The 261,126-nt window shown below is 42.1% G+C and overlaps 5 protein-coding genes across 7 annotated transcripts; 3 read left to right on the top strand and 2 right to left on the bottom strand.

Moving 5' to 3' along the window:
* Positions 1-5,902: 5,902 nt before the first annotated feature.
* Positions 5,903-12,941, top strand: LOC139915343 (protein Wnt-2b-A-like). The gene is made up of 5 exons (XM_071903941.1): positions 5,903-6,093; positions 8,215-8,435; positions 9,495-9,772; positions 10,453-10,717; positions 12,712-12,941. Exons 1-5 carry the CDS (start codon positions 5,903-5,905, stop codon positions 12,939-12,941), a joined length of 1,185 nt encoding a protein of 394 aa, XP_071760042.1.
* Positions 12,942-18,346: 5,405 nt separating this feature from the next.
* st7l (suppression of tumorigenicity 7 like) lies at positions 18,347-38,876 on the bottom strand. The gene is made up of 15 exons (XM_071903772.2): positions 38,708-38,876; positions 38,047-38,129; positions 37,422-37,581; positions 37,137-37,191; positions 36,772-36,887; positions 36,405-36,483; positions 35,390-35,478; positions 35,099-35,199; positions 34,402-34,516; positions 34,194-34,266; positions 33,984-34,086; positions 25,171-25,321; positions 24,239-24,331; positions 23,918-24,057; positions 18,347-20,954 (listed from the first exon to the last, which is right to left on the bottom strand). The coding sequence occupies exons 1-15, from the start codon at positions 38,874-38,876 to the stop codon at positions 20,859-20,861; spliced, it is 1,623 nt and encodes a 540-aa protein (XP_071759873.1). The 3' UTR covers positions 18,347-20,858.
* A 33,816-nt stretch (positions 38,877-72,692) lies between these two features.
* Positions 72,693-164,318, top strand: tox2 (TOX high mobility group box family member 2). Of its 3 annotated transcripts, none has more exons than XM_071903873.2 (10): positions 72,693-72,857; positions 107,155-107,247; positions 120,816-120,875; positions 134,854-135,141; positions 150,137-150,403; positions 152,227-152,457; positions 157,881-157,961; positions 160,489-160,899; positions 161,032-161,174; positions 162,241-164,318. In XM_071903873.2, the coding sequence occupies exons 1-10, from the start codon at positions 72,765-72,767 to the stop codon at positions 162,281-162,283; spliced, it is 1,710 nt and encodes a 569-aa protein (XP_071759974.1). In that variant the 5' UTR covers positions 72,693-72,764; the 3' UTR covers positions 162,284-164,318. The 3 variants fall into 3 exon arrangements, with proteins under 3 accessions (XP_071759974.1, XP_071759976.1, XP_071759975.1); XM_071903874.2 differs by lacking the exon at positions 72,693-72,857 and adding an exon at positions 73,339-73,441; XM_071903875.2 differs by lacking the exon at positions 150,137-150,403.
* Positions 164,319-176,829: 12,511 nt separating this feature from the next.
* snta1 (syntrophin, alpha 1) lies at positions 176,830-212,087 on the bottom strand. Its single transcript, XM_071903903.2, has 8 exons — positions 211,805-212,087; positions 204,243-204,428; positions 183,372-183,567; positions 182,844-183,033; positions 181,612-181,742; positions 180,806-181,002; positions 179,383-179,570; positions 176,830-178,574 (listed from the first exon to the last, which is right to left on the bottom strand). The coding sequence occupies exons 1-8, from the start codon at positions 212,085-212,087 to the stop codon at positions 178,482-178,484; spliced, it is 1,464 nt and encodes a 487-aa protein (XP_071760004.2). The 3' UTR covers positions 176,830-178,481.
* Positions 212,088-222,615: 10,528 nt separating this feature from the next.
* On the top strand, positions 222,616-259,434 carry cbfa2t2 (CBFA2/RUNX1 partner transcriptional co-repressor 2). Its single transcript, XM_071903876.2, has 11 exons — positions 222,616-222,655; positions 248,810-248,977; positions 249,349-249,590; positions 249,733-249,822; positions 252,187-252,371; positions 252,604-252,857; positions 254,619-254,704; positions 255,236-255,438; positions 256,700-256,770; positions 257,027-257,217; positions 257,470-259,434. The coding sequence occupies exons 1-11, from the start codon at positions 222,628-222,630 to the stop codon at positions 257,812-257,814; spliced, it is 1,863 nt and encodes a 620-aa protein (XP_071759977.2). The 5' UTR covers positions 222,616-222,627; the 3' UTR covers positions 257,815-259,434.
* The last annotated feature ends 1,692 nt before the right edge of the window (positions 259,435-261,126 follow it).

Here is a 261,126-nt window from a genome sequence, read left to right as displayed (position 1 = left end):
AAACATAACTGTAAACAACTTTTACTGATCGCCAGAAATGAGAGACAAGTTTGCCCTGCCAACTAAAATCTGCTGTCATCCCGATGTAGAGCTCAGTAGATAATGAATTGGGGGGGAAAAAAGAAAGTAGCTTCATGATTTTCTGATATTTTCTGGTTGAGAACTAATGTGACTATTCAAGGAAGCTCATTTGATGCAAGTGCATTTAGATACACAGTAAAAGTTCAAACTCTGAATGAGCTCACAAAGTCATCTTCTTGTTTTCAGTGCAGCAGCTCTAGATTGTACATACCGATGACACTACATATTAGAGACTTGCTTAGCTGGAGTCAAGCTTTGGGAGAGTTTTATATGTTTTACAAATACTGACTGTAAAGCCCATAGGAATAAACCACATGGCTTCTCAAACAGTGTTTTAGTACTGTATAGCCACAGAGTGTCCTCTAGGGGTCAGTATCTGATAAGGACCTACAGTAGGTGATCAAACACAAAGAGCCATGAATTGTGACTGCTCAGATATTTGATATTTAACATCTCTCATATATAAAACAAACAGGGTATTCTTGCTTTTCATTTGTAATATTTAGTCATAATGATTCTTATTGTGTAACTGTAATTGATCATACCTTGGTAATCCACCGCTCCTGTTCCTCCTGTTTTTAGGCCCTCTCAGAAATGAGTTGGAACCATCAGAGATAGTTGTGTAATAAAATGCAGCTATCACTAAGCTGGCAATAACCATGTTAATATCCATGTACTGTATGGCTTTGCACTGTGGATGTGCTTGTGAATTTATGCCTCTTAGGGTTGTGGCTTGGGATGCTGAACAAGGAAAGAGAACCTCAACTCCTGCCTAGTTGTGAAGAAAAGTGAACTGCGTGTTTTGGAATATTGCTTCAACTATAAACACCAACTATAAACACCAACAACATCCACCAGTGTTCTTGTGGTTGGTTTTTTTATGTGATGCAATCAAACAGAGAAAGAGGATGGTGGTGGTAGTGGGGGGCTGAATTGTGAAAGTGCACAGAAAAGAAGGAAGCAATTACTCGATACATATCTTTTCTGGGTCCTGCTATAGCGTGCCAAATTATAATGTACTATATACGTAGTTTTCTATACTTTTCCCCTTATCAGTCTTCCTTAGCTCTCTCTCTCTCTCTCTCTCTCTCTCTCTCTCTCACACACACACACACACACACACACATACTCTCTCTCTCTCTCACTCAGTCCACGCAGTCTGTCTTACAAGACAATCAAGAAAAACAGACATATCCAGAGAACACGTTGACCGACTGCTAGGCTGTCTGTCAAACTAAATCCCCCTGCTGGTTTTTGGGAAGGAGCTGGCCAGTTAACGGGACGGGTCACCTCTTCTCTGCTCGGCTCACCTAATTAACATTCCAGTGTAGGACAGCAGGGCCGCATCCCGAATCCAACACAGGCCCGTCTGGTCCTCCAGCAAAGCCCCATGTTTCTCAGGCTCTGTAAACACCGGCTCAGGATGATGAGCTGTGAGGACTGTGTCGTGGCTGCTGTGACAGCCAGCATGGCTGTTCACTGCACTCTACTGTCCTGTACTGTCGTCCTCTGCTGGGGGAAACTCCAAAAACAACATGATATAGCATTGTTAAGAAAGAAATCCGGAATTAATAACTGAATAATGTAAAGAAAGGATTTTTCCATTCTAAAGATGTCGATATTTAGTGAATCAAAGGTAAAGGACAGCTAATGCAGTGTGTTAAATCAATATTCCTTGGTGAGTTTTACTTTTATGAAAGCAATAATTTGTGAGAGTAGGAGTCATTTTTTTCCAAATGTCCTTGTTCGCAAGATCGGCAAGATCCTCAGATTCCTCTGTGATTTGTAAAGGTACACAGGCATAGTAACATGTAAATTTCTCTGTTCCAGCCTCGCTTCATCAAAGCTTTCATATCTTCCATATCCATGTCTGAAATGTTAAATACTTCACATTCAAACACTGATTTCAGTTTTTGTTTTTACTGCGTGACTTGGATGACAGCTATGTCTTTTTTTTTTTTTTTACCCAAAATGGAACTTGGCTCTGCCTCTGTTAAGACCCCACATGACAAGAGGGGTAATAATTTTTTCAGAAGGCTGGATCCCAGAGCAAGATATTCAGTTTCATATTGAGGTCCCAGCCTGACAAAGTTCCAGAACCCTGGTTCTATCCTGGATTGGAGTGGTAAAGGATTGCTGCAGCCATGTGTCCCACCTGGGTGGATCAACATTGAAGTTAAACGCTGTGCTTTATGACTGTGTGGCGCGCCATCGCAGACATACAGTAAGACACATGGTCTCATGGCCGGACTGTCGTGTTGTGTGAACGAGATGACAAAACTGAGGTCAAGGAGGAGACACATAACCTGTCATGAGACTTTACAGCACTCTCATTTCGCCGCTGTAGCAACAAACCAAAAATATGTCTGTCGGTCCATCCGGCTTGTTCCCGCTGTCCATCTGCTTGTCTGTGTGAGTGATGAGGAGACCTAATAATGTCACCAGAAGCCACACAGGCACGTAATCCCTGTCATCCAAGTGTCTGTGCTGTGGTGTGAGCTGGACCATTCTCTTTTTCTCCTTTTCTTGCTCTCTTTCTCTCTCTCTTCATCACCACCCCCCCTCCTCTCCTCTCCTTCTCTCTGTCCAAAATTAGCCCAGACCATGAGATGGGCCCAGAATAGGAGCTGGGGGCCCCCACACTGAGCCTCTTAAAGACCACAGCTGGAGCTGGGCTTGGAGCGAGACAGAGGGAGAGGGAGAGGGAGAGGGAGAGGGAGAGGGAGAGGGAGAGGGAGAGGGAGGGCTGGATGACTGGTGTTCTCACCACCGTCACCTGCTCCCTGTAAAGCAATTTGTTATAGAGTTGTCACTGTAAAATCCATAGCTTGTCCTGGGGTAAAGAAAGACAGGGTCACATGTAATGAGGATCTGAGTGTCGCTCCATATCCAGATATGACATAACTGAAGGACAAGCAGCTGGGCTGTGCGTGTGTGTGTGTGTGTGTGTGTGTGTGCATGAGAATGTGTGATGTAGAATAGGGAGAGAAACCGAAGGGTTATAGGATCAATTCCTGTGACAGTCAATATCCATTTGAAGTGTCCCAGTGCCAGACAGTGAACCCCTACCGCTACAGGAGAATTTCCCCAATCTCAGGGAACTCCCAGCTGACAGATAGCTTGCACACACACACACACACACACACACACACACACACACTCATGATCACCTCCACTGCCTGTGTTGTGGTATTTTTAGGCAGTTGCATTGTTATTGACCTTTACTTAGGTCCCCGACTAATGCCCCTGGATTTGTACTGATTAAAATGACCTCACACTCTCTCTCTCTCTCTCTCTCTCTCTCTCTCTCTCTCTCTCTCTCTCTCTCTCTCCCTCTCTCTCTCTCTCACACACACACACACACACACACACACACACACACACACACACACACACACACACACACAACAAAACACAAACACACATACTGTCTAGCTCGGAGCTGTAAATGAGAAATTTAGTCTCCCACCCAGGGATTCAGGCCCATTAAAACATATGCTACCATGTACTTGTGGTACTCCACCAGAAAAGGCCTCGATTGGGTTCAGAACCTTACTTTGAGAAACCTGACATTACAGCGAAGTACGAGCAATCTCAGTAGTAAAAAATGAAATAGAGCCCACGTACTGAAATGCTCCAATGTTTCGAGCCCTCGAGGCTCTTCGTCAGGTGTTGCTCACCTGGTTTGTCACATCAAAGTGGATCAAAGTGACAGAAGTTTGGTTTGGGCCACAAAGTGATTACAGGGCCACATGATTCCATGGCCCTTTCCCAAAGGTTACTGGAGGAAAATGTAACCATGTTAGCTCTTTGATATACATATTTGCTATTTTGCATCCAATCCAGTTTGATTCTGGATGTGAAAATAGACACTTCCTCCAGTTTATGGCATGATGAGATCTAAATATTGCTATTGTCAGATGAAAACCTTTTACAAAATTAACTTTTCAGGAAACCAGTTTAATTTTCAGATTGACACCCATGCAGATTTGAAATGAATTGCATTTGAATGGGTTTCTTGAGTCCTGGGCTCATTCCAAGGAAAATTATGGAAATCACTATGAATTATGAGGTTTTTGTGCAACAGCAATGACATTTTGAATGTGGCCAGTTTAATTGTCCAGATGCATTGGATTGAGACCAATCACACTGGACCAGGCAGGCATGTGCTGCTGAAACAAGGTCTCAAATGCCCCCCCGGGAAGGATTATCTATCTCTATGGAGACACCAAGTTCCTGTTTAATGATGTGTCAAAGCATGAAAGCTTGACCCCTCATAGCTGAAGGTGCCCCAAGCAAAACTTTCTCCTCTACACTGATGACACAGACGGACAACAGGCAGCCTACCTGGTGGTTTCATGCCTGCTTTATTTATTTATTTATTTGTTTATTTGTCAGGGACAAAGCAAATAGACATTGTTCCAGGTTAAAAACAAGAAACACAGGCATTGCTTGAGGGTTTCTAGCCAGAGCTAATTTGCAACCCCTGTCCCTGGTTAGGCTTTTGAGGTAGAAATATTTTATAAAACTAACCAAATGCAAACCGCTGAAACACCAACTTTTGGTGTAATGTATGATACTAAATAAGAGTTATTTTATACAACGTTTTTGTTTTAATATTTCCATAAACATCCCTGTGAATATAAGGCTTGATTATCATGGTTGATATACCACAGGAGGCTTTTTGATGCACTTGTTAAAGTGATGATTTACTGTCTTCTTCCAAAAAAAAAAAAAAAAAAAAATTCTGTGTTGTATTCAATGGTTTTGAAGTTTCCATCAAAGAAAGATTGTAGAGAAGTAATTGAAATAAAATAATTTTCATCTTTAAAATGAAAATACAATATTCTCTAGATAATTTTCATGACCTTTTCGAACTAAAAAAAGGAACTAAAATCTCCTCCTATAATAAAAGTATAATAGAAGGATACTATAGGCTACACAGAAATAGGAATAGCCTATAGGAATATTATAGTAATGCCTATAGGAAATAGCCTAAAACACATAAAGTGCGATAAGGTCAAACTCACAATTGAGCACCACAGACGCACTCTAACTCCCCATAGGAATATAAGGAATATCATAGTGATTTTGTGTTGGGGGACAGTAGCCTTTAGGCTAATGGTTGTTCCAAAGTGGTAAAAAGTGGGATGCGTTGATTTATAATGGTAGTCCTCATAACATCACAGCCAGGGCTTACTTTCCATCGCTCTAAATATATACACCCGCTCTCCCACCGTCTATAGGTCTACATACCGCTATTTGTAATTGTCTGAAAAAGGGGGGCAAGGACAGCTGACGCACTGGAGCTCTGCGTGCTCCAGGCGCATCTTCATTCCTGGCTGCAGGAGGAAAGGTGCGCACAGTGTCTGTCTCATCCTCGGATATACCGCTTCCACCCGATACCCGATTTAAATAACTTTTATCAGAGAAAAGCAACAGTTTTAACTTTTTTCTCCAGCATACGGATTTTGTGCATTGCAACTCACTGCAGCTTCACTGACCTGAAATTCAGTGCGCAACAGCTGAGGGGAAAAGGTGGTTTTATTGACAATAAGTGAACATCTGCTTGGGACATCAAATGAATCTGAGCCGAAGGACTCATTCAAGTCACTCTTACAGTAAAGTAAAATGCAATCTTGGATGTAGCCAAAGAAGATTATGGATGCACTTATAGAAAATCTGCATGGCATTGTTAAACTGGTGAACTGATGGAGTTTAAGCCCACATTTCCACTTTGGTGAACTTTTTATTCTCCAATGATGGACGGCGGACAATCGTCAAGGACTTTCGTACCTGATTATACAGCGTTTGCCAATACATGAAAAGAAAAAAAATGTTTTGTCTGATGAAATCTCGGGGCTTATCAGACAGCGGCGGGGTTATGGGGATCAGAAATGTAACCCGAAATGGCACAATAACCCGACACCGCTCCAAACCCGCCTCTAGGATATACTTCACCTTTATTTTGCTCCTGCTCATTTTCACACCAAGAGTGGATTCATCGTGGTGGTGAGTGAGACTTTTGAAGTGCATTGCTGACGTTTAGATCAGTTTAATTACAATCACTATTAATCAGCAGATCATTTACTCAGACGCTTAGGAGAGATTGACATCTGTGCGATGATGTTGAACACATTAAGTGCAAACTGTTATAAATGTTCTGATGGAAGTAGAACAAATACAACAAAAACTAATTTATAAAGCAAATAGCCTTTTTTAAACATTGAGATAAAGGCTTGGCCGTTTGCACCTGCCTATCTTGAATTGTTTGTGAAAGGGTTGACATTAGCAGTCAAATGGGAATCCTCTGGGAGATATAAAGATGGGAAATGGCCTTGTGGAAAACACAGCAATGGGTCTAGCCTCTAATAAGTTCAGTCTGCTTATTTGACAAACTTAGTGTGAAAAATGTTCATCTCAATAAAGCCATTCTGTTGCTTTGTTTTTGCCACCACACCTGAAAATCAACACTTCTCTACTCCTTGTCCATACCTGGGAAATGTCTTGTCCAATAAATGGCAGAAATCAAATAGTTTCATATTAGTTTGCCTCTGCTTAGGAATGTAATGAATGTGGATATTGTTGTTTTTTTTAAAACATCAATGCCAAGTGAGATGTTCAGCACAGCAATGGTGTCATGTGTTTATGGAGATTAATGGTGTTGGGGGAATCTCCCCTATCCATCCATCTTGCCCATAGTAAGTGGCAGGTGCAGGCGCTGGTGCATGAGTAAATGCCCCTTGATGATTTCTCTTGAGGTTTTAAAGGCCCAGAGGAGAAAATACATGCAGGAGGTAGCACCCCAACCCCCCCCCCCCCCCCCCCCCCCCCACCACCACCACTACACACACACGCACACACACACACACACACACACACACACACACACACACACACACACACACTCCACAGCCACCCCATCCACCTGAAATAGTTGTTCTCATGTGTAAGGTCACACCTCTGGAAAATTTATACCAGCATGTATCTAGCCATAGCCTAATTCAACAGTTTCCTCCTGTATCTTGGTCTTTGAATAATGGTTCCTCACCCTGTAACAATTACCCTCTGTTTTACAGATGGATTTAGATTGAAAATGCACCCTTTGTAAGTAATGTTATGAATGGTAATTTCCCCGGAGAGAACAAAAGCATATGTTATCATATTTGACATTCTATAATCCCTTTGCTGTCTTATGCAAAATATTATGAATAAACTGTGATTAAAACGCTGAGAAATTCCAGGGAGAGAGAGAGAGGGAGAGGGGGAGAGAGAAAGAGAGAGACTTGGAAGCTTTCTCTCAAGATGAATAATACTTCTTTAATCCTGGTTTGTATTGTCAGGGCCTATTTTTAACCATTGTGATAATTTAGATGAGCACCATGTGTCTTGCTGCACAGGACTCTCTCTCTCTCTTTCTCTCTCTCTCTCTCTCTCTCTCGCTCTCTCTCTCTCTATGTGTGTGTCCTCCTAGAGACAGTCAGGGGTCTTTTGGCACAGCCGGTATGTAAAACACACAATAAACACACGTAGTGCCTCTGCTCTGCTTTACTGCTCAGGCAGATAGTGGCAGTTAGAATGGGACCGGGACAGCCATAACAGGAGTGGAAACTGCCTGCTACGTCTGTTTCTGTCTCGGTGGCCAGGCGACACAAATGTGGCTGCGATTAGGGACTATAATGATATCCGGATGGAGAGTCGAGCGTGCAGGCTTAGGGGAGGAGGGGGGGGCAACGGTCTGAGTGTTGGGGTTTCAGGGGTCACTTGTACTGTAGATGACTGTCCCCATGTCCTGTTTATAAGGCTTCCAGAGGCCCCCCAGTGTCACAGCACCACCATGTGATCCACCCTTTTAAGAGTTGCTACAAAGTAAGGGATTATGTCTGAATAGAACAGGAAGCAAGGGCCTGTCAGAGGGACAGAGATGCTTTTCATTGAATGTGAGGAATTTAATAATCTCTTTGACATCCTGGATATTTGAAGTAAAAGAGTGGCATGAATGCAAGGGAAAACAATTACAAATAATTCAATAATCCAATCATCCAGACTGCGGCCTCCATACTTGCACCAATACTGTATGAAAGGTCAACAGCTTATCAACGCTGCATCTGTTTATTGGATGTGAACCTGCAGGTACATTGGCGCGCTGGGCGCCCGGGTGATCTGCGACAACATTCCAGGCCTGGTGAACAAGCAGCGGCAGCTCTGCCAGCGGCACCCGGACCTGATGCAGTCCATTGGCGAGGGAGCCAAAGAATGGATCAAAGAGTGCCAGCACCAGTTCAGACACCACCGCTGGAACTGCAGCACACTGGACCGGGACCACACTGTGTTTGGCAGGGTCATGCTGCGAAGTGAGTGTGCGCATGTGTGACTGGGGGCTTCTCTCAGTGTTATTCCTTGTGTGTGTGTCTGTGTGTGTGTGTGTGTGTGTGTGAGGGGAGCCATCTGTGCATGCGTGTGTTTGCATGCTGGTTGTTTATTTCAGTACTAGCTCCATGTGATTAGGGAATGGGGACCCAAGTTTATCATCCTCATAAATGTCTCCTTTGTTACCCAATAAGCATAGAATTAATAGGCGTCTTATTGATTCAACTTTGGCCTCTTATTCATCTGAACTTTACCCTAGAGTACAGACAGGGAGAGTAAGAGCGGAGAAAGTATTGTGGTTTCACCTTCTCGGGAATGAGGGAAGATTGGGAAAGTGGATGTTCTCCGAAAACAAGTAGCAGATCGAGAGATCCACACGGGTGATGTATAAACAGTAATAGGAGATGTAAATATTTGGGTAGATGTTTCTGGCAGCCAGACAAAGCCTTCCCTGACATATCGCCTGTGTTCTGCTTCATTGCGTGAGCAGGAATGAGGACGGGAGGTGGGTGGGAAAGCCAGACCAAATAACCCCCAAAATCTCCTCTCCTCTGAAATGAAAACACAGCCCGGTGACTGAGAAAGCTGCCATCTGTGCAAATTAAAAGGTGAAAGGAGAGTCGGCTGGACTGTGATGTTATAGCTGACATGTTACTTCTGTCTGGCCATCCACCATAAATGGACTGATTTTTGTGCTCCTTCTCCCTGGGAAATACAGGAGAAAGGCTGCTTTACCGAACAGTAACTCAGGTCAGAGGAGCAGACTTGTGCAGTAACACACCAACAGTTTAAATGAGAATGAGACCAAAGCAATGTCACATGTTGCAACAAAACCAGCGGTGTATGTTGTGTGACATTGTACTGCTACTGCGTGACAGTAGACAACTTTTACCAATGTGTAATAACATTGTCATAACACTTCAGGGTAGTAGTACCAAAAACTAACTAGCTGCTGTGTAATAACAATGTTCGACAAACAATTGTAATGTACTATTCTCACTACTATGACATAACTGCAAAATGTCTCTTTCCCGGTCACCCAGGCAGCCGAGAGGCAGCGTTCGTGTACGCCATCTCTTCGGCAGGAGTGGTGTACGCCATTACCAGGGCCTGCAGTCAGGGGGAGCTTAAGATCTGCAGCTGTGACAGCCACAAGCGCGGGCGAGCCAGCGACGACAGGGGCAATTTTGACTGGGGTGGATGCAGCGACAACATCAACTACGGCATAAAGTTTGCCAAGGCCTTCGTCGATGCCAGGGAGAGGATGGTGAAAGACGCCCGGGCGCTGATGAACCTGCACAACAACCGCTGCGGACGAATGGTGAGCGGCAGGAAACGACTTGAAGGGAGTTAGGCTTTAACGCTGCACTTGAGTTTTAACATGCATGCATCTGTGTTGCGTCTGAGACCATTTTCTACACTGTTGTAAACCTAAGAGTATGATAGACAAGTACAGATTCTGTACAGTCCCAGTTTCATAATTGATTAAATTAAATTTTCAAAAAAATTTAAATTTACATCCTTTTATTAAATAGATACTGGTCAATAAAGAACATACATACTTGACATAATTTGTTGAAAATTATTTTCTCAAGTCCTGTTCTATGTAAGTGACTGACCTGAATTTACCTTCTGAAGGGTAAAATATTCTCCTAGGGTCTCGATACACTAGACAATTGTACGAGCAATTTTTATGAATTCTCTTGCTTATAGCAGATTTTAGGTTAAATTTCATCAGAAATAAATCACTCAAGATGTTATCAGTGAAGTGGGTGTAATTTTCGTTTCTATACTATTTACTAGAGTTTGGTCTTGTACATTGACTTTCTAAAACATTGACTTTGTTTTAGAAAGTGTCTAAGGAGCTTAACTTTAAGTAACATCTACTCACCATGAAGGATATATGGCTGACAACTGTGCTAGCAAGACTGATCACATCTACATCATGCCATGGGCAACATCATAGACTTAACACCCCCTCACCTTTGACCTCTGCTCTAGGCAGTGAAGCGCTTTATGAAGCTGGAGTGCAAGTGTCACGGGGTCAGTGGCTCCTGTGCTCTGAGAACCTGTTGGCTGGCTATGTCTGACTTCAGGCGAACCGGAGACTACCTGCGCAAGAAGTACAACACGGCCATTGAGGTGACCATGAACCAGGATGGGACGGGCTTCATGGTGGCCGACAAGGACTTCAAGGGAAGCACCAAGAATGAGTTAGTATATGTTGAGAACTCACCGGACTACTGCCTCATGGACCGTACAGCAGGTGGGTTAACAATGCAGCTTTAGCCGTTCAGAAGCATGACTGTTTTACAAGCTTGCTGAACTGTTGCTAGTGGACAGTTGAAATTCTTGCAGCACTTGATGCAATATAAATGCAATGGCAACCACTATACATTAAATGTAGTACCAAGATGGCGTCTACTGGGACGATGTCTCCTGTCTCAGCTTGGAAGATGACAGCTTTATGAGCCATATGCATATTGAAATATTCTGCTTGACTAAACCCATGTGCCCATATTTTATGCAGGATTTATATTAAGAAAACATCGGCAATCTACTGTAATGAAGGCTCTATTGAGTTTATAGTATATAATTTACTGATTTCCGATGGAGAATAGGGTTTCGCCATATTTCCAATTTTCATTAGAGGGAAAATTACAAGTATGAGTGGACTATTAGGAGACAAGACAAATAGACATCACCATGGCCCTGTGTCAGTTTCACAAAATCTGTGAGAATCAGAGACTCGTCCACTGAAAGCTTGCATTCCTTCACAGCTTAAAGTTCAATTATTTGACCTTTAACATCTCCCTTAATTCCCAGTGTTTGCTTTGCCTTGTTAAGCTCTGTCTCTCTCCTCCTATCCAATCCCTTCAATAGAGCGTGAAGGAGCTCAATAACTCACTATTAATGGGCTAGTTATGATAGCCTACATTGGTATGTGTGCAGAAAGCATGGTACTATCTTATCAAAATCCTCTGCTCCTTCCCTCTATTAGGTTGGTTGCAGGCTGACAATTGAAGGGTAATGAAGGTGTGTTCACTAGAAGGAAAGGCTGCCTCTCCTTGTTTAAAGGTGCAAAGGTGATCTTAAAAGGAGCTTATGACCCTCCTCACCACTAATCTCCATTGTATAGGAATTCATACCCTAAGGATACATGAAGGCTTATTTTTCAAATCCCTCCTTTGGTCACTATTAAGCTCCGCTCCTTAAAGCCCGAGGGGAATATCTCCCCTCATGCTCTTCTCTTCTTGTCAGGGATGCTCTGTTATTAGACATGGCATGTGATCTGGCTTAGATCTCACACCTGAGCGTTAACATGCACACCTCTGTGCTTGGGTCTGAGACTATTCTGTTCTGCTGTAAGCCTATAGGCTACCCTGCTACAAGAGTGTGGGAAAAGTGATGCTTCACTTCGGTAAAACAGTTTCAGTTTTCAGCATCCAAACCTCCATTGATGTTCAGAAATAGTCACTGCCAACATTAGCTACCCTGGGCGTGCATGTCATCACTGGAGGTTTTCCAAAACGTAATTTAGAAAGATGTGATGACTACAGGTGCCCAGAACAACCAATAGGTGGTCAACCATTCAAGAACTTCTTTAGAGGTGTGTGTGGTAAAAAATGTTAATGTGCTACTCACTTTAAAAGTAGAAGTTCTTATTACTTTAAGGGTACATGGGCAACATTTTGAGGTGATGGAAATGGGAAACATTATTTTCCAGTTGGGACTTTAGGCTACAAGCAGGGTCCGAAATTAACACTTGCCAAGCGCCAAATGTTGGTAAAAACTGTCTGTGGTATATAATATTGGTAAGGGTCATATACGAAATGGTATTGAAAACAAGTACACATCTTTAAAATGTTGCCTGGGTATTATGACCAGCAGGGCAAGAGATATACATCAACTGTCTAATTCAATAATGTCTTGAGAATCCTCTCAGACCAAAATGTGATCAACTAATCTGCAAGAAGTAAATCATTTGTTTTCCTTTGAAACACTAAACTCTTGGAGTCAAAATCCCCTGCACTGTAAGTGTGACAGCAAGTCCTAAATATAGATTTTGATCTACTTGTCATCAAATGTATCATTTTTGGCTGAAATACTATTTGAAGTCAGTTTTCATTTGAGTCAGACTTCTTAATACATTTTTTTAAGTGGGGTCATCAAATGGACTGATGAGTAATCTTATTGCCACAGCAATAATCGCCAGTAGAGCCAGTAGAGGAGAATCTCACCCTTTTCTTTTCCTCACAGGTTCCTTGGGTACAGCAGGCAGAGTGTGCAACAAGTCGTCCAGAGGCACAGACGGCTGTGAGGTGATGTGCTGTGGGCGGGGCTACGACACCATGCGCGTCAAAAGTGTCACCAAGTGCGAGTGCAAGTTCAAGTGGTGCTGCGCTGTAGAGTGCAAGGACTGCGAGGACATGGTGGACGTTCACACCTGCAAGCCCCACAAGCGACCTGATTGGCTGGACCTAACCTGACAAGGAGACCTGACCGATCACATTCTCCATTGACTCGTGAACCTGCGGGTGACTGACTGCACTGCATTATGGGATGCATAATGGAGATCTCTTAACTTCAATACCTCTGGCTTTGATTTGACTCCAACCCTTAAACACTTCCTGAAGCAGAGACTTCACAGACCTTGATTGGATGATGCCAAACTGGAAAATAGGCCCAGTTACTGATGGTGTGCTGCTTTAACAAGCGTTTCTAAGAACAATTTTTTTCATTTTTTCTTTTTTTAACAGACTTTGATGTTTGATATAAAGTCGCTGAATATTGATTCTGTTGTAAATGCACCCTTAGGGACTTGAGGTGATGTCTTTGTTTGTTTTACAATATGTAAAGACTTTATGTGAGCACATGACTTAGCTCAGTGTGGGAGAGAGGGAGAGAAAGACAGAGATAGAGATAGAGAAAGATAAAGAGAGAGAGAGAGAGAGAGAGAGAGAGAGAGAGAGAGAGAGAGAGAGAGATATCTTGGAATAGAGACACTGACACTGTACTCAGTTTAAAAGGACATCAAGTCATTGTACAGTATTGCTACATAGCATTTAACATACAATGGACAGTTGCTCCAAATGAGTGCAACTCTAACACAAACTAACTCAAAGTAAGTTTATGAAAAACTATTCACTCAAACAAGGGCAGAAAGCCCAAATGTGAACCCAGGGGCACCACAGGTAGGGGGACAAGGCAAGTGTTTTCAGTTGGACATATCGGGGTGGGGTTTGGGGGGGCGGGTGTGGTGGTGGAGGCATTAAAGGATGGGGGGTTTAGTGCCACATCTCGTCAGGGGCCCCAGAATTCCTGCCAGCACTCCTGTTTGGACTATGGACATACTATAGCTGAATATTGACAGAAATCCTATTGAAGTATTTCTATTCTATAATATATGCAAAACATACTGAGATGATGGCTTTTTGCTATTGTAATTTTCACACCTGTCATTGTTATACTCCCAAATGTATGCTGCTCAGTGATGGGCTGTATCTGACTGTTGTAAAATAAGCAGAGTTTTTCTCATCATTTGTTCTTCAGCACAAAAGCTGCTATGGCATGTTTCCTCTGTCATCTTATCATGACATACAATGTAATCTTATGCAACTGTGCTTTCAGTCCAGTGTGCACACAGTCACTGGCTCTGACCGGTCTGTGAGAAGTGAAGTACTTCATGAAACCAGGCCAAGACATTGCAAAAAGAGCGATAGAGTAGCTAAGAACTCTGAATTTGACTTTTCAACATCTGGTAATGCAGCCAGACATCATGTTAGGCCATTGGAGACACAAACCTCTGAGGAGTTGAAAGATCTAAATGAATCTGACAACAAGCTGGGGATGCTCAGAGTCAACAAATTTCTTCACGTCCACGTAATGAGGAGGAGAGCCAAAGTAAAGTGCTTTAAACAAGGCGAATGACACACCAGTGTCAAACGTTCACGAGTCAAAAGTTAATTGCAAACAAAAAAACCTGTTTTCATTGTAAATTACAAGGACGTAGATTGTGTTTTTCTCAAAGATTAGAAAGGTGACAGCTATTCACACATTGCGGGGGTTGACCTGGACCTGCACTGCTCTGGCCCTGAAAATTGTTCCTATTCCCCAGTTCCAGTAAGTGTAATAAATGAAGCGGGCCAGCGGAACACTGTTCAGTTCAGTCTGTTCTAGAATTTAACATTTTATTCCTGAACCCAAAAAGGACCCAACTGGGACAGCGTGGACCTGGACACTGGGTGTGCTTTGGTTCAGGGTGAAATTCTCACTTACTTGAGTAGGTTTGAGTCTGGTTTGGGCAAAAAACAAATCATTGAAAAATAGCTCTACATTTCTAGATATAGTTACATTTCATCTGACAAAAAAAAATATGTATACCCTGGGCACCACATAGAGTCTTTTGGGTTTCAGGTAGGAGTGGGGTCAGATTTTTAGTTCCAAGTTCAGGTTTGGTACAACAGTGTGAAAATGGCCATAGAGTCCTGGTGTGTATTAATGGGTAGGGAAGTATTGTCACCTTGGAAATGGCCCAAAAATACCTCAGTGGTTCTATATTAAACCTTGTTGATCCACCCTCTGCCACCCACATTAGAGGTCTTCCGCTCTCTTTCAGTGTATATGTATATCTCCTATACTTCAGCCCTGATTCAGAGGATAAAGATAATGCAACCCCCCATATTGATGTTATAAGTTCAGTCAGTTCAATGTCAGGTAATGCCAGACTATATTTGTTTCTCCTAACTCAACTGGATTGACAGATGTTGAATTTGTGGACAGCAATGGAAAATACATCACAAAATACCTCCAAAGTTGAATTGCTGCAGTATTTTTACGGAAGCTTTTTAATCATGGAGATTATAGGGAATTTTCTTTACACAGTACATTTTTTGTATAGAAGCTAAACTGTACGTGCGGAGTGGATTAATAATGCTTTGCTGATCTCTAAATCGGTTGTAGGGCCTGAGTGGCTTTGTCCCCCCACAAACGTTTGATCTAGCTGAAGTCTGTAAAAATAACAGGGGCGGCATCGCTGGCATTCTGTGCCATCATAGTGATATCAAATGGGCATCTCAATGTAACAACATTTCTGAGCTAAAATTGGCCCAAGGGGAGAGACTAACAGTAAGGCCCAGAGGGATGTTTCACATTCAGGGACACCAGAAGAGAGGAATAGAATAGTCTGTCATGATGAATTGTAGTGGTTCCAAAACAGTTCAGTGGTATTTCAATTACATGCAAACCTTCCTATTTCCTCCTCAAACTAGTCTGAAACATTGTACCACTCTCACTCATATGATTAATATCTACTACACGCAGTAATATGGGAAATATGTTGATAGGCTATGTGTACTTTGAGAAATTGTTACTCTCTGGACTATTTAGGCAAACGTGTTGAAAATCTTTGGCAAAATGATCCGGTAGTTTCAGTGCTTTTCTTGGCTTAGAACAAGGCCCTTTTGGCCCTATCAGCAGTAATTAAGAGCTTTATGTGGACATGAAATTGGGCTTGACTGTAGCTGCTATAGTGTAGCATGTGTATTGTCTGTGCCAAGTGACATCATACCCATTTTTTGCTGGGAGAAAGAGTAAAATAGAGCTATCTCACATACATATGTTTCTATAGCATGGACAAAGGAAAAAAATTCCCACAAACTGAAGGTTATAAGCTTTACTTGTGGTTCATGTGGGTCTTCGTCACTTAATACTGTTGTCTGAAAATAAATTATCTTCTGTATTTCTAAGGCATGACCCAGAGTCATTATATTTTACATTTTAGGCATTTAACTGAGCAAATTGGGGTTCGGTGTCTTGCTCAAGGACACTTTGACAGGACACATGGCTGTTAATGCATATACTGTATATTGGTTGTTGTGGAGATCAAACCCATAGTGCTTTGCTTATGGTACAGTCTCACTAATCAATAGGTCACCCTGCCTTACATGAAGAAAGAGTTCTAACATGAGGGCCATCAATTCATTTGGATGAAACAAAGATACCTACAGTAACAAAGATTCCCCCTTGCATATGTACGTACCAGGAATGACCCAGTTACTGTAGTCCAAGCCGTGACATGTCAGCTGATGATTAGCTCACTGTGTCATCATCAGTAAACATATGTGGGTTAAAGCTGACAAGGAATTAAATATTCCATATTTTCATAATCCCCTCATACTTCACACCAAGCTACCATAGTTCACACAGCTCATTCTTACAAGTAAAATGGATTGGCATTGAAGCCTGCCAGGTTCATATTTTACAGAGGAGTATTAGGGCCATTGAAGGAAATTTGTTAGAAATGTAGATAAAATTGTTAGATAAAAAAAACTCTTTATTTCGGAGGTTTTTTCTTGCAAATTTCTGCATTTTTTTCTCGCATATTTCTGACTTAAATCTCAGAAATTCTGAAATTTTTCTCAGAATATTACACCCCTCCCCCCTGCTGCAGTAAAAAATAAGTTTCACCTACAATGGCGCTAATACTCTTCTGTAATATTTGCACCACACAAGTGGAAATATAAAAAAATCCCTCACGTGCATTGTACTTGTACACAACACACACACACCTACCTGTTGACCTCTTAGAAAGCAGGCACTGAATGAGCAGTAAGTGCAAGTGTTCTTTGGGTCCCTGAGGCAGATTTATAGGAGACTTTAGTGTAACTTATATGTGACCTTCAGGGACGTGCTTGGCAGGGCTCCCAGGCCTGGCCGTTCATATTATATTAACATGCTCGTCGTCCGGGTGAGATTACCGGGCTGGCGGCGGGGGATTAGCACATAAAAACCCTTATCTAGCGAGTCAACTGTCAAGAATGCATCTCTCCGCTGGAGTTTTTAGCATATGTGTGCGTGTGACGTGACACAGCCGTGATCTGGTGTTTGCAGACGGAGAGGATGAACAGGCGAAAGGACAGGACGGATTGCATCACTTGCAATCTGGGCTGCTTTCTCACACAAGCCTATGCCCAAAACCTTCCTCTCAGCAGGGTTTTTTTTTTACTCAAGCATCTCTGTACATATGCGTATCATAAATGTCTGTCATCTCCAGGCTTACGGTAAAAGACATGACAACCTCTATTTACTCAATACCTTTTTCACATATTTATGGTTGTGTTGTCTATCTATGTATTTCTTTCTATTCTATCTTCTCTGTTATATTATCCTTACTTTCAGGCACTCTAAAGACATTAGTATGGAGGTCAGTCAGCGATTCAAATTTCCACATGCAGCATGAAGCCGTGCTCAGGCACCGACAGCAAACACTTGAGCGCCCATCAGCAGTCCTCAGCAAGTGATTTTCATTACTGCTGCTCGCCACTTAAGCATCAAGTGTATGAAGTATAATTATGGCACCAATGGTTCACTGGGAACATGACATGTAAAAGTATCTGCTGATGGTGGCAGAGTGGTATAATCATAACAGTAGTCCAAGGGCAGCAGGGTGGCATAGTGAGGAGGGAGACTGTCCTTCAGCTGGAGGACCCGGGTTTAAGCCTGTGTCGGCAAGCATCCGCCCTGCTGGAGTGTCTTTGAGCAACACGCTGAATCCCCTATCATCTCCAGGGGTGCTGCTCTGTAGCTGAACTATGGAGGGGGGGGCAGGCCAAACCAGAATGCCTCTATGGGGATCAATAAAGTATCACCCCTCACCCCATGTTGAAAATAGAGTGAGAGGAAACAGTGATTCACCTGTCCACCGTGTTTGAGCAAATTACTCGTAATGGTTTTTTTATCAGACAAGAACACTATTTTAGAGTACTTTATCTCCAATATTATTCAACTAAATGTCAAAAAATTGATTCAGAAAATACCAGTCCAGAATCTCTACAAACAAGAACAAAAATGTCAAACAGATGCAATAACAGATGCAATTAAATTACACTGAAAGAACAATTTATTGTGAGTTTTGCAATCAAACTCATCCCAGGGTTACAGTAGGTCAAATGTTCTCCTGTCTTCAGCATGCAGTCCTACTTGCACAAAAACACTATGAATGAGACATTTCAGGTGTCAAGAATTTAAACCATCAAATATCACAGGCCAGAGAATGGAGTGAAAATGCTAAACAAGCCTTCAAGAGTCTTTGTGGCTTAGTTTCAAATATTGCAAGTCAGAATAGTTGTTAGTAAGACAATCCAAATTTGCACCATAATAACACACACTGTATGTGTCATTACAACATAACCAGTCAGCCCTTTTCTAATTTTTCACTGTTGACTGGATACTAATACATCAACATATTAGTCTTTGTTTTTTTTTGGCTGGTATATATAGTAATGCTAACCACCACTGGACAATCATTGGACAATGAATAATTCAATAGAAAATTACACAGTTTTTGAAACCATCTATTAATTATCAAGTCTAAAACATCAAAGTTGAACAATATTGCCACTAAACTTGACATCATCAACAGGTACAGTATAATGCCAAATCGGTGTTTAGCTAGTGTGACATAAAAGGCACTTCATTAACTACAATAGCATCACATATGGAGTGGAGAGTTGTCAGCACAATATCACTATATCACCCCGAGGCATGAACTCTGCTGCTAGGGCTGTAGCCACTGATAATGTAATAACTGACAAACAATATAACAACTTTCAAAATGTAATAAAATGTCTCTCTAAGTGGGTCAAAAATGTAATAAAACCTGTTGATGTAATAAATTGCTGGGACGATGTAATAACATCACATTAATTAACCAGCATTAAGAGGTGTAACATTTTTAACTGATGATGTAATATTGTTTTTAATAATGTAATAACTTGAGGTATTACATTCTTCATATGTTTATTATTATCACATTATTAGTCAATATTACTGAATCAAAAGTTACACATACACCCTTTAATGGCAGGTTAATGTAATAATGTGATATTACATTTTATTACATTCTGGCAAGTTATTACATTATCAGTCAGTTGCTACAAGGTCCTCATGCTACAGTACATCTCCACATTCAGTTTCATACAACAGAGAAGAGCAAATCTTTCACAAAGGGAACAATGGTCTGAATCCAGCCAATTACAACAGAATCAGAAGAATATTTAATTGACAGGCACATTTATGTACTGTACATATACTTTGAATTTGCCTCGGTGAGTTGCCGTACATAACATCAATGTGGCAAAATGGACATAGACAGATATAGAGTACCAAGTGAAAGACATTTTATACATACTGTGTAAAATATGTCTCTTACTATGTACACTGTTCCTGTATAGGTCTGTTCATTTTGCTCCCCATCTGCAACTGCTATTCAGCATCTTCACCAGCAATGGTTCAGGACTAAACAAATGTGCTCAACGCATGTGCTGGCTTGTCGGGGCTAACATTCCCTGACTGAGGGAGAACCCCGATATATTGAGAATTACTGTAATGTTATGTAGGGCAGCTATTCTTTACAGCGACTGTGCTGTGCTATTCTCAGTATGACTACTGCAGTGAGTGACTTTTGGTACGTTTTGTTCGCCGTCAATAGAAGGTGACTAACGCACGAGCTGTAGCATTCTGCGGTGTAAACGGTAGAAATGAGCGATGCCACGAGAGGCCATACTGTGACCAATGATGATCCCATTTGCATTTCGATGTGGCAAAAGTGGGGGCGGGGGTTGCCCCAGTGATATAGTGCTGAGGTGTCATGCCATGGCAACAACTGTTGAACCGCAGAGGCGTTGTATACACTGCAGGCACTCCAAGGCTGTAAATCACAGCTCTGTTTTTAGGAGGTCTCACAAACTTTTAAATCTGCCCCACTGGATGGCTATGGGGCACAGAGGGTTCATACAGGACACATAGGTTTCCATCCCATATAAACCCTATATGGGATCTTTCGGATTCACATACAAAATTCTCAGGAATCCCCCATGTACATGTCTATTCCTCCACTGGTGAGGACAACTCATCTGACTAGATACAGCAGTTACTACAGTAGGGCAGGAAAAACAATTATAGCTTTTACAATTCGTGAGTTCATTTAGAATAGCAAGTCAATACAGGAGGGCCTCTTACAAATTCATTATGTGATTTTTGCCAAAATGGCAGAGCCAGGCTTGGTGGGACACTGCAACAGTTCAAATTTCCCACTGTTACGCAGTGTTAACATAATGACAAATGAATGACCCTGTGAAATCCTTGCAAATGGTATTCGCTAAATGTGTTCTTGGAAAAGAAACTGGCTGCTGGAACAGTGTGGGAGAGCATCTTAAGAGTGGTATTGCTGTGTTGATACAACCTCAGCCAACATAATCAGTAACAATGCAGCAAGTGGACAGTAATGCTGAAGACAGGAGAGCAAACACTTTTTGTCTGTGGGTTTGGAGTGGTATTGGCGTGTGTGTGTGTGTGTGTGTGTGTGTGTGTGTGTGTGTGTGTGTATGTGTATGTGAGAGATGGGGTCAGATTCGAGTTAGCTGGTGCCAAAAACTGGACGGCATGAAGCTTTCCATCTTGTCTGCGAAGAAACCCAGGGGTGCAAAGAGTGTGCTGAAGAACTGAAAAGGAGGAAAAGCAGAATGAGTCTTCAGTTAAATGTCATAAAATCTCTTCCCACTCTTAGATAATCCTTAAGCAAAACATTCAAATAAGCCTACTTACTAATGCCCATTGGGCTATTTCACTCAAACAGTGCTGTGGAACTTACATCTGCTGGCTCAAAGCTCGAGGTAAAACATTTCTTCCTTCTCAAAAATGATTATTCAAAATTACGAGCACTCATTTCATTGAGCTTAGTCCAACACAACAAAATCCCCTCTTTCATCTCCTCTTTTACAGACTAAATAAGGTAAATACAGAAAATGCAGACAGTCACAATCACCCTGTACTGAAGGCTTAGCTCTCCTCCAGCTCAAAAACCCCCCAAAACAAAACCCAAAAAACGTTTAAACCCTAGTACTTCAATCCACCATAAACACTTTAATGTGTTTATCAGGCAATACATTTCACAACAGAATAAATGGCTCTGAGGCCTTAGCCTGTTGTCCTGGCTGGAAACAAGGCTACGTGTCATATATTAATAGCACTGATCATACAAAGTTTTCCCATTCAGATCATAGACGCACATGAAGAGGTGAGGCTAAAAATCCCAGCCGAACCACGTGTTGTTAGATTGTAGGTGAACCAAATTTAAAAAATATATTTTGTATTTTTTTGCCTATCAGGCAAAAACATATTATCTATGTTGACTTACATGATGTACATTTTTCTGCTTCCGCTGTTAATGAACTATAAATGGTCACATGTATTAACTTTGTAATGCTAACAGTTAAAAAGAGAAAATGGCGGCATCTGTGGCATATTAGCTGTACCCTGCAATTACCCACATAGCGTGTGTGTATCGATCAGGACTGAAATAGACCAAATAGACCTGGCCAGTGATCCTGGGTCAGCTGTTCTAACAAGATTGCTAAATCCCCATAGTATTTAGAACCTGAGGTGCATGTTTTTGTATGTTTTTATGCTTGCCAGCAGGGCAAGTTCCTACATCTATATCCCTTTAGATCTGCTGAAATCACTGACTGTAGGATTTTTATTAGGTCCTTATTGAACTGCACGTTTGAAATGCCTGTGCTAGTAACCTTTAAAGGCCAGCTGATGTAAGATCCCTCTTAAGACACAACATTGTGTGACAAACATAGCTGTAAAAAGACATAACAAACCAATGGACGGAGTCCCTGATAATCGCTCAAACCTATCACACAACATAAAACTAACCAGCTTTATTGAAAATGACTTACAATTCTTTCTACTTTCAAATGCCATTCCAAAAGTTCATTAACACTTACAACTACATTATAACCTGCTACCCTACACTAAACTTGTATATTGACTAACATCAACACAACAACTCAAAACCAACACATCAAAATGTCTCAAAAATGCTTATCTTCTGGCTATTATCGTTACACTTATGCACAGCATCATGTTTCTTTTTAATCAGTTACCTATATGATAATGAATTGGACATATTAGGCCAGTGGTTCTCAAGAAGTTAACACAATTAGAGAATGTAGGATAATTACTATTTTAATCATAGTTTCACTGTTATCTCTCTACCTACAATACAGATAGTCATGGGATTCTAGACAAAATCATATCTAACTATAAAAAATATTCTCAGATTTGGGTCCAAAAGACAAAATCTCATCAAATGGGGGTCCGTGGCTCTAATGTGTACTAAATTAGGGGTCCTTGATATGAAAAAGGTTGAGAATCACTGTATTAGGCTGCATAGTAAACAGAAAACAGAATTGGGAGTTAGACACCTGTGTCAGTGAAAGTACTTGAATTAATTAGAAAATAGATTTCTCATTTCAAGTAACATTGGCTGCTATGTGTCCATGTGAGCCTTAGCCCTTGCTGTCTAAGCTTATCTAACAGTGGCGGTCAGACATGGGCAAGAACATTACAATATGGTTTCTCTTTGAAACTACTTGAGGTGTGCTTGATAAACTTGACATTTTAACAGTCTCATAAGTGGAAATATCATTAGCCTGGCCAGACAAGTGCAAATCAAGCACTCCTCTAATCCCATTAAATTTATGAAACATATTCAGCCACTATATTATCCATGTCTGGTAGCAGTAAATAAAGGAAAGGAAGACTCCTGCCACCACCATCACCACTGTCCTGTCTTGCCTTGCTTGGATCTTTTCTCCAAGAGTAGTAGATTCAGGGAAATCTCTGTTTTTCCTCAGAAGGCAGCGAGGGCCTCTGTGTTCCTCCCTCAATGGTTTTCATGCACTCTATCTGAGCATTACACAAACCAGGCTCGCCTGGCCTGCTGTAAAAATCCTATCTACACACAACCTTTCCCATAACAAAAGGATGAGCACTAGATGTTCTCTGTGGCCTTGTTTTTGCTACAAGGCTACAAGTATGTGTAAAGGCAGACCCTAATAAACAGGGTGACCATAAACAAAGGATTAGCCAAAGAAAGGAGCTAGCCAAACAGGCTAAAAACAGACGGCACAACGCTGCTTTTATAAATAAACAGTAAAAGGAAGTCATGCACACATTCGTGGCTTAAAACTCTTGAAAGCTGTATGCCACTCAGCTATGGCGATAAGCTTGTATTGTTCAACTGTGATTACTGATAGCTGCGATTGGACTACAGCTTGTTTTGGAGGGAAATAGCGGCTTTGCAGGCCTACGACTCCCGTGAGCCTCCAGTGTTGCTGACAGTGATGGAAGACAGCAATTACCACCAGGGTTAAAAGGTTCAGGTTACATTGGAGTAACAACATGCATTTAAAACAAAGATAGCCCTTTTTACACAAAAGAGCCAAGATGAGATTAGTAGCAGAACTAAGCTCTCAGCCAACCTAAACTCAGGGCTAAGCTAATTTGTTGCCATGGAAAACTGGACTTTCTCAATTTAATACATCTCACAATACAAAACAGCAACTTTTAATGATACAATGGGTAGAAAATAGAGATGTGTAGTTACAGTACTTACTGCTTTGGCAAAGACACCCATGAGCTCAGGGAACTGATGTGTGAGCATGGCCAGCATGGCAGTGAAAGAGCAAAGGCCTGCTGTGAAGAGGATGAAGAAGGGAAGCTCTTTCTTTGGGTACACAGACACCTCGTGAAATGCTGGAGGAAACAAGAGAAAGAAACAGCAACGAAAGAGAAAGAGAGCAAAAGAAAGTCAGTGTGAGAAAGAATGAGTAGGAGAGATAAAATGTTGGAGAGGGAGAGAGAGAGGGGGTTTCATTAATCACAACTACACACATTCATAGACAGCAAGTAAGTTTCGGCTGCTTCTCCTACTCACAGGGCAGTAGTTCCCTATCTGCTGTTTCTGTGCATCCTGGGTAGGGATAAAACAGGTGACCCTTCTCCAGAGGGTAGGGAATTATCCGGAAGGCTGGAGAGAGAGGAGCACAAAGGAGCAAATGAAACGTAAGATCAGATGAATAACACACAAAGCATTACTATACAGTACAGTAAGCAAGTACTTTGAACCATAAAAAGTGATATTTCACTTTTCAAGACCAGAATAAGTTGTTCTGCAGCTGACCACAATTTTCATCAAATCAACTGAGTAGCAAAATGTTACACTACACTGACATAATATTAAGGTTATAATGAAACATTAGAATGTTAAGAAACAGAGCATTGATCGATACCACTATCAACTGACACAATTCTATAATCAAAATTATACAACAGTTAGTTCCAGTCGAGTAATTTGATTGGACAGGAGGCATTCTATAAGTGCTGACAGTAAAACAGCACTGGGACGTTTTACTATAGGTATCACTCTGCTTTACAGGTGATCTAACACAAATAGTTTATGTGTTGCTTGGCAACACTTGGTAGTGGTATCCTGGGGGAACTGTTTTTGTTAGCGGAGACAAATAAACAAAAATCATCACCTTTAATCACCATTACTAGATAAATAGCTTTGTTTATAGGGCTGTTTTGTATGTGATTATCTTCAGCACTCGGCCTGCAGCCTTATGCTTATGACCGAATCACAGCTGTGCTGATATACAGTATAACAGTATCCCTCTTGTGTGATATTGAGTAATGTATTTGCGGGTGTGCATACAAAACCTATGAAAATGGAAAGCAGTATACAAGGAGAATACTGTGGCTCTGTGATGGCCAGGCTGGATCAACGTATCATAGTGATTTCCGACCGTACACAGTCGTGAAGCCAATTCACTTTAAACAGAACCAATTCAAGAAATTAATACATACTGCCCTCCCAGGTGCAATGTAGTAGGTTTAAGGCTCCCTCTGCCCGCTTCCAATGCTGCAGGTGGAAGAAGGCGTATGCCACCGCCTCGCTGTCACCCCTCTTCAGGATGTGCTCTGGAGGCAGGATCAGGCTCTTCATCTCTAATAAGTACTACATACAGGAAGAGGAAGAAATACCACTGGTCAATATACCCTGATGCCATTCGGTCCTTCAGCGTGGTAAAGCATAGTAGAACTGGCTAATGCACCCTTTTTTGTGCTGTTTTACTGCAGTTTTAACTGTTTTTAGTAATTTTTCAATTTGTATGGTGATTCATAGGAGTCTGGATGCAAGCCTATCGACGACTGATTCACTGACGTAATTTCTCGCCCTAACAGATTGGTTGGTGTTAGTTGTCAGTTATCAAAATCTTTGACCAATCACAGTAGCAAAGCAGATTGACACGACATTGGAGGTTTGTAATCTGACTCATGGCCTTTATTGCATATTTAAAAAAAAAACAGCACACTCAGCTAGATGCAGGTTCACTTTGCCAAGAATGTCTACAGAGACTGAGATTCAAACTTTTTAACCAGTGCAATGAGATTTTGGAATGAGCATAATGGACCTATTTTTGGATACCTCTTTTTAGTTGTGTAATTTATGTAATGAATGAGCACTGTTTGTACTGTGTCTACTAGCTTTTTTTACGTGCAACACAAATTCCCCTCAGAGGTACAAAGATTCTATTCTATTCTATTCGACTATGTGGCGCCTGACATATGGTGTATTGGACCATGTCTTTGCTTACTTGTGGTATGCGATAATTAGGCTAATGAATTTCCCAAAGGTGGGAAACAAGGTACTCAATACTACAATCAATACTGAATGTGAAACTGGAAAAAGGGAAGCTGGCTGTTGTATTCAAGGTTGTTACACACTGTTGATGTCCCGACAGTGCTCTGATTATGAATCAAATGAAGACAAAGGAAAAGCAAGAGAGGTTGGAGGGAGATAGACAGATGCACTGCATATTAGAATGCAGAAGTATCAAAGTATGGGAAAACTTTTAAATACTTAATAAATTTGTCTCTGCCTCCTCCTGTCTTTTTACTTGTTACCTTCTCAGCATGAAATGTACTGTATTTGACATTTCCTACCCTCTACCACTGTCGCTGAAAGTGGAATGGGAAGTTCTAGATGATAAATTAAGTATCTGAGCAAGAGTTTAGGACAATAGGATATTGGAGCAGCAGGGTGGCATAGTGAGTAGGGAGACCTCCCTTCAACTGCAGTAACCCGGGTCCAAGTCTCCAACCAGGGGTGCCACTAGGAAATTTAAAGTCTCCAATTCACCTAACTTGCATGTCTTTGGAATGTGGGAGGAAACCAGAGCACCTGGAGGAAAACCCACACAAACACGGGGAGAACATGCAAACTCCACAGGAAGGACCAGGGCCGAGATTCGAACCAAGGACCTTTTTGCTGTGAGGTGACAGTGATAAACACTGAGCCATTATACCGTCCCAAGAATACTTTGAGTGGGTCCCAAACAAGAGGTGGCCCTTCAGACAGGCAAGTTGATACTGTACTAAGATAGATGCATTGTTATGGGGCCCAGTATCACCTCTTGTTCCTAGCAATGCCCCTGCCTGGACCCAGGTTCATCTCTGCAAGTATCCGCCCGACTGAATGCCTACCAGCTTCAGGGGTGCTGTTCTCGCTGTTGCGCACTGACCTCCCTGAAGGGGGCAAGTGTCAATTCAAGTAAGTATCACATTATTTAATGGTTTCATTCACTTTTTCTTTCTGTTTCTAAGTTAGCACTTAATCTACTATAACCTCTTGTGCAATTCCCACTTGCGAACTCCCGGCAGACTGAAAACATATTTTCCTCATGTGAGGTATTTGTTGAGAGCCTTGTTTTGCAATTGTTCAAGGTGGGAGGGAAAAGCTTTCCAAAGCTCTCTCTGTGTTATTGTTACAGTACAGTACATTCATTCCATGAATGTGTAACATCCCCCACTCACCCCCCCCCTCTCTCCCTACTGTGCAAGTTTGGCCCAGTGAGTCAGTCGGTCCACTGTGCTGACATAGGCCCACATCACAGAGTTACTATCTATAGATTGGGTATTGGGTATGCCTTCTGAAATAAGTGGGAACCATGATCTAGGAAATAAAAAGATTTGAAACAAGCGTATTGTGTACCACTTTTCTGCAATATTGATATGTTAATTAAGGCCTAGCTCTGTCCATGGGTAAGCTAGTGATGAGTGCATAATGACTGGTGAACATGCCCAATCTATGTAATTTATGTCTGTGGTGCCCAGTGTGGCAGGGGTCTGTGTTAAACTAATCCAGTGTGTGGGGCTGGGGCCCCCCTGGGCTGGATTCCCAGGCGGCCAGCTTCACAGTGCTCTGGATCTCAGACTGACACTTTGGGAAGGTTACCCCACAGCTAATCCTGTCTAATCCCTTCCATGGTCACAGGCTCAGTCAGCCAGCCAGTCAGCCAGCCCGACCACTCTGCTTCACCCATCTCCCCCCTACCTTATCCTCTGTCTCCACTCTCGCCCCCATGATCACAGCCAGCCAGCCAAGCAGCCTGCCCAGGCCATTCCATCTCGCTCATCCCTGTCTCTCTCCCATGCTTAACCCCACCTCTCCTCCATGGTCTCTCAGCTTGCTAGACAACCAGCCTGGGCTTCCCATCCCTGATGTTCAGCAACCATGCTCCGCTAGCCAGTCAGACCAATTAACCCAGTCTGTCCTCACTGCATTCCTCTTCTCTCATCCATAATCATAAGCTCAGACAGGCAAGCAGTCCCTGTTCACGTATAACTTTTTCTCTTCCAGCCCAATCATCAGTCACCATCCATCACAGCATCCCATCACACTACAGCTCTACCTCATTGCAGTCCCATAGCCCCATCCCTCAGATGTTTATTCTATTATTATAGACTCAGCCAAGCCAGGCCAGCCAGCCAGCTTGCCAGGCCGACCCCAACCCTCTGTCGCCCGCGCCTCACTCACCACTTCCTCACCCTCATTACTACAGGCTCAACCAAGGAGGCAACCAGCCAAGCAGTGTGGCCATTCCACTTCACCCATCCTCCTCATACTTACTCACCTTCTCTTGGCCAGGCAATTGGCTGCCCTGCCTCCTCTCAGCCTCCTCTCTTTCCATCCCAATATCCTCTCTAATCATTACAGGCTTAAGACAGCTACAGTGACAGTCAGAGGCTGCTTGTTTGCCCTTCTCACTTATATTCTGTCTGACTTACCCATATTACCTCTCTCTGCTCCAGTTAAGACACTTGTCAGTCCCCCTTCATCCTCCTCACCTTTCTGTCTCCTTTCTTCTTAGCCCAAACCTCTCACCATCTTCGTCTAACCCCCCCCCCCCCAGCACTAATGGAGGCCAGCCAGCCAGCCCACCCATTACAGAGAAAACAGGCCCACTGCTCACGATTGCTTATACAGAGTACCGTACAACTGCTGTAAAAGCTGTGTTTCTGGGTGACTGTGTGGAAAAACATATTTGTGGTCACTGACCATTTAAGCCCCATGCAAAAAAATACAACACAATCATGTAACACTTCAAAACAGCAGGACAGAGTGCGCAAAGAACTCGCATGCCAGGTAGGGGTTTGTGTGCTTCATTTGATGCCCAATCTTCCGAACCAACCGGCCTAACCAACACAGACACTGAGCAGAAAATGCAGTGAAGTTTATATATTCTGTTGATTGTGTTGAAATGTTTGAACTCCCTTGCTGACACATGCAACTATAAGTACTTAAACTTTGAATTTGATGATACGGGACATTTTTCAAATTCCTGACCAAGCCTATTTTTTCTTTTGGATAAGTTATACCTGGACTTTTAACACATTTTCTTGTTACATATATTTCAACCTCCATTCCCGAGTTTCATTTAAGTGTATCGCTGATCATCAGTAACCAGTATATCGCACCCATGTAGGTCTGGGTCCACTGTGTTTTAAGATTAACCATTTAGAGTGGCTGGACGCTCAGCTGTCCTTCCTGGCATGCCATGGCATTAGACCTGCTGACACCTCAGTCCTCCGTGCTGCTCTCCCCCCTCTCTCCTCCCTCCCTCTGCTTCTCCACTCCCTGTCGCCTCTTTGATGAAGGGATTGAGTTTCATGTGTTCCCCTTTTATCCCTGGGCAGTCATAAGCCCAGAGCATAACTCATAAGCTGCCTTCTGATTCTAATCTGCGGCATTTAGCCTCACACAATGGAACACGCAGGCAACAATGACATTAGCCTTGTAGTCGTTCTATATGGGTCTGACAAACACACACACACAGTTGAAGAACATACAGATGTACAGGTGTTGGGAATAGAAACACAAACGAAGATTAACAATTCCATACACAGTCGGTAAACACAGCTACTAGCAACTACAACACATACCAAGGGACTGGAAAGTGGCAGAAAACTAACAGCATTTGTTCCAAAGCAGGCTGGGATGAGGCAAATTCAAAACTAAGATGCCATTCCTGTAACTACCCCCTTTGCCTTGTCTGAGTCAAACCTCATCCATCTAAATTCAGAACAAACCCAAGGCTGCTACTTTGTCTCAATTTACAAACCAAAAAGCCAATTTCAGACCTAAACCAAACAAAGGTCCGGGTTTCTGGGCCTTGATAGGCTATCTAGATGAGAGCATGTCAACCAGAATGGAGTGAGATGAGAAACTGCCGACCAAAATGGAGTAAACGAGCAAGCTAGATGAGATCGGGTCGCCCTGAGTGCTTTAAAATGAATGAGTGTGGACCAAAGTAGTGGTAAATGTAAATGTAAAGCAGATTCAGGTGGCCAGAGCACTTGATCAGCCATGCAAGCATCCGGCAGACTGTCAGTTTCTTAACCACTGGCTGGTAGAGGACCTGACTGGAATGGACAGACAGATGGAGGAAAGGGGAGGAGGAGGAGGAGGAGGAGAGGGGCCAAGAAGATGAGGAGAGGAGGAAAATAGGAGGGGGAAGGGGGAAGAGGAGGAAAATAACGGAGAGGTGGGGAGCTGGTAAGGAAAAGGGAGAGAGGTCATGTAGGAGGAGGATGGAGAAGGTGGGTGGGTAAGCACTGAAACAGCTGTGGTAGTGAGGTGTGTGCAGAGCCTTTGGAGCAGTCAGAATGAGCTCATGTGATATAGCCTAACATGATATTCATATATAATCTCCTCAGCTTGCTTGGCGACACACACACACACACACATACACACACACACACACTACGCTTGACCTCCACTTGTGCCCATATCTCTTCCCACCATTACTCCATCTGTTCAAGGGTGGCGAAGTCCAGCAGGAATGGTCACATTGATGAGGGGCTGGTGTGGCACGTTAACATCGGAATGGGAAATGATAGAGTCTTGTTGATAAACTGGAGAGAGGCGGGGTATTTAGAAAAATCCTCTGCTTGCTTTAGTTCAGTAAATCACTGGTATCTGTTATGGCCTCTCTCTAGCAACAACACCCACAAGCTCTGTTATTAAGTCACCTTTTACACATAGTTCTACAGGTGTAATTAATGTGGTAAAATTACATAATCTTCTGTTAAACTAGAGTAGGTGAACAATTCCATTTGATCTCCAATGCCAAACTTTTTAGATCAGCAGCTTCCCAAACCTTTTATAGAAATATATATACACATATACATATATATATATATATATATATATATATATATATATATATATACATACTGTATGTGAATTATGTTTTCTTTTTCTTACTTTTATTCTAATTTCTGTAAGATAACGGTGATCATAACAAAACATAAATAACATATATATATTTTTTTGCTAATAAAAATGATAAAGTTTCCCAACGAGTGCACAATTTGGGAAACTAGACACACTATTTTGGAAACAAGACTCGGCTCTAGGGTAAATTTGTACACAAGCACTGTGTAGAACGTACTTTTGTAGACAACAAGCAACCCCATACCTACAACACCTGGGTTACCGGTGCACTCATCATTCAGACACGCCTGACAATACAAAGCAAACACCCCCCTCCTCCAGTGTTAAGGAGGGAGTTTTCATATCCAGTGAGTCAAAAACTTAACATAACTGTGCTATGAGGCCTGAGTAAGTAGCAGATGCCAGAGTCAAATGCTGAAAGATGAGCTCACCAATAATCCTCTGTGAAAGGTCTTGGGAGGGGGCGGGGGCTGTTACAAATTATCATATCATCATTTAGCTCTCCACCTATGCTCCCAGTACTCATTTTGACAAAGTTGGCAGTTGTGGTCTTCTTCAGAGTTACTGCTTGGCTCAAAGTTGAACCAAAACAAAAGTAAGAGAAGAGGTAAGAGAGGGGACGAAGAAAGATGAGAGGGTATGAGAGAGGATGGGGGTGCGTGATGAGAGGAGAGAGGTGCCTCTGGGCAGGGTGGGGAAGGGGAGATGGGGCAGGGGATAGTTGGAAAGACATTGAAGATGAGGGCCCTCACTTCAAAATCAAAGGCTGGATCAAAGGGCTGGCTGACTTCCCCCCTCACTGCCTGGGACTGCCACACACACACACACACAAACACACACACACAAGCACCGATTCCCTCTCCCTCTCCGAAAAGGAGTGTAAGAGATGAAACGCCACCACACTACAAAGGCTAAATGGAGACAAAACTGCAACTAGGTGTGTATGAGTGTGTGTGTGTGTATGTGTGTCATCTAAGCCTAATCCCTGTGGGAATTGATGTGCAGGGCCAGAGAGATATCCAGGTTGGAGTTGTAATCCATATCTAAATCTGTGCTCTATGTAATATTCAGGGTATATGCAGGAATCCTGAAGTTAAATTCAATACCTTTTAAGACCTTTTTTAAGACTTTTTCAATATATTTTAAGACCTCAACGCCACTTCGAGCTGTAACCGGTTACATCAGCGACACACCTTAACTTACATTTACTATACATTGATTTTGAGATTGCAAAACTAAACAGTCTTAGTTTGCGATAACTTCTATGGACCACTGTATCAATACAACAGAATTCAGATAGGCCGGTAGGGAACAAAGCTCAAGAGAATAAATTGAGTGACTAACCCAAAGGCAAGGTTTATTAAAAGTAATAACAGTAACACGCTCACACACACACGCACGCATGCGCACACACACACACAACACGGTCATTAACAAAAATCTCTGTGGTCTTTGCATGCTTTGCTCTTGTGACTAGCACTGTGCATATGGGACCGGATAGCGTTGATCCCCATTGAGGTTACACTTATTGCTTTCTTACACACCGAACAATACGCCTCCCGGTTATTCCCAGTGACGGGCCTCAGCCATGGTGCAAATTCAGTGTCCTCCAACCACTTGTCTGAGAACTTGCATTTCCTTATTACGTTTGTTAGTTTAGTGACAGCCTACACAGAAGAATCCCACAAGCGCTACGCGGCTACGCAATTCGCCCGGTGCACAAGAGGGCGTCTCTTAACTTCCGGGTTATGCATTACTGTTTCCGGTTGTAGTTTGTTGTAGTAGTTGTGAGGAGCTAAATAAATAAATTCACGCAAAGTTTTAGCACACAAACTCTTTGGACAAATAGGCTATTCGCATTGAATAGCTACAAAATGTAATACCTCATAAAATGGCGATTAAGACTTTTTAATACTTTTTAAGAGCCTTAATTTTCGCTAAATTGATTTATTACCTTTTAATACTTTTTAAGACCCCGCGGACAACCTGATATTGTGACAATTCTGTAGTATTTTGAAACCTTTTTTTTTGGAACCCAAATGAAAAATTCTGTCCCATCTTGGGATCCAGGCTTATTACAACATACTAGTAAAGAGAAGCTACAAAAAAAGAGAAAATACATACAGAAACAGGCACATGATTCATTTTGATTCCAAAACCACATACTAAGAAATACTGCATTGACTCCTGTGACATCACCACTATATAGATGATTATGACAAATAAGCCAATCAGATATAGTCATGAACTAAATCCCAAGACGCACTAATATACAGAACGAATGGGCAAATGTACTATATGAAAAAACTAGGATGTAGAGCCTGAATATGATTTCAACTCAACAACTAAGCTGGCACTGTAGGTATGATGAACCAGGTCATGATCTATGAAGACCTACACTGACACCTGCTGGTAAGAGACAATATGTCAGGTGTGGAGGCGTCTCTATCATCAGTTGTAGCCTAGATTGCTCATCTTTGAATGTCTGATTGTCTGTCTGGTTGCTTGCCCGTCTGACTGACTGACTGTCTGTGACCCCCTTTACACATAGCATTAACATGCATCCTGGGTGATCGGATTGTAACTGGATAGAGCAAACATGCATAAAAATCCAGGTGTAAATGCACCAAAGATGCACTGATGACCTGATCACCAAACCACCTCCTGAGGTGGTCAGAGACTCACCTGGCCATATTAACATCAAAGTGTAAATGCAATGTGTCTCCAATTCACATTTAGCAACTACAGAACTGGAAGTAAACTTTGATGCATGCCATGGATCACTGCAAATCAAGCAGGTGGCAGGCAGCTCAGATACACATAACTGCATAGAATGAATTGTCAAGATACTCGTGGAAGGGGAACAAGCGAGACGAGGTGTTTGCTATCAATTTTAAGTGACGTGCGTCGCGTGGCAGTCTGACTTTTGGCAAGGGAGAGAGAAATGCAATTTCAATACACAGCCTGGGGACGTATTCTAATGTCAGGTGTAAACGTAATTCACCTACATTACGTCTAGACAAAATCCAGATAAGAGAAGCAGGTTGATACCAGGTGTAAAGGGGCCCTTGCTGGCTGGCTGATTAAGTGAATGACCAACCTTTGGCACATGCGGGTTGAACTCCACAGCTCTGTGTATGGCCTCCACAGCATTCATCTCTGCTGTGCTCAGCCCCCGCCTTGACGCTGCCTCTGGAGAGAACCTGCGACAATACACGTTTAAGGTTTTATTGCCCAATAGGTATTGAATGGTACACAAGGTTCAATGTGCACAGATATTTTCAACAATATCAACAACAAGGAAACATACTTATCTGATACAGCCCGTGCTTTCAGCAGTGCAGATGTGTAGCATATCGTGGCTGATTTTGGCAAGCTGATGTCTACAAAGACAGCAGAAATTGGGGTAATGTGAAAAAAAGTAATGCACTTCAAGGTTCGTTCAATAGCACTGAGTTAATTCCTGTGTGAACATAGGATGATGACTTTGGAAAGTTGTTTGGTCAATGCAGTCTTACCATCATATTTGGCAAGGACGGCTTGGACATCAGCATATGCCTGAAGCTCTAGAAGTGCCTCTAAGAGGTTTTCGTGTATATTTAACATTCCCAACAATGGGAACTCCTTCATTAACTGTAAAGAGATAAAACAAAAATCACCAACAGATATAATTAAGCTATCATAAAGTATCCAGCATGATCCATTAACATACTGTTTGTTAGTGGGATCATTGTATTGGCATTGTTTTGAATACAGTAGAGAGCTATTTCCTCAAAATACACTGTGTCTTTTCCAGCCTATTAAGCTCTTTGGCAGCCCATCTAGGCATTTCTGCTAACCACATAAATTAAAGCACATAATACTGTTTCCAAAACGGATTTGTTTTCATTGCATGAAGCTTGTTCTGAAAGAGTTCCATGTGGGTTACTTGACAAGAGCTCATCAATGTATTCAAAAAGTATTGAGATTAAGATTTATTCCATACAGTTGTTATATGTACATAGTCTTCAATTCTGCATCCATGTGTAGAAGCCACCCCACCAGAAACATTTCCAGCACTAGACTCTTCAAAAAGACAGGAAAACTATACACCCTCTTGTGCTGGCTGAGTAACTTGACAAAGTGCATCAGAAAGATTTCAGGCAGAACATTGTATCAGCAAGCACTGTAAGCAGCTATATGTAATGGTTGAGTTTTGGACACCAAGACACTCACATCTCTCATCATTTTCACTGCTTCTTTAATCCGTCCCAGTTTGCGTGCACACATAGCCAGTCGGCGTTTAATGTACACCAGTAGGTTGATATCTTTTCCAGCTATGGATGGCAAACAGAAAATATGAGACATTTATTAAACAAAGACTTTTTAGATGAGAGAAACATCCAACTTCAAATATTATAAATAGGCCTCAAATATAGCTTACAATATTCTAGTTTTCTGCTTTTCCCCAATACTTCGCCTCAAGGTTTGCCATGGGTCAGTGCTTAAATGTCAAGCCATTCTTACCAATCCTCAACGCTTGTTTGAAAAGGCGCTCAGCCTCTGTGATAGTAGTGGCTTCCTCTTCTGCTAGAAGCACATAGGCTGCAGCACATCTGCACACGCACACACACACACACACACACACACACACACACACAGATACACACACACACACACACACACACACACACACACGTAAGGCACACTGGGACAAGTTTTCAACCATCCAAAGCCTTGCTTTCAAAGGGAAAACATAATGAGATGTGGTACACAACAACACAATAGCCACGTTTGCATGCACATTAAAAATGTGATTATAATGCCATTAAGGCAATAATGTGAATAAGGCAGAGCCCATGTACACAGCACTACTCTGATTCTATTAATGCGTTTATGCTCTTAATCAAAGTAAGCGCAATTGCAGTAACATGTGTGGAGTAGTCCGATTTTTATCGCATTAATAGACACCAGTTAGGACCTTAGTTGCATTTCTTTAACTGTGAGCAAGTTGTGCATGCGCCCAGCATGACACAATACATACATTATGTTCTTTACAGTGCTTTGGTTAACTGGTTGGTTATTCCGCACATCTTCAAAAGTAGCACCTGAAGCATGGCTTTTTTGTAGTTGCAGCAGAGATAGGCCTATGGCTGCGACAAACAACATGATGTGGTACTGCAGAATCATGGCTGTATTGTTTTGGGAAAATTTGACAGTGGTGGGACAGGAAAGAAGAATTCTTTAGCAAACAAAAAAATGCCACTGATTTCCACGGTTCTCTCTGGATAATCAAAATAAATTCTTCAGTCATGTAAACAGGAGTATTGTGTGGAGTTATCAGTTCATACAATAATGTAAATGGCTTAATTAGACTATTGCCTTAATCGCAGTATTGGCAACAGTCACATTATTGTGGGCATGTAAACGTAGTAACGGTTGTCACCTTTGCATAACCATACATGAGCCGCAGTACGTTTAAAGATACTTTAGGAGAAAACACGTAACTATGTAAGAGTAAAACTATTGACACAGAACTCACTCATGATTCATTTCTATGGCCTGGTAAGCTGCTCTGATCCTGGCTTGAGGATTTCTCTCTCTCCAGGCCTTCTGCATCACTGCAATAAGACAATGAACACAGCCTCATTATAGATGTAACCTTTCAGCATTGAGATATTTAATCCACTACGTCCAAGTCAAAAGTTCAGCAACTCAAAACAAAAAACAATTCCATGTGACCATTCACAAAGAACGGGGAAAATCTCTCACAAGGAAATTCAGTCAGTGTTTTGTTTAAAAAAAACATGAAACAAAGAATAGGCATTGTTTTCTTCCAAAGAGCAATATATGACTTTCACCACTTTTTGCTAAACTGGGGATTTGGTCTGTATGTCATTAAAACTCACCAGCATCCTCTGGCCTTAGCTGCTGAGTGTCTCCTGTGAAGAAGGTCTGGTGGTCTTGAGCAGACAAGTTCATATCATAGTATGTTAAGGGCTCCTTTCCAGTCACCCAGGTGTACCTGTGGTGCACAGAGAAAAAATATCATGCTAGTGAGCAATGAATCAAATGAGGTTGATGTTGCAAGTTTACAATATTCATTTCCTTGCACTTAAGACAACGCATGCATCATACCTTTACAACTCTGTATAAAGTAACCAAGAAACTTGCAGCAAGACCTGTGTCACATTATAAGCATCTGCCCTGCAGTTCTACCATGTGCATTTTGATTAGCTGAGCATCTGATTCATACCTCTACTGTCATACATACCTGCTGTATTCTGCTCCTCTGAACAGATTCAAGGGGTTCCTCCAGACCTTACACTCTACAAAAAGGAATGATATCATTGTTATTATTACTAAGTTCAGACAGATCTGCCAACATAAAACAAAACCAACAATATTAACTGAGTCAATGGCACACTAGTTCGACTGCATTTCCCACACTTCAATGCTGACTAGAAAAGCAATTCCACTCTATTTCTGAAATACACAGGACTACTGCACGCATCAACATGAGTCTGGAACAAGCAAATGACAGTCTTTAAATATGTACCTGAAACACTGGGTCTAGGCTCTGTCTCTCCATTAACTGACGAGAACAGACCGGTTGTTGAGCTGCTCTCCACCCCACCCAGGAGGGGACGCAGGTGGCTCACTGACACTTGCTCAATGAACGAGGTCCCATACTTACGAAAATACCACCATTCAAATATCTGTAACAAAGAGGATTCTCAGAATTAGGCAGAGGACAAAATGTTTTACAAATAGGCTACGAGTAGCCTAGATTAGAGTCCTTGAGTTATAACTTAGTGACTTGAGTCATAAGTGTCTATACACCGCATTCCTATCATATCACTTAGTACACAATGAGCTGGTTTTAACACACAAGGAACTGGACCTGCACATGGACTGTTCCTCCACTAAATTATTTATTTTAGTAGAGATCTACATTTTATAGTGATTCTAATCTAAAACTAATCCACATATCTGAATTTGGTCCCTTATTTCGAGTTTAGGAGGAGGATATTGCAAGTTGTGTTTATGAAATGGTTGTGTCTATCAACTGGCCCTCAAGAAAATACTACTTTCACCAAGACAGGACATATTTTGCAAAGAAAACAGAAACCCAAGCAATCAGTGCTTCTACAACGAGAGAAACAACTGAGATGACAACTCACAAGTATGAGTCCAGAGATGAGAGAAGAGGTTCCAGTGAGTGCCACATAGAATTTAGGAGTCAGTGTATTCAAGAACACAGATGCTGAAAGAACAAACAAGAGAAGATAGCCAGTTTAGCACCAACACTGCAACCTGACCAGTAAAAAGTTAAGAAGCCATGCATTACATTGTGAACGGTATCTTCAGTACCAGTAGCATGTGTCCTGCAGTGTAGTGACCATGCAATAATCAACATTGGTTAAATGGCTGTCATGTCAATAGAGAATAATGCCTTTATTATTGGGTGTTGGTAGTGGGTATATTGTATGACAGATATGTAGACGTGCACCCGATGTCCTGTCTTGTGTATATCGTGAGCACAGAGCCAAATTGCTAGCAACCTTGGTTAAGGCGGTAATAAACTACTGAATCTTCACTACATAAACGGTAATGTTAGCAACTAAAATAAACAGTTTTAACAGTTAGCGACCTTGCTACCTAGTTGGCTACAGATTTTGCATTGTTTGGTTTGAACCTAACCAGAAAGTCGCCTCTATTGGCATCAGTTGTGCTAGACTCACTCAAGCAAGGAACTGTCAAACTAACGTTAGCTCCCGCTAGCTACCAGCTAACGCTAGATAGCCGGCTAACAATAGCTAGCTAGTCATGGCATTTATTCACCTGAGGTAAGCGTTTCTTGCAGTTTCAAGGGGCTCCACAGGACGTATATCATGATCAGCACCATACCGAACCAAATGAAGCATATGTAAGTCCATGACCAAGAGAGCCAAGATTTTAATTTCTCTGTAAATCCAAGAGATTGAGGATTACTGCCAGTGGTGTCCTCCATGTTTTTCCGGATGTCTGTAAACAGAAGAGTCACGTGATCACGCAGTAAACGAACTTTTATTTTTAGCGCTCTGTAGAGACTTGAAAATACATTTCAGAAAAAAATATATATTGATATTCAAAATAAAAAAAATGCATGAGTATTTTTTTTCTCCACTGATCCTATAAAACAAACATGAACATTATCATTAGAATTAACCCTTTCATGAAAAAAATCGTCTTGCATTTGACCCTAGTTGTGAAATTTGCTGGCTCAAGGCTACTCCTACTGTTGGCGAAAGCATCAAGTCAGGGTGGCAAGGCTTCCTGAGACATGGGAAATGATAAAATATACTACAATATAATACTACATAATAATAGATTTAGCCCACCTAATGAGGCCTTGATGATAACATTTAATCTAATGCTGAACATGCATAGCTAAGAGTGACAGAGATATTTTAATCAGTGTAGGGAGAATAATCAGTGCTCTAAAAGTTTTTTGTTTTTCCTGTTACTCTCAGGTCTTACTGTAATAAATGAGGGCAACTTGGTAGTGATTTTAGGATTCCTATTTAACAAGGGGATGTGAGCAAGAAACTTATTATTTTTTACATGTAAACAAACCTTATTATCTTATTATCTCTAAATCTATATTTGTCTCCCCTCAAACCAGCCACTATCTGCAGACATTCATCATCTCAGCCATAAATGTGTGAAGACAAGACAGTGAGAACACCAGCTCATTTCTCTACCCATTCTATCCTGTACTACTGTTTATAGCCAGTAAGTGGGGCCACTTCCACATAAATCTATTAAGTGCTGTAGTCTTGTACTGACTGCAGGTGGAGACAAGGTTCAGTATTTGTCTCCTTGCTGTAGTCTCCATTTTTGTTGCAATATTTTAGAAATTTGTGTTTTCAGGCATGTAAGTGCACTCTATTTCATTAGCTCACTTTCTATGTAAATAAATAGCAGAACTGTTTTTCTAAATGTTGAGAACTGTATCCATGCAGTCTGGGTTTGTTCAAATTGCCAATCATTGCATGGTGAGATTGCTTGCTATTTCCATGATTTTCCTTGATAGATGTAGTTGTTTTATCTTGTAAGAAAGCAAACAATTTGACAAGCTTGCTGCAAGATAAAGTAGAAGTATACTATATTGGATACAGCCCACAGTACTTTTCACCTTGTGTGGCTGACTCACAACTCCAAACAGAGCAGGAATAAATGTGATTTGTTAGAGCGCATTCTAGTTGGAGGTTACAGCCACTGAATGACAGAGAGCCAGATTTGGTCCTGCTCACACATGCCCTTGGGTGTTTTCTGCCTGATGCTGATGGACAAGCACACGCAGGGTTAAAGGCCTGTCATATAAATCAGGTACAATCACTTCAGAGGTGAAAACATGCATGATGCCAGTGACAGGGAGGAAGAGAGGAAAAAGAAGGGAGAGTGAGAGAAGAGGCAGGGGGAGGAGGTAGGAGGGAAGAAAGGAAGGAGAGCAACATAGATCAGTAGAGGTTATCTGGAATCTATGGCTTCGTCTTCATGTCTGAATGTATTTCCAGTTCAAATAATATTACCAAATGACCCCTACTCAGTGACTCATTCTCCTGCAAAACATGCATGTAGCTTTCAGGAATATGGTAAACAATGTTATCATCTGTTGTCTTTATACTGTACCACATAAGTAGTTTAATATCAACAAAAGAAAATAGATTATTTTGAAAAAGTCAAACAAAACATCCATTTAGATGAATGCAGGTACCTTTGCAGAATCTGTGTATGAATCACAATCTCGTCATCACTAAGATCTTAATTAAAATGACAGTTACAGTTTGCATGGAGGACAAAAGTTGATTTATATGCATCAATAATATATTCCCCAGAGAAAAACACACAACATTGACGTAAAGATTTCCGAGGCGTACTGGAAACGCCTCGGAAACCTTGTGCCTTAGCACAAAGTGTGACATGACCTGTACACAAAAGGTCAGCCAGCATGCAGCCATGCAGAAGAAATATCTCTCATCATTCTGCAGTCACCTGTATGCTTAAGGTTCATTTACAATTTCATGTCTGGTATCTATCCAGCCATTCTGGACTTCATGTTCTGTTTATGTAGTCTTTTCTAATTCTCTCCCCAAAGCTTTTAAGAGCCTTCTAATCATACATAATTAATCAGCGTTTTCACTTAAATGCACTGCATTTCTCACTCTCATTATTACTTAAGAGGCTGCTCTTTAAGGCTTGAATATGCCCAGCATTCTGTTCATCACATTGTTCTCAAAGCGAACTGTTTATAGGAATAAGGGCTCATGTGATCGATATACACAAACATATTTATCAAAATGTAAGACATTTTTAATGCATTATAACATTTCAGGGCCATTGAAATATCTAATTTCATTACTTCACATCAAGATTTCTATTATTTCTTCATATATTAAACATTCCAATGTGATCAGAATATAGATTTGGATACAGTGCACCAGTGCTGTATCCACTTTGTTTTAAAAATAAAGTTTGCCTTGTATACTATAGTGTACTGTATATCTGCACATACTATCTGCCTGGCAGTTTGCCAGCTCTGCATTTGGTGGTCTTTGCTGATGGAAACTTCAAACTTTATGAAACTGGTTCTTGTCTCCCACACTGCTCTCTCTCTGTGAGTTTATATTACTTGTCTCCAAGAAGGGACTCTCCCTCCACAACTCATTTCTCTCAAAACACTTCATTTTCAGAAAATCTATGTTCTTTTTTTGCATCAGGAGACCATGCCGTTTGACCACATCTGAAAGCAATGGTGCCGTAGAAAAATGACTTCCCCCATGACAGGCTTAGAGGTCGTGGAGCAACACCGCATTCAACCTTTTTCTCTATAAATCCACAAAGAAGAGTGGACGTGTTCTGCTGTGTTTCGTTTCAAAACTCTAATAGTGACTAATGCAATTCACATCATGTCATGTTCCAGCCTAGAGGATACCCGCCTTTCAAATGACAGCCAGGATGATAATGGCAAGCCTTTACATAAAACACTTTACATTCCCCTGTTGATGAATGTGTTTTCTGGTTTCAGCAGAATATATATCGTCTTACCTTCTTATTCATCCCTACATTGTGACCCCTGCAGAGTCCTAATTTTAATAAGAGAATGGAATTTAACATAATATAATCTGTATCGGGAAATTTAACTAATCCCTTTGAATGTCAAAAGGATGAAACCTGTCCAGCACAATATCTAAGACATACATATACAGCAATATCATCATCATCATCATCATCATCATCACCATCATCATCTCTATCAGCACCACCAACAACAACAAGAGAATGGAAACCCCAAACATGGAATAAGAGTACAGTAAGCAACGTGTCATCCTCTCAATCTTTCCCCTTTAGGACTGTGTACAGTGGCTTTTTCATTGTATACAACTCCAGCCAACTGTAGGCATAAATGGAAGAGGTAGAGATGAATAATACATATGAATTGCCTTCATGCAGCCGGGGCCTCTTTTTCCACTGTCCTGTGCTGCAAGAATATCATTTTTAGTGACAATAAAATTCAAGGCAAGGAGCACTGATGAAAACACAGATATTGTGAGCTTGCACCAGTGCGTGCGTAGTTTTGTAGCTTGAAAGGTGTCAGTTTCTAAAAAAGGTGTTAAGTTGTGTTAAACTGCAAACAACACAAGAATAATGAAAGTCTTGATGTACTAAAAATTAGAGTTTCATAGCTTGAGCAAATCCTGCCTTTTTAATGTTAATAAGGCTGCTTATGTTGTACTGTGAAAGGACATGTTTGACGTCAGTGTGAGTTGAGTTACTTTGTTCACATTCTAAAGATTTTTATTCCCAGTGGTTGCATTCAAACACAGATTATCTAAAATCAAGAGGAGAGCTGTTTTGCCTCAGTATTGCATAAGCAGATAGGAGGACATGGTGAAAGACCAAATCCATAATCCCAACATAAACAAAAGTATAGCCCCAACAGCAAAAAAACCCAACATGATATTTAAGGCATATTTTCCTTAAAGGACGAGTTTGGCAATTTTGGACCAATTTGTCTCTTACATACCTGTAGTACTTGGACCCCCAGACAATATTGGCTCCATATCACTTGTCACCATATCATTTTCACACAATCCTGTTTTTGGAGATATTTTGACAAACCCCATTTGGACTCATTGTTAGCAACAAGAGTCGTAGCAACAGAGCTCGCTGTTTCACTCGACAGCTGACTCTGGAGTCAATATTGTCTGCAGGTCCAAGTAGTGCAGGAATGTAAGAGACAAATTATATCTAGGTCCAAAATCACCAACCTTATCCTTTAATTGATTGGCAGAGCTCTTGATACAACTGACTGACAGTGTGCAACAGAGAAACATAAGATGTTTGTAACATTTGTAAACACTCAAATAAAATAGTCCTGTGTTTTGAGTTACAGTGGGTTACGGAAGATGCGTTTTCCATCTGTTGGAACAATTCCATCATCAAATTGAAAATACAGCCAAAACAAAAAATACCTGACCAGGGCTTTTATGAATCAGCTGAACCCAACTTATTAAGCTAAAAAAACAAAACAAAAAAACAAGACAATTCTTTTCACATCATTGGATAGTGAATCATATCCCCATATATTCCTCCTGTGATTGCTGTAAAAATACTCTCTCTGATCCTTGTACTTCTTATTCATGGGTGCTAGTAATGTTGGTGATCTAGGCTTTAAAACTTATTTCTACAGTTACAGTCAAGTTGCTCTGAATAAGAGCCTCAGATAAACGCCTAAAATGTAAAAACATAAAAACAGTCATTGCTACAGAATAACCATTAGTCTGTGACCTTGTAGGTGTTCTTAATGATAATGCCAGCAGCTGAAGAATACAGAAATTCACTGACACAAAAACATTCATTATAAACAATAGTCACTTCAATGAAAGTACCGGAGACATCTGATTCCATTCACAGAACCAGATGAGGTTTTGGCCCAACATTTGTCCAAACTCATGTGAAAGAACATGACAACACTTTGGTCTCTGTGGTTTAAACCCCCCAACAGGCTTGATTGCAGTTACTGCTGTTGAGAATCATGTAACCTTTATGGGATGGTTTCACAGATGACTCACCGGCAAGCTAATTTTAGAGGGCTTTCTGCTTTAGATTGAAGTATACAATTAAATAACATGAAACAAAGTGATATGGAAAAGGAAGGAGACACGCACGCACTCAGCTGCTCCGCACACTGATGGTTTCATGTTTCCTAGCAATATATAAATAAATGATATAAATAAAAGCTGGAGAAAATTGAATTGTGAAGTTTAGTTTTGAATATTTAAATGTTCAAGTGTAATGCAATAATATGATTGAATATGTGCTAGGCATGATTTACAGTATTGCATGGACCCTGACTACAAACTGGATCCACTACATTTTTCTATAAACTGAAGTTAGTCAATCATTGTAGTTACACTACAACACAACCCCTCCCTGCTCTATTGTCAGCACAGTGGACACTATAGGAGTGGAACATCGGATACTGATGGCTGATGGCTGGAAAACAAACAAAATTGAAACCCAGCTACTTCCTCTGCTGTGTGCTTGACCTTTCACAGCGGAACGAGACGTGTTAGTGTCAGTTGGAGAAAACACTGCCGATTAACACAGCTACTCCCCTGTCCCTGACTTCACTACTAATAAACGTTACCTGGCCACTGGTATTTGTGGTTGGATACTGAGTCAGATGTCAGGAACAAGCAGACTCAAACTGACAGCAGGAGGGATAGAGGTTATGTTTCATATTCGGGGGTGTCTTTTTAGATGAAAACAGAATCTGGGGCAGTTCAAAGATGCTGCGCTAAAGAGTCCAGTGATAATATCTAGTGCAGTGCCTGTAAATTACTTGAGTCCATTTTGTCCTGTTATTTGATGTGATAAGAAGTAGTCGGCTGTATTCTAGCATTGTTGCAATAAAATTGTCATTTGAATGGAATTATCGTGATGAGCGGAAAACAAATTGAAGAGTTTTGCTCCGAAAGGAAGTATCCATTGTTTTAAAAGCTGGACACCTAGTCTAATAAAATGATTGATGGCATGAAAGCAAAACACATTACGCAATACAATAAAATAATAAGAGGATGCACTTTTGAAATAGTAAGTGAAGAATGTAAGGTAGAAATATAAATGATCTAATTACATATCGGACCTTCAAATAAACAGGGCAACAAAAAAAACCCATTAAAGACAGTTCATAACACATCAGTCTACTAAAGACATAAGGATTTATTTGTAGAGCTATCGCTTCTTATACAATGCATATTTAGTGCCCCCAGTTACAAAGTGTCAGAATGCAGTTAGATGGTTGTTGACTGTCTGGGTGATGCCAGTCGACCGTGCAGTAATATGTTCCCTGGATTGACCCCTAGAATGATCTAACCATAATAGACATCATGATTGTCCTGGCAGGGTCTCTAGAACCTCCCATGGAAACACATTGTGAGATTGTGACCGCGTGGCCTAAAGACTACTAACAACATTGATCGACTTCATCTGAGCTGTTGAAAGCTGTAACCCATTTAAAAACAGGAAATAGAGACCACAAAAAAAAAAAAATGAGAAGACATTTGCGTTTACAAAAAAAAAAACTGTATAGATTCTGTCTTTGAAGTGTTTTTTTCTTCTTTCTCCTGTGCACTTTTTATGATTCACAGTAGCTGTGCATTTCCAAATTCCTTGCCATCTGTGCGAATGTGATACCTCTCCTTAGTACAATGAACTGGAAATGGAAGCTGTGTTTCATATAATCCCCAAATCCATCCAACTCTCACATCCTATCATGCAAATTTGGTGCAGTTTGAAGAGAATCCGGTCTCCCAACCATATGCCTGAGCCGTGTAAAAGATACAACAATTTATTATGCATGCATTGCACCAGGCTTATGGTAATAAGGTATTAAATTAGTGCTGGACATTATTGCTCTTCTATATCATTTCTGCTCAAAAGATTTTCATATAAGTCACATAAAACAGAAAAGGGAACCAGATTTTAACCCAGATGAGCTGGCAAGCTATAGTTTCTACACTTCTGGAATAACATTTGACCACTTAGATCACTGTAAGTGACTTTATAACAGAATATTTCACAGCTGCAAACTCTGAATTGGACCAGCATTCAATTATGCCACTGTTGGCTTTGTCAAATTGATTCAAAACAAGGCTATTTATGCAGTGAAACAGCCACTCAATTCGCCCAAATGACATGAGTGGTCTTGTATTAAAATGCAATGAGTGGTCTTGTATTACTCTCTGTTCAGAGAATAAATTCACTTCAGCTCTGGGCATATTAAATTTGTTCCACAACATATTACTTATGCACTAACATTAATTGAACCAAGACACATGCAGAAGACTGTAATGACAATTTCTGGAGCACAAATACATATTTTTAGCTAAAGACAATTTGTCAAATTAGTCTAAAAAAAAAAAAATCATTCTCACCAAAAGGCCACCATCACATTTAGTGTTTCTTATACTGATGAAGATACTGGATGCACATTTGGTGAAACATATTTTACAATTCCAAGGGATGATTTTTGTCACATACTTAACTGCAAAAGACTGGGACACCATCAGTATGGGAGAACGTTTCTTCAATATTTCAGTGACAATGCCACAATGACAACACCCGGAAATCCTTCTGATCCACCTATTGTGGCCATAAGCAAGCAAACATGGTCATTATTCAAGTCGCTTCCTGGGCAGATTGTGTTTATGATGTGGAAAGATTTTTTTTAATTTATTTTTTTTAATTTCATGTTTCCTCTCTCACTCTCTCTCTTCACTTGTTTGGGTGATTCCCCTGGAGTGGAACAAAGGGCTTGTAACTGCTGAGTAGCTCTCCACTGAGTCCATTTTAGCCTGAGAAAGCGAGAGAGAGAGAGAGAGAGAGAGAGAGAGAGAGAGAGAGAGAGAGAGAGAATGAGTAACTGGTTGAGGACCAAGTCAGAAGTAAACTCTGTTTTACAACTTGTGAGTGAAACAGCATCTCCTGTCAAATTCATACACACTTATCCCTAGCAGTGTCACATAGTGCGGTGACCACCATAGGCCAGGTTAACACATTTTCGGAATGTGTGTGTGTATGCAGATTAAAGGTGTCTTTTATACAGGCCAAGGTTTTTTCCGGTGCCGAGCCGCTCCCTTCCACTGTTATTGCACGAGTGTGCAAAAGGTGAGAAAACACCCACATGTTCTTGTCTTGACTGCCCATACTGTACCTGCTTGTTTCGAATGTGGATTTCACCATCATAAGAAACTGCCCTGCTGCTGTCATTTCACACACTGCAGATACAGTGCGAACGCTGCTGTAATGCAATGCTGTTATTACCACCGCCACACCATACCATTACGAATGCTCCCATAGCTAAATAACCATTAGCTGCTGGTGTTGCTATTGTTGTTGATTTTGTTATTGCAAATGTGTAATGCATCACCTCCAGGTCATAAATCTTATACAGGATTACTGTGTAGAAGTCGTTTGTATGGTCTTGACTCATCAATCAGAGCTGGAATGTTTGTGTTGCAACTGCCACTTTTTATGATGGATGACGAAGGGTGTTTTCTAACAGTAACTGTGGTAGGGGATGGAGGCTGTGTGTGTGTGCGTGTCTGTCTGTGTGTGTGTGTGTGTGTGTGATGGAGCACAATGTAAGCGGTGACACTCATTATTCCATCTGCGGCCCAGAGTGATTGAACACGCCACATATTAACTGTCTTTTCCTCTTAATCCCATTGTGTTCTGTGAGATTAAATTTGAACACTAATAAACGTTTTTATGACTAATTAATGTTTCGCACCTTGCCAAGAATCATTTTCTTCCTCCACTAATTCTAATTGGTCCAATTAATCATGCAAAAGGTAATTAGCATAGTTTGATGTGCAGTAAAGCCACTCCGGAGCCCACGGGGGGATTTGGAGAGCTTTTGTTTCTCGATACAAACAGAAAATTAGTCAAGGGTGGTAGTCGCTTGATGCTGAAGCATAGCACAGCATAATACTAATGAGTGTGTTCTATTGTGATGGTCTTTATGGGACTGACAGCCATATTCACACCAAAGGCAGATGTACACTGGATGTGAATGAAGATGACTGGCTTTGGCTGGCTGGGAGATTCACGCAATGTCTAGGAGATTTACAGTGAGAAAGGCCATTCTTTAACACGCTGAGGCAATGAGGCAATGGCTTGTTCACTTACTGTATATACATAGATTTCCAAAGATCTCGTGCTGTATTATTGACATACTGTACTGTATATAGAGATAGATTTGCTATCCCTCATTTTCAATTCAATACTTTTTGATGGAAACCTTGTGTTTCTCAAAAGTAAATTTTTCATGAATTCAAGAAGTCATTCTTAGGTTGAGATTAAAGTTGGAGATTAGAGGTCTCCACCTGACAGCAGCGACATATGTCTTTTTTTTCTTTTTCTTTTTTTTGCCACTTTTTAAATTTTCCCTTTTTATGGTGTCCTACCTACACTTATTCTAACTTATTCTTTTAACTGTATTTGTATAGCACTTTATTTAAACAAAGTCTCCCAAAGTGCTTTAACAATCAAATAACAGCAAGCATCAAACTCATAAAACTAATTAAAACAAGTAAAAGTCACTTTTTTGGGGGGGGGGGGGGGGGGGGGGGGGGGATCTGTAATATAGCCTCCAGAGATTTTTTATCTGCCTTCTTATTTTTTGTACAGCAAAATTCACTCAGACTGAATGTCAGCAAAAAAAAAAAAAAGAAGTTATAATATCATTGTACAAGCTGAGGTTGATTATGATAGTGAAATTGGCAGCAGAGCGTGGAATATCCCCCTGGTGACGTTCCAGCTCCAACTCATTTCACGGGCCACGTCTGGGTCCCGATCCCTGGGACTGGGTTCACTTCGCTCTGGCCCCTGTGCTGTTGATGCCTTGATTACTATTTCATAGACTTTCACGTGTCAATGCAGCAGGGCTAAAGGGGGCTGTGAGGAGGAAGTGATGCAACCTCAAAGACATGTAAGAGCGGCTAGAGAACACTAACATTGTGGTTTGCTGAACGTAAGAAAGAAAGACAGAGAAAGAGAGAGAGAGAGAGAGAGCGGTGATGACGTTTTCTTTAGGTGGTCAGAGGATCTAAATGTCATGGGGTGACGGTTCGGAGGATGAATGTCAAACTGAACACAAATTCCACAAGATTTGGAAACAGTTAGAGTTGAGGGTGTTTTTGCATGTATGCGGTTACATTTCTCACGCATCCAAACACGTCTGACCATGAAGCTTAGTGCACAGCAAACTAAGGTCTGCTTCATAGATGTCAAAAACGATAATAATTATAATTTAAAAAAAAAAAACAAAGGATAAAAATGATCATCATTGATAATCATTAATCAAGTTCATGTCAGGTGAAATAAAAACAGCGATTTAGTTTAAATTCTTAACTTTATATACAGTGTCAATCTAATTGCTGCTGCCAAAATATGTGATTTTAAGTAAATTAGATCAGTAGCTAAAAAACATTCTTGGTAAATGGAGCTTTATCTGTAAGTCAAGGCCATTAGCAGCCCCAGTCAGAGTTGCCTTGGGCTCTGTAATTAACTCCACTCAAGCGCAGCTAAACATTTTTGACATTTTTCCTAGTCCAGAATTAACTGTCACAGCAGAGGGAGAAAGTAACCATCTTGTCACATTGAGTTTATCTGAGGATTGTGGAACACTGTCTGTGCCCTGTTCTCTCTCTCTTGCTCTCCCCCTTTCTATCTATGTCTCTCTCTCACTCACACACACACACACACACACACAAACACACGCACACACACACACACACACACACACACCTCCCATCCTGGATCTCATTTCAGTAATGTTTCATGATGAGCGAGATGATGGAAAATGTGACACCAACTAGACCTACTGTTTTGAAGGATGGGGCGGTGCAGTCATCAGGTTACATTACCCTGCTAATCGTTAAGCAAAATGTATTCTCCTTACTTGTGTATATATATATATATATATATATATATATATATATATATATATATATATATGTAACAGGGTCCTGCAGCTCATCTAGGTCAGGTCACATGACACAAGGAAACCCTGTAAAAAGTCCATGAGGAAGGGTGTGACCAGAGGTGCATAACTGCAAAACACCATGCTATTGTTTTGACTTTACTATGTTCCGTACAATATACTGTATACTTCATAGTTAAGATAATGCTGATGGCACCCCCTCTCACACACCCACAGACACACACACACACACACACACACACACACACACACACACACACACACACACACACAGAATGCAGAACCATCTCTGTATGGAACAGCAGATTCACCTGATTGGTTTAGCTGAGAAACAGAGAAATGAGTTGGCTGATGTGAATGGAAAGGCCCAAGGTACCGTAAACATGTAGCATGCAGCATGACAACTCCCAAACCATCCAGGAACTGCCTGGTTTCCAGTAAAGAATTATTTCTCTGTCACTGCAGATGCAGTTAGTGTTTGATGTACGATATGTCAAAAACAAGGAGTTACCACAATAGGTTAGGGTAGACCTCAGACAGGTACAGATCAGTGAAATATCATTTGTTAAATCAATTGTTTTCGGGGTGTATAAGAAGCACAATAAACACAATAATAAAGTACACACACTCTGTGATAAGAATGTGATCAGTAACAAGGTGGGAGAAATCGTGTTAGAACATAAAAAGTCACAGCAAATGGAGAAGTGAGTATTTTTATGACAGTGGTATTTTATCAATAAAACATTGATTTGCTATTTTTGAGATCTCTGTAAATTATCTTGAGAAGAAAGATGACACTGTAATTATCCAACCACACAATACAGAGCAACACATTATGCAATGAACAATGATGGCATTAGGTGTATACCTCTCGGAGTGAGAAATTGATGAAATGATAGTGCTTGATAAAATTCAGTTCCTTGGCACCAGTACATCATACAATAACAATTATACTCTCATCAAATTGCATGTGAAGCAGAAGCTGTGGTGAAAGTTAGTAAGTAGCAAAAGTAGACAAACAATTCAAAGAGCACAGTTTCATTAGAGGGTTTCCAGACAATCGAAAAGCTTTTTAATGATGGCAGAGTTGACCTTAGTATGCCGCCCACACAAGTGACTCATTTGGCACACAATAGACCATTTCTCTTAGGTTTCATTTAGAGAGAAGGCTAAGTTTTCAATCATTCCATCATCTTGGACCTTCGCAAAGAGTGCTTGGGAGGTCGTGAAAGTCACACTATAATGTTTGACTACTCCAAACAAAATACCTCCAAAGAAAAGTCTCGAGTCAATACGGTGCAAATTCCCCCGATGAACACACATTAAACCAAACGCTGTGTGTTAGCATTTCAGTCGTCCACAGCCCATTACCCACAGCTGTAATTATACCACATATTCCATATATTACTTTGAATGAAAGAATGCCAATTACAGTCCTTTTACTCTGTCTCTAACAACTCACAGTGTGCTGGCTGATGCCTCCATAAAAGTCTGTGATTAAATTACTCAGGGGAAAGCACTCACATTTTATATGACAACCCCTGACGCATCCCTCAGCCATGAATTCCCCAACCAGCAGCAAATCTTCTGAGAGCCTCTGACTGTGGACAGGTGGGTCCAGATGCAAGAGAGAGAGAGAGAGAGGGAGAGACAGAAAGAGGGACAGAGAGAGGGATAGAGAGAGAGTGATAGAGCGAGAGAGAGAGAGAGAGAGAGGAGAGAGAGAGAGAGAGACGGAGAGAGAGAGAGAGAGAGAGAGAGAAGTCCTTCTAGCCTTGCGCTTTATCTGTCCCTTCCTATTGATACTGGGTTAGCTCGCCTGTCAGACACATTGTCTCATCTGATAGGAATAAAAACAAGAGGAATTTCAGTTTTTGACCTACCCCATACTAAGCTCCGCTGGTATTCTGTCTGCTACCTACTTTTCGTTTCTCTGTCCAAAATATAGAGGAACGTAACACTCATCATCTTGTAATAGTTCAGTCAAGTATACCCGTCAAGTGCTAGTGCCTTGCCCGTGATTTTAGGGGCTCTCTGAGCAAAATCATAACCAAACAGTGGTTGTTCAAAACTTACTCAAGCATTGGAATTTTGTCATTGTCTGTTTTAAGTAGTTCAAACGCAAGCAGCAATACCCACCGCCAACTGTCCTTCTTTCAGTTGAAATACAGTGAAAGGCCTAAAATGAATATAACATAGTCCTCCCACACGTTCCACTGAGCTGAAAATTCCCTTGTCTGAGACAAGTGTGTGCTGCAGACTGTAGGTGTTGTTTCACTGATGAAAACTGGACATGGGCACCACGTGAGAGACAAGAACACTGTTCAAGGCACACAGGCAGCAACGAAAGAACTTCACATAACACTCAAACGCTAGTTTATTCAAGAAGTTTATTCATCCTGTCAATGCACAGCAGTCATTTTAGGCATACAGTGTGAAAGTGGGCTCCAGAAATTTCCCTCACATTTCTAAGCAGCCAAATTCAAAAGTTATTCAGTCACAATGGAATGTGAAATGTGAGTTCTGGGAAGACAGGGGCCAGACAGACACAGAGGCCCTTCTGACGAGGAGAGAAACCTTAACCTGTCAATCACGTCACTCCTCTGTCAATAGCTGCTTAATCCTCTGGTGAAAGCTGGTAGGAGTGCTGGACCTGTAGGCAGACAGGAGGTTAAAGGTGAAGTGAATGACAACCCCCTGTATGAGCATATTCCATCATCAGTGCGTAGTTGGCTGAAAGGTAAGAAGTCTAATGATCTTGTTGTTTCTGTGAAACCAGACATCTGAGTTTTTAATATCACGGCAGTAGCTCTACTTATGACTGTGATACTGATTGAAGTGATACTGAAGGGAACTGCAAAATGCCCGTTATCAACTTTTGCAGATGGCACGAAATCTCTGCCTGAGCGGAGGTCTTTGATTCCTTGCATGCCATCCTAAGATACACAAACATGTTCAAGTGTAATGTTTTATACTGAAAAAAAAGACTGTGACTGTTGAATCAATGTCTGTTACTGTGCGCGGATATAAACAAATCAAAATTAAATGAGGGCAGTGAAAACAGTACAGTCATTCTGAACAAAAATCCGTTTCAGCTTATATAAGTCCTGTCATCTCCATGACAACAGCTTTACTAGTAACATGGAGACGTATTCGTGTATAACCATAGCAACGTTTTCCAATTGAATTAAGCTGCACCTGTGCACATTATGGATGGAAATAAAAGATTGAAAGCAACTGTTACGGCGAGCCTGTTGCTTATTAGATATGATCCTGAAACGGTTAGATATTGTGTTGATTTGCACAGCAGATGCTCACAGATGAATTCAATTAATCATTATATTGGTGCAACATGAATTAGCTGAAGAATATTTTATCAGTGAATATCTACAGTAAATTGTCATTTTGTAGCATCACTTTTGAAGTGTCACTGCCTAAGGATTGACTGCAATGCAGGGTCAAAGGCATACAGGAGCACCTAACACATATATGCAGTGAAGAAAACAACTAAAACTTCAAAATAAAGTATTCTGCGCAATTCATTTTTCATGTTTGGACATCTTCTATTATTCCACTCCATATTAGTGATAGTAAAATCGAAGCTTGTTTTCATCTTGTTGCTCCATTACAGATAAACAAAATAAATAAATTCTAAAAACCTGCAAGAGAAACTATAATGGCACAAACTCAGCCGGACTTTAAGATGCCAATGGAAAAGCAGTCAGTCAAATAAACAGGCCAATTGCAAACTTTTTCCCCTTTTATTTACCACTGGGATATAAACTAAACACTGCATTTGTGGCGAGGGTATAAGAGTTGAGACGTATACACAGAATGCTTGATCATAACCAAAAGTAACACTTATAAGATGTGGTAAGGCCCAGCTTCTTTCTGGCACACTGGCTGCTCTGTTGAATAATTGCAGAATGTTATGCCAGCTCTGTCAATACATTTTCTCAGAGGATAACAGCCCTGTGTCTATGAATATTTATGATTAATACAACTATTTGTAATAAATATTTGATGTTACTTTATTCACAGAGCTGGTTATATGGAATAAAGGTCCAAAAGAGTGAGTGGCCGTCCATTAATTCACACAGTCTCGGCTTTTTAGTTTAATCTGAAAAAAAAAAAGAAGTTATATTTATTGAGATAGCGAACATCAAGTCTGGCTTATCTTAACGCTCTTTCCAATTAAATTTTAGTGGAAATTCTGAATGAACTGTTAAACATTCAGTGCATCATACATCATGTATAACCACCAGTATTATCATAGTGTCCTGTAATGAATCACGATTGCTGATGCTGGGGGTATCAGGGTGGGGGATTCATTGTGTTCGAATACATGTAGATTGGGTGCTACCAAGCATTTGAGCTGACTCCTCTGGGTTCAAGGTGGAAAGAGTATTCAGTATTCAGCCACCAGCATAAGTATTGGGCCAGTAAAATAAAGTTGCCCTTTTTACCGTTGCCATTAATTTAATACGGTTTAACAAAAAAGCCCTTCCATTTGTCACATACTGATCTTTTGATGCGAAATTAAATAAGTCAACAGCAAAAAAAAAACTAGCTTACTGCCCCACTACCCACACTTCTGACTGCATTACTTACTATCCTAACTGTAATTACAGCAGCATAGCTTTACAGCAGAGCTAGAGCAGCGTAGCTTTGTCGATCATTGCAAAAATGATCTCTTTGTAAGTAAAGAACAAATCTTTATACAGATTTTTATATGAAAAACCATAGGACCTATACCAGAGTCCATAAATGATATGTTCACCGCACACTGTAGCAGATGCAAAAATGTGTTGTTTGCTCTTCGACCTTTACTTGCTGAAAATTAAAATAATAAAAATAGAATATTAAAAGAAAAAGAAGTCAGTCGGATTACTTTTTAGCATGCAGTGAACCATTTATGGGCATTGTTTACTCCTGCAGTCAATGCACAGCTGTGTACAGGACACATACACAGTTTGGATAACCTAGAGTGTCACAAGCTAAGTCCAAGACTCTTATAGATACATACATAGATACACAAATATGCTGTATTCATATATACACAATCTTATTCTTTACTCTTATCCCAGACTGATTCTAAACAGACACCACATGTACATTTCCCCATATACATGCTGTGTATTCACACACAGGCATTGTCCCCAAATACAATATCGGCCATTTGAAAAAAAAAAAAAAAAAAAGTACCTGCTGTTAAAAAATGATCAACAGCACAAAATTAGAACAAATTAACATGTTGGTGTTGGTGGGCAAAATTATATCTCTATTACAGACTGGATGCTCAATATTTTAGAGATATTAAATGATCGACAATTTTCTTGTCAACATTTTGGAATACAACTGGTCATAAAATTGCAGACATTATGTGTTAAAGTCCACCTATTCTGACACAGGCTGTGTCATAGTGTGAATGAAGATACATTATATCATATTCTTCACAGGGAATTTTATACAGCCCATGTCCCACACTTTACTGTATGTATAGGAATATTCAAATTGTCTTCCCTACCATCAAAAGTAGTAGTTTCAAAGATTTGAATTTTGTATTACAATCTGCCAAATCAGTGCTATCAAGAACATTTGAACCAATAGGCTGCTTTGGCTGTTGCAGTTTTAGTGGAGGGCAGCAGGAGGATAGATGGCTGTCATTGTATGAGAGGAGTTTTACACACGATGTCTGTATAAAAATATGTGTCTGGGATGTATAGGAGCAGTTCATACATTGTGATAAAACCCTGACACTGTTTGATGCAGGTCATGTGATTGTCCAAGTAAAAGCCTGTGATATATCCATTATTTATACAGGTGTAGCCTTTGCAGTTTATATACCACAGTAAACAGAACAGCCTGTTTATCTACCTATCAACGCAAAAGAAACATATTCCTGTATTGCAGTTATCACAATCTGCACCTATTTCCAATATTGCATCCATGTCTGGCAAGTACGATCATGAATATGCCAATATGACTAACATAGTGATGATAAATTAATGATAATGAAGCAGATGGTGGAAGTGATAGAGGTGCTGTGGTGAACGTGGTGATGAAAGAGATAAAGATATAGATAATTGAGGAGGAGGATAACAGAGAGGCAGATGGAATTTAAGATCGAGGAGGGGGACTAAATGCTTTGTCTTTTAACACAAGTAGGAATTTTAATTCTTGATCTGTGAGGGGGGGGGGGGCATGGAGATGTGTGGCTGATGTGGTAATATAATCATGCAAGATAAAAGCAAAACCCTGTAATGCGCTGTGACACAAAGCTCACATCAAGAGCAGAGAAAAGAAATGGTAAAAATGTTCTTCTGATAAAAAAGCCATGTTTCTTGTCAAATATTAATGACTCCATGAAAGGCTTTACTCATAACACCAGCCATTCTGAATTTATAAGTGGGCACAGTTACACAGAATAGTGATAAATAACTCTTCCAGTCCCTACAACCACACCCCCATTCTCTCTAAAGAGAGACACAACACAGGCAGTCACATCTATCTGCGTTTCTCACCAGCGTTCTGTGTGAAACGGTGTGTGCGTGTGTGTGTGTGTGTGTGTGTGTGTGTGTGTGTGTGTGTGTGTCTGTGTGTGTGAGTGTGTGTTTTTGTGCAGCTCTGACTTATTTTTCACTTTTCCCTTCAACTTCCTGTGAGTCACCAGCAGTGGAGGAAATACTTTACAGCTGTACCTTTATTTTTATGTGAAAACACGGCTTAATGCACACAGAGAACAAAAGCAGGAATTTGGTACAATGTTTTGCTTCACTTGTAAATTCCTGTGCACCTACTTAATTTGCTTTGCTATTCAATGGTAAAGTGCAGTTATAGAGCCGTTACATAACCTTTGCTTATTTAAGTGTGTCATGAGCCTAGAGTGGCTTATGTAACTTTACAAGATGGTATAAATCTGTAGATCCTCTCCTTTTTTTTCCATTTATCTAAAATTCAAGATACATCTTTTGTGCTGATGGAAATTGCTCTCTGAGAGTATCCGAGAGAAAGTAGCCTTGATTATCGTGCATGAGATTAGTTTCTCTAAAGTGGCTGATGTCTCCACAAATCTTTTTACCACAATTAATGTGACGCAGTGCAGCACTAGTTGCAAACGGTGCCTGTCATAAGTGAGATGCAAAGAGAAAAGAGATGAAGACATTCTTTATTTCAGATTTTCATTATTAATGTTTGCCAAGTCACCACAAAAGGAATGAAAGTCTTTTGATGACAGCAGAACTTGATGGCTGCTTGTTCATTTATCATTCAAAGAGCTGCAGAGAGAGAGATTAAGAGTCTGTATGTGTTTTGGCCTAAAGATTGGTCAAATTTAGTTTTCAAACAATACCTCTTTCCTGGGGAGTAAACTATGATACAGTCAAGATAAACCTGTCATTGTGAATGCGTCTGGATGAGTGGTTGGAATGTTGTCCTGGCATTACATAACCCAAAGGCATTCGCTCAGACTCACAGACCCAAGAGGATGGTGAAAGGGACTATTTTCCTCCTCATTGTGCTGTTTGAATTAAATTAATTTTTGAAGCTTGTAAAAAAAAAATACTAGAACGTCCAAGTTATAATCTGTGACATTTTCATATAAATAAATGTCCCTAGTGTTTCAACCTTTACCCAGCTCATGAAAGTTTTCACATTTGTTGTTCTACACAGTCTCAAAAAAAGTTTGTGAAATGAGCACAAACTCTGAAACGCAGATTATGTGTTGTGGGCAGGAATAATGTGAAGATTATGTTCCTCCACCAAGAAAGGATTATGTGACAATAGCACGGATTGGACATGGCATTTTCAAATGTTCATGAAACATGAAAAGGTAAGCTAACGATTAAGTTTAGGAAAGTAATACAACTTCAGTTAAGGTTAGATTTAAGTTTAGGGATAGGGTTCAGGTTAGGGGAAGGTTTTGGTCACGGTTAAATAAGAAAAACTTTTGATGATAAAGAAAACTGTTCACAAGTTGGGAACTGAACCCAGTTTGGCAAATGTATCCACGCATCTGCCACCTTATCCTCCACACATTATTTTCTTAGGTATTTATGAAGTACTACTCAGTATAAAGTAGTAGTAGTAGTACTCCCTATCAACCTGCTAGTGAGTTGTACCCTTATGAGTCATAAGATAAATGGCATTATAGGGAAATACCGAAAAAAACAACTTTTGATTACACATTTTTTCTGTTCCAGTTTAGTCTGTATTAGTGAATATTCAGTGCTGTCTGTAACTACAGCAGCTGCAGCCGTTTTGGTCTGCTGCTACCTCTCTGCTGAATAGATGTGGGAGGATTTCGGAGCTGTGTAGAGCAGGTGTGGACAGGTGTGGGAGTAGATCAACTTTCTGGTAAACCAGAGGTTCTGGTAAACCATTCGACAACTCAGGAGGAGAAGGCAGGACATTGCTTAGGAAGTTCTCAGCAGGGGCGCGGGAAAACGCTGACCTCGACTGTTGGAAGGTGAAAGGAACACTTTGAAGAACTCCCAAACCTGACGGACACACCCTCTGTCCAGGATGCAGGCGCTGGAGGATTCTTTTTTTTGTAATTAGTATTTTATTGAATTTTTGTATAAACATTGTCACATTCTGGTCAACAAATCAAATGACTCCTATACATCTATAACATAATAATAATGATAATAATCATAATCATAATCATAATCATAATAAATACAAAATAAATAAATAAATGAAAAAAAAAAAATGAAAAAAACCCACACACAGATCAAATGTATATTCCTACATTAATATGCACCATAATCTCATCTAATTTACAAGCAACAGATTAATTCTCAGACATATAAAGAATGTGTAGTTGTGCTGTGTATGTGAGTATTATGTACATGGTATGTGCTTTACTTCAAGATCTGTCCACATTAACAATGTATTCCAAGTAGTCTCCCCACTTCGCCACATATTTCTCAGTCCTGTCCTTAGAGCTGAAAGAAATTAATTCGTATGATGCCACCTTTGCCAACCCGTGAACCATTCCTGGAAAGGGGGCTCACCTGGGTTCCTCCAGTTTCTCATTAGAATTTGCTTTCCCACCATTATACTGGTCTGAATAAAGTTGCGGCTCCACAGTGAGATGTCATTTGTGGATCACTGAGAACATATAGCCTCAGGCAGAGCTCAAAGTTGGTCTGGATTTTGTTTTTTATACGTTCATGAACCTTTAGCCAGTAGTTCTGAATCATGGGACATTCCCAGAGTAGGTGAAGAAGAGTCCCTTCAGAACTCCAGCACTTCCAACAGCCAGCATTGTCCCTAAGCTTAAGCCTAAACAGTCTGGAGGGGGTCCAATAAAAGCGATTGAGAATCTTAAACTGGATTAATCTAATTTTGATGTCTCTTGATACCCTCTTAGTGTTTTCACATATACGTATGATCCCACTCTTTCTTTGTGACATCAATGTTCAAATCTGCTGTCCAAGTTGACATCATCGTATAAGATACAGTAACTGTCTGCTGGAAAATCATTGCATAATAGATAGCCGCCTCATGTCCCAGACCCATTACCTTTGTAGTCTGAGAGAGAAGATTTGACTGTTGAGGTGGGATTCCTTTCCCTATAACGTAGACTAGCAGGTGTCGGAGTTGCAAATACTTCCAGAGACTATGTCTGGGCAGATTGTATTCATTAACCAACCTCTCAAATTACTTCAGACTATCTCCCTCATATAGGTCTGCTAATGTTATAATTCCTTTTTCTACCCATTCCTTCCATAAAAAGGAGTGTTTATCAATTCGTAACTTTGGGTTATTCCATACAGGATTCAGAGTTAAGATAAACATTCAGATGATAAGCTTGAGAAACCTTCTTCCATACATTGTAGAGGTTGGCTATGATAGGGTGAGATTGTAATTCAGAGGGTATTTTGCTAGACAGGGCATTTATAGGGGCAAGTGAGGAGAACAGTCTCCGTTCAATCTCAAACCAGGGAGGGGCCCTTTCAGGTGGCAATGTCCACTGAGCTATATGTCTCAGGCAGAAGGCATAATGATACAATACTAGTTTAGGGAGACCCATGCCAATCCTGGAGGATTCTTGAGGGTTTGGTATCGGGGGATCGTACCTTCCTTAGGATAGCCTATGCCAAGGTGCTGGAAAGGAGACTCTGACTGACGGTCAAGCCACAGAATCAGGAGGAACAATTCAGATTTCGACCAGCTTTTCACCATCTCACAGATAATTGAGGGGTCCTGGGAGCATGCTAACCTTGTCTACGTGTTCTGTGGATTTGGCCTATGACTGTATTCCCCAACCGACCCTGTGGGAGGTGCTGCAGGATGGGGCGCCAGGCCCGCTGTTGTGAGCCGTTTGGTTCTTAGTTATATACTCAGAGTGAGAGCTGTGTTCTCATTTTTGGTTTGTGACATTCATGGACAGAATATCAAGGCACAGCCGAGGTCTGGAGAGTTCAGTCCAGTTCAGTGGCATTAGGGTGGCATCTCTGCAGATGATGTCGTCCTTTTGGCCCCTGTGTTTGCCAATGTGCTTTGGAGCGGTTTGCTGCTGAGTGTGGCACCATTGGGATAAGGGTCAGTACCTCTAAATCTGAGACCATGGTTCTCTCCCAGAAAAAGGTGGCTTGTCCCATTCAGGCGGAGAGTGAAAGGCTGCCCCAAGTGGAGGAGCTTGGGTATTTGTAGTGATGTGGGTGTTGCATCGCACCGTGGTGGAGAAGAGAGAGCTGAGCCACAAAGCAAAGCTCTCGATTTACTAGTCGATCTTTGTTCAGACTCTCACCTATAGTCACAAGTTTCAGGAAGTAACCAAAAGAGCGAGAATGCAGATACAAGCTGCTAAAAAGAGGTTTCTCCAAAGGGTAGCTGGGCTCATAGGTTGAGGAGCTCAGTCATCTGGGAGGACCTTAGATTTGAGCTGCTGCTCCTCCACATTGAGAGGAGCCAGTTGGTTTGGGCACCTGGCATGGCCAACTGGGAGACCCTGGAGCAGACCCAAGACAAACTGGAGAGACTACTGCTCCCAACCGGCCTGGGAACACCTCGGGATCCCCCAGGAGGAGCTGGAGGTTGCTGGGAAGAGGATGTCTGGGCTTGTCCGGTTGCCACCGTAACCCTGACCTGGATAAGCAGAAAGAAATTGGATAGATGAATGGATGGTCTCCTATAGCAGGAACAATTGTAATGTGCAATATCACATTGATGTACATAGCGAAGGAATTGGAAAAAGATGGAAAAGGAGACTGTGAGAGGATCCTAGATTATTTTCTGTGGATCAGTGTCCATGTTCTACTTCTGAACTGAGACCACAAGTATAATATTTAAATTAGATTTAGTGTTATTCCCTTGTAAATTAATACTTGCAATTCCTCTTCACTCAGTATGACTATGGCTACACAGTAATTACATCTTTCAAAATATTTATGACTGCATTTGTTATATATATAACTGGAAGATTAAGTTGGTGATATGATGTGTAGGACTGGACTGGCATGCACACAAAGATACAGTGTATTAGTCTTTATAGATCCACAGCAAAAGTGCCATACCCTGCCCCTCTTAATATGGGCATGTAGAACTTGTATTACTAGTGATAGAGCCTATTTTTTTTATTGAATCTTTAAAGTGAATTTGGCATTTTACATATTGGGCGCTACATTTTAATTTTAAACTCCACATTTGGATGAATTATTCTGTATCCCATCATGCCTGGAATAAAACTAAGATGGTATAACGATGCCTTCAAGTGCTCCTCGTAAGCTCCTACTGCTGAAATTGGAGGTCATAAATATGACTTGTCATGCATGCATTGATATTTTAATTAAAATTATTAGCCAAAGGTTGCTGTACATCTCTGGCAACTAAAAGTTAAACCTCATGGACATAGAAACATTCAAAACTACTAATTATTTACACAGAATACCAGACACAATGGAATAAAATGCATCACTTTTACCATCAATTGTTGACATGGCTTCCATGCTCTTTGCCCACTAAAACTCATATCTCGTCAATTCAGGTATCAGAGAAAATTTAGACTTTCCCAATATCCCATGATTCTAATGTTTCCTGCTCATATTTACCACTTTGTTGGTTTGTTCATGTGTGCTGAATAATGATATTTCCAGCACTACAGCTAGGATACTAAGTGGCAACATTCATGCGCTGTACAGTACCTTCATGTTAGCAGAACTAGCACTTGTTGCACTGATGTTAGTTCTAGTGCTACAAAATAAATTAATCATTTTGTAGCATTTGGTTGCATCTGCCTCAGGAGACTATATATTTTTTGATGCTTGCCACTAGGTGGCGAGCATCCAAGATATAGTGCGCTCCCTAAGATGTATTTCCCCTAAGATTCTGGTTCATGTTGATGTCCAAGTTGAGACGTCCTCGTTGAAGGGTCCTTGCTGAAAAGCGCATGCGAGAAATATTGTCACGCCTGCTTGTGGTGGGGCTGCGTTGCAATTGGTGATTCTACTTGCATTTACCTGCATCTTTTCCATGTTGGAAAATGGCGAGGGAAATACATGGCCTTTCTAAGTTTGTGATTTAAGCAATTTCACTGTAGTCTCTCGCTTGGGTTTTGTTGGTTTTTCATTCACACTGATGGATTACCTTTACCGACTGAATTAGACGTCGACAGAGTTGTTTTCTATGCCGTTTGGAATTGAATGGGAGTGAATGAGTCTGAGAGGTAATGGCAGAACTGATTTAAAAATATCTTTACCTGTGGCGCATGCATGTAAAAACAGTCAGAGCTAACATTAAATGGATAGAAAATGTACAAATGAGCTAAAAAATATTCCATGTAATCCATGTAAAATATATATGGATTTTACATTTATCTCATAAGTAAATATGAATAATTAGTGCATAACCAACTAGCCAGTATAGCTGGTTAGCTGGCTAGCAACATATTTGGTGTGGTCAAATAGGTCTGTCAAATAGATCAGGAATTATTCTTTACAGTCAAAGTCTGTGATCTAGTACCATTTGAATGCTGTCACAAAATAACTACTCTCCTGTCACACATTAAACTTCAATGTTATCAACTGTCTAACCGTTTCATGTCTACAACATAATAGAAAAACAATACTTTTAAAATTCACAACTTTAATCCTGAAATCAAATATACTTAGATTTTATCAATAACACAAATCCAGGCGTGAAGTTTCAAGTTTATAAACCACAACTTGCCGATAAGCCCGCAGGTGGCAAGCATCTAACTAGCACTAAGCTAGTTTTCACTTGTTTCTCTCGATTTTTCAGCCCCCCACCCCTGTCACCCTCCTGTGGCTGGCCAATCTACAGCCAGGGATTTTTTAAAAATCTTTTTGTATCAGTGTTGCTTGGCTCGCTGCCGGCCCCACAGGTCGACCAGCCACCGGGAAAACTCCAGGCGCTCCAGATGGCCGGTCCGCCCCTGAGAGCAAGTTACCTGTCCCTTTTGAACATCAATGAATACATTCAAAACTATATGTCAGTGCTTTACTATGGCAGGTGAAATCCATGTGGTAGGCCTATACAACATGGATACAGTAAGTCGCACTGCATTGTTTGAAATAATGTGGGAGTTTTTGTATGTTCAAGTATGTTTATCAGATCAATTGACCATTAAACAGAAGCCGTCACTGGCCACTACTGTACATGCCTCCTCTTTGAACTCTCTATCGATGATCCTTGCCTAATCAGTTTAAACGTCCATCATCAGCAAAGCCTGACACACCATTGTCAAGGTCAGGCAAGGGACAAGACAAAGACTTATTGCATTTCCTCCCTGTAGGTTGCCTATTGTTGTGATGGGAGCAATCACCCTGAGTGACTGGTGCCTCCTTTGATCCCATTCAGAGCTCCACATTTAGGTTATTAGCTTTAGCTAGGTGTCTAGTGCCAGGCGGATCTGGTGCTACTATCTGATAAGTGCCTAGTCATTATCACTTTGGGCCCAGTCGATTACTGCCAGATCTTGCACAGAGGAAGTTTCGTAGGTACAGGTATACCACTGTCATTAGAATATTAGTAAGGATATTTGCTAGATATGAAATAAAATTAAATATGAAAGGCATTTGGCATTTTTTATGTCAGAATGTGGTTGATTGGCACAGATAGGAGAGAATATGTTTGTAAAATGTATAATCTTGTAAAAATCAGACTTTGTAATTCCTGAGAGAGAATGACAGGACTTTGATTCAGTGTGTCAGGATCTGTACATGCCATTTCTCAGTGGGATTTCTCTCTTTTCATACCTGTTCTAAACATTTTAATAAACTTAATGGATTTGGATCAGGCTCATGCGATGGTATATGGGTTTCAAAGCAATGATTTTATAGACTTTTTAAAGCCAAAATAACATTAAAGACCGTGTCTTTTTAAGTTCAAATTTAATTTGAAAGCAATCCAATCAAAAATATCGATGTTTAACTCAATTCGAGATGGTCTGCAATCTATTTTCCAGAGACAGAATTACATATATATCTTTCTCTCCACTGTCCATTTTCCAACATGCTGAAAACATGAATATATTTAACATGGTTGATTTTCACTTCAAGATACAGTATTAACATTTAAGTCAAATATTAATAAAGCTAAAACTGAAATTGATTAAGCTTGTCAAACTTACTACAAGTTATTCTGAGTAAGAGCATCAGCTAAATGTGTAGAATGGTAGTTATAATTTTCAGCCACTGAGTGTGGATGGACTGTATGTTGGTGCAGGCTAATGACTAGATGCATGTTCCAGCAATGGGCCAAGTGATTGGCAGCTGAATGATCAACTCCCTTTTCAGAAGACATTTGAATAATAAAAAGGAGACTTAATTATAGAGAATGGAAATAATTTGCATGGCTGTTTTTGAGCAGCTTCAGTTAAAAGAAACAAAACAAAACTAAAAATGACAACAACAGAACTCAGAGGGTTCACAGAAATGGCCCATATTTTGCACAGCATCTCAAATTGCAAAGAGCAGCGGATGGGTACCAGTGAGAGATTCAACCATGTATTTTTTTTTTCTCCCTCTCTTGCTGCTACACCCCTCACATTCAAATAACCTCTGGAAGCAGCACGGGTATCTGCCTGATAGATATTACAGTATTTGTCTATGTCTCCTGTGCTAGACTTCAGTGCCACCCTCCCCCACCATGCAGCTGACCTTTCATATTTAATATACCATGTTGGGTAAAGGTCACAATTGTTTTGGCTTCTCTCCACTGGTTTTGTTGTGCGATTGGAAATGCCCTGAGAGTCCTCGATATATAAATATTTCCGTGTTGCTGTCAAAAACATGCAAAGGGCAAATAATGATAAAATTTAGTATTAATTGATTTTCGTGATTTCTTTTTCTCATCACGCCAAGTTGATGGGCTTACACCTGAACATGGAGTGTTATGATGTTATGAATTTCTCTTCTCATTAATTTCCACTGCTCCTATTCAGGCATGATCAGCATTGTGCTCATGTGACACACACTGTAGGGCAGGCAAAGCGTGAAATTGGTATAAGACCTTATGTATCATGTGTCATGAATTAAAAAATAAAATACTTAAGAATTTGTTATCGGTGAGAGCTCCACCTGTTCGGAGCACTAAATTATCAAGATATAAATATATATTTTTCCTTTCAACCTGAGATTTGATATCGCTAATGTATGTTTCTCAGACCTGACTTCCAGTGGAAAGTCCAGAGGCAATGGATTTTCTTAGATTAGATTTACCAATCACACAGAGTGCCTATGACCGCAGCAACTCCTGGCTCCCTGTGACAGGTGCAGAAACCCAAAGAGTCTCTTTGAAAACTGAATACCTTATTGCCTAAACCGTGCACATTATTTCATTACAGGGAGATTTTACAGTAGTGGGTAAGACATGTCCACGAGTGACTGGCTGTATCACAGAGACAGAGATGCAGAAGGCCCCTCTGTGGAAAAACTGTCACAGTTTCGACCTTCAACATATTTTACTCATCTATTGAAAATTTAGACTTTTGTCTCATCACTCTGTCTTTCGTTCTGTCATCATCTCTTTCTCTGGTGGTTCTGTTTTAAGGCTGAGGATGTAAAAGGCTTCAGTTAAGCTTCAAATGCCCCCCCCTCCCCCCACCCCCCATCCCAATGAGATGGAAACATTAATCAATTAGGTTGGCCCTTAAAGGATGTGAAGGAGATGAAGCTCCCCTCTCTCTGAAAATGAAATGCCACAGACTTTTAAATCCAGTCAAAGGGCATTTTTCCCAATCTTGCTCTCTTCTTTTTTCCCTCCTTTCATTCCCCACTCCCTGCTTCATTCATCTTCGCTACCATCCCCCTCTCATTGCTCATGTGCAACACAAGTAGAGGGTTGGAGAATGAGAGGATGATGAAGAGGAGGGTTTATTCACGATTGGAATGGGAGGATGAGGGGATGAGGGGGCTGTAAAAAGATGCGTTGAAATAGCACATAATTCTTATGGAACATAATATATCTAAGGCATAAGGTTATTGTCTAAAAAAACGGCAGATTTGCATTGTGTCACCTCATCTCTCTGACAATGTCATGTAAATCATGTAAATCCTGATTTTATAAATCATTATAAAATCAGAACATTTTCACTGTAAAAAGAATTTACTTGATTTTCATCCTTTTTATTTCTGATGCACAGACTGACAAGTCAGAATGCGTCTGAATCTGTTTACATGTGATGTGCAGTCATTCAAATGATAGAGATGGTGTAACAAATAATATACTATAATAGAATGCCATATCTGTACATTCAACAGTGAATATTGTATGTGGTCAGTTTGCATGTGGTGGAAATGCAACAGCAGCTAATTACTAGTATGGAAAAGGGTCACGCAGAGGGTGGAGCGGACTCCATGAATAGCAGTTGTTTCAATGGCCGATTGTCCAAAGGAACAAGAGACAACATAGTCTCATTATTGAAGGTCAGTGGCTAGAAAAGGTTAGCAAAGGTTCAGCATTGAACAGCCCTTTGTGGTGCCCCTGCCACAGCCTCACACAGAATTTATTCACACAAGCTTTGATACAAAACTCAACTGTGCTTTGGTAAAGAGAAGTGCAAATTCTGCGAAACATTCTTTGGCCCATGGTCTTTGGTATTCTGGAACTGCCGCACATTTCATTTCATTTTATTTGCACTCGTAAAGGATTTGAATTTCAATACATGCTATGTCAGGAAATGTTATGAGTCTTGCATCAAAATATATTCATTAGGTTTAATGCTTTCACTGGTCATTTGAAATGTCTACAGTAGCCTTTTGTCAGTTACAGGCTTGACAATGTACTTCTTTACTTGCCAAAGGCAGTCTCCTCTCTCTGAAACAATAAAAATATAGAAATACGATCTCACAGATGAGCAAATAAAATCCATGTTTACTGGGAGTCAGTAGCTCTTGGCGATGCACTAGAATATCCCTAGACAAGAATAGTGTCCTTTGTGAGACTCTGGTCACAGTGTCGAAGTCCTGGTCAATATGAAGCTATACTTTCTGTGTCCAGATAGAGTCTTAGGAGCCATTATGCTCTCCTGTTAAACAGAATCATATCCTGCCAAACCCTCTCTGCTTTTTGTTCACCTGCTCTGTGTCATCATTCCCATTGTTTCTCTTCACAATACTTTCCTTCAGTCCCATTAAAATTAATTCCCTCATCTTCCAGGTTTATAATAATAGAATTATTGAACAGAATAATAGAAATCATTTGACTTTGTTGAGGAGAACAAACCTAACTTGTACAGAGCTGAATGGTTATTCATCCAGCATATTTAGGTAGCTGGAATCTGGCAGAGATGTGAATGTGAAAAATTAAGTACCTAAGTACCAGTATGATACAGTTCAAATTGACATAAAGTGGAATACAATGTATGAGAACCAACGTCAAAGTCAGAGCCAAAGTCAAATGCATTTATAAAGCATTTTAACAAGCTGGTCTGTCACAAAGTGCTTCACAGAAAACAAATGACAAGTCTTTTCAACATAACCAGGTGCCTGTTTTTTTCCACAAAATATTTATAAAATCACTCTCCCTTCGCTGTAGCCTAATTTTACATTGATGACATCTAAAGCAGTGTTCTTTTAGAGAGAAGATCACTTAGAAGTCAGAGATTGCTGTGGCTGCTTCTGTCTAATATTGCAGAAACAGTGTGTTTCTGTGTAGATTATGGTCATTAATGAGTCATTGCTCGGGTTAATGGACCTATTGAACTATTTCCTGTTTACCATTACTTTGCTGTTTGCTGTATTCAGGACAACCATATATGGAATTACTACCAGTGGACCGAGGCGATGCTGTTACAACGTTTACATTAGTGCTAGATTCAATCAGGGAGAAAGGTAATGACATTTAGGACTTAAAAATATGATCGAAATTGAATAAAACTGGAGCAACATCCACGTGAAAATTAACCTCGTAATGTTTGGACTTTAGGAGAGAAAGTACTTGACCTCCAAAAGTTCCAGCAGGAACTATCAGTGGCTTCTGAAGCTGGAAGTGTCGGCCTGTTTTATGAGAGAATATGCATGAATATTTTACACCAAATGACCAACGATGAAAGTCCTGTGGTCTCTGATGAAACTACACCTTGACAGCTTCGGTTCTCATAACTAGTGGGGGGAACTGATGGTCTTATTATCTTGACATTAAATAACACTTGCATAACCCTGCTTATTTGTTACAGATGAGAGAGTAATGTGTATTCTCTTGTGTGCAGGAAGAGTGGACCACTTAAGAAACACTGAAATAGAATACAATGGCTCCTCCTGAAAGTGTTATTATGTTAATAGATAAAAGAAAGAATGATTTCTTTGGGGTTGTTTATCACTCATTAGTGGCAATCAATGTGCATTTCCCTGTGTGGAGGAAGAATTGACAACAGCTCAGTTAGACACAGTAAGAGAGATCTAAGGGGAAGAGTAGAAGAGGAAGAAAAAGTTTCTGTCTTTGTCTTTTATCACTCATCAGTAAATATTTCATTCCAAAATTAAGTGTGCTATATAAATAAAATTCATTATCATTATTATAAATACCACACAATTAAAAAAATAATAATAATGACATCTTCACTCTAAAACCCATTGCCCCCATAAAAGTACAACTCATATGGAATATTATTGAAGTTATCAACCAACTTAAGTCCTTTACTTACAAAATGATAACACTTTTGAGGATGAAATCAACAGGTTATCAACTCCAGGACAATAGAGTCACTCATGCTCAACTGTAATGTGTGAACCAGCAAAGTTATAAAAACAGTACTGCTGACATCTTCTAAATACCGACAAGGTGGTAACTCTTAATGGACTATACTGTTTTATATTTTCCTCTCATTCCCTAATGGCAGCAGGAGCTCTTATCAAGGCAATAAAAAAGTGATTGTGTTTGTTCCACTAATTGCCCCTGAGTGGATGAATGTACTTCATGAGAGTAAGGTAGACGTAATAATTCACATCCTGCGTTAGAAAGACATTGTTCTGGAATATTACACGTCTTTAAAGTTAGCGGGAAGGTGCCTATATTGCCTTCTCTCCCTCTTTCATCTCTTGCCTTTCGTCTCCCCGATTTTCCACGCAACACCAAACTGACTCCCCACCAAACATTCCCCCCTCACTAATTCCACCCGATCCCTTCTCCACTCTCAGCCAAACTCTAGCTCTTTCTTTTTTTTTTCATTTCACAAATTACCCCCCCCCCCCCCCCCTCCTCATCCACCCACACACACACACACACACACACACACATTTTTTTTATCTTTTTATCACCCATCTTTCTTGCCATAATTCCCTCTCTGTTGGGCCGGTACAGTATGTGATGCAGGGCCACTACACAAGCACTACACATTCCATTCCCATGAAGCCATTGGTGTGCCTGTGCCAGATACCCGTGTGTATCCTCCCCCTGTAACAAAGATTGAGAGAGCAAGTGAACAACTGACAGACAGAGAGAGAGAGAAAGAGAGAGAGAAAGTGAGTGAGAGTGAGAGAGAGAGAGAGAGAGAGAGAGACTGACAGAGAGGCAGAGAAGACCGACAAATCAGACAGACAGGGGCGCAGAGACAGACGGAATGAGAAGGAATCGGTATCCTTGTGACAGTTAACCTTATGAGTGTCGAGTCAGGACGGCCTGAGCTGGCAGCCGATGGCAGACTGCCACAGCGAGCCCATGGCGCGACCCATCTGTGCCTGGTATTAAGCAGGCTCACACCCCGGGGCCCGAGCCACCACGCTGCGTAATAGCTACACTGACAGAGGCACAGTCCTAAGGGGGCCAACAAGTCACCCACTGGGATGACACTAGCAGCTTGGTTAACACATACACACCCACCCACCTACATACACACACACGCACACACACACATGCATTAAAGGCACACAAACAGGGAACACGTACACACTGGCAGTCTCTCTCAGGCAGGGATGCATAACCTACATACATTACTGGCAAACACATTTGCTCTGCCTTACAAAAACACATAAGTGCCTTTCTTCTACACATACTAGGGAGCAGACTTGCGCACATGCACGCACACACATACACCCCTCCCTCCTCCCTTTCTTAGAAACAGTGAGATAAACAGTTGGCTGTGAGCAATGTTATTTTCCCTCTCTGCCCCTATTTGAAGGTCTGCTTGCACATTGTTCTGTGTTTACGTCCTGTTGTGTCGGCTGCTGTGCGAATTCGTTGCGTTTGTCCAGAGGTGTGTGATTGTGTGTGTGTGTTAGTGTGTATGTGTGTGTGTGTGAGTGAGAGAGAGAAAGTGTCTGTGTGTGTGTGTGTGTGTGTGTGTAGCAGGGTCAGAACTGGAGCACAGCAGCAATGTCATTGCTGTATTATCTCAGCTACCATGTCAACACCAGAGGTTACAATGACTCTGATGCAGAAGTCTATCTATTCTCACTATGTAGTCAGCTGCCTACTGACTAGAAGAAATGGATCAAAATAAAAGCAAAAACCATGCCATGGTGATCATAATCCATAGGTGAATTTGTGAAATAGTTGTAGGCAGTGATGCAGTAGACGGTAAACCCATGTAAATTCAGTTTAACCACTTTTTTATTTGTGGAAAAGTGTTTACCCACCTTTTTACTGTGATAAACCTTTATGGCCTAAATTCATATATATATATCATAATAAGCGGTATAAAAATTATGTAATTTATGAGGGTTGGGTCTTTAAAGGAGTAAGAAAAACACAAATTCATGCATTGATGCATTTATGAAAATATTGCCTTATGATGATCACAAACTGGAGGTCCTAGTTTACCCACCTTCTTATTTACAACTACATCTGGTTTTAGGGTTACAGGATATGAAAAGTATACAAAATATATTCAGTGTTTTGTTTTCTGCAGTCTTTTTAAGGGAATAACTAACCTAGTTATTAGTAACCTAATGTTTAGGACAGTTTGATCTGTATTAATGGACATTCACCACTGTCTTCCAAAGCCAGAAGCCAGGCAGAAATGTTTGCCCCGCCCCAGTCTGTGACACCGGCCATAGTAACACAGGCCATAGTACTTGTATATATACAAGTATAGTACCTTTTTGTTGTTGCTCTGTGCCACATAAAATAAAACACACAGACAATGATTTGTGAGTTTTTTCACTGACCTGAAAACTGGAGAAAGATAACTGAGCAGTACAAGAAGCTTTGAATCATTTGCTACAGCTTACTAATTGTCCTCAATTATTTGTACAGTGAAGTGCATGACCTTCACATACTCAGCTTGTGCTGCATTACACTGTAGCAGATGTTCGTCCAGCTACAGTACACATACCCAGGGATGCAGTGGTAAATAAGATGGTGGATAAACTATGACCTCCAGACTATGATCAACATTAGGCAAACAACCACAAATATTCACAAAAAAAAACATGTCCTTTTCAGAAAAAGTGTTAATTTATGTATTATTTTCCTTAAAAGACCCAGTCCTCATGTATAACATAGGATAGATCAGTTCGATGCTGCCGCGAGGTTTTTCATACTATGAATTTACAATATAAAGTTTATTTCAGCATAAAAACACAACATATGCCATGTGGTTATAGGCTCTTTCATACAAAGTACTTCACAGTATGCATATATTTTTAGCTGGGCCGTCCCAGTGGGAGTTGACCCCCTAACTTCAGGACCACGAAAAGACGGATTAACTCTGTTCCACAAATTAAAAGGTGTCCGAACTGAGTTTAGGTGGGTTTCACCCTTCATTATACCCCCTCAACCCTCTTGCTCCCCCTCTCTGCTGTTCCTGCTCTCACCGGTAGAGGTCGCAGCATAGCAGTCAGTGTGGACGGGAACGCATGGATGGACGAGCGCTCCCACATGACAAAAGCGACAGCTAGCGCGTCTGGAAAAATAGAAACAGAGAAGGGGCGTTTTGGGAGAAAACACCGACAAGATCAACTCTGCATCTTCACATGCAATACTGCCGTTTTGGGTCGCTGTTAAACAACTTCAGTAAACGGTTGTTTTTTTATTTTTTATTTTCCGAGATACATTTACTGAGCCAAACCGCTGCTCCCTCTCTCTCTCTCCCTCTCTCCCTCTCTCCAAGTGAACTTTAGCGCTAATAGTGAGGTTATATAGCATTAGAGCATCATTGTGCTGAATACCCAGATAGTGCTGAAGTGCAGAACGGATGTGAAGAGAGGACGATTAGAGAGACTCAGCCCTCTTTTTCTTTCACTCTGTTACTTTTTGTTCGGTTTAACAATACACTAAACGAGAGAGAGAGAGGGAGAGAGAGAGAGAGAGAGAGAGAGAGAGAGAGAGAGAGAGAGAGAGAGAGAGAGAGAGAGAGAGAGAGAGAGAGAGAGAAGTCGCACAGGTTTTTTTTTGGAGCTGCGTTTTCATGCCGTCAGTCTTGCGGACTCTGAGATGGACGTGAGGTTTTATCCAGCTCCCCCTTCAAGCGTGGGTTCATGTACATTACCAACTGACTCCAGTTTGGACTATTACCACTCCAACAAGGTAAATAGCCTATTTATCGCTACTTTCCGAGCTCAGTCTATCAGATGTGCAGTCCTCGGTGGGTTGCATGGTCAAATAAGTGTATTGGCCGCACATGGTGGCCCATCTGTATGCTCATGCACAATGCGAGTGTATTACAGGTCAGGGAGACGAACAGTGACAAGTGCTGCACTTGCAGTTCTCTCGTAACAAATGTAGAATCTGAATGAATGGAGTCGATGCTACAGCACTGACTCATTCCCTCAACTTTGTGGCATTTTCTCATGTGCTCTGTTTTAAACTCTGCAGCGACATCACACATGGCAACTATTTTAAGCACTTTTTTCGTGTTTTTCTCCTTTAATTGGCAATAGACTATGTTCCTCAGAATAAACTGTAGGTGCGTTGTGACTGTCCTGTGAGCAAAGTAGGTGCGCACCAAAACCTGCTCTCTCCAGCGCACTGGGAACACCGGAGCATCGCTTTCTCTACATTTATCCTCAACAAACTGGACAGAAATCGAACGTGTGTCTCATTTGAAATGAAAATATGTAGATCAGGATTTTTTTCTTGAACTTTTCCGTCCTGTCTACGAAAATAAAAAGGTAGGCTACTAATCTGCTTCATGCATATTCCCATATGGGAACAATTAATATGCAATTATCAGATTAAGATTGCATCTAGATGTGATAGTGATAGCATGGTAGGAGCTGGGGCATCTGTACTAAAGCCCAGGACCTGACCAGTATTTTGCACGTTATTGTCTCTTGCGTCTCATTGCCCGGTGAAACTATTTGCCTGAAGAGTATATTCTCAGAAGCTGTTACCGTTTTATGACCATTTTGCAAATGTAGTACTATGCACTTTATTTAGACATGCATCTAATTGAACTAATATGTAGACAATAACTCTTTTGGGACTTAATTATTCATCAGTGACTTGTAGAAAAAGAAAACACCTGTAGTTACATTAATTTCTATCGGGTTAAATGTTTAATGGAAAAAAAAACTTTTGATTTTTTGATTTATTAGTTTTTGTTTTCTTATCATACTCGCGAGAAGTTGCCAATTGCACTTGCGTATTTAAATCGTCGCCAATATTTTTCAGATCCCCAAACATTTTTACTGACAATTTGCAGTGCGCACAGGTACGATACACACATTATATCCATCACTGTTCAGTATCGCTTCTGTCTGAAATAAGGTTCCCCAAGATTTATGTGCGTTAGCCCTATTTGGATAGTTTCACATTTTAACTGAATTCATGGTGTCCTTGATTATTCTGCTGAAATGCCATACTGTTAAGACTTTTTTCATCGCTCCACTCTTTGCATGTGGTAGAACGGTCTCGACTCTTTCCTATACTGATAAGGATTTTACACTCAGACACATGACAAAATGTACAAACATGCCTAGATAGTCACAGATTACAGCTCACCAGAAACAAGCCTGCAGTTTCTCCTGTGGTCAAGGTAAAACTTGTGTAAACATTTTGTCAGTAAACACTGGGCAGGGCTATAAGCAGGAATACCCACAGCCATCCAAATGGGTTTGCTTTGCTTAGCACCTGGAGAAACGCCAGCAGGCGATTAACATTTGCAGATGACAAAGTGAAACATTATAGCATAGTACAATCTGTGAGTTGTTAACCTGCCCAATTCACATACACATACACACACCTGCATGTATGCATGCACAACACACACGCAAGCAATCAGACATACACACACGCACACGCACACACACACACACACACACACACACAGAGGTTTGTATTGCTATACATGTAAGGACTTTTCATCGACTACATTCATTCCCTAGCCCTTTACTCTAACCTTAAACCTCTCAGCTACATGCCTAACCTTAGACCTTACCCTAACTTTAACCTTAACCTTAACCTAAACCTAATCCTAATCCTAATCCTAATTCTAATTCTAATTACAACCTGAACCCTAAACCCAAGCCCTAACTCTAAAATAGCCCCATGAAAAAGTGGGGACTGGCAAAATGTCCTCACTTTTGAGGGTTTTCGTAATCTTTCTGTCTATGTGCTTTTATAGAAATAAAAGCACACACACTCGCACACACACACACACTCACACACACACGGGCATATACACAGTAGCGGAAGATGTTGATTTAAGATCACAGTGAGACGTGGCTTTCTCCGACGAAGGCCTTGGTCTTTTAGTATATACAGTATGCGCTGTAGCAGCTAACCATGATTCAGTGAGCTCCTGTTTACATAGAGGTTGCTGGCCGGGCCTGGTAAGAAGCGGGGTTGGGTTTCAAGGACAGAATCATATAACATTGTCATTACTAAAGTAACGGGCGTGTCTGAGATGTAAAGTGACACATTATCTGTACTGCGCTGCTACTACTACACCTTACATAACAGTTGACTAATGATACAAGAGCTTTAAATGACATTTTGGCAATAGTTCATTTTTACGGCGGTCTCAATTCAGGAGCAGGATGAGGTTACTTGTACAGGTCGACCCCCCTGGGTTAGCAGTGTGTTAGCAGCGCCACAGTGGCTCAAGGCTGGGTCACCTGCAGGTCTCATTTGGGAAACATTGGGCCTTGGGGTAAAAAAAGTTGTCTCTTTTTCTTAATTCCATTATACAATCAGTTATATCTATTGCACTCATACCTTGAATAGTTATAGCGCTTTTCAGAGGAAATTAGGGAATATCAGTCTAACCCACTGATTTTAGCAGGAAGACCAGTTTTGGATTTGGTCACAAGCACAAATTTTGGGTCCGAGAAGGGTTTAGAAATGATCTCTGTTGTGAGAGCTGTTGACAGGCCTGTGAACAGGTAGAGTATGAACAATGTCAAACCTCTTCTCCTTTGCCCTGCCATTCACAAAGAGCCTGCTGGATGAACGTGTTGATTCACCATCGTCTGCACTTGAAACACGGCAGAATATAGATACATTGTGTGATACTCATTAGTCTGATTATGTATTATTGTACAGTTAAACGCATCGACCAGGAAGTGGACACAACACTAAGTGGGGCAGTCCATATATAAATGCTCATTACTTCCTGTTCTAGTGCTGTAAACTCAGAAACGTCTGCTGCTCAGAGTAACTGGGAGGCCTTGTGAGAATTAACTGTGTGTAAATGTGTTTTCGTTGGCGGGCAATTATGTGTTTGCGTATTTGTGTCTTTGTGTGTGTTTGCATCTGTGCTGTGTGCATATACTTGGACATGCATGTGTTTGCTACCTGAAAGGGTTAATGATTGAGGAACGCGAAGAATGTGCAAGTTGAAACTGGTTCAACCTGATTGGCCACATTCAGACTGATCCTGGTCCTTGATTGATTGATGCATGTCAGGAATATGGATCTACGAGTCATATTGAGAAGATAAGTCAATATAACGAAAGCATGAATACACTTGACCTTTGACTCTAGTCGGTGGTTTTCATACTTAAAGCAAAAATCCAACCTAAAATACTTAAATACTGTTTAGAGAGCAGAATGTTGTCGTACCTTGCACTCCTGCATCCATTTTGTTGTTTAATGGTGTATTTTTCTTATTCCTGTGGATAAGTGGCCAAATGTAGAGGGCATGATGTCATCTTGAGATAATTCCAGCGTAGCCACTATGGAGTTTAATAGGAGAAAAAAAAAAATCAACGACCTGAAACCTAAATGTTAAACATCAGGTTTTGGTGTCAGTCCCTCAGAATTGAAGAGAAAGGCCTTCTTTCTAGACTCACCATTTTGCACCGACGTTCAACAATCATACAGGAGAAAATCCATCGTAGAAGAGGAAGAGAGACCAATTTCTCCACAGCCATGAGCCTCAATAGACCAGAATGCAATGCAGCTGCAGGACACATTGTGTTTTGAGTAAAGGGCACTTTCAGTTCTTCTCGACTGGAAACTCTCACGCTCTTGCATTACTAGTGCTATCACTATGCTATCGTTATTGCTCTCTCCTCCTACACGCAAAACCAACAGCTGGATGCAAAAAGTCCAGGCGAGTTCTCGGGGGGTTGTTGAAAGTCATTCTGGGAAATGTAGGAAATCACTAGCTGAAGTAGAAGTAAACGAGGCAGAGTGAGGGAAAGTGGGTACAACTAAATGGTAAATTACAACACTTCATCGCAAAATGACTTCTGGGATGTATCGAACATCGCAGATTGACGACATATAACAGTATAAGAATATCAGAGGAAATTTTCTTTTAATTCCAGTCAGAGATACTTGTGGCTTTAACACTGCAGTTAGTCATCCAACATCAACAATATATGTAATTATCATACCTTCTTCAATGAAGGTATCAAAAGGTTCATTCAGTGCAAAGTACTGTATGCTTTAATCTCCTCTATTTAATCAGAATCAGATTTATGACCAAGACACAAAATGATAAGAAGATTATGGAAGACAAAAGTGGCATAATGCTTGTTTACGCATCCACTGGAACTAATTACATGACAAAGCGAGCCCGATATCAACATTTCAGAACAATGCGAAGAACAACACAAGAGAAAAGAATCGATTTGTATTCCGGTATCAACCCCACGGCTCCGTGATCTTCTCAACTCCATCCAAGTTGCATTGTCCTGCACTTGCACAATCACCGTGAGTCATCTTTACTTTCGCCCAAGATTTCTCCTAATCTTTTTGAAGCCTCTCTGTATCTTTCCTCGATGAGTGGGAGGCTTGTTTGTTCAGCGTACACTCGGCTGTGTATACCAGCGCTAAAGGCCACTTCTTCGCAAATGCCTGTTTTAGCGGGAGACTATTTGTCAAATGCATTATGACTTGTGCATACCCCCAGGCAGAATCACTCCGGTGAAATGAAGTTGGATAGATTACTGTAGCTGTTCCACTTTCTCCTCATCCCTCTTCCTTCTAACAGCGCTGCGACCGAGAGAGAGGCTCTCATGTAATTATACTGTAGTTATACTGTAGGTTTATAATCCAATGGTTTACAGATGTTATTCTGTACATAGTTGCAGTCTGTTCCAAGTTACGTTATTTATAAATGTGGAGGCTGTTTTCACCGCAGTGCAGAGCAAACACTTATTGATACACAGTCTGTGCAGTGCAAGTGCTTACTGATTCATGGAAAGGATGTAATATCACAATCAAAACATTAATATGTAAGTGAGTTTGAGTATTTGGTGGAGGACTCTGTGTGTGTGTGTGTAGTGCATATCGCATTGCTAATATACCTTGAGGCGAGATCTATGAAACATGACTTAATGATATAACCCTCAGTTATACATTGTTCCAGCAATTCCCATATGTGCCGTACTTTGTAATGGTTTATTGTACATCTTTATATGCGAGTGAGTAATAGCAGTTGACATCTCTACCCCTAAAGAGCAATGAGGCTGGTTTTTGCAGAGCATGTACCACTCCTTTTCAAGTGGTCCATTCCATTTCCACCACTATCCAAATCACTGTATTAGTCATGGGATACTTCAAAGTATGGACAGGGTGGCGAAAATATTTTCCATGTTGAATTCTCAGAATGTATTATTTTTTTTTCGTCTCTTCAAAACATGACCTTAATAGAAATAGAAAAAGAACAGTTATTCCAGCAATACCTCATTCTGTACACAGAGAGAAGTTAATTACATGGAGGAAAGCGTTCTTGGGTCGACAGAGTGGACTTGGGGTTTTTCATTGTGCCCATTCATAACATTCTGCTGACTGGCCAGTCCGAGTTGCAATATCCCAACCGTTCTCACTGGGAAAATGTTAACCCATGCATGCCTCAAATGCACACCAGAGCAAAAAAAAAAAAAACCCATTCTGAGCTGTTGAAACTGGGTAGACTTGAAAGAGGCTCCGATATTACTCATCCACAGTTTGAGTCAATTAACTCAAAGCAAATAATAGATAAAGCGATTTGGAGTTGTGGAATGAACATTATGTATTTTTGTGGTATTTTTAAAAAAAAAATCATTACAGAGTGTACTTTGTGAAGTTCTGTTTGGTGCAACCACTTCCTGGCACTAATCAAGATCAAGTCTCTCTCCCTCTCTCTCTCTCTCTCTCTCTCTCTCTCTCTCTCTCTCTCTGTCTGTCTCTAACTTTTTCTCTCATTTACCTCCCCAGCAGCAATGTCAAAAGGTTATGGAGGGAAGCCGGATCGCCTGGGGCTGATTGTGTCTTTGAGTTAATGATAAGTAGCTACAGCGCTATTCTCTGGAGCCGTGGGGCTGAGATTGTGTTCTGTGCATAGACCATTACAGTAGGAGAAAGCTGCACTATTTCTGCATATTTTTTTTTTTTGATTACTTGTTAAAAAAAAAAAAACAGAAGAAAGAGGAATAGAGAACCGTGCAGAAATCATTTTTCATTCAAATTAGGATGGATTAATTTTGAATAAGTGAGAGTTACTTACACAGCTTCACCTCTGTGTCTAATCATTTATTTATGGTGCCAAAGTTTAGGTTGATGTACCAAAATTCATCCGGCTCTCAATTACTTCGTGGGAAAAAGCGGCTTGTTGCTGCTGCCACATCAGCGGCAGTTTCAAAGCTACTGCACAGCTACCTTTACATGGGATTTCATGTGGTATTTGAGGAAAGCAATTGGTTGTGCAGAGAATAGTAGAGGGACACAGTATTGTACATAACAGTCAGGAGCTCGGGGATTTACCACTATGGACTTCAGTTTAACCTACAGGATAGTGAAGGTGACAGACAAAGCCTCAAACAGACTCTGCAGCACTCCCATTGCTCTGTGTACTTTATACTCTAGACTAGACATGACTCAGAGCTACTAGAAGGTGTTAAGAGGGTCATAAGTCATCCGTGGCTGAAAATAGATAGAATAGTTTATCCTGCCCGGTTAGCTACTTAATCACCTAGGTCCATAGGAACAGGCTATTTATGTCGATGATTGATTGTATAAACTGCCAAGGATTCAGTCATGACAGTGCAGTTTTTTTTCTTCTCAATACACTTTTTTGATACAGTACCGCTATCCAAATCATTTCTATACTGCTATCACAATGCAGTTTATCAACCAGCAAGTACATTTTTTGTTATAAATCACCAACTTGCTTTTAGGATGAGCCCGATAGTAGGTTTTGGTTTGGTAACATCCTCGGCAAACTGTACTCGATATGAAACACAGTCACATCACATTATGTCAGAGTAATTCCAATTTTGACGTTGATCCCGGATCGAAACAGCCGTAGCCCCCGCTGAACTCGTGGCCCTCATTAAATCACATTAACCCTAATTATCGTCACTGCCCCTTGAAACCCAAATACTACAGTCGGGCTTGACTCCTGGCTCCTGTGCTTGATGTCGGGTGCGTGTTTCCTCCCCTCTACGTGTGGTAGGGGAGTGCGATGTGCCAGGGTGTTTTAAACTGTCTTGTCTGTCTGTCTGTCTGTCTGTCTCTGTGTCTGTCTCTGTGTGTGTCTGTCTGCATCATGCCTCCCTGCAGCCCAGTATCCTTGTGCTTTTTTATATTCAGTTCTTGATTGGTTGGGGGATGGGGGCGGTGGAATAGCATTTGAGGGGTTAGCTGGTTAGTGCTGGGAGGGGGGAAGGAGATTGGGGGTGGGGGGTGTTGGGGTGTAAAGCAAAAAAACAGAGAGAGAGAGAGGGGGGGAGAGAGGGAAGGGGCTGTAGATGGAGAGAAAAAAAATGGAAAGATTTTTAGGGGTACTTTATTTTTCAGCTAGCCATTGAGTCTGTAATGTCACTCAGCGATGTGGAAACCAAAATGAGCCTTGCCACCAGATGTGTTCCAGTCCAGATAGCGACTTGAAAGACAGACGTTTATTGTTTTAGTGCATTTGGTGTGGTTCAAACCCAAACTGCATGAAATGCTGATTGATGGATTTCACTAAAGAATGAGAGAGAGAGAGAGAGGGAGAGAGAGAGAGAGAGAGAGAGAGGCATCTGCTTCATGCGATTTATTTAACCATTTCCACGCTCTGCCTGGTGATGAGAGGGGGAAAACTGACTGTATTTCACAGAGCTGCAGTAGCATTTCAAAGCAGGTTCATTTTCTTTCTATCAGCAAACCAATATAGTTTAAAAAAAAAATACAACCCTTTCAGGAACGTTTCCCTTTGATATCGCCAGAACACAGCCTTGATGATTCTGTAATGGGCGCAGTGTATACACCAATGAAGGCAGTTGTGTGACTTGCTTTGGTGAAGCTATGTATCGTAAAGATAAGTGGAGGTTTATTACCTCACATATCAGAAAGTTATGCGTTGCCGTTTGTTGGGATAGTAGGCCCTGTTGTTTTTTTTATCGTCACAACAAGCCAAAGCCAATTTTCGCATTCAAAATACTGTGACCTTGTATTATGCCACCTGACGTCTTTGTTGCATCAAAGCCATCAGCCAAACTTACTGTTGTTGCTGACATTTAGCATCATCCACGTGCGTGTGGTTTTGACTGTCGGTCAGGAAGTGTGCAGCTCAGTCTTTTTTGCAGCAGTTTCAGTATCCCTATTGTGAACTGCATGTCCCTAATTTTCACAGACATTAGCAAAAACAAAGTAGTTCCTATTGTTTCATGACTAAGGTAGCAGCACACCAGCATGAATACAAAAGGACAAAGCATTTTTCTTTTGGTGTTGAAATGCTGCAATTCCTTCAACAAGCAAGCTGATCTTCATTAGGGTAATTCCTTCATTTCATTCATAAACAAATAGACCACAAAGTGATTATTCTGCATGCATGAGATTATGAGTGCAGTTATTGGCCTTGGCAGATTTGTGTAAAGCAGGCTTTGGTACATAAATTAGCGTAATCATTGTATGAGAAAACCATATCAACATTTCAAATAAGCCCAGACGGAGCTCATCATCTCTCACTTTCACACTCTCACCACTCTGCAAAGATCTCACAGTTCATCCAACAATTTGTTTTTCATATCGCCTCTCTGGGAATGGTATATTATAGCCAATGTTTTGGTACTATCATGACTTTTTTTTTCTTAAAGGCCCTGCGTGAAATGGTGTGAGACTGCCGTTTACTGTATAAGCAGGAAATGAAACACTAAGGAGAGGAAGGAGAGAAGGAGGGGGGGGGGAGGAAAACGATTTTGGGGCATCTTGACAGATAGATCAGAGTGTGGAAAGTTTTGACAGTGGACTCGGCTGATAGTCGTATCTACTCTGTATATCAGCATGTTGGAAGGGACAGTGTTACTCTCATCCTTATAGGTGAGTCTGCTGATAAGTGAAACGGGTGGCACCAAATCACCCAACAATAAAGGAGAATGATTGGGAATTCACCATCTGCTTTCTGTGTGAGACAGCAGTTGCTCCCGCGAGTGACACAATCCTTGCAATGTGGAAGAGTTGTTGTATGAGTAGGTAGACTGACAGCTGATCCAGGTGCAATTGCCATATTCTTATAGACCTTTCCATTGTGTGAGAGGCACAGGGACGATATTATTCGTCGATCCCCCGGCTCCACTGCTGGTGGGTGTTTCCTCGGAAAAGTCGGCTAGGTCGTCGTGATCCAACAGATTCCATAGGATGAATGTATAAAGAAACAACAACTGATAAACATAGTGTCGGCGCTGTCAAAGAATGCAGCTGTTGGATGTATTAAGAGAGGTTTGCGAGCCTGGGCAAACATGAACAGTTGTCTTAGCTTCCTGAGGCACGTCCTGTGCAAACAGAACTGGAGATGGCCGGTTCCCTCTGCTCTAGGTCCACACTCTGAGACCATGGGCCCACTGAGTACACACACACACACACACACACACACACACACGCACACATAAATGCAGATGCAAGCATGTCCACACTTGCAAAGCGCAAATACATGCACACACACACACACACACACACACACACACACCCCAAACCCAATTAAACCACACGCACACACCTTGTTGCAGTCTTTTATAGTTTGAATGTTTCTTCACAGTATTTGCCATTACTCCTATGATTATATTCAACACATTTAACACTCAGTTATTTGTGAGTATGATCACAGCAAATTTATTTTGGATTGGTTTATGATTGGTTGAGATATGTGTGTTAGCCTGAATTATTTGAAAGATAAGAAAGCTTTATTTTTTTTGACACTTTCTAGAGGTTTCACACATTTGGCTGCTTCCTTCTGTAATTCTCACGGTCGGTCACTATTTCGGCTCTTTTAATTCAACTAGTGCAGTGCCCGTTGTATGAGTGAATTTAAGTGCAAAAGTTCTCCTTTTCTCCAGGGGAACAGAAGGCAAACTCTTGTGAGCTGATGATCTAAATGCAGACTCTGCTGTACAATGGCTGCTTTTCCATTTTTCCCTATGCTAAATTTTTGAAACAACTGGCAGAATGTATTAAGTGTGTTTGACAATAGAGCATGTTTGAATCGTTTGAGTTTGTTCAGGATTGTACAGGAAGTTAGTTAGCTAGGGGCCACCAAGGATTGGTCTTCTGCCATGTGCTGTTTGTCTCTGTGCCTCTCTGTGCCAAGTGTGTGTGACTCCCCTCCCTATCACTACAAACCCACAGTCCCTCCAGGCCTTTTTGCCTCAGTCTAGTAAACCACCTCTGGCACTGTTGGTTTTTGTTCATAATATTTTCATTGTAGCTTTGCCTTACTTTCAAGGAACACTGTTGCCTGTGTATTGATAGTCTTTGCTACCACTGCCATTTTAAAACTAGTCATTTTCACCGATGACCCAATATACTAGCATCAAATAAGAACACTTTATCTTATAGAGGAGCTGCACCCTGTATTTAAAACTGGAACATTGCCTACGGTCTTCTCTGCCTCTCTTGCATGCCCTGAATCTTTGTTGGCATTGCTGTTTTCCAGCTTTTTACCCCTTTTCTTTCTTAAAACTATGCACACACACATGCACAATAATGCTGCAGTAATATGTAGAAGCTTGATATCATGCTATTTACTAGTATTTATTTTTAGGTTTAATTTTAAATCTATATTTTTTTATATCAGAGGGTTTACTCAAATTTTGTACCCTTTGTATATTGATAGTGGATCTTTGCTGCCCTGGCTGTTTTAGCCCTTAGTCGGGTTGATTGGTATGTGATGTGTTGGTGCAGCTGAAACAGAGTGTATTCACTGTGCAAACACAGCATTGCTGGCACTCCTGGTTTCACTTAATCTTTGACACAAAGGCATTGGCATGTGGCTGGGCTCTCAGACAGATTCAGTGACAGAGAAAGAGAGAGAGAGAGAGAGGTGGGGGTATGGGTACATAAATAGCGGGATAATTGCTCACAAGTTGGCAGATGTAACATTTAGGGTGTAAATTTATTTTAACTTTTTATTCTTTTCATTGTATATAGGCAGGAAGATCATCCGTATTTGGGATTTCAAAACCCACTTCTCCACAGTGCTTGAACATCAGTCAGTTATTAAGACCTGCCGAAGTGAATTTAGCATCTCGTGCTCTTTAAACGTGTTTTTACACAGGAAATGTGATGCATCGTTTTAATAAGAGTCAGTGTGAAAATGGCTGGGGTGGAGGTGACGTTATGCCTGATACTTTGGTCCGCTCAGCACCTCATTCTGGGGAGTAGTGTACATAGCCATCCACTCAGCTGCCTGTCTGAATGTATGATATATTTGCCTGCCATCCCATAATTACCCATTGGGTAGATGGGAGGACCCCTCTGAGGTTACAGTTTGTCTTAGCAGTTAAAACAAAAAAAGTCTGGGAGACTTTAAACGATTCACTAGTAAGCTCATTTAAAGAATCTTTTGATGTTTTATCAAGGACTGAAACATCAATTGGAAATCTCTTCTCTATCCCAGTAATGATGGAAATGGATAAGCAAACTATGAGAAACATTTTCAAAATGGAAAAGATTTCATTTATTTTTTCCAAATTGTCAAGGGTTATTTGGAGTTGTGTTCTTAATTACCGCAATTCTGCTTGTTTGTACTAAAACATTACCTCTTGGCGCCTCAGACTGTTGTTCACAATTTTTGATATCTTTCAGATGCTGAACCAATGGATTCTGATAAGTATCAAATGAAATGTTTTCACATCAAAAGAATTGTTTGTATGTTTTTGGACATGGCTCGAGGCTCTAAAAATGAGTCCAAAATGAAAACCGATGACCTCTCGTCAGACTTTGACAGGATTTCGCTGACACCAGTCTTGGGTAATCACCAGGTTTTGGCAGGAGACAGGCACTAGCTCTTCCTAGGTACACACCACCTAATATTCTTTTAATTGACTTCAGAGAAACTATATCAGGACATGCTGATGAAGTTACAAATTGGCTAAAGCAGCTCATTCTGTGAGCCAGATCTCCTTGTTCTTTTGGTTTGGTTTGTTGTACTTTCTGCTGCTCCGCATAATGATGAGGGTGGAAGAGTGGAAGATTTCAATTACTCAGAGAAAGTCAAGGAGGTTGTTGAAGTTTGAGAAATACAACACGGGCTGGTTGCTATGTGGAGATTGCGCCCATTTGGAATGTAATTAAATTGGTTTGGCTGCTTGCCAGGGAAAAAAAAAAAACATTCCTTTTCTTCTCATCTCAAATGAAAATGTATAGAGTGTTTTGCTGAAAAATACCTGGAGGGAACAGTAGGCTGTTGAATATTTGTAATACAGCTTGCATTGTGCAGTTGAAATGAGTTTTGAGATGAGTTATCCGTTGTGGTTTCCCCTTTGACATTTCAAAGGTATGCAGCTTTTGAACCATGGATTTACTGTAATCTATTTTTTCTATTATTGATGTGTGGTTGAGTTATAAACTGTAAATGGGCTTCTCTGCCATTTCCCTGGCTGTGCCATATCGGAAACCATGAGGCCATGTTGCAGAGAGAGACTTTATAATGACGCTTATATATAGTCACATGCAAACCCCAGTCTTAGGTCCCAGTCTACATGTGAAACTGCATGACCACTGTTTACCATATAGGCTCTGGGAACCTTTCATTGGCTGTTTCTCTCCACAAAGCAACCAATCCATACTGCCTTGAGGTGATAAAAAATGTAAAAGGCCTACCCAACCACATAATTTGAAAGTAATGGCTAACACACACACACACAAAAAACAAACTTAGATGCTAGCAATAGCATGGGGGCCACTGCAGCAAGTATAGACATTGAAGAATTACAAAGCTAAGGCCATGTCTGTGGTGGTGGCTGGAAATCTGCTATGTTCTCAGATACACTTGGGGAATTTTAAGAAGGGACCACAGCACTGAAATTAAATCAACTGGACCCCACTGTTTGCATGAGCCACCTATAAATAGACTAAAGGATTAGAGACAAAACTAACATTTTTAGTGAGATAAATAGATAGATAGATAGATAGATAGATAGATGGATAGGTAGATAGATAGATGCAAGTATCTACAGTACTGGTAAGATCAGTGTCTAGCTATCTCTGCCAAGCCCTGTTATCAACTGTTATACAGTATATCAGCCAAGATTAACACTGCAAAAAACCTTCCACCTTCTCCCATTCAGAGTATATAATAAAGACCAATATGAATTGACATTTTGAGGATATTTTGACACCCACAAAGTACAAAGTGATCTTCCTCTTCTCTGAATGAGCTCATAGCAGTAACAGCAACAAAAACGACGACAAATGCCCTCAGATTTCTCAGATTACTGATTAAATTTCACTGTTTACATTCAAGAGACTCCTTATGGTTTTACTTCAAGCTTTTTTTTTAGGCAGTGACCAGAATAATAACAGCAATTTCTGAGCAGTAACAACAGCGTGAAAATGGCCTCATAATTGCATTATGAGAGAGAGAGAGGGAGGGATAGGCAGAGAGAGAGAGAGAGAGAGAGGGAGGAACCAGCAGATATATTCAGAACCATAAATGTGAGCTGTAAGGTCGTTGTGTATTTGTTGTGGAGCATTATAAAAATCCAACCCCCTCTGATCCACCGTTGCCTGATCTGCAAATGGATCGAGCTGCCCAGCCAAGCCATTCTTACAAAATCAGCCCGGCATGGCGCTATAATAGCTTTTCCTTGTACATGTCCTGTCAAATCAACTTAGCCTCCTCTGGTGCTATTTTAGTGTTAGTCACACAGTTGTTGATAGAGGAAACTACAAGTCCTGTGTGTCGCTGCACGTCCCCGGAGAGCACATGGAAATATACCGTCGTATATATCCAACACTGCAATGCCATCATTAGGCCTTTACGGTTTCGGGAAATGTACTTTGAAACCGGACCCATGAAGTGAGTTAGAGTTAAAGGTGCGGGGATGATAGGCTAATTGGTGGAGTCTACCACTGTTGTGCTAATGGCCGTTTGCTGTGGGTACTGAATACACACAGCACAGCCGGAGTGTGTGTTTGTGTTTGTGTTTGTGTTTGTGCGTGAGTACGTGCGCGCGTGTGTGTGTGTGTGTGTGCGTGCTCGCGCTTCACGGTTGATTTTAAGTCAGAAGCATAATCCAACATGCACATGACAAAGCCTGCTAAGTGAATCAAAAGGCTGTGTATCAGTGGAACCAAGGCTCCTCAGTCTCCTCAATGGAGCTGCAAAGATAGGGCGAATGGGCACAGGCACTTGCCAATACACCTTCAGGGTATAGATTGTGTGCCATAATGCTTTCATGTGCTTCTTCTGCCTATGTCAAATGCAAGCTCACATCTCAATACGGCGTAGGATTTTGTTTTTTATTATGTCTCCTTTCTTGTGTGCCTTGCCAGATACGTTAATGTGAAAAGATGTGTGTGTGTGTCTGGTTGTGCGTGAGAGTGTGCACGTGTGTTTGTGTGCATGAACCCAGATTTAGGGATGCGCTGCTAATCTGAAAAATGATGTAAAAAAAAAGCGAAGGAGCCTTTTCCCGTAGCAGATATTGCTGCTCTTGTAGTGTGTGTGGAGGAGGGCACCGACCAACATGCAGACATGGACACATCCTGTTGTAAAACCAAAGGGATCTTCTGCACTTTCATCATCAGTTTAGGGACTTTTTTTTTTTTTCATTCGCAGTACAGATGACGTATATTTCTTGTGTTGTAAATACTTGGAAAAACAAACTACTGATAGAGAAGAGGAAGAGATAGAGAGATATAGAAAGAAGCCTGTTAAGGAAAAGAGAGTCAGTGCTGATGAATACAGTGATTTTTCTCTGAATGGGTCATATTTGAAGGGGGTGGGAAGGATAAAACATACACGCATGTCTCTTTTTGAATGGATGGCAGTGACTTTACGGTCCAGAGAGCTGAGAGTCCCATCGTAGTTCCACTGTTTTACTGTAGAGTTCTCATAGGCTTCTCATAGGCCTCAATCTCCAGTTTCTGAGCCATGCTGTTTGGTCTAACTCTAGTTTTTATACAGAATAGAATAGAACACAATCGAATAGAACAGTGTGTATACCGTACACTAGCACACACACACACACACACACACACACACAGACACAAACAAAGACAAAGTACTTTTCCCCAAGCATACACGTGCTGACTTGACACCGGCGCTCACTTTCATTCATGCTCATACACTCACTCACACTCAATGTTGTTTTCATTATAGCGGTGGGAATGTTCTCCTTACCCCACCATCAGTGTCCCCGACCGCAGTGTGATCACATAATATTTGTATGTCCATGAAGCTATTGGGTTTTGGACCAAAAAGGTGTCTCTTTCAGAGTAGAGCGACGGTGAATATAACATTACCTTTCACTGTGGACTTGACAAAACATGTTAGGGAGTACAGAAGCGAGGAGACGGAGGGTCATCCCAGAACCACCACTTGATCTTTCAGCGACACTCCCAAGTTCTCTCACATTTCACTCCCATTTTTTTTATTTTTTTCTCGTCCGTCTGTAGAGGCCGTTCTCTTTGTGCCTTGAGGGTCACGTCTTGGTGCTTCAGCCTCGATGTGCAGCGACTCTTGGAGTTTGATAGTGTACTGTACGAATTTGGAGGCTTCCTGTTTATTGACTTCCCTTTACAGTTAAATGAGATTTTCTGTAGTCATTCAGTCTTGTTTAGTGCATTTGGCAGCTGCTGTCGCTAAGCTGCACAAACAACCCAAGCAACAAAGCGACACAAGGGGTAAACAGGTCTCGTGCGCGAAGGTGACGGATGAGCTAATTGAGGATTAACAGTTAATAACTGGAAGAGGTGAAACAAGCGCCCGCCCCCTCTCTGTGACAGAGTCTATACCGTGATGTTTCTTTCTTCCGCTCTGTCTCACTCACTTTTCTCACGTGTCATGCTTTTGTTTCTGTCGTTCTCGCCTCTCATCTTCTCTATCTCACTCTGTTGGATTTTTCTTCGCTCCCGTCTCTGCCCTCGTTTTTCTCTCTCTCTCACTGGCTGATTCTCATCAGGCTGTATTAGTTGCAAATGCAGAACTAAGTGGCTGTGACAACATTCTCAGATGCTCCAGCTGCCACAGATTTATTGAGTTATTAAAGTAATGTACTGTGATTAAAAATGCTAATTTTCCCTAAATCATACGCCAGCTTACATATTTTTTTCAGTAGCTGATTTAATTACATGGAAAATGAAACAAGGGCCGATGATTCAATCTTTGCAGCCAATTGCCTCTCCTTACAAATATGAATTACCTCATGATGCAGAATTATTGTTTGGGTTACTAAAATTGAAATGACAATTTGCAAGACTGTGGGCTTTTTTTTAATTGAATAATCAGGGCTTTTGCTGTTGAATTGCACCAGCTGTGGTGTGCATGAATGTATATTTTTTTTAACCATTAAATATATTAGGTTAGCTGGTATTTTGTTTATATATCATCTCCGCAATCTTACCTCAGGCCATAATCTGTAAGGGAGGCTTGAAATTGAGTGTAAAAATACCGATCTTTTGAAATCCTTATCTTGCTGCTAAAGCGAGCCACTCAATACACGTAGGGTAGATCTGGTTTTACATTTAAAGCATGGATATTAAATGAAGAGAGAAAAAAGTTTCCCTTCCGACTGTTATTATGAATTGTGTCCTCATCTATTCTGAATAATTTCATTTTCCCTAGGGGATTTGTTCAATGTGCTTTCCTTGGCTCATTTTCGCCTCTCATTATGTATTCATGTATTCGTTTATATAATGCACAACACTGCAATTTCATTGGACAAATCTTAGTCATTTTGGACAACATTGTGTATGATACTTGGATGGCAAAATTACTTTTCTTTGAGTTCGGTGGCTGTTACTGCTATGTCAAGTGGCCTGTTTCTGCTGCTACATTAGTTTTGTACAATATGGAAGGTCCTTTTTGAACATCAGTGGATTGAATATGCTGCTAAAAAAAAGAATCATTTAAATAATGAGACACAAGGGAACTTTCTTCCTTGATCACTTGAACTTTTCCGAGCACTTCTGCTGAGCAATCCTTTCAGGACCGCACCGTGCTGCACTACTAGTCCAGCAGCCCAAAATCACTGCGGATGACCAGCACAGCTTAAGATATAGTTTGGATCCCTTCCAGATTTCTCACTGTACTGTAACAGATCCTCACCAGTATCAGCTCCGTTTTGCAGCACTACCTCCTCAATAGGATCTATAGGTGAGAGTGTGAAATGCCTGTGACCATGTCCGATATATTTTCCTCTCTATGGAAGGGATTGACTCCTATGTAGAGTACAGAGGAGTGAGCGGCTCCGGCCTTCCAGATGTCCTAGACATAACAGAGGCTTGTCAGCTCTGTGGCTGGGCTCTAAATGGGTCACTCTCCACAATATCACACGGCTCCCTTACAATGACCCCACTGTTCTCCTGATATTAAAGCACACCAGGTGGCTCCCTATGAAAGTCATGGCTAGATAAATATGGGCTGCGCGTGTTCGTGAGTAGGCAGAAAAACACATGTACACGCGTGCACGGACACACGCACGCGCACACGCACACGCACTGAGTCGTGTACGCTCACAGTAAACTCACACAAAATTGAAAGCTGCGATACGGTATCACAAATATCTCATTTATTATGAAATCAGAGTTGCCTATTTGAACTACGGAATGGGTTTCACAGCTACTTTTGACATATGGGGATGTTTCATTACACACTGTAGCTCAAATTCAGCAAACACCAGCTTTTGAACACATCAGTGAGCTATTTCTATAAGCTCTTTTTAAAAGTATTGGATTTTTCTTCCACGATATGAATCAGGGTATCTCATCATGCGAACCTTTGATATGGTGAAAATGCATTTTTCATTGATCTGAAATTCACCTCTTCCAGAGCAGCATGCATGGCTGTATGTAACATAGCAAACGACACAGGGAGCTCTGCGGAGAGGAGGAGGAGGGTAGAAAAGAGAGAGAGAGAGAGAGAGAGAGAGAGAGAGACAGAGAGAGACAGAGAGAGAGAGAATAAAGTGGGTGGGTGGATGATGGAGTTGATGCGGTGGGGCGGAGGGCAGTTCAGTGATTTCTGATTTATGGTTTGATTACAGTCTTTCCATCCTGCTGAAGACTGGCTGTATTTGCCTGCATCACGTGAACTTTTTCTCACATGGCCTAGTGGTGCAGCAGACTCAAGCTAGTTCTGCTCTCCTTTAAAATGAAACGCACACGCTCTCTCACACACACACACACACACACACACACACACACACACACACACACACACACACACCGGTAGATACGCACACGGGCACACACACACTCACAAATACACAGACACATGCAGATGCACGCATACACACACACATAGGCTACTGATTGAAAGATAAAATGGAGAATGGCTCTTTTAGTCAGCTGAGCAGTCTCCTCTCCAGCAGCCTGGCAACCATTCAATACCATTTACCTCCGGGCTGGGAAATAATATTGATATTCATAAATGCACCCAGTAAAGGGACAAAAAAACAAGCAACACAATACACAGCGAGTTTCAAGCACAGGTGTCCACCGTCTTGAGGGCATCATATTCCACTCATCAAACTGAAAATCAGAATTTATTACCGCAAATCTGAGATGAGAAACAAAAATCTCTTCATCCCAAACGTCAATGCCACAGTTTTGTAAGAGAAGTAGCCTTGAAAATTTAGACAATGGACCTCTTTTTCACCTGTAGCTGGCTGGATATTCTCTCCTGAGTGCTGCATTCCATTAATAGTCTAGGAGTGATCAGTCCTTGGCTGGAAAGAAACACAGTGGCAAAGTGTGTTCCCTTTATGTGCCATTAGTGTTTTCAACCCGCATCGATCCACCTGCATTTAGACCATGTGCATGGCATGAATAGGATGGAAGCTGCTCTGAAACAGCCAGTCACTGATATCATGTCTCCCCAGGCATTCATTGTGCTGCCATTCATTCCCCTTAGGCCTCTTAGTTAGAATTCTCTAACTGCATATTCTATATCAGGGACTCCCAAGCCTTTTCAGTGAAGTAGTACATTTGGGCTCACCTTGTCACCCTGGCTGATTAAAACATGCTCTTGTCAGGTAGAGACCGGCCAAATCTGGGTCTCAATCCCTATCTTTGGAAAGACTGCTCCATTTATCTGTAAGGTTACAAAAATACAAGGTCCACAACATATAGCATATCTAAAATATGGGAGCTTATCTGAGCTGGCCTCAAGTTTTGCCTCTTATATTTTAGTAAAGTTTGTACAGTCAAATCACCTGGCCGGTAATCCTAAACCAATAATCCTTCAGTCTATATTGTATTTTCTGTATTCTGATCCTGAACCACCAAACCCCTATGGTTTTGTGGTTGAGCCATCATATACTCCAGGACAGGGGAGGACAGAGTGGACCTGATTGTTTTTGACAGTGCTTGAACTCCCCAATGTGGCGGCAGTGGCAGCACTCAGATGGTCTCAAATTAACACCCGGCGAGAACCGCTGTTAAAACCTGTGAACACCATAAAAGGCCAAACCAGAACAGGCGGCGGCGGCAGGCGAGCTCGCGGCGGCTCCGGCGTCGGCAGGTACATTTGAATATGAACGGCCCGACCGAAAGGTTATGACCCGCGAAGAGGGGGAGCGATCTGAGCGAAGCGTGCAGAGGGGAGAAATGTCAGAGTGAGAATGGCAGGAAATGTGTTAGTGACAAGGAAAAAGCTGCCCCTGGTATTCTAGAGCCCCGATGAGTAAAAATAGGGCATTGGGCAAGAAGGCAGGAAACCAGCAGAGCGAGGCCTCTAGTAGGAATTTCTTCTGGGGAGCAGAGATAAGGGACTTAACTCCCTCCTGTCTGGGCCGGCCGACTTTAACATCGACATGCGATCACTGATCACTTATGTAGAGATGGACAGAGGAAGAGAAGATTGAGGAATTGAATAAATGATTTGAGAGTTGAGTGATGTACTGTGTGTGTGTGTGTGTGCGTGTCTCTATCTGTGTCAGTGTATGTCTGTGTGTGTGTGGGTGTGTGTGTGTGTGTGTGTGCACTTGTGTGTGCTTTCTGATGACCTGTCAGTTATTGAGCACCGACACGACTTTTTAATTAGGTCACGACTTGTGATGGAAACCTAAGAACACACGCATGAGCGCACACACACTCACGCACACATGCACACACATGAACACGTGCATACACACTCGCTCCTTCACGTACTAATCTCCATGCACCTCCAGCTCTCCAACACACACACACACACACACACACACACACACACACACACACAAATTGAGGTAATGGCTAAGAGGTGGAAAGTACCGTGTGTGAGAGTCTGAGGTTCCTCAGGTTGGAGAGAGTGGAAGTTGGACAATAAACAGTGGCCTTATCAGACTCCGGGCAGAGCTTCCAACCTGATAGCCCTCCATATCACTCTAACTATTAGAAACAAATATGACCTCTACACCACTTGTTTCAGCCCACTCACTCCCATGAATAAGCAGTTTTGATAGAAAGAACCCTCAGTGGCTAGTTTTTCTCTGGGATAAGGCGTAACCAGGAGAGAACCTTGATTTTGTCCATTTTTGACCCTTGTATGCATTTGCCTTGACAGTTCTTTTTCACTGTAATTTTTCCCCACATCACAGTGATGTTGCTGCGCATAGTAGCGCTGAACAATTAATCCAAAAAGAAATCTAAATTCCAACATGAACAATTCTGCAATTTCCAAACCGCAGAGGCTGCAATTACTTTCTTAAGAGAGAGTTTTGTCCAAAATGGGTTTCTGAACAAGGCGTTTTAGAGCTGCGGATAATCTTTGGTTCATGAATCAAAACCTTTAATCAGACTCAAACTCAGTATACATCCTGCACACTGACATCTAATTTTTTTTTTTTTTTTCCACAAATTCACTTTTCCTAAACAATTTGTAAGTTCTATGTATGACAAGAAAAACTTGCAATGGTATGAATCACAGTTTAAAAAAATGATTTTGTGCCAAATAATCGCAAAATTAGATTTACTGTCAATATCTTTCAGCCCTAGCCCATAGTCAGTGTGGCCTGTTAGGTGACATCACTGAAACAGGATTTAGCAGGATTTTACAAATCAAATTTAAAGGCCTGGTGAGGTGTGAGATCGATGCCCCAGAGGAGGAGAAAGACATCAATGCAATAATCATATTGTGGATTAATTTGTACTGTAATATTCTGAGGTATTCTGAGGATCTCAGGAGCTTGTTAACAAAATCTGAAGCACTGAAACGACACAAAAAAAAAACAAACTTCAAGCTGTAAACAAGGTGTCTTGATGGTGTCCTGCAGAACCCTTCTGTCCCAATTTTGCTACTTTCTTTTGCTGTAATGGACAGCTGGCATTGTCTCCCACGTGTAAAAAAATGTTTCATGACCCTGGGGCGAGGGCAATTCTAGATAACACATTGGAAAATACATTGGAAATAACACACTGGTGGGAATGTGGAAATCAGCTTAGAAGTTAAGATTTTGGAACTACAGGGTTTCTGCAGCACTCTGACAGAATGGTAGCTCCATATGAAATATACTCTATGATAATGAGAATTCAAAGACAGACCTGCTTGCATTGACACTATTGCATAAATGCCCTTATCTGTCCTTATTGTGTCCAGTTGCTGTCATATTGAGGACACAGCCTTCCTTCCAGCAATATTACTATACGAGACAATAACCTAAATACCTGTCTGTCTGTCTGTCTGTCTGTCTCTGTCTGTCTGTCTCTGTCTGTCTGACTCCATTTTTCTGTCTCTCTTTCTCTCTCTCTGTGTCTTTACCTTCCTCTCTCTTTCTGATATCCTATCTCTTCTTCCCACTCCCACCTCTCTCTCTCTCTCTCTCTCTCTCTCTCTCTCTCTCTCACACACACACACAAACACACACACACACACACACACACACACACACACACACACACACACACACACACACACCCCACTCTCTCATGGTCACTCTCTAAGTGATTGCTACATTTCATCTCATGGTAAATCGGCCGTCAGCCCGGTGAGCTATCATTATGCAAATGATGGCAATTCAATTTCAGTTGGTCGGAGGGGGAATTTCTAATTAGGGTAAGGCACAGCACTCAAGATGGAGAGAAAGAGAGAGAGAGGAGAGTAGAGAGATGCTGTAAACGTATGGAGAGAGAGAGGTGGAGAGAGAGCGAGGGGTGGAAGGCTGGAGAGAGGGGTGGAGGAGTAGGAGTATCTCTCCATTGAAGTCAACACCTGCATCCCAATTATACTATTCTGTTAGCTGTGAGTCTCCTGCCTCCCCCTCTTCCCATTTTTTTCTAATTCTTACCTAATACAAGTACAGTTCATTTCAATTCATGATCCAAACTACAGGCTGTTGAGAAAAGGCTGTCCACGAAGCCAGGCTAAACATGTTGATGCTAGTATCATCGGGGGATCTACTATAACCCATTTTGTGTCCCAACTCAAAAATTCAAGAAAGAAGAATAACATACAAAAATTGATTTAGTTTCTAGACACCTTGTTACTACAGTTATCTTAATACAGTGATGAACAAAATCCCTGAATTAGCGAAATGACAGTACAACCGTTACACAGATTCACACATGGGAAAGAAATGAACTCTTAGTGAAGTGTAAACTAGTTAATAATCTAACTCTGACTCATCTACTATTTATGTCATTCCAGTCATCTCGTAACAACATGTGGCAAGCTGCATTTAGATTCAGTGTGAGGGGGAGGAGTTCTCACTTTAAATCTGAATCAGAATCATTTTATACTGCAAGTCGTATTGTAGGAATTTTTCTTGGTGGCATCGGTGCGAAGACATATGGACATCTCACAGTTTCACAGTACATTCTGACAAACGGTACAGGCACAACAGGAGTATGCTGCAGGAGGACAGTGAAAAACATCCAGGCTATATATATTTCTCTGCATGTATACATTCGATATCTATGTGCATTCAAAGGCATAATTATCAAGCTGTGCACTGTGAAGTTGGAATGTGTAGTGAAGTCAACGGTGAAACACAAATTCACTCAGTAAGGTGTAAATTCAGTCTACAGTTAGCATGTAGGCTACATTTAGCAGTGATGCAGTTGATGGTACTGTATGTAGTGTACTCACCTGTTTCTGGCTATGATAGAGTGATAGGATTAGTAGGTATGCCTACCTACCATATAATTACCATTGACTGGTAATTGACTGGTACTTGTATACATTCCATGGTTTTGTAAAAGCAATTCACTGACAAAAAAATAAAATCTTAAATCTTCAAATTTTGCTATCTTATTTATGATTTTTAAACATGACTATATTTTGTATCATTATGGCTAATAAGATTTTAGTGCACATTAGAAAGTGTGCTGGCTGATAGAGGAAATCGCCCTATAAAAGTAAAAAAAAAAAAAAAAAGGGTTGACGTCCGAGCTCTGATGCAAGTTGCCATGCTGTTGAAAAATTGCTGATTTTAACATGATGACTAAAATTCATATATCTGCAGCGGAGCTACAGGTGTGTGACCAACATTTTAGCAAGATGAGTGGTGTTGTGCTGATGTGAAACCGGACCAGGACAGTGCAGCACTTCTCTTTTGATTTCAATTCACCGGCGATCAATAGAAGAGCAGGAACATAATGAAGCAGTGAGCTTGTCTATGTTGTTATTTATTCAGCAGCACAGAGGGACAACATGTTCCCAGCAGGGAAATGAAAAGAAAAAAAGGACCTCTGGCAGGGGGCCAAATGACATCTTAGCTTCTGTGGTCTAAACAGTTTCTTTTTGATTAAGTGAATGTGCAGCCTTTGCCTGCATATGAGGGTTTGTTGCATACTCAAGTTGTGCATGTGTGTGTGTGTGTGTGTGTGTTGTTATTGTTGTTGTTGCTTAGTTTTTAACATTCATTTACTTTTTGATTTATCTGTTGGTTGATGTGATGCTTAACATCACATTCTGTCCAGGCTGTCTTTCTCTCTGCGTGTGTGTGTGTGTGTCTGTGCGTGTGTGTCTGTGCGTGTGTGTGTGCATTTGCGTGTGGGTGTTTCGACTGTTGTGCACATCCACGCATACGCATATATGTATGTGTGTGGGTGTGTGAATGTGTGAGGTTGTCTACCATACACCACACTCACACACACACACACACACACACACACACACACACACACACACACACAGAACAGAGGATTCAGCTGAGATCAGCAGCTCACCCTAGGCTGTCAAATATTCTGTCAGCACAGCCCAAGAATCACAATTGGACTCTTTGGGAGGCATTAATTCAAAGCACCGTAACAATGCTCTCTGAAACCAAATCAACTCTGCCTGTAGTCAGCATATCAACTCTCAACTAGCTCTCTCTCCCTCTATCTCTCTATCTCTGTCTCTCTCTTTCTACTTGTTTCCTCTATCTTTCTCCCTCCCTCTTCTCTCTCTTTCCTTGCTGCCTCTATCTTTCTCACTCTTTCCCCAGCAGCCTGTCTCTACTGTCTTTCTTTCCTCCTTGCTGCCTCCTCCCTTCTCTCTCTCTCTCTCCCTCTCTCTCTCTCTCTCTCTCTCTCTCTCTCTCTCTCTCTCTCTCTCTCTCCTCTCTTTCTCTGAAATGTGATTTAGCTGACTTACTGTACAAGAGTGCCTAACATAGACAAAGCGACTTCCTCTGCAGCTCACATCCAATAAAGGTAATACTGTTATTTGAAGTAAATACATCTGAACTGAGTATTAGCAAAGCATTCAACTGTACACAGAATGTGTTGTTGTGAAATTTGTTCCCCTAAAGTACCACTGAGGTAATGTTGAGTTGTGGATAGGGATGTGTATTCTTTTTACTGATACCGAATTTGATACTCCAAATTCAATACCATTTCTAAAATGTCACTTTTGTCAGTGTTTTTCTATATTGAAGGATGACATATTTCATTATGTGACAGAGTAAATACATTTTGTTGTTACAGCTGGATATGCCATTGATGTCTTTGAATTGAATCAGGCCACATTCAGTTAATCTTCTCAATTAAAAATACAGAGACAGTAGTGAAAATTACTAATAGATGTCATTGTAAGAATTAGCTTTTGCTTCCTTAATATCAATATCGATGCTAAAAATCGGTACAGTGTGATCGGTATTGTTTTCTAATGTGCAGTTCTATTAGAGGAAACATAACATTTATATTTCAGTCACAGATTTTCCCATTGACTCAGATGAAAAACGCAACCTGACATTCAGGAGTCTCTACTCTCTCCTCAGCAAGCCCAATTTGTTAAAGGATTATTCTCCGCAGCTTCTGCCTGCATTAAAATAATCTAGCCTTCGCGTGTTCCTCTCTTAGAAAAAAGGAACATCCCCTGTTTTTGTATTAGCGAAATCTTCTCCAAACCATCTGTTTTCTGCCTGTAACACACTCGTTCTGGCCAGCTCACAGCAGTGGCGCTGGCTCTGCCTGTCAGTTGTCGGTTGTCAGTTGTATTGTTGTAACAGTATGTTGTTTTGCTTTCAGCAGACTGCCTCATAAAAAAGATGAGGGGTTTTGAAAAAAATAATAAATGAAAATGAAAAGTTTCTTTTTTTTCGTCTGTATCAGAGAGAGCAAGGGCACTGCACTTTATTAATGTGCTCCATCTCCCTGGCTTTTCTGTCAAACATAATACAATGGGCAGGTGTGTGCTGTGTGTGTGTGTGTGTGTGTGTGTGTGTGTGAGAGAGAGAGAGAGAGCAAAGTTCTGTCACTATGGGTTACTCCTTTAACAGTTCTAGAAGTCTTCATGACTTTGAATTGCACAATAGCAGCCTTCTGTAGAGAACATGGCTTTGAAGTAAATAGTAAAAGACACAATTCATCAACTGATTGCTTGTCTCTTCCATCCACCTTGAAGTGAAGCTTGAATACTTTTTATTTCATTTGAACTGAACAAATTTTGTCTTTTATTTTGCATTTCGATGGATCTTACAGCGAGTTGTACTTGACCATGAATTGGAGCCAAACCTTTAGAGCGATAACTTTTATTACATTTCCCTGTATGGAGCGTTGCTTAATAAAACAGTGTATAGTCCACTCAATAATCCACTCTTCAGTCAACTGTACCCAATTTCTAAGCTTTGGTATGATTTTAGCTGGTCTTGTTGAATTTCATATCATGCGGCCGAGCTGTACATTGTTCTACTGTACAGTACATACTGCATCCACTTTCTGTGACAGCCTGTATAGCTCCAGGTAGACAGATAAACAGATAAAGTCATTATATATAACATTTTGTGAAATAAGCATAAAGTCTAAAGTCTGGTGGACCCGAATTATGTGAACATTGCATTCCTCCACCACTAATTGGATTGCAGGGCTTGGACATGTCATTTTCACCTATTCATCACATGAAAAGGTTAGCTAAGGGTTACGTTTAGGCAAGTAAAACAACTTTGGTTAAGGTTAGGCAACTAAAACAACATTGTTAAGGTTAGGGTTAGGTTTGGACATGGTTAAATAACAAAAAAAATAAAATAAATAAAAATCAAAACTTCACTCACAGTAGAAAACCTCTTAGCATGATTTGGAAATTGAACCCAGATCATTGGAATTTAAGGCAACTGTACACAACACACCCATCCAACACCCTGACCTCCACACACTTACTTTCCACCACATTATTTCAATGTGAGACTATTATCTGTTTCTTGTCATGTCTCCTTCACATAATTTCTTCTTTCTTGGTGGGGAAACACATTTCTTTAAAGGATATATATAGAGATAAATATAAATAGATAGAGAGAGAGAGAGAGAGAGAGAGAGAGAGAGAGAGAGAGGCTGATGTCGCAGGTCTATTTAAGTATCTACAGCAGATGTCTCCTATTGTGCACCATTATAAATTACGCAGTGTTAATCAACACAAACTGAAACTATTGGAGACATATATAAACAGAGGATAAGGCAGCAAGAGGAAGGGTGGAGGCCCAGTGGAGACGAGACGAGAAGAGAAGAGAAAGAGAAGAAGAGAGGGGAAGGGCCAAGACGAGGACAAGAGAGAGGGATAGATAGGAAACAAGAAAGCAAAGCTGTGTTCAATTTGATTTGAATTCTGATAATGATTATATAATCAATTGTTCCCACCATGGAAGCATAAGCATGTACATACATGCAGGCACACGTGCACATACACTCGGAATGGATGGAGAGTCACTGGAAAACCTGCTCCCGCTCAGCTATAAATAGACACCGCTCAACTACTGGGGTTGGCTAGCTATTCCCAATGGCGTGATCAGTAGTTGGCATACGAGTCGTGCCCGCAGGCAGGTAGCCCCCGGGTTTGTGTCCCGGCTATGGTCGAGCCGCTTAGGCCCTAGCTGACATCTCTTTCACCTTTCACACACTCAACTCGTAGGGACCTAGTGTCAGTTGTCGGAAGTAAATTGTAGGTCAAATTAGGGTTGGGACGATATCCTTATCGCACAATACGATTCGATACGCGATATGGGGTTCATGATTCAATACAACCAGGATACGATGTAATGAATAAAAGCTAAACTAGAAGAGCGCAGACCTCCGCCAAGGTTCGTGCTATTATTGCTTGTTCGTGAGTCGGATCCGGATCCGCTCCAAAATGTAATGGGTTCTTCCTTGGCCCATGCTACACCCTTCCACGAAGTTTCATGAAAATCGGGCCAGTAGTTTTTCCGTAATCCTGCTAACAGACAAACAGACAAACAAACAAACAAACGGCACCGAAAACATAACCTCCTTGGCGGAGGTAATGACAACAAAGTATGACTGTGCAGAATTATGTTTATTTCTGAGCCACAAATCTTTCTAGCGATGGCATTGGCTTGCTAGAATGTAAACAACAATTTAAAAAAGTCATTACAAAGTGCAAATCTTATAATTTGGATGAAGAGCTTGTGAAATTGTGATGGGCAAACCGTCTCATTTGTGATTACTACAGCAGAATAAAATGTAGCTAATATCGCGATTCATTTTTCTGCCCCATGATACGTATTGAATTTCGATATGTTGTCCCATCCCTAGGTCAAATACAAATAAATAGAACATGACATGCAAATTAACATGTAAGCTGAACAAAACTTTTTTCATTTTTTTAACTACCGTATGTAGAAAGGATTTATTGTGTACAGATATCTGTGCATAGAGTGTCCTGGCAGTGCAGTCTTACAAATTCATACACAACATTCTCACAACCATATGAGTCTTCATCCTGCCCACTCATCATCAACAAGCTAACAAAAAATATCAAACAAACAAATATATAAATGCTGCTTGGGGCACATTGTAATTGATGCTTACTGACACTGACTCGTGCAATAGTTTACTGAACTGCAGTGTTCTCAGTCTACCTGAATAAACACATTTGTGTACCTGAAACCGGACACTTTGGCCATATACCAATGCTTGGTTCTTCTCTGTTCATAAAGTGTAGCTGCTGGTATGCTTATGGAAGAGGAAGTTCTGTGCTATGCAGGTTTCACAAATATCAGGCTTTAAATAGCTGCATTATGAGAGCAAGTAGTAGTTATAGGAAATTCAACCTTTCTTTGGCAATTGCCTCTTTTGCGCAATCTTTCATAACTTTCTTATTGACTCTTTCAAGTGTCACTGGGGACAGTGCCATGGAAGAATTTGTCAAAATGCCCAAATCGTCCTCAAATCACACATCACCAGTTGTTTCCTGCATCTGAGATAAAATGTTGTGTACTCTACCTTTAGTTGTTTGAACTACATTAGAGTAGCCACAATGTGCCACAATGCTTGATCTGGTTGGCTCATCGGTCTGCTACCTTAAATGTGCACTTAAGTCTTTCCCTCCGTTTGAAATATACAACATGTAAACATCAGTGTTTTCTAGGCTAGAGCTTAAAGATGGATGGCAGCGATATTTTAATGGGTCCCCAAATATTTGTGGAGAAATTAACATCAAAAACCTTTGATGATGTTATGCTGCTAAATCCTTCCAGAGTCCCTGCAAAGTAAGGTGGGTTTCATAAAAAATACTGTAGGTTCATAGTTTAGCAGCCTAAAAACCTCATGAATTGTATTATTGTGTAATTCTGGTATAAATGTATTATTTGACAAGCCTTTACACACTACTGCATATTCAGCTCTTGTAATTATTTGAAAATATGGTTGTACAGCAAACAAGTTCAAAAACCAGTGACAGAGCATGGCATTGTTAGCATTGGTAGTGAACTATACCTAATTTGTCTGTAGTAAAATGTATTGAAATCACATTCAGTGAAAAAAAATATTAAAGGAAATGGTTCATTGCTGAGTGCTATGAGCAAACCAATCTAGTACAGTGCAATCAATATTGTCTCAGACTAAACTGTATATAAACCACTGAAAAAGTGACTCATACTCTTTTATTGACTGTTAGACCACCACTGCTAGAAATCAGACTGATATTATGTAATATGTTTATGTAATGTAATTGACGGGATAATGTGCTCTATCAGTTGTAATATCAGCATTTGCTTCTTCATGAACAGCGGCATTGAAGGGAATAGGATGGGACTGTAGAGGCATTGAATGGCCATTTGGAATGAGAGAATGGAATGAGAATGTTTTGTATTATTGATCTTCTGACGTCAATGGTAGTTTCAGTGTGTACGCATTGTTGAGTGAGTGGTTTAGTGCATACTGTACATACAGTATGGGGCACTGCCTGCTCGCCTGTGCACTGGGGGCCACAATGTATACATGTTTGTGTGTGTGTGTGTGTCTGAGTGTATGGCCATGTGTGTGTGCATACATTTGTGTGAGTATGTAAGTACTGTATACCATAGATGAGTGATAGGGTTTCCCCATAAGCCTGTCTAGGCCTTGCATTCCTCTCATCGGTGGAGTCCAATGTGTGTAGGCCTTTCAGCTAATCTGGGAAGAATGTCGGGTACAGACACACATGTGTTCCATTAAGTCCAGATCTGTGTAAATAATATAACATGCAACAGCTAACGTTACAGGTAACTATACCCCACAGCTGTGCCTTGGGCTTTGCTGTGCCACAGCACCCAGCCTATAAAAAGGTGAAGCCAAAATTAATGCTCGTTTCTAATGAGTAGATGTATTGCAAAGCACATAGTACTTTAGGAAGCTGTTGATTTTCATATGAAAAAAATAAATAAATAATGGGTAACACTTTACTCTGCCGCAGCCTTATTCCAATGTATTAACCTGTGTATTAAACTATGGAAAAGTATTACAAGTACACAACATTACTGTGCAGGAAAATCCCCCTAACACATAATGGTACTTGCAATGGTGTAACAACACCATTTTAATGAAGCCATTCGAATGGTGTGTTACCAAATATCAAGGTATTTTGGATCATGCAGTATCAAACCTCAAGAAACACGCTCAAATTTAACCTAACCACTTTATCAACACACTGATCTGTGTCACGGTGTGCTGTGAATTTGTTGTCTGCATCAGTATAGCCAGTATCATATCATATTAATAGTCTCATATTTGTTTTCATTGTGTTCTACTTCTGTTGTAAATGTACACACTTACATGCACACACACGCACGCACACACACACACACGCACGCACACACACACACACACACACGCACACACACACACACACACACACACACACACACACACACACATAGTTTGTGGCTACAGTACTGCAAGATAGCATATCACGGCCGTAGTTCTATCCCTCCCCCTATTGTTATGGTTCTACATCCAGACGTCCATCATTGGCCCTCTGTGTTTGTTCTCTGCCTGATCTGCTTGTACTGATTGGCTCGGCCCTGCCAAGCAACAGGACAATGTTTGCTTTGCTGTCTGTCTGCCTGGGGAAGTCCCTCTTGTCCCCGCACAGGCCCAGCTAAGAGGTACACGGTTCAGAGGATGCCAGTCTCTTCCTGGTGTGGTGCAGCATCTTCCTGTGGCTACAAACCAAAAGTTAGTTAGAGTTACAGAGTTAGAGTTTAATTTTTTGTTTCCTTTAGTTTCCATAGAAATAACAGAAGAGTGAGCAAACAAGTGAACTCTACCATATGCACTATTTTGGTCAGAAATGGAGTGTGGGAGGGAGGGGTTAAAAGAGAGAATAAAAGGTTTGACTCAACGTGCTGTAGAGCAGAGATGGTAAATGGTTGGCAGTATCTGGTAGAAGGATCACAGAAACACAAGCCAGAAAGTGAAAGAGAGGTGACAAAGGTGAGAGTGTCTGTAGTGAGCACCAGAGAACAAAAGAAAGGTGTCGGAGAACAAGTGTAAAGAACAATGCTCCTCGCGCTCGCGAGCTGTTGTGAGCCAGCGAGTAAATGTGAGGAGTTTGGCTGTTGCTGTGCTGGGTGCCAGCGCTCCTAATGAGTCTGTCAGGGCCAGTTAGCGCAGCCAGGCCCGCCTGTGTCCCCTCCAGGCCGCAGACAGCTGTTATTAGCCCCGTAATGGCATGCCACAGGGCCAGATTAGCCTGGCACACTGGAGAAATATCAAACATTCACTTACTGTGGCTCCTTCGCTGGCTAAAGCAGATATTCTGTGAGGCATTCATTTAGCTCCTATGCTGGCTAGCTAGCTAACAAGCCACAAAACAAGAAGTCTCCATTGAGAGATGGACTTACTGTACAGCAGCTCCTTTGCAAGGTAGAAAGCAAATGAGCTACCTAGAGAACATACTATAAGACAGCACTGGGCTCCCAGAAAGCAACACTAGCTGGTGATCATGATGCCCATTTTGTGGATTCATGTCAGATGACTGAATATTGTAAATACTCTTCTGGAGAGTTACATCACTACATTGGAAAAATATATATAGTTTCACAAAACTTGTTGCAATAAGGAAATCACTGTAGGATTTGAATCTGAGAAAACTGTAAACACACATTATGAAAATATGTTGCAGAATATTGTCTGACCCAGAAGGGTCAGGCTGCTTTGTTGGCCTTTAGGCTGTGGGGACAGAGCCGAGCGGAGGAGAGCTGTATATGAGAGTTCCCCTCAATAGTGCTGTGTCATCACTAGGTGAACCATATCGACAAGATGGCCACTGCTGTCCACTCATCCGTTTTCACATTTCATAATGAGCATGGGAAGCCAAAACCTTACACAGCAAGTCCTCTCACTCTGCCTCAGGGGATAACCTACACTCTATACCGTCTGCAATAGGCCTACATCATTAGATCAGCATACTCTTATGCATGTTAATACATTGCTCTGCATATAACACTGCTTAGGTTATAAATCATGCTCTTTGAGTCTGCAATATCTTGTATAATATGTTTGCATGGTGTGTTATGTAAGCTTTTGCATACATTGTGGTTTAACATCATTGCTTGTGCTGAGTTTCACTGCTTGGTAATCACTATGCATTTGGGGCCATAAACGCAATCTGTAAAGGTGCGTTTATAGTAGTTCCCCTATAAAAACTGAGGCCTGTTATGCTCTGTGTGTAGTGGATGTGTATCTGCCAGCACCATGTGACTGACAAGAAATGAACGGCACGGCCAGTTTTGGTTGGTTCACGGACGTTTTCTCGCTCAGTTGTTAAATATAGTTAAATATATCTCACTGCATAGCAATCTGAAGCCCTGCCCTTGAATGTGTGTGTTTGCGTCTGTGCATGTGTTTCTGTGTACCCATGTGTGTGTGCTTTTATGTTTGCGTGTGCTCTTGCATGTACTGCATGTGTGCTTTGTGTGTGTGTGTGTGTGTGTGTGTGTATTTGGAGGTGATAGCATGAAAGGGTGAGAGGAAGAAAGGGAGTGAGTAAAACGAGAAAGAATCAAAGTGAGAACGAGAAAGAGAGAGAGAGAGATAATGTGATATTTGTTCTGGATTGCTGCACTGTGTTTTTCCTCTGCCTCAATAATCTATATCAGAGCCTCATTAGGACCCTCTATGTATCATGCGTGTCAAAGCCATTACCTGCTTTACATAGGTACAGCACTGCACTACATACTCATTTCCCACTACAAATTAATCTATTATCCCCTTATTCACACCAAACCAGTTTCCACAGCACCAGTTGCAGCATTTATCTTAATGTAGCAGACGGAATAGCTAAGAAAGGCTCTCTTCGTCTCTTACATTATTCACTCGCACTTCATTTATAAATAAACACCAAAAAGAGAAAGTTGCATCCCATTTAATCAATTAGTGCATAGACAGTATTTACTCAACGGTATATGCTGTTGCACAAATCAGATGACAGAAGCAGGTTGCAAACTATTGACCAGCTGTCGTTGAAGAAAGAAGTGAAATCACAGAGGTGTAGTGAGATGTGTATACTTCAGAGTGATGAGAGAGAGAGAGAGACAGAGAGAGAGAGAGAGAGAGAGAGATGTGAAGTGCATCCTGGGATGTACCCCTGCTGTGGTTGTGGGCCATGGTGTAAACCCCACTGAGCTGAACGTTCTTCCCCTGGCAGAGATCACTTGTTGTGAATCATTAGCTTCCCAAGTGGTGAGGGCTGTGGCACCACTCCTACAGGTTGTGTTACACAGCTCAAACCCACTCCGGGAAGTAGAGTAGGCAAGCTTTAAACCTTACATTTGCACACTGGGACACACCTAGTTATCATTTACATTAGTCACTAAACTGCGATTAGCAGCCGACCGATGTATAGCAAAATGGAGTCGGAAGACTATAGTGGAGCGCAGCACATGCAGGCTGCTGATCTCAATAGCTTAGTTCCACTAGCGCCGCTACTGAGCCAGTTATTATTCAGTTATTATGTATGTTACATCACCGTGATGTGATGAGATTCAACACGGCAGGCGATGGGTGGGCTTTCTGACTTGCTGAAGCAATTTATGGAACTAACACTGGTAAACAGAATGAGGACCATGAACAGAACAATGTACAGGAGCTGTATGATGCATAATTAAAATTCCCTTCCGGAGTTAGAGGTATTTGAATGAATTTAAGCTGTTCCAAAGTAAATTCAAATATGAATCTTTTTTTTTTTTTTTTTTGTATTATGTCCATAGTGCTGCCAGTGCCAGTGTTCATTCCGTCAAGGTTTTTGGTTAGAAGAGTCTGCACCGAGTTGTGGAATGTGTTTATGAGGAAGAATATGTACTTAAAATTTCTCCCTCTCTCTCTCTCTCTCTCTCTCTCTCTCTCTCTCTCCTTCCAGAGCAGATACGCTGCTGCAGATCGAGGTGTGAGGCTCTACAGTTCCCTGCCCATGCGCCCAAGCCCCGACGGCAAGAGACTGCCCTCTACTGGGGTGAGACTCCTCTCTCCCGCCCTTCTCTCTCCCCCTCTCACCCCTACTCCCTCACCCCTCAGTCTCATCGGTACCTGCCCCCATATGACATTAACCCCTTACCCGTACAGTGGTAGCCATTGCAGAAGTCCCTCCCCTATCAGTACAGCAATATTTTCCACTTTCCAACTGGGGTGACAGTTCAGCAGCAGTGCAACAAGCATGTAAAAACTTTAAAAAAGACTGACTATGTTTCTACTTAGCGCTGTGTAGCTCATCAGTTTCACTGGTTAGCCCTTTTCTTACTCTCAAACTTTGCCTCTCCTATAGGCAAAGATAGGTAGGTCTCATGTCTTTCCCTCTTCTCACATCTTAGCCTTAACCTTGGCTTCACCCGCCGACTACTTTGACCCCCCCTTCCCCCACTACCACTACCTCTCCACTATGGGCTGTTCCCACGCTCACCCTTTACCCCGAACCCCATGGAGCTGGTTACTTCCCCATCCCCAAGGCATCACCGGCTACCACAAGGCTCCCAATAAAGCAGCCATCTGACTTGGTGGCTTGTGTGGTATTCGCCCTGCAGCTTCTCGCTGCAGCTGACAGACCAACCAACCAACCGCCTCCTATGTGTTCATTTGTTTGTTCGTTTTCAAGTGTGTTCATTCATTCATTCATCCATTCATTTTTAGTTTACTTGAGCTCAATCTTTTGTATCATAAAAAAAAAGGTTCATACGTGTCAAAAAATAAGCCTGTTTTCTTTACTGAAAAGCTGGCAAGATTTTCCTCCGACAGTGTGCTGTACTGTACGTCTCCAAGGTGCTTTCCATTCCCCCACACCTGACTCTAACAGAGAAATGCCTACTGTAAGAGACATATGAGACAGGCCCCACATAATCACAGCTACAAAGAGCTCAAAACCTACTGGGAATCATATTTCCAGCGCTGCAGTTGTTAGTGTTGACTGCGCTGTGCTGTATCCACCGTCTTTTTTTCGTGTGGACTGTAATAATCAGTAGTCTTTCATGATGAGTAGGTCAGCTGACTGTTGACACAATGAGGGATTCAGGAATATGAATCCCACCCCGAGGTGTTTGAATGCTCAGTAGAAGAAGCCTGGTGGGCAGTGAGCGTGTTGTTGCCTTGACCCCATCCCAACGGTTGCTCCAATATTCGTTGTGTGTGCTGGCTTTGTGTTTCACTTTGGAACTTAAATAATGAAGCACGCAGAATTGGGTTCTGGGATTCTGCTTGCTTCATTATTAGAAAAATATGATTTTCTGGATATGCTGCATCTGCTCTAGACTCGTTTTAGGTAAAAAGCAGAAAAGGCTGTTGTTGATGCATATATTACGTATACAAAATAGTCTTGCGACTGCCTTGTTTTTTTCTGCTTCCTTTATTGTAAAGCAACTGTATTGTTACACCAAATTCTCATTTTCAAATCAATGTAATTGTATGAAACCAGAAAGTTTGAGGATGAGGATGCGTGGGAAAAGAAAAAAAATAAGTTTAATTTTGAAGTTCAGTGATGCAGCAGTTGCAGTACTTTGACTTTGACAAAGTGCTGGAACAGTAAGTCTACTTTGTTTGTGAAACCTTTATTTCTTTTTTGAAAAAGAAAAAGAAATCTTTCAGTATTGTGAAAATCATAATTAGAATCTAGCTTGCCTTGCTTTTATGCGTTTATGTAACGAAGGACAGAAAATGAAAGAACAATAGAGCGAAAAGAGAGAATTTAATTTCATATGTCTCCCTTTTTCATGTTTCACTCCATGCAAGTGCTTTTTGAATTATCTCTTCACTGCTCCAGGGCTCAACGAGAGAAAGAGTGGGTGAGTGAGTGAGTGAGTGAGTGAGAGAGAGAGAGAGAGACAGAGAGAGAGAGAGAGAGAGAGAGGGAAAGAGAAAGCTCTGTAATATTGTTGGTGGGCACCTTTTTTAATTACAACAGAGATTGTATTGATGTCTCAGGCCACATGTCCTAAATCATTTATCAAGGGGGAGAGTGCTAACAAAGCATTTCTAAGAAACCCATCCCCTCCCAGGGCCTGGAATCATACGTTATCTAAAGTGAATATTGTAAATGCTGTTCTGTGGCGAGAACCACTTACAAATCATGGGAATGAGTTCCTTGTCAGGACATGTGTGAGGTAGTAAAGATATATTTCCACTTTCATCTGATCCTCTGTTGCGCAAATTAAACTCCGCATCTAAATCTCCACGCAGAAGTTGTTTATAAAATGAAGAGGGGCATGTTGAAAATGAGGAATAAACATTAGTGTAAAGGAGGGAAAATTTCAAAACCGCCTTGTCGTTGTGTTCAGCAACAATAATACGATTCCATCTCTTGTGCTGATTAGATTTCATCAAAAGAAAAGAAAAAAAAAAACAGACAGAGCGAAACAAAAAGGAGACAATATGTGCTATTTTTTTCCCCCCTCTTTGGTTTTCTGTCATTTCCTTTTGTCTGTTATTACCTGGGTGTAGCTCCACTACAGTAGCAGACTGTAAGCTACAGGCTGCATGGTGGAGGAGAAGAAAAACCACTTAACATGCAGGAGGAAACCAGACGTTTTTCCATTGCACTTATCAGGTGCTGCGGTGAGAGCAAGTGTCAAGGTGCACTAGGTTGCGCCCCCCCCCCCCCCCCCCCCCCCCCCCTCCCTCCTCCCCCTCCCTCCCTCACCCATCCTCCCCTTCCTCCCCTCTTCCTTCCCTGCGCACCCCTTTTATTTTCCCCTGATCTCTATCTCCTGCCCCCCCCCCCCCCTCTCCCTCCCTCCAACCACCTCTCACCACCCTTGGTTCAGTTAAAAGTGGGCTTGGCACTTCCGCTGCCCCCCCCCCCCCAACCCCCCACCCCTTTCCCCTCCCCTCTTTTTTCTCTGTCAAACTAACCTCAGCCAACTCCTGCTCTTCACCTCTATGTTTCCTGTCAAGGTGCATTGCCCACCCCCACCCCGCAACTACCAGCTCTGCCCCCGCAACCTTTCCTCTCTTTCTTTCAAAGTCTATTATGGCTCTAAATGCCTACAGTTTTTTTTTTTTTTTTTTAAAGCGCTCAGTGCAGAGGGCATGACCCCCGGTGTTCTGCAGTGATCTCGCTATCCCTGCACGTACGGCGAAAGAGAGGCTTTTGTAGTATTAGAGGCATTAAAGGGAAAATCCTAAAAAATAGAATTCACATAATGTTATTGCTGTTGTCTTGGACCAATGTGAATTCTTCTTGAAATTGTGAATGTGAATGAATCTCACCCAAACTCACAAGAACACATTGTATGATGTCCAAAATGCATACATGTGTGTGTGTGTGTGTCTCTCTTTATGTGTGTGTCTGTGTGAGCATATATAATTCAAATTCAAATTCAAATGAGCTTTACTGGCATTAAATACTTCAGTATCTGTTGCCAAAGCAAAACCCTGACAATCAATAAAACTAGCAATAATAACAATAAAAATAATTGAACAATAGAAAATTGCAATTATTCGATCACACACAAAGCAGAATAGAAAGTATTAGTAGTTAGGTAATCTGTTTCTCCTCTTTCAGGTTTTCATGGGATGTTATATAAATGGTGGCTAGAGTGGCTGAGTTTTTTTTCAGGGGGGAGTTTTTCAAAATGACATACATTTTGGAGTTTGGAGAAATAAGTATATATCTCTATGTGTGTGTGTTTTATGCATGCAAACTCACTCATATGTCCACATGTATATCTGTGTCCCCCTGCCTGCCTGCCTGCCTGCCTGCCTGCCTACATGCCTGGTCTGAAGTGTTTAAGGCGGTGCGCAGCACGCACACGGCTTCACAGTAAAACATGGAGGGTTGTTTTAGCTCAGGTTGGGTGAGCATCAGTGTATTCTTTGCAGGGAGTCAAGCTGGTCTCGCTGTTGTTGTAGTTGTTGTTATTGTTGTTTTTTTTTAGCTCCTCCGGTCTTGACAGTGATACATAGGGTAAAGGTTCAGAATCTCCTATAGCGCAGAGATGACAGGATCGTTTCAGGATTCTTTCTCTCTCCCACCCCCCAACTCTCTGTCTCTCTCTATCTCTCTCTATCTCCTAGTTTCTCCATCTCTCTCTCTCTCTCTCTCTCACACTCTCTCTCTCTCTCTCTCTCTCTCTCTCTCTCTCTCTCTCTCTCTGTCTTTCTCTCTTTTTCCAAGCTGATTTGGAGCCTTGCATAGTCAATTATGTAGGGAGTGAGAGATGGAGTGGGGGCTCCGGCTTCCATATTTTGGTGTGATATTAATATTGCATGAGCGCTATTCTGTAGCGAATATCTAAGAGACTGCCTATTAAGGCAGCAGCAGGAGAAGAATGTGACAGACACACACACACAATCACACACACACACACACACATACATACATACATAGAAACGCACACGCAACCACAGAGCCGGGGTGAATCAGGATCAGGCACAGGTCGTTATAATTAGTGTTTTCCAGATTTATTTTGGTGGGATAATAAGAGTGAGTCATTCTCCTGTTTAATATGTCATGTTTGTTTATCTCGACATGGCTCATATCACACCGTACAGTGAGCATCTTTGATGTCGGGGAGAACTGAGTGATGTTCCACAGTAATTGTGCTAAGAATGGAATATGTTAACTAACCAACTGAATAAACAAGCAAAGCAGATACACAAAACAAATGCCTTCTGTAAAAAAGAAAAAAAGCAACCAGTAAACAAACTAGTTATGCATTGTGAAAATAATTGTGATATGATTCCATAACAGTAGTGATCTGATGGCAGGTTTGGTGGATATCAGTGATGCATGCTGTACATGTCAACAGTGAGGCTGAAGGGTCCCTGGAGATGACTTAGGGGCTCGGCATGGACACTTGGGGCTTTGTGGGTGCTAAGTGGCAGTGACAGTTGAAGGTCTGTATTAGACAGTCTTATCTTATGCCACCACAAATTCTCAAAAGGATAATTTGAAGGTGTCATGTACAGAAAAGAGCCAGAACATATATGCCTACAGTAATGATACCAGGCATAGGCTACAGAAATACAGTTATATAGAAACATAATAACACTTATAATATATGCAATTAGTATGCTATTGTCCTGTGAAAACCTCAAATCTCCAATTTTGAATTTCAATTTTTAAATCTGTAATTAACAGGTGATATTGTTTCCCACATGCAGAATATGTCTCATCAAACTAAAACTGATCCAACTCAAGTCATTGATAGTGCAGTGTAGAATGCAAAAATGCACAGGAGTTCATGGTAAAATCATCCAAAATCACCTTTTTGGAGTCTCTGATTGTTTCTGATGCAAACAATGTGTTTGTGAGTTAACAATACTGTCCGCTTGACTCTCAAGGAGCTGAACTGGCGCTCCAAGCCATTCTCTATGTACTGCCCATTTCTAAGTACATTATACCCATCATCCCCTTACAGTTGCCAAGTCAGGTAGTCTATTGCAAAACTACTGCGTATCAAACATATAATAAACAGTAGACAGTATTTTTCTCACAGGACTCTGCAGCTGCATTGTGATGTTGTGATGTTGGCTGTAACATGCTAAAGAAGTATTCCTTTGCAATTTTTTTTCTCGCCTCTTACAGTGGCATTACCAGGCACAGTCTAGCCTAGAAAGCCCAGTCTGGAGTCGACACAGCCAGTTAGTCCCGAGCCCAGAAGCGTCATGCTGGGCCCGACGTCGAACAAGTGCTTGGTGACCTTACAGCACCAGCTGGAGTTTAAAGAAGTCTTTAAAAGGCTGATTCTCCACAGTAATATCATCGCTCATGCCTCAAAGACTCTGGATTAAGGCCCACTTTCCCTTGCTAAAATGTAACAAATGTGTGAAAAAACATCACAGCCAAAGCCAGCGCAGAGAGAACGATGGAGAGAGAGAGAGAGAGAGAGAGAGAGAGAGAGAGAGAGACGGTGAGAGAGATTGGGAGAGTGAGAAGGAATGGAGAGAAAGACACAGAGATGAAGAGAGAGAGAGGGGGGAGAGAGAGAGAGAGAGAGAGAGACAGCAACGGAGAGATAGGAGAGGCAGAAGAAAAAGAGGGAGAAAGAAAGTGAGAGAAACTCAACATCTTAACACCTCCCCCTCTGCCAGATATATCAATGTAGTCGGCTTTCTCTGAAATTCAAATGGCAAGAGGAAAAAAAAGGCAGAAGAGAAAAAAAAAGAAAGAAAAAAGAAACCTCTGGCTTTGGAGGGGGGACGAGGGGGGGGGGCGGGGATGGGGGGGCTGAGAAAAAGACCTGCCATCTATGTATTAGTGCTCTGTAAATATTACATGAGCTCCACATTCGCTCACTTGTTTGGCATTACTTCCACTGGATGGGTATATTATTTTAGAAACCATGCCTTGTTTATGGAGAGGCATGACCTACTTCCAGACACTGCTCTCTCTCTCTCTCTCTCTCTCTCTCTCTCTCCTTCTCTCCCTCTCTTTTTCTCTCTGGTTCTCTCTATCCTGTTTCCCTCTCCCTCTCCCTCTCCCTCTCTCTCTCTGCCTTTCTCTCTCTCTTTCTCTCTCTCGCTCTCCCTTATTCACTCTCAATCTGTGAAATCTCAACTGGTTGTCCCTGCTGAACAATTACGAGGCAGAGAGACCCAAATGGAGATGTTTGTAGAAAACAACATGTGTATAATTAAGGTTTAATGAGCTCTTGTCAGGGTGGAATGTGCAATTAGATTGGTAATAGAAAATTCTGCCTGAATGCTGGTGGCAGAGGCTGGATGGCTGGCTGGATGTGGAGTCAGCATGGCAGTGAATGAATGAACACTGAATTATTTTGAGCCCTATTGACAGAAGTAGATAGCGCTGTAGGGTACATTTACATTTAAATACATGGCACGGCCCCAGATACAGCTTTCTCTAGGAAAGAAGATTTTTTTTTTTGGGTGGTGCTGTACTGTGTTTTTTGCTTGAAAATGACTGTACTTGTGTACAGTAGGTTGGTGCCTTGGGAAAGCAGTTCTGACAAGGTTGCAATTGCGCTTTAATCCTACGGCATGAAGCAGGGGACAATACATTGTGATGTTTTTTCCATTTATTTGGAGCATTTGGAGTTATTTGTAATGGTTTAAATGGGAGAGGTCATGATTACGATTGGCTTGAGAATTGTCAAGATTTCTGCATATGTAGAATAGTAATATGTACAGTTTAATGAAAATTGAATGTACAGTATTTGATGTTTAAGATAATCCAGAGATCATTCAGTGTGTGATGTGAGTGTTATATTCTGTGCAGTGGGCTGCTTGCACAAATATAGTATCGGTGGTGGTGAGCAGGTAAACTGCTGTTTCCATACAAAATTTCACTGCCTGGTATTTGCTTCTAGGTCTGTGCTTTTTCTGTCCCAAAGACTCACACTATTTTAGAGAGGAACACTTTCCTCCACCAGGCCATGTGTCTTTTTAAAAAGGCACTTGTTAGAAAAGAGCAGGTATCCTTGCTGCTCTCTTTTTCTGCTTTCTTCTTTTTTTCTGACAATCATTTCCTTGAGTTGAGGAAATTGTGCTTGTGGGTCTGGTAGAGAAGAAGATCCACACACAAAATACCGTTTGGCTATTTCTGAATTACTTGACTACTCCCTGAAAGAGAGGGCCCTTTGTTGGCTTCCTTGGGGACTGCCCTTGAAAGGCTTCTATTGTGCGGTAGGCACTATGATATAATGCAAGTGGATTTAATAGATTTAATGGAACACACAGACATGGTTCCCAAGCCCTCATATGATGAGAACCAGCCTGCTTTCGGAGATCAGATAAAGGAACCACATCTTAAAGAAATTAAATACATGATATGTCTATGCCCCATCCCCCCAGAAGTATGTTAGACTTTGCTTGTGTGCTAAACATCTTTGGATGTTCGGTGCTGAGACAAATCCCCAATGTATTTAGTATTATTTAAGCATTATTCCATTACCAACTGTGTGTTTTGGTAACTCTGATTTGAGGTCTTTTCAGATTTCTGTAGGATATATCACTTGATTATCCATTTCTGTGTTCCACCTGAGTTGCGTTGCGAGTCAAGGTTAGGCAGAGCGAGGGAGTTGAATGTCAGCGATGTGTTAGCTTTGTTTTCATTGTGTTAACAGGAGCACAATGGTACGATTGTGTGGCCATCTGAAACCCTACACCTACCCAGAGCTACGGGGGTCAGAGGTGGGGGAGATGTGTGCGCGTTTAGCCTGACGAACCATGCATTTTGAAAGACCCACAAACCGAAAGAGTAATCCATCCAGCATACCATCAAAACCATTCAGCTTCGCCCGCTCGCTCACATACCAGAGCTACTCATCCAGAGTTCTTATAAAATGCTCTCATTTTCCGAACATAAATGAGGGCTGCTCTTTTTCCTTCCCTCGTTGCTTTGTAATCTGTCTCATTATTTTAAGGTGTCGTTTGAGGAGTGACCTGCCTCTTGAAACCCCTCAGTGTGATGGACAAGACCATAAAGCTGAGCATTAAACCTTAGATGAATGTTATATCTTAACGCTGATAGAGGCAATTAAGTCCATCATAAGAGAGAGAGGGAACGCTCTTCTCTGGGGAGTCATTCACTTGCATGGTTTAACATGGTCCCCAGCTAAATGCTTTATTTTATTTCTCCGCTTGGCTCACGGCTTACAGTCTAGCACAAATGGAGTTGATGTTTTTTTTCGCACAATTTGGTCTTTCTGTCTGATCTGCCCTTTTCTGTCTGTCTTCATGTGTCTCCCCTCTATCTCTCCCTCTCCCTCTCTCTCTCTCTCCCTCTCCCCTCTCCTCCCCATTTCGCTGTATTTGTCATGGTAATGTAAAAATCTCAGCTGCTCCAATTCATTTCTTGCTCTTTCAGTCGAGAAAGAAGAGCAATTCTGTTTCTCCTCACTGGTTGCTGTGTGTCGAGGTTTAAAGGTAATGAAGACCATATTTCATCTGCATGGAGTTATACGACTGGGCGTGGCCGAGCAGGTCTGTTATGGGAAAAGAAATATTATGGAAGGTCTAACTTTGTTATCTTTATCTCAATGGGATCAACGTGTGTGTTATTGGACAGGATATATTGCACAAACACACATGGGCACGCATACAATGTGCACACATTAACTGTACACTAAGTGAATGATGCATGCGTGCTCAACCTGTATATACATATGCACAACACAAGCATTTGCACACATAAGGAATAAATATGGGTAAAGTACACATACAGCTGCAGACCCATGCACACACACACATACACACATGCATATGCACGTGCACACACACACCCAAGACACATTCACAAACACAACCGCACAGGCAATCCATATCTGCTTTCCAGCACACCATCCCCCATACTCTTTGTGCCATGGTTATGTCTGTATGTATGTGTATGTGTCTGTGTGTATTTACGTGTGTGTTTGTCTGTGTGAGTGCCTGCCAGCGAGTCAGTGAATGCTCTAATGACCACAGTCCTGACACAGGTATTTTGACTGCTGCCTCTTTCCATCTGCACATTGACTGACATGCGATTAGTTACGCTGGGGTGAAAAACTAGGGAGGTGCGCGCTGTAACCATGAAAGAGACTAGAGGGAGGGTTAAGTTCTCTTCCCCCTTTCTCTGTCTCCTGCCCCGTCTTTCTTTTAAATCTAAAACATCCCCAGACGCAGATACGGGTTGTACGATTTGGTATTCAATACATACAGTAAAACACAGGGCTCACAGCCACCTTATGAGAAAAGCTTTTCGTGTAGATCAAGTCAGGCTGCCAGTGTTGTAGCATAGCAATGCAGAGTAACCACTTCATCAAGAATTTGGATTGGGTACAAAATTGATCTGAAACTGCTGATTTCTAAAGATTCAGTTATCCATTGTCAACTCAATGGACAGGTGAGAGCAAAAAAAAATGGAGATTATATCACCATAACTAGAATATACTGGAAACTGACAGTTATTCCCATTACCATCAACAAGATAGTTTTTTTTTTCCACTTTACAAATATTTGAAAAGACCGATCTTGTATCTAAAGTCCTAGTTTTCGGGGCTTGGAACAGCATGCAGGCACAGTTGCAGTCACCCATGTACAGGTGGGTCCACATGCTGTACAGTACAGCATGGTGGCTATTAAGTCATTTTGGAATGAGTGGGATAGGTAATTTTGAGGTCCCACTGTAGATGTGAGTGGCTGGTCGAGGGCTTTGGAAGCCGCAGTTCTGATACGTTGTGTTCCAGTCAACAGTTGTTCTATAACCTCCATGCCTGTGGTGCACTTCCTGCATCAAACTGACATTGGCTTGGCTTTACGCAAACACAATGCTATTTATAGCATCTCTCTCTCTCTCCCACTTTTTTTTCTCTCTCCCATTATCTCTCACTCTCTCTCCTTCTCTCTCTCTCTCGCTCTCTCATATATTTGCATTTCTGCTCTGCAAACAGGAGTTCGATGTCAAGTGTGTATCAGTTGTACAAGCTCTCCCCACACCAGCTTCATGTTGCTCTGCCTCACTTGTCCCTTTTCTTTCTCCATTCTCGCTGTCTCTCACATCCCTCCCATCTCGCCTTCATTCCCTCACTCGACATCTCTCCCTTCTCCTCCCTCTCACTTTACTGTAGCTCTCCACCTCTCTCTCACCTTCACCCTCTCCTCCCTCCCCCCTTACCCTCTCTCTCTCTCTCTCTGTCTGTGTTTTCCTTTGCTCAATTGTTTTGCTGTAGATTTGACCGCTATGATTAATGACCTCAAAGCCTCAGAAAAGCAAACAGAGGGAGAGACGACAAACTCGCCCTTCCCTTACAAACCTTCCTTTTCTCATATGTCAACCTCTCATATGTTCACACTGAGCACATTATGACTTCTGGTAGAAAATCTACATAATATGACTGGGATTACACAAGACCAAAATTTTATATGCACAAAATTTCATCGGACTCCTCCAGGCAACGGCACCAACCAGGCAGACAGAACGACTTCCCCGGGCCATCGCTGTAAAGAAGAATGCATTCTTAGTTCATTTGCCTGGTGTAAATCCAGTTCTATGAGTAAAAATTCAGTACTGATCATGAATCTCTATAATCTCAACAAAATGTCGAGGTTCAACTACAGAACAACACCTCTGGAGCTGGTACGGATTCAGTGTTTTGACACTTAAGAAGGGTGGATGCTTGAGTAACTGAAAAGCTGTCTTCTCGAAAAGATCATGTTTTTTACAGGGTGCTGACAATGTGACTGTGATTGCACAAGACCAAAGACCAAGACCAGCTAATTGTGAAACTATCATCCAACTTTTCCAGGGTTAGGGTTACTCCCTGTTAGCTGACTCCCCCCGAGTCAGTTTGCCTGGTTAAATAACGGTATATAATCAGTAATGGAACAGAAGGATTTGGGGCGCAAGCCATTTGATTGCCATTTCTGTACTCTGAGCATATTCCTCCATTCAAGTCAGACTGGTGGGCACAAATTGGCGCTGGAAAAGTGCAAACCATGGGCTAGCGGGTAGTAAAATTACCATTCCTTAAAGTCAGACGCTGATTTGTTAGCTAAGGTCCCCTCTTGTGTGTGCTGTACTCTGTTCTGTAGCATGGATTTAGCCTGACTAGTTTCTACCCACAAAGAGGCAAGAGCTAATTATTACCTTCCCACTCGATTTAGATATTGTTTGTTATTCTAACGTCTATATACCCTTAGTGACACATCCCATTGTGCGGTAGATGCACTACCAGATTCCAGTTTGCTCTTAGACATATAATTGTGTTCTACTTTCTGTTTTGCTCATTGAGATTTAGTGTGCAGGTGTGAAAATGCAAATAACCTATTGCAAGATACCATCACATCTAGCATGATGTGATTAGAACAGCATGTAAAATCATTTTCCAGGCGCAATAAAGAAATTGATTTCATTTTTGTTGCAGAATGCAATGATTGTTCCTCCACCAAACTAATAGCACTATCACACAGAAATCATTGCACTGGAAGTAACCGTTCCATTTGAGGCTGAATGATAACAGGTGGAGATGGAATTGGGGTTTCAAATTGCATAATGTTGCAAGTTATTGCCTTTTTAGTGTAGTTTGTTTGGTCCTCTGTTTTGGTACTCTGTTTCAAATATGAATATGACTAGAAACAAACTCTATCGGAGTTGTGGCTGCCTGGGAAAATATTTCAAGTGCTTCTCTTTTACTTGATTGGACCGGGCAAAAAAGGTTTGCATTGGATGAAAGATTACACAAATTTAGTCTCACCCTGGGACCCACGCTCATTAAAGCATGCTGGTACTCTCATAATTTAATCAACCATAAACAAGATTTTGACCCATTCCAGGTCCCATCGTCCCATAGTTTGAGAAACCCCCCTACAGGTAATAGTAGAAGTTACTGTAGGCTCATATCCATCCAGTTACTTGACCTTACAGTAGCAGCGGTAATTCATCTCAGCCACTACTGGCTGTCTTGGGGTGTGTTTTGTTTTCTCATAAACGGCCGGTGCCAAATAGTGTCAGACAGAGAGGCAGGGAAGGCCTCTGGGAGTGTGTGTGTGTGTGTGTGTGTGTGTGTTTCAAGCTGCGGCCTCTGGCTGTGACCCCAGTGTTAATCACATCTACAGCCAGAACAACCACAGGCTCTATTGCCACTGCTGCTGCAGCTACGGCCCTTCACAACCCCTCCTGCTCTCTCTCTCTCTCTCTCTCTCTCTCCCTCCCTCCCCACCTCCCTCCATCTCTCTCTCTTTCCCTCCCAACCTCCCTTTCTTACCCTGCCTCCCACTTGCACATGGCCCTCACCCGCTCCCTCTCCATTAGCTCAGGGGCACACCCTCGTCTGTCTCACGCTCCCCCCATAACCTCCATCCCTCACCCTTCTTCTAACCCAAGCCCTCCCCTTCCTCGAGCTGGGCAGTGTTGGATGTGAGGCTTGCCCTGTCTTAGTGTCTCAGTGGGTTTCTCTGGCAGAGTGTGAAAGTGCTAAAGGCTGTTATGGCCTCTTGGCCTCCGTATGGCCTTGATCACTAGCTGGGCGGCTGGTTGGCTGGGTTGGTAAAACATTAGATGGCTGATTGGCTGGCTGTGTCACTGATTGTTTAGGCGGCCGAACGGCTGATTGGCTTACTGGGTACCAGCCTTGGTGGCTGGTTGGCTGGCTGACTGATTAACTGCGCGGCTGATTGGCTGACTGGTTGACTGGCTGTTAGCGTGCGAGTTGTGTTCTCAACATTGTGATTATCGCTCTGTTGTGCCTATCCCTTCGTCACCTGGTGACACTGGTAGAATCACAGTCGTTAACGTGTGCACACACACTTACACATACACACACATACACATACACACACACACAGGCTCAGGCTGTAGGCAAGCAGAGCCGAGGAGTGTGAGTTACACCAGCTTTGACAGGGCCTAATTATATGTGTCTCTAATGAACTGTAATTACTGACATCCACCAGAGCCATCGAGGTCTATAAGCCGCAGACTCGCACTCATTAGGCTGCTGCGTTACACTGTTTCTGAATCTCTACTGACTGACTGTGTGACTGACTGATTATACTTGTTTTTTCTGTTATGTGTTAATCTCTCTTCTCTGTCACTGTGTTTTCTCATTCTTTCTCTCTCTCTCTCTGTCTCTCTCTCTCTCTCTCTCTCTCTCACTACAGTTTGATGGTGACAACATGTACATGAATGAAAACAACCAGGAGTTCCTCTCCCCAAACCAGGTGAGTTAAATTTTCCCCTGATGGAATAACTGCTGCTCTCTCTTCCTCTCCTCTTATCTCTTATCTGTCCCAACTGACTGTTGCATGAGTTGCTGCGGTGCTGATTTGCATCCCTCATTGTATTTAAGTTCGTGCTTACTAGGACAGACAACAAATGGTTGCCACTAAAACAACCACAGAGGAGATGCTGTGACATCAACTGAAAGGACTGTAACTTTCCACTGGCTCAATATTGTTTCCAAACCGCAAAAACTGAATTTCTCATATATTGCTCTAATTGACAGACTTCTAGGTTTTTCATGACCCTTGGACCAACACAAATGATTCATAATGCATTGTAAAATATTGAGCTGTCAATGGGGGACATCAACCAACTTTCCTGAAAAGGTGAATTTTTGGATACAAGATTCATACAGGACTGATGATATGAATAATGGAGGGCACAATGTGGGATAAACAGGAACTTTTTCTGCTAGTCCTGAAGCTTTGCCTTGAGTGTAGAATCTGTAGAAGTCAGAATGCAGAAGTGTGTTGTTGTAGCTCCCTGTTCTAATTGTTTTGGGGTTTTTTAATTTTTTTTTTATAATAAATAGTTCTTCTTCTAAATAATTCATTAATTCATTGTCTTTTACTTGCGTATTCCTATTCATGGTCATGGGGGGTGGAACCTATTCCAGCATGCATTGGGCGAAAGCCAGAGAAACACCTTGGACAGGCTGCCAGCCCAACACAGATAGACAGACAATCACACTCACATTCATACCTATGGGCAATTTAGAGTCTCCAGTCCACCTGACCTGCATGTCTTTAGACTGTGGGAGGAAACTGGAGCACCCGGAGGAAACGCACAGAAACTCGGGGAGAACATGCACAGAATGAGCCGGGGTCCGGAATTGAACCTAGGACCTCCTTGCTGTGAATTGAACTGAGGACCTTTTTGCTGTGAGGCGACAGTGCTAACTACTGATCTGCCGTGCCGCCATAAATAATTCAGTATATTTCAATAATACAAACATCCTATGTGCGCACAATTTTCACTTTGGTAAAAACTGAGCAGAAAAAAAATTGTTGTACTTGTTGCAGAGGATTTATTAAGTTAAAATGGAAGGAAAAGAATTGAAGTCAGCGTATGTTCTTCTACAGTACATGGCAACCATGCCAGAGTAATGCACTGTAGCACAGCTGGTAGCGAACAACTGGGAGACCATATGGTTGTGTTTGGACAGGGGGATTTGTGGAGTTTGGGAATAAGCCCGTCTGACATACACAGGGGAGCAGGGAATTTGTCCCTGTCAATTGCAATTATTAGAACCGACCCATAGGCTAGAGTAGTTCTGTGTTTCATTTTCATTTTCTGTTTTGCTTATTTTTTATGTGGTGGGTTGTTAAACTATGGGTCAGGGCCCAAAATGGGTCACATGGCTCCTTATGCTGGTTCTTCAACATGACAAGGCAAGTTTATTTATGTAGTGCTGTTAACAAACATGATTGTCACAAAGTGATTTACAGAAACAGAGGTCAAAATTAGGGTTGTGTTTTTATCTGCTAAATTTCTAGATGCGTGGCTGGCTGAAAAGGATTGAGAACCCCTGCTTTTATCACGGCTCTGCCCATTTAGATTCAGCATGTGCAGTTTTACCATGCACTGTAGCTGCGTTGATTGACTGATTACAAGCCATGCTGATGTGGATGATGTTTTTTGCTGAATTAGAGGACAGGTAAAACATTGCAAATGTAGCATAGAAGATAGACAGAGGCACAGAGAGACAGAGAGAGAGAGAGAGAGAGAGAGAGAGAGAGAGAGAGAGAGAGGAAAAGGTAGGGATCAAGGGAACGGGAGAGAAAGAGAGATAGAGAGAGGGAAGTGGCGTGAAAGAGTGTGATGGGTTGAGAGTGGACTTTGCTTTGCTCTGTGTTGTACTTTGTTTACTCAAGATCTCCTCATATTTGACATGTGCCTTGCTCTATTCTCCGCTTCACCAAGTTCAGCCTCTCCTTCCCTCTGACAGCTAGAATCAGGGAGGGCCTTGGGGGTGGGCACATACTCCTACAACAAAACGTAGAGATGGGAGAAATAGAGCTCATGCATCTCGCTTCCCATCGCTAGGCTGCGTCCAGAGTTTAGATACTACACCACCCGCAGTGCCAAGATCCTCCACCTTTGGCTTTGTTTATGTCCGTTTCACTGGATTGGGTATTTGACATTTTTTCACCCAATCTGATTGGCCGAACCGAAAAGTGTTAAATACATTAAATGGTTTGTTTTTATTTACATTGTTTGCAAGTGTTCAGATAAAATGGACCCATGCTGAAAGCTATGCAGGGATGTGATAGCTGGCTGCAGGGATTATTTTCCATTAACTAGTTTTACTCTTCAAGAAACTTGGTGTATATACCCATATTATTCTCAATATACTTGGGCTTTAACAAAAACAAATGATACTGCCTAAAGCTCACCTTTCTCTGTCTGCTTGCTGTTTTATTATCTCAGTTTAGCTCTGCCTCTCTCTCTCTCGCTCTCTCTCTCTCGCTCTCTCTCTTACTCTCCAGTGCATTGAAATGCATTTGGGTCAGTGGTTCCACCTCCGAACTGTGTGAAAGTGTTTGTCTCAGCACTTGGCTGTCTCTCAGTTCCGTCTCTCCATGTAATCGCTCTGGTTAATCTGGCCTACCTATATAAGCGGTTAGTAAGATGGTTGATGTGATTGATAAACTTTATCTCTTCACAGTAAAAAGTGCATTGCAGCAAGGACAATAAAGAGAACACACTCTGCATCAAATAGCCACAATTTGTGTCATATTTCCTCTGGTGAAAGATGGAAGAGAAATACACCACTCACCCTCCTCCTTTTATATTTATCCACAGTGCCTTACAGTACAATGAGTGCATACATTTTTGGCATTGGTGGCTGAGAGGGACTCAAACCCCTAATCCTGGCAATATTAGTGCTATGCTCTACACATAGAACTGTATAGGCCATGAGCATGGACACGGTGAGTTCATCTGGCCTAGTAACCATAGTATCCACTGAGTAGCTTAGATGGGTATGTTGTTGTGATGAGTCACAAGGAAATGGGGTCAGTTCCATTGTCATATCGATGTTCCCATGAGCATCGTAGCCTGACCCTGGTTAGTTCTCTCTGTAGCGTTTCTTGCAGCTTCTCTCTCTCTCTCTCTCTCTCTCTCTCTCTCTCTCTCTCTCTCTCTCTCTCTCTTCCCTCCAGCAGAGTGACAGAGTCTTAGTGATTAGATGACAAGGTCACAGACCTTGGTCTCGGCATCAACAAGCTCATTGTCTGCCCCCGTGGCCACTGACCATTGTCGTGGCAACAATGTACAAAAGAGTAGCCAACAACGAGAAGCTCTCGCTTGTTCGTGTGTCTTCACAGAGGATTGATCCAAACCCTCAGCAGACAAACAAGAGACACTAACACAAAATCTCCACAGCAGTCTCAGAAGGACATGGCAGGAACTCCTGCTCAGTAGAGAGGCTTTTTTCACTGCAAAGGAAAAGGGTAGTCAAGGTCTTGGTAGACCTTGACCTGGAATAGAGTCTCTCATGTAATACTGAACAGAACAGTACCGAGCGACGCGATCAAAGATAATGCACTGCGGAGATGCCTTCTCATAGCTCTGCGCCAAAGTGAAAGAAACAGTATACTTCATCAGCACTTTACCTTGACAATGCTTCGCTTTGATGTCTTTCTCCCTGACTTATGAATTCATTTAGCAGAATTGCTGTTTGAGAGAAATATGTCACAGAAAAAGAACGCGAGGGGGAAAGAGAGGAGGGGGGGGGAGAGAGATGGAGAAACTGCACAGGGGAATAATTCGGCTAATGGAGTGACTGTTTGGATATTCAGCAGAAGTAGGAGCGGAGATTATGATCTTGCAATTAGCGTAACAAGGTTTTATTGATTGGCTGCCGGTGTATAGCGTCTTTGCTGCCAAGACGCTGCATGTGGTTTTAACATGCACAGTGTGTGTAGCCTAGCCAGTCCCACTACTACTACAGCAGAATACAGTTCAGTAGTACCACTGGGCTGTGGCCGTTCCCAGAGCATCAAAGCTAAAATATTATGGATTGCTGAGTTGGAGGGTCTGTTTGAATGCCTGATGATAAAGTGGAATACATTTGCATTTGCTGCTCACTTGTTAGTTAATGCATTGCCCTCCTTCCCCTTTGAGTGAGTGCAGGTATGAAAAGGCAGCTTCTAGTAATGAGTGATTTGAAAGTTTGCCTGCCTGTTTTACATGTCGGGAGTTGAAGTGATATTTTTTTAACAGTAAGCCTGCTATTTTCCCATCTCAGTCAGTTTTTTGTAATTTATTGCTGGCAAGGATTATGCCAGTCCCTTGTGTGTTGTAATTGTAATTAGTGAGGCGTTTGAGTGCCAGCAGTAGAGCTGTGAGACAGACAGAGTCAGATCATAGGTTGTTAGATTTGTGGTTTTATATAGAAGCAAACAGATGTGATTGTGCCTACGTTTATGAGACACGTTGACAGACTGAACTCAAAATGAGGCCTTCCATGCCTTTATTATTCTCTTTTCATTCCCCTTGCATGTTTTTAACACCAGATTGACTGACGTAAGATCTCCTTTAACAGATCTGAAGAGATATGAAGTCTTTCACACAGGTTTAGTGACTAAACTTCATCTCCAGTCTGATAAATATGATTAAGTCCTCCCCTACAGCTCCCCTGCGCCTCTCCTCTTTCCCCCCACATGTTTCTGATGAGCCATTGTAGAACACGATCCAATACTCTCTTACTGTCCAACCCCTGACAAATCTATCACCTCGTCCCTCTGTGCTCTGAATTAAAGGCCCATTCCACCGTTCCAGTTTAGATGAGTAATTCTCTCGTTTGGCGGCAACCCAAAACCCAGCCAGTCCGTCTGGAACCCCGGTAGAGTCTGATTGGTCAGGTTCAGCCGTGTGTGACTGACAGGAAGCCTGCTGATTGGGGGAGACGGTATCGTCGGATCGTTGCACTGATTAAAGCCTCGCGGCGGCATTTTGTAAACTCCCGCCGTTCGGGGTCCCCGCACCAGCGCCCCGGCCCTGCTGGTCTGAATTACAGCTCGGCCGCATTAGCCTGATTTACAGCTTCCTCCCGCTGTTTAGATTGGAGCTGGGGACCAGAGTGGCAGGCTGAAAAACCTCCTCCCTTACACTTCCGCCTGCCCCCTCTTTCCTCTTCCTACCAGTTCTCCCACTCTCTTCCCCCTTCTCTCTCCCCTCCACTCCCCCACTTCCCCCGTTTCCCCCTCTTTCCCTCTGCTCGTCCCCCCATTTCCCACCTTCCTCTTCCTCCAGATTCTCCTCTCTCCCTCGACTATCCCCCCCCCCACACACACACACACACACACTTCCTCTTCCCACCAATTCTCCCTCTCTATCCCCCTTGTCTTCATTCCCTGCCTACCTCACATGTATCTTCCCCTCTCTCCCTTGCTCACCCTCCCTGTCTCCCCCTCTCTCCTACTCTCTCACTCTTCTGTCTCCCCTCCACAATTACCCCCCCTCCCCCTCCACACACACATACACACACACACACACATCCCCAGTCAGCTTGCTGCCACTGACAACATCCCTTCACCTTTCCCCCCACCACCCCCTCTCCCTCTCTCTCTCTCACTCTCACTCTCTCACTCCCTCACTCCATCTTTTGTGAAAATGAAAACAAAGAGCGGCCTGCCAAAATATTTCTATAGCCGTTCGCTGACGAAGCAGGGAGCGGAGACAAAGCGAAAAGATGTGCAGGCATATTTGTTGCGGCAGCAGAAACATGGAAAGCTCTCTCCCCATGGCCTTTTTACAGTCATTTGGAAAGTGCCCCCCCCCTCTCCCCTTCAGTCTCTCTTGCCCCATTTAAAAGCCCTCTGTTTGAAATACTCAACTGACATGGCACCACAAATAAATGCGCAGCTGTATATTTGTGTAAGGCCCTCGCTTTGCCAAGCTGTCCATCTCCCTGTTGCCCCAGGTGATCAGATGAAACTAATGGCGACCTTAATGTGTTTGTGTAGGCCTTTCACCCCACTGGATAGAATGATGTGAGACCAAACACTCACTCTTGCGTTAGATCATATGCCAGAATATTATGAAAGGCATGAATTGGCGAATTTCTGTTTAGCTTTGTATAACCACAGAGATTTTTTATCTCTTTTAAAAATAAAACTGACTCACAAAGTTTGCCTCCGACTGATTTTCCCTCATGGTTGAGGAACAGCCATGGGTTATTAGAGAGGAAAATGTTCTATTGAACCAAGAATCATTAGCAAAAACACTTAGAGTTAATTATTGATGCAGTATCTTGTAGGTATATGAAAAAGCCTTAAGCTGACATCGACCCATGTTGACTTTTTTCATCCTTTCAGAGAAAGTTGAAATGAGGTATTTTCTTTTTAATCTGGTTAGGCAGTGTTCCCTCTTGACAGCCAGAGTTTTGGTACAGAACCTGGTTCAAATAGTATTCGCAAACAATTTATCGTGTTGGCATTAACTTGCTAGGTGCACAAGATGAGTGGAGTTTACCAAACAAGACAATGCAATGAGTAGCAGAAAGTTTAGACAATCACAGGAAAGTACCAGAAAGTCAATTCAGTGCACTTTTAGTTTAACAACTACCTGACACAGACCCATCTGGTTCTCGAAGCAAGTTGAATCAAAAGTACAGATTATGTGTAAATAGTATTTTGTTCAGGTCTTCTTTGGTGACATGTCGCTGTGCCTGTTAGGATTTTACTGTCAGACATCTCAGTGGTGGACATTGTGCCACGATGGGGGGCCTTTTGTGACATATTGAGAGCATGTATTGTATAGGACGCTTTTGTGGTGCATCAAGTATGAGTTGTAGTGCAGAGCTCTAGTGAGAGATAGGGAGGTTCATTGACACTGGAGAGCTGTCTCCTCCACTCCCCTCCACTCCCCGCCAGCCTGTCATTAACAATGGCACCAAGGGTACGAGAGCCCAGATGTTAGTCTCCTGCTCTCACCAGCTGTGCCAGCCTCCGATACACAGCCTCATTGACTCTGAACCAGGGTGGGGAGACACTTAAGAACACACTGACACCACACACACAGACCATGCAGCCTCTGTGACTGTGAGCTTTTGTTCCATGTTGAAAAAAAAAAAAACGCACAAAGGCATGCAAGAGCTGTTACACTCAGCCCTGGCAGAAGTGCAGGCAGAAATGCAAGAGTGCATGCAGACATGCATGGACAAACAATCATACAGATGAACAGATATTTGGGCACACACACACACGCACACACACACACGCATGCAAGCACGCACACAGGCAAGCACACATGCACACTACCCCCCACTCTCCCAGTGTTATTTGTGGGTGACAGGATCCTAACAATTCTCAGAATAATGCACGTTTGTTTGGATGACTGCGCCATCAGCGCTCCTATTGTTATTTTCAACATTGTTTGAGTCAATCGGTACAGATCCACCAACCTTTTATTGCGCTGTTTTTGTCCATTTACTTATCCTTATAACAATAATTACTTTTGTCATTCAAACACAGTAGCGCCATTGTCCACATGCCAATAATGATTGTCACAATGAGTGCAGAAAAATAGATAACCAAACAGTCAGAAAAAAACAGTTGACTGTCTGCTGTTCTTTGGCCCTGTCTAGTCTCTGGGTGACATCTGTGTGGTCGTAACTCAGCCATAGCAGTGGCTGTTGTTAAGCCTTGCAGAACAGACAGTGGAGCGCCAATGAGCAAAGTTAAAAAGCATTCCCTCTCCAGGAGACATGGCTGCTCCGTATAGGAAGAGACAGAGGGGACTCTGGAAATAATATGTCTGCCAATGTAACATTGTAATTCTAGATTCACCCTGTCAGGCAATAAGTTTGATTATGGTCCTCATTTGAAATGTTGGATTCATCTCTTCCCTTCCCCCCTCCTCTTCTGCTCCCCCAGCCTCCCTCTCCATTTTCTACTCCATCCCCCCACGCCGCTCTTCTCCTCCCCAGTCACCCACAACAGTATCAAAGTCGGCATCACAATCACTCTAGATGACTATTGGGAAACCTGAGCTATCTTATGCTGCCATGGTTTGTTTTCCAACCGCATTAGCGGAGATCACAGCCGAGTTTGCTCCACTGACACGGTGCGGCATCTGCATATCATTATTACAGCAAGGTCCTGAACTCTTTCCATGCACACATCACGACCCAGCAGAAGAAGAAATAAATACATGTTTATTAAAACGCTAGCTAGGCTAAAACCTGTTATTGTTTCCCTTCAAGAAATACTAATTCAGTGGATCTTTGTTGCCACTGTTGGACTTGCCCACAGATTTCATATCTTCATTTCTCTATTCTATTCTATTCTATTCTATTCTATTCTATTCTATTCTATGCTGTAAGACTCATGGGAGATATTTGAATGTTGTTTGGGTTCCAGTTGAGTGTACAGCAATAATGACCTGGTTGTTGTTGATGACAGCACCAGCAGTACCTCTCCATGGGCCTCCTCTCCTCTCTAGCCAAAATCAAGTGTTATTAGAGAGAGGGAGAGAGAGAGAGGGGGAGAGAGAGGGAGAGAGAGAGAGGGTGAGTGAAACATGTACAGTCAAACAAACAGAGATAGAAAAAAGGCAGAGAAAAATAAAAAAGATGATAGCTTGTCAATCACTCATTAGATACAGCAGCCGGCTCGTGTCTATGCACCTGCATTGGTTTGCAGAGTAAAGAGAGAGCGAGAGAGATGGAGACAAACAGAGGTAAGGGGAGGTTGTGTTTATTATTTGATAAAGCCTCCCTTGTAACCTCAGCATGTTGTGCAATAGCTCTGGCTCTCCTTCAACTCTGCGGTGTGCCACTTCAAATTAGTCGCTTGTGGAGAGGGCCTGCCCCATCTTTGCAAAATGCATTAGTACGCCACTCAGAGCTCATACAGCCTAGGGTTAAACACAAATTATATCATTTCTGTCATCCAATCAAATCACACTGACCTCTTGACCTGTGAGATGAGTCAAATGCATAATGAAATATGACATGGCACAAAAGCTCTGATTCTAATCTGGTCTGACACGTGATCAGATGAGGATGACCTCCTGACCTTGACTGACGAGTGAGACGTGCGCTGGGAACAGGATACACAAGGGAGAGAACGGAAGGAGACACATAAAAGAAGAGGGGGGAAAAAATATATGCAATTAGAGGTTGGTTTTAGTCAATGGGAGGTTAGTTAGTAATCAACTCAGCGTCTGGGGTGAATGGGGCCATCTGCGTCTTTGGACTCTGACAGTTGGTGCTTGCTTCATTTATTCTCTCCATTCCATGTCAGTCCCCTCATATTTTCCCTCCTTTAATGATACATAAAAAGCATTTTGGAAGTGTCACGCAGCAGCGTCATTTCATCACAAATAGCAGTGGCCAGCGTTGTGAAGATGGTAGCTGGGTTTTATTTCCTAGAAGGAGCGCGCCTTTGACATTGTGTGTTTGGTCTGGAGCTGCGTGGCGCTTTCTCCCTCCCTCGCTCCCTCGCTGCGTTCTTCCCTGCCTCCCAATCTCTCTCCCTCCCACCCTCTTTTCTTCCCACCCTCCCTTCCCATTCATTCACCGGACAGAAACCGAGAGCACAGCGGTTTAACATCCCCATCTCCACCGCGCCCCCCCCCACCCCGACCCCAACCCCCACACCACCCCACTCCCCACCCCTTCACGATTTCCAAACAGCAACATAGTGACAGATAAATAATGCAGCCAGGCTGTTTTAGAGGGAGATGAGATGGGCCAGGACCTGGGGAATTGGGGGGATCAGGGTCCAGGGACCGGAGCTGCGGGGTTCTGTGAGGGACGGGGCAGGCAGGCTGGGGCGGCCGAGAGAAGAAGAGGAGAGTAGAGGTGTAGGGTGGCTGTAACTGGATCTTCGGCCCTCTCCCCCTCCTTCTCTGTGTGCTCTGCGAGAGAAGGCTTTGTGGCGTGTTGATATCCCTGACATGATATTGTAGCAGAGGAACAGCTATGGCTTTAATTAAGCCTGAGTTAGGACTGAGAGAGATGGATGGATACAGAGAGAGAGAGGCAGAGACAGAGAGAGAGAAAGAGTATCAGACGTGCTTTTTATGCTGTTCAGATTAGGCGTTTGAAAGTAAGTGATCTTTGTAGTCTGACAACCACTATTTGCTTTCACTATGTTACATTAAAACGGACCTCTCTGTTCACTAGTAAACAGGATCATTCATAAATATACAGTATAATCTTCCTTTGGGAGAGGGATGGCAGAGTGAATGAAAATGGATGATGCTCTCCAATTCTTCCCAAAGATAAATCCCCCATTTTCTTTGCAAACCAGACTGCGTGGAAATGAGAGATAACAGGGCCCGACTTTGTCTGTCTGTGCTGGGCGCTGCATGGTGGAGATGGGAAGGTGGTGGAAAGAGAGTGTCGGAGGTGATGGAAGTGGTAGTGTGTGGGGGATTTTAAGCATAAATCACATTGTGACAAAGCTCTCCAATAGGCAGATAAGTGCACATTAGTGGTAAGGCAGATCTGTCATCGTCTCTCTCTTAGCTGTCGGTCCCGCCCTCTCCCTGAAACAAACGCTGACTTGGGAAGACTCCAAACTCTACAACATTGCGTCTGTGTGGCACACAAGCAACTGCCTGAACATATTTCTACCCTTATTGCCTGACTTGATGTCTAGTTAGGTGATTTGAATGACAAAATGATTACAGTATCTGGGTCAAGGGAGACGTCTATCAAAATAATAACGTTGTTGATAATCCTCTTAGCATATGGCTTAGTTAGAAACTTGAATGAAAAAACATGCAGATAAAATACCATTATGCCGGGATCATATAGTGTTTTACATATACTAATAGACATGCAACTACGTCTGGCGTATGTTTGACAGCGGAAACATTTACTCCAATTTTGAAATTTACAGCATTTATGTACAACTTATGATAGCTGAGTTATGTCCTAAATGCAGACTTTCACTTTAAAGAGGAATCATAACAATAATCTAATAACTAGCAGAACGTACAGATAATGAGCCATTAGCCACAGTCGATATCATCTCCAGAAGGCCTTGAATACTCAGGCAGTGTTACAGAGAGAGAGAGAGAGAGAGAGAGAGAGAGAGAGAGAGAGAGATCCATGCCAAAAAAAGACAAGCTGGAAAGCTCCCCAATCAATGTTATTTTCTTTCCCAGTCCCAGACCAACTGTCTATTCATCTGTTTCCTTCAAATGAAAGGTGTGTTGGAATGTAACACTTACAGTCTAGAGATGTGTCTCTTAATTAAAATGTTACAGATTGTGTTCCACTTACTGAGCCGACTGAACATACTGTATATTGGAAATAATATTCCCTATAGTGTGTGGTATTGATCAAAGCAGGGGAAAAAAAAAGGTTGTCTCAGTAAGAAAATAAAATCTGTTTAATGCAGGTTCCTGTAGAAATGTGGCCCTGAGTATTGAAAGTAAACCATTGACGAGTGCCATATAGGAAAAGAAGAGGAGGCTTTTGTTTAAAGAGCCAATTCCATACTAGGACATATGCTGGTCTATACGATCCATCAAATGCGCGGCCTTTGTTTGGATTTTACTTTTAAAGGAGGAAAAAGTATACATTAGCCGGAGTGTACATTTGGTTCTGTACATGCAATCTCATTCTGAATAGAGGTATATGAATAATTTATCTTGCAACAATCCAACTGGGAACGTCCTTGGTATTTACATTTTATCATCAAGGGCATTGGATGAGCCTTCACAGCAATCTAACACATGACACATCCTCAGTCCTCGTCCCTTGCACAATCAAAAGCAATTGATGGGAATAGGAAAATGTTTCTTTAGTGCGGATATATATTTATACACTGAGAAAACAAAAGGTTGATGAACATGCCCTGGCTAGATGATGACTAAGCACGGTGGTACTTAGTTTATGCTGCGGTCCTGGCTGGCTAAGAGGAGCGTCTCTGCAAAACGAGACCCAACTATTAGTGAAGCATTGTGAAAGATGCCGGTGATGCAAAGGCTCCCAAAGGACACGTAGAGGGACTCACTTCACACAATGCCTCCAATGTTTACAGCAGACAATTTAGTTTCCTTCCAACAATTATGAGGGAAATTGAATCTCAGGAAATGTTCGTTTTCTTGTCCATTAGACCAAACAATAACACTATCCCCAAAGGTTTACAAAAACATCTGTCTTCAAAGGACAGTCCAGAAAATTAATATCCACTGGTTTGCAGACAATGTCAAGACAAAGTAAATCAAACTGAAGCAATTACAGGTTTTTCTTTTTCATTGGGTTTAACATGTAGGCAGATGAAAGCATGTTTTAAATGCTGAGTCTCTGTCTTCATTCTTCCTTCACAATAATAAATTGCTAACATCCTCGGTTGTGGTCAAACTTAAGCTGGGCGTTTTAGTGTTTAAGTGATGGTTGTTTAATGAATTTCCTTTCATCTGGTTTTGTGCCTGCTGCTTCGGATTATTATTAATTTAAAACACATTAGATAATTCAGTAATTTTGCTAAAAGCTGTAGATCTCTGGACATTGAATGCGATTCCATTGTCCTTTACTATGTACTTAAGGTATTTACACTTGAAAACAGGGTTGAGAGAAACATGAAATAAATGCTGCCCTGTATCCTTTCTCCTTTCTCCCATCTCCCCGTGCCCCTTATTTTCTAAAAGTATCTGTTTGAGAGATAAATGACCACTCTGCTGCTGAGGATGACAGCCTACACAAAGATGATATTGAATTGATTTCTGAAATGTTGCAGAACTGACTGTTTGATGTATACCGCTAGACATGAATCATAAAAATTCTATTAAAAAACCCTTGAATGGCTGACACCGGAATATTATTTGTGATGATTAATTTGACTCAGTCATTACAATGGGAGTCAAGTTGGATCGTCTCAGACAAAATTGCTTTTCATTCCCCGTTGAATTTCGCTGCTATTTTTCTTTTCTTCTTGCTCTCTGTATAACTCTGAAGAATCACAGACCTTTTTTTATATGAATAGTGATCTGATTGGACTTACTGTGTTAGTGCCACAGCACACAAATACAGGGGCTGTAGGTCTAGGAAAGGTTTTTTTTTTTTTTTTTTTTTTACAGATCACTGAACAATTGGAGAGTTTTGTTCCAAAATGAGATGTCTAACATTTGAAAAAAAAAATGACACCTACTCTTAAAATAAACTGATCTGACTAAATTGATCAAAATTAAAGCGATTTACAGTGCTTTTTGTAGAATAGTAGGTAACTGAAATCCTTGGTTGACAAAATATTACCACTTTTACAGACAGGATGTTTTATATTTTCTATCTCCTATATTCTGTTTTGGCTGCTGTTTTTCCAAAATGGGTATATTGTTTTGGAATAGCACTCCTAAAATTGAGTATATTGTTGCTAGATTCAGACACATTTCCAGTATATTTTTAAGGTTATATTGACTTTACTTCCGCTTTAAAAAGTGACTGTTATTTTATACAGAAACTAATCATGAATCAGCTCTGTAATAGACGACAACAGAGGTTATCAAAGTGTGGTCCCAGAACCTCCAAGCCTCCCCCAGTGGATCCAAGGACATTTGGAGAACAGTTTAATTTTGCTATTGTTTCACTCGCTAATTAGCAAAATGTTAGTTAGTGCAGCTCTCAGGTGAACGGCCCTCTGCCAAATGCCAAATGTTTATTTGGGAGTCCTCAGCATGGAAATGAGAAGCACTGGGCCACAGTTTGCCATATGGGGATTATTTAAATATGCAAGGGATACATCTTTTTTTTTTTTTCCCTATTTGAAACTCATAGAACTGGATAAGGCAGACATTCATTCATATCATTCTCTGCCTCCACATGCAACACATGCAATAGTGTCACATACAAAACCATTATGACCTGTAGTAGCTTCAATTTGCTCTGGTCATATACACTCCTTTCTTGAACCTCATTCCTTTCTCTCTCTCTCTTTCTCTCCCTCCACCCAGAGCTACACAGGTCAGCCTGGTGGTGGCGGAGGGGGCGGCGGAGGCGGTGGCACTGCCAGTGGAAACGGAGCGGGGGACGAAGACTACGAGATCCCCCCCATCACTCCACCCAACCACCCCGAGCCTCCTCTTCTTCACCTGATGGAGCACGACTCCACAGGCTACCTCTGCCACTCGCTGCCACACAATGGACTCATCAACCCGTATTCCTACCCAGAGCTGCCCGCGCTCATGATGTCGAACATGCTGGCACAGGACGGCCACCTCCTCTCCAGCCAAATGCCCTCGGTGAGTAGCATAGAGTGGACTGCCAGCGTCCCACCGACTCCTCGTGTCTCTGAAAAGTTCATGTTGAAGGAGCTGAGGAAAACTAGAGTTGATATTCTCACTGATGACCATAAATGTTTTGACATTTTCTAATCTATTATCTATAGACAATTTCAGATGTTAATTATACAGTTAAAAAAAAAAAAGGCATATTTGGAGGCATGAGAGTGGGTGATGTTGGAATTGATTTATTTTTTAATGCATGGCCACGGTTTGAAAAAACATAAAAACTGTTTTGCAAGTAACATTGCTGCCATTTTCAGACGGTAGAGATGGAGATTGAGAGATTGCAATCAATTCATATTGCTGCCATTCTCTGATGGTAGAAATGGAGATTGAGAGATTACAATTAATTATTTTTTTTATTTTTACCTTGGACATTTAGGCTACTCTTACTTACCACGAAATTCTTTCAGAGGGTTCGATAATATGTCTCCTGTTGCCTGTTGTGTTGAGAACATCTGGTCTACTAAAACCAGCACACTTTTATAGGCTATGTGTAGCCACATTTACCTAAATGGTGCCCAGGCTTTGTACATATCGTGCCCACACTTTAGTGACTCTTGCACATGCTTTACTCAGTTGTGGCCACGCATTAGAAAATATTTTTTTCCGATGTCACCAAGGTTTGACTTGACCTAAATCCTTTTATTTTGGGGGTTTAAGGTCTGATTTGACCAACTGTGCTGGCTTATACCTGAATTGTAGCACATTTTCAATAGTCCGTTTGTGCTGTTGTAGCATATAGCCTGGAATATCCTGCAGGACTTGAGGGCAAAAAGGTGCTACCTAGTCACACATGTGGACACACACATTCACTGAGCAGATATCATACACAGATACAGATACAAGCTTTGAACATTATCCAGAAAAAGGACTTCAGCAAAATGGTTGGCAGAGTAGGCCATAGACCTACCATGGCAGATGAGATATATTTTACTTTTGGAATGATTTTCAAGGCTTCTCGGATATTGCAAAATATCCAAAAGAGGTATTTAAGAAATGCCAACACGAGCTCTCTCAGCTTCATAATACGAAACAGTGTGCAGCCTTATAGCGTAAATGTAATATCAAGAAGTGAAGGGGGAAAAAAAGGGTTGAAGGGGGGGAATTGAATGGTAGTTCATTGGCTGCCGTGTCAGTTCTGATGCATTGAGAAAAGGATTGTGGGTAAATCCATCAGAGTCATATCTATCTAGACAGCTTGCATCGGTCAATCTGTCAAGCCTTCCAACATGAATACACACTGATTACTCCTTCAGCTCCACGCAAAATTACTCCACTACAAATTAGCATCTCCAAACCATAATTGCATTCATGAGAAATGCAGGAAATAGAGCTGGTTTCCATGGTGTTTGAAGGTTTTCTATCACAACAGATGATATATGTAAAGCTCATGTGTAAAACATAATGTATAGGCTGCAACAAGCCATAGCTCTCTATTTAACACTCTCTTTTTACAATTTAAATACACATGGAAAGAGAGAGGATGGGTAAACTAGGAGAACAAATAATTTCTAGTTTTGAAACTGAGGCAGATGGAGTTGGAGTTCAAAGCTCTGGCTTTATCTTATCCTATTCAACGACAGAAACTGAATTGTAAACATTGTTTTAACATTTGCATATGTTAGATTGTGTTTGATATTTTGTTTAAAGCTTCCCTTTGAAATATGGACAAATGTTAATGTTCTTTATTGATATTAGTGCATTGAAGTGCAGGGTTCTCCTTTGAATACAGTGAGATTCACCTGGATGAAGGAAGAATACATTAAAAAATGGCATGTGGTTAACAATATTTACCATATATGAAGGATTTTCTGTCCAGAGGGTGAAGGTCACACTTCCATACCTCACTAAAAAGAACAAATAGTATTGATATTTAGTGAGATATTATAAACTGAAAAAAGATTACTATACTTTATTGTACAGAGATACTTTCCTGGTGATATAATGTATGTAGTCAATAATAGCAATACAGGATATGTTTTTTCTTATTTTTTGTATTTGTTTTATTTTTTTTAAGTGATCACCAGAAATGACTAGTCAACAGTGTATATGGCGGATTTTAATGAAAGAAAAGAGCATCTATTATATATAGATATATATCAAGATCAAACAGCATATTATAATGTTTATCATAAACAAAAGAGATAAGGATAAACAACAGTCACAGTATAGCCAAAATATGGCTTGATAAAGATCTGAAATATATAACGTTGGCCTGTTCCCTTAGGTATTGGATTCATATGTCATTTATCTTCATATTCATTTCACATTTTGATCATGACCTTTACCGGGGAGACAGTGGTTGATTGGCCGTTCCTTCGCTTGGCGGTCAGGATATTTGTTACCGCTACAGAGGCCCACACTTGGTGGTTTTAATGGGTTGAATACTGTAGGTTAGGTGATAAAAATGCATTAGATTTTAAATTTGCAGATTGAACACGATGAACACATATACAAAACATAATACAAAAACTGGTGACTGGCATATTTTAAAGCTACTGAAAAAAAAAACACGGTAGTCACATTGCAGACCCTATGATCGAGAAAAGAAAAAAAAAAAGGTGATTACTATTCTGATAACTCAGTACCAGGTCTGATGGTTTAAAGGCTTTTTGGTTTTGAAATTGGAGACACAAAGAACATTTTACACTGCAATCCAAATGCTGTAAATGGAAATAAATAATAAAACAAATAATAATTGTCAATTTTAACTTTATATTCTGTATAATCGGAGGCAAAGTAATCCAAATGCAACTGAAAGAAATGACATTGCTGAACTGGAGTAATCCAATAGATCACACCACTGAATTTGAAATTGCTTTTAACCAGGTGATCAGTGATCTGTAGCAAATTATATTTTGCGAGTGACCTCGCCAATCCTGCATATTTCTAACTAGTTGGGAGAAGGGCTGCTTGGACATATAGCAGATCTTTTTTAGGGGCGCTGCTTCAACCTAGCTGCAAAAACCCAGCATATAAAGCAGACTCAGACATTTCCAAATCAAATAGTCTGTCTAGCTAAACTACCAAACCGTAGCAGAGGTTCATTTGTGCTGAGAACCGAGTGTCTATTAAATTGGTGCCTCACCTTGACACACACTGTTGAGCAGAGTAATTAAGCAAACTCTGCAGTTCAAACAAGAGATGCTATCATTATGAATACATCACTTGACATGGATAGATAAATAGCGAGGGTTAATTTCTCATTTTAGACTGTTTGGGGTGTTGATAAATGCAGGGTTTGAATGCAATAGGTGGATAGAACCGGGTGTTGCTGCTGCTGTTGGTGTTAATGTTGTACTGTATGTGTGTGTCCAAGTGTGTATGTTGGTGTGTCTTCACTATAAACAATATCTGTGCTGTTGAAATGGATCCACTACATCTGGAGGTCAGGCCTTATATTCAATCTTGAGCACACTGAAAAAAAAATCCATTAGGGTTCATCTTTCCTGCATCAGCCATTCTATTGTGGTGCTGCAGTGAGATCTGTTTTCATCAGGCAGATTCAATACGTGAGCTGGGCAATGAAAAGAGTGCAATAGAGTTGGATGGAGAGAGGAGGGGGTGAGGATAGAGAGAGAGAGAGAGAGAGGAGAAATAAGAGGAAGAGAGAGACAGACAGACAGAGAGAGAGAGTGAGAGAGAGAGAGATGGGGAGGGAAGAGGGCATTGGTGGGAGGAAAGCAAGAAGAAATTGCTAACTCTTATTCAAAATGAGCATATACCTCCAGTTTTCTGTATCTCCTGGATTTCATTATTAGATATTTTAGAGATTATTCTGTTGAGTGAAATAGGTTTATTCTGTCTCAACAAAAAGGCTGAGAGCCTCTGGTTTTTGAACCCGTGCCTGCTTGATTCAAGTATAAGGACATGTGAAAGTAGTCCATTGCAGGTGCAACAATAGATACATCAAATAAATAGTTATGACAAAAAAGATTTACAGTGGAGTCGCATTACAGCAGCAGCTGATCATAGTCAGGGAGCTGTTTGATAGAATAGATATTGCGTGCTGAGTTTGTGGTGGTAGATGTTGCTGTTATGAACTATAGGATTTAGCTAAAAGGTTTTTTAGAGTGAGATCCATAGGTTGATATTACATTGATGAGAACTAAAAACTCATTACAAGCTGTGGGTGGAGAGCCTCCTGCCCTGTGAAAGCTCACCAGGTTCCCACTCGCATGCAAAATGCAGGCTTTTATTTCTGTGGATCTTTCAAATGAATGTGAGGGACATTGACTAAAATATAATCTAAGCCATCAACAGGAGAGAGAGAATGGCTGACTGAAGTTAACTTTCTCTTCCAACCAGGCAGCTACTTTTCAGGTTTTTTCTCCTCTGCTGACTCTCAAAGCCCGAAACACATAATTGACTGTACTCTCCTAATTTCGTAGAGAGGCCATTTTCAATTCATAAGGGTCTTTTGCTGATGCTTATTGTGTTGCGGTCTGAAGCCCCTCCTGGCCAAACCTGATATCTTTCAGAGAGCCCTTTTCTCTGATGCTCTGATGCACTTGACAGGCCCTCTCTCTCCTCTCTCTCTCTCTCTCTCTCTCTCTCTCTCTCTCTCCCTCTCTCTCTCTCTCTCTCTCTCTCTCTCTCTCTCTCTCTCTCTCTCTCTCTCTCTCTCCCTGTTAATGCCCCCACTGTCATAGCATCTTCTACATGTTCCAAAACACATTAGACATTTAATAGCTCTGCTCAGGTTGCACTGATCTTATCAATAAAGCCCAGAAAGATACACATCTCTGCTAGCGCTGGTGAAGAATTTCTGGGCTCACTAGTGAGTAAAGTGGCCCTACTGTTGTCTATTGTGTCTTTGTTTACTTGTGAATTTGCCTGAAGCAAAACTATTTCATTTCTGGCTAGATTGCTGTATTCATGGGGACATCACACCTGCGCTGTGATAACTAGATCTGCAATAACTAAATCTGTTTGAAAGGGAATGTTCCATTTTTAATTATGATATATTTAAAATGCTCCTCAGTATCATATGACCTGTAACTGCAACCAGAATAATTCATCTTTGATTAAGTATTTTATCCATGTTCCTCAATGATGCATGTTATATTAGCCATCATCAAAGTGGGTCTAGTGTGATGTTTTGAATATGTAACAGATTGATGAATGTATAATCAGCCCGGGGATGTTATGCATAGCAGCTATGTACTGTATTAGCAGCTATAGCTATATGCATCAAACTTCCAGGTAGTAGTATCATCATGTTTGTTATTTTCCAGAACACAGAATGTGAAACAAGCTGAAAAAGGGTCAGCTCATTTTTAATGAGGGTTACGAGGCCCTGAAGATCTACCGGCTGTATTCATATTCAAATTCATAGTCTAATTCTAGTAATTTCTTTTGTTACAGCATTTGAATGTAAGAATTTCCTCCCTAGCCTTTTATCTTTAGACAATTGTTGAGATTAATTAGCAGGTATTAATCCTGACCTGATTGTCATGTTAAGCTGTGTAGATGCCTGTTTTGTTTTTTGCTTCTTTTTTTTTTCCTTACCAGGCATTAAGTGCTCCTGGCAGGTGCTCGCTCTCCAAGCGTGTGTGAATGAAATATGAGCTGCAATGTCAACTGAACTTGTCACAGACAAGCTGGGATGAATTAATGATAAGAGACTAGAGGTGTGTTTTAATGTGTTCTCTCTGATGGAGGATCTCAGCAAACTTATTAAATCGCACACTGTACACCTGCAGGTTTCTTATAAACATGGAACAGCAAAAGGTGTATTAGAGACTAGGTGACACATTTGTGAAGAAAGTGTTGGTTTCCTAATTCTAAGTCTCGATAATGAATTTGATATCGCCCCCATAGTTATCATGTTTCTTTTTTGAATCATTGCAATCAGTTGTGTTTAAACTTTTAATTACCCACGCATATTCAGGGAAAATAGTTTCATGGACAGTGAAATTAGATCTTATTTATATCTTATTGGTATTCTTGTCTGTCATTGCCTGTCATTGTCCATCATCATAACGCCTGCCTTTATAGACTCTCTGCTCTTTGAGGTTTGCATTATACTATACTTTTCATTCAGATGCAATATGTGTTGACGATATGAAGAAAACCTATTTCTCCTTCGGAAGACCTTCATTTTCAGTCATTGGTTAAAAGGATTAGAGTGTCTGGGGAAAATGATGGAATTTCTGTCCCTTTTCACCACAGTTCAACAAGCCCAGTGATAGAATGGAACTTCTATTAGTTATTCCAATGATGATTCAGGCACAGATGCTTTGGAATGATCAATGCCTCCAGCAGAACAAAAATCACTTGCTTGTTTGATGGCCTCTTGAAATCTGAAGGAAAAGAGAGGGCTGTTCTTTAAACAGCTTTCTCTTTTCACTTTTTTTGTGATTATTTATTTTCAAATTGTCCCTTAGGCTAATGTTCCATTTTGGCATTTCACACCTCCCTCTCCCATAAATGAACCATCACAGCCATAAATCACTGGACAAACAGAGACTTGTGCAAACCCTGAAAGGTTCAGAGATTTATGTAACACATTCATGTTTTCCACTTCCTCATTTTAGTACTCCACTGGTAAAGCCTAGCTAATAAAAGGTCCTATTAATATTTCCTGTTGCTTAGCAACGGCAGGCAGCAAGTAATAGCATTCTGTGGAAAAATAGATGACCGATAAGGAAAAATTCAATTCTTTTCTCATCTCCTGGGAGAAAGTACCTTATTTCTCTGGCAATGTGATATGAAACTGTAGTTGTATATTAAGAAATATCTTAAAAGAAATAGAAGTTATTTTCCAATTTCATTATTTTTTTTTGGGGGGGGGGGGATTTTCATTGCTGGCTGGAACGGCAGCCCATCTTTTTTTCTCCCTGATAAAGTCAATTAACCTATAGGATTAAGCTAATCAGGGGATAAGGTGCCAGCTTAATTTCTTTTTTTTTTTAATCAGAGACCGTTAAGAGGTGGTGTTGAATGACACACGAACAGAACTTTAAATGGACCAGTTCTGTGAGACAAATTTCATTTCATTCATATTGGAGTTTTAATTTACACTTTTGTTAGGTACAAACGTAGGCTGACTCTCTCCGATATCGGGTGCTGTGCAAAACCTCCACTGTCCAATAAATCTACTTATCTTATCACCAAGATCACAGGTAATAGAAGAGGATCTCTATAGTGACAATTTTCAATTTAGATAATTCATCACAACGTATGCCGTTTCAAAAACGGCCGAGCAGAAGATGTGTTATCGCACACGTGTTGTTGTCATCATCCTCTTCCATACTGTAGATGTGATCAACATTGGCATTCAAGCGAAGAACAGAAGCCAGAGAAACAAAGCAGATTCAGCTGCAGCAGATAGCCAGTGTTATGAAGGAGATACATAGATAAAGGATTTCATATTACACTTAGCCACGGGCCCCTGCTGCGATTTATCATGCCATGAAATCGTGTCCATATTGCACTGTGCCCTATCTCAACCATCCATCAGCTCATTCTGCTTTCACCACAAGGAATATTCTGCCCCGGTGGCGATGGAGAACATCCCATGTCATCTCACTCTGGGACTTCTCCCCTGCTGTACCACCAGCCACGTTCAAGACGACGCTACCGCCGGAGTGGCTTGATCCAAGATGCTTAAAACACTAGTGTATATTCATGTGTACTGCGTTAATCCAGGACCAGCCCTAGGTTTAGGCCATAGGCAGCCATCATGGGTACCATCCATCCACAGGGTAGGGAAAAATGTTTGAGTAGGGAAAAAGGTTTGCAAAAATAAATAGATAATAGTCACAGCTTTCGTTTGAGCTTAGAATAGACAGGAATGCTAGTCCAAAATCTCAACACAAAGTATATCATATCCTTAGTTTGATGTGATGAAGGCTTTAAAATGGCAGTCCTCCATTACCACAAGGCTGATATGTGATACCGTGAATTGAGTGATTATAGTGAATCATAATAAGAGCTACTAGATCATTTGTATGGTAATCCGCTGTCTGTAGCATTTGTTGTAGTTCACAGTTAGGAAAAAAAGGTGAAGATGGCTCCTGTCAGAAACGTGTGAAGTTTCAACAAGAAATGAGTTTCCACATATGCAAATCACCTTCTGGATAGTATAATTGTTGGCATGACCTCCACTTGTGTGTGTTAATGTCTGCATCTGTGTGTGTATATATGTCTGTGCACACGCGCACACACACTGGCTCGTATTATGCACCCCTCCTTTCATTTGTGTGCTCTTTCTTGCCTTTGTGTTCATTATTTCTGCATCTACGTTCATTTTTATTGTGCAAGCGCGGGCACACCCACACACACACACGTGAACTGTGTTTGACACGGCAGTCAGCGGTCTCATTAGTGGGAGCAGAGGAGCCTTGCCTTCTACTGTCAAGAGTGTGTGTCCCTGCCGCTCCTCACAACCGTCTCCTACATGTCATGTCAGACAAGGCTCTGATTCTCTGACGCTATGCTTTGTGAGGTGAGCTGAGAGACACGCCCGAGCTGATGGAGAGCGAGAGAGGTAGAAAGAGAGAGTGGGAGAGAGAGACAGAGAATGACAGAGAATGAGGAATGGGAGAGAGAACCAGAGGAAAAGAAATAGAAGAAGTAGAAATGAAGAGAGAGAGAAAATAAAAGCAAAGGAGGCTCTGACATTACCAGTAATGAGGAACATGGAGGATGGTGCCGAGGGGGACATCGCGACATTACTATCTGCAAATCAACCACTGCTGTGTTGCTGCCACAGATACACTCTGAAAAGCATTCAGGGTGGTACTTTTCAAGTCAATAGTCCGTCACAACCAGGAATACCAGCCTCTTTGTGCAAAAGCTTGCTGTACTTTTAGCATAACCTGATTTTACCTTTGTTGAGACTTCAGTTCTGGTCTGTTTTTTTGTGTGTTTATTTTACAGTTTATCTGTGAGGCAAAGCTGAAAGGTCAAGCCCAGATTTTTATGAAAATATCAGATGTGTTGGCATGGTCTCTATCTGGCTTTGAGAGATATAGTGGTGAAGTCCATTTTAACAGTGTGGCTACATAAGACTTTACTGGAATAAATTGCTTTTTCTCTCTTTTTAAAGTTTGTGGTGAAACTCTGACACCAACTGTAATTATTCTCTTATGCTGCTCGTTTGTGAGATACTTGCTGTTTTTCTGCCAGATTAATTACTTGATCACAGTTCAGCGCAGGAGGTGCAAGAGCAACTGTTTAGTATTTTTTCCATTTGACTAGCATTTAATTGGAATGATCAAAAGTAACTGACCTAAGAGTGTCTTGTTTTGGCAACATGAAGTGACGGCCGAGCTAATAAATAAGATGAGGTGTTTAAAGTGTGTTTCTGAATACAGTTGGCAGGTTTTATACCTGGATCATAGTACCTTATTACTGTTGTATCAAAGTCTGCTTGCCTTATTGAATAATTTTTAATAAAGTTAGCTTGGACACTTTTCAAATGCATCCAATAGAGCTTTAACAAATCCTTGAAACACTTTCTTTATTACTTGTGTTTTTTTCTTGAACATCCCAGCATCTACTGCCCATCACGTCTTCTTACTTAGTGTCCCTCTGATGACACAAACCCACAGAAGCAGCATTTTGCCTTTGCTTTGAGACTTAAGCAGTGCATGATTCATAAATCCACTCTCTTATTAGTACTCCTCAGCTTGTGTAAATGACCCTCCCGGGTATATATAAGCTTGATAAGCCAAAGAGATGGATGAAGAGAGAGAGAAGAGAGAGAGAGAGCGAGGAAGGGAGGGAGGGATAGAGGCTAGAATGCTCTTTGAGGAAGAGAGCTGTTAGCGCTTTGCCCTTAGGGTGAATGAGAAGTAGCTTTGAGGGCCACGAGGCCCATGGTTGGCTCCCTACCTAAAGGCGTGTTTACCGCCGTGTTGCGCAGCGCGCCGTGCTTTTGAAGGATCAGTCTTGAACGGGCCTCTAATTAAAGCTGTCATGGCTGGGTGCCTGCAGGGATAATGTTCTATTATTATAGTCATTTGTTTCAATTAAACGCTGGGTGATTTTACAATAGCAGCCGTGAACCTGTGTGAGTGAGCCATCACTCTAAACAAGATGGCTCCAGTCAAGCAGGGAGTGAAGAGAGAAGAGGCTGAGGCCCAAGACTCACACAACCATTGATCACTATATATTCAAACAGGGTCGGATGGGCTAGGGAAAGAGCTAGACAGTCTTAACAGAGCTAATAAAAGTAGCCACAATATAGAGTCAAATGCCAAATGAATAGAACAGCGCTGGGATCAGTGTGCTTTCAATTTAGTCACTTCAGGAGGTGAATTTCTTCAAAATTGAAATACTGAAAAACATTTGCCATAAGTTGGTTATCATCCAACCTTGTAAAAAAAATGCTCTATCATTAGCAAATGAATTTCAGTTTCCATTTCCATTTGGAAGCGATTGAATTGAAAGTGAATTGACCCCAGCCCTGCTGTAGGAAGTACCTCACTAAAAACTGACGCACATTGAAGTACACTAAAGATTTATATTAGATGGAACTAACAAGGTAGAGCATGACCACAGCATCTATTGATTCTTTGGCAGCGAGAGACTGGTTTATTATGACACCAATGCAATAAAACCCTTGCATAGCAATCAACCCTCTAATTTAAATTATGAAACAGATGCCAGTCTGGTATAATCAGCATAAGGACAGAGCAAGGTTAGCTGTGTTTTACTCTCCTCTGGTGTGAATCTCTCCTCTTTCTCCTTGTAGTTCTATAGGGCTCTCTCCCCCTCTTCTCTCATCTCTGTGCTGGTGGTCAAATCCCCTTAGCTAAATCAAATGGTGCAGGCAATTGGAGCGGCCGTGAAACCATTTCAAAGGTAAGGTCAGCAGGAGCAGGGGAACAATGGCTTTGTGATATTCCATCTCGCACACAATGTGCTACACATAATTGGAAAGCCTTTGTTATTTGACTCCCATTTGACTATGATGTACAAGATGTGAATACAAACACGACAGGCGTAACGATGGCGCAGGAACACGTTCACACTGAGTTTCCTGGCTTTACATCACAGTTTACGTCTGCTGGCTGCTCATCACCAAAAAGCAATATCCAACTGTCCCCTAGCTAACTTTGGAGATGGATTTTGGTACTTTGGTCATGTGTTCTTTATCGCTTTTTCTCTTGCTGTCTACTCTTCTCTTCTGTTATCTCTCTCTCTCTCTCTCTTTCTTTCTCTCTCTCTCTCTCTCTCTCTCTCTCTCTCTCTTCCTGTCCCCTCCCTCCTCCTTTCCTCTCACTTTTTCTCCCCTGTTTATGAGGGGCTTTTATCTCCTGGGGCTTCAAACAAACAACTAAATTTCTGGAAGTTAAGCTTGGCTATGACAATACCCAAGGGAGGTCAGAATCCAACTTCCAAAATAAAAAAAAACACACACACACACACAAAGAAAAACTTTTTAGGCCACTGCTCCACTTGCTAGTTATAGGGCTGCAGCGTTCCAATGGAACCACAAAATAGAAGCCTTCTCCAATTGAATAGTTAAAGTGACTGCAAAAATATTTCCAAAATGATACTGCACATGTACTATCATAACATGATGGACAGTTTGAAAAGGACAATTTAATTGAAAATTACTGAGGAGCAGTCTGCCAAACAGCATGGAAAGCTAAGAGGGTTTATTTGTTTGACATGCCCTGTTGCCTTGTGGTTGACACAATGGATGTTCTTGCCATTTTTAGTATTGGTAAAAGGTTAGATACACAGCGATGAAGCAAATGAGGTTGATACTGTCTTATTATGAGGGAAGTCAAATTTTGTGCTGATGAATGATTATCATCCTTTTGAAATTTACATTTAAAACCAGAATGAGGCCATCATGAAATGGGATGCCCCTATAACCATCTGTCAAACCCACCCCACTTAAAACAAATATTCATAACGTCATTTTCATGTTGCATCACTGGCCACAGAACATCCTGTTATGTGTCCAGAATGAAAATAATATTTTTGTTTGTGTCAAGACCCAATGAAAAAGCAGTGTTATATACTGTATGTGCTACAGCTTAGGCAGATAGCAATGACCAACTAAATCCTGTTACTCGCACTGCACATCCCCCTCTCTCGGCCAGCCATTTGGATGATACCATTAGGAATTAGCATACAGTACCTATGGCAACCAGCAACCTTTGTCAGATTCTTTCATAATATTTGTACAGCCGTCAGACGGTCGCTTTATTTAGCTCCGGCCTGATGGCGCTACATGATAACTTCTTGCTCTTTCTGTCTCACACAGGTGAAAGCACCAACTAAAAGCACTCAGAGACATTTAAAAAGCACATTGGAATGACTATTAGCAGGCAACTATTACAATGTGAGTGGTTTGAATGATGACATTAGCACTGGTACTGTAGATATTATATTGAGATGGTCGCGTACTGCTTTTGGTAACCGTAATAACGTAATGCATATTTCAATAGATTAAGTGTCTATTTCTTTCTTCTTGTCATGAGGGTAGTGCTTGCACTTATTTATGCATTTGCATTTACATACTGTAACTTCGCCATCAACTTCATCAAATTTATATTGGTGCGCAGTGGTTTATATGTTTCTATATTTTCTGTCGACTGACTTCGCTTCATTAGTTGGGACAGAACACTCAGCTCTAATGAAAACGAAACTTGAGTTAAAGCCATGAAATATGAGACTGAATATAAATAATGACAGAGGAAATGTGTACTGGGTTCACAACAAATCAACAAATACCATGAATTATTCAAATTTTTTTTTTTGTTGAAAGTGATAAGCAGTGTTTGCTCCCCGCCACACCACCTCTACCATGGTTTTCCTCTAACAATAAGAAAGTGATTCATTGTGTTTTCTATCTCCTCTATTTTACTTTAATGTGTTTTCCATTTAATTAGTTCCAATTAATAGAAGCTTCAGCATGGATATTTGTTGTTCGTAAACATCCCTATCCTTCATATCCTTAAGCGATCCCTGTGTTTCTTCTGCTGTCCTGATCACACTCTTATGAGGCCACTGACACCCAGTAGCCACAGCACCATGGTGCCGATCCCCTGTGCACTCTTCTGCTCTGCATGTCTCCTTCTTGTTTATATGAAACATGGTGTGGCTCAGATTAAAGGGTGACAATTTTGCCGGGAGGCTGTTGCTATGGAAATACGTCTGCTGTAGCTATGATAGGCCATTCATGTTTGATTAATTGGTTTTTCAATGCTTCTTGGTTTGTGAGGACCCTTAAAGAGCAGGTCCATGGAAAATGGAAAATTAATGGATTTCTATTTCTTTCTCTTTTCCCTTTCTTTCTCTTTTTTCCCTCTTTCTACTCCTTTTTTTTTGCTGAAGCCATTTCCTCCTGTTTTAAGAAGTGTAGTGATGGTGTTTTGAATTATGATTGGAAGTTGTAGTGGTTGGGGGAGGTTAGAGCATGGTTATTTGAAATGCAAAAGGAATGTCTTTGTTCATGGCTGCCTTTTGTTAGCAGCTGCTGAGGCAAACACAGAATCTAATGTCCTGTGAATATTATGAGTTTTCAAAGCAGGCCAGAGCCTCTTACAACATTACTTTGCAGTGCATTTTTATTCCAGCAACCTACTGGGACCAATTATGATTAGAGAGGCAAGCCTTCATCTCTGAACCTCTGCTCGTGTTTATCAAGACTGTATATGCTAGGGCCCTTTCAATTTGATCTTTTTAGCACTGCGCTAATGTGTAATGTATTATTTAACTCATGAATGTTTAAAAGAGCTAATAAATGCTAGTTCATCACTTTCTGATCTGTAAATTGCCAAACATTCCCATTTATGCCTGCATTAAAAGCATCCTTTGGTCCGTGTTCATGTTCTGTCCCGATGCATCTTGAAGAAAGGCTTTTGATGTGGTTATTATTGAAGATCTTTTAAGACTGCTAAGAGCAGAACTTTGTGAAAGGTTGTGAAGTCGGGCTCTGTAATCATTCTCAAAGTGTGTTCTCCATTAGGGGGTCATTCTCCCGCAGTGAGTGCTGTTTTGTTTCTATTTGTGGGCCCAAGTGTTGGAAAGGATGTGGTTTAAAGGGGCAGTAAGTAACATTTTACTGCCCCCGCACACAGTGAGCATAATACATCTGTGGGGGGTTGATAGGGTTGTTGATCAATACCAATGACTCAACGATTATTTCACCAAGACCTGAGATGTCTGGCTTTCAAAATTAACTCTCTGGCCCATACTCTGTTTAGGAACTAAATACCTTTTGATGTTGTCGCACTTTCTACTGGTTGCCAATAGAAGTCATACTTTACTGTAAACTTAATAGAGAGCTTGATGAAACAATGGTATGATTTTTAGTTAATTAGTTTTGGGCCTGTTACATACCACTGAATGGTGTCGGCCTTGTGGGAGGCAACGTAGGTGTCTCTTGTGTTTGCAGTGAAGTGGTTGTGAGAGTTTTGATTGGTTTGGATTGCACATTCCAGAGCAAATCATCGCTGGCCAATAAGATTTCCATAGAAAACAAGATAGTCAAGAGAGATATTCAGTTTGATTAACTCTTTAATTATATGATGAGCAATATATTGTTCAAGGGGATCCACATCAAACGATATTCAAAATTTGCCCCAAAGGAAAATCAAGGCCAAGATTTAAGTCAGGTAGCAAGCAATCTGATAAACTCGGCCACAAATCTGCAAGTTAGCACAAAAAATGCATAGTGTGTCCCAGTCCTGAGGAAAGACAGTGCAGAAGGACCAAGACCAAGTTATCTTCCCACAGACTTATTTTTCCCATTACAACACATCTCAATTTTTGGTCAGTTTTGTTTTTCTGTTTTTGTTTTTTTTTAGATTTTGCCCAACATACAGTACATACATTTTCTCAAATTTGAAGATATCATCTCCAATTCAAAGCATTGGACAAGCATTTCCAATGACACACATATTTGGCTGATTGGCTATTTTTTATTAGCTTGAGTAGCGGTTAAGATAGTAAAGCTGGTGTTCTTCTCTCACCCCAGATGCAGGAGATGGCTTTGCACCACCACCAGCAACACCACCATCACCACCACCCAGACGGCGCTCATTATGACCCTGCCCGTAACAACCCCCTGATAAACAGCTCACCTACGATACTGCCCAACCCCATGAGCGCACTGTCCCAGCTAAACCCCCAGGTCAGCCGGAGCGCACTTCCCCACGGTTCCCCCTCACCTCCCGGAAGTAAATCGGCCACACCCTCCCCCTCAAGCTCCAATCAGGAAGAGGAGACTGATCCTCATTCTAAGGTACTGGTGTGGCGATGCTTCTTTGGCTTGCAGTAGTGGAGGAACAGGCGAGGGCTTGGCAATGCTTCTTTGACTTGGTTCACATGCTAACTGCAGTGCTGAGATAAACAGGCATGCAGGGCTAGGCATTGAGTGGGTGTTGCTGTGCCTGTGCTTCTTATATTTGGTTCCCTAGAAAACTGTCCCAGGGACGCTTGCTTTGCTGAAGGTGATGCTTATTGTATGATGTGGTGTGGTGTCATGCTTTAAAAAGAAAATTGTTCTGGGGTAAATTATGATATATATACAGTATATTGTAGAAACACTGTTGTATTTTGGTATTGGAGTATTGATACTTTTTTTTTTATTATCTGAACAAACGCCACTTCAACTGCAACTGCTGTGTTCAGAATGGTTCCAAATTCTGGTTCGCACTTGAAAACAGTCCTATCTTCTCCTGGTCCTTTTGTGAAAGATTATTTGGCACTCAGAAGAATTTCATTCCAATGGCACATTTGAGAATTTCTGAAAAGCCATTACCACCGTGACATTTTGTAGGTGTGTTTTTCCAAGATTCTAATTGTCACATCAAGAGACACTCTGTTCCAACATGAGCAATCTTTTTTTTTTCTTTTTTTTTTTTCCTCAAGTAATTCTAGAAATAATGTCAATTTTCTATATAAACACCAAGGGTGTGATTACTATTTTAATGGACTGATCATAACTGTATCCAACTTACGTATTAGGAATTGAATCAAATAGAATAGAATAGAATAGAATAGAATAGAATAGAATAGAATAGAGTAGCTTTTAACAAAATTGAACAAAAAAATAAAGGTTGAGTAATAGGTGTCGGTGATCCGCTCTAGCTTTGTCGCTGGATTACCGTCTTTCCAGAGCTAAATACAGTGTTTGAAAGGTCAGGAAGGCTTAAGGGTATGCATGTCTCAACATCCATCTGGTTCCAAAACTACAACTCATTCATTTAAATCATTCATTCATTCAAGTAAGGAGAGAAGGATACTTGTTAACATTCATTTGGTCTATGTAAATCTGTAAAAAAAAAAAAAAAAAGCATATATAAATTCCCCACTAATCACATATCTCAGTGGATTTGCTAAATTTTTACCAGAGGGATGAGAAGCATCAACATCAGTGTATAATTGAATCTGCTGTGTCCTCAATGCTTCAAATTCATCTGTGTATGTAAATGCAAGCTTGCAGTGATATAACAAGAACAGGATCTTTTCGTTAAAAAACAATATTTCCCTGCCCTGCTGTGCTTTTGACTGTCTATGTATGAGTAAAAAACGATTACCATCTCTCCTATCAGTGAGTAATTCCATTTGCCTCTCTCCAATCCATTCTCCGACCACATCAAAGCCAGTACAGATACAGTATGCGATTTTGAATTATTTTCACCCCAAAGCATGAAAGTCAGAATGTATTACTTGCTGAACAATTGAAAAATAAAGATTCAAAAAGGTTTGATAAATTCAACTAACAAATGTGTTTTTGATAAATCTGTAGAGGGAGAATGGGAAAAAAAAAGACACAGCCAGCATAGCTGTGTCAACCTGTGCCTGTGTAAAAGTGTTACTGTCAGTGAAACATTGCTGCAATATTCTAATGCTGACTACACGGGTATTGAGCAGAGAGATTGAATTATGGATTTAATGAAGTTTACATGCTTCACCTGGACGAAATGTCATAAGCATTCATCAGAGAAGCAATTATTCACTCCAAGGGCAGGTTTTTCCCCAAGTGTAGTTGAAATGGAAGACCTTATTCTCTGCAATATCAATAAGCTGTTATGTTTTTCTGTGTTTTTGATGGTTTTCCAGATCACGGGCGAGAAGCGGCCGTCTTCAGAGATGATGAAGCCCAAGCCCAAACCCCAAAAAAAGAAGAAGAAGAAGGATCCCAACGAGCCCACGAAGCCTGTGTCGGCCTACGCCCTGTTCTTCAGAGACACCCAGGCAGCCATTAAGGGACAGAACCCCAACGCCACCTTCGGAGACGTATCCAAGATAGTGGCCTCCATGTGGGACGGACTGGGCGAGGAGCAGAAACAGGTAGAGAGATGACTATTGAAGTGTAGATGTATTTGGTTCTTAACTGATTCTTCTAAATAAAAATGTAAATGCTTGTGCTACAGACATAGGCAATCTCATGCACAGTCACAGCCTATATGAAATCAGGAATGTCTCATATATAAATGCACAAACAAGATTTACAAATATATATCAGGACTTGTAAATAAACAAGGGTGATCACAATGTATTTTCCTATACACAAATACCACCTGACTTCCATCATCTGAAACTGCGAGTTTATTTCCATTTATTTACAAATTATTGTATACATTTCTAGCTGACGTGTGGATTTGGATTGGATTTGGTTTGCATTTGTTTTCTGATTTTTGAACCATTTCTCATGCATTTGAGGAGGGCAACACTTATTGGACCCAAGTTAGCTTAGCATGATGCATAACTTGATTGAGAGGTCAGTCACAATACTTCTCCACCTTTTAAATTAAGTGCTCTGCACTGGCACTGGCTAGCAAGCACTGTCATAGCTAAAAGCTAAATAGCTAACTAGCCACCACTCAGCTGCGATGCTATGCATGCTAGTTAGCTAGCATCTGGATCTTTTCTTCATTTATTGTGTACTCTGTTGTATAAAACTGGATTATGCAACACAATTACTAATTCTAATCACGATTAGAGACTCCTCCATGTTGGATTTTCTTTCAAAGGTCAGCATGCCTAGCATTTATATTGGCCGGTCATCCAAATTTGCAGGTCAAAGTTCACCACGTGAACTCTGCATGAATCTGATTGTTGACGGTTGATGATCACGAAAAGTTTGCAGTGTGAATGCATGGTAACTCTGTGAGAAATGTCTCAAAAATCTGAAACAAATGCAACCAAATCCACGTCAGATGATTTGGAAATGTAGATTGAACAATCTGTAAATAAATGCAAGCTCATGTTTTTTTAATGTTACGATGCATATTAAGTAACAAATTATTATTGGAATTGTTTAGCATTTATTCAGATGATACAGTCATGACATATACTATTTGTAAATCTTGTCTGTACATTTATTTCTAAATGAGACATTCCTGATTTCATACACTTACAGTACAAAACCAACTGGCAGAAATGTGTCATTATCATTGCAATGTAAATCATGCGTATGTTGAAAGATGTCAGCATTTTGTTCCCATTAGCTGTTTGGCCAGAGTATCTTCATCAGTCAATTTAATCTTACTACACCTTGACCTATGCATAGGATTGCATCAACAGTCACTGCAGTCTTGAGGATTCCTGTCCAGTACATTTTCTATTTCATTTTTGCATTCCACACCAACAGACAAAGTCAAAGGATTTCTATGTGTTTGTGGTAACAAATGATGGTGTGAAATGAATGGAAAACGAGACAGTCTGATGATCGTGGGCAGACTCATATTTTTAGAATATCCAGTCGGGGCGCAGCCTATTGGGTGTCAAATAAAAGCACCTGTCTCCATGACAAAGTGCAGCCCATTCTCCTCAGCCTCAGCCACCGTCGACTAGACCCTATCTAGCATGGGTGTGTTTTTCTCCCACCAAACCTACTTTATACGCTGGACTTTGGAGGCCGTCTGTCCCTTTTATTTGCAGTTAATTTTTGCCGCCTTCACCAGGGCTCTTCACCATGAATCTTCATTTCGCCGCTGACACCCTTGAATGTGAATTCCTCATTTCCTGTCCTTTTATTTATATCTGTTGCCTGGTGATTTGATCATGCTGGGAATACAAGATTAGCAATTGCCTTGTCCTTGGTTTTGCCTCAAGGACATCTGCTCCTGAAATGTTATTGTTTGTGCTTCTTAACCCCTCGTGTCCTGGCTTCTTTTTCACCTTAGGTTGTTATACTGTAGCTGCAATGGGCTGTAGCTGGTGTTGTTGATGTCATTCCCCCCTCTCTCTCTCTCTCTCTCTCTCTCCATCTCTCTCTCTCTCTCTCTCTCCATCTCTCTCTCTCTCTCTCTCTCTCTCTCTCTCTCACTCCTAAATGCACAGTTTGTCCTTCACAGTATTACCTGGGAACAGAGACTGACTAACAAAAGGGCAATTCCACCATTAAAAATCCTCTATTTAATGTGTCACTCCACAGCTAATTTTTTGATTTGGTTGTGCATTCATGTGTTTAATCAAACGCGTCACCTCGCAAGGCACATAATTAACTAGAGGTAATGATGTCATTATGGAATGAAATATAGTAACACTGTCTGGGCAATAACACTGTGATTACTCTAATTATGCTCAATGACTAGCACTGTCACTGATTCTAACACAACAAATGAATAAAACTTGATTACCATGTATTTACATAGTAGAACTATTCAGCTTTTCCACGTTAATACTCATTAAAGTTTAAAAACATTTCAATTTCTGTTCCTGGTTTCCACAATGACACTGATTAACTCTATTCACAGCATAACAACACATTCTATCATACTGTATATTCCACAACTGCAGACCTGAAATGCATGCATGTCCGATCCTGACTTTCCGTCGCAAAGTCTCATGCCTTAGACGTTTTCAATATACAGCTAGCCGATCTCTATCTCTCCCTGCTCTTGAGCTGTTGATGAATGCTGTTTCTTCCACCACTGGCTGTCACGTCAGCTCTATGGGACTGATGAGGTGTGCTCCATAATGTCACAGTCAGACCTTCTGGAGCCATGCAGGAGCACTAGAATGTAAACACAGCCCTTCCCCTACGCGCAGCTTTGTTTTAACTAGAACGTGGCCCCTGTTTCCAATTACCTATAGTACCTCTGAAACACACGTCAAGCAGAATTCACATGAAAGTACTCAAGGCAGCGTGTTTCATTACTGTATTTTATCGCTGGAACGATCAGAAGTTTCGCTGTTGTGATTTGCGTTCTTTTTGAGATTCTTTTGTGCAGCTTCAGTTCACTTTTTTCCCCACTTTGGTTGTGTTGCTGTATATTCTCCTGTGCCGTCCTTGAGATTGTTAGAACAAAGTCTTTTTTTATTCATGTTTATGTTCATATTTTCTTTTTTATTAAGATGTTTTGGAGCTTGTACACTATACAGCGTTTTTTAATTCCCGAAGGCCTTTGCTTTGTGGTGCAAGATCAATGCGTTAGTTGGGCTGTGTTATTCCTCAAGGTGACTACATGTTAACGCCGCCCCAGAAACACAAAAGAACATTTTTCTTGTTTTTGTTATTTAAGATTAAGATCAATTCTCAGTTTTACAGCTGTGGGGAGGAACAGTGATAATGGTGGTGGGTAGGAGGGAGGAGACACCTTAGCTTTATTTAATTGAGTCTGCTGTGTTGGAGTTGTGTATCAGTGAAAGGTCAGAGATAGAGAGAAAAAAAAAACATTGTCACTTTGTTTAAATGACAAGCTTTCGCACCAAACCCCTTGTCTAGGCTAACTTTTCAGTAGCCATCTGTTTCTCAGTCTTTTTATCTGCCTCTTTGTCTAAGTCTCCTTTTCACATACTCATCTCTCTTTCTCTGCTTTTTTCCTCTTAATTTGTATCTGTCCTCTTGACATCGCCTCCTCTCTCCCTGACCAATCCAGCTCTCTTCTCCTCTCCTCTCCTCTCCTCTCCTCTCCTCTCATCATGTCATCTCCCACCACCTTTCTCTTCCACATTTTGAATTATTTCCTGCTTTCCTTCCCTCTTATCTCCTCCGCTGCCTTCCTTCCCTTCCCTCCCCTCTCCTCCCTCCTTCCTCCTCCTTCTCTCCTTCCCATTTTTTCCTCTCCTCACCGATCAGTCGGTCGGTCGGTCGGTCGGTCGGTCGGAGGGGTAATCGCTCCCTTCAGTGTCAGCGGGGTGCGGAGTTATTGTCTCCTGTAATTAACTGGTTATCAAACAAGAACATTTCATTAAGGTACAATTAGGGGCTAATTCAGGCGGGACACCTCTGTGTCAGGATTACGATGGAGGCATATGCTCTCCCCTCGCAGCTTTGTTATTTTTAATTCATACCGACCTGCAGCCTCTGACGGCTTCAATTGCTAATGAATCCACTCACTTTGGAATAATTAGACATCCTTAGGCATGGTAATTTATTTAAAAGTATCCGTCGTTGCGCGAATCATTAGCTGTGTTAAATTAATTTGAAATTAAAGCTGCTGGGAGTACTTTGGGGTTCATTAAAGAGGCAGCCATGGCTCTATCAATATTTAAGGGGTGAGGGGTAAGGTCACAACTTTGTCTTTAACAGGAACAGTGTATTGTTGTGTTTTGTTATCCATTAATTTCTTAATGGGGATTATCCGTTTTCATTATGGAAATGCAAGGCTTATTTTCTTATTACTATCTGGCATTCTTGTGTTTGGACTTCCTCATGTAATCCATTCTGTTTCCAGAAATATCAGAATTGCTATTGTGGAAGGGAAATAATAAAATATTGTAAATAGAGATGATTGAGAGGATAAACATCAGCTGTTTGGGCAAGAGATTGTATCCATCCTCATTCCAGTTTGTTTGTTTGTTTGCCTTTGTGTGTGTGTATTTGTGTGCATGCATGTGTATGTGTGTTTATACTTACTTCTGTTTATTTACTGTATGTGTTCACTTAGTGCCTGCCAGCCTATGTGCATTTGGCAACACACGAATGCTTAATGGTTATTCTACCCCACCTCTTTGAAAGAAGTGACCCCGTCCATGGAGCCACAGACAGTCTCTCATAGAGGATCAGTAATTACCCACTGCGTTCACACACAGTCTCCTTCATATTAAAACACTCCAGAGAGGATCTGAGATCTGAGTCTTCCTTATCGATTTAAGGGTGGACTTTTTGCTACTTGTTTTCCCAGCATCAAAAAGGGAAAGGGAGCTATAAAGGGCCCATGACTGACACACGATGACATTAACTTGAATTCCCTGTCTTAACGCATCATTTGAGGTTCATTCAGAAGGGTTGAGATTGCCTCTTTGCTAATGCTGTTTTGAATTCTTTTTTTTCCTCGTCTGAATGCTTTGATGGGACATCAGCTCTGATTAAGAGATGAGCAACAGCCTTAATGGAGAAGGAGACTGAAAAGCAGTACACAAAATGACAAACAGCTCCTCACTCCTCATTTAGCTTCATATCATTTCCAAATCTGGCTCCGTCTTTACGTCTTTACGTCTTTACGTCTTTACGTCTTTACGTCTTTACGTCTTTACGTCTTTGCAAACAAGCTTTCTTGGCATCCTGATTATTTTGAAGAAATGACCGATTCAAACGCAGTGGCATCATGCTAATGGTCAAGTCCCCTTATATTGATATCTGTCCATCGAATGCATTTAATATTTCTTTTTTCCCTCAGAGTGCACTGCTGGGTCATGCAGCCACAACATGACTCCCACAATCTCATCCACATCGGTCAGTGTGGACCGTAGGGTCATTTTAGCCTTTGGCGTCACCTTGTAATCAATCGTTGTTGTTGTTGTTGTTGTGTTTGCTCCTGCAGGGCTACAAGAGGAAAACAGAGGCTGCTAAGAAGGAGTACCTGAAAGCCCTGGCCGCCTACAGAGCCAGTCTGGTTTCCAAGGTAACCACGGGGGTCATGTCTTTGATATACATGGGTCAGCGGCGATATAAGGGATGATAAATTAGACGGAGAATTCCTCTCGCTCTTATCCCAAGGAAAGGGGCCGCTTGCTGCACTGACAGTGGGTGGGGTGGGGAGCTGGGTAGTATGTGTGTGCATATGTGCGTGTGTGTGTCTTTGTGTGTGTGTGTGTGTGTGTGTGTGTCTTTGTGTGTGTGCTCAAAGGAGAACAGTGAAAATTAGGCCTCAAACACACCCGATTTGCAACCTGGGGAGAAATGAAAAGTAAGTGTGTGTGTGTGTGTGTGTGTGTGTGTGTCTGTATGTGTCTTTGTTTGTTCGGTGCACATATAACAGCAGAAGTGGACATTACCTACCATTTGTCCTCCTGGTGTTTCTGTCCACCCTGATGGGCCACTAATGTGTTGGCTGAGGTTTGCTCACACCTACTGCTCTCTCTTTGGTGCAGGTTTCTCCAGTTTATCCCAGAGCATTTATACATTTCTCTCCATACTTGTATAAAAATCATACTCACAGATGCAGGGTTGCTGCAGTACCATCGCACTTTTGCTCCACCTCATCTCACATCTGCCTGGCTTCTACAATGGTTATCACAGTATAGATGTATTTCAGTATGTTCTCTTTGGCGCACTGCATCTATTTCTCTCTTTCTGCATTGTTTTTCGATAACACAACACTAAATTGCATTAGCATATACCAAACTCCTCCCCTTCCCCCTCCCCCTCGCCGTTCCCCTTCCTCCTTTCCCCACAGCGCCACACTTCCTCTCATGCTCATGGGCCGAAAACAAGCACCTTGATTAAGGCATGAATAGTTAATTCATCAGCCTCTTCACTGTGGCATACTTTCAACTAAAGACTATACTCATCTCTTGTCTTGGGTGCAATTAGACATTCATGTCAGATTTCCTATACAGAGGCTTGATTGATACTGTATGTTGGTAGATTGCCAGTCATTAAAAAAAAAAAAAAAAAAGGAAAAAAAAGAGACTGACAAAAATAAAACTGCAAACCCCTTACTCATTCAGGACCAACCAATCTGAATGCAGGGCTGAATCTCGTGATTCAAAATGACTCTCTTTTTTAATTACCAATGAAGGAGTCTTTTCAAAGTGAATTGGGGTGGGTGGAATTGGAGGTAATTGGAGCATCATTTGAAGGATTCACATCTTCCGTGTGCACCTGTTGCCTTTTTGTTTTGTGACGCATGTCGGTTTGCTTAGGAGGAGAGAAAAAAAAGTTTGATAACTACTTACTTCATGACACATACAGACAAAATCCAAGTACAGAATGCGATATACAAAAAAACCCAAACTAGACTCATCAATAAATTCATAAGTTCTCCATTTCTACATCCCTATGAACTTTCCCATGGCATGTACTTTTTTATTTTCTCATGATAAATAGGAATTCAGTTTACTGCAGTGCATCATCCTCAAATGTTGCTTTAAAATCAAATAAGGGAGCAAGAAATCAGCCTCCTCCACCCCACACACACACACCTTCCTATTCTCTCCCTCTCCTTTCCCCCCATTCTTCACTATTTCATTTTCCTCTTGACCCTGCAAATGTATCTGTCCCTCTGCTTTATTCATCCCTCCATCCCCTTCCATTGATTATTTCAGTGTTCTGAGGGATAGATGTAAGCCATTACTAAATAGCAGACCGCCATACATCACTTCAGCAGGCTTGACAGTTAATGAGAAAGACTGGACGTATTTCATACATATACTACCACTGAGAGAAAGGGAGAGAGAGACAGAAAGAGGGGCAGAGTAAGTGTGTGTGTGTGTGTGTGTGTGTGTGTGTGTGTGTGTTCACTGTTGGGCGGGGTGAGTTCTCACAAGTATATGTGTACATGTGAAGAGATGGAAGGGCCAATAAAATAAAGAGTTCCATAGATGCAGCTTCTTCCAGACTTAATTTTCAAAAACTACAAAGTGTATGTATGTGTCAATATTTATTCTGTGTGCGATTACCCCAATAGTATTTCTTTATCATATTGGACAAAGTGATTTTTTTTTTAGTGATAATATGCAACATTTTCATATAAATACATTTCTGTTTTGCTACTCTCTATCAGCAGTTGATATAACCCAATAGTTGATATAACCCAATAGCAGTTTATTTGGAATAAATAGAAGAAGAACTGGGTAGTTAGCATGAGCAGCGATAGCCACCGTGGATGAATGGACAAAGAACAGAGCGCCACCTGTGAACTCTGGGAAGTGCAGTGCAAAAACACCACAGCAATGACCGCTTAGCACCAAAGATGTCAGCGAAATAAAAATAAAAAATACAAATCTCACAGATTACCACTTCAACATTCACTGAATTAGAGCTCTGCTGAAATACATTACAGTTTAAATACAAGTCCTGTTATATAAACCCTTGAGCAAGGTGCCCATTATCAATATTTAATTGAGCCAAATACTTTATTGATCCCTAAAGGCAAATAAATTGTTGCGATGAGTCTAACCCGTTTTGTTCTCCTCTCTCCCCTCTAGACATATAACGACCCTGTGGAGACAAAAAGTGCCCAAACGAGCCAGCCTTCACCCCACATGATGCCAGCCAACCCGCCCCTGTACAGTGTGCCACCTCCCCCCCAGCCCTCGTCGCCCTACCTGGGGCCCGGGGCCTTCCCCCTCACCGACCTGCAGAGCTACGCAGGACACGCCCCGCGCCACGCCCTGTCGCGGACCCTCAGCCAATCGCAGATGCTGCCCAGCATTAGTGCCTCTCCCCCTTCCTCCTTCCAGATCAGCCCCCCCCTGCACCCCCACCAGCAGCTCTCCCTGCACCAGAGCTCCCTCCTCAACCAGCCTATCCGCATGCAGCAGGTCCAGTCCCAGCCAATCATCTCCCACCAGATGGGGCTGCAGGCCTCTCTTCACTCCCCGCCCCCTGGGCAGCAGGTAACTATCCCAGTTGCAGTTAGACGATGATAATGGGGCCTCTCTGGAACAGTTTATGCTAATTCACTAGTATGTTGGCTTCAAGTATTTATTGTCATTGACCCCGTTTTCCCTCTCTCTCTCTCTCTCCAGAGTTTCTCCCACCTCCAGTCAGAGTATCAGAAGAGTGTTGGGGGTTCCCAGTCCCCAGGAGCCCCTGGCCCCGGCCCCGGAGTGGCTCAGAGCCACGACTGGGACAGTGAATACTGCAATCGGGAGTGTGGCAACCACTGCAGGTCAGTGGAAACAGAAAAGATTTTATTTTTTTATGCTAGTCTTTTCTCCACAAACCAAAATAATGATCTTGCTGCAAGTCACCAAATCACACAGGCTTGAATGACATTTAGAAGGGACGCAAGTGCAATGAATTGAATGCAAGTGAATTAACTTTTTTTTTTTTGTCAGATTTCTCTTAGTAAAAGACAACATATTATTTGAAAAAGAAAGAAAGGCCAAGAGACTCTGTGTTGTCACCTTGTACAATTTTACTAAAGTTTTGCAGTTTGAAATTTGCCAGCTAGATCAGGTCCAATCAAAGTCTAGACAAGAACTCCCATGGAAAGAATCATATACAGTCATGTCAGCAGTCTCCCTCTGCTTTAAATATAAGTGTTGAAAAATGTCAGCTTCATTCCAGTGAGACAGGGGAGACAGCTGGAGAGGTAATGGTGAGATAATAGAGCTTGTCATGTGTTTGTCAGATAGCAGTAAAAAACAGATGTTCCTAACAGAAGTTTTCACCGTTATTGTACTAAACGGTTTGGCAGGCTGTTCAATCCTGCATAAATCTGCAACATTAAAAGATATTCAAAGTCCACATGGCTAGCTGTGTTAAAATACTATTGTTAATTCTTTTACAGCACTGGGTCAGAATATGATAGAAGCCTTGTGACTGAAACATTTGACACATCCTTATCTAATGGGTATTTAAACATAGCTAGCTGTGGCCAACAGGGAATGTAAAAGATTTGCTGATTTTATTATTTATAGCTATAGAAAAATGTCCACACTCTTGTAGTATGTATTTATGACGGTCTTTAATTTCCACAGCAGCAACAGCAACGTACACATTTCAGCCCTTTCAGCCATTTTTCTATAGTTTATGTTTTTTGAGTCGGCACCAGATGGAGTTTAAGTTTTATGTCGAGCACATCACATATTCTCTCTATTTCATGATTTTATTTAGCTACCCATTATGGTTGAGAAAAATACTCAACACATGCCATTGGTATTTTCTTGTAGATTTTATAGTTATATAGTCATTAGTGATCTAACTGGCGCTGTTTCTTGTTTGTTTCCCAGTGGCACCATGATAGCCAGGGACAAGCCACTCTACCTCACCTGAAACTGAAGATCGTGGGCTGTCGACAAATACGACACCGGGGAGTCTACTCTCACCCACCCCGACCCCCCCCACCCCCCCCTCTGATGCACACACACCTACATACATACAGTACACACTTAACATACATACATATACATACACACACACACACATTCCACCTCCCAAACACCACCACCACAACCACAACCACCACCTTTTTGTCAGTGTAATTATTATTTCTCTCAGTTTCTAGATGAATTTGTGACCAGAGTTTTTTGACTGGATGACTACTGTCTGTACCACTTACCATACTAGCGGTCCTCTTGCTGTTTCTATTTGCCAAGCACTTATAAAAGTCCCCCCCCCCCCCGCCCTCCCCCTCCCTCTGAGTTGTGTGTCTATCTCTCCCCCTTCCTATACAGGCCGGGCTGTAGAGCACTCCTCTTCTGTGTCACCATGAAAGTCCCCTGAGGGACCCCATCCAGCTTTAATTAGAATGAGAAGAGCAAAAAAAAAAAAAAAACTCTTCTTCTTCTTCTTTAATCATTTTAATTTCCTTTTGTGTTTTTTTTCTTTTTGTTGTTGTTGTTGTTGCTGTTTTATTTATTTCTGGCTTGCTAAATTGTTACTTTTTTTTTGCCAATAAGCATTGGGCCCTGTACTGTAGGGAGATATTAACTTCTAGTAGGTTCAGCGCAGGCCTTGATGTTACAGTAGCTTTGCTTAAGGGGCCTGCAAATTAATACAAAAAGCCGGGGTGGGGAAGGGAAACAAAACAAAAGAATCTTTTGTAATATTAAAGACCTGTTGAGGTCTGCTGAGCTGTCACAGTGTGATTGTAAATATCACTTTTATGGGATCAAATTGGGAATTGGAAGTCCAGATAGATCTGTTTCTTCTTTAATATTACATGTAAGTCATCAGTTTGTATCTCAAAGTGTATTGTGTGTGTGCGTGTGTGTGTGTGTGTGTGTGTGTGTGTGTGTGTGTGTGTGTGTGTGTGTGTGTGCGTGCATGTGTGTGCGTGTATGGACACGTTAGAATGCACCCCATTCATAACGTGTGTTTGGGTGTGCGAATGTGTTTGTGAGTGTGCATGTGTATGTGTGTGCACGCACACACACTGGCGTGCAGGCGTGTTTCAGTGTTTGAGTGTTGAGTCTTTCTCGTGAATTTTAACAGCCTTGTGCAGCTGGATTTCAGAGGAGTATTTCACACACTCGTTCTTGCATTAAATCTGTGCTCACTGGTGTGTTTTTTCCAATAAAGTTCAATCTAAAACCGAATACAGAATATGTGTCCTGCAGATCATTAAATGGAAAGAGCCAGGTGAGAGATAGAGGGGAAAGAGATAGAAAGAGAGAAAAAAAGGCATGAGATAAAATGAGATAGAGTGTTGCAGGTGAAAAAAGGTATTGCCTCAAAATGCCCCCCTCCCCTTTTTTTTATTTTGTCTGGTCAGAAATGTCAATTTTGCCTCCTCAACATGCAGAGATGAACTAATGAAATATGTGAATGGAGCCATCACATCCACATTACAGTGAATTTATAATTTTCTAGTAGGTGTTCGGTTGTGTTGATCTCATCTTTTTAAGTTTTTTGTGATTAATATAAATGCATTTTGCTGACAAAGACATCTGTTTTTATCTCTTACTGTAGCATAATTTCAGTTTTAGTTGTTACGGAACTATAACATTTTAAGTTGTGTATAAACCTGCCAATTGTAGTTATTTTATTTGTAAAGCCAGTAATGATAAATATTTTAAATGGTTATCGACTTATATTTTATGCTAGTTGCCCATCAGCCATTTGACAGGTTTCCTTATTTATGAAAGAAATGAGATCACTTTTGCTTCTTACGATGGAGGTGTATTTTTATTTTAATTTCATTGTTTTTCATTTGGTTTGATAATAATGATGATGACCACAACGATGATGATTGCTTTATTTTTTACATTTTGGTTGCTGGTCCTTTCTTTCCTTGCCAGCAGCATCAGTTTGTGTCACAATGCTTCTTTTATTTCAAATCTGCGTAATAAAAAACAGTTTAAAAGTGGTAATGCCTGATGCCTCTTCATTTCACAGCAGACTTGTTGTCCCTTTGCTTTGCCTCCCTTTCTCTAACGAGATGATCACACCTTCTTAAAGACATGAGAACCGTTGTTTTAAAGATGCATTAACACCCCCAACTCACTGTACCTTACAGTGTATTTGCACTTCAAAAGGTTGCATTTGCGTCCTATATTTATATTTAGCTCAGGGCTCTGGACTCCAATGGCATTAGCTAATTAGCCATGGATATAGTGTGTATCAGCCAGCATGGATATTGCCAGTAAACTATCTTAACAAACAAGAGAGCAGATGCGAGAAGACGTTTGCTTTGCTTGTGAAAGTGGTGCATCGTAGGCGTCTAGTGTGAGATAAAGAGAACAGAGAGAAATGCATGGTGCACACAAACTCAGGCATCCGTCCAAATACTGATTTTACCCCAATTGCACACAAGTCTTCTTAGAGACTTTCTGAGTGAGCAAGAAAGAGGGGGAGAGAGAGAGAGAACAAGACTATGAGATGGAACTGTCACGACCATTCCATTCGATGTTTTATTCATTTTACGTCTGCCTGCCATCTCTTCTTCCACAGTATTGAATTGGCAAATAGATCATTATTGAACAATTGGAAAACCTGCCACTTTGTGATATGACACACATTATATGAAAATCACAGTCATACATTCTTAATGAAATGCCAGATAAAAGAGGTTTTGGGTGCAACCACATAGACCTGCCTCGGCGCCTGTGTCTCTTTTGTGTATACAATTTTGTGTGAATATTTGCTTATGTGTTTGTGTGCACGTGTGTGTGTGTGTGTGTGTGTGTGTGTGTGTGTGTGTGTGTGTGTGTGTGTGTGTCTGCATTTGTCTTTGTGTGTGGGGGATGATGGTGAGTGTGTGTGAGTTGGTGTGTTTCTGTGTGTGTTTTTTCGTCTTTTCTGTGTTCGGGAGGTGCATCTCCTTCCTAGCCGTAGAGGTACTTGCACAAATGGATGTTTGCGTACACATGGTAACAGCAGTCCATCTGGACAATTTACCCTATTTCTCCCTTCGTATTTTTAGACAAAATAGCTTTCCCTTTACTATACAGTTGCTGCCATCCATAGCTGTGCTGGCAGTCATTCTCTGTAGTAATACTGTAGTAAATACTGGGAGAAGACAGCATCAATTTGACACTTCTGTCAGCGCCCTTAATCCCATCCCTCCTCTCAAAGTCAAAGTCATGAGGCCAACAGAGAATGAAAACCTGCAATTTATGGTGGAGGATGCCATTGAGAAGAGGTGAATGCTGCAGTCTCATTGGTTTCCATAGATTTGAAAAGACCACTGTCGCTACAAAATGGATGACATCAGTAATAGCAGGCTGGTTGACAAAGAGGAGGTCAGTACAGTATCCATCTACAAGAGAACAAAACAGTCACGCAAAAGCTTCATCTCAATGTCTAAATCGATAATATCAGTTTTTATTTTTCATATCCATAATGAATCACTACTATACTTTTCTCATTTAAAAAAAATACTACATGTGATTCTACTGTATTTCCTTTATTTTGTTTTAGATTAGGTCAGGTTGGTTAATTAGTTCAGCTACAGTGTAGGTCATTAACATTCCCCTTTAACATGTTAAAGGGATTTTAAATAATTCACCTGAAACCTATTTTGTCCTCACCTTGGATGTAATTTATTCCCCTTATAATTTGGTACAGTCATTAGGTCATATATAAAACAACTGAAAACATCAACATGTTTTTTCAACAGTATTCCTCACTGAGGCTTTGGGACTTTAACTATATTATTTGACTGAAGTTTAATTAATGCAACAAGGGTCCAGCGTTACATCAGTCAGTCAGTGGACAATGTCAGACTCATAAACTTAGCAACTCTTAAAACAGAGCAAGTTCTGCTAGATACTTCTCATTTTGGAAAATATGTGTGATGATGTCTATCAGATTGTATTTCCATTTATTTATTTTTGTGAAGTGCCGCTTTAAAGAATGTTTCAAAGCTTGAGAAGTCTGTCACTTTGAGGGGGTGCGATAAGCTGATATTGTAAATAGCCACAGGGAAAATACATACACACACATACAACACGTTGAGTACAAGCTCATTATTGTTTTTATGAGCATGTAGAAGATGAAGTTTGAACATTTTGAGGTGGATGGTGTGACCTCGGCGCTGAGGGTTTTTCAGATCTTCGTTTGTGGAGTCGCTTAGCAAACAGTGGAAACTTTCCACCACCGAGAGGCCTGAACACGGTTTTGTAACATCCACTGTGTCAAACGTCTTTCATTTTTCTTCTTAAAAAACACTTTTAATGTTTTTTTTTCTCTCTCCTTTGTTATGGTGGCACGATGCATCATCACTAGTTTCCATGTCAACTTGGATACGAACTTAGCTGAGTTAACCACATGAGACGACTTGCTAGCTGGTGGATCTCTCCAGTGCTTTGAGTGGAGATTTATGCAGAAGGTCAGTGGCATGCTTGGGCTAAAGGCGCATGCATGCACTAAACACCAGCCACACCACACCTTTCACAGGCCGGCCTCTGTAGCAAACAGGCAAAACTTTTTCAGTTGCAACTTTGGTTCTGCGGTGGAGAAACAGCAGGAAATGTAGGCGGTTTTAACAAGAAATGGGTTTCGCTTTGTGTTTAGAATCAGTTAAGGTTTCTTTTATATGCTGACTACACTGCATACAAGGAATTAGTTCATTTACTAAACGCTTAGGGGGGAAAAAATAAACATTCAGTATTTTAAATATAGAGAATCCAATCTGTGAAAGTGTTATCATTTTTTCTACTAAGCATTAACTAATTATGAGCTATCAATCACGTAATGTAAGAGTAGGTGACACTTTTTTCAAATGGTGGATATCCTATTTTGGAACAAACTCTTCGAATGATTTGACCTGGTATTTTGTTGCAGCCTCCATAATCGCAAAAAATACAAAAGTAGAAGCAGATAGCAGATAAGAAATTGAATAGATTACATATAGGACTGCGCGTGATGCATGAAGCACGCTTGTGGTTTCACACCTGTAGATATTTACGTAATCCAGAAGTGTGCATATGCCATGTCAGCTTTGACAACAGGCTCTAACACATGCCTACATCTGCTGCATCCTCTTTCCTCTGTTGTTGTTCAGATATAACAAATTAAAAGATTAAATATACTGTGTTGCCTTTTAAAGCACCAGGCATGTTATTTTTGACATAAAATTCCCCTCGGACTCATAGCGAAACCTCAGGTGATACAGAACCTCTCTCTATGACTGGGTAAGACCAATATCAACTTGGTTACTTGTTTCACACGTTGCAGGGCCATTCGAAAATCACATTATCTATGGCGTCTTATTTCCAAAATAAGATATCCACACCAAAACATTAGAACAGAATATAGTACTTTTTGAAGTATAGTATAGTTTTGGAAGTTATCATCTATATTGCAGAGATACTGAATGATGGATATCAGCTAATAATTTGTTTTCTAAAATGGATGCATCATCATTTCCACCTCTGAATTATCTATATTTCTGAAAACTGCATTGACTTGTAAGTATGATTGTACAGATGAATCATTGCCCTGTTGACGATTGATTCAGTGCATGATTGAAGCACGTGATGAGGTAGAATATTGGACGGATGTGTATATGACTTAAATGTAACTTATATAGAGGGCTATACTCTTTCCTCCTCTCCACCTCTGTGATGCTACTGATAAAATTACACTTTCAGTGCTAGAAAATAGCTTTCAGTTGGGCCACAGGCTTCAATAAATGAATTGTGCTCTTCATTATTACAACTGTTTGGGTGAGATGGCCCCAGTACCCATATTATTGACTTTGCTTGCTTTTAATTTTACCACAATGAAACACTTCACCACTGCATGTACATGCAAGTGGTGCAAATGGTAATGAAGGTTCATCATCACTGTGAGTTTTAAAACCACTACGACTGTTGGCAGCGTGGCCTAGTGGTTAGAGACTCTTCTTCAGCCAAGAACTGGGGGTTAAAGGATAATACCAGTGTTTTTTTTTTTTGTTTTTTTTTTAGGTTTGTGCTAATCATCTAGGTCAGTGGTTCTAAATGTGGGGTCCGTGGACCACCAGGGGTCCTTGAGGGGGTTCCAGGGGGTCCCCAGCAAATTGATGAATTGTTAAACTTCAACATTATTTCATGAACACAATTAAAGAATGTAGAAGAATTACTATTTTGACCATAGTTTAACTGATATCTCTCTGTCTACTATACATATAGTCATGGAATTCTGGACAAAATCATATCTAACAATAAAAAATATCTCAGATTTAGGTCCAAGAGACAAAATCTCATCAAACGGGGGTCCGTGGCCCTAATGTGTACTAAATTTGGCGTCTTTGCTATGAAAAAGGTTGAGAATCACTGGTTGCCCTTCTCCTTTACATTATTCCTGCTGGTGTCTGCACACAGTCAGCGTAGTTGGACATATCAGGCTCGTTTCCCTGCCTTCAGAGGAAGTCATTTGCTGCCATTCATTTTTGTACAGTATGAGAAACTAGTTCCACAGACTTGAAAATTGCCCGAGCTAGACAATCCATCACAGTAAACATGAAGCCTTAATTTGGTTTTGTCAAAGTTTCTGTTTTATCGTTGTTTCATTGTGCCTGAGTTGAGTGTTTTCATATCAGCGCTGCATTACGTTATGCTCTGTTTACTGTCAATCACCTGACAGCCACAGGAGGAAATGGAAGTCTCCGTCAGGAAATAATCCCTCAAAAACATGCCGCCTTACAAACTTTATTGTCACATCCATCTCCACTTATTTTTTGGGGTGTCTTTGTTAGCTGGGACAGCAGGTAATTTCAAGCTAGGTTTGACACTGTAGCGTTTGTATTTTAAAAACAAGAAATTGTTAAAGAATCTAATTATATAAAGCATGCATTGGGAAATGATTGAGGGACATGTAAACTAGATGTAGACAGAAGTAAAGGAGCTCTAATTTTAAATGACCTGAATGAAGGAGCTGACTTTTTAGCAGGCATCTGCCCAGCGCTGAACCTGCTCTGACCTCCCTGTTTATGACATTATTACATCTTTCTGTCTTTCTAAGTGTGATGTACCTTTTGGGATTGTGTTAATGACATAAGTCTGTGACATTTCAAAAGTTGTGTAAGTATGTCCAACAGTTTCTTTTGCACAGAGAGTAACGTGGAAAAGCTGATATTGCACTTTCAGTCTTTATGGATACGTGGAAATGGTGGTTGAGAACATTAAGCAAATGGTGGCCGGAAGAGACTTGTCTGACAAGAAGTGAAGTCTCTCTCTCTCTCTCTCTCTCTCTCTCTCTCTCTCTCTCTATTACCTCTCTTTCATTTGGCTGTGGGCTGTACAAGGCAGGAGCCCACATCCCTGTTGAGAAACCACGGTGCTCACTTACTAAGAGGTAAAATAATAGTGCCTCACATTTCTCCGTCTCAGCAGTGCTTAAGTCCTGACTGAAGTGGAGATGAGTCAGATTGAGAACCGCACACATAACTATTTTCTCATCACCCAGTCTTCTGTGAAAGTCAGGTCGCCTTATTGCTGTGAGGGAACTTTTCAGCAGCCCTGGATCACCTCAAATTGGACCAACAAAAATGGGACCAGCCGTATGCAGTCATTTCAGATGTTTGTTAAACACTGCGGCTGCTCTATTTGAGCTATATCGCCCACACATGCCGTACCTTCGATCCTCCAATAATTGCATGTTGGAGAGAGTGAGTGCTGGAGAGAAATGGCTGTGTTAGTGTAACAAGGTTCTGGTCCAGATGTTTGGGATTAAAGGCTTGTTATGAAAATACGATATAGTTACTCTGGAAGTAAGGTATTCAGCTCTGTCATGCTCATGGCATGTGTTGTTATACTATGCCTGTAACACATTTTAAATAGGTGTGAAGATGAGAATAGAAAATGATTCAATTGCCTATAGCACAGTACAATAAAGCACATTGTATAATGGGTGGGCCAGGCATCTGATTGGTGAAAAAGGCTAATGTTCTTAAAATCAGCACCATAGCAACCAAGCTGTGGAAAATGGCTTGCCAATGTAAATGTAACTCCACTATACTTTTTGATTGTTTTATTAGATTATTTCTTAGTGCCTTGCTCCAGACTTCATCACTGCTGCGGCAATAATGAGAGCAAAAAAAAAACAAAACTTTTGTATATTATTGCTTAATTCAGTCATTTAGTTAGGAAACAAAGCACAGCTTCTAATTACAAATCTTGGAAATAAATCCTCCTCGATTGTTACTTTGAGAAATATTCTGCATGTTTAGCCAATGAATGAATTATAAATGAATAATATTATTAGCTCTCCCCTAACCCTTCATTCAGAGCAACAGAACAACACAAGTGCGGTGGTGCAGAAAAAGACAGCCTTTTACAGCGTCGTTGATTTGAATACTAACTCAAGGGCAGGTAGAGTGAAGGACAGTGAGTGAGGACAAACCAGATTGTGTTGTTGAGTGACCGTGACTTCCTTTGTGTGTCTGACACATGATATGCTTTGCTTATGTATCTTGCCGCCTTTTTCGATTACAGTGTTTATGTACCCCTGAAATCCAGAATGCTGTGCGCTTGATTGCAATTTTCATATTTCAAATCCAATATATCTCTCCATTCCTAAACCCTCTCTCTCTCTCTCTCTCTCTCTCTCTCCCTCTCTCTCTCTCTATTTGTGTCTGTGAGACAAACTTTGTCTTTCTTCCCAAGGGACCTTTATTTGTGTCAGGTGCATCCGCATTCATTAAAATCACACACACAAGTCTTTTCCTTCTCTTTCTCTTGAGTTTTCTTTCTCTCCCCCCCCTCCTTCTTTCATCCAAGTAATGATACTTTCTATCTCTCCAAAGTGTTTTCAATCAATGTCCCCGGTATTAAAGAAATTGGGAGCATTTTGACTTAAAAGGCTTGGAGCAGGTGAAAGAATGTGGGTTGAATTGTAACTTGGGATTCAAAATAGGATCAGGTCATTAAACCGTTGGCAAAGAGTTTCAGGTGCCGCTGTGGTGACAGGCAACAACTATTGAAGAGGGCACTTCACCTGAGTGTAAGACAGTTCAGGAGCTCATGGACAGTCTGGCTCACATTGGGGATGTTTTGAGAGAGACTGAAGAATCTTCTTAAGAATGCAGCAATTGAAGAACAGCGGGAATTGAAATTTTGCCAGCCCACTCTGCTGTAGCAAGTAGGTTTTTGGTCCAGGTCATCGCTAAATTAACCTTACCTGCCAGAATTTGAATGCTAATGGAGGTGACAACCAAATAATGCAGCCAGGTGGGAGTGTCTAAAAACTTCCATTCCTGATGGATAAAAAAGCAAACTAAAAAAGAGGTCAACCAGCCATGGCGTGACCACAGCCGCTATCTCATAATCTCCAAAAAAATGTACTGAATTTTTCTTCTCTCAGGCTTCAATAAGAAGAGCTCAAAAGAGATGATGCTGTCGATTACCATGAAATTAAACTTCCACCACATCCTATATGTTGCATTGCTGATTCATGGATTGCTACCACTTGTTTGCCTGCAACCTAACTCTGTAGTTAAAGCCACCGTTTCATTTGAGCCATAAATCCATATTAGAAACCCTATAATTTCATCATTTATTGACAACTTTAATTCCATTTGTTAACCGTGAACCGTTAATGACTAAAATCCTGTTTTCTTCTCACACCCACATACATGCAGCTTCCATCCTCTTCATTCTCTGCTTGTCAACCTCAGATAATAAACACAGGAGAACATTCCAGAAAAGCACTTTTTTTTTAAAATACATTTTTTATTGGACTATCAAATTAATGGAAACTGCTCAATAATTGGTGCAGTGAGGAATGCTTCCCACCTAATTGAATTAGGGTTTTCGTTTCTGTGATTTCTGTGTTTGTTTTTGGCAGCTGCCATCTGTTTGCCTGGGACCAGCTCTATTAATAAGCTATTCAGATTGAGATGGGGCTTTATTCCAGCAACCATTTCTCACCTCCTCTCTCTCTCTCTCTCTCTCTCTCTCTCTCTCTCTCTCTCTCTCTCTCTCTCTCTCTCTCGCTTCTTCGCTCACTCACTTTATTGTCATGGAAATCATCAGAGGTGCCAAACCAGAGACAAAAGAAGGAGCTTTTACATACACCTGAGCCAAAAAGAACAGAACTGTAGTCTAATTATGATGGGGACAATTAAGACTGTGCATATTTATTGACAGGGGACTTCACACAGAAGCATATGCTCATGAATACCAAAAAATGGAGACAGCATGGGAAAGGGGGGGGGGGGATCTGATCATCTATATGATGTTGTTGTTATCAAATAGCTAAGTTTGTCACCAGGATACATGGACAACATGCTGAGGCAATGGAAATGGACAGTTTTGCTCAACATTTTGACAAATCAAACATCTTCATTGTAACTTTCTAACCAACTATTGTGGTGCCCACATTGATTTTGTATGAAGCTTTTCTTAAACCCATTTCCCTTTGTCTCAGAAAAATACCCATGAACCTTAAGTGTGCTCGTCATCACCAGCAGCCAATATTAACCCCCATTCTCTTTTTTTACCTTCCCCTGTTGACAGCTACAGTCTCCCTTTCAGTGCTCCAAGAACAAGGAATTCCAATCTGGGCTTTGCTCAGTATTCTGATCACACTCCTCTCTCCTCCAGTAATACAAGTCTACTTTAAAATTCATAACTACATTTGGAAAGAATAAAAGGGTGCCCTGATGGAATATTTCCAAGGAGCTTACTTGAGCGAAAATACAATTCGCTTTGGCATATTTAATAACCCTAACCTGGCTCTTTAAGACATACAGTAGTAATAACAATACTAAAAAAAAATGGTGGGTGCAAAAAAAAAAAAAAAAAAATCTCCAAGCTATGCCTTAGCATGAAATGACTACCTATAATTCCTGCCTCTGGGAGGACAAGAGACAGAGAGTTACATAGAAAGAGAGAGAGAGAGAGAGAGAGGGAGAAATGAAGGAGACAAGAGAAGAAGCCTTGTCAAAGTTAGAACGAGTCAGATCAGCTCAACTCTCTCATTTTCTGCCCCCTTTTTTTCCCCTTCCTCTGCCTGGGAGGCAGTTTGAATTGGATCAAACAACCTTGATTGATTAAGCTCGGATGAATGACTCTCCAATGACACAGGCTTCAGCGTTAGTCTCACCCCATCACTCTGTAAATATTTGACATGGTTATTGAGAAGTTGATGTGAAAGTGATTGTTGCCTTTAGTTCTGTACCAGGTTTCGAACATCTACCTAGACTAACTGTCGCCTATTGTTCAGTTCTTTGAAAGTCTGGTTTGATTCCTGAATGCCTCATAGGAAGAAGAGCACAATGAATGAGAGAGTGTGAGAAAATAGATAACATGCTTTTCCAACTGGAATATGAATTGCTTAGCTCAAGCCTTGGTATTAATCTCTTGCCCTCTTTTTCTCTCTAGTCCTTTTGTGTTAAGAGGGAGAGAGAAAGAGAGGGAGAAAGCAAGCAGGAGAGAGCGAGAGAAACAGAGAGAGAGAGAGAGAGAGAGAGAGAGAGAGAGAGAGAGAGAGAGAGAGAGAGAGAGAGAGCATTGTTGAATATTGTGGGACGTCCTGTTCTGAATTAGGTCAGAACCAATCAAAGCTCAAATGTTCTCTCTCTCTCTCTCTCTCTCTCTCTCTCTCTCTCTCTCTCTCTCTCTCTCTCCTCTCATTGAACACCAATGCTGCCTTTGTGATGTCTTCTGTATAGAGAGACAGAGACCCCTACTGTTTCTGACAGCACATCAGCGCCCCAAAGACTGAGAGTTTTTCCCTCTAGTCTCTATACTCTACTGCCATCTGTCTGCATCAATACACACTGCAGAATATGACACCAATCAGGGGCCTGACCACAAAAGCCTGTGCTGCATACTGAATACAGCATGTGCAACATAAACACACAGCATACAGTATCCTCCACTACTTTCTTCATAATGCTCTGTGTGTGAAAAAAAAAACTCCCCTGGTAAAGTGTAATGAGTTTGACGAAGAGATATTTTTAATATAGCAATTTTAGGTGATGATTTGCATGCACAACCTTACTTTGATCTTTTGATCAAGCGTAGCATTTTGAAGAAAGCCCACTGATCTGCGCACAACGTGATCTTTCAGTCAGGCTCCAAGGCATGATTCTCAGCTTTGATAATGACGATGATGACAGCACTGACAATGATGATGGTTATGATGATGATGATGAGGATGACGATGAAGATGGTGACGTCAGTGACAAAGATGATGACAGTGATCTTGATGAAGGATTTACATTGGAAGTGATGGAGATTTTAGTCACACTCTAGCCAATGGCAAGTCATAAACACAAAAACTGTGTGATCCTCACCAAATGAATATACTGGGTCAGTGTCTAACCTCATCTATGTAGGTCCATCTTAGGGTGTATCCTGGGCAATTATTTTGTAGGATATTGTTGGAGATTTCTTTGCGGTTTAATGTTTTTTATTCCAAAATGAGATATCCACCATGACTGCTGACATGAAAGATTATTATTCAGGTCATTAGTCAAATAAAAAGAGAATTTTTGACAAAATACAAAAACCACTGTAGATTTTTATATCAGTTGTATTTTTGATATATTGAGCAATGAACCTCAGGTAACATTTTTAGCACGGATATACAGCATTTATGGAATAAAACACTCCATTTGTGGAAATGGAAAGTGGATACAATGATGGGAATGAGGAAAGCTGATGATATGGAGGAGCTGCTTTAGATGGTTTTTGACCTTTTAAATAATAATCAAGTCTATTTGAGTGTTGCGCAACAATGCTGCTCTAAAACACAGCAGGGTAAAATTATTTCATTAAATTTAATTATATTATTATGTTATTTATGTATTTATTTCTATTTTGGAGCTGGGTCAAACATTGCCCCGGGCTTTAACATATTGCCAGTTTAGAAGTGTGTATGCCTGGAGGCGTGGCCAGTGCGGCCCAGCCATCACCAGCCCAGTCGTTTTTTGTTCTTTTTTATTCCACTATTCTGTAATAATAGAGACTATATTCACACAGTATGGGGTTATCCCAAGACAGACCATGTTGAACCTCAGGTAAAATGGTACAGAGCCTATCCAATCGTGTTTAGTGTCAATATTGTCAGTAATAGTGTTTCTCTCCCAGGCTTCAACACAAAGAGAAGATCACTGCAAAGCATATCCTGGTGCAGCATTTCCTTTTAGCCGCTTCCCTCACTAACATCACAATTTCTATCAATTTTCTCCCCCTTCCTCTCCCTCCTAAGTGCCCTTCCATTTTTGTTAATCAAAATATATTCACACAATCTTCCTCCTCCTTTCCAGTGGATCTGAGTGGCTGATTGGCAATTTCACCAGCAATACGATAGTTCGGGGAGAGATGGACGCAGCCAATCTGAGAGCTCCCTGCCGTTACCATGGTAACATCTCAACAAGAGGAGTGAGGGGGGGTTGGGGGAGGGAGGGAGAAAGATGGAGAGAGAGAGGCTGAGGGAGAGAAATGGAGAGAGAGAGAGAGAGAGAGAGAGAGATGATCAAATGTGAACACTCTATTCTGATTTGATAGTCTGATATACAACACCCAGCTTGTTATTATTAGAGTCTTCTTCCCTCTTCCTTTTGTTGTGTAGCACACAAGCACACGTGTAGAGATGCACACAGACACACACACACACACACACACACACACACACACACACAGACACACAGTTTTTTTACAGTAACATGCAGCATCTGTGCCTTACTGATAACACCGCCTCATAGCAGTAAAAGTATATAAGAGGGGACTATTTGCTTGCTCCTTTTACAATGGCTAGCAGCAGGCCTAACTGTCTCCATCACGCATCCCGCTGACTTAAGCATCTCATCATCATCATCTTTGCTCTGCCCATTCTGGAAATCTGTCTGGACTTAATAAAACTGTCAGACCACCAACTGGGACTGTTAAATAAAGACTGCGTGGAGGCTTGATCTGCTGTCTGAAGCGGCTCGGTGGAAAGGCTTGTTAAAGACTATGAGATACGACATTAAAACTTGCAATTGGACATGGAGTGTATTAGGATTGACTTATAGGGAATTTACAAGAGACAGTTTCAGTTTAAGAGTTGTTACAGCTAATAGATAGATAGATAGATAGATAGATAGATAGATAGATAGATAAGTCCTATATTTTGCTACCCTATGCAGTGTTCCAGAGTCAGACCAGAGACCTTCTGGTTTCTTTTCCAACCACTAAGCTATCACAGTCTTAAAACTGATAGAAATTCAATACGCTACTTCTAGCTTTTAGGCTACAAATATGAATTATTTAAATTGCATTGCAGAAAAATGAGTTTTGCAACCCAAGCGTAAATATGGTCTTTTTTTTCAGTCGAGCCTCAGTCCTCAATGATGCTGAAGACTGGGATTATACACTGACCGAGAGCGACAAGCCCACTGTCGACGTCTATTCTGTATCAATAAAGCACATGTAAAAGTTAACAATCAAAGTTTATTACACGTTTATATACAAACAACCCTGCAAGGCACACCTTTGTTTAAATAAGAATATACAATACATTTTATTCTTGAAAGCAAACAAATTTTAGTTTTGAAATATATATTAATATAAGTCTGTTTAGCGTTGTACAGAGAAGGCCTCAAGTCGTGGATGTTCCTTTGACACAAAAAATGAGGGCAAATGATCAAACACATTATGATGTAAACAACTCAACATCTTGCATGGTGTTTAAATGGACATATTCAAATTTTGGCCACACTATAAAAATGCACCATCCTCACTTTCTGACTACACCCATTTATCTTTTGTGGTGCTGTAATTATGAAGAACAGACTAAAACACTATGTACTAAAATAGGTTGGTTTAAAGCTAAACTCAGCATTATACTTGAATGCTTATTCCTACAGTAGAAGTAGCTTATCTGGACCGGCACTCTTTCTGGCAATTGTATATAATCTAAAAATCAATATGGATTAGGTGAGAGCCTTGTTTGGGTCTCTTGTCAGTCGGCCTCTTCCCAAATCATAAGGGCTCTTAGTAGCACTTCATGTGGGCTGAAATGATACCAGGTCATATAGCCACCGATACAGAGTCAGACTGTAAGCCTGAGGACATTTAGGTTCAGGGTAGGTGTCAAATATTTGTTAGGTAAATTGTCAGCTTTTATCCATCTATCTCTGAATTCAATGGTTAAGCTAAAAACATGATATTAAAGGCTTTAATATTCTAGTCCATTAGTCCATTTTCCTATGTTAGGCTATAGGATTTCTTTTATGAGCACACTCAAGAAGTACTGCACAGAAAGGAAGAAAGAAAGAAAGAAAGAAAGAGAGAGACAGCTAGAGAGACAAAGAGAAGATGGAAGAGAGAATAAAAAGCTGTTTAGTTGCAATAAAAACATTTTTGATTCGGCATTTGGACATCCTCTCAAACAAAAAGGACGTAGCTCCCTTCTAGAAAACTTCAGGGTAAAAGACGGTTTAAACATCCACATCAACAGGTACCACAGCATATCATTATGGATGACAACATGGTATTCTGTACATTGTTCAATACAGACCATTGATCATTCAGTGATCGGTGCATGACATCTTGTCACTCCATTGAAGCTGCCTTAATAGCAAATGTTTGTCCAAGATCAATCAGGAGGTTTCCGCTTGTGAAACAACTTTTGTTATTTCTGCTTCATGGCACATAAAGAAAAGATTGATAGATGAAGAATGCTCATGACAAACGCCTGCCATGACTCAAGAGACAAAACAAAACTAAACAATGGGGCAAAAAATCAAATGGGTGGGACTTCAAGATAGTAACATTACTATGCAGGCTGTCATAATCATACAGTGTGTCATCATAGAGTGTCATGACCTACCGTGACAGATCTGACAGATGTCAAATCACATATATGACCGCTGACTTACGCACTCTGTAAACCTCCCTTTACCTCAACACTACAAGTTCAACAAAGGTCCATCAATATTGCAGGTTTCTCCTGATTCCACTAGCAAGGACAGGAGGCGCCTGACCAAAGATGATTAGTCAACATCTTTTCCTCGGTTCTCTCCTCCCATGTTTTTGAGTCTTCTGAGCTGTGTGTGTGTGTGTGTGTGTTATTGAATACTCCTATTGTTGATGTTCTGACCGATTGGCCATTATCATGCCAGCAGGCCTAGTCGCTTGACCTTAGCAGACAGAAAAGAGTGGATGATGAAGACTATGGTCTTGGGGCAGCAATGGAGGTCCAGTTGCTGCAAAAAGAGAGAGATGGGGAGCGGGGAATAGGGAATTGTAGAAGGTGGGAGAGAGAGAATAAATAAGAAAAGGAAATAAATTAGCTTTCTAATATAGCATACTGTAGATTGATGGTTAGGTGCATAATATAATTTCATCTGCAAAAACTTTGCTTCCCCAAAGAGTACCAGTACAACAACAACAAATTTGAACAAATGTGAAAAAGAACAAATGTGCTCACTCATAAACTCAAAAAAACAGCACATAGGTCAATAGACAGAGAATGAACAAGACATCTTAATACTGTTAAAACCTTAAACATAAAGGTGCAACATGTATCATTTTTAAACATCAGCATAACATTGTCAAATTAACTGTGATGCCTTCCTATAATCGTAAACAAATAAAACCATGGCTGACACGATTAATAGCCTCTATTTCCCATCAGCGACATTGTTAGTGATAGTCTCAATATTAGGTCCACATTTCCCATAAACCCCGTTGCTTCCTGTTGCAAAGAGGAAATTGCTGCTTGCTGTGTTTGCACTGGACGAACAGCGTCCCTCCGCCTATTTTGTTCCATAAAGAAATCTCCCTTTATGCCGTAAAGCGATCCAGCAGATTTCCCGCGAAATCTGACCCGACACTTCCAAATGCAGTGTGGAGGCCGGTAGAGGCTGCCAATCTTCTCAGCCATGGTCTTGTTTACTTAAAGTATATTGTATATGTATAATCTCAAAATGACTGTGGTAATGATTTATTAATGTCAAAATGCTGCACAAAGCACATTTAAGAGAAAGTCGAACGTTAAACAGGCAAACTTACAATCTCGGCCTCTGGGCCTCCAAAGTCAAGGAAGATCATGCGTACTCCGTCGTCTGATGACATTCTGAGGCGCTCAAAGGGCTGCTGCAGCAGAATACTCTTTCTGACGCCCATCTCCTCCGTGAATAGCGTGAAGCCCTCGTCGATGTGCACTCCCAGGGTGCACTCCTTCCCATTCCAACTACAGGCTGAAAAACAAGGGGATACGCAGGGGTGGAACAAGGGAAGTGAAGGCAGTAATGATTTAGACAGTGCCAAGCAGGAGTGGTCCTCAAATAAACCTGGATTGATATCACAGCTTTCTTGTGTTCCCATTGTGTTATGAGCTCAGTGTTACGTATTGATACACAGCCCAGAATTCCTGGCAGTGTCTTTGGGTGTGATAGCAGGGATTAGCATGAAGAATAAGATTCAGATAATGCTTATTTTTAAGTAAGGAAGAATGTCTCTGAATCTAAGATAAATGGAACACTCATTCTAATTCTGATACTAAACGTCTCTGACGTGCAGCAAACTCTTGCACTACCTCATAATACCAGCAGAGAGCAATGTGACAACACTACTATAAGTAAACTGCTGACTACACTAGTTTATGTGTCTGTTGAATGCAAATCATGTGCTGTGATACTAATAGAGAACGATTTTTGGAGGCACAACATGAGGATTTGGCTCTATTTTTGCATGCATCCTCTTCGCTAACTTTAGATTTGTGCAGAAAAAATGCTCCGCCTACTCAAACCTGCCAATTTCAATTTGTACAATTGCCCACTGGACATTTTTCAATCATTTCAAATATATTCCTGTAGATTTATTATACTTGGCAAATAAAATGCTTGTTTTCCTCTCATCATAATCTCACAAGACCTTATTCTGAACCACTAAGAGTGGTAGCCACCGCATCCTGTATTAGCACAGCAGTCTGCACTACACGCAATACTTTCTTGTGTACGATAGCATAGAACTGAATGGGCATTGTGTGACATGTGACACTTGGTGCTCTGCTCGTTGAGGTGAGAACCAGCATTACAAAACTCCCATACATGACAATACAAAAGTTTGGACACACCTGATTGAATGTACTATGTTTTTCATTATCTTAAAGCCCTTCTGATCTAAAGGCTTATGCTTAAATGCTTGAAATGTGTTTCTTAGACAAATATAAATAGTGAAGTCGATGCCTATGTATGGATTTATTTCCAAAGCCTTTGCCTTTCCATCTAGACAAAGGGCGGCTACTTTAAAGAATCTAAAATATAAGATAGCTTTGATTTGTTTAACACCTGTTGTGTTATTTCATAGTTTTGATGTCTTAACTATTATTCTAAAATGTGGAAAATAGTAAAAATAAAGAAAAATTTGATCTGTGATATTTCTGATAGCTAGCGTAGTTCAAAGCAGTAAAAAGTGATGGCTGTATCTGTACCCGTGGTGACTTCCTGGATAAGTTCAGCAGCGTTGTGGCAGCCCTCCACCAGCAGGTGAGTCCAGGTGGACAGCTCCTTGGCAGAATCCACCCTGAACACATGGGTCTCCACGCCTTGCTTAGTGCCCGAACGCAGGCCAAATGAGATCTCCGAGTCCAGGAGAGGAGAGCTTTTTCCTGGGCCGGAGTGGACCAGTCTGGGGGGGGGATGAGAAGGTAGAGTGAGAGAGAAAGTATGAGAAGAATGTGGATGAGAAAGAGAGGAGCAAGTGAGGTTTACAGACAAGGATAGGCCAAGACAGAGAGAATGAAATGATACGTATGTGTGTGTGTGACAGAGAGAAATAGTTAGAGAGATGGAGAGAAATGGAAAAGGTGAAGAGAGAGAGAGAGAGAGAGAGAGAGAGAGAGAGAGAGAGAGTACAAGAGAGGGAGAGAAAATAGGGAGGAAAAATGCATGACTCATAAATTCTGGTTCCACTAATCATTTCCAGATGAATATGATGTTATGCAGCAAAATGTCCAATAGTCCAGTTATGGAAACAGTGAGCATCTGTGCTTTTACCGGGCCAAAACAAGCCTTGGAAATTACTGTTGACTCAAAACTGGGCTGCTTAGGGTGGGTGACGGATGTGTTAGGTTTATGCGATGGCATACGTAAGTGTGTCTGTGTGTGTGTGTGTGTGTGAGACAGAGATAGACAGAGCACTGTGTGACTGTATATGCTAATATGTAGTATGTAGTGTGCACACATATGTATACGTGTGTGTGCATATGTGTGTGTGTGTGTGTGTGTGTGTGTGCACCTGGTAGTGATGAGCGGGTGACTCTTGGCGGGGCTGCTGAGGCTGTCCTTGTTGTCAGGCATGGAGGGATACAGGAGCAGGTCTCTGTCTGTCAACATTGCCAACACTGGCCTCTCTGGACCCTGGGTGACCTACACACACATACAGCACACACACATACACGCATGCGTGTGCATATGCAAACATGTGTAACAGAGTCAGTTAAGTCAGTTAAACCCACTCCTGTGGTATGCATGTCACACATGACATATTTTAAACTATGACAGCCAGTAAGTGTCAGTGGATATCAGCTGCCCCCTTCAAGAAGCTGTACAACACCTGAAACTTTTTTTTTAGATGTAGTACAATATATGTTCAATATAGTACAATCACTGAATATATAGAGAAAACAGTATGAAACTACAAACTGCGTTAGAAGATAAAACTCCACAAGAGCTCAACGATTAGAAGCACTAACACATACGTACATAAACACATACACAAACAGTTCAACATCAATTCTGCATTAAGAATTCCGTCTGTAGAGAGTGGATCCAATAAGCCTCTCTTTGTAGAAGCAAGCGGTCTCTATCACCACCTCTCCTTAATGGTTTCACCACCTCCACCACCTTGGAGTCTCAGTCTACACACATCGTGACCAGCAGCATTAAAATGCCTGGCCATCCTGGTTCCTAATATTACTTTTGTGTTCAGATATTCTGCTTTTTGCCCACCCAGACAATTATCTGCTCCACTATTCTTAGGAAAGGTTCTCACCATGATCTGTTGTACTAACTAGGGGCAAAATCTATTTGCCATTCCATAAGTTTTATATTAAGGAAAAAAATGGCTGTCATAAAGGATGCACAGACGCCATAATGAATTTCATCTGCAAAATGGACCAAAATAATGCATCATTAATTATAATGTGGTACTTTATTGATTCTTTATTGGTGCTTGCCGACACAGAGGCTTGAGCCTGAGCGGTCCGATTGAAACAGCTTCAACTCATTACACCACCCTGCATTTTCTCCTGTAGTTTCCAGCTCATATCGCACAGGAATATTAATTTGCATATGAGGTCCACAAAATTTTTTTTGAATATCTTGCAAATTTCATAATGTATGCATCACGCTGAATACCCCAATAAAACATGCCATCAACTTCTCGTCATCTCGCCTTCTCATCTTGTCAAATTTGTGCATGCGCATGTAATTCCTGTATTTGTGCGTTAGTGTCTGTGTTTTGCATACCTGCTCTGTAATCCAGCCCAGATGTTTGACCTCCATGCCGGCCTGCATGGCCTTCATCTCCTCCTTCACTCTCGGTACAAGGTTGGCAGCGCCCGCCAGGATGGCATTATACCAGGACTGGGCCATGGCTGGGTCCTTCGCCCGCAGGAACATAGAGTTCTTTCTGTTAGATGAAATCACCTCGAAATACCTGGCAGATGAGGTCGGAGAGGAGGGGAGAGGGGGTGAACACGGAACAGCCAGCACAGGAAAAGGGAGAGGAGGCAGAGAGAAAAAGGGCAGTTGGAAAAGAGGAATTAGAAATTTTTTTTTAAAAAAATGGCAAAGGAAGAAAGGCTCGAGGACGAAGAGGGGATTTCAGACATTAACAAAGAGAATATGTGAGGGAGAGAGGGTGAGAACAAGTCCCTTTTCAGTCTTCTATGCCATATGTTATTTTGAGTTAAATGTCTGTCAGAATCTGTCTGTATCAGAAATGTACAAACTGAAACTCAAATATCAAAGTAGTGAACTCCCGGTGTGCAGTACCTGTTTTCTGTGTCTGGGGGGCACTGTTTCCGTGACACCTGGCACATCTTGACTGGGATGCTGCGGGGCTCCTTCACCTCAGCAGGGGAGGCATCGCTACCCCTCTGGGGCGTGGAGGGGGGGGAGTCCCATGGGAGGGCCGCCCCGGGGGACCCCGAGTTTTTAAAGAAGGCCGACATCTCCTTGATGTACTTCACTGACGGGGAGAGAGAGAGAGAGAGAGAGAGAGAGAGAGTCAGAGAGAGACAGACAGATTAAGGAGGTAGAGGAGAGGCAGAAGAAGTACAAGAGAAGAGAAGAGGGAGAAGAAAGGGATTTAGGATGTGAACACGGAGCCTCTGGGAGGTTGTGGGATGAGCGGAGTACTGTAGCAGCATTTATGATCTGAGAGATAACCGCATCAGTAAAAGTAGTCAAAGCAGTTCAAAACGGCGCAGAAATCTCTCATTAAAGAATTCTCTTAACAATCTCTTCAAGTTTCTCAGCCATTTCACAGGGCCGAACATGCTCTTGCTTCAGGGAGTAGAAAGCATAGGCCATAGATCATTTTAGTAACACCATGGATAGTTTTGCGCTTTTGTACTGTATTTCGGGAATGTGAAGATACAAATACCCTTTGCCCTGCTCACACACAGGCACACAGGCATTCTTGCTTGCTCAAGCCTATCGAGCACACATGGCCTTTTCACACGCACCGTTTTACCACACACGCACACACACCTACACTACACACACCCACACCCACCCACCCACATACACACACACACACACACACACACACACACAGATACACACACGGCCAGAGCTCCACTCCAGTAGGCTGTGGTATGGGTTTGGCAAGAGTAGCCGGTGCTGGAGTAAAAATAGCCCAGAGGACACGGCAAGGCATGAGGCTGAAGGCAGAAGGCAGAGCTCTGGTTTCACTGGGAAGTGTGAAGTGCTCCTCTTGCACAGTACAAGAGGCCTATAGCCAGAGGGCAAGCAGAAGAGTCACAGTACAGGACAACGGGAGTGAGAGGGGGCTTCCACCAATCCCAAAATAGAGCCCCAGCCAGCCAGCCAGTCAGTCAGCCAGGCGGCTGTACAGTCGCCCATGATTTTCCTTTTGCAAGCTATGCTCAGTCAGTGAGTCAGTCAGTCAGTTAGTCCCCCCGGCTCAAATTTCGAGCAAGAGGCAGTAGTATGATTTGTCGAAATGTCGGTTTTAACAGCCATGTGTCCTGCTGTGGTGTCCTTGAGCAAGACACTGGACGCACTAAACCTACCTGCTCACTTATTCTAAATTGCTCTGGATAAGAGCGTGAGCTAAATGCCTACAATTTAAATTATATATATATATGTATGCCTCCTCTGAGTCAGCAGAATGTTCACTATCTGTCTTCCTGTCTGCACTTCTTTTTCTCCTGAAACCTCTCCTACTCTTTCCCCACCCAATCCTGCATCTCTAATCCCTCTCTCTCTCTCTCCCTCTCTCTCCCTCTCTCTCTCTCTCTCTCTCTCTCTCCCTCTCCCTCAGTCTATTTCCCTCTCTTCTCTCCAGAGATGAGGTCAATTCACTTTCAATTCAATCAATTGAGGAAGTGGATTTTTTTTCAAAATTTGAAAGCTATGAAATCTGTTGCCATTAAAGTTTCTTATATCCAATCTGTAAAGAAATTATTGAGAATGATGGTTCCACTATTACCTGTTTTTTTTCTGTTTTGGTTTGAGAGAACTGAAAGTGCCTGCCTCACATGCCCTCTCTCTCTCTCTCTCCCTCCCTCTGGAGTCACATGCTGGTTTAACAACATCCTTTTCATGCATAGTCCATCAGGGCGGTTGCCTGGGCCACATATTTACGCCACACACATTCTGCCCTTCACACCAGTGCTCACTCAAACACTCTGACACACACACACACACACACACACACACACACGTACGCACACCTGCACATATGTGCATGCACATACATACACATGTGTACACACACCTCACATGACCGTTTAATACATTTCAAGGGTCAATAAACTTTACTTCTCGTTCCCATATAACTGATTACCAGAGAATTTGACTCATTTATTGCCCACTGTTAAGAAGCCCAGAGTTACATATGGCAGTGTTTTTCAAAGCCTAGGCTATGGTCAGATGAAAACTGGTCTTCAGATCAGTTGAACGTTGTGGACTGGATACTTCTAATTTGCCATGCCAAGATGCTGTGGCTTTCTCGTGTCCCGACAATGTAAGCTGGGCTGAATAAAGGTGCTTCAGTACAACATGCAGTAAGGTTTGTAGCCTACAAACCAGGATAACTTCTGTTAGATTGGCCAACACAATAGCCTGCAAAATCAATGTGTCTGTAGACAAAACCACAAATATTGGGGAAGTGGAGAGCAAGTATCAAGCTGTGAGCAAACTATCCCATGTAACAGCCACAGCTTTGAAGTAGCTGTCAACTTGCATACGTAATGTTTCATGGAAATGAGCTTCTGTCCATTTGTTCCTGTGCCAACCCATTGATGTGTGTACCATGGGGTAGCCAACTGCTTCCTTGTTGCTGGACCCAGGCCATTCAAAATTGATGTGGTCAATCTCAATATGGCAGGCTAGGCCACCAGACCAGGAATGGAAATGGGCTTGCCTGCATTCTTCCTTACAGTGAAAGCCATCGTAGAAGATCTCCTGCACCTTGCAACTATACTGCATTTGCGCTGCAGGATTTTCCAATCAATCAATTCTTGTGGGCGGCGCAACAGTGCAGAAATCATGTAAAGATTGGGACTTCAATGATGGCTATTTATATGTGATTAGGCTGTCTGAGTGAGTCAAGTCATATCTAACAACTAATTCCACAGCTTGAATAATAAAATAGTTAACTTAGTATGAAACAGGAGAAAATGAGAGAGAGAGAGAGAAGAGAGAGAGAGAGAGAGAGAGAGAGAGAGAGAGAGAGAGAGAGAGAGAGGTTTACATCAGGCAGAGTAAATATAGCCTTTTACATATGCGTGTGTGTCTGTGTGTGTGTGTGTGTGTGTGTGTGTCCACACTGCATAAACTGATTGTTGAACAGAATAGGTTGGGGAAAAAAACTCTAATCGGCAGCAGGTATAAGGGGATGTTTATTTTTGTAAAGAGGCTTTACTATTTTCCAAAAAGCCATGTGGGAAATGATCGCATTGGTGTTTTCCAGATTAGAAATGTCGGGCATTAGCTATGGCCCCACATAACAAATCGGAGGAGATAGCTTTCAAACAGAGTGGTGAATGGAGAGGAAGGGAGAGCGGGATGGAGAGACGGAGGGGAGGAGGATAGGAATGAGCAGCATGGGTCCTTAGAAAGAAAAAAGAGAAAGCGATGGATAGGAGGAGAGAGCGAGGAAGAGAAGGAGGAAAAGAAGACGATTGAGAGCAAGAATGAGAGTATAAGAAAGAGTGAGACAGGCAATACAGAGAGACGGAACATACAGCTAAGCTCAATTCAGCCAGAAATGTTGCCATGAATACCAGTGGCGGCACATTCAATACAGAGCTAAAATTAGCTGAGATGGCACTGTTATTACTTTAGCTTATCTGGCAGCCAGTGAAACTACTTCTTTCGTACTGTGTGTGTGTGTGTGTCTGTGCGCGTGCGCGTGCGTGTGAGGAGTTTCTTTGCTTCTGCTGCAGAATCCGCCGCTAAGCTTTTCTCGCTAAAGTCTTTACATTGAACCTCACAAATCCTGACCATACATTTTCAGCCAATTCAGTTTTGACACAATTCACTTAACTCCGGTTTCTAAGGCTTTTCTTCTCCAGTTTCCAGTATGGTCCAAATTGCCAGAGCACAGTCAGGGGCGAATTCACAAAGAATGGATTGCGGCCGCTAATAGCACCATGAATTGCGTGTCATTTGCAACCGCTATTTGCTCCGTCTCAAGGACCGATTCACAAAAGATATTGCGCTAATTATATGCCAGCGCAAACACACCCATAACCTGTTGCAACTGTGTGCAATTTGCCCCTGTTTTGCATCTGATTGCAATCATCAATGTGGCAAAGTATAAATGTTGCCTTAGAGAAAAATGCTTTTTTTAGACCGCGAGCTGCAAGTCCTGACGGACGAGGTCCAGAGGCATTCCTCAAAACTTCAGGCAAGAAATTTAACCGGGACTGCGAGAAACCATATTTGGGATTTAATATCCCAGTCTGTCAGTGCTGTTGGTGTTTCCAAATGCACACCTTCAGACTGCAAAAGAAGATGGCATGATTTGAAGTGGAGAACAAAGGAGAATGTAGGGGAGCTTTATTCATTTATTTTTCATGACACAATTGCATCCTGTCACTGCATCCTTTGTTTGTCATTGCATCTCACTGCATCCCAAAATAAACTAGAAGGGCACTCGGAGAGCGCAGACCTCGGCCAAGGCCAATCCAGTCTTCTATGATATGCAAATGTGCAAGCGCAACCAATATACGGATCCACTCCAAAATTTAATGGGTTCTTCCTTGGCCCATGCTACACCCTTCCACCAAGTTTCATGAAAATCGGGCCAGTAGTTTTTCTGTAATCCTGCTGATAGACAGACAAATACACACACAAACAAATGGCACCGAAAACATAACCTCCTTGGCGGAGGTAATAGAGAGCCTAAGTCCCTCCCCTTCCGGTGGACCACCATGGGACCTTATTTCGGAAAAAATATGTACGGTAGTCAACGGCGAGAGACAAATAATTGTTTGATCCCGTTTGAATTGTGCCATGAATTACACATATGATGTTTTGTCAATTTAAATGATAATTTTGCAAGTCAAGAAAGTCGCAGTTTGTGGTAAAACTGTTGAACTATAAGACTGTAAAAATACGTAATTAGAAAGACTACACACCCAAAAGTTGTGCAAGTGACGTAACTTCCTCTCTCCACAAGCTACCCAGAGCCGCTGAAGCTAAGTCCCTCTCAGATAGCAGGAGTATTATACACAACCTGGAAGGTAGACAGTAAGAATGGATTTAAACTGGTTTACGATAGTTTTAGTACAGTGGGGGCTAACGTTAACGCGATGCCTGTGTGTTTCGTATGTTTCGTTCCACGTTGGTGTTGGTGACGTATATTGTGCGAGACGAGAGATGTAGTTCACTGAGCGGTTTCACACAAAACTAAACGTTACTGTACTGTTTTACAACAAACTGCGACTTTCTTGACTTGCAAAATTATCTTTTAAATTGACAAAACATCATATGTGTAATTCATGGCACAATTCAAACGGGATCAAACAATTATTTGTCTCTCGCCGTTGACTACCGTACATATTTTTTCCGAAATAAGGTCCCATGGGGGACAGCGGAAGGGGAGGGACTTAGGCTCTCTATAAATGAGTTTGAGCGGGGCTGTCCATGGTGCTGAATCTTTAGGCCAAAATAAAGCCCACTGTGCTGACTAGTGAGATAAGTGAAAATATTTTCAGAGTGAGAAATTTAGTTGTATTGATTGTTTGGTTGTACTGATTTATTTGCTTTTGTTTGTGAAGCAATCTGTGTTAAAGTTCTATAGTAATAATAATAATAATGTCAAAATATTATTTACAGACTGTATTTACAGACAATTTTATTTTTTAGGTCACACAAAGGTGGAATTGTTGCAGAGACATTTGCAAGGTCAATTCAATTCAATTCTCAGTTAAATCAACAAGTGATCAAGTCTGGGCGTGACACCCCTTATAAATGCTTCAGTTACCACCAACTCTCTGAAGACGCTAATAATTTCACTCTAACTGCGTGTGGCAATTAGCGCCGACCTTTGTGAATTGGACTGTTTTTGCAATGAGGCTCATTTGCATAGAAAGGGGCCAATTTTGCGCCAAATGTATGTGTCACGGGGATGCCCGATGCCCTATATTAACATACACCGCCAAACATTACCTGCATTAACTTTCATTTCTTTACCATAGATTACATCTTGGCGCCACTAAGAGATGTTAGTTAAGTGTTACTGTGTTTTGGTTTTGATTGTTAGATTCTCGCATTTTCATTGTAGTCTGTGTCTCACTGCAGTGTTCCAGCCATACTGGGAGGCCTACCGGCATTGGCGTTATTTAACATTCCCGCCTGCATTGACGCAATTCCGCAATCTTTATACATTATATAATTAATTCAAAAGTTAAATAAAGAAGCGGAGACATTTCATTATTTATCATGTTTAATGAAACAGTTTGCAGATTACTCTTACCCCGTGTATTTTTTCTTCTCCTGCACTTGGCAGTTCCAGTTTTAGACCCAGAGTGCGAAACTGAGGCGGAGGGGTCCAACCTCATTTGTAGAGAGGGGTGGCAGTGGAATGTGCCAAGTGTGGTTGAGATAGGGGGTGTCCAAATTGATAAAAGTATACATCTATATTTTTATGCATCAGACTGATGATAGGGTCATTGCAATTTATTATGTGTGTCACATAGTTATATCAATGTAATAATAATTGTATTGAATCAGACCCTTGATGTATTGTTGCATTAATTGAAGACTAATTATGTTTTGTCTTCATAGGAGGGGCTTAGAGTATATAGGAGGCCAGCACCCATGGGTGCCCGCTCACTCTGCCTCGCTCCAGCCAGGAATTGGGACCAGGACTGCTGGCCTAATAGCATAGGGCCCACGTCAGGGGCTTAGCCTATGTTTTGGTTTATAGCTTAGTTCTGCCTTTGTTATTTTTGTTGTTTTCTTGATTCATTATCTATTTCTTTATTTTTCTTTTCAAAACATTTTGAGTATTTTCCATTTTTGTGGTTTTTTTTACAACTCATCTTGTAAATACACCTGGTTTCTCCACAATAAATCCCACGTGGTGGTATTGAAGCCTGCCTCAGCCTGTGCCTTCCTCTTCTACCCACTCGCCATCCTAACAGTATGCATATTACCTAATTTAAATACGTGCAAATAGCACAGGAGCACCGAGACGCTATTTGCGTGGCAGCGCAGTTAGCGGGGCATTTCACCCTTTGCGAGTGCTTTGTGAATTAGACGGTTTCTTTTTGTCTTATTTGCACAGGTTTAGTGTCAGCAAAAGCCGCGCAATCCTTTTGTGAATTCGCCCCTCAGTGTTTAAACTGTAAGACACTTGAAAATACGCTCATGAATAAAACTGTGTTCAACCAATACTCCCCATTGTGTTACTGCTAAATAACCTGATATACTTAGTCAATTATACCATGTATTTGGGTGTGTATGCGTGTGTGAGTGTGTGTGAGCATGTGTATATAGTGATTAGGAATGTGTCACACATACAAACACAGATTTAGACACCCCCCCCCACCACCACCACCACCACCACTTACACACACGCCCAATACACGCACACACACCTCTGCATTTCTCCACAGGCGATCAGGAGCCCAAACTGATAACAGATAGTAAGACAGCAGGGTAACATGGTTTGCAGTCATTAGCTGTGCTTCTTGACTTGGCGGACAAAAAGCGCCGTTGCCTAGTCAAAGTCGAACAATGCTCTAAAGCCGAGGACCCCCCCCACACACACACACACTCTTGGTTACCGTGGGAGCAGCTGGAATTTCATTGGCCAGTCAGCGACCTCAGAAGCATGCTGTTGGCTCTGTAAACCCTATTAGGCCAAGAATGTCCTAATGTTGCACCACCAACGTGGAAAAATCCAGCAAACATGACATCATAAATATATTAATTTATTCGGGCAAACAAGGACGCAAACACACAGAAATGCATGCATGCTTAACTGCCCACATACACACATGCACACACACATAAACAGACATATATACACACTCAAAGACGTCAATAGGTCTAACAGCTTTTCTTTTCTGCTCTGACATTTTGAATGAAGTCAAACCTACATGTAGTGTGTGTGTGTGTGTGTGTGTGTGTGTGTGTGTGTGTGAGTGTGTGTGTGTGCACATCTTTTATTCCTCCTGTGTGTGATCTCTGTGAACTCATGTGCGGTTAATACATTTTGGGTCTCCGTCTCCCCAGTGTTTTACTGATTAATGTGTGTCTCTTTCAGTCAGTCGGTGAAGGAGACTTCCCCTGTTCTGAATGATTTAGATAAGTTCATCATTCCTGTAGTCCATCTCATTAAAATCATGGACAAATGCCAACCTCAGGGGGTGTACGGATGGATGGATGGGGGGAGAGAGAGAGAGAGAGAGAAAAAGAGAAGGAAAGTGACAAAGGGAGAGAGAGAGAGAGAGAGAGAGAGAGAGAGAGAGGGAGAGAGGGAGAGAGGAGGGGTCGGTGGGGCACACTGAATCAGACTTTCAAACTAATTCACATACTGCCGAAGCAGAGATTTGATTACTTTGCATAGTGTGTCAGGAGAGTTAATTATCCTAATTCAACAAAGTGAAGGAAAGTTGAACAGGAGCCGGCAGAGGACAAGCACAGAGTGAAAGGGAGTTATGACTGGAGAGATTTCCACTTCATTTTCCACCATTTTTTCTATATGCATCTGGAGATCTTTTGCCTCTCTGAACTGCTTGGACCTCCATTTTCTATTGACATTTGTTTTTTTCAAACACTCAGACCAATCATACGTTTCCTCTCTGTGACTGGAAGTGGTCACTCGCTGTGCGACTCTACAGTTCATTCTCATTTGAAATGAGACACTGCTTGATGCAACTGGAAGTGATGTAAATGTCTGCTTCTCAATCTGAAATAGCAAGTGAAAGGGTATAATGTTCTAAGGGTCACTGTGACAGTTACAAAACGTACCTTAGAATGATACATAAAAGACAGGCAGTTATCAAGCTTACACTTTATATTATATGCAGGTGTGTATATATTTTGTATATATTTAATTATAAAACCCCATATATCCATACTCAAAAGTGGTTGTTACCTGAAATTCAACAGTAAATATTTCTTAAAAAAGAAGGATTTACTGTTTTAGGATGACTAATATGCCAGTAATCATTTTCAGGGAAGCTGTAATTTTGTTTATTTCTTTCTTTTCTAAATGATGGATATCTCATTTTGGAAGGAAACTCTTTACATGCGTACCTCTCCCTCGCAGTCCTAGTCAACCTTGCTGGGTTTAATTGGTTTCGAAAAACATCCATGCATTCTGCACGATACTGCGAGATGGTTCAGTGACCCTACAAAGTCTAAGCCATGTAATGAAGTGAGAGAGTGGCACAAAGACCGGGCCACTAATTTATCAGGGGCCCCTGATCAGGCCAGTGGGGTTCAGAGGGGGGCCCCGGTTAAGCAAACTTGACGCCGCAGAGGAAGAAAGGGTCTGAGGGAGAGTTGTGATTTAATAGAGCCATGTTGTTTTGTGGGTTAATCCGTTCCCTCGCTGAGTCTAAGCACAATGTCCTTACGGGCCAGCAGCTCTGAAGGAAAAGGAACCACGCTGTGAGTCCGTAGGGTTAGAGGTTTCACAGCGGGGACGCACAGGAAGCCAAAATCTATAGGAACAGCTACACCCCACACTACAGCAGACTGAAGGTGACTGGTGTGGAAAATACACAGTATATAATCTCTCATTACATCCGTCCTATGACATCTATAGATAAGTTACAGACATGCACTGTAAACCAGATATTGGATGAGATATTTCACACCATGGAAACAATAACACTAAAGATGGAGGCCAGAGGAGAGGACACCTATGTAGTTGGCATGTTATTATGGTGCTTCCACTTTTTTGCTTATGTCCAACGTTTCTTAGAGAGAACTGTACAGTGGCTGCATGTGTATAAGTTTCCCGCTGTGTCTCTGAAATAATATAATTAATCATTAATCACCATATAATGAATCACTATGTAAACAAAGCCAGTAGAGGGGCAACAGTGTTTAAACAGGGGACACCATACTGCTATATGAGGAATGGGGCATTACTCTGTTAGGCTGACAATACTGTACAAGCATACTCGGTCACTTTTAACATACATTAAATAAGCATCATTACAACAACACTGAAGACTGAGGCCAGAGGAGAGCAAATCTAGCCTGGTATGGTACTACAGTATTTCTACTCTAGTACTATCTACTATCTGGCATCACTAATGTAGGATTTTCCAAACAATTCTTTGGGGTGGAAGCAGTGCAACAACACTGCAGCAAGCATGTATAAATGTGAGTTTTCTGTGTGACTGCTATATCTGTGTTTGTGTTTATTTTAAACAATTGGGAGCACCAGATGGGTGGGGTTTATCTTGTCAAGACAACCGAGACACTGGCAGGTAAAGTATGCTGAGTTGACTTTGAAATGTTTTCATGTGATTATCTTAACCTTCTAGCGCTCATTGTGTTGTCTTATGTGGCAAGCCCCACTCATCTGGTACCTAAACGCACTAAAACAAACACAGTAAGTATTTCAAATACTACTTGGCCCAGGTCTGGTGGATATGGTGGCTTTCTAAATCCTGGTTTGAAGGTTTTGCAGCAGGGAAAGAAGACCAATGCAAGCGAAAGATAGTACTACATTATCTTAACTAGGTCAGCAGAAAGAAGAGCTGTAGGGGCCACATGCTATAGTCGTACTCCCACCACTAGTAATGTATTCTTTCCTATAGTCCAGCATTGTAGACACTCCAAGTGAAGCTCATAGTGGATAGGGCTTAAGCGCTTGAGCTCCTGAGTTAGGCATCTTACAACATAAACTACAGTAGAAGATTAAAGTTGAATATGTGTGTGTGTGTGTGTGTGTGTGTTTGTGTGTGTATTTGTGTGTGTTTGTGTCCAAGAAGCAATGGTGAATGGTTAAATGAGCAGTAAAGGACAGGAAGACCACTTCTCTGTCAGCTTCTGCACACAGGAGAATATATGGAAAACTAAATTTTTGCGTTTCTTCCCAGACTCACATTCACAAACATATTCTCATTCCTCACATTCAGTTTCACAGACAACTTCACCCAGCTCACCAGTGAAACGAAATCTTATCTCCAAATGAGACTACCCTGAATAAGTGAAGGTTAATTGAAATAAACAATAGTCTAAATGAATTGCCAAATTGAGCTGAATTTCAATTTGTTCCCAATTAACTCAGACTAAATGGACTTGGACTTACAGCATGTTCTGCATTAAGCCAACCCATTCTACAAAACCATCTTGTATCCAACTATACATCTGAAATTACGACCCATCTATAAGCAGGTTAAAGAGAACTAGCCTCTATCTCTTCACAGTTAAATAAGTCATTTGAAGAATTTTTATCAGGACTATCACAGCTGAGAGGAGAAGAGAGAAAAGGTAATGTTAAGGACAAAGAGCCTTGAGGTAGCGGGGAGCTGGAGGAATGCGGTTGAGGGATTGAGGCAGGCTACAAGGGAAAGGTTTATTTTCAAAGTGATAATTATACTGTCACAAGAGCGAGAGCCAGAAAGTTTTAATTAGGTGATACAGTACATGCATGTCTTTAGCATAAAAGTGTAGGCAGTTATGACATAACTAAGCTTGCCAAAAGCAGGGCTACCACACAAATGAACGGTACTTCAAATCAACCTATTTCAGCACCAGAGTGAACACTGATGCAGCCTGTGCATGTATACTATATTCACATCCATCCTTCTTTACATATCCCTAAAGTATGGATTTTATTAATCATTAGCTGATCAACCTTGAGCAGACAGTGGTGAAGAAGAAGAAATTCTAGTTGATAAATTGGTCACATAGAACGGTTTATTACTATCTAGTGTACTGGCTCATCAGCAAAGTGTGCCTGTTTGACTTCACATGCTCTACACTGGAATACTGCCACATGCACACACACTTTCAACTGGCAATTAAATTTGACAGGCAGGTCAAGTAAAGACACCAGTTAAAAACAGAAACATTAAAAAGAAGCTCTATCAATTTGTCTGCCAGTTGTGAGAGGAGTAGTTTTGTCTGAAACAGATCACATCTATTTGACAGTGTGCTTGCACATTTTCTGATGTGGAAAAACTATAAGCCAGGATTCGAATGCAGTCACAAGTGCATGGAGTACGCTTTAGCAGACTGAGCCACCCTGACCCAGACAGAGGGACACACCCACAGGTTGCAATGTTCTTAGCAATAACTGTACCAATCCAGCATGACAAGCTATCCAGGCAATGTTAGGGAGGCTAACCGTACGAGACATTCACTAATCCTGTAGGTCTGATTCAGAAGAGGAAGGAAGGGCTTTCTCATGCTACAGATGGAACTACCTGACACAAAGGGAAACTGAGTTGTAGATCGAATAGAAAACAGATGAACTGAAGATTTTAGGATGTTTAGGAATTTAGAGCACTCATTAGTCAGTTAAGAATGTGTTTCTTGGCATGTCCCTCTAAGACAAATACATTTTTCACAAGAGTGCTGGATCAGGCAAGGATCAAGTCCCTGGAGCAGATAGTGAAGCTCTGACAGGGGCGGACACATTGGCTTCTGCAGACAGGCGCAAATACTTGATCTTCCGATTATGGGAAGGACACTCAAACCAATGGGCCAACCTGCTGCTGCCAGCAGATGAAGTAGTTTAACTAGTACACAGATACAACAAGCTCCCCGCCTCACAGACTGGGCAGAGGCAGCCTGGGCGCAAGACACCCGACTGCGAATTAGCCTGCAGACAACTGTGAATTAAGAAAATCTCACTTGCCTCCCTCGCTTCCTGTCTGGCAACCTACAAGAGCGAGAGAGGCCATCTTCTGGATCAGCAGGACTGGGAATAGCAACGTGTGTGTGTGTGTGTGTGTGTGTGTGTGTGTGTGTGTGTGTGTGTGAGAGAGAGTGAGAGACACGCTGCCTCAGTGACAGATCCTGGGCTGGAGTATGCAGGCTGAACTTTAGAAGTAGATGAGGAATGAATAGTGGAGGAAGGCCTGGCCAGCAGTTGCGCTGTGTCCCAAGGAGAAGCTTTAAACCTTACTCCCCAAAGTCATTATATTCCATAAATCACTCACTTCACCAGACTTGAATCAGCCCAAGAAGCTGAAGTGGGAGTGTATGCCTCCGGCTAAGCCTTGCTTAAAGAGACAATATAGAATTTATCTATCTAATTTTTGGGGGTTATATTCACATATGTCCTTGAAGTGTTTGATTTGTAGATAGGAAATATGATTTTTTTTAGAACTTTCTTAGCATTCCATAACTCAAAATGCAGGTATGTTCCACTCGCAGCATTTATTAGACATGCCTGTTACAGCCTTATGATGCATGCATGTAAAATATTGCTGGGCTGTCACAAAATGTTAGTCCTTGTATCAAAAGCTCAGACAATAAATATCAGAATGAAAATAAATGATCTTCAATAAATCCCTATATAAACAAAGCCAGTAGTCGGGCGACATGCTGCAGTTGCAGATTGAGATGTAACATAAAAGCTGACAATACTGGAGTACAAGCATACAATTTATATCTACTACGCATATTGTACATGTTAGTTTAGATACACTACTGTATATGTGAGAAGTCTCACTTTTAACACATACACACACACGTATGCATGCATGCACATGGGCACGCATACATATGGTCCAGTTGGCCTCAGGATTTTGACTGTTATAGCTCATGGCTGTTATTTGTCACTGCCATGTCAGTAGACTGCTGAAAAAGACAACACTCCTCTGGCCAGTTTACACACTGGGCTGAGAGCACTATCAGCTAAAGGGGTTAGTCTGTGTGTGTGTGTGTGTGTGTGTGTGTGTGTGTGTGTGTGTGTGCGTGTGTGTGCGTGCGTGTGTGTGTGTGTGTGTGTGTGTGTGTGTGTGTGTGTGTGTTTGTGTGTGTGTGTGTGTGTGTGTGTGTGTGTGCAGGGGATGTAGCAAGAGTGAGTTTTGGTATAGGCTCTTAAAAATTGTTTTATTAGCATTTTTATTCATTCGGCGATGTTTTATGCTTTTTATGTTGTAAAAAAAAATGACAAAGAAAACATGTTTGTTTTTTGATCGTACATGTTTTTTGTATCATACATGTTGTAAAAGAAATTCTTTGGCAATAAAGTATAAAAACAAAAGAGTGAGTTTGTTGTGGTGGGGGGGGGGGGGGGGGGGGGAGAGCGAGAGAGAGAGAGAGAGAGAGAGACATTTGCTTTGGGGGTTAGCTCTTGTTGGGGGGGACTGTTGACAAAGCATCCTCTGACTGACAGTCATCACAGACACAAATGAACCTCTCCAAACCTCAGCTCACCTCAGACACTCCTGAAACACATCCCTGCTTGTGCATTATGTTGAATTTTCACATTCTGACAGTCTTAAGCAGTATTACTGGACTTGGTCTAGAAAACTGGTGCAGTCACTGTAGTCACACATGTAAAATACAGTCAGAAGTACTGGGACCGCAAATTAAAAGATGTGATGCTATTCAGATTTTTTAAAATCAAAATATACATAGGAGGCTTTATCAAAACAGTTTGTGCCAAAACCTTTCATCTGACTATAGCTCATAAGAGGCCAATTACATCTGCTATACTACTGTGGTTATCACTTGGGACTTGTAATATTATTTTGCCAATGTGGCCATCAAAGTGTTCTGATGTTCAACAGTTAGACAGTTGACCAACAAGCTGTCATCGGTCATTAATGCAACAGTTAAAGGGAAAATCCGCCCTAAAACAGAAATTCACAGAATTCACAAGATAGATCTGTCTATGTTCATAGACAGTTGATTCAATATCAATCGATATTCAATCAAATCTTGAAACCAGGGTTTTAAGGTCCTAATCAAATGTCACTAAGAGACAAATTCTGGACCTGCATCATTGGCAGTGAGAATGAGATTGAATTTGTGGGCTCATTGGATGCTTGTTTGAGCTTTGGCATCGAAACGAGCTTTGCTTCATTGTGGCGCTAACTGGTATGAACCAGAAAATGTGCCCATATCCCTGTGAAATTCCCCTGGGCACAGTCACCGAATCCACAAAGCCAGTCAGATTCACTGTTAATTACTCAGTTCCAGGATTTGTCTTTTGTTGACATCAAGAGATGTGTTCATGTTCACAAATGTTAACCTTATGTGCCCAAGAGAATAACAGATCTAAATTCTCTTTTATGGTAGATTTTTTTTTTGCTTTAAACATGGAATAGTTTTGCCGAACACACTGGACTTTGTACAAAGTCGATCAATAGCTCTTGCTCGCACATTGGCCAACAGCCCATCCGGGATAACAGAAATCAGTAGACCTGATATGGCTAACAAGACATGTCCCAAACACAGAGAGTAACATATGCTCCCTACTGAAAGAAGCATTTACTTCTAGACAAGGGAAAGTCTGCAACACATGGAGCTTCCATAACTAAGCCTATTTAATCCGTGTGTCTGTGCATTGGGCCTGAGCTCAACTACCTTAATGAAAAGGACAGGACAGGGCAAAGAGGAACCAGTGGCGCCCGGACTGTGGTGGCTGGCTTGTTAAATGTCTTGGCAGAGGGCACTGGCACTCTCTCTCTCACTGTCTCTCTCTCTTTCACACACACACACACACACACACACACACACACACACACACACACACACATTTATACCCATGAAATTATGTCCCCTGGATAGACCAGTAAATTCTGCTGAAATTCAGGCTGGCATTAGGCTAATACCCTCACCAGATTCAGAAATGGAGCAAACCACCATGGAACAACACCTTCACACAACGCTTTCTCGTCAGACCTGGGCCAAATAGTATTTGCAAATCTATTTAACGGTTTGTTTCGCCCTGCTTTGGTGCCAGGTGGGTGGATTTTGCCACATAGGACAATACAATTGGTTGGCAGAAAGTTTAGACAATCACAGGAATATATTTTAAGGTCAGTTTAGCATGATGAAACCTCATTATTCCATGGCTCCAATGTGATCCAAGTGATTTGAACAAGCATGCTAAACACGACGGGCCATGCACTGTAGAATCAGCATTGTAGATAATCAGGAGGATAATGTATGATAAGCTAGTTGCTCTGGGGTTGGGATGGCGCCCTCTTCCCTGTCCGTCACCGTGACCTAGAGAGCCTTACATTCCTCCCCTGCGCTACGGCACATGGTGTACCAGCACTCTTAATCCTTGGACACACAGAATGAAAAGAGCATGCACACACACACGCACACACACACACACACACACACACACACACACACACACACACACTCACATATTGACACGCACCCGGCCCTATGATCTCACACAAACACACACACTCTCTCTGTCCCCCCACACATTCACACATACCCAAGTGTCCTGTCCTGTCCTGCCCATTTCATCTTCCTGCCTGCTTTCCACCCTGTGTGTCTAGGTTTTATGTGTGTGAATGTGCACGTGGTTGTGTGTGTGTGTGTGTGTGTGTGTGTGTGTGTGTGTGTGTGCGTGAGTGTTCCTGTCAGGCCTTGGTTGCCCGGGGAACGGTGCTACCATTCAGCATACCCCCCTCCCCACCCCCATTTCCCGGTGCCATGGTTTCTTCATACAGTAGTGGAACGCGTCCTCTCTGGCTGACTGGCTGGCTAGCTGGTGGCAGTGATGGATGTAGTTTCAGTCCGGGTAGAATCCAAATGAAAACGGAGTAGAAACACAGTAGGACAGATCAGAGACCAATGCTACACAGCTCGTTGTGTCCCCCTAGAACTGCTCCACATATAACTACAATCGCTTTAAAATGTGTCATAAAAATTTTTATTACTTTTTTTCTTTTTGCATTTTTTTTTATGTAATTTACACTACCAGTCAAAAGTTTGGACACATGGATTTTTCTTTATTTTTACTATTTTTCACATTTTAGAATAATAATAATAGAATAATAACATCAAAACTATGAAATAACACAAATGGAATTATGCAGTGACCAAAACGTGTTACACAAATCAAAACTATCTTATATTTTAGATTCTTTAAAGTAGCCACCCTTTGCCTTGGTGGAAAAGCAAACGCTTTGGAAAGAAATTCATACATAGGCATCAACTTCACTATTTATATGTGTCTAAGAAACAAATCAATCAAGCATTTCAGCATAAGCCTTTAGATCAAAATGGCTTTAAGATAATGAAAAACATTCAGGTGTCACTCCTGTTCATAAGTCATTGTGTAATTTCAAAAAGACATACAGTAGTTGTCAATCTGAAAATATATATTCTGTTCTGTATTTCTGGAAAGGTTGAATTTTGGTGGACATCATATGTTACAATACGTTGATTATATTATATTGTTACAAAAAGAATAATCATGCCATATCAAATTGTTTCTTATGCCCACATTTTCAAATACTGTGATAAAAAGCTCCTTATTTACTGTGCTTCCAACCCCAGATAGAGTCCATGACTCTATTATATCTATACACACAGGTGTGATAATAAGGTGTGGGTAGTAGTGGGAAAATGTCGAGCTGACCCATACACCTCTCTCATCCTCTTCCCTCCTCTCATTACATACACACACACACACACACATACACTCACTAGAGGTGCGGCAGATTGGTCTCTATTAAAACACACACACACACACACATGCAGGTGTGCACACAAGCAGGCGCGCACAATGTGCTCACACACACACATACGTACACAAACACACACAAACAGGCTGTAAATGTCGCTGAGAGGAAATGAAGGCAGCTGTGGCTTTATGGTTTCATCTGGTCTGTTATATTTATCTGACCCTCTCAGGTGTTTACTGTTCCTCTCTCACACACACTGATTATTCCATCTCCATTTTGATGGAAGGTGCGACAGGAATACAGAGGAAGAGGAAGAGACGGGGTCCTACTGGGAACGTACAGCTAGTGTAGACTCTCTGTTTTTCTAACCAGGCAGACTGACTAAGAGCAAACTCTTATTTACACCAACAGCTTCGGGGCGAAGTTGCAGGTGGAGGGAGGTTCATAGAGGTTTTACACACATTCACTCACACCAGGGAGCTGCCCAGTGCAGTCCCAGTCTTGTGTTGTTGGCTGCCGAGCAACTCTGCAGGGACGACCTAAAGATTATACGATTTTTTAAAGAATCTACAAGGTAGGCTGTGATGAAAGTCTACCAGACCAAATGTTTACGAAGAACGATAAAGTGACTAGTTTCAGCCAAGCAACTTGACTGGTCAGAGATGCGTTCCAACTGTGCAAGACGTGCTTTTTGGTTGTTATACCAACCTAATTAGCAATTTTTCTTGTTTTTTCCTGTTTTTATTCTTATGTGTGTATACAATTTTGAAGAAAACTTTTTAGCCAGTTCACATGCATTGAATAATAACAATATCCTTGAGAATGTTCTTTAGTGTGATTATGGGTACTGCAATAAGTATAAGGCACGGCCAAGCAATAATACCTGGTATTATTGCAATAATCAAACTTTGCAGAAGTCTCTCTTTGGGTTCTTCAAAATAATTCTTTACTTGACTTCCAAAAGAATCATGTATGGCAAAAAAATGTATAATTTCACAATTACAGAAACACAACCAAGCTCCAAATATAACCCCCTGGAATGTTGTGGAAGTACTTGTCTGACAGATTCAAGTATTGCTGTTCACATATACCAGATATTCTGATGTGATGGATGCAGTGCCTCCTTGATCTCAGTCAAGGCCGTCTGTGTTGTAAACTTCACAGAGCAACAAAACTGCCTCCAGCTCGGCAACAGTCACTGTCTGTTATTGTTCACTGTTATTTTGACCTTTAACACTGTAGTAGTGCCAATAAATGATGTTTTTGAGTATGGAATCTTGATAGAATGCCAATGCATTGATCAGTTTGTTACAAACAAATTTGAATTAGAATCTGAATCTTATAAACTACAGCTGAACAGCTCATCGCCTTTGAGTCTTGACCAGAAAGATGCCTTCCATTCCCTCTATTCCCCTAAAATGCTCCTGAGCTTTTTGCTACAGAATGTCTCCTGCACACAATCTCTGGTTCAGACAGACACACATGGATATACACACACACACACACACACACACACACAAACACAAGCAAAGCATACACAAGATATCAAAACATGCAGGCGCACGCACACACGCACTCTCACACTCAAGCCTCTCCCCTCAGTGAGCCTCCAAGCCTCTTTCCTCTCTCCACTCCTCTGTATCAGGTCCTTAGGGGAAGGGAGACCCATGAAATCATTCCTGACATGACAGATCACAGAGCAGCACTGGTTGAGCTGTCTGATATCAACACTTTTCTGCCTGACTGTGGACAAGGCAGGGGAATTTGCGATGATTTCCCCTGGCTGTAGCTCTAGCTGCATCTGCACCGCTGGCTGAAGTTACTGAAGCTAGCCTACTGTGCAAGCTAAACCATAGCACCGCTGTCACATGGAAAACTTATAACTCTGATTTTGGTATTTTTGTTAATTCATTTTCTTGAATTGAAGGTTTATGTGGCGCTTTATGCACCGAGTAATTGTTATGCCCTAGGGCCAAGTGAACCTGTTCAAGACCCAATTTATGGTTTTAAAAATACATACACAGTGTGAAAATAAACCAGCTTTTTCCCAGCTACAAAATAGTTATTTTTTGGACTTACAACGTTTTCATCCGGCGCTATAGGTTGAGAGTACCTACGGTCTAAAGGGTCCATTCGACTCACATCAGTGAACATATCTGTTAGTCTGCGCTTGGACTCTGTGGGTGGGCTCTCTCTCTCAAAACACAGACGTTGGTACTTTGATACAAAGAGAATACGCAGATCAATAGAAAAAAAAGGAGAAAAACAAGTGTCAAGTTTGAAGCTTCCTGATGAAAACATACTCTGACGAGTCACACCCAGAGTGAAACAACACTCAACCTTTGTTCTTAAACACTCATAACTCTATTTTTGTAGAGACTAGATTTACAATTCAACCAAAATGACTTGAAGTCAATATGTTGGGAGATGCAGGACGCCTGCGATGCAATCAGCTGGCAAGAAGAGAGATTGTTTTTAATCCCTTCCCCGTCCCTGCAGCTAAAGATCTCATCTCAGATTCACCGAGTTGTTTCACACCTGCTGGCGGACTGATGCTGTTAGGCAAATGCGCGTGCACACACACACACACACACACACACACACATACATGCACAAACACACAAGCACATTGCAGGTTACTAAAATGTGGGAATGAGACAGAGAGCGAATGGGGTTGGGATGGAGAGATACATTAGCTATGGCAGCTCATGTAAGATGTGTGTGAGAGAGGGGAGAGAGAGAAACCAGCAAACACACCTGCTGGCTCCACTGCAAACCTCCCCATGCACAGCTGATCATACCTTATGAGTTCTCCACGCTTCTCAGTTCTGACACAAACTTACTTTCTATCGGTGTCAAAAGTGTTTGATGTAGGGGAAGCCTATTCATTAGCATGCTGAGATGCTCAGAGGTGTGTGTGCCACAACAATATTCTTGAATTTATAGTCTTTGGTTTCCTTTCGCTGTTTGAGTTCAACTCATTATTTGGATGTTTCCAAGGAAGTTTGATCAAAGTTCTGAGTCAACTGATCTTCTTCCTCAGCTCATCATATTTGGCCCCAAAGGAGAAATCAACCTAAATACTGGAGAAGATCCTGGGGTAGCAAAGGTTCCCAGAGAGAAGTCTGCACTTTAGTTGCTTTTGTGTATAGTATATATACATATATATATATATATATATATATGTATATATGTACAAACATACATATCTATCTATCTAACTATCTATCTTGGAGTGTAGAGATGTGCTGCTTTGGACTGCAGACAGGGTAGGTAGTACTTATTTCATGAGAGATGAGAGTTTTTTGCTCTTTCTTCTTACATCCACTCTATAATTCCACGAAATATGTATGAAGTGCTTCATTACCATGCACTATGTTTCGATTTTGGGACTGGCTTTTGTGACATATGTCGGAAGTGCTTCTCTTTTTTAACTCCCATCACTCCTGTCACTCTCCAGTACATCCTTAGAGTCGAGCAGAAATGCAAAAAAGAAGAAGAAAGAAAGAAAGAAAGAAAGAAAGAAAAAAACGGGGAGGCGATTTTGGGATGATTTATCGAATGAAAAATGTCTTACCTTCAAGGATGACCTCCTTGCCCGTCTTCTTCAGCGCCTGCACGGCCTCGTCGTGTGTTGCCTCCCGTAGGTCGTAACCGTTGACAGACAAGATGGCGTCTCCAACATAAAGCGCCTCAGTCTGGTCGGCAGCCAGACCCTTGAAGATCTTGGAGATGAGGATGGGCATTTTGTTCTCCTTCCCACCTGCACAACAAAAAGGGAAGACAATATTTTGTTTTGTTTTACCCAGAAAAGATTTGCTTATTCTCAGCGACCCCTGCTTCACATTTATAGTTGCACACATTCACACTTTCCCGGTACAACCATAATCTTCAACTGTTGGCCGCTGAGCAGCTCCACTGGAGCAGCAGGGCGTTAAGTGCCTTGCTAAAGGGCAGCTCAAGTGAAGTTGTTGAGGTATGGGAGAGCATTACTTATTCACTTTCCCCGCCCAAACCACCCAGTCTGGAGATCTGAAGAAAAAATACTTTGAATTTGAACTATTACACCAAAATATGCAGCTCTGCTGGATATAAACTGTTTATTCTCAAATGCTGCATTACATCAAATTCTATCATAATATTAATATGCAATGCATTATCAGTAGCGAAGAGTGTGGTTTGAATTAAAATAACAAGTGCTGAGATGTCAGTCTGCTCTAATAACTGTCTAGTAGCTGTATAATTACTAAACCATGTGTAATGACAGCAGAGAGTTGAACAGTTAGAAGGATCAAACGGAGATAAGGCAGTAACAGCAGATTATTAGCTGTAACTGCAAACACAGCAGCAGAAATGCTATATTCATTTTTATTCACACCACTGCATTCTCATATCTGAGCATGCAAGACAACTTTAGTCACCTAAACTGCAGTTAAAAGAGCATATGAGGACAGAAGCATACAGCAGTGATTACCCTCTTACAGTAACTACTGCAGTTTCTTATCTCTCTCTCTCTCTCTGTGTCTCTCTCTCTCCCTCTCTTTCTCTCTCTTGTTTAATGAAGGTCAGCTTGTATGCTGATGGATCTGCCTCTTGCTGCGGGCATCCACTCTTCATGAGAAATATTGTCAATAATGTCAACTGCCAGTTGGACTCTGGCCTTCAGGCCAGTGAGGAATGATCCGAAAGAGGATTAAATTAAATTAATTTTGAATATATCTTTCACAGGTTGTCTCCTCTGGGCGATTCCTTGGGATTTAATTCATGTATCTTCCTTTGGAGGCCAGAGCCAGGTGAAAAAACCGCCGGGGTTGAGCTGACACACTCCTCCTATGCATCTCAATCATTATGCCCCTCGAGTTTTGGAAAGAGTGCTTTACTAGCTACTGTACCGCACCGTGGCGTCGGACAGTTGTTTACTGGATGACTGAGTATTGGGAGCGAGGCGATGCCCTGTATTTACTGAGTCTCTGACCCCTGATGAATTGAGAGAAAAGTGGAGAAAAGGTGAAGGAGTGCCTGAAGTTAGTGCAGGGTGAATACACAAAAAGTGACTGATACAACTGTACCAAAGGGAGGTGAACAGTAGTGTTACAACTTCTATAAAGATATCTACAATAGATTAAGAGAAAATATTCCCATATAATAAGCAATACAGTCAAACTGCTGGTATTGTGGTAGGGGCTAAAATTGATCATTTTTACTGTGAAGTAATCTAAACTCTTACACATTCAAATCACTCAGAATATGAATCAAAATCAAAAACACTCAGACATAGCCTTTACTTTCAATCTTCAATATCAATAGCTCTATGTGGCATACAGTATTATTTGCACCTGTGGGGGGAAGTATAAACGCAAATTATAACACTATTTATAAAAAGAGCATTGTGGGACAAAAGCTGACAATCATTCTGTTTTCCCAGTTAAGGTACGCATTGTTTGATGTGGAAACCTTAGTAGACAGGTCTACATAAAAAAAGAAAAACTTTATTCCCTTATGTCAACACTTATGCTTTCTGACCGTCTTAGATAAGACCCTTTTTCATCAATTTTATATGAGGTGTGATTTTGATATGTGAAAAGATGTCACACAGGATTTAGATTGTAAGCCATCATACTCTGAGGACAAATGTGATTGAGATCTCCATCCATCAGATTATACCATTCTCACTCATTTTCACATTGACCACTTGTGGTTTTGCACATGAAGAATGGGATAAGGGAAAGGTAATGGCCCTCCTCAGGCGAGAATTAGGCAAAGAAGCATCACTCATGTTCTATGATGTTCTACGGTTCATTTCCGTCATAGATTTGTGAAAGTTTATGCCCATGCAAACTACCTCTGGAGTGAAATTCTGCTTTTGGATTTCGGATTTTGGCGGTACTGCTCTTCATACTGGTCCAGTTGCCCTGACTGAGTTTTGAGATTCCGTAGCATCCTGAGCTTTGTCTGTGGAAGCGTAAACAATTCAACATTTTTTACCACAACATTTAACTACGCAAACTGACGAAAGGGGCAGCAATTAGCCCAGCAGTTAGATCGTCCCATAACCAAAAGGTCTCAGGTTCAGTACTTGAGCAAGACACTGAGCTCCTACCTGCTCACCCTTCGCAAGGTGCTCTGAATAAGAGCGTCAGCTAAATTACTAAAATGTAAATGTAACACACTGCTACTTGCACCCTGGGGGAGTAGCTGCTATGTACTTTGCTCAAGGGCACCTCTGCAGTAGTTTTTGAGGGGAGTGTCTTCCCCCCACCCAGCCGGTTCGGGGATTAAATTCGGCAACCTTCCAGTCACAAGTTTGCTTCTCTAACCTTCAGGTTACCTCTGCCCCCTATTTGCACTACCATAGAAACTGTAGCCAATTACCCTGCTCTATAATCTCCTTTTCACTGTATGAAGAGCCCACAATACTACTACCAATACAAAAACTGCAGGCTGCTTCTCTATATCCTCTCCAGGAAGGGCTAAACGCAGGTCATCAGACATCCAGTAATTACCACTCGCATTGGGTCTCATAGCATCTCCAATAGCTTTCAAGTACTTGCAGGAAAAGTATTTTGTTTTGCCTGTCTGGGATGCCACATAGGCAGGGTTTGTAATTTTAGCGTCACTGCGTTTGGTCCTATGCCCTAGACAAAGGAAATCTTACATTAATTATGTACTTGAAAGGATTTGAAGAGGAGTTGTTTTGTTTTGTTTTGTTTAGGTTTTTTGTTTGTTTGTTTTTTTTCAAATGAGATAGCTAACATTTCAAAACTGGTAAAATGAGTTTGGAATGAAAGCTGAACTCACTATGGATTATTGTGGAAGTTCTTAGTCCATTTAAGGCCTTTATTCGTTACATTTTAGAGGTCAGCAATTTTGAAATACTGAGCAATGAACACCAGGTAGTAATGTTTTCCAAATACATAAAACATAATAGGTTTTTTGGCTCTAGTGATCCTGGCATTGCAATTCTACTCTGAAAAAAATGTAAAAGTAAACAAAAAACAAAAGATTTAGATTTATTTTACACACTTATTACACTAATGCTGGGCTGTTGCTCTCCCCACAAAATGAGCTGGATTGAAAACTACAGTATAGATGCATGGTCTTGGGCACTTCTACAATGGCCACCACTGGAGGATCTGGTCAGTGACCTTTGACCCATGTTATTATAATACGGGACTGCAGCCAGAGACAGACTGACATGCTAATATCTCATGTACCAAACTGACGCTAATAGAGTGCTCACCACAGCACTTCCCACTTTACCAACTGCAGTGCCATCTCCTTTTACTTGATGAATGACGGCAATTTATGTCAAGGATCTATTTAAAGTAAATGGTTGGACAAGTGGGTAAAAGACAGCCTGGTTTATTTGAGTCAGCCAGAGGATGATGGTGACATTGGTGACATCGGTGTCAAAATGACTTGGCATCAGCGCCAAAATGACGAAGGCAGATTTAGTTACTAGATATTTGAATCCGTAGGGTGTGATTCATTTGTGACAAAATGACTTGGCATAAGGATGTTTAAGAGGTCGTTTCACCTCCTGCTTTGACAGACTATTAACTCTGACCTTGGAACAGACAAGGGGAGGTGTGGACCACCGACAGTGACGGGTACACGATAACCTTTTTCCACCTCTCTATCCCCTTTCCATTCCTCTCTCTCTCTCTCTCTCTCTCTCTCTCTCTCTCTCTCCCCACAACTTTAGTTTCAATCCATTTTCAACACAATATGTTTTACTGGCATGAACGCAGCAAAAAGCACCATTGTCAAATCGTAGAAAAATGAACACTAATCAATATTTCAACCCCATGAACCTCCTCCACGTCCCTTAATCCTTCCATCCCTCCATCCGTCTCCCCTCTCCATCCCTGCCTCCCTTCCTTCCTCCAACTTTGCATGTCAAACAGAGTTCAGCGCCCCACAGCTGAGAGCCTGTCAATCAGTTGACAGGGGGGCCAGCCGCTGGAGCTACCGGTGACAGGTAAATGAATGGTAGTGGTTTATTCGACACTGACATGTACCTAATTAGGCAATTTTGTGCTAACAATGCGTTTGTTGTGATACCACTCCTTTGAAAGAATTCAGCAAGATCAGCACCTAAGATCAGCACTAACTGGCATCAAATGGTATAGAGGAGACAGGGCTAATGAATACTGAGACAAATACAAATAGGTATATGACAAAACTTTGAAATAATGAGGTTACAGTCTATTCCTATTTTATGTGTAAACGGATGCCTGTGCAGAGCCAAATAAGGAACGAATACTGTAATGTTTTTAATTTGCCACTTTTAGATTTATTATGCAATACTACACCTGAACCTGTTAACTGACGAGAATATCGTCTATGTGAACATCTGAGCTGGGTGAGCATCCCTTTTAGTCTGAAGCAAAAAGGCAGTGAGCACCAAACCACGGTTACATAATATTCACAAATAACTCCTAACATTTATTTTAACCTGCATGGAGTACGATCTGAGAGTGGTATATTGCATCAGGACAATTAAGACAATGGCAGGTAAGTTGTCAAAAACAGAAAAATGACTTTCGTATACTTCCCTGCGATTGCCTAAACATGCTCACAGTCATTGTGTATTTCTATGGTGGCAAAACCCACCCAAAAGAGGATTTGCAAATACTATTAGATCCAGGTAAGGTGAAGCACACTCTTCTTCGCTCCGACCAGCATGCCAGTCTGTAGACCTGGAGCCTAGCTTCCTAGCCTCCCCCCTTAAATTTAGACATGCGAGAGTGAAGGTCGACTGCCTCCATGCTTCTCTGCAAGCTGGGGTGGGCTCCCTAAAATTAACACCAGTGGAGCGCTCCACTCCCAGCCACATAGCTTTCATCTTTGGCCAATGACAACTGCCTGCTGTGGGCTGCTCCTCTCAGCTGTTCACATTGTGGTGTCAGCTAGCCCACCACTTTTGCCCTCTTCTCACATTCATTCACCCTCTTTCTTTCTGTCACTTTTTTTTTATATAATTCTTTCGTTCTTGCTTGCTCTCTTGCTTGCTCCCTTGACCTCTCTTTGTCTTTTTTCTAACTTTTTCACTTGCCCTTCCTCTCCACGTCGCTTTTCATCTACGGCCCGCTCTTTCTGCCATTGCCTTTCTCTTTCTGTCTCTCTGTTACTCCCTCCCTCCCTCTCTTCATCTCTGCCTTTGAACAACCAGCATCACAACAATGTCAAGTCAGTAGGGTGCCAGTTATGGTTTTGCTTTAATAACAAGCTGCTGTCTGATTTTCAAAGCCACCCATTTTCCACAGAGATGGACATCACGTTTATGTCATTAGGAGCTGGCTTTGTTGTGCTGATGGTGGTAGAGGTGGGGGAGCTAAAATTAACATGCCACCGCCAGCTGCCAAGATGATGAGCCATCTTTGCATTATGACAGTGATGCAGGTCCGGAGCTGTCCGTCAAATCGACCGCCCGCTTTGGCAGGTGGCCAGGAAGAGGTGATAACCTGTCAATACATGCAGACTGCAGACCTTTCAGGAAGTGAAGGTTTTAACACACGTCTGAATTTTCAAACACAACCACACACACGCACGCACACACACACACACACACACACACACACACACACACACACACATGCATACAGAGACACTAATAATCCTTTTCTTCTGAATGCCTGTCCATTATTCACCACAGCATGTTAACTGCTGCCTTGATTGATGTTGTTGATAATGCATGAAACACAATGCAATGTGTCAACCAGGACAGATGTGACTGGAGCAGGGGAATCAAGTCAAGCCTAATCCAGGGGGTTGGGACCCAGACATGGGTTACAGGAAGATTAACATGACCATGAAATTGGTGACTAAAAGCTAATTGCAATATCATGCTGCCAAAGGCGTCAAAGTCCCTGCAATATAAAACAGGTTGAAGGCTTGTATCCGTTTTGCTTGCACAGCCTAACACTTATCTTGCACAATCTGTTTTGGGTTACAAAACAATATTGATGAAAATGTGGGTCACCTAAAGGAAAAAATTAAAAAAATATTGCTCAAACCGCATTGTTACCGCACTGTGCATATTAACTACTGTAGGTATTTGCACAGCTTGAATTCGCATCTGCACAACATCTCAAAAGGATCTGAATACTCCCAGTCTCCATGCGTGAGATCCTCAGTGAGATATTTGCCTGTTGCTGCAGGTAGCTCCAGGTAGAGGAAACTGGAGAAGGAAAAGGCTTTCATCAGCCCCTGCACAGTACACAGTGCAGGTATGTAAGCCTGGCTGGTGAGATATGGAGAGGTCACAACCTTTCTCCCCTTGAGTGAAACCAGCAGCAAAGCTAGTGTAAGCATGATGCAGCAGCAGCCATGTTTAGGTTAGGTATTCGATTTGCTTAAGCAATTCTTTAGATCCCACAGTAGCAGTGATGGATTTCCTCCTGCTCCTGGACATGGAGCCTCTCCTCTCACTTATACTTAATTAGTCCTCAGTCATACCTTACAGTGATAGGCCTTATCTGGTTATTGCAGGCAACTGGTGTAGGGATCCATATCATAAATGCTCTGATGTGATTTGAGAACATTTTAAATAATAAACATCTCCTGAAACCAATGGGATATAAATAGAATGTGCCATCATTTGTGTTTAATTTTCACAAATACCTAGTTAAAATCTGTTAATATGTAACTGGAATAGAATAGAATAGAATAGAATGTTTTCCTCTTAATTATAGAGGGCATGGCTTTATGACAGATTTGTGTTTCAACTTGTATGGGGATTATGTGTGAGTATATCATCGAAACATACATACAACACACCAATTGCCATCTTCCGTGACTATACGGGACAGTGAAATGGTTCCCCGTTGAGACGCAGCTTGAGATATGATCTCAGCTGTCAAATCTTTTTTTTTTGCGCAAGTTAACAGTCCTAATCCACTTCTTCTGGTGTAAAATAACTACGCAAGAATGTGGCTGGGCAAACGATCATAGATATAGTGCATTTGTCGCACTTTTGTACGCTGTAGTTGGAAGTTTACTGCCCAGACTCGGGTGTTTTTCGCCGTCGGTGACAGAATTGAAACTGCACTCAAACTCGTCTCATAGCTTAACTTGTTTTGAGTGATACTAACTCGCTGTTTACCAACTTACAATAGTTCTTTCGGCTTGTCTTACCTTTGATACTAATTCCAAGTCCTCCAACATCTTGCTTGGTAACTCGCACGGTGCGCTTCACGTTGGTGATGGTGTCCGGGACCGGGGACGAGCTGAGGTTCGGGGGGTCGCCGTTCACGGCACCGGCGGGACTCGGGTTGGGTTTCGCCGGTTCCTCGCCGACCTCCCCGGGGTTTACCGTCAGGGTATCCTCGGTAAGTGTGGCCAACACCCGGATCCAGCGGTCCACAGTCACTCGAAGTTCCAGCAGTCCCGTTTTCTGCGCCTTCATCGCGGCAGCCATGTTCAACGCATTCCTGGAATAACTCTAGACGGGTTGGCAGTCCTGTAAAGAGATAGGGGTGGGGGTGTGTGGTGGGGGGCAGCAGGGGACACACACACACACACACACACACACACACACACACACACACACACACACACACACACACACACATAACCCCCCTCCTCTCTCTCTCTCTCTCTCTCTCTCTCTCTCTCTCTCTCTCTCACACACACACACACGCACACACACACACACACACTCTCTCTCTCTCTCTCTCTCTCTCTCTCTCTCTATAAAATCCCTGTAATATTCCTATAATATTCTTATCCTATAGGTACCCATAGTCTGTCTGTTGTACTCTGTGGTAATACTGAGTTTATAAAAATGGTATTTTTATTTCCTGTGTTATCACTACTAGCACTACAACATTCCTATCGGATGTTATATATAGTTTGTAGTATATAATCTTTGTATTTTTTATCCTTCTAAAAATTGTAGGATTTCTCTCTCTCTCTCTCTCTCTCTCTCTCTCTCTCTCTCTCTCTCTCTCTCTCTCTCTCTCTCTCTCCCCCTGTCCTCTTCCAAGAGGTTTATCCAGTAGTAAGAAGTAAAGTTAATTGAGGGTGATACGATTAGCAACGGTGTTGACACACAGACTCAAAGTTCAAAGAGGTTCTTGTTGAGTCCTTTCATTAATGAAATGTGTGCGGGTGAGTTGGGTGGGTGTCCCGCATAATTAGTTTTTCAAAAAGTGCATTGAGCTCAGGGCTCAGATCTCAGACCTAATTTCCAATGTGCATATAAACAGACACAAAATCACTGCATTGATATATGCAGACGTTCCATCATGAGGAAAATAAAATCAATAATTGCCAAAGTGCCTCAAAGGCCAGAGATATTGCTGTGACTTTCCAGTGGCTGAAGCTCATATCAACCATGCATTCCACAAAGAGTTTCTTCTTCAGCTGTGGGCCTAAACCCGCTGCCAGAAAACATTTTCATAATGGATTGATAAGACTTAAAGAAATGAGCTAAAAATTATCATCAGCAAGCTATGCAATGCTGCTTTGCATCCTCTCAGCTCTGAACCCCGAGGAATATAAGTCAGGTTCAATAGTCCTCAGTCAAAATGTAATTCACACCATGTTTAAAAAGAAATTGCTCTTCAGTGCTGATTTTGCCGTTTGAAATGAGTCTTGAGATGAGAAAAGTGAGACCACCTTTAATGGGGGAAAAAGCTGCACAGAGGTATCATGAAAACGCTGAGCTGTGGCAACTGAGGACTGCTAAATAGTGAAACTGCTTGTGGAAAATAAACCTCCCAATCAATAACCAGCAAAATCTTAATAAAAGGCAGATACAGGACAAGCATGATCTTCTCTGTGGGGTCTTTAGCTTAAAGCTTCCCTCCAGTAGGTAGTAAATGAGTTGGCAGCACAGTATATGAGCACTGACAAAGCTGAATCAATACTGGCCATTGGCCAAGACCAAAGGACCCGATGTGGAGGAACGGGGAATTCCATAAGGGTGAGGAGAGAGGCCTCTACAAACAGTCCTGAGAAAAGAAAAAACAAGTTGTTGTGGGGAGGGTGGGTAAGAACTTTGCTGTTGTATCTCACATTTTCTATCCATTAAAATAATCAAATAATCAGTTATCAATGGGGATTCATGTGAGGCCCTGTAATGGGTAGAACACAATGGGTTGAGCATGGCGTCCAACACTGTCAGGGTTAGTGGCTTGACTCACACTAGGGCCACTACTGTAAGGTGCTTTGGATAAAAGTGTCCACCACATGGCGTTATAGTAATCATTTGTGCTAACCAGAGGGAAGTAATTTCAGTTCCCATCTGCCCTCAAATTGCCCCCATTTGTAGTTTGATTCTTAGTGTCAAGACTGCATTTTGAATAACTTGGTCTCACCTAATTTTGTTTTTTTGTCGTTTCTGTAATGTTTTCTCTATCAGGTTTCTGCTTTAGACTAGTACACATTATCTCAAATCATTATGTGCAAATGTCAAGGTGCAATCTTTCCATTGTTCTTTCAATAATTTATATTCTGCTGAAGCACTGCTGGCTATCATTACAATTTGGAAAACACTGAAAATGGTTTTGGTTTTGCTCTTAAATAAATCTTTGGTATTGGTCTAGATTAAGGTGCGTTCTCATTCTTGACTTGGGCTCTGCCCCCTTTGGTTTTGGTCTTGACTCATACTCGACATGGTCCAGTCTTGACATGTCTTGGCCACCCAACAGAGTTGGTCTGGACTGCACAGACTTGACATCAAGAACTTATGTGAGTCACGGAAAACAAGCTGAGCAAGCAGTCTGCCGTTCATATATGCCCTAATGCATCTGCAAGTAATCTGCCAGCCCTTCAGCTGTAAATGCACGGGGGCCTGTGTTGCATCTGCCCCGCAGCAGGTGAAACAGCAAAGGAGTTCCTGTGGTATCCACTTTTAGAAAACATAGGTCTTCTGGGTGGCCTGGTAAGCAGCCTTTGCTCCCTAATGAAAACAGGTTTAGAACATTAATTGGGGATTGCACACCCCAGGTTTAAAGATGATCAACTGTCAATAAAACTTCCTCATAATATGCCAGTAGACTAGCCCATACTGTAACTTCAACAGTTCTTGTTTACTTCAATTATATGAATATTACAGGGTACCAGTGTTTATAACTTAATTATCTACAGCCAGTGAACATAAGGCACAGACTACAAATACAACATGCTGCTCAATAGAGGCTTTCTAATGGTTGGTTCCCAGACCTCTGTCTCCCCCTAGTGATTAAACTGTTCCATTACCTCAGCTCTGATGGGGCCTACAAACTGTAGATAGCATCTAACACAGGCACTCTCTAAAAGCTTGGCCCTAGGGCAACTTCTTGAATACACAGATATCAGAAAATTAAGGGATATTCAATATTTTGTTGTTTTGTTCCTTTTAGTAACATTTAGGAGTTTTTTAATTATTGCATTTAGTCTATATATCATATTGATACAAGTCTAAATTATAAAAAAAAAAAAAAAGAAAAAAGAAAAAAGAAAAAAAGAACAAAACATTAAGTTGTCAAAAATCTAAATTATTGAAATCTCACCTCAAACTAGATTTTTATAGAATGTTGTTGTAGTACTGAGGATTTTTTTTCCAGTGAACACTTTGAAGTCTTTGCCAGACTGCGTACTGCGGACTTTTTATAATTAATTTTTTTCAATGAGTCCCTGGTGCCATGAGCTAGAATTATTCCCTAATTGCACTTTAGTTCATGACTGTATTTACATAGGGGGAAAAAAAAATTGTATGCACGACCCTAATCTGATTTGTTCACGTGACATGAAATATGGGACACATATGCTCAGAAATCTATTTTAATGTTTCCTGTGTAAATCCAGTCAAACTAAACTCACACAGAAACACTGTATATTTGACTCGAGCTTGCATGACAGATGCACGTTAATTGACTGCTTTTACCAGAGTCATCCAGCGGAGTCACTAATGCTACACCAGAAAGCTCTCCACAGCTGCAAAAATAACATGAGCTGAATTAAGAATCAAAGACTCCTGTTAGATTAAGGGCAACAGTTTCTGGCTCTATGCGAAACCTCAGGATTATCCATCTTCCTCTCTGTCAACTAACACCAGATTGAATAGAATCTGAAAGACCTCATTAATGCACAGCTTTTTTTTTCTGACAGACTGATAATAATCTATATGGCATATATAAATTAATCTCTAGAGCATATGCATAAAGACCTACACAATTACTGTGCCACCATGTAACTGTACACCACCACAACTTGTCTCAGGATTAAATGTAGTTATTAAGTTCACATTATCCAAACACGTGTCCAATGTAAATGCACAATCTGTTTAATAAAGACTTTTGGATTGATGCCCAGTTGATGCCCAGTTGATTACAGACTTATAGTTTTAAAAGTACAGAAGAAGCCATGCTATTGTCCTGTTGAAGATATTAGATCCATTCCCAAAATGCAGAACCAACCCGTTTATTGCATCGCTGTATGTTAACAAACTTCATTTTCACCTGCATTGTCGTTCATCTCATTGTTAAGACAAAAAGACTCAGCTGTACCATTTAGCACATGTATTGACCAGCATGTATGAGGAGCTCAGCAACAATGAATAGGGGGGTTTCTACGACGTTGCTTGATTTGAGCAGAGTGTGTCTATGTAACGATGGTTAGCATTATGACAAAGTCTTTGACCATCTGACCTCCTGCCCATACATCTGTCAGTCTGTGCCTTTGTGATGTGAGTGGCAGGTGGCCAGCCCAAGCCCTTTCTATCTATCGCAGTACCCAGCCTTAATATTCTTAAAAGCTTCAATGAATGGAACGGCAGGATTCATAAGGATGCCTGACACACAAAAGAATAGATGCCCACTCATAGAAAACACATGTATTTTGGAATTAGCACATGTATAATATTGCAAAGTTGTTTGTGATATGGGCATTGCACAAATACACTTCAGCCAATAGGTATTTATAATTTATATAATTTATTTATTTGCAGCGCGAGTTTTAAAGTGCTTTGCTGTCAATAAATAAATAATAACAAAAACCTAATAATACGGTGTATTCAATGAAAAATATAGAGGAAATATGGAAGAAAATATGTGGCATAGCAAAGCAATAGAGAAGCACACAAGGTTAGAAAAACAAACTTATGTCCACGTACGCAAACAACAATGTACACCTCCTCTCTTTCACACACACACACACACGCATACACACACACACACACAGACACACACACACACACACACACACACACACAAGCAAACACACAGCATCCCCCCACTTGCCAGCCCTACACCCCCGGTTCAATCAGCCACATATATGCATGTCTCAACTCCCCAAAGACAGTGGACAGTTGGGATGGCCTGCTGATTAATTTCAACCCCCCCCCCCCCCCTCCACCCTCCCCCCTCCCTCCGCCTCCTCCTCCTCCTGTCATCCTCCAACCATCCCTGCATCCCTCCATCCCTCCCCTACTCTGCTAAGGGCAAGAGCTCCAGAGCTCTACCATATGGGCTCGTGTCTGAGCGGCCGACTGCCTGCCTCCCCGCAGCTTGCGTGTGTGTGTGTGTGTGTGTGTGCGTGCGTGTGTGTGTGTGTGTGTGTGTGTGTGTGCGTGTGTGTGTGTGTGTGTGTGTGTGCGATTGAGGCCTGCGCTGACTGTTAGCCTGCCCCACCTGTTCCTCTGTGACAACAGACCAGACCTATCCTCTACAGACAGCCCAGGACAGGCTGGTGGATAGATGGATGGATGGACGATAGATGAAAAGAAAGATGGATTGAGACGGAGATTTAGACAGATATGCAGATGCGACTATAGAGTTTTGGAAAGCACTTTAATCAAAAGTGATAGTCAGATGAGTGATTATTGCATATTTTTTAATCTAGTTCTGCAGCTGTAACTCATGTTGTTGACAAATCCAGCACCTGCTAAGCCATTTGAATATCTATCAGAAAAACAGAGAGAGGAGAGAGAGCGGAAAGGGAGTAAAAGACAGACAGAAACACAGACAGATAGACCAAGACACACAGACCAACAGATGGGCAGACAGATTAACAGATAAAAAATATGGAATAATTTCTCCTTCAAATATGAACGACAAACTGTGCAGCGAACAGACTGTGGTATAGACACACCACGCTGCCTCCCAAACACCCGGGGACACGGGATAATAATTAATGAGAACTTGGGGTGATAATGAGAGGTCAAACAGAAGAATAGGACTCAGGCTTGTACACCTGTGGCCCACCTTCTGCCATCTAACCGCCTACCGATCATCTCTTGCCCCCACCACATTCAGTTACTCTCATTATAACCTACTGAATAATGTAAAGGTATATATGCATGAGGGGTCCGAGCGGAGGAGAGGAAAGAAGGCTGAGGGATGGAGGGATCTACATAATAGGGCCATCTCTCTCTCCATCTGGTCATGTGTGTATAATCTTCCCCTCCTCCTACCTAATGTCTATCTGTTTGTCTGAGAGACCTTGTACCCCGTCGCCCTCTTCAAATAATACCATGCCCTCTCTGCAGACTGCACTGTCTCTTATAGTTTGTGTAATGAATACTGTGCATGCATGCATGTGTGTCTGTGTGCAGGTGCGGTTGTCTCTATCTGTGCATTTCAGTGTCTGTTCGTATGAGCACTTTGGAGCCTCAGGAGAATTAACCAGGCGTCTGCCGCCTGACCCCGTTGACTCTGACCGTCCTGGGCTCAGCTGATACGCGTGCCGTGTGGCCCTGACATGAGGAGGACAAAAAAGCAGGGGGGGGAGGAGGAGGAGGAGGAGGCCGAGGACAGAAGGACCAGCAGGCGATGAATGATTATGATGACTAGGGCCATCTTGCTGCCCCCAGCCCCCAGCAGCAACCCTGGCCTTGGCCCCGGCTCCGGCCCCCACGTGGACTAGTGATCTGGCCTGGGTCGGTGTGGGTCGGCGTGGGTGAAGTGTCACCACCAGGCAGGATCTGGCCTGTCAGCTGTCAAGAGAAAAGAGGCGAAAGGAGGAGAGGAGAGGAGAAGTAGAGGAGAGGAGAGGAGAGAAGAGAGGAGAGGAGAGGAATAGAATGGAGAGATGTACGATAAGAGAGGAGAGCGAAATGAGTATATAGGCAGGAGAGGGAATATGAAGGAAGGAGCAGAGGAGAGATGATGACAACATTGGAGGGAGCAGATTGAACCTGGAGGAGAGAAAACAATGGACAAAAGGGAGCAGGTTTTGTGGAGGTGTAATATCTGCCAGGCCTTATGCAACCTACAGAGATCATGCAGATGGCACGACCGCTGAGAAAGAAGGGTAAACAGTCCCTGCTAATGACTTGCCCCCATTTGACTCAGTACAGTGAAGTGAAAGAGCAAATAATTGGAGAGAACATTTCCTCATGGGGATTAAGAATCTGTCAGGTCAACCACTGTACAGTGGAGAGGGTAATTGAGCACGGTTGCAAAGGGTAAGTGTTCGGGCTCAGCGCAAGGTTGGGAAGCAGCTATTCACAGTCGTGTTGGCGCTGTCGGATCACTCCAAGTCAGTAATTACTTAACTCGGCAGAATGGGCAGAGAGGAGGGGAGGACGATTCCTCACAAGGCGGCGGATCGCTCTGGGAGGAGTGCAAGTGTAGGGTCAGGATGGGAGAAAGAGCTAAGAGGGGGAGAGCTGTTCTCCAAAAGGATACAGGATCTATGAAGCACCATAGCTGAAGGGGAATAAAGAGAGATGGCATAATGAGATGAGAAACACAGGACAGTTTTATATTGGTCATCTTGTTCATACTTCATCATTTCTTCTTTCTTCTTCTTTGATCACATTATTCTTTTTTCCCTTTTCAAAACGTTTCTAGAATGGCAAAACTGTCTCACTTAACAATTAAATTTTTCCTCATAAAGGATCACACTGGTGTTGTTATTTTTACCCATCTTCTGTAGGCTGGCAATGATTTTCCATGTACCCAGGGCATATTATGTTCCAACCGTTGCTTTGGCAGGAACTTTGAATTTAAAGTGGCAAAATGTTCATGCAGCAAAGACAAAACAAAACTCAGTCATAGCAGACAAGTTTGTATACTCAGATAAGGGATTGGTTTGTATGTTGCAGGGTGAAAGAGAGTTCTTGCTGAGTCTCCTCACCCCTTGGTTCAGGGGAGAGCGTTACCTCATATGAAAGTGAAAAGTTCCCCACAACCCAGCAGGCTATAGGTTCAGTCGGTCAGCCAGCCAGTCGGTCAGGTCAGCTGATTTGCTCACTAACAGTCCTGCTGGTGTGATTAAAGGAGTTGTGACAAAGACGCTGAAAGGCGGTGAAGGGGGGCAGTGGCCAGCTGTCACACAGAGGGACCATAATGGCCACGGCAAATCCCACCAATACCGTCTGACTTGATCTCCTCTTTGACTTTAGCCTCCTGCTAACTGACTAGTCAGCTCTTTGTTAACCTGTCACAGAGCTGGTTGACCAGATGAGTTAGACAGTGGCGTTGTCGTCACAATCAAAGGTTTAGTTTGGTTTGATTCATTGTCTGGGTAAGTCACTGAATGCATAGATCCAGATTAGATTGATTGGTGGCTTTATAAGTTGAGATAATGAAAGTTAATGTGGTGACAGAAATCGGTGGCTATTTGAAATGAGTCGTCTGTCCAAAATCTATGCTAACCATAGTCACTACTCTGATACAAGCCCTGTCATCAAAGTTTGATCAATGTATTTCACTATAAACATCAGTATGTTCATCCGTTCAGTTTCTCCTTTGCATGCTCCCCCACTTGTCTGTAACTCTGTTGTGTCTGGTGTTCTATTTTCTACGTACACCTGCCAAAGACTATGTGGGTGGCTGATATGTGGCTCTACAGTCAGCTCTTTTCACTAACATAGTAGTAATAGTGTGCTATTAGTCCTAAATGTTGCATATGACACCATCTAACCCTATATGTTTTTTCTGTTTTTCCCAAACACACTATCTATGATTCCTAACCTTCTCCCTACACTTTTTCTCTCCTCAAACTAGCTCAAGCAATCTATCCATAAGATCTCAATCTTCTCCTTGTTGTCCATTTATTAACAAATCAAAAAGTCTTGCTCTTCAATAATAGCCTGGAAGGTGCTCACTGGGTATAGAAACAATGGGTACATTTGTCCACCATTGTAATTAAAAGTCATTTTGATATCTGTGTTCTTTAGACAGAGCTTGAGTACAGAAAACCCTTCTAATCAATGCTATCACTACTCTTGACAAGCAAGTTGATGAAATAGTTACAAGATAATAATGCAAGGATAGGAAGCTCTGTCTCTAAACTTATTTAGAGACAGAGCTTGTACAAGTGGGTGATGTGGTTTGTTTGTCTTTCATAGTTGCAGGAATGTTTTACTGTGATGACATTGATTACGCACTGACATTGTCACCCTCTGATGTAAAAAATCATGAATTTAATGACAAAAATTATGTTTGAAATGAAAAAGCATGTGTGATCAAGAAATACATGAAATCATCAAAAACATTAACTTGTCGCCATGAATTGTGTATATGTGTGCATGTGGGCATGTGTGTGTGTGTGTGTGTGTGCGTGTGTATGTGTGTCTGTGTGTGTCACACACAGTGGATTATGCCAAAATCACACAATATTAAACACAAAATAGGACCTTTCATGCCCCTTTCCTCGCTTAGTGAAACAGCTGCAGGCCTTGCTCCCCTAACAGAATCAGCAGGAAAAGACTTGGTCCCCACACTGACACAGCAGGTAGTGACTCCTGCTCCTCGATCCCCAAACAGTAGCCCCCCCCCCCGACCCCCTGATTGCCTGCTCCACACCAGAACAATCGCTGGCCCCTGGCCCCCTGCTCCACACTGGGGGAACATAAGTGGCCTTTGGTTCCCCGCACAGAAGCAGTGGCTGATGGGTCCTCGCTCTCCTCCGTACCAGGAGCAGTAGGTAATGGCTCCTGCCTGCCACGGTGGGCCTTAATTTGTTATTGTAGCAGAGCAGCTGTGCAGCATGCTGCAGAGAGCAGGTGGCAGCCTGGCAGGAGTGGAGGATGGGGGGGATGGAGGGATGGAGGGAGGGTGGGGGGAGGGGGGCAGGAGCGTGTGGCATATGTGGGTGGCTGTAGGGGGGGATGGAGGGATGGTGGTGGTTGGGTGTGTGCGTGTGTGTGGAGAGGGAGGGGGGGTGGGGGTGGGGTGGTGGGGGGGATATACCTCACAGCTCTCTCAGCCAGCATCCAAATATTATGCTTGTAAAGAAGAACAACACGTGAGACTCTGGAAGGAGTCCAGATCAGATCCAGTCTGACTGTGTAGGTTTTTGTGTCTGGGGAGTTGGAGGAGCTTCAAGACTCAACAGATGACACACATAATATGAAATAGATTTATTTTCTGATTTATTTTATTTTATTATTGCATGTTTATGTGGTTTATCCATTCTAATTAGAAACGCTGCGTTTTCCTCTAGCCTTTATATTAATTCATCCCTCAAGGCAAAATATTATAATCATTATTAGTTTCAGGAGGCTCTGACTGTCCTTGCTGATTTCAGTGACAATTTGCGGAGGCATTTCAGACTAGTTATATAGACTATCAAAAACAAAATCAATAGACCAACAAGTCGAGGTTATAAACGACTTTGCTCAAGGCAATGGAAGTGTGTCTGGTGTGAGGATTATGTGAGCGCGAGTGTCCTATTGTTGCCGCATGGAGTTAATCATTACCGAAACACTGGCGCTCCTATTTCCCTGCTGTTACAACGGAGCGTTATTGGCTTTCTGGTTAAAGGCTTACAATTAGTACCGCCCACTCAAATATTTTCTGTTGTGCGAGAGAATACCCGAGATACCTGATGCCATGGTGAACGGGATCGCTCCTGTCCGTCTGCAGATACTGTAGGACTTATTTCACTCTACTTTAAAAGTCTTTTTATGAATTCAGTAGAGAGCCTGCAAAAGAAGAACAGAAATTGCAGGACTTGACGTTGCAGCACTGATCGTGTCAACCATCATTCTGCCAAGAAGAGCAAAAACCAAAAATACGAGGAGCATGGTCGGAATGCCGAGTGCTTTTCATTGTAAGTAGACTACCATTCATATTATGTTTAGTAAAATAAAGTGTCATACCTGAATCGTAAGCTTTTACCTGAGGTTATCCAAAGGTATGACAGGCACCTGTACACCTGGCCGGAATGAAACGCATGCACATGACGCATGATGAGCGCTGTATTACTTACCAAAAATATGACAAGTAGCGTATATGACACATTTTAATGTTGTGTATTTGTCTCATTATTGTGTTTTACATACTTGTGGATCTGAATTAAAATGCTTGCATAGCATACATGATAATGAAAATATTAAAAATAGGCGACCTACATCACATGGGTCTATGGACAGAGAAACCCCCTCTATGCCATTATTCTGATATTCTTCTCCCACACAGTAAGTCTTCAGAAAAGCCCTCTGAATGTGTTACTTCATCTTTCACATCATATCAAATCCTTTTAATGACCAAACAAAAACTCTGCCACCCCTTTGTCTGGTGAGATCTTACGGTCATTAGTGCCCATTAAAGAGTGAGAATAAACTATACATAACACATTATTCTATTGAGTGCATTATCCCTCATATAGCCCCTACTAGCCGGCTATTATGCTCCCATTTGATTGAATAGCAGCTCTCAGTCTATGTGTCTTTTCAGTGGAGGATTTGGAGCCCTTAATCCACCAGGCAAAGTTTTTTCTCTTTCCACCATCTGGAGTTTACAGCTTTTCAAGACAAAAACACCAGGCGGTGTGAAACCAGGCTGGAGCTGCTGCTTGGTGCCAGAAGAAGGTTTTTCCTTCTTTGCCTGCAGTCCATGCCTGCTTAACACCAGGGGACAATAGTGCAGTCCTGCAATGCAAGTGGGGTCAGCGGGGCCCGAGGGCACCACTGTAGGCCCCCATGTGTCCCTGTGGCCCCCTGTGGCCCCCTGGGGACGCCAATTCGTCTCCCCCTCAGCCACGGCGTAACAAATAATAGCATGACAAAGACATGACTGTAATGACGATGGCGATGGTTATGGTGATGATGATGATAATGATGATGATGATGATGGTCTTTAGCCTTACAGTGGCCACCAGGGAGCAGCAGAGTGTGCACTGTAATATGAAACTGTAAACATGGATGGATACAGAGTTTTATGACTACCCCTGTTTTGGGAAATTTGGTTCCAACTCCGACTCTAAAAAGAGGAAATATGTGTATTATTGTGTTTTACTGTATTTGCTGTGTCGTTGACGTAATTTGACTCCATTCAGAGAGTAGAATAACACCCTGTGAAGCTGGGACGGGGTGTGTACACTGGGAGCAAATGTGTTAAAGAGCATGTAGGCTCAACATTGCTCACACTAGTCAATCACTTCCATTCTTCCTTGATTCAATTAGATCTGCTCGAAAACATGTGGATAATTTGGAACCCCCGATAATTTTCCCCTTTCCTTTTTTTTCCCTTCTTTCTTTGGGGTGGGTTATAGAGTCAGATTCCAATCCTCTGACATTAAAAGGGGAAATAAACGACAAAGGGGCCCTGCAGGTTTGCATTAGAGACCTAATTGGTTTTGGCTCGAGTGGGCTGTCAGCGTTGCCAGACGTGGGCCCTTTGTGTTTTGCCGTGTGGGAGAATTTTGCCTGTGCTGGAGGTAGAGAGAGGTGCCTGCAGATCTTGTCTGAGTCACCCCTGCACCATCTCTAGTCCCTGCAGGCTGTGTGTTTGCATGTATGTGTGTGTCTGTGTGGCTTGCGTGTGCTTGGATGTGTGTGTCTGTGTGTAATGTGTTTGCATGGGTGTGTGTGTCAGGCAGTGAGCCCAGTATCCTCCTCGCTCCCTCTAGTCTCCGCGTGGGTCTTTTCCACCAGCACTACCACCTGTTAGTGTTTTACTGGGCCCCAGGGCGACACCGACTGGGGAACCATCCAGATTCGCTCATCAGGCCCATCAGATCGGCTCCCTTACCTCAAATCTGGCTCCTATTACCTATCACAGGACCAATCTGAGCTGGATTCCCCGACGCAGTTTAGCTGAGTCAAGCTGGTGCGGAGGTGAATTGTTTTGAACTGAACCGAGTTTGATTTATCACTCGTGAGCGATGACATTTTACTCAGTGTGTTGCACTGTTGGATCACACTTAAATGTTTGCTAAGTGTGGTTTTAGTGGGAAAAGAGATGTTTAAAGACTTTGAATTTATGGGGTCACTTTGTTGCCCAGTGCTCCACATGTGAGAACCACAACAAAAAGAGTCTGGCATCTTATATTCAGTAAAAACGTGTGACCAAGTGACAATTTAAATGGACTTTAATTGTATGTGTCACATATCTACTGTTGAGGATCATGTGTTATGAAAATCATAGTCAGATATCAAAGATTTAAATGAGCCCGAATTGTAAATGAGTGTTAACCGTCCAATGACAGGAAATCCAAATAACCCATCTCTGCAGCCCATTATGCAGCTCCCTCATGTGTTGAATCCCAAACCACCGCAAACGACACAGACCCATTAGTCTCCACACACACACACACACACACACACACACACAGAGAGAGACACACACAAACACACACACGCATACAAAACCCCATAATCAATCTTTTCAAACAGATAGGGTTTGTCATGTTCCATGTTTTCGTGAGATCTCTGAGCGGTCCGTCCAGTTGCCTGTTTCCAATTCCACGCACTCTGCTTCCCAGCCTATTACTTCAGACTGTGTGGCAACCTGAAGCAAAGCTTGAAAACGAGAAATAGAGAGGAGTGAAGGAACAGTAAAAGAAAAAAAAAAAAAGAATGAGAGCAGGAGAGTAGAAAGGGATTAACTGTCAGGGAGAATGTGAGGCTAATTGAAGCCAGTTTCGCACAGCTGTTTCTTGTTGCTGCGCGGCACTGCGCGGAGCGGGTGGGAAGATAGGATCCAGATGTGATCTTGCGCCGAGGATCACCCGCCAATAACAATCCTTCAGAAATGCCAGCCATACAGGAGACGAGAGCTATTAGAGTGTCCGTGCTCGCCTCTCCATGTCAAAACATTACTTCTTGCCTCTGAAAGATACCCCAGCACTGTGCTTTTCACTCTTGATTGCAGGCCTCAGCCCGGCTCCTGGGCGTTGTTAACACTGTCATTTTGTTATACTGCCAACCAGCGCCACGACCTCTGTATTCAGGTATCACTACCTAGCGTAAACATCGCTTTGACACATTTGACTATTCCAAAAGCGGCTCGCACGGTTTGAGACCGGTTTAGCATATTTGTCATACGGCTTTTTGAAACATTCCAACAAAATGGATTAAGACTTCTTTTGTGTGTTCGCCTGTTAAAAGTGTTTCATTCAAAGCATCATTGAAAAACCATGTATCCTTTATTAGGCTGGTGGGATGCAGGTCCCATGATTGTGTGCAGGCATTTATTCGGTCCTCTACTTTAAGCGGAGGGACATTGCCCGGGAACAAAAGGGCCAGTCACTTCAGAGTGAATCGGAGTGGTCACAGTCAAGAAAAGCAAGTGAAAGGAACTTATCACCACATTATGCTTTTTTAATGCCCCCGTCTCCCCCTTGGCTCAGACAAAGAGGAGTTAGCATTGGTTCCCCCTTTCTCCACGCCTTCCAGGGTTATTCTAGCCCTTCTTTCTCACCTCCTGTTTCTCTCTCGCTTTCGGCCTCTCTCCGTCCATCCCTCTTTGGCCGTTCCCTTCCTTTCCTTTCCCTCTATCTCCTGCATTTCTTTCTCTCCCCATTCCTTTCGGTCTCACTCTCTGCCTCCATTTATCTATCCCTCTCTCCATCACCGTCTGTCTGTCTTGGCCACCAGAGAGTCCAGCTGCAGCTGGCCTGTCATCGCCCAGAGGAAAGCTGACATCCAGCTGCATATGAGCTCTTATTGAAGACTGAAACCTCTGTGTGAGAAGTCTTCACTTCATGGTTGGAGAAGTTATTGCCTGGGCCTATAAGCATTGTTTTCTAATATCTCGCTCTCTTTATTCTCATTTCTGTCTTTCCCAGAAAGGTTCACATAATTGTAGCTGTCACTCACCTTATGAGAGAGGAGCGTCCAAAATGTACTTCTAAACAAGGTGTGTTATCTTTGTTCCATGAATCAAGTTCAACAGTGGTGAAAACCTTTCATCATACCCTAACTCAGTAAATCCTGCACAATATCTATTTTTTTTTAACAAAATTACTTTTCTTTAAACAATTTTAAAGTTCTAAAAAATGTATGACAAGAAAAACTTGTCGATATCGTTCAGCCCTAGCCCTGACAGATAGTGATGAAGATGATTGAGTGGCTTGGCCTAGTCTATCTTAATAAGACACACACACACACACACACACACACACACACACACACTGTGAGGGTGATGGCGGATCAATATCACTCCAGAGCTCTGCCCCCCCACGTGTCTGTTGTGTGAGAGTTTTATGACTCTTGTCAAGTTCACCTCATCTGTCCCTTCTCTGACTCCACTCCTGCTGGGCCTTCTGCTGTCAGAGAGCAGCTCGGAAACTGCTGGTACACACACACACACACACACACACACACACACACACACACACACAAAGTCAGACATCCAGTACATTGCACTCTGTCTCTCTTTCCCCTCTCTCCCCCAGGGTGGAATGTGTTGTGGGTGCTGTTGTTTATGTATCTTGTCCTCAGCTGGTGTCTCTGCTTATTGTCTTTGCCTGTTTGTCCTTGTAGAGTGCCGTAGCACGATGTCATATCCTTGGTGGGCCCCCAAAAAACAACAGCAAGGCAGGTGCTGCCACAGTCTCCTGTTGTTCGGTTGGAATGATTTGTATGATTTGGTCCACAAAACTGAGCATGGACGACAGGGAAAGCAGGAGGAGGTTTTGTTGGGTTTGTTTTGAAACTTAACGACCAAAAAGAAACCAGAATAAGTAAGACTGTTTGAAAATCGCCACCTGCTCCACACGCACACGCGTATGCATAGCGCACACACACACACACACACACACACACACACACACACACACACACACACACACTCATGTGCACAAATGGGGGATTATATTGCTACATTGACAAGTCTAAACATCCCTGGAGCTGAACCTTGGGAAATGCCAACACATGCCTCAGTGTGTGTGTGTGTGTGTGTGTGTGTCGGTGTGTGTGTGTGTGGGTGAATGTGTGGGTGGGTGTGTGTGTGTTTGTGAGCCCAAGGAGCTAGCCCTTATCTTCCCTTAGCTTTAATTGAGCCCTTCAAAAATCCCCCAAACTATTACACACACACACACACACACACACACACACACACACCCACACCCACACACAGTAAAGCCTGCAGGCTCTGTCTCTGCCTGGCCAGGTGTTCCCGGCTCTGCTGCCAGATGAACCACCTGCAGATCACAGGTGTGGCCGTCGCCAGGGAAGAGAACAACACAGCTGCTCCTACAGCCTCAGGGAGAGAAAGAGAGAGACGCAAGGTTTTTATAGAATCGACTGCTGGTGGGAGGAAGCTGCACACACACACACACACCAGTCAAAAACACACAGAGAGACACTAAGACAGCACACACACACACAGGCACGCATGCAAGTATAAGGTAACAGTATATCGTAGCTGTTGTTGTCAATGCTTTCTTTTCCGTAAAGGCAACGACTTTCCCTTTCTCGGCCTGCTGTGTTGTGCATTTCATTGAAGCAGCTCGGTGTGATGCCTTGACAAGGCAGGGGCCGTGTTGATTTGTTGTGACTCTGACACTGCACTTTATTATGTTATGGCTATGACAAGTACAGCACAGGTGTTTGAAAATGGAAAGTGATATTCAGTATTGTGTCTCACTATTATCTTTGTGGCTCTTCTTTTTAGCTGCGACCAGCATCTACTGTAAGTCACTGTGTTGGTCCCAAAAATTATTTAAAAAAAAGCATTACTGTGCATGTGCCATTGTGGGACACAGCTATAAAGGCTCTATGAGCCTGGTTACTGCAGCACTTTGATTTAAGCTTGGTTGGTAAAGCATAGGTTTGCCACATCAGAAATCTTGGGTTCTAATCCAAAGTGAGTCAATTTAGCACTACCATTTTTTCATGCATGCTGGCTTCCCCAAGCTCCCAGCTGGTCACAGTTGATCACGAATTACGTGCACAGTGCTAGGGTGTTGTAATACCTAATTTATTGCTCCCCCATCCATATACATAATACAAAATGCAATTTTGATCTCACCTACAGGTGGAAAACCAATTGCAAGGACCTTACTGTAACACAAGTGAACTAATACCCTGTGTCTGTCTGTGTTGTGCTTGATAAAGTCGTCAGCTGAAGAACATTTTTTTGTACTGCCAGGCAGAGTAGTTTGCCTTATGACTTTTCTGTCCCTAACCACCAGACTTAAAGGTACAATATTACATTTGAGTGCCACAGAGCCACCTGTGGTATGACTTTCGCCCCACTAGTGGCTTTATTTGATTGAATTTTAATCCATTTTCACTCTCACTGTCTTGATAGAGCTCTCAATGCAAGAAATTGTGAGGGCAGAATATTATTTTCATTGTTTAATATCCTTTTTTTTATATATATATGATTTATTATTAATGTTGTCTTTTAAGCTAACATTAATAAACATTGGGACAAAATGTACATATTGTATATTTGAGTAGTCGCAATGGGATCTGTAATCAATGAATGTCAGATTTGGGCTTTAATTATGAGTTCCCTAAAAAAAGAGGTGGCAAAGTCACAAATGTTTTATTGACTAGCTGTGAACAATACAAAATCACAGTGCTCAAACCACTTGGGCAACAGTTAACCTCATTATTATGATGGAATGAAATGACCTCTCATACTGAAAGGAATGTGCAGTGCATGAAGTTGTGTGTGGAGGTATTCACTGTATGTGTTTATGCCTGTGTGTGTGGGCTTGTGCACATGCTTTTGTCTTAAAAGAGAGTGCACACACACACACACACACACACACATACACACACACTCAACACATCTCTCCCCCCAAACATGGAGTTGTTTATGAGAGCTATTCATGTTTATGTGCTGACAATTGGGTGAGGTTGGCAATGCGGGCCCAACACAGAGCAAGTTCTGATCCATCGTATCATTTTCCAATTAGCCAAATTGCTGCATTCAATTATTTTACTGCGAGTGCCATAGATGGATATGCCTGACAGTGTATCTGGTACATCGGTTAAACAAGAGAGCGGAGAGAGTGAGAGAAGTGGGTGGTTGTTGAATATCGTTTAAGGGGAGTTATTAGAGAGAAAAGGGTTTGGCGTCTGTCTATGCACTTGGCCTCCCTCTGTGGAAACTTTGGGAAGATGCAGCCAAGTGAGCGTGTGACCCACCGCTCATAAATTTTAAGCGCACATACAGCTTCTCTCTCACTCACTCTCTCTCTTTCTCTCTCTCTCTCATACCCACACACGCTTTTTCTCGGACTCACTTACCCTCGCATTCCCATTCACCCTCTCTCTCCCTCATGCACACACTCACACTCATACCCGTTTCACACCTTTGCACTCATTTCTCCCTCTCTCATACACACGTAGCCTTTCATTTCATTTACTCACCTCTATCTATCTCCGTCCCTCTCTCACACACTTTCTCTGTCTTGTATTCACACACACACACACACACACACACACACACGTTGTACCCGAAGAGCAGCCGTGTGTCTCCCCTCTGTGAGCGGAGTGTAATAGGAGATCTGAGGGTTTTCCATGGGTGAGTAGGCGGGTCAGGCCTTACTTAAACTAATGGCTCCCAGCAGTGTTGAATAGCCAGACACACTGGAGCCGAGGCCTGAGGTTTTGGAATGCCACTGCCGGCTCAATGCCTGCCTTTCATCGGCACCGAGTGAAGGAGGGAAAGAGAGAGAGAAAGAGAGAGAGAGAGTAAGAAAAGGGAGGGGGAGAAGGAGAGAGGAAAATACGGGACCCATTTGTTATGGGTGATATGAGGATGCCTGAAAAGGAGGGTACAATAGTCAAGGAATGGAGGGACGGGGGCGGGGGGGGGTCGAGGGGAGGGGATAGGCGTGTTCGGGGTAGTGGGGTGTCAGGAGGGGGTAAAGTACCAGTCAATGGTTGTTTTGTGTCAGAGCACCGTGGGACCCCCCCCACCAGCCACCCATTTGTTTTTAATGTCTTGGGGATGAGCTGTGAATGAGCCTTTGAGTGAATCGATACAGCTTTGAATTGAGTCGCTGCAGAAGAAGTTGAAGTTGGAGCAACTCCACTTTTGTAATTCTCTGATTCAATATCAAACACATAAAACAACTTTACACTATCCACTTTTTGTTTATATAATTCGCAATCATTGCCATATCTGAGCCTGCAAAGAAAGAGAGAAAATAGCCGTTACTTTAGTCTTGATTACTGCCGAGAAGCATCTTATTTGATCTCTAACCGTATTTTTTTTTTTTTTTTTACAGTAAACGGTCCTCCAGACATTGTTGGAAAATGGCGTGTCCCCATTAGATAAATGCACCGTAGCAGATGTAATGGAAAAGATGGCACTGAGAGATCAGACGGGGAAATCTATGGCTACATCAGGAGTCTGAGCAGTGATGAGATGGAGGGAGAGAGGGAGGGAGAGAGGGAGGGGGGGGCATGCTGGGAAGATGGTTAGAGAGAGGGAGGGGCAGGAATGACAAGGTTTGTGGGGAAGAATAGAGACAAATTGAATAAGTTACCAAAAGAGACAGTTTTATGGAGATAGCCAGACAGAGAGAGAGAGAGAGAGAGAGAAAGAGAGAGATAGAGGGTAGAGAGAGAGAGAGAGAGAGAGAGAGAGAGAGAGAGAGAGAGAGAGAGATATCCAGGTGCGTGACTATTTCATTAATTCCTAGGGAACTCCTGGCCAGAGAAGTGGAGGTCGGTGGGAGTGAAGCCAGAGAATGAGCTGTTCTGGCTCAATCTCAACACTTTGCATGACGACAGACAAGCATGAGATAGCCAACAAAACACACAGAAAAGACACACACACACATATACACATCATACTGACACACACACACAAACACTTGCAGACACACACATTCACATCACACACACACGCATCACATGCACTCAAAACCTCTCTTAACACAGTGTGAAGTGGGAAAACTTTTGACTGGGAAGTTGTGGCTGGGAAAAGAACACAACACCACAGTTTTTTGAGTTTTTTTTTTACTTCTGAAAATCTCTCAGTCATCATTTCACACTGATTTGGCAGCAACGCTCCCAGCTAAATCCCATCACTCAGATTACCCTTTAAAACCTCTCTCAACGGCCTAATGTAAATCCTTCTGTGTGTTATCTCAACCTGCAAATTCGTTTTACCGTTAATTTAAAGAGCTGTGAAGAGGCAAAACGTTTGACGGTGACTTCATATGGTAATTCAGCACTGTTTCATCTTAATCAAAACTGTTAACTGAGCATGAAGTTGTGCTCTGCAACTATATTTAATGATCAGCTGCTCATGCTAATATACAGTCAGTAGTGTAGTATTATGAAACTTCATAGGGAAAGTCTCTTTTCGGGTCAGCTGCAGAACACTGCCCCTGAAAGGAGTTCAGCGTCTAGCTCAAGGACACGCTGCTTGAACCCGGGCTATCTGGTTGATGAATGGTCTCTCTAAGCAGTACGCCTACCTGTCACCCAAGCATTTTGGGAGAGTGGGATAAAGTGGTTATATTTGTTGATGGCATGTGATGGCGTGTTTACCAACCGGCCATGGTCAAAGTTTGATTTGTCAAATATGGCCTGTGATGCATTACATGGGAGAGAGAAATTTGTTTAGCTATAAACTCACTGATAACAAAACCACAAGCACCACATAAAATGGGATCAAATTTCTCTCTATCGATCATATGTGGTACATTGTTATTGTAGCGATCCCACTATTAAGAAAGTACTGTCCACACCAGGGATTAATCAAGGCAATCGTTTTCATTTTGAAGCCAGAATGGACACGACCATGCCCACGTGGGTATCGCATTTTGTTTCGCTAGCTAGCTAACTGTAGTAACTTCGAATGATGGTAGGTTTGAATGATGACAACAGCCCACAGCATCACCGCCCTTTTTCAAACTTTACTGGCCTAAATGTAACTATATTACATTATTGAAGCATGCTCAAACACCAGCAACAAAGACCAACTTGATCTCGCTGTCCCAATACTTGTTGAAAGAGCTGCAAGGGCTTACTGTGGACTAATGGCTACTAATCTGTTTGTGGGTGCTGAAAACAAAACGCTCTCACCATGTGTGAGTTGTATTGCCTCATGAAAATGAATAGGGTTCCAGTTGCACGGTGCGTGTGGTAGTGTGTTTCTCTCTCTCTCTCTCTCTCTCTCTCTCTCTCTCTCTCTCTCTCTCTCTCTCTCTTTATCTTATTCCCCCTCTCTTTAACACCCAAAAGTGCTGTTAAGCCATCCAGAGGTAATTGGCCTTTTAGTAAAATGGAGGTTAGCCATCAGTCCCCTTTTGTAGATGCAGCCTCCCATTCCCGCCACATGCACCACTTCTGTACGCCATTCACGCAGCCATAGACAGGCTGCATGGACATCTATTGTCATGGTAATGTCACCTTAGAAAACACTGTTTTCACTACACACAGATGCACACACGCGCACATGCACACACACACACACACACACACACACACACATTGTCAGAATGAGTCAAGTGTGTTAAAGGTGTATGGATATGAGCTTCTAGTCGATTACAAATTTGTCTGTGTGCTTTTGTAAAGGAACAGTGCATGAAATACTGTATAGCTGAGACTACATGGCATTTTACTGCTGACCCAGTATTAAGCAGATCTATTCACTGTTCAATTCAATTCTTGTGAAATGTTTCCTTCTAACTAGATTCAACACAAGGGATAGTAGGGTGGGAATAGTGTGACATAGCCACACAAATGCATGAATGCAGACAAACAAACACACACACACACACACACACACATGCAGAGGAGTGATGTAATGATTTTACCCCCCTCTCTTTTACTCAGACGCCAAGTCTCTAAATCCCCTATTCCCTCTCCTCCTCCTCCTCCTCCTCCTCCTCCTCCTCCTCCTCCTCCTCCTCTTCATCTCCTCAACTTTTGCTGTTGTTTCTAAAAAAACGCTCTGTTTATTTTTTCTAAAAGTGGAAGTTGGGCAAGGGAGCGTGTGAACAGAACCAGATGCTGCATACTCTCTCTCGCTATCGCTCTCTTTCTCTCTCTCGCTCTCTCATACACACACACATACACGCACACACGCACACACGCACACACACACACACAATGGCTAACAGCTGTGTAGGGCTTGAGCAGCTAAAATGATTCCATACAGCATGTATACATGCAGCATGTTGACTTTCCATCGTAGAGATGATGGGCGTTCAATACTATAGTTTACTTCCTCTCTCCCCGTATGGGACCATTTATAGGTAGACAGGCCCACAGACACAGACATATAATGTGCTTGGTGGGAGTGATGAATCATGGGAGTGATGTTTTCTTTTGACAGAACCTCAATGTGGTCTGAGTTGTGTCGTTGATCATACAGTTGACGAGATTTGTTCCAAAATTAGACTACTCTGATAGCAGTAGGTAAATTACTTCTTTGGCTGACAAAGTTATAACACTGTTATCTTATGTATTTATTGAGATATTGAATGACAAAATTAAGGTAATATTTGTTTCTTTTTGATATTGCCAGTGTCTTGCAGAGAAACCTTGTGTCTCCTAACAGGAGGAAATGAAAAGAAAGATAACTCTGAATTGGATGATTTTGACACTTTGTAGATAATTTAGATCACAAACATTACAAGAAACCAAAGTTCCAAGAAGTTACAATATGTGACCCTAGAATGATCACGTAAGAGACAAGAGCTAGGAAAACAAATAAGAGCTAATGAGAGAGGTAGAAGGGATTTTTTTCATTTCTAGATAAGAGCATTTTAGAGCAATTTCAGGAGGAAGATATGATTCAGCGGATCAAAGGCTGTCGTGAGGTATTTCTTGCCTATATTTCCTTTCTACTGAGTATGTGCACCCATCTGCCACCTGCCATTCAGTGCACCTGGGTTTGAATCTAGGCTAGCCCCTCGCATTTGACCAACAGCAGTGTGTGTGAGTGTGTGAGCTGCAACCCACTGCCTATTATGTGCTACAGTAGCATCTGTGGATCATATAGCTTCAGAAGCTCCTACTGGGCCTCCACCCTCTCTCTCTCCCTCTCTCTTTCCCTCTCTCTCTCTCTCTCTCTCTCTCTCTCCCTCTCCCTCTCTCTCTCTCTCTCTCTCTCTCTCTCTCTCTCTCTCTCGGCCACCTGGCCCTGCCTGTGAGCCTGCTGGCTGACCAGATGCACCCTGAATAGAGCAGGCCGACAAGGAGAGAGGAGGGGAGATAGAGGTTGTCATGGGTGCTTATTGAGTTGATTTCAGGTTTATTTGACAACCCATGGCAATATTAGGAACCACAATAAATATTGTTTTAATTGCTTGGAATTGATTAGGAATCTACCAGTCCAATCAATTTGCATCACTTCGATATGAAGTAATCACTTTTTATTTATCACAGTAGAATGGATTTCACATGTTTTCCTCAAGGTTTAACCCTTTCAAAATCTGTCCTTAAGATATTCAGTGCTGTTTAGAAGTGTGTTGCGTTTGTTTGTGTATGAAGTCAAGGAGACGGGACAGCACTTACTCCTAATGAACTGTTTGTGTTTATCCAACAGCAACATTTGCTTGTTTGTGTACACACCCGAGTGCCTGTGTATTCTCACATGTTGATCATGTTCGCTGGGTTGTCGGTTGTCTAATTAAAAAAAGCTTAATGTCTTATTTACCCCAGGCTTAGAATGAACTTAGCACACACTCTCTAGCTTCTAGACGTAAACTGTTGGAGGGAATAATAGCCAGAAGCAAATAAAGCTGCGCAGGCTGCCTAGTCTCAGCCAAGCTCCATTATTTTAACCTGCATTGTCTCTACAGCAACGCTTGTGTGTGTAAGGCCGGGCATAAATCAGCCGGCGATTTAAGTTTAACTCAGTGAAGATGGAGCGCAGAGGATGAGAGAGCAGAAGAGGAGAGAAGAGTAACTCATTCATACTCCTCAAGTGTCCCCCGACGGATTGGCTGGCAAGGCCGGGCCGAGCGAGCCGCATTAAGGAGCAGAGACAAAAGAGAGAGCGTCAATGAAAGGGCCTGAAGCGGGGGGTGGGGGGGTAGGGGGGGTAGTGGGTATAAAAACATTCTAAAAGGAGATCCCCACTCCTCTTTAAGGGGGTAAGGGAGGGAGGGAGGGGGATGGGGTGAGGAGGAAAATCCCTCCCTACCCCCTACCCCCCCCCCCCTTACCCTTTTGTGTCCCTTGGCATGGCCTCTTGTTTAGCCTTTAGGTGCCAAAGCAATTAGTTATGTTAATTGCAGGGTCCATTGCCGGTGAATGCAGGTTGAATAGAGCCAGTCAGCAGCGGATGATTGGCCAGGGTCCACGGGAGGGGGGCGGGGCCTGGAGGGGGTGACGTCGCAGGAGCAGCCGGCCCCTGGAAACAGAGGAGAGGACAGTGTGTTGGAAAATGGGGGAGGAGCTATAGCAGAGAGAGAGAGAGAGAGGGTGGTTGACTCTCAAAGCTTGAGAAAGCGAGTGAAGGAGAGGACACATATTGAGTGAGAGAGAGAGAGAGAGAGAGAGAGATTTTGAGAAAGCAAGTACAAGAGCGAGAGAGATAAGAGAGCAAAGTCAAGAGTGAGAGAGAGAACGTCACAGGAGAGAAAGACGTTTAAAGAAAGTAAGAGATAGAGGGAGTGTGTGTGTGTGTGTGTGGTTTTTTTTTTCTGTGTGTGTAGTGCAGCGTTGCGCTGGGCTGCTTGGATATCCGTCTCCATCTGGGTGCCATCTGTGTCTCTGGCTCTGGCCTCCGCCACACTGGAGCTCACATATGTGGGAATGCAAACACATGCCTGACATATGAAGGCGTGGAGTCACAGAGAGAGAGACAGAAAGGAAAGGATAAGAAAGCAAAGCCCCGCCACCGCAGCTGACGAAGAGCGGACTCTACTAGAGTGGAGGTAGGAGAGGAGAACGAGGGTTTAGGTTTTCAATCTGGATTTCTGTGTTTGTATGTTTCTGTGTGTATTTAATCCATTAGTGAATAGTGTGCATGAATGATTGTGTGTGTTTATCTGCGTTTGCGTGTGTGCATTGGTGTGTTCACTTTTGCAAATTTTGTGTTTATGTCTGCGTGTAAGTGTGTGTGGTGTGTGTGTGTGTGTGTGTGTTCCATCTTAATTCCCAGAGCTGCGCTGTACTGTACAGATGGTGCCTCATCCTTTCCTCTTTATCTCTTCATCTCTTCATCCTTGTCTGCTGAGGTAAGAGGGAAGGAGGGATGCACACGTCTGGCCTGCTCCTATTGCCAGCACAGAGAAAACTTCTCCTGCTGCCATATGGACAGAATGCTGATTGCTTTAGAAATCTCTATAGGTGGACTGATGCCTTGTCATCTTGCTGCTGACGTTTAAAAAGTATCTGGCAATTGTCTTGGACTTCACTGAGAAGTTGTTTGGTTTTGAGGAAGATTGCTTGGGAGGTAGAATTACTGCGTGGTCGTAGTCCAAATTCCCCCCCCCCCCCCCCCCCTCTCTCTCTCTCTCTCTGCCTCTCAGCTGTCATTTTCTTGGATAGTAATCGGTTATTCCACGTGGCAAGCAGAGCAGAAGAAGCTAGGTAAAGAGGACGTGTGCATCTGTCGTACAGTATCCCAGACATATGGGAAAAGGAGGGAAACTGCTGTGTCTGTCTTTCATGCTGTGCCTACATGTTACACAACACCCTGACACTGGTGGGAATGTGAATCCAGCAGAGAGCGAATGTCACTGGTGAGCCCCTCTGTTGTTCTGTGGGTGTTATGTATAGCTTTTTGATAAAAGTACACTCCCCCCAGTGACTCAAGTTACAGTGTTTAAACATATTTAGAATTTCTGTCACTCTCTGAAAATGCCTGAGACTGCAAGGGGAGATGTGTTTGTGTTTTGGTGTATAGAGGGAATGGGGGGAGAGTAGGTGTGTGAGAGAGAGGCAGACAGGAAAACAAGCAGAGAGACAGAGAGAGAGAGAGACAGAGAGAGAGAGACCTGGCTAGTGTCAGGCCAGGCCAGGTCAGTCCATCAGGGAGATAGCAGCGACTGACTGTCGACTGCACAGTCTCAAACCAGAGACCCCTGTCTGGTCTGCTGGACACTGTCACACTACTGACAGCAGGAGCTGCTGTGTGTGTGTGTGTGTGTGTGTGTGCGCGCGCTTGCTTGCATGTGCTTATGTGTGTGTGTGTGTGTGTGTGTGCGAGGGTCAAGGATGTGACATTTCAGGGTTTTTTTCAGGATTTAATTCCTCTTCCATTCATTTCTGATGGGCAATTACTGTTGTCTTACTTTAACCTGCTTTTATGTGTTTTTGATCACATCCTTGATAAGTGGATGGTCGTGTCTGTGAAGTGTGTGTTGGTTTGTATCTGTGTACCAGGTGTCCCGTAGACATTGCATCTGCTCAAGTACAACGTTGTTTGTCTTATGGCTCTCTGGCTTTTTGTTTGTTTCTTACATCACACTCAGCTGTGAGTTTCTTTACTGAAAGTGCAGTAATAGATAGAGAAACAGACAACCATGACCCTCGCTCACCGTGCTATTATCTGAAGAGTCCTTCCACAGAACACCCCCCCCCTTTCCACACACAGACACACACACAGACACACACACGCACACAGCGGAGCAGCTGCTTCAAGAGTTGGATGCAGGAAGTGCTCTATTAGTTCCAGTGGCTAGGACTGTGATATCTGGCCCCAGGGGTTCTGTGTGAGTGTGTGTGTGTGTGTGTGTTTGTGTGTGTGTGTGTGTGCGCGCGTGTGTGTGTGTGCGTGTGTGTGTGTGTAAAGATGAAAGGGTTAGGTCATTTACTCAGCAGAAACCGCTCAGTCACTACAAGTAGCACTCTGAAAGACTGTTTCATCACGGGGAACATCTCCTGACTGTGTGTGTGTGTGTGTGTGTGTTAGCGAGTGTGCAGATGCAGATCTGTGTCAATGAGCATTTAACCACCTGCGGGCCCTCCCTCCCTCCCATTGCCACCACATTGACATTGTATGAGAGCGCCCCTCCTTGTGCTAACTGCCTGAGTCAGAGGTCTATTGACCCTTTGCTGGCCTGAGAGACCGCTCACTGACCCAACACGAGACCTTTATATACTGGACTGGTGTGGTCTGGGAGAGACGGGTATCAGCAGATGACAAGAAAGCCATAAAATGTCCTAAATTGAATTCCTTAATTGAATTCAAAGCCTTGAAAACTCTCAGATCAATCGGAGTAAGCCTGACAGTTTTTGGAGGTCTTAATGTAGCAGCAAGAGCTTTTTGTAGAGGCAAACGATATGGGAGAAATTGAATAAAGTGAATGTTGGTTTACACTGATTCACTTTAATCAATGATGAAACTTAATAGCTGGACAGGCAAAGCATTTTGGTTTTTATATTTATTTTTGTTGTGAAATTGGTCTTAAATTTAATTCCTACCGGCATTTAAAATGTCTTAGGAAGTCTTAACCTAAGCTTTTCAATACTTAACCAGAGACAGACACAGAGATAGACGGAGAGAAAGTTGTCTTGGGGCCCCCGGGAAAAACTAAAAGCAGTTAGAGGCAATATGGAGCCGATTAATTTTGTGTCCAACTTTGTTGGAGAATGCAAAACCCGAAAGACCGAAATTGATACTAAAGAGACCTTGTGAGAACAAAAGTTTATACAGTTGTTAGGTCTGCTAGTGGACAAGATAGTAATGTTATGGATGGTGCCGCCTCTTTCCACGAATTGTCTGTCCAAGTCATTCTCTCTCTCTCCCTCCTGAGAGAGGGCGGAGAGGAAGACAGTGTATCATCAATAACTCAAGACAAACAAATGCATCATTAATAACACAAGGCAAGCAAACTCTCCAAATCTTTTTGTCTGTTTATTTTCCTGTGCTTAGCTGAGATGTATGACTATTTACTGGACAGAGGGAAGGACACACACACACACACACACACACACACACACTGACACTCTGTTTACGGTAAAGCATGCCACATTGGAACTGCAATGCACTACCTCATCATCATGAAGACATGCATTTTTTGTCAAGATACATGCACAATGATATGCTGTATTCTTATCAAGAAACACATATACCCATAAGCACACAATGATAATGCTCAGTCTCGTCAAAACACACACACACACACACACACACATATATACACACACACCTTATCTGGCAACCGTCTGCCCACACATTCACAAACATACACTCATCCTCCGCAGCTACCCCTCTCTCATTCTCCCCATTGTTTTGAGCACAGCTGGCCTCTTTGTTTCACTTATCTGTCTCTCTCAGCGACTGTTGAGCTCTGGGCTTTTCATACTGCTTTTCATACTGGACTAGGCTTGCCCACAGCTCTGTTTATGGACTCGGATCATACCGAGTGCTCAGCTTTGATTCGTGTTACACTGTATCCCCAAAACCTGAGCTTAACAGATTAGCCTACTGCATTGTTTTACCTTGTCCTTGCTTGAGGAAATGATACTTAAAATGTCTTTGTTTACTCCGACACTAAATAGAATTGTTTATAATATTGGTTGTATCCCCATATGTGGCTCGGTATTGAGGTGTGACACATTTGCTTACAGGCTGAGTGACCCACTTTCAGTGCGCGCCACGTTTGGCCAACAAAATGTCAAAGCTCTTTGATTTTGTGTAAGCCTGTGATCAGAGGTTTGTGAGCATGACTTTCTTGCTGATTTGAAGTGAAGGTGTTGACTGTTCTTTTTATGACTATTTTAACATAATTTTACCTGATTATAAGGTAATGGACACAATGACAGAAAACATACAGAGAGAGGGTTTAAGAGAGACCATCTCAACACGGGCAGACCCCCTCAATGACCAGTGTATGTCCATCAACAGCCATGTTTCCTGTCAAGGAGTCACTCACTGAGCAAGACACTGAGCCTCTACCTGCTTAGTCATTGAAGGTCCCACTGGATAAATGTCAATAAAATGCCTAAAAATGTATTTAAACGTCATGAGCTGACCTTAATTTGCAAGCCCACTGAGCTATTGAGTCATTGTACTGACTGTCCCAATCTGGGTCATGAAAAGCAGTGTAAATGTCTTCAGCGTGGCCTGTGGTGATGGGAACATCTGGTTGGGAATGACCTTTTTTGGACCGGGGCCCAGGCCGTTTGGCTGTTAAGGCCTCTCACACCTGGTCTGAAACAGGCTTGTCTTAATGTTCTCTTTGGTTCCTCATGTCTGGAGCTCGTATTTTGGTTTATGGACTACTGTAACTCACTAGTTCAGTGTGTGTGTGTGTGTGTGTGTGTATGTATGTATGTGTGTCTCCCTGTGTCTCTTGAGTCGACAAAAACAGCATTTTGCCTGGCCGCAGGTTAAGTGGATTGTCGGGGTTCATAACGTATAGGAGCCACTCTGTCTGAGTCCTTCAGACGAACACAGACACACACACACACACACACACACACACACAGACCATGATTTACATCCCCACAGTGTATCAGGGGAGCTTTATTTCTGTGCTCTGTGATCAGGCTGTTCTTCCTACAGAAGTGAAAAGCAGTGGTAAAAAAACCCCCAAAAGAACAACACAGCTTACTTTTAACGTTGTCATGCATCCCTAATTGCCACGGCTGATTGTTTTTCACTTGGCGGCTTTGGGTTGAAAGAGACATCAGGGTGGCAGAGGCTCAGGATGATTGATGGGCAGGCTAACCAATTAGCTACGGAGAGGTGAGAAGGGTTGTAACCTGATAGGCAGATAATCTACTGGCCTGGGAGAGGGAGGGCTGGTGTGTGAGAGTGTGAGTGTCAGGAGTTTTGTGGTTTGCAGTAATGATTGATGGATGTGAATTGTCCCTGTTATGTCACTGTTGTTCTTTGTGTGTGTGTGTGTGTGTGTGTGCATGCGCCCCAGGCAAGTCATTTCACAGGTGTGTGTGTGTGTGTGTGTGTATATGTGACTTCAGTGATAACTGTCCTCTCTCCGCTCAGCCGATGACAAACCTAACACCTGGTAAATGGGGCCAACACACACACACACACACACACACACACACACACTTCCAGCTCCCTTTCTTGTGGCCCAGCTGTGTGACGCAGGTGTGTGTGTGTGTGTGCGTGTGCTGTGATTGTGCCACTCTGAATAACACACATTCAGTTGACACATTGACAATGGAGCCTGCAACAGTGGCCTAATGCAACTGTGTCTGTGTGAGTGTTTGTCTGATAGTCTCACCACCACATTTGCTCTGTGCCCTCTGCCATGGGCCTTCTTGCTTTCTTGTAATTGAAAAGCACTCTATTGGGACATAAGGCCTGTATGGTTATGGCTTTGCACACAGAGAGGATCGACTGGGAATAGTAGCAATGGCTGACGAGGATAGGGACAGTGATAGCTCCTACAGTGCAGCAGCAGTGTAGCGGCATGTCAAGATGAATTATCTCTATCTGTAGTGTTCTTGTGTCCCGCCCAGTGCTTTCTCTTCGCCTCCCTCTCTGTTCTCCCTGCGCTCTGACCTCACGTCCACGTGGATACTGTCCATTCTGCTGTCCAACCTTTGCCAGAACCTCCTTTCACCTCCTCTCCTTCCAGCATCGCATCGCATCGCACTGTGCCTCTTTTACTGCTCATTCCTCGTTTTTATTGACGGCGTCCGTCTGCCTTGCAGTCCCCTCTCTCTCGTTTTATCTCTCTCTTTCTCTCTTGCTTTGTCTCTCTTTCTCTACCTCACTCTGATTATATGATCCTCTCTCTCTCTCTCTTAGTCTGTCTGTGCCAGTAAGTACAATTCCATCCCTGGGTCTGTTTTTTTCACTATGTGGCAAGCTGGATGACCAGCAGTGTTTTTGTAATTATCTCTCTGAGTGACGAGGTTATGCGAGGGCTCCTCTCGCCATCGCTCCGTCTCAGGGAAACGTGATGGGTTGAAAAACATCTGTCACTTCTTCATATGTCTGCATGAGACGTCACATACACACCTAAATACACAGTGATAAGCACAAAGACACATTTTCTCCCTTTCTGTCTCTCTGTCTCTCTTTTTGTCTCCCTATCTTCGTCCCTTTTTTTTCCCCGTCTCTCTCTCTCTCTCTCTCTCTCTCTCTCTCTCTCAGTCTGTGTGTACATTTCTCTCTCTCCCCCTCCCTGTCAACCTCACCCCCCCTCCCCATCTCTCCCTCCCTACCAGAGGAGCAGAGTGTTGACATTGGGTCTGGTCCAAATATGTAGTCTACGGGGCTGGAAGGTGGTAATGGGAGCCAAGACAAACAGCCTGGCTCTGACTCTGACAGCCAGGCTTGTCTTTCTGATGAAACCAAGTGAAAACAGTATTTTCTCTCCTTGTTATTCTCTCCCTCCCTCTCTCCCTCCCATCCTCCATCCTTCTCTCCATCCTTTCGTCCCTCCCTTTCCACATCTGGCGCCTCTAATGTGCAGACTAATTTCTTATCCCTGTCGGTGCTTGTCCAACTCTCCTGGATGCTCTGTGAAGTTGTTATTGTGATAATGCATAGGCAGCTTTTTGGGGCAATGGTGACGGCCAATATTGTCTTATATTATTGTCAATATTGTCAGTAGGGAAGGGGACTGATAAAATCATCTTGGGCAACAGTTTGGGCTAGAAGGGGAAAACACTAAATGGAAATAGTCCTGATTATTGACTAAATTACACATCTGCTTTACATCAAAATCATATATCATAGCGAGAAATTTGCCCATGTGGATTAATACAGAACTTGAATTGAAATGAATGGAATGGAGTGGGAGTGTGTCTTTTAGAGGACCCCAGTGAATACAGCTTGATAGCATGTAGCTATCAGTAGGTTGTAAAGTGGTGATTGTCCACATGGGAAAAAACAAGTGAAGCCTGTATTGTGGCAACAGTTGAGGAGTTGTCGGTCCCCAAGAGAGCAATAATATAAATGAAGTTCATTCAAATAAGCAGAATGGGCGAGGGGGCGCGTGCCTCCTGTTTTTCAGAAATTTGACACCACACACACACAGAGAGAGAGAGAGAGAGAGACAGAGAGAGAGAGAGAAGCCCCTACAATACTTAGTAGGTCCTTGAGCCTGTATTTACTCAGTTGTCATGGGGTGCTGTTGGAACCTGTTGCCTAGCTGTGAGGCTACGACAACAACATGACATTGCGTGTGTCTATATATATGTGTGTGTGTGTGTGTGTGTAAGAGGGCGAGAGAGAGCGAGAGAGAGAGAGAGAGAGGGGTAAAGAGAAAGACCAAGCACACTTGTGTTATCTGTTTTATGTGTGTGGATGTGGTTGTGTGTGTGTGTGTGTGTGTCCGTGCACGCCGCTCCCTTGCCTTCGCAGTGTGTGTGGGTGGAGGTCAGGAGGGAGAGAGGAACAGATGTGCGCTGTATTGTGGTGGTGTGTGTGGACGGACGGGGACCAGGTGCAGCCTTTGTCTCCCCAGCATTTAAGTCCACTCGCTCGCATTCAGCCGCCTCGTGCCTCCCCTCCCCGTCACGTCCTCCTCCTTCCTCCTCCGCTGGCCTTGGAGGGAAGGCAGTAATGTGTGTGTGTGTGTGTGTGTGTGTGTGTGGAGGAGGGGACTGCCTTGGATTGGTGGAGCAGTCCCTTTTGCCCTCCCCCCTTCTCCTCCTCCTCCTCCTCCTCCTCCTCCTCCTCCTCCTCCCTCACAGGTGACTGTTGGAGGTCCCAGCTGGCCAGCTCTTGGCCGATTAGATCCATATGGTACAGGAGGAGGGAGGGGGGAGGGGGAGGGGGGAGGGGGGGGGGTGGGGGGAGGGCACGGGTGCTAAGGCGGCCGATAGCTTAGCCCTTTTTCACCCTGAGCTTTAAGCCGAGTCTTTCTCTCCGCTCTTTCTCTTTTTCTGCCGTCCATCTTTCTTGTCTCGCTAGATCTATTACTTCATTTCTTTCTCTACATCACTCTTTTTTGCTCCCTGTAACCCCCCCCCCCCCCAACCCCCTACCCCCCTAACATCCATTTATCTCTCCTTTCCGGGTTTTGTTTTACTGCTGTTGCCTGAGGACGTTTCTCAAATCAATTGCTCTTGCCTCCGTTGAGTGCTTTCGAAATGCTCAGAGATTGACTGTGGAAGGCATTTGATAAAATGTGTTTTGCTTTTGTTTTTTTGTTCAAGTGTTGTTTTGATCGCTCGGGTTAATCTGCATGAATGACTACGAAGCTCTGGGACGATCACTCTGACTCTGGCAGTTGGAAAAAATAAGAGATTAACTTTTTGTTTCAAATGGTGTGTGGGAGTGGATGTGGTGGTGGTGGATGCTGTTCTGACACTTGTTAATGTTAAGACACAGTCTGTCTTAACATTGATACAGTCAGCTGTGTTTCTGTGTGTGTGTGTGCGTGCGCATGTGTATGTGTTGGAGTGGGTGTTAGCACATGTGTGCATGTGTTCTGAGCCCGCATAGTTATTGCAGTACACATACCAGGGATTGTCTTTTAGCTGTCAGTGATAAGTGAGTCAGGCCTGCATTGCATCTCCTCGCACCTCATCTACAATGACAGGATGGAGATACCACTACTGAGCACGCACGCACACACACACACACACACAATTTTATGTCTCACTCTGCTCATGACTCACAGCTGTCAGCTTTTCACAGATAGCCTAAACTGCAGAGTTAAACTATGAGCTTAATAAACCATAACATTGGACACATTTATTTACACGTCACATCAGATTTAATGTATCTGTGCTCACTCAAATAAGGTTATCCCTCCTCACTTTAGGTAAAGATCAAGGAGAATGTTCTTGGCACTCTTTCTTGTCGTTTCCCTTTTTATTATTTAATGCATTGCATTCAATCACAGTAGTGGCCCACTGGGAATAGCCCTTAGTAAAGAGGATGTTCAGTCCAGCCCACTGGTTCGTCTGCTGCTCTCTCTCTCTCTCTCTCTCTCTCTCTCTCTCTCTCTCTCTCTCTCTCTCTCTCTCTCTCTCTCTCTCTCTCTCTCTCTCTCTCTCTCTCTGAATCATCGCCTGCAGAGGCAGAGGCAATTAAAGCCGATTGAATGTTTTAATGCAGACGAGCGTCACCTGAAGCTGAACAAACAAGGAACACCTGGCTAGCAACAACAGCCATCACTGCAGATGCATATCACCTCTCCCTCTCTGCAATGACGACTGTTTTCGAAAGCAGATACTAAATGAAAAGGCAAAGTAAAATGTATCTATCAGTTTAAACCATTTTTGTGAACAGAGCAGCAGCAAAGAACGGTATGAGCAGCATTTTAGTTTTAACTTTTGGTTTTCAGCTTTTCACGGTTAAGTTATACCTGGCTGGCTACATGAGCCAGGATTGTCCGAAAACGTTTTGACACAGTGGAGATGAGGCATTTTGCTTCCCATTTTTCTTATCAATATCATATGGTCTGTTCACAGTGTTATCCAGGTTGATTTTGTCCATGTTGTCAAACGCAATCCTTGCTGTAGGCAAATCCCCATTGCCTCAAAATGTTGTGTATGCATCATGACATTTTCATCTAATCCTGTTGACGTGTGGTGATGGGGCTTTGTGTACCTTGCCTTTGTTCCATTAGAGAGATGGTGACAGGTGGCATTCAGACCAGACAAACACACCACATCCTCCTCTAAGCCAATATTCACCTGAGTTAACATTGGACCATTTTGTGTGTGTGTGTGCGTGTGTATGTGTGTGTGTTTTCAGGCTGCTGTGACAGCTGCCTCCCCTGCCAGTCCTGTGAGTATATACGGTGGTCTCAGGTGCTTGCTAGCCAGATGAAGTCATCCAGCTATGTACGCTGTCTAATTGACAAGCAGAGGCAAATCTCTATGGGCTCTCAGCTCTACATGCACACACACCTGATGTCTCCTACTTTGGCCATTTACCTCTGGCATGGCTAAAGACAGACTGCGCCACATCTTAAGACTGAATAAACGCAGCTGCAACCTAATTTCTCAATTCATGCAAAACTGGGATGCGGAATAGGACATATGCACAATATGTGTCTGTCTGTTGTGCATGTTTGTTCTGGCCTATGGCTTAATTAGACATGTCAGTCAAACACATTAGAAGCATGGATTTCTAAAGCTTCTTGGGCATAAGAGTCATTTTGGACACACAATTTCCATTCATTTCCAGTGGAGATGTGTCTTAAATAAATAGTAAATAAGTTACTTGTGAATATATTACTGTGCAACAGTACTCTACAACACTAACTGAATGTCCAAATCCTAGCTCTCTGTATGTATAAATAAAGTTGTTTACATGGTAACAATGTTGACTCTTAAGGCCATATGCCCCGTTGATTCTGTTATTGAGACGTCATTCTAATTTCCTGGCCATACGGAGGGAGTGTGCGGAGCCTTGGAACCGGTGTGTGTGCTGCAGGCTGCTTCCTGCGGTGCACTGGCAGAGAGTGTGTGTGTGTGTGTGTGTGTGACAGCCCAAATGTCTGCATAGATCCCTCCTTCCTGCCCCCTATGTTGGTGAACAGGTGGAGCGATGGCAGGCAGGCCACAGGGCTGAGAAAGAAGGAGAGGGAAAGAGGCAGAGAGAGAGGGAGGGAGAGGGTAAAGAGGACTGCAAAGCAGAAGGAAGAGGAGTCAAAGCTGTATAATGAGTTGCAGACAGGACAGATGAGTTGCAGAGAGGGCAGATTGAGAGATCGTGCAGATAGGGTGACTCGAGGGATGAGAGGAGGACAAACGGGACTCAGAGCTTTTGAACATTTTGTCACATCATGGAGTGCAGCAAAGCAAGAGTTCCGCTTTGTTTTGGAATGTTTCTTATTTTATTGTGTGCATGCTTGTATATTCACTTGTACTATAATTACACTCCTCTTTGATTTCTCAATGCATTTAATCTTGTAAGCATTTGTGCATCATCCAAAATGTTTCTGCTTCGTACAATGGACCTTGTTCTTCCTTCTGAGTTACCCACTCGAGGCTTTCCAACTTAAGCCTTTAAAAACTGAGAGCCCTGTGGCTCAAGGCCATGCAGAGTTCATAGCAGTGAAAAGGATATAGAGGGTGCCATTGAAGCCAAAGCCCTAAAACCATGAAACCACATTTAAAAAGCTGCTCTGTGCTGACCCATGACCTGCGAGACCTTGCTTGTCTATTAATCGTCCATTCTTAAAGCAGTTAGAAGCGTCTGATCCACTCTAAATGGAGACGGGACCCGGCCTTCATGGATCTCCAACACACAAAGACAGCTTCTGATCCCAGATCTCCCCACCACCACCCCATCACACACTCTCCTTATCCCTTATCTGGTGGTCTCATTCAGCAGCAATAGCATATTGAGAAGTATGCGTTTAACATTCAAAAGCTTTGCCGATCTTGTTAGTAAAGCGTGAAATAGCCCCGTCCCTTTCTCTCTCTCCCTCTTTCTTTCTCTGCCCCCCTCTTTGCTCAATGAGGGGGCTTTCTTCTCCCACACAATAGCCTTCTTCAGCATTTCTTCTGTTATTGATCTGAATGGTCGGGAGTGAAGGCCTAAACCTAAGACATCTGGTTCTTTGATGGGGGGGCAGGGTGCTTGATGCCCGGGGTGTATGTGTTGGAGTGGCTGGGGGGCGGGGGGGCGTTTTTGTTTTCTTCCGTGACAAAGGCTATAGACCTAAACTTTCTGCATTGATTAAAACTATTGAGCTGATGAGGGAAAGTTAGAGTGGTCTTTTTTTACTCACCAGCCTCTTTCACAGAGACCCATCTGCTGATCTTTTTGTGTGATGAGACTGCAAAAGAGTAAAATTCCTCCTCCAGTGTTTTCAAGAAAATAGTTGTTATCCTTAAACTTATTGTGTATCTTTGTGTGGGTATGCCGCTATGTTGAAGATCAAAGCCAGACTTTTGTGCATATCAGCAGTGATGGGAATTGGCAAATTGACAAAATAAATATAGAGAGTAGAGAAAATGGTGGATTATGACAAACAAAACTATTTTCAAAAAATACTGCTTCTTGGGTTTATTGACAAAATTGCTCATCTATATTGTCACAAAACGCTGCCTTTTACAGGCCTTTTAGATATGGACAATGAGATTTGAATAGTCAAAGCCTGGTTTTAATTTCCGTACAGCGCCATGCTCAAACAGTGACCAACAATTTTCTTAAATGCTTTACAGCCCTTGACCCAAGGCTGACCTCTCTCTCTCCCCTCCTTCTGCAGACAGTAGAGAGAAGAAGAGCCCTGCCATGCCCGGTTCTCCTGTGGATGTTAAGACTCATTCCAGATCAGCCCCTAGCAGCAGCAGCAGCAGTGCCAGCTCCACCATGCCCCCCCTGCCCTCCATCAACCCCAGCGGCCCTCGCCCGGCCTCCTTTTCCACCACAGCATGTAAGCCTCCTTTCTTCTTCTCCACACCGCCTGAGTTTCTCTCTCTGATTCACATCCGAGGTTATTTCTCATCTATCTTTTTCATCTTAGACTACATTTGTATTCATAGGCTAAATTTGCACAAGACTAATATGTTTAGATATTTAACCACATGTGACACGTAGATCTGATATCTTAAGATGGTTGAAACGTGGAAAAAAACTGGGTTAGAAATAAGATGTCCTGTTCTTGCTCTTCATTGAGCTGAAAACAGTATGGATGAAACGAGACAAAGTGGTAGCATATGTAGGTCGACACATCTGTCAAATCTGAGCTGGGTTCATCTTAATTTCTTAGTTTCTCATTGGTTCATCTTACCTTTTCTTCCTCAGTGACCAATGGGAATCATCATTCCCCGCCCACCTTGAACGCTGTGCCATCCCCACCTCAACGTTATAGCAATGGACCATCCTCTTCCTCTTCCTCATCGCTGGCTAACCAGCAGCTGCCGGCCACCTGCGGGGCGCGCCAGCTGAGCAAGCTGAAACGTTTCCTGACCACACTGCAGCAGTTTGGCAACGACATCTCTCCTGAGATTGGAGAGAGCGTCCGAAACCTAGTTCTGGCCCTCGTGGTAAGTCTTTCACTACTTAAGAAGAAAAAAAAATCTATTTTTTGTTGTAGAAATGCCATCTTCTCTTTATGACTTGCTAAAATTTGGACTTTTGATAACTTTGTGAAAATGTGTTGGTTGACTTCTCCTCCCTACTTCCCAGAATTCAACAGTCACCATTGAGGAGTTCCACTCACGGCTTCAGGAGGCCACCAACTTCCCCCTACGCCCTTTTGTTATTCCTTTTCTAAAGGTAAACACCTCTTCATCCTCCTCTTCCATCTTGTTCCCTTGGACCTGTCCAAGGGAATAATGTGCCACGGTTGTCAACCGTGGCACATTATTTATCACAGAATAATAAGTGGTGAACAGTAGGTCCTTGTCATCAATGTAACTGCTAATACAAGATGATCTGAATACTATCTGGATAATTTAATTCCAGTGTGTAAGTCATGGCAGCAATGATGAAAAATAATAGTATACAATTTCTTAAAAAATCCCCCAGGATGCCACGCAGCATTCTATAAATATGATATGTGTAGGTTTTCAAATTCAATAAACTGCTTCTCAGCAGTTCAAAGTAACAATCAGGTTTTGCGTGTTGACTTAACAAGCAACAGGCGAGTGTAAGTTTAACAGCCTCTTGAGCCCCTTTGTAACCAGGGGAGTCTGCAAGAGTATACTTTTTAAGAGCTCCCCTCAGGAAAGCAGCACATAAATTACACTCCAGTCAGTTGCACTGCTGTTACTGCTGTAACTTCAAGCAGCAGAAATCTGTTCTTTTTCCACGCTTACCTCTCGCTCACCTTTGGAGCCCCTGCGTCTGTCTGTCTGAGAGTGTCGAGACAAGAAACCTCTGTTCCCCTCCTTCCACTAATTTACGATTGGGGAGGGGGGGGGAGGTCCCACAACTTAATCCCAACTCCTTGAGAGTAGTCTCTCTTAGATAGTGAGAGGAGGGAGAGAGAGTGAAATAGACAGATGGGGGAGAGAGAGAGAGAGAGAGAGAGAGAGAGAGAGAGAGAGAGAGAGAGAGAGAGAGAGAGAGAGAGAGAGAGAGAGAGAGAGAGAGAGAGAGAGAGAGAGAGAGAGAGAGAGAGAGAGACTCGGAAGTGTGAAACATGCCTATAAAGCGTTCCCTTCCCTCTTTTATGGGTTCCAGTGCGCCATATGGAGCCGCCGTCCCGTTAAAAGAGAGCATTCAGCTGCCAAGGCGCCGCCAATCTAGCATCCGCCCCGCTGAACCCCAGAGAGCCCTCTGCTCAACTGACACACAACACATGTGTCTGCTAGCTGGGGCCCCAGGGAAAGAAGGGAAAGCAGAGGGGCATGGGAGATGAGCAGAAGGGAACAGAGGGGTAGGGTGAGGGTAGACAACCATGAGGCTGAGGTACAGGCGTCTCTGTAAAGAAGGTAGGAAAAGTATTAGCTGATATAGAGACAGAGCAGTAAAGGTCAGGAGGAAGATGGCTAAGCGTAAGTTTAGATAGGAAGGTGGTCTACACAATCTGTTAGAGGATGATCGGAGGTGCTATGTGGGTAAGAGGGATCAGAGTCACAGTATGAGAAGGGTATATAAGGGCCATTTAGTTGGTTGTTTAAGTAGAGAAAGAGGGAGTGAGGAAGTGGTGTAATTACAAACACACCGGGGTCTGGTCCTCATTAGGGAAATGCAGAGAACCAAAGAGAGATAGAGAGATAGAGGGAAGGAGACAGTCTCAGAGAAACATAAGAAAGAGAGGGGCAAGGGACGAGGAAGAAATGGAGTCTGTGTAATCTCATATCATATTTCATTCGTCTTTTTCTCTGGCCTCCCATTCATTTTGCATGTGTTTGTTGTGAGCAGCTTGTGAGTTAGGACCCTATGAAGTTGCTGCGCTGTGTGCAGTGAGTTGGTTTCAGCCAATTTCAGCGGCAGTTCAGACACTCTAGCAGCCATTTTCAATCCAGTGAAGAAAGCCACTAGCCGCAGCCCCACACCCAGACCCAAATTGAGCCTTACACCCAGACCTCAAGGAGTCGACTCCCCCCCTCCACCCCACCCACACACACACGCACACACCTCCACCCCCTCCACCCACCCACTCCCAGCCAGGCGCCTTCCCCAGAAGGGAGATCTGCTCTGTGTCTTTGAGCTATGTGTTGCTCTGTCTTTCCCTCTGTTACAGCGATGTGGTGGTGGTCTGCTATGTGTCTATCTAGGAGAGATCTGGTTTGTTTGGTCCACTTTCCCCCTCCCCTCCCTCAATGACAGGGTGCTGCCCGGTGTATCTCTCTCTCTATATCTGTCTCTCTCTGCCTCCCTCACTCTCCCCTCTCTCCACCATGCCACCATGGTATTTCCATAGCTTTTCTGGATGAGTATGTGAGGGATAGGTGATATGTTAGTTAAACCTGATCTAACAATGCTAGTGCCCACTGCATAATGAGCAGATTCAAAATGGGAAGATTTCTTTCTTTTCTTCCTCCCTGACTTTGGACTCTTGTATCTCTCGTATGAGCAAAGAAACCTAGGGGCCACTTTGACAAGTTCCTTCCTCCCTGACTTTGCACTCTTTGGTAGGATTAGCAAAGAAACCCAGGTCCCGCTTTGACAAGTTTCTTCCTCCCTTGCCAGGCAAACCTGCCCCTACTGCAGAGGGAGCTGCTCCACTGTGCACGGGCCGCCAAGCAGACCCCGGCCCAGTACCTGTCCCAGCATGAGCACCTCCTGCTCAGCACCACTATGGCCTCCCCTCCTGACTCCTCCGAGCTGCTGATGGAGCCGGGCGACACTGGGCCCAAGAGACACAGTCCCAGCAGGTTAGAGAAATTCAGAAGAATTGCCTATATACACAAATATCGCCTAGAAATATAGCCTCTGCATATGCAGGACCATCCCAAGTGTTTGGACACATGTATACATACATGTATATAATAGGTGGCAACGCTAAAGCACTATTCAAGCATGTGAAGGTAAACTGTTTAGACATGCACAGACTTACTCATCCTGCTGCTCCATCGCTAAACGCCCCCGCTGCCCTCTCTCCTGTAGGGCTAAAGAGAACGGTTTCCACGAGCGTCCACCTGCAGCCCTGGAGCCCTCCGCCAAGCGGATCTGCACCATCAGCCCCGCTCCCCGACACAGCCCCGCCCACCCGCTGCCCCTCAGCGCCCAGCTTCACCCCACCCCTCCGCCCCTGCAGCACTACGCCCTGGATGACATCGCAGCACCGCACATTCTGCACCGCGAGCACAGCCAACGCATGCTGGAGCTCCGTGAGCTCAAAGACAGGCCCAGACTTCCTGGTAAGTGATGCAAAGCCGTCATTTCTCAAGGTCTTTTTTTTTTTGTTTTTTTGTAGGATTTCAGGTGTCTTGGTACGCAACCCCCAGTCATTTCTAATGAAGATTGAAAGTATATGACCCTGCACTTTTCTAAAAGGTCTGTCATCCCTCTCACAACCCTGGTAATGACAAGAAGATGCTAGGTACATAGATACACAGACACATTTATAAGTGAATGTGTGCATGAACATGCGTACACAAACACACCTTATTCTATGATCGATATCTGCTGGATAATGGGTGGTCTGTATGTTTGTGCAGCCATGGCCATATGAGTGACAGCCCCATAGATCTATGCAGTCCACATGTGTGTATAAACAGAGCCATACTGTCCAGGCAGGGAGGGTTGGATCTACTCTGGTGTATATCTACCCTCCATCTGGGGCTTGTCAGCACACAGTGGAAACAGCAGTAGCTCAGACACACACACACACACACACACATACACGCACACACATAGAAACACACCTTGATATGTTCACGGTAGTGGTGCTGTGTTTACGAGGCCTTAGTCCCTTGTCTGACAGCCTCCCGCCCGCCTGCCGCCACTTAACTCATACACACACACACACACACACACACACATCATTCCACACACTCATGGCTTTGAACTGATGAACACTGATGAGAACCAGGAGTAGGAGAGAGGTCGAAGAGAAGGCTAGTGTGTGTGTATGAGAGAAAGATTATTCTCCTCACTAGGCTTAGTGTGCATGTGGTCTCTTGTTGGCCGTTTGTTGCTCACTTTTAAGAGATTGTGGTTTTCTATCTCTTTGTAGTCAGTGTGTGTGCCTTCATGTGGTGCTTGTGCGTATGGACACGTGTCAAGATTTTTATGTGTGCTGCATGAGCACAGGCATGTGTGTAACCTATTATTACGGCTAAATTTACTATTAGATACTGTTTAAGTCATGTATTGTGCATTTATTGAATTGGAATCAAATCACCAAATTGTTAAGTGTAGAAGTGTGTGTGTGTGTGTGTGTGTGTGTGTGTGTGTGTGTGTGTGTAATGGTCCTTGGTGAGTGTCAGGCCGGCTGGTTGTGTTTAGAAGTGGAGCCACTCCACTCAGCCTGAGTGTCTCCCTACTGGAATGCTGCAAGCTCCAGGAGGGGAGGGGCCAAGGGAGAGCTTGGGGAGCAGAGCTTGTGTGTGTGTGTGTGTGTGTGTGTGTGTGTGGGGTTGACAGCTGACTTCCAGATGTGTGCAGGCTCTGGGTGCTGGGAGTCTGTTCAGCGTCACAGGCTTCTCCTTTCTCTCTTTCACTCCACCTCCCTCGCTCAGTATCTCTCTGTCCGTCTCACTCTCTTCGTCTTTGTCTCCAAGTTTTCTCCTCTCTGCCCTTCTCCTGTCACTCTTATCTTGGGATCTAAAGAAGGTGCCTTCTTTGATTTTAAGTCATCGATCTTCTGGTATGTGAGGGAAGTGGACATTAGGCATATCCACTGTGTGCCCACAGGGTTCATTTTGAGCTCTCAGATTGTTCACAAATTCTGATCATCACAGGAAATCTTGTGGTGAAATGAAGTCATTTCAAAGTTTGAAGTCCATTGTTTTGTGGTTGGCGTTAACTAAAAACAGCTAGCTAGACGCACAGACGCACACGTGTGCTCACACACACATACACACCTCTCACTTTTATACTGTCACCGCTTGTGTTACATTAGCTAGAATGTTAATCACATTGGCCTGTGGTCTGTCTTCTGTGTGTGTTTTAATCAGGCACTAACGGGGGCTACCGCGAGGAGCCGGTGGACCACAGACTGACAGACAGAGAGTGGGCTGATGAATGGAGGCATCTGGACCATGTAAGTGTGTAGACAGGAATCACTGCTGCTAATGGCTGGGACTACAGAAATAAAATAAAAGATTACCTTTGTTGCTAGGGCCATCAGCAAAATGCTAGTCCATGTTACCTTCTCAGAGTCTCAAAGCAACATGTACATCTAATTGTACATCTGGACAATATATGTTCATAAAAGGCATAAATATCCTGCTACTAGTGATGATGCTTTTAATATATTATATGAGCTATTTTGGAGGTATAATAGGCTTCTCCTCTCTGGAGATTTATATGACAAGTAAAGTGAAAATATTTTGCCATAGTGACAGAAGCTAGTGAAAACCCACTAATACTTAAGTAACTTGCCATTGCCAGACACATTTTCATACACTCAAATTCTGACCCTTATAATCATTATATAGCAGAACAAAGTAGCCTCATATTATATATTTAATTTCACTCTGAGTCGAGGTACGATTTGGATGCCTTTCTTCAGTAAATAACTGAAGGCAAACTCATTTGACCATGTTTTTTTTTTTCTTGTGTCCTCTGTCAGGTGTTAAACTGCATTGTGGACATGGTGGAAAAGACACGGAGGTCAGTGAGCGTGCTCAGACGGTGCCAGGAGTCGGACCGCGAGGAGCTCAACTACTGGAGACGGCGTTCTAGCGAGCAGGAGGACCCGCGCAAAGGAGGCTCCGGCTCCACTCCCTTCTCCAAGACACACAGCCCGCACTCTGCAGAGCCTGGTGGGTATTTATAATCTCCGCTCCATCGGTTGGTGTTCTGCAGAAACCTATTATGTCTAATTGTGTTGTCTTTTCTGTGATGGGCACCTATCAATTTCCCCCGGAGTGCATTTTCATGACCCTGGGACCAAGCCAAACCATTAGAAATTGTTCTAAATATTTTACTAAAAGTTAAAACTAAGCCATAGGCAAAAGTCATCAGTCTTTCTCAATTTCTGAAAAGAACATAGCTTTTTTGCTCATCCTAAAAACTCAGGTCTGTGACAAAATCGTGACATCGTGGACATCGTGAAATTTACTTACATGGGACTAAAAGATCTGAGCACAAACCGGAACAGCCTCACACCTCTTTCATACTCCCTACACCCTCTAGTGACCATGTTTAGAATTGCACCTCTATCATTAACTAAGTCACATGTCAGTGTGTTAGCGAGTCCCTCAGCAGTTAGTCCCTCAGTCTGCTGTGTACTGGCAGTGTTCTCTCTGAGTGCCAGCCTCGCTGTCCCCCTGCTGGTCCATAGTCACAGACAGGTGCCAGGACTGGCCCCGGCCAGATCGGCCACAGAAGGGCCGTCCTGCCGTCCTGCAGGCTCAGAGACCCAGAGCTGGCTGACTCGCCAGAGCACCATCTGGGCCCCCAGCCGGGAAGCCTGCCTGCCTGCCTGGGCTTGGGCTGGGGAAGATTGTGGTGGGGGAGGGATGGTGGTGGGTAAAGAGGGGGGGGATGGTGAGAAATTGAAGGAGAGAGGAAGTGGGTGTGAGACAGAGGAAGTGAGAGATGGGGAGAGAGGAAGGGAGTGAGAGAGCAGATGAGAGCAGGGCTGCAGGGTTTGAGCTAGAGATGCAGAAACACAGAGATGGATGCAGGAGCGAGGGAAGAGAAAAAGATAAATGAAGGAACAGACAGAATGTTGACACAGCTTGTTGGTCCACCGTTTCCTCCAAGCCAAACACACTCCTTTCTAAAGCTGTCAGATCTCAGATCACTCCGGGACTCTGATAAACAAGGATTGCGTTGGATGTGTGGCCTAGATATTTTGACTTATTTGCATAGATAACAAAATAGACATAGATGATAATAAGTCATTACTGCCTGCCTGTGTTTCTGACTGTACAGCTCTGTCTGGCTATTCTTTTTAAACACCTGTAACTTGTTTGATCTGTCATTCACTAAGTCAACCGTTAACCTATTATCTTATCGTGTTAATCTCAGATCGCTCTAAGCCGTGATAGGTGCTAATTATCCCTCCCTCCTGTCTCTGTTTTCCCACAGACACCCAGCGCGACTTCGCTCCACGGCCAGGCTCAACATACGTTCCAGATGAGATCTGGAGGAAAGCTGGTAAGAACACCATAACAAAACCTTTGTTTAACATGAAGATAATCATAATACAGTCTACTGTAAACAGTCAAGATTACTGAACACTAATGATATCGTAAATAATATTACGTGAACGTTTTGGGGGCAGATTACGCATAATAGACTACTGTGTGCTGATAGACAGCACCATTTTGCGGCTTAAACAAGTAGAGCTAAACTTAAGAAGAACGAAACCAGAACTAAAACCCTTCCTCCTCTTGTCTCTCCCACCATGCAGAAGAGGCAGTGAATGAGGTGAAGCGTCAGGCCATGGATGAGGTTCAGAAGGCAGTGGCAGAGGCAGAGCAGAAGGCCTTCGAGATGATCGCCTCCGAGAGGGCTAAGATGGAGAAGACGCTGGCCGAGGCGAAGAGGAAGGCCCAAGAGGATGCCATCATGGTCATCAACGAACAGGAGGATTCCAGCGAGGTGAGCAGACATGTAAATTATGGAACTAGTATATATGCAGTTGTGCAAAAACAAGTGATTGTGCACACAAACACAGTATATTTACATTTTACAGTCAACTTACAAAGAAGTACACACGTTGAAGGAGGGGTAATTTTTTTAGAAGCTTGCATATATGTGGTGAACATGAGAGACGCACAAATATTCTCCTTCTTTCCTTACCTTTTCTTGCCCTGATAAACTTACACTTCTCCCTCTTTCCCTCCTGCTCAGTGCTGCTGGAATTGTGGCCGCAAGGCTAGCGAGACGTGCAGCGGCTGCAACGCCGCTCGCTACTGCGGCTCCTTCTGCCAGCACAAGGACTGGGAGAGGCATCACCTCATCTGCAGCCCGGGGCTTCAGGCTCAGCCCAAACCAGTGTCCGCCATCACCGCGGCCAGGGCGGCTGCAGCGGCTACGGCGGCGGCCGCTGGGGTGTCCCCCGTAGGTCTGGCTGGGGTCAAGGCCCCCGAGAGCGTGCCCGCCATCTCCAGTCCCGGTGGAGAGAAGGCTTCTGCCGCCTCTCGCTCCTCGACCCCCTCCACCCCCGCCTCGGCCCCCGAGACAAACGGACACTAGGAGGTTAAGGACACGGACGTGCATATCTTGGATCGGCGTGTACGCCCTCACCCTCACCTATCCTCTGCCACAAGGGGGAAACGCACCAAACTGAATTGAGATCAGCAGCAAGAGGGAACCATTTGTGGGTTAAGTCAGGATAACAGATTTTTCATCATACTCTTTGGCAGATAAAAATGGACAGATTATGGATGACTGTTTGAGTGATATGTCAACTGGGACTCTGGCTTTGGCAAAGAACAGAAGGACTCGTCTTGAACGCATCCATTGGATGAACAGATCTCCCCAACAGATGGAAACTTGTTTGTCTTCGTCCAAAACCCCAAATCTTGGATCTGTGAGAGGGGGAAAAAAAAACAAAAAAACATTAACTGACTATTGATCTCAGTTTATCTCTGGCTGATGGGCGGAAGTTATGAAAGGAAGGCATATGAGAGAAGAGAAGGAGATTAAAAAGCAGTGAGTTATAAGACCCCACCCCCCACCACCACCAGTAATAGTCTTCAGTTTGTTGTGTATAAATTTAAGAGAGGGAGGTGGTGGACGATGTCAGCAGTGTAATAGTGCCAGCCATAAAGCATCTGTCTTGTCCTATAGGAAGAAACCAAGAGAGAGGACCACATAGAAGAGTCTTCTCTGCAGCTCTCGTGTGTGTGTGTGTGTGTATATATAAATATTTGCTCGCCAAGTTCTCGTCAGGTTTCCATGTGTGTGAATGCGTGTGTCAAGCGGTCGTGCCGTCGGTGAATATCGTAAAGCATATGATTACTTTTGTCAGAGCAATATTAAAATGAAGTGTTCAGGTATCTCGAGCCGTTTCTGCATCACCAAAGTTTTCAGTCGCTAAAGAGAGAGAGTCTGTGTCGTTGCCTGTAACTGTTATGTCCTTGTGAACAAGAGATAATTATACACTAATTCCACATCATGTCTACTTTTTAAGATGCACCTAGCTAGGATCTCTTTTATTTCTCATTGTTTCTCATCAAAAAATCTTCATCTCTCTTCGAGAGAAAAGTGATGCTTGGATCATGTAAGGGTGGGAAGATTCAGCTGTGACTTTCCTGTGCTTGCAGTTTCTGTTTGACACTTGTTCACATCACCAGTTGTACATGTCAGGGTCAGATATTGCTCCACATCTTTCACCACTGCAATGTTTACATCAGAGGAAAAATCAACTTTGCAATACAGCTTAGCAAAACACTTATCTATTACAATGGGCAATAATCTTCAATTACAGTCAATTATCGACAGTACAGGAGCTGATGAAAGACACAACATTTTATTAAACATAAACAATTGAGATTCATATGACTTTATTTGCATTTATCAATGGGGAAAAGATAACTGGTGCTTACATTGCTCTGGTGCAGGCCTTGCAGTGACTCTGTCCCACTAAGAATCTCAGGAGCTATATTTGTATGTACAGATAATTCTGTTCTTTTTCTTTTGTCACGGTTAGGTTGAAGTCAAAAGGAACTTTGATTTATCATACTCTGCTGTTACCATTGAGACATTGTCCTTGTTTTTGTTTGTTTGTTGTAAGATGACTTTGTAAAGAATATTATGAAAGAATGCCTTTATTTTGTGAGCCACGTTTTTTTTTCCCCCCTTCCTCCTTAAACACATGATCTTTTGTTATGAGACGTAACTTCATATGAAAAAAGATATCTTGACATGAAGTATGAAATAAAGAAATAGAATTACTCCAAAAGATATTCTCATTTTCTGTGATTTTAATTAATTAGGATCTAAATAATTTAATTTAAAGAAGGTACACTCGGCAAACATTAATCATGGTGTTAGGTCTCAGAAATTAGATTTGTCATTTGAAAACGGTGACACATGCTCATTTTTGACATTTTAAAGTAAAACACTGATAAAATGGTAAGGAAATAAGGTGCTTAATTTTCACAAATTGATGAGTTTCAGGTAACTGACGTTAATCATTTAGAATAAACCCCTCAAACTATAGGCAGGAATGGCTTCTGCTTTCAGTTTTGTGGGTAATAAACTTGTTTATTGCAAGGAAGCTGTGCAAGTGCTGCAGAAAATGAGGTTGACCCCAGTTTTTCTTTTGTTCTCATTAATAGCCACTTGAGTCTCTAATTTTTGCAGCCTGTCTCCTTAATGTTGTGAATCATTCAGCGACTTCACATGAAATATGCAAGAGGCATCTTCTGAATTCAGGTATATGAAATAATGAGGAGGCTCTTCTCCTAGGGATTAAATTATTATGAAAAGGGTGTTTTGGAAATTCAGCCATGTATAATGTACTATGTTTTCCTTTTCTAAAGTGTATTAATATTCACAAGTTCTTGATATCACAGAGAACAGGTTGTAGGAGAGAACTGAGGTCAGCAGTCGTCTGGATCATGACCCCATTTCACACTGCTGGAACAGAAGCAAAATACTAATTCAGACAAGCAGGCAAGGCCAGCAGGAAGAAGAAAGGTGTAATATCATGACTTACCAGGAGGTGGCACTATAACATATATTTTGTGCAGTGTTGTCAGTGTCATTGCTTTGCATTTACTTGTTGGAGCAGTTGGAGCAAATTAGTTCTGTTTGTGTGAGTTGTGGATTTGAAGGGCTAAAATGAAAATGTATCTTGAAACCAGTCTAATTCCTCCCGCATAAAAGGTTTCATTCCAGAACTCTATAAAAACAACAAGAAACATAACAAAACAAAACATTATTTAATAATTAAAAAAAAAAAATACTGATGGTTTCATTTTGCTCTTACGTAAGTTATGGCTTCAATATAGCTAACAACATCAATAATATACCAAGTTTCACCCCTATGTCAGCAATTATATTGACATGTTACATTTTTCATACTGTGGATATTTCATTTTGGAATGAGAGCCCTCATAAACAAACTTACATGGTTCTGTGAATATGCCTAAAATTAAATTAAAAACACATTATCATTACTAAGAAGTAATATTTTGAACATAGCATATGACTCTCATACTGTTTGAAAAGACTGCATCATTTATTATTTAAGTCAGCCGCTGAACACAATCCCTTGGGGCAACAAATTCACAAATGTTACTTATGCAAAGTCTGGAGCTTTGCAACTTTCTTTTAAAGCCAGAGGAGTAGCTGTGAGTAGTGAAACTGAGAATCCTGTCTCCAAAGTTTATCCCTTGCCCTGACAAAAGTATTGCTAGTGCAGAAGTGGACCACATATTATTTAATGGCATTTATTGCTACAGTTTTCATTTGTTAATATTAAATCTAAACCCTAGTCATCGACCTTTAAAACACGCAAAAGCAGCTACAGCTGTTTGCCTTTGTAGGCAGCATTGT

The sequence above is a fragment of the Centroberyx gerrardi genome, chromosome 5, assembly GCF_048128805.1.
Source record: "Centroberyx gerrardi isolate f3 chromosome 5, fCenGer3.hap1.cur.20231027, whole genome shotgun sequence".
Classification (NCBI taxonomy): domain Eukaryota; kingdom Metazoa; phylum Chordata; class Actinopteri; order Beryciformes; family Berycidae; genus Centroberyx; species Centroberyx gerrardi.
This window is presented reverse-complemented; position numbering and strand designations above follow the sequence as displayed.

Bases quoted from the DNA above. Each gene is read 5' to 3' on its own strand.
- LOC139915343 (XM_071903941.1), top strand. From the start codon at position 5,903: ATGAAAAGAAAAAAAATGTTTTGTCTGATGAAATCTCGGGGCTTATCA. The intron at 8,436-9,494 runs GTGAGTGTGCGC...CCGGTCACCCAG, and splicing joins TGGCAGGGTCATGCTGCGAA to GCAGCCGAGAGGCAGCGTTC. The intron at 10,718-12,711 runs GTGGGTTAACAA...TTTTCCTCACAG, and splicing joins CCTCATGGACCGTACAGCAG to GTTCCTTGGGTACAGCAGGC.
- st7l (XM_071903772.2), bottom strand. From the start codon at position 38,876: ATGGAGGACACCACTGGCAGTAATCCTCAATCTCTTGGATTTACAGAG. The intron at 36,484-36,771 runs GTGAGTTTTAAT...GTCTTATTGCAG, and splicing joins GCTAAGGCCAGAGGATGCTG to TGATGCAGAAGGCCTGGAGA. The intron at 24,058-24,238 runs GTGAGTAGGAGA...TGTTTCCTCCAG, and splicing joins AGATAGGGAACTACTGCCCT to CATTTCACGAGGTGTCTGTG.
- tox2 (XM_071903873.2), top strand. From the start codon at position 72,765: ATGGACGTGAGGTTTTATCCAGCTCCCCCTTCAAGCGTGGGTTCATGT. The intron at 72,858-107,154 runs GTAAATAGCCTA...CTCTCCTTCCAG, and splicing joins ACTATTACCACTCCAACAAG to AGCAGATACGCTGCTGCAGA. The intron at 161,175-162,240 runs GTCAGTGGAAAC...TTTGTTTCCCAG, and splicing joins GAGTGTGGCAACCACTGCAG to TGGCACCATGATAGCCAGGG.
- snta1 (XM_071903903.2), bottom strand. From the start codon at position 212,087: ATGGCTGCCGCGATGAAGGCGCAGAAAACGGGACTGCTGGAACTTCGA. The intron at 183,568-204,242 runs GTAAGACATTTT...TCTCCCCGTCAG, and splicing joins CAAGGAGGTCATCCTTGAAG to TGAAGTACATCAAGGAGATG. The intron at 181,743-182,843 runs GTATGCAAAACA...ATGTGTGTGTAG, and splicing joins TGGGCTGGATTACAGAGCAG to GTCACCCAGGGTCCAGAGAG.
- cbfa2t2 (XM_071903876.2), top strand. From the start codon at position 222,628: ATGGTCGGAATGCCGAGTGCTTTTCATT. The intron at 222,656-248,809 runs GTAAGTAGACTA...CTCCTTCTGCAG, and splicing joins AATGCCGAGTGCTTTTCATT to ACAGTAGAGAGAAGAAGAGC. The intron at 256,771-257,026 runs GTAAGAACACCA...CCCACCATGCAG, and splicing joins TGAGATCTGGAGGAAAGCTG to AAGAGGCAGTGAATGAGGTG.